Source organism: Meles meles, chromosome 7 (genome assembly GCF_922984935.1).
Source record: "Meles meles chromosome 7, mMelMel3.1 paternal haplotype, whole genome shotgun sequence".
In the NCBI taxonomy this organism is placed as follows: Eukaryota; Metazoa; Chordata; class Mammalia; order Carnivora; family Mustelidae; genus Meles; species Meles meles.
This window is the reverse complement of record NC_060072.1, coordinates 22471774-22760131: the sequence shown is the minus strand read 5'-3', so window position 1 is coordinate 22760131 and position 288358 is coordinate 22471774. Positions and strand designations below refer to the sequence as shown.

Here is a 288358-nt window from a genome sequence, read left to right as displayed (position 1 = left end):
AATCCCCATGCTGCACTGGTTGTTAAATATTTTTAATATCGGGATGCCTGGGTGGCTCAGTGGGTTAAGCCTCTGCCTTTGGCTTAGGTCATGGTCTCAGGGTCCTGGGATCAAGTCACGCATGGGGCTCTCTGCTCAGCGGGGGTCCTGCTACCCTTCTCTCTCTGCCCATCTCTCTGCCTACTTGTGATCTTTCTCTGTGTCAATAAATAAAAATCTTTTAAAAAATATTTTTAATATCATCCCTGTATGTCCCAATAATTGTCCTTTATTATTAAACTGGTTTTAGTACAATTTGATGTTTGTTTAATGTATTAGCTGTCGAGGTTTGGGGGTTTGTCTACCACAGCAGCTAGTGTTGCCTTAACTAACTTAAAGGGAAGGGGCTTTTCTTGAATATCACTTTGCTAATTAGAATTCTATACCATCCTTTTTATGTAAATCAAATCCCTAATGCACTGCTATTTTTATTTAAAGAAGAAAATTGTGGGGTCCCTGGGTGGCTCAGTCGGTTAAGATTCTGACTCTAGATTTCTGCTCAGGTCACAATCTCAGGGTCATGTGAGATTGAACCCGAGCCAGGCTCTAGCCCCACTCTAGCCCTGCGAGCTCAGTGGGGAGTCTGTTTCTTTACTTCTCCCTCTCTCTATGCCCCTACCCCTGCACGCACGTGTGCTCTCTCTCTTAAATAAATAAATCTTAAAAAAAAAAAATGAATTGTAAGTTGTTTGTAAAGCAATACGTGTGAAGATTTCTCCTTCACTTTTGTCTTTTCCCCAAATTTTATAATTATCTCATCCTCACCTAATTTTTTTTAGTTACTCACTTGCATTGAGTTCTTCCAATATATTCAATTTAGTTTTCACAGTAACAATTCTTTTTCCATACTTCTATTCATCAGTGTACATAAATATTTAATTAGATTACAGAAACAGCTGACGTAAGCTGTCATTATCAGAGCAAAATGGCAAGAACACAGCAGAGCAAACTGGTCATAAGCATTCATTCTCCATGGACATCAGTCAGGATGTTTTACAGAAGAAACGATGATCTTTTCTTAATCTGATGAATTGATTAAGTGGAGATAGACCAACTGAATGCAACTGAGTTCAACTTCCTATTTCCCTTCAAAGTTTTCCATATATTTGCATATAAAACTGCTCTGTGACTTGGTATTTTTGTTGTTTACATATCAGGTCCTAGTGGTAATGTTGTGCTAACGTTATAGAACGAATATTATGGTATCATTTGCTTCCATATAATTTACAGAGCATAAGAATTATGTGTTTCTTGAAGAAATTCATGAATAAAATTGTCAGATCTTGGAGTGTTTTAGAAGTAATTCTCTTATAATTTCTTCCTCTTGTTGTTCTAATCAGACTTTTCTACTTCTTGAGTCAGTTCTAGAAATGTGTTTTCTCAGAAAATCATCTACTTCATTAGGGAGATTTCCATACACACTAGCATATAGTCAGGCAGAACATTCTCCCTTTAGCATTTCATTATGGAAAATTTTAAACATACATAAAAGTAGAAAAATGACTGTAACAAACCTCCACATACCCATTACCCAGCTGTGACAGTAATCAACATTTTTGCCAATATTCTTTTACCTATGACCTTACCACTCTTTTTAAATGGAGCACTGTATTTTAAATCTTTTTTTTTTTAAGATTTTATTTATTTATTTGCCAGAGAGAGAGATCACAAGGAGGCAGAGAGGCAGGCAGAGAGAGAGGAGGAAGCAGGCTCCCTGCGGAGCAGAGAGCCCGATGCGGGGCTCGATCCCAGGACCCTGAGATCATGACCTGAGCCGAAGGCAGTGGCCTAATCCACTGAGCCACCCAGGCGCCCCGGAGCACTGTATTTTAAAGAAATCTGACTTCCCATCATCCCATCCATATAAACTTGTGGAATTCTCCTTACAGAAAAGAACTTTTTCTTCTAGGTTTACCATTTTACATCTTTTCTCATTTTTACATGTTTTTTTCTCTTTTCTTCTTTATTTTCCCAAGGTTTTCTTAAAGACATTGGTTCTTTGATCAACCAGTTCTTAGATTAATGTATTGATTTTCCAGTGTTTCTGTTTTCTAATTCAAAGATTTCTATTAGTAGTTTCTTTAACATTTCTTTCTTCCCACTTCTGTCCTTACATTGGTTCAATTTGTTTTTCTTAGGTTGAATGTTTGCTTTGTTGAATAATGTGATCCCTTGAGAATACCCATTTGCTTCTGAACAAAACTTTGGCCTTATCCCTTATGGTGTTCTCATTTTTCATACTTTCTGAATAGTCTTTAATTGTGGTTTTTAATGTCCACCTTAAATCAGGAGTTATAAATAAGTTGTTTCTTCTTTTTTTCCCATTTCGGAGTGTCTGTGAGCTTTTATTTAAGATGCATATTAATTTCATAGCATTTGTTTCCTCTTACCCACCTCCATGTTTAGAGTTTATTATTATAGCACTTATTATAATAACACTACATTATTGGGAAATTTCTTATTTTTAAATTATATATATATTCACTTTAAATAATTTTAACACATTCAGTTTCGTAAGTGTCTGCAATTAGTAAATTATTCAGACTTTAAAAAATTTCGGCACTCTCCACCATCTCTGTAATGATTTACATCTTGATACATGGTAGATGACCAGGGTCATCTACATCTTGAAGACTTAAAGACTACATCTTTAAGAAACTTCTTGTCAAAATGCCATAGTAAGTATATATTTTTGAGGTCCTTTCCTCTGCTCTTTTGTATGATAGATAAAATACAGAAGAAAATAAAAGTCATAACCATGTGAACTATATATATTGTGTTGAACAGTTCACAATATATACAAACATCAAATCATGGTATACATCTGAAGCTAACAGAATGTTGCGTGTTAGTTACATTTCTATAAGAAAACTTTAATTTAAAAAAGGCACAGCCATGCTCAAGAGCAAATGAACGTTAAGTCCAAAACTAGAACAGAAATCCAAAGCATTAAATAGGCCTCAGGAACCTGGGCCCCAGGTCCAAAGCAATGAGAGGTGGCCAGGAGTGCAGCGTCTGTAGGGTAACAGGCAGGTTGACATTGATAATATTAATAACTAGCACAACACAGGTAGCAACCAGAATGGATGTCGCAACCAATTAGAACTGACTGTAAACAGACAATAGGGCCACTCGAGAGCTTACAGCTGACTTGCCCTACAAGCAGGAATAAGAATAGCAGGAGGCCAAGTGCTGGTGGCTTGAAACCAGAGCCAAGGTCAAGCATCCCAGGTCAAGAAAGGAGTCTGGAAACAACCACCATGATCCAGAGCAATGTCTATGATGCTGCAAGCTTAGAAGGCAGGCAAGCCTCAGTCTCTCCACTTGGCTTCCAGGAAAGTCATTCATAGGCTCAGTGACTGTATCTGTGATATCGCCAACATCACTTGGGGCAGGAGCCCCAAAGAGCCAATTGAAGACCTGGAGACTCCATGGACCGGATGGGAACAAACCTCAAAACCGCAATGGTGGGGAATCGGACAAAGAAAACAGAAAGAAAGAAACAAAGCCTTCCATGCAAGAAGGGCCTGCAAACTAAAACCCAGACCAAACACAAGATGAAACCCAATGTTAAGAAATTTGACTGAAAATAAGTAAGGGAAATGAAAAGTGCAGCATAGGGAACGTAGCCAATAGTATTGTAATAACGCCCTCCAGCAAGAACCACACTGCCCAGGTAAGGTCAAAACATACCCTGCATTTTGAACCAGGGTACAGACAGTTGAAGACCGATAGAAAGTGCATTGAGAATTACTTTAAAGTAAAAATACTTGCTCTATTTCAGGCCACATTGTATTCCTCAACCCATCCTCATTAGCTGTTCAGCAAATGAAAGTTCTCCCAGATACTGCCAATACCTTGAGAATTTGCTTAGTTTTTGGAAATGCATTGCCTTTTTTTATATATATAAGATATATCAGCAGCTTTTTGCCAGGTACCATTTTCAATTTCAATATAAACCAACCCAAGCTTAATTAAAAACATACTTCCTTGTCTAGCCTTCTACCCCAGAAGTTATTTCTAAGAAAAAAGCCAAATTTCTCTTAACAACTCACACAGGAGGCTAGATTATCCATTTATGTTCACTGAAAATGGCTATTTAATTCTCATGTTTAACTAGAACCTGACCACCTTTATAAAAATGAACCAAATGTAAATGTAATCTCGACCTGCAGAGACAAGATATAGAATATGGAGAATGATACTTGTGTTTTTTTCTCTGTTCAGGTATCACATAGATTGATAGACCCCCAACTACATTCATAAATACAACTGGTACTTGTTCAGGGTATAGTGACCCATGTGTAGGATGACTTAAAACCATATCATATAAGGAAAAATTCATAGAACTAAAGATGTTCACCCTACGGGATGCCTGGGTGGCTTAGTTAAACATCTGTCTTTGGCAGGTCATGATCTCAGGGTCCTGGGATCGTGCCCTGCATGGGGCTTCCTGCTCAGTGGGGAGTCTGCTTCTCCCTCTTCCTCTGCCCCTCCCCCCATTCATGTATTCTTTTGTTCTCTCTCTGTCTCCCCCATATGTGCTCTATCTCTCTCTCAAATCAATAAATTAAATATTTTTTTAAATAAATAAAAAATAAAGATGTTCATCCTGAAGAAGAAAGGATTTGGTGACAGGAGTGGGGGGAGCAGCTTCAGGGGGAGTAGAAATGTAACGGCCTTCCAATATTTGAAGGCTGGCATGTAGAAGGGAAAATGGCCTTGCTCTAAAAGGCAAGAATAAAATAAGACCCAGAATCAATGGGTGAAAACTTTAAGAAAGCAAATCATGGCTACAGATGTCCTTACAGTGCTGGGCCCCATTTAGAACAGACTGTCAGCAGAGGTGTCTTCATGCAGAAAAATTTATTCACAGGAATTTTTATAGAGGACATTCAAGAATCCACAGGGTCATTCATCTAGAAGATCTTTACCGTCCTTTCTAATCCTAAAATGTAATGATACAAAGAAAGACTAAGGAGAAAACTATGGAGATGTGACGAATAAATGTACTGTGAGATCCTGGGTTGGATTCTGGCCAGAAAAAGAACATTCACAAGAAAGCTGGCAAACTACAATAAGGTCTGTAGAGTAGTTAATAGCATTGTATCAATGGTGACTTCTTGGTTTTGATCATTACAGTATGGTTATAGAGGATGTTAACATTAGAGGAAGCTGGGAACTCTCTACTCTCTGGGAACTATTTTTGCAACTTCTCTGTAGTTGTAACATTATTTCAAAGGAAAAGCTTTTTTAAAAATTAAACAGCTGGGTGCCTGGCTAACTCAGTTGGGGAGGAGCGTGCATTCTTGATCTTGGGGTCCTGAGTTCAAGCCCCACATCGGGTGTGGAGATTACTTAAAAATAAAATCTTAAAAAATTTAAAAAATATATATTTTTTAATCTTAAAAAAGAGGTGGTTCATTCAATTGAGTGTCTGACTCTTGGCTTTGGTTCAGCATCGTGGGATTGAACCCTGGGTTGAGCTTTGTGCTCAGCACGGAGTTTCTCTTAAGTTTCTCTCTGCTTAAGTTTCTCTCTCTCTTTGCCTCTACCCTGCCCCTCCCTAAAATAAATAAGTTAATCTTTAAAAAAATTAAATTTAAATTTAAAAAATTAAACAGCAATATCAAAAACTTCAGGGATAAGAAGAGTCCATAGTACCGAAGTTCCAGAACATAGTCTGCTGCCCACCTATTCCCTGGGCCTGGCCTCCCTCAGTTCTATCAGATGGGCTAACTCGATGATATACAAACAGAAAACAGTGTTATTTTTCTCTAATCACTCCCTCTGAACATGCTCTGTCAAATTGCCCTTCTCCCCAAGCCCAGACAACATCTCAAGCATATTTTGTACTTTAAGATTTTTAAGCCATGTCCAACAACTGAAACTCATTAAAAAGTTCTATTTAAAACTTCAATCACATATCTGGTTCAGAGTCTCCCACCACCATACCCCCTGCCCCAGCCCTACCCCAACCTACAGCATGGTGACCACAGCCCTGTAGCGTGGAAAGGAGGTACTATCTGTTTTTCCTTCATCTCCTTCATTCTCCTTCCCCTCAATGGGCCACTTCCGGCTTCTCCAAGGTCAGGATGGAGGGGTAGGGGGATTAGAAGGAAAAGAAGCAAACATATTTTTGTGGTAGGCCCCATTAAAATATGGTAGACAGTGGCCTTGAGATAGGAGGAGCACGTATGCAGGCTTTCTCCAATGGGATGTGTTTATGGGCTTTCAAAGGCTCATTGTAGAAGCCACCTGATTGAAAAGCTCCCTAAAAGCAAATGTACTTTCCCACTTCTCTCAGAAACTTCTCACACACTTCTCAGCTCCTACTGAGAGATACACCAGAGAGCAGCTTTTGGCTGGGGTTCCTTTACCCCACAGGCAGCCCTCCTGGTTGAAGGCCAGCCATCTTCCATCACAGCTCCTAGGAAACGCATATGCCCACCATTGAAATTTCTGGTAGCGCAGACAGCTCTCTCACCATTGCCCTCCTCACTCACTTTGAGTTCACTGTTTGGTCTGACCAGCCTCCCACATTCCATAGTCATCAGGCAAGAAGCAAGCATCTGCTTCCATTAATGTATGTCCCTAAACTGTCGAGAAGACACACAACCATTTCTCCATGAATTTGCCAACCCTGCTCTATTCCAATGACAGGGCACTGCCAGAGCCTCCAGTTCTCTTGAGGGCCCCCTCATAAGATGAAAAAGGGTAATGCCACAACACTGTCCACTACCTCAAGGACCCTTCTTAATTCCCATTCTCCTGCATCCACTGTTAAGTGTGTGGTGGAGGCTGGTAACAATTTTGCTATCTTTTCATTATTTCTGCATGGATATGTCTAATGTTAGTACCCCATTTGGAAACCCGGGGATATTTATCACCTTTCATTCTCAGCTTTGGGGCTTCAGATGAAATTTCACGACACCATGAAAAGTCCCATTCTATATCCTATTACACTTACAACACACCATGACGCCTTCCATATAAATCCCTCAGTCCTTTATCAGGACTATCTACAGACTACACAATGGGAAACAGAGAAGCTGTGATTTTTGGCAGAGGCCTGTGTCTGGGCTGCTGAGATAAAACTTTTAGAAAGATTCAAACCACAGACTTTTGCAATAGTTACACAATCACTTCCGGCCCACCCTCATGCTAAATGCATTCCAGAAAACTGAACATTCCTTAGGAGGCCATTATACAACTGTAGCAGAAAGGGTTGAATTTGATGTGTAGGACTATCTTTGGGGGGTTGAAAATATATCGGATGAGAAGGAAAGACATAATTAGGACAGGATAACTTTATATTGCTAAAGGCCATTCTGTAGAGAAGGGATTAAATCATTCTGAATCATTCCCAGGACTACTTAATGGGAGCCATAAGGAAGCCAGTTTGGGTCCCAATAATATTCATTCATTCACTAATTCATTTACTTATTCATTCACTGAGTTTCTGCTACGCTTCAGGCTCAAGTTGGGGCTGGTGTTGTCACAATGCATAAGATTTGGTTCCAACCCTCAAGGAGCTAAAAAAAAAAACCAAAATCTCCATATTGGAACAAGCTGTCAACAGAAGTAGTGAGATTCCCCCACGGATCTCACACATGCATATCTTGGAAGACAGTGAGGAGGGACGATTCAAGATTGAGGAGTGAAAGTAAAGAAGCAGTGAAACAGCTGAGCTTTCTAGTCCCTTCAACCCTTCCAAAATTAAGGTTCTATCTACACTCATGAAGGCACAGCACAGACATGATGTCCTGCTGGCAGTCTGCATAAAATAGAATGAAAGAGTGGGGGAACTGGCTTGGTTACAGAAATTAATTTTCGACAGATAATAGGACCAAAGTGTACAGAGTCCAATGTGAAAGATGTGTTCATCAAAATGCAGAGAATCAGTAACATGATTTCCATCAAAGAGACCTAGTCTGGCAGAGGAACTCAGGTAGCTAGAGAGTAATGGAAATGTTTATGAACGGTATATATGCACTTGCACTAAAACACAGAACAAAGAGAAAGATGTATGATTGTTATTGTCCAACAATGTTACATGGGGTTTTTCCTGCCTCTACATTGTGACTGAGGGAGCAGGTGTGCTTAAATAAAATGCTGGATACACCAAGACATCCACTTCCAGCCTATGCCTAAGAAAAAACGCCAGGGGTGCCTGGGTGACTCAGTTGGTTAAGCATCTGCCTTTGACTCAGGTCATGATCCCAGGATCTGGAGATCAAGTCCCATGTCAGGCTCTGCTCAGCAGGGAGCCTGATTCTCCTCCCTCTACCTGCTGCTTCCCCTGCCTGTGCTGTCAAATAAATAAAACCTCTAAAAAAATAAATAAGAAAGAATGCCAACAATGTCATCATGCTGGTGGTATAGAAAAGTACATCATTGTCTTCCCAAACCATGTGGGAGAAACTTCAAGAAATGCAATGGTAAAGAATGAGGTAGAGATTCCCTGCCAAGGGAAGAACACAATCTTGGTCTTGTAAACACATGTTTACCAAGAGGCAGAAACCGGTAAGACTGGGGGAGAATATATTCATTTTCTATTGTTGCCATAACAAATTACTGCAGATTAGTGGCTTAAAACAACCCAAATTTATTACCTTACAGTTTATTGGGCAGAAGTGTACTGGGGGGTCTCACTGACTCAAACCAAGTTATCAGCAAGCTCATTTTTTTTGGAGACTCTAGAGAATAATCTACTTCCTACTCACTTAGGCTATTGGCAAAATTCAGTCTCTTGTAGTTGTAGAACTCAGGTCCTTGTTTTCTTGCTGGCTATACCTGAGGACCATTCTGAGCTAAACAGAGGTCACCACATTCCTCAACTTGTGGCCTCTTCCTCTATCTTCAAGCATGGTGGAGAGCATCCCTCTAGTGTCACAGTTCTCTGACCTTTCCTCTGTAGTCACATCTCTCTCCCTGACTGTAGCTGGGATAGGTTCTCCACTTGCAAGGACTCATGTGGTTTGATGATCAGATTGGGTCTACCTGGATTACAAAGGATAATTTCTCCATCTCAAGGTCCATAATCTTAATCACGTCTGCAAAGTCCTTTTTGCCATGTAAAGTAACACATTTGACTGGAAGTCCTAGTAACAGCAATTAGACGAGAAAAAGAAATAAAAGGCATCTAAATTGGTAAGAAGTAAAACTTTCACTGTTGTAAACAACATGATAGTATATATGGAAAAACCTAAAGACTCCACCAAAAAACTACTAAAACTGATAAATGAATTCAGTAAGGTCACAGGATACAAAATCAATATACAGAAATCTGTTGCATTTCTATACACTAATAACAAAGAAGCAGAAAGAGAAATTAAGAAAACAATCCCATTTATAATTGTACCAAAGATAATAAAGCAACTAGGAATAAACTTAACCAAGGAGGTGAAAGACCTGTATTCTGAAAACTATAAAACATTGATGAAAGAAATTGAAGGCAATACAAACAAATGGAAAGATATTCTATGCTCTTGGATTGGGAGAGCAAATTTTGTTAAAGTGTCTGTACCACCCAAAGTAATGTACAGATTAATGCAATCCCTATTAAAATATCAATAGCACTTTTGACAGAGCTAGAACAAACAATCCTAAAATTTGTATGGAACCACAAAAAAAAACCCAAATAGCCAAAGCAATCTTGAAAAAGAAGAACAAAACTGGAGGTATCATAATCCCAGATTTCAAGATCTACTACAGAGCCACAGCAATCAAAACAGTGTGATACCTACACAAAAACTGAGACATAGATGAACAGAAGAGGAGAGTTCAGAAAGAAACCCACACTTATATGGTCAATTAATTTTCAGCAAAGGAGGAAAGAATATGCAATGAGAAAAAGACAGTCTCTTCAACAAAAGGTGTTGGGGACACAAAAATAAACTCAAAATGGATTAAAGACCTAAATGTGAGACCTGAAGCTATAAAAATCCTAGAAGAGAACACAAGCAGTAATTTCTCTGACATCAGCCATAGCAACATTTTTCTAGATATGTCTCCTGAGGCAAGGGAAACAAAAGCAAAAATAAACTACAGGGACTGCATCAACTAAAGTCTTCTGCACAGCAAAGGAAATAATCAACAAAATCAAAAGACAACCCACTGAATGGGAGAAGATATTTGCAAATGAAATGTCTGATATTTAGTATCCAAAATACAAAAGAACTTACACAACTCAATACAAAAAATATATGTACCATTAAAAATGGGCAGAAGACACAGACGTCTCTCCAAAGAAGACATAAAGATAGCCAACAGCATATGAAAAGATGCTCAACATCACTCATTATCAAGGAAATGCAAATCAAAACCACAATGAGATATCATCTCACAGCTGCCAGAATGGCTAAAATCAAAAACTCAAGAAACAACAGGTGTTGGCAAGGAAATGGAGAAAGAGGAAACCTCATGCACTATTGGTGGTAATGCAAACCAGTGCAGCCACTGTGGAAAACAGTTTGGAGGTTTACCCAAAGAAGGTAAAAACACTAATCACAAAAGATACAAGCATCCGTATGTTGCAGCATTATTTACATTATTTACATTTACATTATTTACAATAACTAAGATACAGAAGCAGCCCAAATGTCCATCGAGAGATGAATGGATAAAAAAAGTTGTGGTATGTATATACAATGAAATACTAGTCATCCATAAAAGAGACTGAAATCTTGCCATTTACAATGACATAGATGGATCTTGAAAGTATTTATGCTAAGTGAAATAATCAGTCAGAGAAAGATAAATACCATATGATTTCACTCATACGTGGAATTTAAGAAACAAAACAAATGAACAAAGGAAAAAAGGAGATTGACCAAAAAATAGACCCTGAACTACAGAGAACAAACTGGTGGGCAGGGGGATGGGTGAAATAGGTGATGGGGATTAAGAGTACATTTATCATGGGGCGCCTGTGTGGCTCAGTGGGTTAAAGCCTCTGCCTTCGGCTCAGGTCATGATCCCAAGGTCCTGGGATTGAGCCCCACATCGGGCTCTCTGCTCTGCAGGGAGCCTGCTTCCTCCTCTCTCTCTGCCTGCCTCTCTGCCTGCTTGTGATTTCTGTCTGTCAAATAAATTAAAAAAAAAAAAAAAAGAGATTCAGAAAGGAAAAAAAAATTAAAAAAAAAAAAGAGTACATTTATCATGATGAGCACTGTGTAGTGTACAGAATTGTCAAAAGGCTGTATTGTACACCTGAAACTAATATAACACTATATGCTAACTATACTGGAATTAAAATTAAATACATATATAATAAAATTTCAACTAAAAAATAATATTTAGTAACTTTATATAGTGACCAATGGTAATTACCATTATTATAGTGAGAATTTAGTAATCTATAAATTGTTGAATCACTATATTATATATGTGAAGCTAATGTAATATTGTATGTCAACAATACTTCAGTTTAAACAAATAAAAAGTAAGGGTGCCTGGCTGGCTCAGTCAGTGGAGTGCACAACTCTTGACCTTGGGGTTGTGATTTTGAGCCCCACTTGGGTGTAGGTATTACTTCAAAGAAAAAAGTAAAAAAAAAATAATAATAATAGTGCCGCTATGGAAAAAATGAAGTAATGGATTCAGTTTCCAGGGATTAAGGCAGGCACATCAGAAGGGGCAAGGAGGGGCACTGTTCCACCTATCTCAAAGGGTTTGACCTGTGTTCTCTGGAGTTTGGGAAGCACAGAGAATGGTGCCTGGTTCACCTAGAAAAAGTCCAAAGGGAAGAGGCTGGCTGGAACAGCATATGATAGATAAAAAAGAGAGAACACTGCATTTCCAGAGTTAAGAGAAGCACCATGCCTCTGTGGGCCAAATGGATGCTATAAAGAATAGCCAGGTCATGGGGGGCTGGGGAGCTCTGTTGGTTAAGCAGCTGGTTTTGGCTCAGGTCTTGATCCTGGAGTCTGAGATCATGCCCCATGTTTGGCTCCCTGTTCAGCGGGGAATTTGCCTCTTCCTCTCCCTCTACCCCTCCCCCACTGCTTGAGCTTGCTTGCTCTCTCTCTTTCAAATAAATAAATAAAATACTAAAAAATAAAAATAAAAAAGAATAGCCAGGTCAGAGATTTCTTGAAAGGACACCACCCAAGAACACTGGCTGCCAAGGTCCAGGCTGTTCCAGCAGAAAGAGGCTACAGGGTATGAACTGCTGGAGTTGGGTTGAGGGCCTATCAAAAGAGGACAGCAAGGGAGAGCCTCATCCACATTAGGAAAAGTTGCAGCATCAGAGGTCTCCAACAGAGAGTCCCCAAAGAACCCACAAAAGCCCCCTATTTGAAAAATGATCAGCGTTTGGATGTTTGCTATGCAGAGGATGTTCAAAGACTAGCACCAACTAGGTTTAAAAAAATACCCCTCCTCCTCCTGCTTAACCCTGGAGCAGCTAACAAATAGGGGAAAGAGGTGGAAAGAGTAAGAATGAAAAAAATGGACCTCGGCTCCCCACTTGCCCATTTCAAGTATCTTGGAGAACAGGGACAAGAAGCTTTCAATCAGATATGGATAACCGCTCTTTCGTCTGGACTGCAGACATGCCATCCAGACTGAGGAAGACCTGGAAACTTCGGGGGCCACGGCTGCATCAGCAAGCACCAGAAGCACCCAGGAGGCCAGGATAATGCTGGTGGCCTGCATCACCACAGGATCAACTTTGACAAAAATCACCCAGGTTACTTTGGAAAGGTTGGTATGAGGCGTTACCACTCAGAGGAACCAGAGTTTCTGCCCAGCTGTCACCCTTGGTAAACTGTGGACCTTGGTCAGTGAGCAGACACGGGTAATTGATGCCTTAAAACAAAAAAAAACACCAAGACTGGAGCTGCTCCTATCTTCAATGTGATGTGATGGGGCTACTATAAAGTTTTGGGGAAGGGAAACTCCTAAAAGAGCCAGTCACCATGGAGGCCAAATTCTTTAGTAGAAGAGCTATGGAGAAGATTAAGGGAATAAAGTGGTGGGGGGCTGTATCCTGGTAGCTTGAAAGTACATGGAGTGAGGTTCATTAAATGCTAACAAGTGCTCTGATTTAAAAAAAAAAATCAGACACAAAATTAAAGTCTTGAATTAGATTGGGCTAGGATTGTTAATACCTCAAAATGTTCTAATCTCCAGGGTCCAGAGAAACAAAAGCCTTAGACACCATCCAGAAGCTTGGAACGGAGTTTAGCTGAAGGTTTTATTGGAAGGCAGTGGTGAGAAAGAACCAAGTGGCTTCCTCCTTGCACAGCACAACCAGTACATTCAGAAAACCATTAGAGTTTCTGAAACTAAGCACTGGCACATAAAGGTGGTCTTTTTATTGTAAACAAAGTTAAGCAAAATGGAGTAGAAGAGAAGAATAAGGTTGAGAATACAAGCTAGGAATCTGTTGCCAAATTTCTGGGGTGACCACTTTTTGAACAGAAGGTGGGATCTGTGATCTGACAAGCAGGAATGAGCACAGATCAATAAAATAGAATATCTGAACTAAGGATATTCCAGAAAATCTTTAGCTGTTGTAAGTATTCCAGGCATGTGGCAATGAGGTGGTATGATTTTTTTAACCCTTCCTTCTTTGTTGGAACATGTTGTAAGATGAGATCTCCCCAATCCTTCCAAAACTGGTCAATCTGGGTGCAAGCAGAAAATTATTTAGCAACAGTTGCTCCATTATGAGATTTCATTCTGTTCTGGAGCTGTGTTTTAGTTAGACTTCTGTTTAAAAAGAATTCATCTCAAACTACCAAAACAAATAAAAAAAAAAAAGTACTCCGAATGTGAATCAATTTGTGGCTACCTCCTTGAAGCTAAATTTCCCATAAAGTGCCACACTCCCTACTTCATTCTTACTACACAGCTGGGTCTCGTGTGTACCAACCAAACTGAAGGTATTAATACCTCCCAGGAAGGACACTATATTTCCTCTGTGGGGAAATGTTTCTCTCTCTTTCTCTCTCTCTCTTCTCTCTCTCTCTCTCTCTCTCTCACACACACACACACATTCACTATTTAATAATACAACCATAATCTAATCTGAACTCTATCTGTCCTGATTTCCTTACTCAGCTTCTACTCCCATTAAGTTCTCAGCATGCTGGAACACTAGGGCCTCAGGGAATTTGACAGTGAGCTCAGCTCAGATCTCTGGAGTAATAACATTCTAAATTTTGAAACAATAAAAGAAATTACAAATAAAATGACCGATAGTTACCTTACTAAAAAATGCAAAATTTGTGCTACACAAAAACTATGCTGGAAAGAAATACAACAGACTAAATAATATTTATAGTAATTAAACAAGGAAAGGATTATTACCTACATTAAAATGAGCTTATAAAAATTAGTAAGAACACTATTCAGGCTCCCTGGACACAAATGAATAGATGAAATAAACAAAACACTTTGCATTAAAAAATAGAAATTATAATTAGTAAACACAAATATGAGGAAATGCTCACTCTAACAGTCAAAGAAATAATTAAAATAATAACAAGACACCATTTTATACCAATTTGATTTCAAATTAGAATACTCAGGGGGCGCCTGGGGGGCTCAGTGGGTTAGAGTCTCTGCTTTTGGCTTGGATCAAGATCTCTGGGTCCTGGGATCAAGCCCCGTGTTGGGCTCTGTGCTCAGCAGGGAAACTGCTTCCCTTCCTCTCTCTCTGCCTGCCTCTCTGCCTGCTTGTGATCTCTGTCTGTCAAATAAATAAATAAAATCTTTAAAAAAAAAAAAAAGAATACTCAGGAACAGTGAGGTAGTGCATTTTCATCTGCATAGAATAAATGGGTATGACAACGGTTTTTGAAAGAACAGTTAACATAGTAAAGAGCTATTAAAATGTTATGTCCATTGATTCAGAAATCCTATTTCCACAGATTCATCTTAAGAAAATAATCCAAAGTATTATCTAAATTTGCATATAGATTCCATGGCAATATTATAATATCAAAACAAACCTGGGCTGTGTGCCTTACAGTGTGGAAATGGTGAATAAACAATCTTCTACTTAATATGTGGAACAAAGGATCCTAAAAAATGAAAAATGAGAACAGATTGATTTTCAAGTAGCAGGAATATGAGAGCACTGGAGTTTTTTTTCTTTTTTTTTTATCGATGTTGCTATAACAATGTTTGTATAGTTAAATACTTTCTTGATCAATGAGCTAGTACTCATGATAAAGAACCTTCCTTTTTTCTTTCCTCTTCCTGTTGCTGTTTTCTGCAGCACTGGTAATTCAAAACAGTCATAAGTAATCTTAGTTTACACTGTAAATGCTCCGTGCAAAAAGATAAAATCTATTAATTTGTCCTCAGACTGCCACATTCCAAACCAGCTCATTTGAAACCTCCTATGTCCAGTGAGGCTCTTCATTTTTTTTTAATCATCTGTCAATTTATTTCATCTTGCTTTTGGAAATTCTCAATCTAAAGTAGCCTGTCTATATTTTACTTCTAAACACAATGAGACATCTGTGGAGCAGTATTTTTCCTGAAACATCCATACTTTACTTTGACAATTCATCACTTTTTAGAGTGAAGTTGACATTCTGAATGAAGTCCAAAGAACATGATACACAATAAGAAGTTAATGGGTCCAATAATATATAAAGCTGCTTTAAAAGGAAAAAAATAATAAAAAGAAATAAAAGGCATTCCTTTCAAATCAAATCAAAAGTACTAAGCCATAATTTGTTTTGTGAAACATGGTCTTAGAATTTCTCAAGGAAATTGTGCCATCTAAAACTGGATCATCTTAATTCTAACAAAATATATTCAACAAATTATGAAAGGTAACATCCTTGAGAGATTCAGTGTTAACCAAAAATATCTTTGCAAGTGTCCTTATATATTTAATATTGAAAAGAAGTAGTAGAGCTAAGGTTTTTATAGAGAACACTAAACACTTGAATTAGATTTTAAAGTAGCTTAAGTATTGTGACTGTATTAGGTATGTATGTATGTATTATGATTACAAGCTTTAATCATAAAGACGGCATGGTACTGGCATAAAAACAGACACATAGATCAATGGAACAGAACTGAGCCCATTAATAACAGCCCAGAGATGGACACTCAACTCTATGGTCAACTAATTGTCGACACAGCAGTAAAGAATGTCCAATGGGTGGGGGGGGGGGGAAAAACAGTCTCTTCAACAAATGGTGTTGGGAAATTTGGACAACCACTTACAGAAGAGTGAAACTGGACCATTTCCTTATACCACAGTCAAAAAATAGACTCAAAATGGATGAAAGACCTCAATGTGAAAGAGGACTCCACCAAAATCTTTAAAGAGGGGTGCCTGGGTGGCTCAGTGGGTTGGGCCCCTGCCTTCAGCTTAGGTCATGATCTCGGGGTCCTGGGATTGGGCCCTGCATTGGGCTCTCTGCTCGGCAGAGGCCTGCTTCCCCCTCCCTCCCTGCCTACCTGTGATCTCTCTCTCTCTCTGTGTCAAATAAATAAATAAAATCTTTAAAAAAGAATCCTTAAAGAGAACACAGGGAGCAACCTTTTATGAGAGAAAACCTTTTCTGACCTCAGCTGCAGCAAATTCTTGGTAGACACATCTCCAAAGGCAAGAGAAACAAAGGCAAAAATGAACTGAGACTTCATCAAGATCAAAAGCTTTTGCACAGTAAAGAAACAGTCAACAAAACCAAAAGACAACTGACAGAATGGGAGAAGATATTTGCAAATGACTGATCAGATAAAGGGCTAGTATCCAAAATCTATAAAAAACTTATCAGACTCAACACCCAAAGAACAAATAATCAAATCAAGAAATGAGCAGAGGACATGAACAGACATTTCTGCAAAGAAGACATCCAAATGGCCAACAGACACAGGAAAAAGTGCTCCACATCACTCAGCATCAGGGAAATACAAATCAAAACCACAATGAGATACCACCTCACACCAGTCAGAATGGCTAAAATTAATAAGTCAGGAAATGACAGATGTTGGTGAGGATGTGGGGAAAGGGGAATCCTCTTACACTGTTGGTGGGAATGCAAGCTGGTACAGCCACTCCGGAAAACAGTATGGAAGTTCCTCAAAAAGTTGGAAATAGAGCTACCCATGACCCAGCAATTGTACTACTGGGAATTTACCCCAAACATACAAATGTGGTGATCCGAAAGGGCACCAATTTTATAGCAGCAATGTCCACAAGAACCAAACTATGGAAAGAGCCTATATGTCCATCAAAAGAGAACTACAGACCAATATCCTTGATGAACACAGACGCAAAAATTCTCGCCAAAATACTAGCCAATAGGATTCAACAGTACATTAAAAGGATTATTCACCACGATCAAGTGGGATTTATTCCAGGGCTGCAGGGTTGGTTCAACATCCGCAAATCAATCAATGTGATAGAACACATTAATAAAAGAAAGAACAAGAACCATATGATACTCTCAATAGATGCTGAAAAAGCATTTGACACAGTACAGCATCCCTTCCTGATCAAAACTCTTCAAAGTGTAGGGATAGAGGGCACATACCTCAATATTATCAAAGCCATCTATGAAAAACCCACCGCAAATATCATTCTCAATGGAGAAAAACTGAAAGCTTTTCCATTAAGGTCAGGAACACGGCAGGGATGTCCATTATCACCACTGCTATTCAACATAGTATTAGAAGTCCTAGCCTCAGCAATCAGACAACAAAAAGAAATTAAAGGCATCCAAATTGGTAAAGAAGAAGTCAAACTATCACTCTTCGCAGATGATATGATACTATATGTGGAAAACCCAAAAGACTCCACTCCAAAACTGCTAGAACTTGTACAGGAATTCAGTAAAGTGTCAGGATATAAAATCAATGCACAGAAATCAGTTGCATTTCTGTACACCAACAACAAGACTGAAGAAAGAGAAATTAAGGAGTCAATCCCATTCACAATTGTACCCAAAACTATAAGATACCTAGGAATAAACCTAACCAAAGAGACTAAGAATCTATACATAGAAAATTATAAAGTACTCATGAAAGAAATTGAGGAAGACACAAAAAAATGGAAAAATGTTCCATGCTCCTGGATTGGAAGAATAAATATTGTGAAAATGTCTATGCTACCTAAAGCAATCTACACATTTAATGCAATCCCTATCAAAATACCATCCATTTTTTTCAAAGAAATGGAACAAATAATCCTAAAATTTATATGGAACCAGAAAAGACCTCGAATAGCCAAAGGAATATTGAAGAACAAAGCCAAAGTTGGTGGCATCACAATTCCGGACTTCAAGCTCTATTACAAAGCTGTCATCATCAAGACAGCATGGTACTGGCACAAAAACAGACACATAGACCAGTGGAACAGAATAGAGAGCCCAGAAATCGACCCTCAACTCTATGGTCAACTAATCTTCGACAAAGCAGGAAAGAATGTCCAATGGAAAAAAGACAGCCTCTTCAATAAATGGTGCTGGGAAAATTGGACAGCCACATGCAGAAAAATGAAATTGGACCACTTCCTTACACCACACACGAAAACAGACTCCAAATGGATGAAGGACCTCAATGTGAGAAAGGAATCCGTCAAAATCCTTGAGGAGAACGCAGGCAGCAACCTCTTCGACCTCAGCCGCAGCAACATCTTCCTAGGAACAACGGCAAAGGCAAGGGAAGCAAGGGCGAAAATGAACTATTGGGATTTCATCAAGATCAAAAGCTTTTGCACAGCAAAGGAAACAGTTAACAAAACCAAAAGACAGCTGACAGAATGGGAGAAGATATTTGCAAACGACATATCAGATAAAGGGCTAGTATCCAAAATCTATAAGGAACTTAGCAAACTCAACACCCAAAGAACAAACAATCCAATCAAGAAATGGGCAGAGGACATGAACAGACATTTCTGCAAAGAAGACATCCAGATGGCCAACAGACACATGAAAAAGTGCTCCACGTCACTCGGCATCAGGGAAATACAAATCAAAACCACAATGAGATATCACCTCACACCAGTCAGAATGGCTAAAATTAACAAGTCAGGAAATGACAGATGCTGGAGAGGATGTGGAGAAAGGGGAACCCTTCTCCACTGTTGGTGGGAATGCAAGCTGGTGCAACCACTCTGGAAAACAGCATGGAGGTTCCTCAAAATGTTGAAAATAGAACTACCCTATGACCCAGCAATTGCACTACTGGGTATTTACCCTAAAGATACAAACATAGTGATCCGAAGGGGCACGTGTACCCGAATGTTTATAGCAGCAATGTCTACAATAGCCAGACTATGGAAAGAACCTAAATGTCCATCAACAGATGAATGGATAAAGAAGATGTGGTATATATACACAATGGAATACTATGCAGCCATCAAAAGAAATGAAATCTTGCCATTTGCGACGACGTGGATGGAACTAGAGCGTATCATGCTTAGTGAAATAAGTCAATCGGAGAAAGACAACTATCATATGATCTCCCTGATATGAGGACATGGAGAAGCAACATGGGGGGGTAGGGGGATAGGAGAAGAATAAATGAAACAAGATGGGATTGGGAGGGAGACAAACCATAAATGACTCTTAATCTCACAAAACAAACTGGGGGTTGCTGGGGGGAGGTGGGATTGGGAGAGGGGGAGCGGGCTATGGACATTGGGGAGGGGAGGCGAACCATAAGAGACTATGGACTCTGAAAAACAACCTGAGGGTTTTGAAGGGTCAGGGGTGGGAGGTTGGGGGAACAGGTGGTGGGTGATGGGGAGGGCACGTTTTGCATGGAGCACTGGGTGTTGTGCAAAAAGAATGAATACTGTTACGCTGAAAAAATTAATAAAAAGGGGAAAAAAAATAAATAAATAAATGCAAAAAAAAAAAAAGATGAATGGATAAAGATGTGATACACACACACACACACAGAGAGAGAGAGAGAGAGAGAGAGAGAAATATTATGCAGCCATGAAAAATGAAATCTTGCCATTTGCAACAATGTGGATAGAACTAGAGGGTAAGTGAAACAAGTCAATCAGAGAAAGACAATTATCATATGATCTCACTGATATGCAGAATTTAAGAAACAAGAAGAGGATCATAGGGGAAGAGGAAAAAATGAAACAAGACAAAACATAAGAAACTCTTAATCTTAGGAAACAAACTGAGGGTTGCTAGAGGGAAGGGGGTTGGGGGTATGGGATAGCTGAGGGATGGACATTGGGGAGGGTATGTATTGTGGTGAGCGCTGGGTATTGTGTAAGACTGATGAATCACATACCTGTAGCCCTGAAACAAATAATATATTATATGTTAATTTCTTTTACATTTTAAATTTTAAAAATAAAAATAGTCTAAGTAATTCAGAATTACAGTTCTCTTACTTGCATATATTTTCTTTAAATTCCTACAAGATATTATATTTTTTAAAATATATTTGGATCCCAAAATGTTATGAGTTTCACACTGTTTCATACAATATCAAGAATGTTACCACTAATTTGATCATATTACTGATTCTTTCTCATCAAGGAAATGACGTCTTGGTTATTTAGAGCCTGGGTCCATTTCACGAGCGCCATGTCTCTATGAGGGAATTTCAACTAAAAGAATGGTTGTCAATCTTTACTATATATTAGAATCATCTGGGGCTCTTTAAAGAATATAAGGTTTCACCAAAAACCTTTTAATTCTGCGGGAAGTGTTGGGAACTAGCATCAAACTTTATAAAAGCTTCTTATGAAATTCTAATGATCATCCAGGGGTATGAGTCACTGCAATAAAGTCATACTTTTACCCTTTCTCCTCATACCTCACTTACTCATTCCCAAGTGAGAAATTTACCTGCTTTGTCAGTGTTTAGAGTATAACATGCATTGCTTCATGTCCCTCTCTTGGGAGGAATTAATGTTTTAAAAAGCAGTACACCATCTCCCATAAAGTCAAACACATACTTACTATGCAATCCAACAATCACACTCCTGGAAATTTCCTCAAGAGAATGCAAATGTAAGTCCACACAGATACTTGTGGAAAAGTGTTTACAGGAGAATTATTCATAACAGCCCCAAACTGCAAACCTAAATGTCCAGCACCTGGTAAATGTGTAAATAAACTGTGATCCACACAACGTAATACAATTCAGCAATAAGAAAAAACAAACTACTAATACATGCAACAATGTGGATGCTATATACTGTACAATTCCATTTATGTAATATTCTAGAATCAAAACTATAGGGACAGAAATCTGATCAGGATTGCCCGGCTGTGCAGGTTAGGGTGGAAATGAGAGGAGACTGACTACAACAGCGTAGGAGGGAACATCTTGAGATAAAGGAAATAGTCTCTATCTTGATTTTGATGGTGGTTATATGATTCTATATATTTATCCAAACTCATCCAACTATACATTGAAAATGATTAATTTTACCATATTTATATTAATTTTCAATTTTAGGGGAAAAGGTACCCAACTTACAGTCTTTTCCTTTCTGTGCTCACAATATAGGGGCTCACAGAGCATGAGGCAGCGATTCTAGGTATGTGAACCTGCTCTAAACACTCAAACTCTCCCTCAGGCGAGTTAACCCAAGGTCTAGAACTTGTGGGGAGGAAGCGAATAGTGGATCCAACTGCATTTTCCAATCCACTTTACAATAACAGGGCTGGTATGTCCATCTCCTGAGCCACCCCTGAATCTACTTCTCAGATGGTTCTGAAAGGAGAAAGGGAGGAGGTGGAATTAACCACCACTCCAATACCACTCCAATACCTTCATTTTTCATCTGTTATTTCAATTGTCCTCATCTAGTGTGGTATTGATCTTACAAGATTTCCTGAGCAATATGGCCATATATCAGGGTATATATACCTAGATTATATATATATATATATACCACACTAGATGAGGACAATTGAAATAACAGATGAAAAATGAAGGAAGACACACGGCCTTGGACTTCAGTACTTTATGACTGTTGACCGTTGTAGGCTACAACACATTACATTTTGGCTGATGTTGTTTACAGACAGAAGGCAATTTTTACTGTAAGTTAGTAAGAAAGGTGTTTTTTCTGACAGACTTAAAGCCAAGCAGATTGACTGAAATGAATATTAGCTTTGCAGAAAAAAGTATTTTCATACCTGTAAGACTTACAAAGCTTCATTGTATAAGATTATTAGGTATTGGTGGAATAATTTTTGCTCCCTATAACCTATTCTTAGAAGGACAGTAGACTAGGGCTTAAAATTACAAAAGAGAGTGAACTGCACATAGACCACAGAGGACTGGCCTGTTAATTGTAACATCTGGACATTAACATGTGGCAACTGTTCAGCAGACCTAGGTTTCTTTCCTCCCCAACTTATTCTGATCTTCAATAATTCTAGGACCAAGGAAAGAACTGAGTATAAATCTCTTGAAATCCAGGTGCCTGGGTGGCTCAGTTGGCTTGGGTCATGATCCCAGGGTCCTTGGATGGAGCCATTTGCCAGACTCCCTGCTCAGTGGGGAGTTAGCTTCTCCCTCTCCCTCTGCCTGTCACTTCCCCTGTTCGTGTGCTCTCTCTCACTCACTCTTTCTCTCCCAAATAAGTAAAATCTTTTTTAAAAAATTTTTCAAATAAATAAATCTCTTGAAATCATTTGGCTTGTCCACTGTAATGTGTTAATTTACATAAGTTTACCACGGCTTTTTTATTTTAGAGACTCAGATTTTGGCTTCAAACACAAATGAGAAGTATCTTAGTAGAAAAAAAGAATTGGAATGCAGTGCATGAACTTTGATGGTTCTCAAAATCAACTTAAAAAAAACTATAAAAGACAATTTGGGGAAAATCCGAATATGGACTGAATATTAGAGGATATTAGGAAATTTGTTCCTTTTCTTTGGTGTGATAATGCTATTATGGTTCTGTAAGAGACTATCCTTATTTTTATGTAATTTTTATGTAATATATGATGAAAAATATTGGACAAAGTGTCCTGATTTCCAATTTGCTTTCAGGCAGTACATAAAAGTATGTATTTTTTCATACACATACATGCATTCATAAGCACAAAAATACATAAATATATATTTATGCATATAAATACAATTACAAATACAATTTGTATTTGTATAAATACAAATTTTGTATAAATACAAAATTTGTATAACTTACAAAAACAAATACAATTAAATAATATTGTTGAATATAGGTATATGAGTGTTCATCATACTTCTTTCAACTTTTCTTTATATCTAAAAATTTTCATAATAAAAATTAAGAGAAGAACATAGTATTCATTCTATAGGGTGTATTTCATCTTTTTGGTGCAAGGAAGACAAACAACGAAATTGTAAACCAAAGTTTAAAAATAATTAAAATGCAATAATGTTGATATACTTTACATTTGGAACTATACACTTAAAAATGGTTAAGACAGTTAATTTGACATGTATTTTACCACAATTGCTTTTCATCTTTCTAATTTAAATTTTAAAATGAAAAAAAAAGTTCAAAGGCCTCTGCCTGACATACTGCCTCTAGGAATCAGTTTTGCCCAGAGAATAAGAGAAGAAATGCACTGATTTTAAAGACATACTTCAGTTTTCCTAGCAGAGTGAGAACGGGGGGGGGGGGGGGGGGAGTAAAAAAAAATAAGAGAACAGCAGTTGGCCAGGTAAGACTCTAGAGAAAGAAAAAGAATTCCTTAGGAGAAAGGAAAAGGCACTGGAGAGAAAGCTAAATAGATGTAAAAGGAAAATAAGAAATTTTCAAATCCAAACTAGAACACCAAAAAGAAAAAAGTATATACATATATTCCCATCTAACTGCCCATAAAAATTATACTCTATAATGAGAAGAGTTGATACCAGAAGAGAGAGGATATGAGGGGTAGAAAGAAACCTATGGAGGAAGGGCTAGGTGTGGGAGAGAAGCTTGAAGGGAATTGGGTCCCCTCAAAATTCATATGTTGAGGTCCTAACCCGTAGTATCTCAGAATGTGACTTTATTTGGAAATAGGATCCTTGCAGATGCAATTTGTTAAAATAAAATTAGGTTATACCAGATTCGGGCAGAACCCTAATCCCCAGTGTCATATTTGGACACAAGACACAAACACACATAGAAAGAAGATGATGTAAAGAGACACAGAGAGAAGATTGCCATCTACAAGCCAGAGACTCAGAGGGTTGGAACAGCTCCTTCCTGCAGAGCCTCAGAAGGAACCAGCCCTGCCAACACTCTGATTTCAGACTTCTAGCCTCTAGAACTGTGAGAGAATAAATTTCTGTTGTTTAAACCACACCAGGTCGTTATAGACTATGCGGGCAGATTGGGGAGGGAAATTGAGACAGCCAGGGCAGAATTCTTAAAACCTACTGAGTCAGTTTCAAGATGACATGGCTATTTTAAGAACAGACACAAGTATTGCTTATATCCTGAGGAAACAGGCCTAGAAGTTTTAAAGTTAGGATTTTAAGACGCAGAAAAAATGAGACAGGCTAAGAGGGAGCCAGGCAAGAAAAACATATAGTGAGTCTAGGCCTGGACAGGTGCTAGTCTCAAGGAAGAGTATCTTCTAGATGGAATTATATGCTTGAAGAAGTTGAAGGCAGACAAGATGCATGTCAACAATGAATGTTTCAGGCAAAGCCGAACTCTTCGATTTCATCTCTCTCATTATGAAGAAAAGCCACAGTAAAAAATCTAGGAAAAGTGTGTTATGAAGAAATGACTGGTCCAGGAAAAAGAGAAAAACAAAAACAAGTAAAAAGACAGGCAAAGAGGGAGGTGGTTTTGTTCCCCTGAAGTATTAGAAGTTAGTCAAACCCAGAAAAAAAAGGGGGGGGAGGACAAGAAAAGCAAGGTCCAAGATAGAACTCACTATAGAAGTATCTATATTCACCGGGTCCCTAAAAATACATCAGAGACATTAATAAGAGTTTCAAGTCAGGGATTGGCTGAAGGAGGCAAAACTCATGTGCCGAGGCTAGTAGTCAGCAAGCTTTTCCTGTAAAGGGCCAGCTAATAAATATGTCATTAGGCCATACAGTCTCAGTTGCCAGTATTCAACTCTGCTGTGGCATGTGGAAGAAGTCATAGGCAATACAGAAATGAATCAGCATGGCTTTATCACTATAAAACTTTGAATTTAAAATTGGATTTTTCATGTCATTTTCATGTATCACAAAATATTATTCTTTTGATTTTTTCAGCCATTTAAAATGTAAAGAATGGTATATTTATTAATGTTTGCAACAAATTATCATTATGCTTAAATATAAATATAAAAATACCATATAAAAACAAGGCAGAGGGATGGACTCTGCCTAAAGACCATAGTGTGCAGACTCCTAGTCAGGACGATTCCAAAGCACGAGCCCGAGAAAACAGCCATTGTAGTAAAGGACTAGAAATGCCTCTCACTGAAAAAGAGTGGAAGCAATGTCTTACAGAGCTCACATTTGGTTTTAGCCTAGTGTAGCAGAGACACAGGCCTCAAAAGATGGGACTAAGAAGATTTTGAAGATGTTGAACAGGAAAGAAGGACACCTCATGTAATTGTCTGGGCATATCACCTTTGTAAATTTCTAAATTTTACAAAAGCTATTCCCTAAGACAGGATGCATTATGCATAGATAAATTTTCCCCAAGATGCAGCAAAAACAGGGCCTCATGCCATAGTTAATCCATAATTAATCTCTTGAGGAAGATTCCCCTGAGTTTCTATTTATTGGCCATGGTCTCCAAGCAACTGACACAGACTGACTGATATCCACCTGGTGAAGCTAAGACTAGGATGACTTTCTCTTTGTAGATGTGTGTTTCCACTGTCTCTCTCCCTCCTTCAAATCCTACTGACTGTCTGGTCAGGAGCACATCAAGTTCAGATCTATTACAAGCAATGACTACTCAAGAGATAAGGGATTTGATTATGTTTTAATTTTTTTCGTTAATTGTATTTATATGTGACCTTGTCATACTTTAGACTCCTTTAAAAGTGGGGCTTTTGAAAGACTTTAGGTTGAATTAATTCAGTTTCAGTATTCCTGAGTGCATCAGTCAGTATGAACTAGATTATTATGCAGTGACAAGGAATTCCAAAACATAGTGTAGATCATAGTGACAGTTTATTTTTCAGTCCACTCTGCAGGTCTATTACCATTCAGCAAGGGGATTCTGCTTATCATAATAAACCAGGGACCTCATCTGTTGCATGTTCCATCTCAACCCAATACTTCCACAAGTGCCAGGGCAGAAGTATAGAGCTAAACAAAGTGCACACTGGCTTATAAATTTTCCACCAGGAGGTGACACATCACTGCAGTTCACATTTTGCTGGTCAATGTGAGTCACATGACAAGGCCTAATTTCAAAGTTTGTTGCCAAAGTAAAATGCAATCATGTACTATGAAACAGCAAATATTTAGTTTATGGTGCTGATAACTCTTACAGGAAACATTCCAGTGGGGAAATGCCAAAGCTGCCAAAGGTGAAGAAATTGAAACTGATTCTACCCAGAGTCTGAGTGAGACCCCTCTGAAATTGAGCAGAATGACAAGTTAGTAAGAGCTCTAATTTCTGTACTTAAATTTATATAAAGGAAAGAAATGTTAGTTGTTGGACTTTTGATTTGGGGACATTTTTATATTGCTGACATTATATTATTTGAAAAATTTTATGCTGTCATCCTTGCTCACTGCCTGACTTCTGATATTCTCTGACTAACATAGCTGGGCATGAATTGAAACAAGAAATAGAATGGGGACTCATGCCAAGAATGCCGAGCAGCCATGCTGACCACCAGGCTCCTTTTCTGTCCCATTTCAGAGCCTTCTCATGGCAAAAGATAATCCACAGAAGAGTTGTGGTTGGTATTAGAATTGTGGTCTCAGGAAGAAAGAAGGAGGACCGTCCAGAAAAACTGACCATCTCAATCAAGGAAATTTGCCATACTGGACATAGAAAACACTAAGAACTAATAAAAGATTTAAAAAAAAAAAAACTGAGGACTGGGGTGCTAGGGTGGCTCAGTCAGTTGGGCAACCAACTCTTGATTTTGGGTCAGGTTATGACCTCAGGGTCTTAGGATCGAGCCCCACATCAGGCTCCATGTTCAGCAGGGAGTCTGCTTGTGAAGTTCTCTCTCTCTTCTCTCCACGATCTCTCTTCTCTCTCTCTGTCTCTCATATAAATAAATAATTTTTTTTAAAAAAAACTTAGGACTATCAGAGAAAGGTATTAATCCTATAGGTGAGTTGTCCTAAAGTTGAGTCTTGGAGAGATGGTATTAGAAAACCTGATTGTTGCCATAGATCCAGGCTGCAATCCCCAATTGAGCATTACTAATTATAAAGCTGATTTTTTTTTAACTCTCCATCTGACTACTGTATTTACTTCTCAAATGGTTTGAAAGTTGGAAGAGGAAAAGGTATGATTAAAACCAGAACAGAACTGGGTGTTATATGCAACTGATGAATCATTAAATTCTACCCTGAAATTAATAATACAGGATATGTTAACTAACTTGAATTTAATCCAAAAAAAGAAAAGAAAGAAAGAAAAAAAAATCCAGAACAGAGACACTGAGAAAACCTTAGAACATATCTTTCAAATATCTCTTAATTTTCTTTCTGTGCTCACACTCGTGGCAGTGGCCACTGGCATGCCCTCAACATGCAGAACAAGACTAGTGAGCCCGTGCACCTGTCCCTGCTGCAGAAATGCTCTGCCAGCAACTGCCATCATGGGCACCAAGGACCACACACCCATGCAGATGAACATGGCTGAGGTTGACAAGATGCCAGGTAGATTCAATGGCAAGGTTATTTTTTTTTTAATTTTATTTATTTATTTGACAGAGACTGAGAGAGAGAGATCATGAGCAGGGGGGAAGGGTAGAGGGAGTAGCAGACCTCCTGCTGAGCAGGGAGCCCGATACAGGACTCAATCCTAGGATCCTGGAATCATAACCTGAGTCAAAGGCAGCCGCTTAACCAACTGAGCCATGCAGGCACCCTCAATGGCCAATTTTAAGAATTTCCTGCTCTACAGACTGAGCTAGCCAGGCACATTCAATGGCCAATTTTAAAACCTACACTATCTGTGGGGCCATTAGAACAGTGGGTGAGTCTGATGACTTCATCCTCCGAATGGCCTGGAGAGGATCATGGATGTGGAATATTGTCATAAATAAATAGCAAACCTCCCACAAAAATAAAACAAAAGACAAAAAACAGATATAATCTTAGACAGAACCTGAAAATGTAAAGCAGATAAAAATGCAATTATTTTAGTGAAAGTAAAGAAAATGAAATTATGAAGCCCATCTCAAAATCAGGTGCCCCTCACTTCTGTGGGCCTCTGATTTTCCTCAGAGCACAGATTGAAAATCACCACCTTGGGCGCCTGGGTGGCTCAGTGGTTTAAGCCGCTGCCTTCGGCTCAGGTCATGATCTCAGGGTCCTGGGATCGAGTCCCGCATCGGGCTCTCTACTCGGCAGGGAGCCTGCTTCCCTCTCACTCTCTCTGCCTGCCTCTCTGCCTACTTGTGATCTCTCTCTGTCAAATAAGTAAATAAAATCTTTAAAAAAAAAAAAAGAAAGAAAATCACCACCTTGAAAAAAGGAGGAGAGGAGAGGAGAAAAGAGAAAAGAGAAGGGAAAAGAAATGGAAAAAAAAAAAAAAAAAGAAGAGAAAAACACTGCCTTAAAGAATTAGGGGCTTCTGGGTGGCTCAGTCCTTAAGCATCTGCCTTCGGCTCAGGTCATGATCCTGGGGTCCTGGGATCAAGCCCCGCATCGGACTCCCTGCTCAGCGGGAAGCCTGCTTCTCCCTCTCCCTCTGTCCTTCCTCTTGCATCTGCTCTCTCTCTCAAATAAATAAATAAACTCTTGAAAAGAAAAGGAAAAGGAAAGAAAGAAAGAAAGAAAGAAAGAAAGAAAGAAAGAAAGAGAAAGAAAGGGAAATGGATTAGAATCACCAGGCTTTTGATGTATAGGATGAACTGGCCATTTTTAATGGCAGTGAAACCCCCAGAGAAGCCTAATCCTTACCTTAACCCATTAAAAAAAAAAAAAAAAAAAAACACTCTTGATCTTTCCTTCCAGAGTATCCACAAAAATAAGGACTCTCCTTTTCCTCACCGTTCCTGACTATATGGGGTACAATCCTGAAATTTAACATGTAACATGTATTCATTTAACATGAAATTTAACATGTTTCTGTTTTCAGTACAGATTCTTGAGCCCCTCTCACAGAGATATCATTCACTGTTTCTAGTGAGGCTCCTAAGAAACAACTCTCAACAAGGTCCACGTAAATCTGGGTCAGATGTCTGAGGACAACTCTTTAAGAAACACAGACTCAAAGACAAAGAAAGAAAAATGACAGGGGCACCTGGGTGGCTCAGTTGGTTAAGCAACTGCCTTGGGTTCAGGTCATGATCCTGGAGTCCCAGGATAGGGTTCCGCATCAGGCTCTCTGCTTGGCAGGGCGTCTGCTTCTCCTGCTGACCTCTCTCCTCTCATGCTCTCTCTCTCTTATTCTCTCTCTCTCTCTCTCTTTCTCTCAAATAAATAAATAAAATCTTTTAAAAAAAACTTTAAAAAAAGAAAAATGATTGGAGAACATATTAAAAATCATCCATTGGCCTACATCATGAAGGACCTTGAATGCCAAGTGAAGACATTCAAACTTTATTCAATTAACTGCAGGGAGCTATTAAAGTTATTTGAGCATCAGAGTAAAAAAAATGAACTTTAAGAAAGTTAGTCTGGAAGCAGGATGTGAAATCAGCTGAATAGGGAAACATATATTAGGAGGTTATTATAAGTGAGAAAGAATATAAGGAGTTTCTGGATTTGAACGGTTACAGTGAGAATAAAGACAAGGTAACAAGTAATTGCCCATGTTGTGGATTGAATGTTTGTGTCCCCCCAGAAACCATACTCGAAGCCTAACCCCTGACATGATGGTACTGGGAGATGGGATCTTTGGGAAGGTAATACGGATTAGATGAGATTCTGAGGGTAGGCCTCTCATGATGGGATTAATGTCTTTATAAGAAAAGACACCAGAGAGCTTGCTTGCTTGCTCACTCTCTGGCTCTCTCTGCCATGTGAGGACACAGCATGGCCATCTGCAAACCAGGAACACAGCCTTTATCAGGACCTGACCCTCAATGTTGGCATCTTGATCTTTGACTCTCCAGCCTCCAGAATCATAAGAAATAAATTTCTGTTGTTTAAGCCATCCAGGCTATGGTATTTAGGTATTGAAGCCTGAGCTGACAGTCTACAAAGAATCAATATGATTGTGCAGGTACAAATTGGAAATCAAGAGAAAAATGGATTCAAATACAAGAACAGGGTTTTCCAACCAACTGGAATACAAGATGGTTGTTCCTTTAACAAAAGGGAAGAGATTGACCCACACTGATCATTGTGCTCGCCCTGACTTGGGGCTTGCAAGAGGGATAAAGGACGATCTTCAGGGACCACATAATCCTTCCAGCCATAACTGGTTAGACTGGTGTCAACATCTGACCCAGAGGCAGCCAACTTATGGGTTGATCAGGGACCTATGACCAGCCCTGGCTCAAAAACCTGCTCCCAGCCAATCAAATTACTTGTCTCAGGAGTCTGGGGAGAAAAAACCCACATACATACAAGGAAATCAAGCTGTTATATGTAGGTGACCTTGAAAGGACGCCAAGAAGAGTCATAAACTTAAGAAGAACCATAAAGCATAAGTAAAATGAAGACATTAAAGCTGTGAGACAGAGGGAAAACCCAAGCCAGCAGCTAAGACAGAAGGAAGCAAGACATGCAGAAAGTGAGGTCCATTGAGAATGAGTCACTAGAGTAGAAATCTACCAACAGCTACAGCTGAGGTCCTTTACTGGGTGTTGTGGGATTCCTTCCTTGCCTAGCACATAGTAAGCACTCAAGAAACAGGTTCTTTGAACATTTAAAACGAAAACCATTCATGTCTTGTCCCATCCTCCAGTCCCTGCTCTTCTGGAAGCCTTCATGTTTGCTTTCCCAGGTCCCCATGTTCGTTCTCCTCGCAACAGACCCCTCATCGCTTGGCAACCTGAATGAGAATTTGTCCACACCCAAGCAAGAGAGTGACTGAGGCAGAAACCGACTGTATTCAGGGTATTTCCAGAAAATTGAGGCGTAGAGGATGAAACTGCTGGAAATACAGAACTGAATGAAGCTCAGGGGAGAGGCCAAAGCACACGTGTACTTGAAGATCGCGCCTCTGAAAAGTATTACATTACGACTAGCTAGCTTGACAAAGCAGATCACACAGATCAAGAAGAGAGACAAGCATAAGACCTGAGGAAATCCCTCACTTAGAGGAGAAAAGTCCGAGGAGGCAAAAGACCCAGAATCCATACTTTCAAAGGTCTAGCCGATTTTGCATCAGGCTTATACATGATCATTTGCACTGACCGTTTGAACACGGCTGCTTTTATCCTTCACAAATCCGAGTTTAGTGCCAGACCTCTTTCCCTTGGCTTTGTTTCCATGTAGAGTGACAGTAGCAAGAGTTAACAGTCCTGGCTCCTTGCCCACCCCCTTCCACCTCCCAGGAGGAAGAGGAATGACTTACCGAATTGACGAACAGGTGACAGGAACAGCTATAAAAAAAGCTTATGCAGCACTCTGAGTACATTCGATTGGGAATGACAGATGAGCAAACCCGTTAGGCTCTGACCTAGTCACGTTCTCTAGTCTCCGCTCTTCAATAATCAATCTAGAGTGATCTCTGTCTTTTTGACACGTGTGCCAATCTCTCAATGAGTTCTGAAATTTGGGCAGAGCAAGGAAAAGTGTTTTGATTCTCTATCACAGACTTGTTATGGAGAAAGACTTGTTATGGAGACTCTGAGACAACAGTTAGCATGCAGGGAGCTGGTTGGGCTGTTCTCAAGAATCAACAGCTGTAGAATAAGGAAAAGATGCACGCTTCCAGGAGAAGAAATCAGGCCCCGATGCCTCATTGCTGCCAGATTTAGCAAATAAACACAGAGTTAACTTTGAATTTGAGATAAACAGCGAAAAGGATTCTAGCAGCAATATGTCCCATGCAATATATAGGACACATTGATTCTAAAAAATTGTTGTTTATCTGAAACTGAATGTTAACTGGGCATCGGTATTTATTTTATCTGGCAGCCCTAACGCTTCGGGCACCCGGCGCGGAGCTTGGAAGCTGGGAAAGCCCTTTCAACCTGTTCTGAGTTGGGCAAAGAAGCTAGGGTTTTAGAGCCCCACGCAGGCCAGCGACTGGATGCAGCTGCTCCTGGGAAGGGCACAGAAGCTGGAGCAGAGTGGTTCTTTCTAGCCACGGGCAATTCCTGGAAAGGGTTGGCAGCTTAGAAGTGTCCGCCAACTATAATCCAGGCAGCTGGGGAGATGAGTGCTTCGGTCCTGAGAGGGGGACCGGGACGGTACAACACAGCTACCAGAACCTACCTCTCTCCTCCCAAACGCCCTTGAACAATGATACATGATTTATTTAGTCCCTTCTGTGTTTTCAGCAATGGGCGAGGGCCCTCGAGGCATCTCTTTTTTTATTGAAAACTGTCAGTTGGTGAAAAGAGAAAGAAGCCAATCTAAATATTTTGTGAGTTCTCAAATTTTTATATTGAGATTCTCATGCTTTTCCTTGGTGTTTTGATTTGGGTAGGGCCCTGTCACAGTTATTCTTTCAAAAATAGTTTTTTGAAGACACATATTCTATACCTATCCCAAACAGAAAATTTACAGTAAGGTAGTTTCTTAAATTGAAAAGGGATTTCCACCCAAAGGCCTAAAACAATTCTTATTTTTTTATTCAGCTCTATTTTTTATTTAACCTTTTATTATGAAAAGTTCAAACATATACACACAGAGAGAATAATGAGCTCTGTGTACCAATCACTCATTTTCAACACTTATCAACATTTTGCCAATTTCCAAATATCATTCTGAAAAGTAAAATATTTGTAAACTATTCTTAAGAGTAAAATACCACATCTCCCTCCATAAAAGTCAGGAACAAGATAAAATGATGCCTACTTTTATGGTCAATAATTTTCCCTAGAGTTACTACCAACATAAAAAGATCAGAAAAAAAGAAATAAATAGGAAATATTTATAAATATACTGGCAAGGTAGATATATATACCCAGAAAATCCAAGGCAATCACATAATACCTCTATGGACTAATCACAATTTTCAGAAAGACAGAAACAAGATTAACGTATAAAAATCTTATGCTTTTCCTAATCAGCAACAACTAATTTGAAAATAGAGTGCTATAATTCAATTTCAGTGAAACCTTGAATTACATAAAAAAATAAAAGTATGAGATGTATTGTAGACAACCATACAATTTTAATGAAAGCCTTAAAAGATATTCCTAGATAAAAAGGTTCAATATTATATAGATATGCTCTCCAAATTAAATAATACATTTGATGCAATTTTAATCAAAATTCCAACAGGGTGGGGAGCCTGGGTGGCTCAGTGTGGATTGGCACCCCAGCTTTCTTCTGATGTCCATTAGCATGGTAAATTGTTTTCCACCCCCTCACTTTAAATCTGGAGGTGTCTTCTCATCTAAAATGAGCTTCTTGTAGGCAACATATTGATGGGTTTTGTTTTGTTATCCCTTCTGATACCTTGTGTCTTTTGATTGGGGCATTTAGCCCATTTACATTCAGGGTAACTATTGAGAGATATGAATTTAGTGCCATTGTATTGCCTGTAATGTGACTGTTACTGTATATTGTCTCTGTCCCTTTCTGATCTCCTACTTTTAGGGTCTCTCTTTGCTTAGAGAACCCATTTCAATATTTCCTGTAGACCTGGTTTGGTGTTTACAAATTCTTTCAGTTTTTGTTTATCTTGGAAGCTTTTTATCTCTCCTTCTATTTCCAATGATAACCTAGCTGGATATAGTATTCTTGGCTGCATGTTTTTCTCGTTTAGTGCTCTGAATATATCATGCCAGTTCTTTGTGGCCTGCCAGGTCTCTGTGGATAAGTCCACTGCCAATCTAATATTTTTACCATTGTATGTTACAGACTTCTTTTCCCGGGCTGCTTTCAGGATTTTCTCTTTGTTGTTAAGACTTGTAAATTTTACTATTAGGTGTTGGGCTGTGGACCTATTCTTATTGATTTTGAGGGGGAGTCTCTGCACCTCCTGGATTCTGATGCTTGTTCCCTTTGCCATATTAGGGAAATTCTCTACAATAATTCTCTTCAATCTACCTTCTGCCCTCTGTCTTTCTTCTTCTTCTGGAATCTCAATTATTCTAATGTTGTTTCGTCTTATGGTGCCACTTATCTCTCGAATTCTCCCCTTGTGGTCCAGTATTTGTTTGTTTCTCTTTTGCTCAGCTTCTTTATTCTCTGTCATTTGGTCTTCTATATCACCAATTCTCTCTTCTGCCTCATTTATCCTAGCAGTGAGAGATCCCATTTTTTATTGCACCTCATTAATAGCTTTTTTTATTTCAACTAGGTTAGATTTTAGTTCTTTTGTTTATCCAGAAAGGGCTTTTATCTCTCCAGAGAGGGTTTCTCTAATATCTTGAATGCCTTTTTTGAGCCTGGCTAGAACTTTGAGAATTGTCATTCTGACCTCTAGATCTGACATATTACCAACCTCCATATTGATTAGGTCCCTAGCTGTCGGTACTGCCTCTTGTTCTTTTTTTGTGGGTGAGTTTTTCTGCCTTGTCATTTTGTCCAGATAAGAATATATGAAGGAGCAAATAAAATACTAAGAGGGTGGCAAAGACCCCAGGAAAATGTGCTTTAACCAAATCAGAAGAGACCCCAAATCATGGAGGGGAGGAAGGAGATAAAAAGAAGTTCAGAGAAAAAAAAATTTAAAAAAGAAAACAAATAAAAGATATAAAGAAGAAAATATATATATTTATATTAGACTGGTGACTAGAACAGGGTCACCCACTTAATTTTGGGAGTATTTTGGTCTCTTAGAAGAAACTACCTCCCAAAATTTTAAAGAATGAAAAACATATGTAAGGGTAAACACAATGAAGGAATGGAATATGCCTATAAAGACGAAAAAAAATTTTTTTTAATTTTTTTAAAAAAGGTGTTGATAAAGTAAGTTGGTTGGGAGAATAAAGAAAAAGAAAGTGGAGAGAATTTGCTTAGGCTGGATACTAGAAAAATCCCAGAGCTAGATTTAGGATATATTTTGATCTATTAGAAGAAGTTGTACCCAAATTTTTTAGAAGAAAAAACCCTACATGTATACAAAAAATAAAGTTAGATACAATGAAGAATAAAATAGGACTATAAGAATGAAGGTTCAAAAAAGATTATTATTTTTTATGAAAGGTATTGTTAAGATAAACTAGTTAAAAAACGTTAAAAGAGGAAAGGGTAAAAGTTAAAAAAAATTAAGCAGAAGAAAAAAAATAAAATTAAAAAAATTAATTAACTGCAAGACTAAAGAATCAAGGGGAGAAAGCCATAAATTCCATGCTTTGCTTTCTCCTCCTCTGGAATTCCGCTGTTCTCCTTGGTAAGTGAACTTGGTCTTGGCTGGATTTCTTGTTGATCTTCTGGGGGAGGGGCCTGTTGTAGTGATTCTCAAGTGTCTTTGCCCGAGGCAGAATTGCACCACCCTTATCGGGGGGCCGGGCTATGTAAACCATTCAAGTTTGCTTTCGGGAGCTTTTGTTCCCTAAACGCTTTCCATAGAGTTCCGGAGGATGGGAATGAAAATGGTGGCCTCCCAATCTCCAGCCTGGAGGAGCCAAGACCTGGGGCCCCACTCCTCAGAGCACCCTCAGAGAAAAGTGCTCAATCACTCCCGTCTCCCTGGCCTCTGGCCACGCTCTGTGCTCACCCAGCCTGTGACCAAGCATCTCTGTCTCTGGCACACAGCTCCACCTGGAGTCTCCGAACCCCACAGACCCCTGAGCTCTTCCAGGGGGTGTCTCCCCAGATCTTGTGGGGACCTCACTCACAGAGCAGTGGCCTGATCCATAGATTATGGCTCAAGGTAACCCCGAGCTGAGAGCTCACTCCTCGGCTCTGTCTCTGTAGCCAGCTTCCCCGTTCTAATACCTGTGAGCTCTGCAACACTCAGACACCCCCGATCCTTCTGTGACCCCGCGGGACCTGGGGCCAACCCCATATGGGCATCACGCCGGTTTAGCCTCTGGAGTGATGTCCCTCAGTGGAGTAGACTTTTAAAAGTCCTGATTTTGTGCTCCATTGCTCTGCCGCTTGCGGGGAGCCGACCCTTCCCCCTGCGGTCTATCTTCCCAACGCTTTGGATTCACTTCTCCGCCAGTCCTACCTTTCAGAAAGTGGTCAATTTTCTGTTTCTAGAATTGTTGCTCTTCTTCTCTTCAGTCTCCCGTTGGATTTGTAGGTGTTCACAATGGTTTGATAAGCTATCTAGCTGATCTCCTGCTACCTGATGTCATCTCAGCCTGCTACTTCTCTGCCATTTTGACTCCTCCCCCCAAAGAAAGCTGTTTTGAGAAAACATAAAACTCAGATACATTATGGGTATGCAGAAAACATATAAAGAAAGTCACTTAACTACAGACAATGGGGTGCCTGGGTGGCTCATCCAGTTAAATGTCTGCCTTCAGCTCAGGTCATGATCCCAGGGTCCTAGGATTGAGCCCCACATTGGGCTCCTTGCTCAGTAGGGAGATTGCTTCTCCCTCTCTCTCTGCCTGACACTCCCCCTGCTTGTGCTCTCCCTCTTGTACTTTCTCTCTCTCTCTGTAAGTGGATAAATAAAATCTTAAAAAACAACAACAACAACAACAACAAACTACAGGGAACTAACTGATTGTTACCAGAGGAAAGATGGGTAAGGACGATGGGTGAAATAAGTGATGGAACTTAAAAAGTACCATTATTATGAGCACAGTAATTTAAAGTGTTATTAAATACTATATTTACACCTAAAACTAATATAATACTGTATGTTAACTACACCAGAGTTAAAATAAAATAAAATAGAAGTCAAAAAGCAAGTGAACTATGACAGACAATACTGTAACTGATACATCAAAATGTTTAACTCATTTTTATGACATATACATATCAATCTCATTTTATCTGAATTATCTAAACATAGGTTAATGTTTTATATGCACATACATTTACATTTTAAACCCTATCAATCAATAAGAAACAACCCAATAGGTAACTGAGGTCTATCCCCATGGTGCTTTCCTGTAGACCCACGTCACTGAAAATGCCTTATCGAGTAATGATGTGGTTTTGCTTTCCTAACAGAATTATTTTTTAGGCCTGTGGGAAAGAACTATAAGACAGAGTTATAAAAGTATGAAAGGCCGAATGGTTAAATATTTTAACCTAAACTATTGGCATATCCCACAGTCTGTATTATACTTGGGAATGACAAATGGGGAGGGACTATGATTTGAACCTAAAAGTGGCCCTGAAGTAAATCACTTCAAGAATCAAAGATTCCAGGTGGGGAAATGTTTGAAGTATGTCATCAGTATGTCCATAGTCAAGTGGAAATAAAAGAAGCCCAACTAAAATAATTATTGACTGAACACAACACAACTATGAATTAAGCATAGGTTCTTTTCAAAAGACCCATCTGGAAGATAAAACCTGAGTCAAGCTCAGTTCACTACTGTGAACTTGATGGACAATGGAAGGAAACACAACATATAAAATTCCTTAAATAAAAATGTATGGACCTTAAATAATTTTCCCTAATGTTACACATAATTTTGAAAAATGTTTTACACTGTAGAAAAAGAAAAAGCAATAGTAATCTACCATCCAATTAAAAATGACCCAAAACAAGTAAAAAATAAAAACAATTTGCAGACAAGATACAGATGTTCAAAAGCACATAGAGAATATTATTCCCATGAATAAGTTCAGTTAATAAAATAACAAGACATCAACTTTTTTTTAAGATTTTATTTATTTATTTGACAGACAGAGACCACAAGTAGGTAGAGAGGGAGGAAGAGAGGAGGAAGCAGGCTCCCTGTCAAGCAGAGAGCCCGATGCGGGGCTCAATCCCAGGACCCTGGGATCATGAACTGAGCCAAAGGCAGAGGCTTTAACCCACTGAACCACCCAAGTGCCCCACAAGATGTCAATTTTTGACCATCATCCTAAGTCAGAAAATATCAAGGGCTTGCGATTTTATCCTACTTGCAAGCTAGTAAATTACCTTACAACAATATTATACACATTCTGACAGAAGAATATTTTAACACCCTCTAAAAACAAAAAGGTGCTCTGATCAGCTAATACATGTATGAAATCTGTTTGGTGTTTATGTTCCAGCATATGTATCAGTCTCCTAGAGGCTTGGTTAGTTAAGAGTCAGTTGCCAAGTGTATGATCAACTCTGAATATTGATTAATTGCTACAGTAAAACCCTTGAACATTCAAGTCTAGGAACAGAGTGAGGATCCATAGTGATTATATCAAGGTATGGTCAACCTGCTGGACAGCAGTCTTTCCCAAAGACATCTATCTCTCTGACCCCTTGCACACCTTCATCAAACCGAAACATTTTCAGCTGTTTCTCTCTTGAGATCATTTTCAACCCCTGTCATTATCATAGTCATTTTAAGTTTGTTAGTACCTGTTAAAATGTATCATCCAAACTTGAACATCCCACTACAGACGCAATCTGAATAGCATAGAACATAGCATACATACTGGACCCTATTGTTGCATGAATGTACCCTAAATATGAACTGGCTTTTTCTCTAGATGCTGTACTTGTAGAACCTTCTCAAGCTTATCTTTAACCCCAATTCCCAGGTCTTTTTCACATGTGGAAGGAATCAGATGAGAGCTTTCATTGTGGAATCAAACTTCCTAAGTTTGAATTCTTGCTCTGCTGAATGTAATGTTGGGGAAATTAATGTCTCTACATCTTAATTTTCCTACCTGTAAAATAGGAGTGATAATAAAAATACCTATCTCAAAGTATTGTTGTGAGGATTAGGTAAGTCACCTCCAAAGAAATACTTGGTACAGGTTGGAGGCAAGATGGTGGAGGAGTAGCAGACTGAGATGACATCAAGTTGCAGGAGTTCAGCTAGGTAGTTATCAAACAATTTCAAACACCTACATACCCCACAGGAGATCAAAAATTAGAAAAGCAGCAATTCTAGGAACAGAAAATCAACCACTTTCTGAAAGGTAGGACATGCGGAGAAGTGAATCCAAAGCGATGGGAAGATAGATGGGGGGGGGGGGGGGGGCTGGCTCCTGACAAGCGGTGGAGCAATGGAGCACAAAACCAGAACTTTTACAAGTCTGCTCCGTGGAGGGATCTTGCTCCAGAGGCTAAGCAGGGGTGGTGCCCTTGTGGGGACAGTGTGGTCTCAGGTCCCACAGGGTCACAGAAAGACCGGGGATGTCTGAGTGTGGCAGAGCTCCTAGGCATCGAAGTGGGGAAGCTGGCTGCAGAGACAGAGCCACAAAGTCAGTTCTCAGCTCAGGGTTACCTTAAACCATGACCCACGGCACAGGCAGGCCACTGCTCTTTGAGCAAGGACCCCAAAATGGCAGATCCAGGGAGACTCACCTCTCTCCTCCAGAGAAGTGTGCTACAGAAATCTGCTGTGTTTGGAGATTCCAAATGGGGCTCTGTGCCAGAGACAAAAACGATTGGTCACAGGCCAAGTGAGCTCAGAGCGCAGCCAGAGACCAGGGAGATGGGAGTGATTGACCCCTTTTCTCTGAGGGCACACTGAGGAGTGGTGCCCTGAGCTCTTGGATCCACCAGGCTGGAGACTGGGAGGCCGTCATTTTCATTCCTGTCCTCCAGAGCTCTACGGAAAGCATTCAGGGAAAAAAACTCCAAGAGTGAACCGGACCAGATTAATTAGCACAGCCCCTGGCTAGGCTTGTGAAATTCTGCCTCCAGCAAAGGCATTTGAGAATCACTGCAACAGACTCCTGCCCCGGAAGATCAACAAGAACATCCAGCCAAGACTAAGCTTACCGATCAAGAACAGCGGAACTTCAGCGCTAAGGGAAAGCAATGAACAGAATTCATGACTTTCTCCCCAGGATCCTTTAGTCTTGCAAAGTTAAATTAAATTTTCTTTTAATTTTAATTTTCTTATTCTATTTTTTTAACTTTTCTCCTTCCTTTTTTAATGTTTTTTAAATAGTTCATCTTAACAATACCTTTCTTTTTTAAAAAATCGTTTTAAACCTTCATTATTATAGTCATATTTTATCCTTCATTGTATTTAACCTTATTTCTGTATACATTTAGGGGTTTTTTTTTTTTCTAAAAAGTTTTGGGATACAATTTCTTCTAATAGATCACAATATACCCTAAATCTAGCACAGAGCTTTGTTCTAGTCTCCAGCCTGAGCACATTCTCTCCACTTTTTGTTTTCTTTCTTTTTCCAACAAACTTATCAATTGCTTTTTTAGAATTTTTTTAATTTTCATCTTTACAGTCATATAACATCCCTTTATCAAGTTTACCCTTATTTTTGTATGTGTGTATGTATGTGTGTGTGTGTGTGTGTGTGTGTGTGTGTGTGTGTATATATATGTTTTTCTTTCTTTAAAATTTTGGGAAGTAGTTTCTTCTAAGAGACAAAAATACAGGGGCATTTTGGTGGCTCAGTTTGTTAAGCGGCTGCCTTTGGCTAGGGTCATGATCCCAGATCCTGGGATCGAGTTCCACATCAGGCTCCCTGATCAGCAGAGAGCCTGCTTCTCCCCATTCCCTCTGCCTGCCACTCTGCCTACTTGTGCCCTTTATCTCTCTGTTAAATAAATAATAAAAATATTAAAAAAAAAAAGAGAGAGAGAGGGAGACCAAAATACACCCAAAATCAAGTGGGTGGCTTTGTTGTATTCACCAGTCTAATATATACATACATTTTTTTTCTTCTTACCCATTTCTTCTCCCCCAGTTTGGCATCTCTTCTGACTTGGTTAGCACACATTTTTCTGGGGTCTTTACCACCCTTTTAGTATTGTATTCTCTCTTCCCACATTCTTATCTGGATAAAATGACAAGGCAGAAAAACTCAACACAAAAAAAAGAACAAGAGGCAGTACCAACAGCTAGGGACCAAATCAATACAGACATTGGTAATATGTCATATCTAGAATTCAGAATGACATTTCTCAAGGTGCTAGCTGGGCTCGAAAAAGGCATGGAAGATATTATAGAAACCCTGTCCAGAGAAATAAAATCCCTCTCTGGAGAAATAAAAGAACTAAAGTCAAACCAAGCTGAAATCAAAAAAGCTATTAGTGAGGTGCATTCAAAAATGGAAGCTCTTACTGCTAGGAAAAATGAGGCAGAAGAGAGAATTAGTGATATAGATGACCAAATGACAGAGAATAAAGAAGCTGAGCAAAAGAGAGATAAACAACTACTGGACCACAAGGGGAGAATTCGAGAGATAAGTGATACCATAAGATGATACAATATTAGAATAATAGGGATTCCAGAAGAAGAAGAAAGAGAGAGGGGGGTAGAAGGTATATTGGAGCAAATTATAATAGAGAATTTCCCTACTATGGTAAAGGGAACAAGCAACAAAATCCAGGAGGCACAGAGAACCCCCTCAAAATCAATAAAAATGGTCCACACCCCGTCATCAAATAGTAAAACTTACAAAGCTTAATAACAAAGAGAAAATCCTGAAAGCAGCTCAGGACAAGATGTCTGTAATATACAATGGTAAAAATATTAGATTGGCAGTGGACTTATCCACAGAGACCTGGTAGGCCACAAAGAACTGGCATGAGATATTCAGAGCACTAAATGTAGCCAAGAATACCATATCCATCTAGGCTATCATTGAAAATAGAAGGAGAGATAAAAAGCTTCCAGGACAAATAAAAACTAAAAGAATTTGCAAACACCAAACCAGCCCTACAGGAAATATTGAAAGGGGTCCACTAAGCAAAGAGAGAAACTAACAGTAGGAGACCAGAAAGGAACAGAGACAATATACAGTAACAGTCACCCTACAGGCAATACAATGGCACTAAATTCATACCTTTCAATAGTTACCCTAAATGCAAATGCCCAATCAAAAGACACAGGTTACCAGAATGGATAAAAAAACAAAACCCATCAATATGCTGCCAACAAGAAACTCATTTTAGACCCGAATACACCTTCAGATTTAAAGTGAGGGAGTGGGAAACAATATATCATGCTAATGGACATCCAAAGAAAGCTGGAGTGCCAATCTTTTTACTGATAAATTAGATTTTAATCCAAAGACTATAATAAGATGAGGAAGGACACTCTATCATACTGAAAGGGTCTGTCCAGCGAGAAGATTGAACAATTTTAAATAACTATGTCTCGAACATGGAAGCAGTCAACTATATAAACCAATTAATACAAAATCAAAGAAACACATCGACAATAATCCAATAACTGTAGGGGACTTTAACAACCCCCTCACTGAAATTGACAGATCATCCAAGCAAAAGATCAGCAAGGAAACAAAGGCCTTAAATGACACACTGGACCAGATAGACATCACATATATTCAGAACATTCCATCCCAAAGCAGCAGAATACACATTCTTCTCCAGTGCACATGGAACATTCTCCAGAATAGATCACATCCTGGGTCAAAAATCAGAACTTAACCAGTACAAAAAGACTGGAATCATTCTCTGCATATTTTCAGATAACAAAGTTCTGAAGCTAGAACTCAATCACAAGAGGAAAGTTGGAAAGAACTCAAATGCATGGAGGATAAAGAGCATCCTACTAAAGAATGAATGGGTCAACCAGGAAAATAAAGAAGAAATGAAAAAATTCATGGAAACAAATGGTAATGAAAACACAACTGTTCAAAATCTGTGGGACAGAGCAAAGGAAGTCCTGAGAGAAAAGTATAAAGCAGTACAAACCTTTCTCAAGAAACAAGAAACTTCTCAAGTATGCAACCTAACCCCATACCTAAAGGAGCTGGAGAAAGAACAGCAAGGAAAGCCTAAACCCAGTAGGAAAAGAGAAATCATAAAGATCGGAGCAGAAATCAAGGAACTAGAAACCAAAAGAAGAAACCAAAAAAAGAAAACAAGAGTAGAACAAATCAACAAAACTAGGAGCTGATTCTTTGAATGAATTAATAAGATTGACAAACCCCTCACCAGACTTATCAAAAAGAAAAAAAGGACCCAAATTAATAAAATCAGGAGTAAAGTGGAGAAATCACAACCAACACCAAAGAAATACAATTATAAGAACATATTATGAGCAAATTTAGGCCAGCAAATTTGACAATCTGGAAGAAATGGATGCATTCCTAGAGACATATAAACTACCACAACTGAACCAGGAAGAAATAGAAAACCTGAACAGACCCATAACCAGTAAGGAGATTGAAGCAGTCATCAAAAATCTCCCAACAGGGGCACCTGGGTGGCTCAGTGGGTTAAAGCCTCTGCCTTCGGCTCAGGTCATGATCCCAGGGTCCTGGGATCGAACCCCACATCAGGCTCTCTGCTCCGTGGGGAGCCTGCTTCCTCCTCTCTCTCTGCCTGCCTCTCTGCCTAGTTGTGATTTCTCTCTGTCAAATAAATAAAAAATATTAACAAAAAAAATCTCCCAACAAACTAGAGCCCAGGGCCAGACGGCTTCCCAGGGGAATTCTATGAGACATTTAAAGAAGAATTAATACCTACTCCCCTGAAACTGTTCCCAAAAATAGAAATGGAAGGAAAACTTCCAAACTCATTTTATGAAGCCAGCATTACCTTGATCCCAAAACCAAAGACCCCATCAAAAAAGAGAATTACAGACCAATATCCTTGATGAACACAGATGTGAAAATTCTCACAAAAATACTAGCCAATAGGATCCAACAGTACATTAAAAAGGATCATTCACCACGACCAAGTGGGATTTATTCCTGGGCTGCAAGTTTGGTTCAACATCCAAAAATCAATCGATGTGATACAAAACTACTAATACAATTAATACAATTAATCAAAGAGAGGACAAGAACCATGTGATACTCTCAATAGATGCTGAAAAGCATTTGACAAAGTACAGCATCCTTTCTTTTTTTTTTTTAAAGATTTTATTTATTTATTTGACAGAGAGATCACAAGTAGGCAGAGAGGCAGGCAGAGAGAGAGGAGGAAGCAGGCTCCCTGTTGAGCAGAGAGCCCGATGTGGGGCTTGATCCCAGGACCTGAGATCATGACCTGAGCCGAAGGCAGAGGCTTAACCCACTGAGCCACCCAGGTGCCCCTACAGCATCCTTTCTTGATCAAAACTCTTCAAAGTGTAGGGTAGAGGGTACATAACTCAATTTCATCAAAGCCATCTATGAAAAACCCACAATGAATATCATTCTTAATGGGGAAAAACTGAGAGCTTTTCCGCTAAGGTCAGGAACATGGCAGGGATGTCCATTGTCACCACTGCTACTCAACATAGTACTAGAAGGTATCCGAATCGGCAAAGAAATCAAACTCTCACTCTTTGCAGATGATATGATACTTTATGTGCAAAACTCAAAAGAATCCACTCCAAAACTGCTAGAACTCATACAGAAATTCAGTGAAGTGTCAGGATATAAAATCAATGGACAGAAATCAGTTGCATTTCATACACCAACAGCAAGACAGAAGAAAGAGAAATTAAGGAGTCAATCCCATTTACAATTGCACCCAAAACCATAAGATACCTAGGAATAAACCTAACCAAAGAAGCAAATAATCTGTACTCAGAAAGCTATAAGTACTCATGAAAGAAATTGAGGAAGACACAAAGAAATGGAAAAGTGTTCCATGTTCATGGATTGGAAGAACAAATATCGTGAAAATGTTTATGCTACCTAAAGCAATCTAGACATTTAATGCAATCCTTATCAAAATCCCATCCAGTTTTTTCAAAGAAATGGAACAAATAATCCTAAAGTTTATATGGAACCAGAAAAGACCCCAAATAGCCAGAGGAATGTTGAAAAAGAAAGCCAAAGTGGGTGGTATCACAATTCCAGACTTCAAGCTCTATTACAAAGCTGTCATCATCAAGACAGTATGGTCCTGGCACAAAAACAGACACATAGATCAACGGAACAGAATAGGGAGCCCAGAAATAGACCCTCAACTCTATGGTCAACTAATCTTCAACAAAGCAGGAAAAAGAATGTCCAATGGAAAAAAGACGGTCTCTTCAGCAAATGGTGTTGGGAAAATTGGACAGCCACATGCAGAAGAATGAAACTGGACCATTTCCATATACCACACACAAAAATAGACTCAAAGTGGGTGAAAGACCTCAATGTAAGAAAGGAATCCATCAAAATCTTAGGGGAGAACACAGGCAGCAACCTCTTTGACCTCAGCCGCAGCAACTTCTTCCTAGAAACATCGCCAGAGGCAAGGGAAGCAAGGGCAAAAATGAACTACTGGGACTTCATCAAAATCAAAAGCTTTTGCACAGCAAAGGAAACATTCAACCAAAAGACAACTGAAAGAATGGGAGAAGATATTCGCAAATGACATATCAGATAAAGGGCTAGTATCCAAAATCTATAAAGAGCTTAGCAAACTCAACACCCAAAGAACAAATAATCCAATCAAGAAATGGGCAAAGGACATGAACAAACACTTCTGCAAAGAAGACATCCAAATGACCAATAGACACATGAAAAGTGCCCAACATCACTCAGCATCAGGGAAATTCAAATCAAAACCACAATGAGATACCACCTCACACCAGTCAGAATGGCTAAAATTAACAAGTCAGGAAAGGACAGATGTTGGAGAGAATGCAGAGAAAGGGGAACCCTCCTACACTGTTGGTGGGAATGCAAGCTGGTGCAACCACTCTGGAAAACAGCATGGAGGTTACCCAAAGAGTTGAAAATAGAGTTACCCTATGACCCAGCAATCACACTGCTGGGTATTTACCCTAAAGTTATAAATGTCATAAAATAAATAAATAAAGATACAAATGTAGTGATCTGAAGGGGCACATGCATCCAAATGTTTATAGCAGCAATGTTCACAATAGCCAAACTATGGATAGAACCTAGATGTCCATCAACGGATGAATGGATAAAGAAGATGAGGTGTATATACATACAATGGAATACTATGCAGCCATCAAAAGAAATCTTGCCATTTGCAATGACATGGATGGAACTAGAGGGTGTTACGCTGAGCGAAATAAGTCAATAAGAGAAAGACAAATATCATATGATCTCCCTGATATGAGGAATTTGAGAGGCAGAGTGGGGGGGGGGGGGGTTGAGGGGTAGGGAAGGAAAGAAATGAAACAAGATGGGATCCAGAGGGGGACAAACCATAAGAGACTCTTAATCCCACAAAACAAACTGAGGGTTGCTGGGGGGAGGGAGTTATGGAGAGGGTGGTTGGGTTATGGACATTGGGAAGGGTATGTGCTATGGTGAGTGCTGTGAAGTGTGTAAGCCTGATGATTCACAGACCTGTAACATATATTAACATTATATGTTAATAAAATAATTACTTAAAAAAAAAGAAAAATAAATCGTTGTTACAATTGAGGCTATTTATTTACCATGCATCCCACAGTATATTGGCTAGACAACATTTTACTTAATGTCCACAGGAATGTTGTGATGTTTATATTATACTGCATCCACTTTACAAGTGTGAAATTTGAGGTTCATAGAGTTTGAGTAGTAGGTCAAATAGTTGTTTAAGTAGCAGATGCAGGGTTTTAATAAGATCTGCCTGACTCCAAAGACCAAGTTCTATCTCTTGCACAATGGAGGGGCATTCTTCCCCTTCCTGTATTTCTACATTTTGTTTTTTAGTCTTCACATGGTATAATGAGGAGGTTAAGAGTGCAGGCTTCCAAGGCAGACTGCCTTGTTTGATGATCTTGAACAAGTTAACCTTTATATGATATGAGACAAATTACTTAACTCTCCAAGCCTCAGTTTCCCCATCTGTAAAATGAGAATTTTAATACCATTACCTCCCTCAGAGATTTCAGGACTGATTAAATGAGATAACCATTGAACACAGTATCTACCCATTCACTAGTATATAACACATGTTAGCTGTGTAATTCCCACTCTAATTCACCTTGCTGGTTCCAGCCAAGTCTGCTTAGGAAACCATCCTAGATTATTTCCAGGGTTTTGCATCAGATTTACAAAATATCTCTGAACTTCCTTAAATACATGTTTTCCTGTATCTAAGATATGTCAGATTCCATCTAGAGTTCTTTTCCTCACTTTTATGAATTCCAGGATTATAGGGTTGAGAAGATGGAGAAATCAAGGACATCATAACTCATAAAATGCAGAAATAACAGAAAGTTGACAGCTATGACTCATCAAGCGTGACTCGTGTCAGTTCCTACTGCTATACCACAATTCACTTCCCATATTGCTCAGCCCTATTTGTCTATCGCCTGTAACTCACTTTTGAGGGCACTGATTACAAAATGTTCTTTTATATATCAACCCAGCTGCCAGGAGCTCCCCCTTCCCCACAGTTAACAAATTGGTTTGGATAACTAAGTTTTCAGTATTTTAAGGCTGAAGGAAAAGTAACTCATAATCCCTACCATAGGCTTTGTAAGATATTTATTCTTGTCCCCAGTTTGCAGTGGAGGAAGGTGGGGCTTCTAGAGGCTACTATTTGTATTTTACCCAAAGTCACAGAGTTGATTAGGGGTGGAGATGATTGTTGACCCTGCTCTCCCACAATGCCACTCCAGACGGAAGTAGCTTACGGGCAGCAACAGCAATGGCTCCCAAAATGGTCTTCCAACCACACGCTATTCATCTCAGCTTTGTAATATCTTCCTGCCTCCTAAATTTTACTTTTTTTTTAAATCAGTGCATATTTTGCTACCTAAATAAATGTAGAGAATACTAGTCTAAACATTATTAGCTGTGAAATCACAGGCTTTATACAATGTGCATATATCGTATAATACATATTTTAAAGTTTATTCATTTCCTAAGGTTGCCATAACAAATTATGACAAAGTAGGTGGGTTCAAACAACAAAAATGTATTCTTTCATAGTTCAAGAGACCAGAAGGTCAAAATAAATGTGTTATTAGGGTTGGTTACTTCCAGAGTTTCTGAGGGAAAAACCGTCCCACACCCCTCTCCTAGCTTCTTGATGTTCCTTGGCTTGTAGACACATCACTTCAACCTCTATCTCCATAGTCACATAACCACTTCTCTATATGTCAGTGTCCAAATCTCCTTCTCCTTTCTCTCATAAAGATGCCAGTCATTGGATTCAAGGCCCACCCTAAACCTAGGATTACTTCATCTCAAGATCCTCAATTAACTACATCTGCAAAGACCTTATTTCCAAATAATGTCATACTCTGAGGTTCTGGGTAGACATGAACTTTGAGAAAGACACTACTGGACCCACTACAACAAGTAAATAATAATTATAATTTTTTTGAAAGTTTATCCATGTACCACCTAAAATCATCTTGCATCCTGCTAGTGGTTTGCAAACCACCCTGCAGAGACCTTGCTGCATACATCTGGAGGCCCCTGGGCACCTCTCCTAGTTTGAAAAGCAGGAAATTTTACAGTCAAAATGGTTGCATTTCCTTTACTGCATTTGAACCACTGTATGTTTTGGTAAATCAAGAAGATGTTCTCCTAGATAGAGCTGATTTTCTGGTTTTGAGAACTCAGGAAATGTTATTAATAACAGGTTGTTTCAAGTGCTATTTCAAGAAGGTAGATGTAGCTTATTGCATGATTTGTTATTTTTTGAAATTAGTAGCTGTGCACATACAGGTCTCTGTGGGATTGTATTGGGGATTTATTAAGTCTTCTCTCCATGGAGACAACCAAAGAATCATAAGGTGGATTTGCAATTTAAAAGAGGCCATTAGGTAACACTGGATATTGTGAAACTCCATTTTGTGTAGGAAGACAGGCTGCCTAAGAACACTATAAGCAGGAACCCAGAGCAAGTCCAAATTTTCAGTCCAGAAAAGAAGGAGGGAAAGGGGAATTTATTTTCAGGAGCCTTTATGGACCTAGATTTCCATATGAATCATAAGTTGAATAAACTTGGATTTTTCCATCTGAGATAATATTCAGACAACCTTATTCTTCTAAATGCACAGACATCAACTCTTTCTAAGAAGTATGCATTAGATAATGAAAATTAAAGGTCTCAAGAAAGCCTTTTTTATTGATCACTTTGTATTGTTGTTTAGATCCCTTTTTGCTCCAAAATATTAAAAATGACCATTTGTCAAAAACATAAGAGGAGAAACTCTCTCTAATGAAAAATTATCAGATGGTGAAGATCAATTATAAGGGCTCCACGCAAAATATTATAAAAGATGCATAAGAGCAGATGCTATGCCTGGAAACACCTAAACAAGCACATTTCCATAAACACATATGGTGTAGGAGCTTTCATATACATACCTTAATGTTTATTACAAGTTAAATAATTCAAGATGGTATAACCAGCTTACAGAAATGTGATAAAAACACTTCAAATAAATTGGGTTATGGCCATGACAAATAACCTAAACAAAAGAAACAATAACAACAAAACCCACTTAGACAAGAGGAGGTGGAGAAGTTCCCCAAACTGAAAGGCTCAGGATCTGTTGGTTAAAAACTCAAAGTACAAGATGTTACTAAACCATACCTTGTATTTCCATCTTGAAGCAGCCCAAATTTTCACATATAAATGGATACTGGCCTTCAAACAATATTTGCCACAATATGACTCAATATCACCCAACACTATGGCCAACATAGAGAGCTTTGTGAAAAACGTCTTTGCAGAATTTCCTTAGAGACTGACCACTCACCTCACAAGAAAATGTACTCTTGTTTTAATCATTCCCAGGTTTTCATGATGTGAACGGCCAAATGAATAGGAAGGCTTTGGAGGGTCAAGGACAAGCATCTCCAAATGAAAATATTGCTTTGCCAGAAATGCACATTTTTTAAAGATTTATTTATTTATTTATTTATTTTAGAAAGAGTGAAAGAGAGTGTATGAGCATGGGGGAGGGGCAGGGGAGAGGGAGAGAGAAACTCAAGCAGACTCCATGCTGACTGCTCAATCTCGTGACCCAGAGACCACAACCTGAGCCAAAACCAAGAATCAGATGCTTAACCAACTGCACCACCCAGGTGCCCCAAATGTGCATTTTTTAGAAGTTTAGTTTTTTTAGTCATCTCTACACCCAATGTGGGGCTCAAAGTCACAACCCAGGATCAAGAATCACATGCTCTCCCAGCTGAGCCAGCCATGTGCCCACCAAAATGTACATTTTTAACAGGTGACAGGCAGCATTCTGATAAGCTTTGACAGGGTAGGAAGCATGAAATGGGGAAAGGGAGAAGAGCCCACTGGAGTAAAAATTGAGAATGAGAAAAAATTTTGGTGTTATTTACTCTATTCCCCTTTCAGGGATTTAAAGCAGGTATCAATGTACTAAAAGATCTATGAAAACATTTCTTTACCTTGATTCAGTCTATCCTTTCTCAAACTGACCTAACTACAAATCCCTGTCTCCGTGTAACAATTTGTAACATCCCAGTTCTACAGGGTGTGTTTTGGGGAATATAGTAATCTAAGACAGCTCTAAGTCTGTCCCCATGACTCTCACCTCCTGGTACTCCCATCTTTGTGTATTCCCCTCCCACATTTACTAAGACTCAACTTGTATAACGAAAATCATATTGCAGAAATGATAGAGCATAACCTTTGAGGCTGGGCCATTAGAGACATTGTGGTTTTCACCTTGCAGTCACTTGGATTGCTCACTCTGGGAAGAGCCAGCCGCCATGTCATGAGGACACTCAAGCTACCTGTGGCGAGGCCCACATGTGGAGCGACTGGACACCATGTGAGCAAGTCATCTCAGAAGTGAATCCTACAGCCCCAGTCGAGACCTCAGATAACTCCAGCCCCAACTGACAACTTGACTGCAACCTCAGGAGGGACCCTGAGCCAGAACAACCAGCTAAGCCAGTCCTGAATTTCAAACCACAGAGACTACGAGAGATCATAAATACTGATTGTTGTTTAAGCCACTAAGTTGGGGAGTAAAGTGTTACAATAGATAACTAGTACAGGGATTATTAACCTAAAGCATTTGGTATCAATCATTTGGGTTTGTCATTTAATAAGCATGAAGCCGTAGTGTAGAATATGTTTTTATATTATTCTACCTCTCTATACACAGCTAATTATTTAATGGATGGACTCATACCTAAAGCCAAGCCAATCAGGGTCATTCCTTAGGATTTTTGTAACTGAAGCTGAACAAAGAGATTTATTTTCTGGTGGTAAGGATAAGAGAGATGAGACTCAGGATCTGAGAGTGGCCATATTTCATGTTGTGTAAAGAAAGATTTTCTAAGAGAAAAAATTTGACAACACAGAGTGAAGTGGGATTGAGAGACTGAGGAAAAAAATACCTAGCAGCATTCTGGTCTCTAGTTCTAGTGACAACTGATCTGCCCCTCACCCTTCTCAGTGTGAGCCTTCCAATAAATTCCCCTTTGTGGGGGGTCCTGGGCAGCTCTGTCAGTTGAGCGTCCAACTCTTGTTTTGGCTTGGGTCATAATCTCAGTTGTGACATTAAGCCCCACTTCCAGCTCTGTGCTCAGCAGGGAATCTGCTCAAGATTCTTTCCCCTCTCCCTCCCTCCCCTTCTGTTCCTTCCTCTGTTCCTCGCTCTGCTCTCACTCTCTCTCTCTTGCTCTCAAATAAATAAATAAAATCTTTTTTTAAAATCCCCTTTTTGTCTAAGTTGGTTTAACTTGATTTTCTAAGCCTTGCCTCCAAAAGAATTTTGACTGATCCACTGATATACTCCCACATAAATTCATGCTTCCCCTAACAGCACTGGTAACACTAGGCTGTAATTGCTATTCTTTATCTACCTCCCTGTCCACAGTGATCTTCATGTTCACAGCATTCTGCCCTTCTCTGGAAACTACACTCAACAGATAGGGTAAGATTCCAACAATCATGTCTGTACCTCACAATCTTGGGGCCTGAACCATAGTTGAGTAACTCAAGGTGAACCAATCAAATTCTCCCTTTAGGAATTTGGAACTGATAGCCACAGAGATTGGACACAGAAACCCCTTCACACTAACAAGAACGCTCTTGGAGGAGGTGGTTAACCTCCAGCTAGTAAGGTGTCCCAAGCTGCCTTCGTCCCTGTGAATTCTCTAAGAACCTCTAGTATTCTTCCAACAAGCCTGCAAGGACATTTTGCTTCCTAAAGCCAAAAGAAGAAGAATACATGCCCTTACCTACTGTAATCTCCATGTGAGCAGAGACAAATTGTTCATCTCCAGATCCACAGTCAGAATTTACTAAATATTTTATGAATGACTGGAGCTCCCTGCACTCAGTGGGAGATGCTCTTCTTCCCACTAGTTAGCTAAATCTTGATTATTTTTACTCCCTTGTCTTCAAGGCCCTAAGTCCTCTGTCCTGGCCTTGGTTCTCCCTGTGCTGTCAGCTATAGGGACCAATGACTCCTTTGTAAGCAGTACATCACATCCCTGATCAGTGATGCATTTTAGATACTAGAGGTCCTAGGCCTCCCATCACCCAGGAAGCTTTACCTTTGACTGCATGCCCAGGACAACCAGTCTTATCATCCTGTTTTTACTGTGCATCTTGTCTGTGCTGAGCTAGAACCATGCTGACCAGATAGCTTCCATGGCCAAAGCTGGTTTTATCCTGACAATGCTATATTTCCAGCAGGCTCTGACCCTTAGATCTTATTATTCCTCTGGTATTTGCTCTCAGTAGTCTAGAAGGGGCTTTTTAGCATGAAGCTAAAAAGCGTTTTAGCTTTGGGTGGGAAAGAATGAGTTTCAGGGAAAATTCTGACTTTCATAGGACCATCCTTTAAGAACAGACCTTGTATATGAAGAAAATAAGAGCTAGGAATGGAACAAAGCACAGGAATTACAAATCAAGTTCAGGAGCCTCCAACTGCAAGAGAAGGAACTAAGAAATTGTGGTTAGCCGAGGATGAAGAAGCAAAGTGTGGTGGGCAATTGTTGAATGACTACCTAAAATTCATTCCCCATTTTCTCCTATTTCTAAAAGTACCCAGAGTTTCAGTCGGGGAACTGCTCCCCTATGCTTAGCTATGGATGGAAGTGATACCTCTTTAGCTGCACACCCAAAGAACCTGAACCAATCACCTTTTACCTCAGGGATCAATCATTATTGACATTTCTCTGGTCATAGCACCTGATGAGCACATTACCTAAACTGGTTTAATCAGACTGAAGCCCACATCCTTGATATCTGGAGGACAAAATCTATCTTTCTCTGACATGGAAGAAATATGTAGACCCAGGAGCTGTTGGCAGCCATCTTGCACCCATGAGGGCAGCTAGCCTTTGGATAAAGCTGGCAGCATGACAGGTAGAGTTGAAAATGAAAATGAATTGGGGAAGGGGCACCTGGCTGGCTCAGTCAGTTGAGCATGCAATTCTTGATCTCTGAATGGTGAGTTCAAGCCCCACATTGGGCATAGAGTTTACAAAGAAGGAAGGAAGGAAGGAAGGAGAGGGAAAGGAGGGGAGCAGAGGCGGGAGGGAAGGAGAGGGAGGGAGGAAGCAGGGAGAGGAAAGAGGGAAGGAGAGAGGGAGGGAGGGAGGGCAGAAGGAAGGAAGGGAGGGAGGGAGGAAGGAAGGAAGGAAACGAACTGGGGCACCTGGCTGGCCAAGTTAGTAGAGCATGAGACTCTTAGTCTCATGAGTCCTAGTCTCTAGAGTCCTAGAGTTCAAGACCCACCTTGAGGATAGATTTAGAATTTTTTTTTTTAATGAACTAAGTCCTGAGTGATGTCTTTGAGTTCCTAGAGCAAACTAACTTGCTAGCCCGTTCTGGATTTGGCAGTGACATAAGCCAATAAACTCTCTAGGAGGCTGGAGTTCACATTCAGTTTTCTGATACTTAATGTCTAAAAAGTATGAACCAATACACAAGGGCTAACTAGCAAGCACCACATGTTAGAGTCCGGGCAGAACCATAGGGATGCTCTTCTACTATAGGAAGGACTCTTCCACAGTCTCTCAGTCCTGCCCCTCAGTAGGTATAAACCTACTGGTTTCAAAAGGGTAGACTTAGAACCCCAGAGTTGACAGAAATTCATTGAATAGTTGAAATGGCGGTAGTAATTCTAAAGCTTAACAGCAAAAAAATGCCTTGTGATTTGAGCTATATATAAAATTGCTACATCTATATGCTTTATTTAAAGTGTAGTTTAATTATAAGCAAATAAAAATTTACTAGGTGAACTCACTTCCAAGTTTAAATGTTGGAAACTGACAGAGGCTACTACCTTCTACAGAACTGTAGAGAATTTAGACGTTTCTTGGGTTTGTCCAGTTTATTAGAAGGGAGTTTTTGAGGAAGGAAAAAAAAAGATCTTCAACATTTATAGGAAAATAAAGTAATTTGTTTTCCTGAAATCCCAGGAAGTTGGAAGCAAGGTGGGAATCATGTGTCCTTCTAGTGAACTCTCTCCCACAGCCCTGCATTTGATTCCTCTCTGGGCGTGTTCTACTTCCCCTACATTACAGCCTTTGATAAAACTGGCCTAATGAAAGGTTGTACCTAGTGAACACTTGAGGAAAATAGTTCTGCATCAGGCTGTGAGCCAGAGACTGGGCAGGGCTGTTGGAACCCAGGCAGGCCTTTTCTCCCTCTGGGCCCTGGTCCCATGTTCCTCACCAGTGCCCTCCAGTTCACCTCTCCATTCTCTGCTGGGTCCTTGATCCACGTAGTATTGTGATTTTCCCCTTATTTCCAACTTCTTTTCTCCTGATTTTCCCCACTTAATCTATAAACATGCTCAAATTGCTCCTCATCCCAAAGAAAGAAAAGGAAGGAGGAGAAAACAGAAGGAGAGAAATAGAAAACACAACCTTCCTGTATCAGGGTGAATAGTGCCAACTACCACCCCCCCCCACAAATTCATGTCTACCTGGAACCTCAAAATGTGACCTTATTTGGAAACAGAGTCTTCGAAGATATAATTAGTTAAATTAAGATGAGCTCATACTGCATTAGGGTGAGACCCAATCTAATGACCGGTATCCTTATAAGAGAAAAGAGACACCCAGAGAGAATACCATGTGAGACACGGGCAAAAATTGGAGAGCTATATCTACCAAGGAATGCCAAAGATTGCCAGCAACCACTGGAAGCTAGGAAAAAGCAAGGAAGCATCCTCCCCTAAGGCCTTCAAAGCAACCATGGCCCTACCAACATCTTGATTTCAGACATCTATCCTCCAAAATCACGTGAATAAACTTCTGTTGTTTTAAGGCATCCAGTTTGAGGCAATGTGTTATGGTAGCCCTAGGAAATCAATCCACTTCCCATTCTGTTATTTTTCTTCTTGTTCATTTGAACTTTGTAATTTTTCTACAATGGACATGGATTAATTGAACAACAAAAGCCTGAAGATTCCAAACACTTCCTTGATTCTGCATCCTCTTGCTCCTTCCCTGCTGTCAAAGACTATCTATACTCACTGTCTCAACTTGCTCTCCTCTCAAACCCTTCTCAACCCACTCACTGCTCTGGATTCTGCCTTCATCATCCCAATGAAACTGCCCCAGCAAAGTCTCCACATTCCCAAATTCCCTAATTTTTAAACTTTCTTATTGACGCTCTCTGCCATATCTGTCAAATACTCTTGCCTTCTTAAAAAGCTCTCCCTCTAGGGGCACCTGGGTGGCTCAGTGGGTTAAAGCCTCTGCCTTCGGCTCAGGTCATGGTCCCAGGGTCCTGGGATCGAGCCCCGCATCGGGCTCTCTGCTTGGCGCGGAGTCTGCTTCCTCCTCTCTCTCTCTGCCAGCCTCTCTGCCTACTTGTGATCTCTCTCTCTGTCAAATAAATAAATAAAATCTTTAAAAAAAAAAAAATCTCTCCCTCTAAATATGTACAACATGGAGTATTTCCATTAAAAACTATTGGTTAGGGGCACCTGGGTGGCTCAGTGGGTTAAAGCCTCTGCCTTCAGCTCAGGTCATGATCCCAGGGTACTGGGATCGAGCCCCGCATCGGGCTCTCTGCTCGGCGGGGAGTCTGCCTCCCTCCTATCTCTGCCTGCCTCTCTGCCTACTTGTGATTTCTGTCTGTCAAATAAATAAATAAAATCCTTAAAAAAAAAAACTATTGGTTAGATGTATATACATCACAGCAGACATGGAAGGATTTTATTTTTTTTTTAAGATTTTATTTATTTATTTGACAGAGAGAGATCACAAGTAGACAGAGAGGCAGGCAGAGAGAGAGAGGGAAGCAGGCTCCCCGCCGAGCAGAGAGCCCGATGCGGGGCTCGATCCCAGGACCAAGATCATGACCTGAGCTGAAGGCAGAGGCTTTAACCCACTGAGCCACCCAGGCGCCCCAGACATGGAAGGATTTTAGAACATAATGTCTGGTGAGAAATGTAAGCAATGGAAAAAGATCTCTAACACATCACTTATACAAACTAGAAATATATACACAAAGCATCAATATACATTTTTAAATACATTAGAATGGTTTCCCACATGGTAATGGGGCAAAAGGAATAAATAAGTAAGGTCTTTCATAGACCAATGAGTTGTTCATAGTATGCCATGAACTACAGGCTACAGTTGGCTCAACACCAGGGTCACCTCCCTACCACTAGAAAAACCCATCTCTCTTATCTGGGCTTTCATGACCCCACACTCACCTATCCCCCCCCTTTTTTTCCTTCCCATAAATATTGTAGTTCCTCAGATTCCTCACTGTTCCTTCTGCTCTTGCTTAGTCTCCCACAATTGGGCCTTCAAATATCATCAAAGGTTGATGACTCCCATATCTATATTTCTAAATCCAGGTCCATAAATCCAGCTTACTTATATACCAGGAATACATGTTCATGAATTTATCAGAGCTAGGATGAGCTTCCTGATCACAATGTAGTGGCTTAGGTTAAAATCCAGAGTCAGCCTTACACAGGTTAAGAGGGTGATGTGATACAAGACACAAAAAAGTAAGGCTCTCTTTTCATTTTTCACCCAGCCTTCTACTGCTAACTTACTTTCGGGCAAGCATGTAGACACTGGGCTTATTTTACCTAACAGTAGCTGCTATAACACATAAACCCTAATATCTCAGTGTCATATTATAATCAAAGTTATTTCTCACTCACATCACAGATCAATGCAAGTGTAACTGGTGGGGCAATCATCCTCCATCAGTGATCTAGGGATGGGGCTGCCTCTTGTGACATCACTACCTTTAACATACAGCACCCGAAGTCAACACTGGTGGATGTCTCTCCACCAGCCAACCAGAAGAAGGAACTAGTGCTGAAGATAGCCCCTGGGGGATTTTATGGAACAAGCCTGCCGGTGATCACCTCTACCCATATTCCAGTGGGCAAAACTCAACATATGACCACATTTAACTGCAGAGGAGACTGGAAAATATGGCCCAGCCATGTGCTGGGAAAGAAGAGGAAATCATTCAGGAAGACATAGCAATCTCTTCCACAGGGCTTTTCCTGCATTATCTCACTTACTCTTTCCACAACTACTTTATTATCTCTATTTTACCAATTAGAAAATCAAGTCATAGAGAAAAGTGAACAACGAGCCTTAAATGCTCCATACCCTGAAGCATTTTCTCCTGGCCAAACTTACCAGTCAGGCAGTCAATTAGAGCTACAAGATCCGATCGGCAAAACAAAACCACTTCCATCAGCAACTTGTTGCTAAAATCCTTGAAGATGGCTTGAACTTCATTTAGGAAACAGTCCATAGTCTAAGAGTCACAATTACCAATCTGTTTTTTTCTCTCCTTTCAGAGTTGAGCATTTGAACACAGTGATACACAAATGGCTGGTACAGAATTCTCTTCCTGTGTAATAGCGGTTGGGTGCTGTGTCTTGACGGTCTTGATTTAGAGTCATTTTCCTCATATTCCTAGAGTCATTATGTTCAGGTACCTTTTCTTTCAAACATATTGATGAAAGATAAAGGATTCACCTAGCCAGCTGAGAGCTGACATCTAAGTATTGTTCTACGCACTGAACTCCAATTAGCAGTTCTAAATTTTTTGAAATAATGCACTTGACTTATAACCTCTTTTAAATTCTAGTAATACTAAACCAAATGAAGGTCTTTACCTCCCTCTTAAAGTCTGACCAGTATGTTGACATCAGTTACATTATTCATAATTCCTGTTACAGGCTTCCTACCAATCAATAATCCAGTGTGAGACTAGGCCAGAATGACCTTGTAGAGAAAAAAGAAAAAAACGTTACATTTGTTTATTCTGTTCTCATGATGAGACACTGGCACTAGAGGGCATATGGAGAAGTTGAAAGTTGTCTGCCAAAAGAAAATAATTACCATTTTTCCAAACTTGACATGAGCCATGTGTACTTTTGTCTCTCAGAGTCATGTTTTATAATCTCTTTTATCAAAACTAAAAAAATGGGATTAAAGCAATCCCTCTGCTCCAACACAGTGGAAAGGAGACAGTCCTTGCCTCACTGGAAAACAGGAGGGGCTCTTCTACAGTTAATGGAGGTACAGGGAACCTCAGTGAAATTTCCCCTCGGGGCCTACACTGACACAAAACAACTGTCTCATTCAACTTTATGTTTCCATAATGCTGCATTTAAGGAGTGCATGAGTATTGGGGCACCTGGTTGACTCAGTTAGTTAAGCATCTGACTCTTCATTTTGACTCAGGTCATGATCTCAGGGTCATGAGATCATGTTCCATGTCAGGCTCTGAGCTCAGCATGGAGTCTGTTCGTCCCTCTCCCTATGCTCCTCCCCCTCAGACTCTCTCTCTCTCTTTCTCAAATAAATAGATAATAGAAGTGCATGAGTATTTAAAAATACTTGAATTAGGGGTGTCTGGGTGGCTCAGTTGGTTAAGCTCTGCCTTTAGCTCAGGTCACGATCCCAGGGTCCTAGGATTGAGCCACACATCAGGTTCCCTGCTCAGTAGGGAGCCTGCTTCTCCCTCTCCTGTTCCCCCTGCTTGGGCTCTCTCTCTGTGTCAAATGAATAAATAAAATCTTTTTGAATTATTTAATGTTAGGCCATGTCATCTTATAAAATCGAAACTTTGGAACTCTGTAAAAATTCAGTAGACTTATTCAGAATTCTATTCCTTTATTACTGAGACAATAAAAATTGGTTGTGCTTTCATATTTTCAGGAATTTGGTATGAGGAAAATATTAACAAACTTCAAGGAAATTATTTTAATATAACTTCTTGCAATTAATTTTTATGAGAATAAAATTTTTTCTACCTTCCTCATTATTGAAACTTTAAAAATAATCAATGAACATAAACCTTTGGCAATCAAAATGTTATTTAGGTTTTGTTTTGGCAGGCAGGTCTTAGGTTCCTATTGCATCAATAGGTCTATTTAAGTAAAATATCTCACCTATTTTTCCTCTCTAAAAGGTTTCACTCCCAGATGATTTCTATGGCTTAAATCCTAGTACTGTACTGATTTTAGCAGTCTGGAAGCTCAGACCTTCCCTTTACTTAAGCTTTCCAAGTGTTACAACTTGCTTTAGAACACAAAATCAAAACCACAAATACACACACACTCTCTCTCCTTTCCAGTGCTCTTCTACTAATCTCATTTATTTTCAAGGAGGTTGGCAGCTCCAAGAGAGTCTTCATTTTCTCTCTCTGTTTGGTTGTCCAGGAATGCCAAGCACGCCCTCATAGATGATGCTGGATGGGCATGTCAGTCTGGCAGCAAGAACATGCTCTGTTCAACAACTGCCATGAGACTGCCCAGAAAAACAGCACCCCCATCTTCCCTCCCTCACTCACTGAGTCAACCTGAACCAGATATGAAATCCAGACTAGGATCCAAACTCTAGCCCAGGGCAAACCAACTGCTGCAGGCCAGGCATGAGGATTTCTTCTGACTTGGAATGACTCAGGAGCAGGCAAGTTAAAATCTACCCACTGAAGCTTCTCTAAACCAGGGGCTGCCTCTGAATTAAACCAGCATGTACTCTTCCTCCAATGACTTAATCAGCCTCTGATAAAATTAATCAGAGACTCAAGGGGTTTCTAATACTACTCCTTTAAATACACTCACTTCAGTGAAAGTATTCTGTATGGTGCTATAATGGTGGGTACATACCATCACATTTATCCAACCATAGAGAATGTAACCCTAGGGTTACCAAGAGTGAAGACTAATGTAAACCATGGACTTGGGATGATCATGATGTGTCCATGCAGGCTCATCAGCTGTAACAGATGTACCACTCTGGTGTTAGATCTTCATGGTGGGGAAGACTGTGCATGTGAAGGAGGAGGGGAAGGCAAAGATTTATGTAACCTCTGTATTTTCCACTCAGTTTTGCTATGAACCCAAACCTGCTTTAAGAAATAAAGTCTAGGCCACCTGGGTGCCTCTGTGCGTTAAGCCTCTGCCTTCAACTCAGGTCATGATCTCAGAGTCCTGGGATCGATCCCTGCATCGGGCTCTCTGCTCAGCGGGAAGACTGCTTCCCCTTCTCTCTCTCCCTGCCTCTCTGACTACTTGTGATTTCCCTCTCTGTCAAATAAATAAATATCTTAAAAGAAAAAAAAAGAAAGAAAGAAAGTCTATTAAAAAATAATAATAGGGGTGCCTGCATGGCTCAGTTGGTTGAGCAACTGCCTTCGGCTCGGGTCATGATCCTGGAGTCCCAGGATCGAGTCCCACATCGGGCTCCCAACTCCGCGGGGAGTCTGCTTCTCCCTCTGACCTTCTCACCTCTCATGCTCTCTCTCTCAAATAAATAAATAAAATCTTTAAAAAATATATATATTCATCCTTTCTGATGGAGGCATAATACTCCATCGTGTATATGGACCACATCTTCCTTATCCATTCGTCCGTTGAAGGGCATCGTGGTTCTTTCCACAGTTTGGCGACCATGGCCATTGCTGCTATAAACATTGGGGTACAGATGGCCCTTCTTTTCACTACATCTGTATCTTTGGGGTAAATACCCAGTAGTGCAATTGCAGGTTCATAGGGAATCTCTATTTTAAATTTCTTGAGGAATCTCCACACTGTGCTCCAAAGTGGCTGCACCAACTTGCATTCCCACCAACAGTGTAAGAGGGTTCCCCTTTCTCCACATCCTCTCCAACACATGTTGTTTCCTGTCTTGCTAATTTTGGCCATTCTAACTGGTGTAAGGTGATATCTCAATGTGGTTTTAATTTGAATCTCCCTGATGGCTAGGGATGATGAGCATTTTTTCATGTGTCTCATAGCCATTTGTATGTCTTCATTGGAGAAGTGTCTGTTCATATCTTCTGCCCATTTTTTATATGATTATCTGTTTTGTGTGTGTTGAGTTTGAGGAGTTCTTTATAGATCCTGGATATCAAACTTTTTTCTGTACTGTCATTTGCAAATATCTTCTCCCATTCCGTGGGTTGTCTTTTTGTTTTGTTGACTGTTTCCTTTGCTGTGCAGAAGCTTTTGATCTTGATGAAGTCCCAAAAGTTCATTTTCACTTTTGTTTCCTTTGCCTTTGGAGACATATCTTGAAGGAAGTAGCTATGGCTGATATCAAAGAGGTTAATGCCTATGTTCTCCTCTAGGATTCTGATGGATGGGACTGGAAGAGATTATGCGAGTGAAATAAGTCAAGCAGAGAGAGTCAAGTATCATATGGTTTCACTTATTTGTGGAACATAACAAATAACATGGAGGACATGGGGAAATGGAGAGGAGAAGGGAGTTGAGGGAAATTGAAAGGGGAGATGAACCATGAGAGACTATGGACTCTGAAAAACAACCTGAGGGTTTTGAAGGGGCAGGGAGTGGGAGGTTGGGGAACCAGGTGGTGGGTAATAGGGAGGGCACGTATTGCATGGAGCACTGGGTGTGGTGCAAAAACAATGAATATTGTTACGCTGAAAAGAAATTTTTTTTAAAAAGTGAAAAAAAAAGCAAAAATGAAAAAAAAAATAGATAGGGACACCTGTGTAGCTCATTCGGTTAAGTGGCTGCCTTCAGCTCAGATCATGACCCCAGGTCCTGGGATCCAGTGCCACATCAGTCTCCTTGCTCAGGGATCCTGCTTCCCCTTTCCCTCTGCCCTTCCTCCTTGGTTGTGTTCTCTCTCTCTCTCCCTCAAACAGGAAAATAAAATCTTTTAAAAAAAGAAAATGAGGGGGGAAAAATAACATGATTTTTCTCACCATCCAGATGTGCATCATTCTCTTTCCTATATATATGTAACAGGACAATTTCTAAAATATTAATTGTTTTTGCTTTCTGTTTGTTGCTCCCCACCTTCAGCCAGATGGGTGGTCGGTCATCCAATGCTTTAGAGATTTTTAGCAGAGGTACTAAAGAGAACACACCATGTGTACATATATTTTTTCCTTTTAATGTCAAAAAACATATGGCATTGTAAAACAGAAACTACTGGAAAGGATATCCAAATAGTTGAAAACAGTTTTCACTGGCTCCTCCCCTACTCTACCACCCATTCCCTGACTAGCTAAGACCCTCTGAGCTGGAAAATTCAAGGAGAGTTAAAAGAGGAAGCAAGGTCAAGCACAGAGTGTAGAGTGTGCATTGAGCCCTACAAACAGACTCTGTTGTGACCCAGTATCCATCCTCCACTTTCTTTCTTACTTCTACAACCTCAGATTTGTTTAGGTGCCATTTTCCCAGCCTTCTTCTTACAGTAAAGTATGGCCATGTGACATAATACTAGCCTACTACATGTGAGCAAAAGTCTGCTAGAAAGTTTAAGAAAATATTTTGCTTTTTTTTATATAGACACCATCTCTTCCTTCTTCCTTCCCTAAATGCAGAACTGATACTCAGTATGCAATAGCCAATTGGCTACCATGAGGCAGCAAGTTAACAGGCTAAGAAAGGATAGCAAACAAAAATATAAAAGCCTTAGATCTGTCTGTCCAATACAGTAGCTGTTAGTTTCATGAAGCTAATAAGCAACTGCAATGCAACCAGTTCAAATGAAGATGTGCCATAAGCATAAAATCCACATCAAATTTTGAAGAATTAGGACCCCCCAGAAGTGTAAAATAGCTCTGAAATAATCTTATTTCTAATTGTGTATTGCAAGGACATTATTGGGAATATATTGGGTTCGATGATAAATATTACTAAAATTAATTTTACCTATTTACTTTTTTAATATTGCTACTAGAAATGTTTAAATTATGTGTTTGATTCACATTATATTTCTACCAGATAGCACTGCCCTAGAATATGAATGACATCATGGAGTCATTGCACCACTGAAGCTCATGAGAAAAAATAAATCATTATTAAATTACGGTTAGTTAGATTATCACTTTCTTGCAATCAAATGCATTCCTGGTATATACAAGCGTCCTTGGAGTGGAGTTTCAGAATGGGTAGAAATTCAAGAACCCCTTTAAACTTTGGGGAGCCAAGAATAGAGATCTGTAACCTGAGCATAAGCTGAGGATGTATAGAGTCTCCTGACAGCCTCATGGAGCAGCAGTCATAGAGCAGAAGAGAGGGACATTTCCATATTAAAAGACCCTGGTGGCCCCTGGATCTCCATGGTTCCCAGATTGCCCATCAAAAGCATCCAGAAGCTTCCTAGAGTCCAAATGGTGCTCAGAAGTAAGCTAAGTGAGGAAAGGAACTGCCTTGACCATAAGATCATCCTTCAGCCCAGATAAGAAATCACTACAACAAAAGGGGAAACATGGCCTAGCTGTACTTGGGGAGTGTTGAGGATGAGACCCCGTCTCCATAAAGTGGAAATTAGCTGGATCCAAGCCAGGGCCTGAAGACTGACAGGTTGGGTAGGGAGACATTTGATGCAGAATGTCATGCACAAGAGGAAAAGTGGGCACCCCCTTTGCCCTGTTGCCAGAGTGGCATTTACATAAGCTTCCGTGAAGTTTATGAAACAAGGAGGCCACGAGACTGATGTGGCTTTAAAGCCGTGATGAGCCTACATAAGCAAGGCAACATCTAAGCCTGAAAATGTCCCAAATTTACAAAATCAAAATGCTAAGAATGATCAACACAAACATCCATCTAGACTTTAGGTTGTAGCCAATCTGGTAACTTCCTTTCTTTGCTTCTGTGCCTTCTCTAGATGTCTTTCCCTTGATTCCTATCCACAGAGCGCTCCTAGCCTCTTTTGGTTGGCACAGCCCCCAGTGGAATCGAGTTTTGCTCAGATAAACTAAAATGTTTAATATGCTTCCATTTATCTCTTAACACACCCCAGGGCTTAGCATCAACTCCAGGGGGACAATAGGAACACAGAGAGGAAACAAGCCTATGTCAGGACTTAAAGACTGAGAAACCACTGAGGCCAAGTGTGTTTATCGGAAGCAGCTAAGTACCATTTTCTAGATCAGGAAGAATGGGAAGGACATAGATACTAGGGGAGGGAATTTGGAATTGTAGTCATAAATTGAGTTTTAGAATATAATTCAGTCACATTTTTAGCACACCCAATTTTTTGTGACCTTGATAGATCATACCCTCTATACATGCACACACTTACACATGTAGAGAGAGATACAGCTTTAAATATTTTTTGTAAATGGAATCATACTGTACATGCTGTTCTATAATCTGCTTTTCTCTGTTGATAACATACCTGAAAGTCCTTTACACGACCCAAACTTTCAATGCCAGGCTGAATTGTGTGTGCTCAGTCCGCCACACCCTTCCAGGGTCCAGGTGACTGCATTTTCCAAAGAATCTTCAACAACATCTCCTATCCCACATGTTCTTCTGCCATGGTACCTGGCCCTCCGCCATCAGGAAGTGGAGAGTAATCCCCACCCTCCTGAAATCTGGGCTAGCCTTGGTGACTCACTTATACCAAAAAAAAAATGTAGCAAAAGTGACCGCTTTGTGACTTCTGACATGAGGCCAGAAAAGGCCATGCAGCTTCCCCTGGTACCCTTGCACAACTGGTTGTCTTAATGTGCTCTCTTGGTATATGTGCTGCCGAAGCGAGCACTTAATGTGCTCTCTTGGAATGAACTGTAACAAACCTAAGTCCCACAGGGAGGCCAAACGTTGGTGCTCCAGGTAACAGTCCCAGTCAAGCCCAGCCTTCAGGATGCCCCAGCTGCCCAGGTACCAGCCATGTAAGTAAAAAGTCTCCAAGTGATTCCAGCCCCTCACCTTCTAAATCATCTTTGCTACTCAAGTCTTCCCTTCTGAGGCACCAGATATTGTGGAGGAAAGGCAAGCAATCTCCACAGCCCCCATTGGATTCCTGACCCACAAAATCTGGAAGCATAATAAAACTGTTCCTTTAAATTGCTAATTTTACGGTGGTTAGGTCTGCAGTGATTGAAAACCAGGCCACAGGACTCCTGGGTGGCTCAGTGGGTTAAAGCCTCTGCCTTTAGCTCAGGTCATGATCTCAGGGTCCTGGGATCGAGCCCCACAACAGGCTCTCTCCTCAATGGGGAGCCTGCTTCCCCCTCTCTCTCTGCCTGCCTCTTGCCTACTTGTGATCTCTCTCTCTGTCAAATAAAAAAGAAAGAAAGAAAGAAAACCAGGCCACAAGTCCAACAGTATCTAGGGTGCTACAGACGGAATGTATCCCAGCCAAAATTCATATATTAAATCTTGGTCCCCCCACCCCAGCCCCACTGTGATGGTATTAAGAGGTGGGGCATTTTGGAGAGGATTAGGTCATCAGGGTAGTACCCTTATGAAAGAGGCCCAAGAGTGCCCTTATCCCTTTCACCGTGGGAAAACATATGGAGAAGACAACCATCTGTGAACCAGTAACAGAGCCTGCTCCAGACCCCAGATCTGTCATAATCTTGATCTTAGACTTCCCACCCTCTACGCCTCTGCAAACTAGATTTCTATTGTTTCTAAGCCCCCAGTCTATGGTATTCTGCTGTAGCAGCCAGGACAGACTAAGACCCAGGGAAAACGAATGCTGCCAGCCTAAAAACTAACCAGAAGAGCAAATTCTCTATAAACATCTAATGGAGTACAATAACAGTCAAGCCCGGATTTAAATTTATTTTGGATTCTCTCTGCCAAATATCCCCCTTGTCAATGTGTGGCTTTATCATGTGTGGCCAACGCGTGTATCAGACACTTAAGAAACACCAAACATACTAAACAGTTCATTTAATTTGCAAGAACTGTAAGAAAAGTATTTTACCCTCATAATAAATCTGACGCTCAAAACACTTACTCAGCTAATACATGGCAGAGCAGAGATCTGAATGCCAACCCTCGACTCCAGAACACCAGGCTCTGCCCACTCCATTCAAGAGTTAGCCGTGTAGCGTTTGCAGGAAAGCTGATGTACCATAATAAACCAGCTTTTCACACCATTCCCCTAAAAACAGAGGGAGGATTTCGGTGAAATATGATCATGGAGAAGATCCCATGGCCTCATTCCTAGTTCTTTTTTGTGATGGTATACTCTGGCAATGTAGCCACTCATCTTCTATTTCATGGGGTGTTTATATAGTTACATTTATATAGTTCATATCCTTTTCTCAACCAAAATGTTTATCAAGCCAGTCTGTCAGCATGTACACATATAAAAGGCCCGCTCCACCAAGAAACACCAAAAATAACATTATCAACATCAACATGCTCTGAGTTGTTCTTTTTTCTATTTTTGATTTCTATAAGGGCATATGTTGAGTTATTACTGCCATTCTGTGATGTAACAGTGGACAAATAAAGTGGGGAGAATACATGGGAAGACAGTGAGTTTGACAGAGGCATTTATAATTTATTAGGATATTGGTACTAACCCCTCTTGATTTTTATTTTTTGTTGTTGCTGTTTTACCCAGAAAAGGGGGATCTGAATTTAACACTAAATTAACTCCTGGGACATAAACCATTAAATGGTTTCTATAAAGGTTCAATTTTATATCCTCAGCTTTGATTGTCCTAATATCAACTATAATACCAACAACGTCAAGGATAATAATATAAGCTTATAATTAGAGAGTGTTCACTAGGTTAAATGCTTTACATTTTACCATGTTTAATATTAATAGCACCTCTATGGTATTCCCACTCTTATTATCTGTAACTTATACATGAGGAAACAGGCTTGAATGGCTGACACAGAGTGACTCCGGAGAAGCTGTAGAGCTGGTCTTGAACCAAGGCCCATCTGACTCCAAAATCCATGCTCTTAGCCCCTTGGGTTCTCTTTCTATTTGGCATGTGCTGTCTTCACTGTGGCCCAGCATCTACTGTACATTCTTTCTGTTTGGAGAATTTCTCACATGACGAGTCCCACACTCAAAGGCAGAAATCAGAGACTTGCTTTCTCAGCCTCTCTTGCGCCTAGGCAAGGCTCTACTAATCAGATGCATCCATATGAAAATTCAACTTGCAGAACCAGAGGAGACAACAGGCAGTGTCTTCTAGGAAAGGTGTCAATGGAGATGCCAACCTCTGGAGGCAGCAGGGATAGATGTTCCAGTGGAGGTCTTCACTATGGACAGCAAGTACAGAGCACTCTAACAAGGCCTTTGGTGTGGCCACTATGTCATTTTTTTCTGCCTGTAAGGCACCAAGCCTGACTCCGACCCTCTCAGAGTTTCTCTGAGCTGTCAGTCAGTCCTCCATAAATTCTGTTTCTGCTAAACTAGCTACTAAGCTCTGTTACATGGGACTAAGAACCCAACTGGCACAATACCTTCAGAACTCAACAAATATTTCAAAAGGAACTATACAGCCCTGTTCGTTTTGTTTTCCATAAGCTACATTTAAATTTATTAGTAATCATTTATTTTAAATGCACACAGATTTTGGGGCACCTGGCTGGCCCTGTTGGTGGAGGATACAACTCGTGATCTCAGGGTCATGAGTTCGAGCCCCACATTGGGTGTGGAGCCTAGTTCAGAAAAATTAAGAATTAAATGCACACAACTTTTTCTAAGTGGGTGAGTTCTCTAATAATTCATCAAAAGCAGTGGGACTAACGACCCTCCTCAGCTATGTAGAACAGATCACTGACTTTTTCACCAACTGAGAACCATTTCTTTTATGAACGGAAATCCCAAAAAAACTTCAAATATACTTTTTTCCCTTTGGAAATATTTTCTTTCTTGGCTTTTTTGGCAATTAATATTAATGTGATATACCTGGTTCTAATTATGAATTTCATCAAATTTGCATTACACTGCCTTAACTTTATTCCTAAAGGCAAACTCTAAAAATTTTGCTCATCCTTATCCTTGACCTCTGTTCTACTGACAGACTGATCACTGCACCCTAAATGATGTTACATAATTGCAAAGCATTCCAAACACTTTTTAAAAAGAGATTTATTTAGTTGAGAGACAGAGGGAGAGGGAGAGAATCTCAAGCACACTGACCGCTGAGCGTAGAGCCTGACGCAGATCTCAATCTCACAACCCCAAGATCATGACCTGAGCAGAAATCAAGAGTCAGACACCCAACCAACTGAGCAAGACTCGTGTCCTCAAAACACTTTTGATATGCTCTTGCCTACTGGTTGCCATCTAATCAACAGTCTTCAGGGTTCAGTGACATCATGGATACTGTACTGAAATTGGGTGTATTAAATAACTGTGTTCACAGAAGGCTGAATGCTGAGACCCTTAGTTCTCTTTCCTTATTTGTCTCCCGAAATGTTGGCAACAGGATCTGAATCCTCCAGGTAGATAACTGAAACACTCTCTGAGATAAACAGCTCATGAGGAAAGAACTAAAGAGAGTCATGGGAACAGAGAATGGACACTCAGGGCACCTACACAGTGAGGTTCCCAAAGTGAACAAGATTTACCTGCACTCTCAAAAGTGCAAAGTGCCTCTTGGGTGCTCACTCTTTATCAGGAGTGAGACAACCCAAGGTTTCCAATCATCTGAGAAAAACCCATAGCATATATAAAATATATATATAAATATGTAAATATTTATATATATAATATATAACATATATATTATATTAGTAATATATAATGTACATATTTATATATAATATATATAATAAAGTATATATTTATATGTAAATATATACATATATGTGTATATATTTATATATATCATATATAAATATATATTTATAAGCATATACATAAAAACCCTCTGACTGAAGATCAGAGAGATGATTCTACCAGCCTGCAAAGAGAAGAAAGGGACGACATATAAAATATGAAGAATCAAAATTGCTTCATGTTTCCACACAGCAAAACAACTGTACAAGTCAGGGTTTATCCAAGAAAACAGAAGTTACTCTATGAAAAAAAAAGTTACTCTAAGCATATAAATAGGAAGGGTTTGAGTAGAGGGAAAAGAGGCTTATATAACCAAGGGTTGAGGGTATGAAGGTCAGGGAGAAGCCAGTCGAAGCAGATGATTAGAGGACTTCATCTGCAAACCTCTGAACATCTCAGCACCCTAAGACAAGCCACTGCCTTTGGTCTCACCTGCTGAGCAAGGATCTGAGGGCCACATCTAAAAGCTGAGAGAGGTCCCCACCAATACCCAGCAAGACAATAGGGACTTTCATCCTAGAGCTGCAAGGAAATGAATTCTGCTAATAACCTGAAGAAGAGCGTGGACATGTAGCTTTCCCAGTCAAGCCTCCAGATGAGACACAACCAACAGACACCCTGATTTTAGTCTTGCGATACGCTGGACAGAAGGGCCAGCTAAAATGTACTGGACTCCTAGCCTGTGGAAACTAAGACATAATAGGTGGGTGCTGTTTTAAGCCACTTCATTTGTTACTCGGCAACAGAAAACATACCCACCATGGCCTGCTATCTGGGTGAGCTGAAGAACTTTACTTCACCCCACAGAAGGGGTCAGCTTTGACTTCCTCTTGAGAACAGCGGAGAGCTAGAAAGCTGCCCAGCCCGACTATATTTCTGCAGATGGACAATACCTGATACAAACTACACTTTTACCAGGTGTCCCAACTGTGGTATAGCCCGTGTTTCCCAGAACTCACTCTTGATCTTGACCCCTGACCTCCCAGAGGAGTTTGTGGATTCTCTGAAGAATGCTGGGGCTAGACTTGTCTTGGAGATCTGTTCAGCCTGTCTTTTGAGAGCCTGCGGCTACAGTTGTGTTTGCCACTCCATTGTCAAGGATCCGAACAACGCTGTTTTTTTTTTTTTTCCAAAAATTTTTTAAAATTCTAGTTTAAATTCTAGTTTAAAAATTTTTTTAATTCTAGTTTAAATTCTAGAGTGTAATGTTGGTTTCAGGGGCAAACAATGTATTTTCTAAGGATAGAGATAGGTGGTAAAAGCATAAAACAAAGCAAGGAATAATTACAAAAAATCAGGATAGCAGTTACCTTTTGAGAAGGTGAGCAGAGAATATGATTCAAGTACAGCACAAGAAGGAATTTCAGGTTACTGGCCGTTTTTACTTGTGAACCTGGGTAACAGGTACATGAGTGTCATTTTACCATTATTCTTTATATTCTACAGATGTTTCATACAGTCTTCTGTGTGTATTACACTCAACATAAAAATGCTTAGCAAAAGGTGGTATTAATTGTAAAATGAAGAAATGTAAGACATGAAACTAAAGATTAAATTTTCATCCTGACTCCTCTGCCCTTGAATTCCTTTCCTTAGAATTCAATTGAGTATTCAAAGTATGGTACGCCTGGGTGGCTCAGTTGTTGAGCATCGGCCTTTGGCTCAGGTCGTGATCCCTGGATCCTGGGATTGAGCCCCATATGGGGCTCCCTGCTCCACAGTAAGCCTGCTTCTTCCTCTCCCACTTCCCCCGCTTGTGTTCCCTCTCTCACTGTCTCTCTCTCTCTCTCTGTGTGTGTCAAAAAAATAAATAAATAAAATCTTAAAAAAAAAAAAGTACTAATCATAAGAAATGGGGTCTCTGGGGCACCTGGCTGGCTCAGTCAGTACAGCATGCAACTCTTGACCTCAAGATTATGAGTTCAAACCCTACATTGGATGTAGAGATTACTTAAAAAAATAAAATCTTAGGGGTGCCTGGGTTGCTCAGTCCTTAAGCATCTGCCTTTCACTTAGGTCATGATCTCAGGGTTCTGGGATCAAGCCCTGCATTGGACTCCCTGCTCAGCAGAAAGCCTGCTTCTCCTTCTCCCACTCTGCCTTCTTCTGCTCCCTCTCTTGCTGTGTCTCCCTCTGTCAAATAAATAAATAAAATCTTTTTAAAAAAAGAAAAAATAATAATAATAAAATATTTTTTTAAAAAATGGAGTCCTTGAAAATCAGGAATCTTTTAGAGTTCCCATTAGTAGTAAAAACGTGGGATCTTTGATAAACAATAATAAATTGACTTCATACCTCAAAACTTACACAGAAATAAATCCCAGATGGATCAAGATTTATATGTGGAAAACTGAAAACCTGAAAGTACAGGCATACAATATGGAAGAATTATTTTATAATCTGGGAGTAGAGAAAGACTTTGTGAGCATAATACAAAACATGGAAGCCATAAAAGGAAAGAAGCTAAATATAAATACTTTTTTTTAGTATATGTGCTGCCGAAGCAAGCACTAAATACATTTTTTTTTTAAATCCTACTTAGGAAAAAAAAAAACATAAACAAACTCAGAAGACATAAAAACTAGGAACAACAATTTCCATTCCTACAAATCAATCAGAAAAAGACCAATAACTTAATTGAAAATGGGCAAAGGAAATGAACAAAAGTTCCCAGAAACAGAATTTCAAATGGCTTTTAAATATATGAAAATATGCTCAATCTTCTCCATAATAAGGGAAATGCAAATTAAAACTACCAGATTGTCAGATTAAAATTTTGATAACACCATGTAGATGAAGGTTAGGAAAACAGATGCTCTCACATATTGCTGGTGGGAGGATAAACTGGCTCAGCCCCTGAGGAGAACAATTTGACAATATCTATCAAAATCTGAAATGCATATTTTGGCAGGCACCATTAGTTGTATACCCCAAAACCTTTCCTCCAGATTCCCTGCTAACAGAATCCAGTTGCTCAGGTGGCAATGTGCCAAGCTCCAAGTAATGAGTTTATTTATTGATTCATTCATATTTAAGCATTTTCTGTTCTAGCTTTGGGGATACAACATTAAAGGAAGCAGACCAAACCCTAGTCTTCATGATAATCCTGTACCAACTAATGGAGATTCCAGATTTTGATGTATACTTCAAATAAGAGGTGACTGTATAATTTTCATCCAAACTAAGACACTTTTGAGAGTGAATGGAGTGCTATTAATAAAATACCCTGGGACAGGGGCACCAGGGTGGCTCAGTGGGTTAAGCCTCTACCTTTAGCTCAGGTCATCATCTCTTGAGTCCGGGGACTGAGCCCCGGGCTTTCTGCTCAGCAGGGAGCCTGCTTCCCCCTCTCTCTCTGCCTGCCTCTCTGCCTACTTGTGATCATTCTCTCCGTCAAATAAATAAATAAAATCTTAAAAAAAAAAATACACGGGACAACAAAGTGCTAGCTGGGGCTGTTCCAGGCAAACTGGGAAACACGGTCATCTCTAGTAATCCTTAAATAAAGATGATAGCACCACTGGTTCAGTTGCTGTTCTAAACTATGCCCTTCCATTCTAACATGACTCCACCTGGAGTCCTCCAGTCCACTCTGGAAGAAAATTAGAACCCAAACTAGTTTTAGAGAAAGTACAAATGACAGATAAGTTATGAAAAGATACTCATTAATAATGAGGAAAAATGGAATTAAATCAACAGTAAGAAGACTTGGAAGGATTTCAGAAAAAGAAAGGATGTGATCAGAATGCTTTCAAAACATATGCCTTTGATTTAAATGTTAACGCAATTATATAATTTTCTGGGCATATCTCCAGACACAAAAGTGATTAAAACATTATTGTTAAATTAAGGAAAAACAGTGTTATGTGAACAAATTTCTGTTCTTAAAAATAGCAAAGAAGACTAGAATACTAAAAACTGGTATTTTTAATCACTACTCATTTCCTTTTGCCAGATAGTCACTTTCCCAATCTCCTTGTGATCCAATACTGGCTAAAGAAACAGGAAAACAACCTCAGAGTGCTTCCAGAATGATTTTCTTCCTGTTAAAAGGGACAAATTCAAAAGGAACATTTGCTCAAATTGCTTCCTACCTCATGCTCCAACCTCAAAAGTGGCCATGTTGTCTGGAGTTGCAGCTTGTAACCATGAAGGGACAATCATGAAAAGTCGATTTGTATAGGATTGTATAGAAAACACACCTGAGGAAAAAGAAGAACCCAGAGCTCTTGATGACCTCAGTGAGCTACTGAATCCTCACATCACTTGAGATGGAAGAGAGACTTTCTTCTGTATATACTTTGGTACTTACTGAATTTCATATTTTGTGCACGAATTACCTATGAAAGGTAGCAGAACATGCCACACCAAAATATGCCACTTTGGCATAAGAATTACTTTGGAAAAATAATTTGGAAAGCAGCAGGTTTTCCTCCCTAAAAGCAGGAGATAAAACTCACATGTGAAAAGTATCCTTCTTACACCAAAAGGAAAGAACTATGCTTATCACCAGAGATGGGGTTTCAAGGCTGAGAGAATTCTGTACAAACAGATCTTGTTAAAATAACTCTTATCTTCCTCTAGCCTCCCCATATATTTTGGTTCCTTGTCCAAAATTGGCTCTCTTTGTTCAAACTGATAATATAAGCATTTAGGTTTTGCCACTTCTTTGAGCCTTCATTTTCCAACGGGGCGGAGGGAGGCACACACACATTTTGTAAAAACTAGATGTTTTTCTCCTGTTAGTCTATTTTATGTCAGATTAATTCTCAGACCCAGTATAGATCCCTAAGAGAACAGAGGTAAAGTTTTGCCTTCTCAACACCCATTCAAATAAAGTTTAAAGCCTGGGATCTTGTCAGTTCATAAATATTTAAAACAAAAATATTATTTGCTTATATTGGTTTGCTTTGTGGGGTTTTTGTTTTTACTGTTTTATTTCTTCAGTGGAAATGTAATTTTTAAAAACACAAGTTTGATGAAAAAATGCAATATGAATAAATTACATTAGAAAAGGACTTTCAGGGGTGGCTGGCTAGCTCAGAAGAGCACGTGACTCTTGATCTGAGCGTTGTGAGTTTGAGCCCCATGTAGGGTGCACAGATTACTTACATGCATGCATACATACATACATAAACAAACAAACAAAAAGGACTTTCAGTATCAACTCTTTTTTTTTTTTTTTTTTTATTTGACAGAGAGATCACAAGTAGGCAGAGAGGCAGGCAGAGAGAGTGAGAGGGAAGCAGGTTCCCTGCCAAGCAGAGAGCCCTATGCGGGACTCGATCCCCGGACCCTGAGATCATGACCTGGACCCTGAGACCATGACCTGAGCCGAAGGCAGCGGCTTAAACCACTGAGGCACCCAGGCGCCCCTCAGTATCAACTCTTATAGTATTGTGATAAACCTAAAAGAGGCAGAAATCATTATCAGGAGTCAAGCTAAAGTCTAAGTATCCAGACCTCTTTCACCTAATGTGTTGGCAATTACTCCAAAGTATTGACTTGCTAGAATTACAGAACTAAATTTGGCTTTCTTAGGTTCAGAAGCAGAAACCTAAGCTGACTACTTTCAGAATATACTTAATATTAGATCTCTTTTAAATATGCAGATACTGATTTTAAGTGTTTTTTTAAAAATCAATAGCCACCCCTATAGTTTCAAAGACTAAACCTGCCAAGCTTTTGACGTGTGATTTCTTCCTCTAAAATGCCAGACGTTCTCGTCTCCAGGCATCATCATATGCAGTGAGTGTTGTGTGAAAATGGCCCTTCGTGGGTTATGTCTAGTTATGCCTCACTGGGACACCAGAGGGCGTGCGGAAGGCCGGCACTTGTTTTTCTTTAAATCCTGAGTCAAAATCCTGGTCGAGAACAACAAAAGACTGGGAACGCAGGGGCCGGAAGACAAAGGGACAAGGAAAAAAGGCTGCACACCCAGTTTTACTGACGTTGAAGTTCGCTTCCTCATCCCTTCACGTCCCTACCTTAAGGAAGTAAAACAATTTAAACTGCAAAATGAAATCTTCAACTAACCGGGAAAATCAGAGTAGAATTGGTTATTATTATAGTTCTAGGGAAGACTATATCACAGGTGTGCATTTACGCTGTTTGCTTGGTATTAGTAACTTTTTTTTTTAAAGTTATTGTTTTTCTGAGTTCAAGAATAATATATGCCCAGGGTAGAAAATTTGGAAAATAGAGAATAGCAAAAACAATAGGGATCATCAACACGCTTTCACCCAGATATAACTACTTTTAATATTTGCACATATTTCTTAACAGACTTCTTTCAGCATTTATAAATGCAGGGGCTCCTGACTGTCTCACTCCAAGGAGCAGGAGGTCTTGATCTTGGGGGTGGGTGGGAGGTTGTGAGTTTGAGCCCCAGCTTATGTGTAAGGATTACTTAAATAAATAAACTTTTTTAAAAAGATTTAAAAATATTTATAAATGCATAGAAAAAATAGTATTCTGCATACTATTTTGTGCTAGTTTTGTTCTCATTTACTGTATTATCAATTTGATTTTTACCAATAAATTCTGATAACCTTGCTAATTACATGAGTGACTCACAAATAGAAGAAATTTCAGAAGTGTTAGAGGCAGCTTTTTTCCTAAGATGGCAACTTCAATGCCAGACCTGACTATTTAAGGTAGGAATTTTTGTTTCTTTATATTTAGAAGAAGAAAGAGCTAAAGACAAAGTAAAGAAGTAGACACTATTTCATCCCACCCCAAATAAGCTAAATGAATTTGACCTTCCGGTGTCTGAAAACTGACCCCAAAACTGATCTCCAAAGGGTTAGGAGAAAGTGTGGGTCAATAGGACCCAGTGGTCCTCCCAGTGGGGCCAGTGCTTGCCCCAAGGCCAGACAGATCAACAAGTGCCATTATTAACACCAGCAAACCAGAGCAGGTGGTCTGCAAGGCATGAAAATTCAGGAACAGGAAATCAATGACCCTGAAGCTTGTAGCCAATGCCAGCAGGTGGCTTTCTCAAAGGAAAAGAAGCTGAGAACAGCCCAAGAAGAGTTATCCACAGGAAAGGTGATGCCAAGATCTGATGCCCTAGATTCCCTTGCATCACTGCAACAAATAAAGGGAAAAGGGGTGACATTCTCCACCCTGAGAATTAGGGAAGTCACTGGAGCCCTCTGGGCCTGTTTCCTTACCTATATAAATGAAAGGGTTGAAAAGACATGTAAGGTTCCTGCCAGCTCCTCAAAGTCTGTGATTTTTAACTATCCCCAACTGTGCATTATAATGAACAGTGAAGACATTTCCTGCCTCCTGCAATCCTCTCCCAACAGCAGCAGGCCCTCGACTTGGGGTTTCCGAAATCCCACATACTCTTTCACAAGCTCTGAGCCTTTGTTAGTGCTTCCCTCTTCCAGAAGTGCTGGAAAATCTTTTCCCTTCTCTTTCAAACCACATCATCATCTTTTAAAGACCCAGCTGAAAGTGGTTTTCTTTGAAACCCACCCCTCTCCCTGCCCCCGTAGACCCACTCTTTCCTTTTTTGGAGTCCCACAGCAGATTACCCTACTATGCATAACTTTGTTTCTTTGGGACCTTAACCTTCTTGTGCCTCAGTTTCATCATCTATAAAAGGGGAAGAATTACTGTACCAAATTTACAGGATTGTAACAAACATTAAATAGTTCTCTTCTTCTTATGTAAAACACTTAAAACAGAGCCTATTCATGGTAGGCTCTCAGGAAGATGGACAATGTTCCCACCAAGCATTTAACAAACTAACAGCAAGAGGGTCCACCTCCCCCGTGGACCATGAGTTTTTCGAGGACAGGAAGTGAATATTATTCATATGTTTGTCCCCATTGTCTATCTCCATACCTGGCACAAATACCAGATCAACAAAGTAGGGTTTTTTGTTGTAGTTTGTTGTTTTTTTGTGGGGGGGAGTGTTTAATGAGAAGGAAAAGACTACAGTGTTGATTGGACGGGGTGTGGGGGGAGATTTGCCTCTCAGTTTTAACCCTGGATTATTTAGATAATTACGCTGGGAGATGGTGAAGTCTGAGCATCGTCAATAGAAACTTTTTTCCTTTAATAATCTAAACTTGTACCCACCTAAGTCTGTCTTCCAGGCCCAAACCATACACATTCACCTTTATACTGAATTTTAATGTTTATGGAGGGTTCATTTCATATTTGCATAGAAGTGTTGCATTTTAATAAATGTAAATCATGTTTCTGTGAATGAATGATTCTAGAATCCAAAAACTACCAGGAGCAATTTAGACTCTTCTATATTTATGGAGGAGCGGAAAGGGAAAAGAGAATGTTGAGTAGTGAGCTGGCCCAAGCTCTTGTTTACACTGTGTTCAACGGTTAAGTTGAGGAAGTGAAAATAATACAGAAAAAAAGGGAAGAAACACAAGGTCATTATGCTCTGATAAAATAAAAAATTCTTTACTCTTCACTATAGGAAACAAACTGAGGGCTGCTGGAGGGGAGGTGGGTGAGCGAATGGGGTAACAGGGTGATGGGTATTAAGGAGGGCACATGATGGGATGAGCCCTGGGTGTTACAGGCAACTAATGAATTACTGAGCTCTACATCTGAAACTAATGATGTACTTACTATATGTTGGCTAATTAAATTTAAATTTTTTAAAAAAAGCTATACAAGTTAAAATTTTTAAAAAATCAAAAATTCTTTAAGAAAGGGGTGCCTGGGTGGCTCAGTGGGTTAAGCCTCTGCCTTCGGCTCAGGGTCTCAGTGTCCTGGGATGGAGCCCCTGCTGAGCAGAGAGCCTGCTTCCCCTTCTCTCTCTGCCTGCCTCTCTGCCTACTTGTGATCTCTCTCTCTCTCTGTTAAATAAATAAATAAAATCTTTATTAAAAAAAATTCTTTAAGAGAGTGAAAAAAACCAGGCACAGCTTGACAGAAAAAGCATCTCCCAAGATATATCATATATGTGTTGATATATCCCAAGATATATATCAGATTTTTAAAAACAAGTAATCAGAATATACAAAAAAAACTTTCAAAATTCAGTAAGAAAACAACCCAATTGAAAAATAGGCAAAATATTAAGATCCTTAAATAAACCCATGAAAATATGCTCAACATCATTATTCATTAGGGAAAGACCCATTCACCACACAGAGATCCTACTACACACCTATCAGAATGACTCAGATAAAAACTACTTACAATCTCAAGTGCTAGCAAAGATGGGGAACAACAAGAATGCTCATGTATGGGCAGTGGGAATGCAAAATATTCCAGTTAGGTTGGTAGTTTCTTATAAAGGCAAACTTACATGCATGCCAAGACCCAGCTAGCCTACTCCTAGGTATTGACCCAAGAGAAATGAAGATACAAAAACCTGTGTACTATTAAAACACAAAACTCAACTGAATAAATTTGAAGACTTAATTGACTTTATTCAATGATTCATAAATTGGGGAGCATCCCATCTTCTAAGTAGAAAGGAGCTGCAAGGAACTGTACCGAATAGAATTTTATAGGCAGAAACAGGAAGATTGTTAGCAAAAGAAAAGATGGTTTCAGGCAAGTTCACCTTCCCCTTAAGGGGCAGAGCAGGTGGTCTTATCATCCATATTACCTCACAAGTGTGGACGAGGAAATTCCAGACTGACTGGTTTAAAATTTCACTCTTCCAGTGCCTGGGTGGCTCAGTCGGTTGAGCGGCTGCCTTTGGTTCAGGTCATGATCCCAGGGTCCTGGAATCGAGTCCCACATCGGGCTCTCCGCTCGGCAGGGAGCCGGCTTCACCCTCTCCCTCTGCCTGCCACTCTGCCTGCTTGTGCTCTCTAACTCTCTGTCAAATAAATAAATATTTTTTTAAATTAAAAAATAAATAAAATAAAATTTCACTCCTCACAGAGAGGTTGAAACTGCAAACAGGTCTTGGTGGAGTATAGCAAAGTGACTCTGTTTTGGTCCTTGGTTTCTTTTTAACAACACTAATGTTTATAATAGCTGTGTTTATAATAGTCAAAAACTGGAAACAACTCAAACGTCCATCAGCTAGTGAGTGGAGAAACATCCATTCAGTGGTACACTAATCAGCAATAGGGGAAAAAAAAATCTCGCTGGTACAGGAAACGCTGAAAAGCACCACGCAAACTGAAAGATGCCATATTCAAAAGAATACAAACTGTACCTTTCCATTAATTTGATATTCTGGACATGGACATCATATCGGTGATGCCCGGGGCTGGAAGGAAGGGATTGACTGCAAAGGAACTTAAGGGAAGTTTGTGGTAGGAATGAAAGGAGTGATGGAAATAGTCTATAACTTGATTGTGGTCAAAACTGATAGAACAGTACACCTAAAAAAGAATTTATTTTACTAGATATAAATTATACTTCAGGGGCACCTGGTGGCTCAATCCATTAAGTGCCTGCCTTTGGGTCAGGTCATGATCTCAGAGTCCGGAGATCAAGCCCTGGGTCAGGCTCCTGCTCATTCGGGAGTTGCTATTCCCTCTCCTTCTACCTGCTTGTGTTCTCTCTCTCTCTCTCTCTCTCTCTCTCTCTCAGATATATAAATAAGATCTTTTTTAAAAAGTTATTCCCCAATAAACTCTAAAAATAGTAAATAAGCAAAAAACACATTTATTTTAAAATGAACAAGAGGCCAAGAAAAGGTTAACACAGCTTGAGAGATCCTGCATCGCCCACCCTACTGCCATGGGCCATTCACCCTCATCTCTCCCACGGTCCTCCTCAGGATCCCTACCCACTTCCACCCCCTTTCAACCCCTCTAGTCACCACACTTCCTCAGTTCCTATAACCTTTGCACATACAACTCTATCTACCAAGAAAGCTCTTCCTTCTGCATCTTCTTCTTAGTAACTGTCACAATTATGATTTTACTTTCTTGTTGTTATTATTCTTTGATTAATGATATGTGTCTCCTTCGCTCAAATGAAAACTCCTTGAGATCAGGGTCTTTGTTCTTCCCGGCACCTCCAGCACAGAGCACAACGCGTGGCTTGTACAGTGAGTACTCCACAGTGATGTTCAACCACCTACTCCATGTCTCAACCTGAACACAGCCCAAACTGAAATGCTGATTATCCCCCCAAATACTGCTCCTCATGCAGAGCTGCCATATTGTACTCTTCCAAGGAGGGCCAACCACAGCATTTGTGTGAATGGTGCCCTGCCTCCTCCCCAGTGTGTTCTTTTTGGGGGCCAAGGGGAGGCTGCCCCAAAATGGGCCACGTTGGCATTAATGTTATTTTGAGTTAAAAAGCAAGCCAAGAGGCGCCTGGGTGGCTCAGTCGTTAATCATCTGCCTTCGGCTCAGGTCACAATCCCAGGGTCCTGAGGTCGAGCCCTACATCGGGCTTCCTGCTCAGCAGGAAGCCTGCTTCTCCTTCTCCCACTGGCCCTGCTTGTGTTTCCTCTCTCGCTGTATCTCTCTCTGTCAAATAAATAAATTAAATGTTTAAAAAATAAAAAATAAAAAGCAAGCCAAACTGAGCTGATTCAGAAAAAGCTCATGAGCCAATCCACAGCTGCCTAAAAGAATTGAGATATAAGTAACTACATTACAATATGAGCTATTACAATATGAGCTAAGTATGGTAGACAGGGAGAAACCTAGCAAGGCCTATTTGGTTAAAGTCCTCTCTTTGTCCCACTGCTTCTGAGTAGCCCAGCACACACTCCTTTACAACGTATTTATTTACTCTTTTTCATTCTGCCTGAAGAACACATGCCTTCCTTTTGAAGACCAAGACCCCTACCCCTTCTCAGTTCCTAATGACATATATACTTCATTTGCCTGTCTTTGGAATTTCCATGTCTGAATGGATTCCCTGTATGTATGTTATTAAATTTTATTTTTTTCCTATTAATATGTCTCATGTCAATTTTTTTCCTTTTTTTAAAGAGGGTTGGGGAGGAGCAGAAGGAGAGAGAATCTTAAGCAGCCTCCATGCCCAGCACAGAGCCCAACATAGGGCTCAATCTCACAACCCTGAAATCTGTCTCGTGTCAGTTTGATTCTCAGTCTAGCAAGAAGGACATTAAAGGGGACAGGAATTCTTGCTCCCTTCACAGAGACTATCAATATCGATGATGCCGTCTGAAGTCGTGCACTACTCTTCTCCGCTTGAGTTGATACCAACTTTATCCTTCCAGTTGCTTAAGCCAAAAAATTTGGAAGCATCTTTCATTTCTCTTTTACTCTTACACCTCACATTCATGCTGTCAGGGAGTTCTGTCAGGAAGACTCTACCTTCAAAATATCTGAGCACCTCTCACATTCTCCACAACTCTCAGGCTGGCCTGAACCACCTCACCTCCTACGTGGGTTATTACAATAGACCTCATTGATCTCCCTGCTTCTGCTCTTGGCCCTCTACAGTCTATTCTCAACCCAGTAGCCCAAAACTCTAAAACATAAATTAGACTGGGTCATGTCTCTGCTCAAAAACCTACAGCAACTCATTTCCCCTCAGAATAAAAGTCAAAATCTTGGGGCACCTGGGTGGCTTAGTGAGTTGGGTGGCTGCCTTTGGCTTGGGTCATGATCCCAGGGTCCTGGGTTTGAGCCCCATGTTGGGCTCTCTGCTCGGTGGAAAGCCTCTTCTCCCTCTGCCTGCTTGTGCTCTCTCTATCTCTCTGTCAAATAAATAAAATCTTTACAATAACCTCCAAAGCCCCACAAGTCTTCTAGATAACTATACGACCACACCCTTACTTCAACTCTGCTCAAATGCTACCTTATTAAAATGAGGCCTCTTCGACCATTGTATTTAATTTGCCACTCTCTAAAGTCCCTTATAATGCTACTTTTTTCTATTTCCACTCTTGTCACCATCTGGCATATTCATATATTATATCCCTTGTTTATTGTCTACCTTCCTTCTATTAGAATATAAGCTCCACAAAAACAAAAAGTATCCATTAAAACCTCCCCATGTGAGGGGCGCCTGGGTGGCTCAGTGGGTTAAGCCACTGCCTTCGGCTCAGGTCATGATCTCGGGGTTCTGGGATCGAGTCCCGCATTGGGCTCTCTGCTCAGCGGGGGCCTGCTTCCCTCTCTCTCTCTCTGCCTGCCTCTCTGTCTACTTGTGATCTCTCTCTGTCAAATAAATAAAATCTTTAAAAAAAAAAAAAAACCTCCCCATGTGTCTAAACCAACGTCTGACACATTGTAGGTTCAATAGTGAATGAATAACTACAGTGCCTAAGCAATTAGAGACTAGTAAATATTAATACAGGAACGAGTGTGACACAGTATGTTGATACTAGTGATAAAGAATTTTCTCTCCCTAACACATGATTTGTTAATGTACAAGTATGCGGAACTATACAGCAGGGTGAATTCTGTACAAGATTTGCAGTTGAGGCTTGAGTGAGTCCTGGCCTCTCACCACTTCCTATCTGTGTGACTCTACACGATTCTCTTTCTCCTCCTGTAAAATAGGGATAAAACACCCTGGTGTTTTCGCGGGTTAAGCCTCTGCCTTGGGCTCAGGTCATGATCTCAGGGTCCTGGAATCGAGCCCCGCATGGAGCCCGCCCTGGGCTCTCTGCTCAGTGGGAAGTCGGCTTCCCCCTCTCTCTCTGCCTGCCTCTCTGCCTACTTGTGATCTCTGTCTGTCAAATAGATAAATAAAATCTTTAAAAAAAAAAAAAAATCACCCGCCCTAGTAACCTCCCAGGACTGTGGAGAAGATGAAATGAATGTGAATGGTTCTGCAAGCTGTGATAAGCTAGACAACCAATTATTTAGGTAGAGCAAGATTTGAAACTTTCAATAACATTGATTGTCGCCATGCTATTCACCTCCAAAGAGAGTTCTGTGCCCTCTCTACTGCCAGTCAGATTTTAACCTTTACTTTCACCCAGTGCTGACGGTGAGGAATCTCTGAGCTCCCTTACCCTGTTCAGGTTAATTATCCTCTGTTCCTTTCCATTTTAGGAAAATGGGCAGCAGGTGGTGCTTCCTGCTCCATGATCTCTGCTGACTCAGGCTGCTTCTTCATTTCCCTAGGGAGGAAAAAAAAACACATAGAAACACATGTATGAACACTGGCATAGCTTTACCACAGCTTAGGTGGAGAGGACGATGTCTCTTCTGAGGGACGAGGATCAAGCTTCCCCAGTGGGAGTGATGGAGGGTGAAGACAAGCTGTGTTAAATTAATTTGGGTTCCAACTGCCGTTGGAAATTTGCCAACAGAAACACCTGGGACAAATTCTTTAACTCTTACAAGGAAAAAGAAATCATCATAGTCATCACAGTGCCTTTTAGACTTCATAAGAGTTACTAGAGAGTTAGAAGTAGAAGAAGCCACAGGACATGGAGTTTTATTGAGGTTTTTGGTGTATTTAAAGTGAAAATATATGCCAAAACTGGCCTCAAAAATTGCCATTTTTTAAAGTCTGCAATAAATAATCCCTTTCATCAGATGGAGAACACCATGTAACCGATGATCCCCCCAAATTGTGTTAATTCTTTACACTACAAGGAATGGATTCCATAAATTCAAGTTCTACAATGAAAACTTTCAGTCATGTCAGTTTGTGACTCTACAAATTTGCTTATTTAGAGATAATGTCAAAAGTTTATGTGGGGGGTTGTCCCAGGAAGAGGTTTGATCCTGTTTATGAGGAAACTAACAATGGTACAAATTATTCTATTAACACACCTCCTTAACCCTCTGTTTAATTGACACATCCTTATTGAGTTATTTAAATGTATTATTATTTTGCCACTTATGTGTTTATCATTTTCAAGCAAACTGTAGACGCCTCAGGAAAGAGACCGAAGTACAGGGGGAAAAAAAAAATCAGCCAACAGAATTACATTTGGCCACAGCTGGTCCAATGCATGAGCCCCTTTGTGTCACAAAAGCTTAAAAATTGTTTGAAGAGGCACTGTATTGTGGGACAACCCTGACTGCCCTGGACATCTGGCAACCATATGATGCCCTTGAACTTCGACTTCAGAATGAAAATAAAAATTTGTGAAGGTAAAGTTCTGCTTCAAGTCACATCCCCTTGGTCACTATTAAATTAAAAACCTCCCTTCAGAAACCTAAATCATCTGGAAAGCATAGAGCTCCGGAAAACAATTTTCATTAATTCATCACTACTCAAACTGGAAGCGCATTTTGTTTCACTTATTCTAAATAATTTACCCTTTCCACCAACGACAAGTCGAAGTGCCCAGAGGGGATAGTGAGAGGACGAGCTGTCCCAGTGTTCGCATTTTCCACACTTCCGGGTGGTAAGCGTAAAGGAAATGAGCCAGGGGAGGGAATCTTTTCTACATTTGAAGGGCATATTTGGAAAAGCTCGCGAACGGCTCCTCGTTAGTATAGTGGTTAGTATCCCCGCCTGTCACGCGGGAGACCGGGGTTCAATTCCCCGACGGGGAGATGGTTGAATTTTACTAATCCAATTGCTCTTTTCCTTATAATTCAACTCCATGGCGTCAAACCTGCTCACAAATACAATATGTAGATATCTCTTATAAGTGTGTCTTTTACCACAGGTGCCTCTTAAGCTTAATGCTCACCTTGAAATAAAAGCCTTCCCTGACATAAAAAGCTCCGTATTGTTGGAAGAGAAAAGGAGCCACACGCTCCTCCGCGCCAGCTACCAGAGGGGCGCTGGCACAGGCGTGCGCCTGCGCAGCGACGCCCGCCAAATTCCAACTTGAGGTCATGAACCTGTCGCCGAACCCGAAGGGGGGAGGGGAGAGAGAAGGCGGAGTTTCCGCCCCTAAAGGGACGGCTAAGAACGGAAATTGCTGTCGAAGAGGAAGGAGCAGTTTCCTTGACCCTGGGGACCCTACTGAAAGGGAAACTCAGTTTTCCCGCCTTCGCTGGTCCCGTCTCAAGTTAAGTGGAGGGCTGGCGATCAGTAAAATTTGGGCGCTAAAGTGAGCAGTCTCTAGCTTCAACATGTACCGGGTGGAGGGGCAAGGAAAGAATTGAAAAGAGATGCATGTCCGGAAGAAACGCCATGTTACTTGAGTCCTAAGAAACTGCGCGAGCCACAGCCCAGCAGGACCTCGTGGCGCAACGGTAGCGCGTCTGACTCCAGATCAGAAGGCTGCGTGTTCGAATCACGTCGGGGTCATGGGCTTTTATAAGCTTTTTTAAAAAAAAACACTGGCTTCTTGAGATCCAGGAGTATTTCCGCCGTTTTTCGAAAATGCTTTAATTTTAAGATTAAATCTTACTTCTTCAAATGTAATCCTAGTAATCCTTAGGGTGCGAAAAGATAAGGCTGACTTTATATCGCATTGTTAACGCTGATGATCATTTTGTACTGTTTGGATTTGTAAATTGAGTTTTTGTCATTTAATGTTCATAATACATAGAAATGTGGACTATTACTACTGTGCACTAGTGGGCATATCAGTCCAACCCTCCTTCAGAAGAAATGTGCATGCTGTTTTCCCAAAAATGGTGTTAGACCCTTTTGAAAGCAAGGACAATAGAGTAAAATTTCTAACTTTGCATATTGCTGCAGTTGACACATCTTAGCCTGTGTGCCAATAAGCAATCTTACAACGTGTGATTAGTATCCCACTTTTACAGTCCCTATTCCTCTGACAGACAGAGGAATAGAGACCTGCCAAGGGTCACCCAAAGTTGCCAAACAAGGTACTTACTACACATATCCTTGTCTTTACTAAATATTTTATAATAAAGGTGGGGAAATTGTTGAAAGAACGTGCTAGAAGCCTTTGGGCCTAAGTGATATTATCAATGCCCCCTTTGTATTTTCACCAATTCATATGAGTGGGGACAAGTCAGATATCACTTTCAATTAATCTCTTTAATAGGGAGCAAAGCTTAGTAACCATTGTGAGCTCCAGAACTCTTAGTACTGAATATTTCCTGACAAGCACGTGTCAAACATTTGTTGTACAAAAAATGAATAGCAAGATGATGAGAAATATTTTTAGATCTTTATTGGCCATGTTCCATAAAAGTCCCTGAGTGTTTCTGCTCAGTGTTTTGAAAATATCAAGTACTAATTTCTTATGATTTAACCTAAAACAGCAGTATAGCTGGACATCATATTTTCACTTTGGGTAGTTTGTTCTTCTTTCTCCTATTTGGATGGATTGAGATTAGACCATTCCAACAGATATGAACCACCAACTATGATGAGCCTAGTACTGTGCTCAGGACTGAGGGATACACTGAGTAACCAAATACTGTAATATGTTGGGCTAAGTGCCATGAAAGTAACATGAACAGAATGGTATGTAGATGCTAAAATAGGGACATTAACTCTGCCTTGGGTAGCTCAAGAAGGCCTCATAAAGGAGGCTCTTCAAGAATAAAAGTTTGCTATGTTACTTTAAGGCGGTAGATATATATGAATGTCTTCCATGAATCAAGCACTGTCACTTAATATCCTTGGGGTCTGATTTATTCAATTACAAAAGTAGTTCATATTAGTTTGCTAGAACTGCCATAACAAAAGACCACAGACTGGGAGGCTTAAACAAGAAATTTATTTTCTCATAGTTCTGGAGCCTAGAAGTTCAAGATCCAAGTGACAGCAGGGTTGGTTTCTTCTGAGAACTGTCCTTGGCTTATAGGTGGCCACCTTCTCACTGTATCCTAACATGGTCATTCCTCTGGATGTGCACATCCCTGCTGATGTCCAAGTTTCCTTTTATAAGAAAACCAGTCAGTTTGGATTAGGGCCTACTCTAATGGGCTCGTTTTAACTTAATTATCTCTTAAAAGCCCTTATCTCCAAGTAAAGTCACATTCTGAAATAGTGGGGGTTAGGTTTCAACATATGAATTGTGAAGGGTCACAATCTGCCCATAACATAAGTTATATTCCTTCTCCCCTGGCAACCTTTACATGTATAGAATATATCTGTAAAAATACTCATTTGATCTTAGTTTGGACCAAACATGTTATCTCATTCGTACAAAATCATACTCTTGTGAGGTAGAGCAGATAATGTTACCTTATTAATCATTTTGTGATAGCAGCCCTAGCAAACTAATACAGCGTTTTTGGAGAATGCTAGTACTCCAATATGGCTGGAGAGGAAAAGAGAGAGAAATCTATTAAGGTAAAACAGGAATCAGATCACTCAGAACCTTCTAACTAATTTGGATTTCATTTGAAAGGCAATGTAAATATTATTCAAAACTATGACAAGATCAGCTCTGGCTTTATAAAGAATGTAAAAAAAAAAAAGGCCTAAAGCTGTTGTTTCCAGACCAGTACCCACTGTGAACAAGTTAGAAATGCAAATGTTCAGGTCCCATACCATACCTACAGACTCAGAAAAGTATGGGGATGGGGCCTAACACTCAGAGTTTTAACCCTTCCAAGTGATTCCGATGACAGCTAAAGTTTGAGAACCACTGACCTATAGAGCAAGGCCAGACTGGAGGTCCCACTCTCCTGTCAGGGTTGTTAAGAGAATCAAATAAGGCACAGCGTAGGGAATATTGTTAATGACATTATAACAGCATTGTATGATGACAGATGTTAGCTAGACTTGTGTTGAGCATTAAAGATGTCCAGTCACTATGTTGTACACCTGAAACTAATGTTAACATTGTGTTAACTATACTCAAAAAAAACTTTAAAGAAGAATCAAATGAGACATACATAAAAATGTTGTAAGTCAGTATATATATATATATATATATATACATGTCATCATTTACACTGCTGTAGCTCTAAAACTGTTACTTCACAGGTTCCAGCTTCTTTCCAAGTTTGGACATCTGTACTTTCCTAGAATAGCCCATTTGCTGACTTGCTATAACTCTGAAACAACTTGAAATCCAACACTTCATTTTAACTTCTACAACCAATATATAGGAATGATGTCAGGAAAGAGGCTCTGAAATATAGATCCATATTTGAATTCCCACTTAATCTGTGATTTTGTTCTTTTCCTCTAAAACCTTTCCAGGCAGGGCACCTGGGTGGCTCAGTGGGTTAAGCTGCTGCCTTCAGCTCAGGTCCTGATCTCAGGGTCCTGGGATTGTCCTGCATTGGGCTCTCTGCTCAGTAGGGAGCCTGCTTCCCTCTCTCTCTCCCTGCCTCTCTGCCTACTTGTGATTTCTCTCTGTCAAATAAATAAATAAAATTTAAAAAAAAAAAGAAGAAGAAAAAGTCATCTTTAAAAAAATAAATAAATAAATAATAAAAAAAATAAGACCTTTCCAGGCATTTATTTATTCTTCCAGGTAGATTTATCCTCTAGTACAGAATGCTCTGAGTATTGATTTCACCTGCTTAATAAACTAGCTTTCTCTTTTGAGATTATTTTTAATCAGTTACCGAAGACTGATGAGCTGATAAAATGGAGGCTTTGGAAATATAAAACCGAAAGACTGAATTCTGATAAGCCAACTGATTTCCTAATTTCTCACACTAATTCCAAAAGAAAAGTAGTTATGTTTATTAAAGCGTGTGTTCATCATAGAAATTTTGATAAATACAGAAAAAATAAGAAAGAAAACAAAAATTACTTGTTCCCCACCACCTAAACAAAATTACTACAAACACTTTGGTCTATATCTAGTCTTTTTTCTTTGTATATATTTTTAAAAAAACAAATATCCATACACACTGTTCTTTGCAGATCTTACTCCAATATGACTCTTTCTGTTTTCTTATTTTTTACTTAATGCTGTATTGTAAAAACACTTTCATATTCTCTAAAAAAAAAAAAAGTCAAGAACATGACTTTTATGACCATGTAGTATTTGGACATCTGCTTTTCTTTGAGGTGACACCTTTAAATTCACAACCAAGCTCTATGCAAAATGGAATAATGAAAAACAAAAAAGTCAGCTGTACATTAATAACATTTAAAACTTCAAAAAGGAAAATGAAAGCAGTTACCCAAGTGATTTATGGGAAAAAAAGTTTCAGAACAGTTTTCTGACAAAGTCATTGCATTGATTTATTTTTTTAAGCTGTGGCTTCACATAAGATTATCTTTCCACTGTCTCCCAAGGCTTTAGGTATCAATGCTGCAACATTTTAAAGAGTTTAAACATACACACGCACACACACACACACACACACATGAAACCCAATACCTGTTTCAACATAAAAGGTGATGTTTTAAAATTTTATTTGTATGAATACAACAAAATTAAGTATTCTGGTTTTTTTTGAGATTTTATTTATTTATTTGATGGCTAGAGATCACAAGTAGGCAGAACAGCAGGTAGAGAGAGAAGGGGAAGCAGGCTCCCTGCCCAGCAGAGATCCAGATGCAGGACCCAAGCCCAGGACCCTGAGATCACGACCGGAGCCAAAGGTAGAGGCATAACCCACTGAGCCACCCAGGCGCCCAAGTCTTTCCCAATTAAGAAATTTCACAGGGCAGGGGCGCCTGGGTGGCTCAATGGGTTAAAGCCTCTGCCTTCGGCTCAGGTCATGATCCCAGGGTCTCGGGGGCTCAGGTCATGATCCCAGGGTCTCGGAATCGAGCCCCGCATCAGGCTCTCTGCTCAGCAGGGAGCCTGCTTCCTCCTCTCTCTCTCTCTCTCTCTCTCTCTCTCTGCCTGCCTCTCTGCCTACTTGTGATCTCTGTCTGTCAAATAAATAAATAAAATCTTTAAAAAAAAAAAAAAGAAATTTCACAGGGCAGTAGAGCATGTGACTCTTGATCTCAGGGTCATGAATGAGTTCAAGTTCTATGTTGGGCATGGAACCTACTTAAAACTTAAAAAAAAAAAAAAAAAAAACCTAAGAAATTTCACAGGCATTGATCAAAGAATCAAGTCTTGAGCGGGAGAGAAGGATGAGATCCAGAGTACAAGGGGGAGTTCTTTCTGATAGGAGTTCTCTCTTTTCCATTGAAACAAGAAAGATGCAAGAGCAAACGATCACAGAAATGATTTTCTGAAGTTGAGGCATTCCCTGCAGATGGTTTCCAGTTTCTAAAGTATGATGAAAGTTCACCAACTAAAAATGGGGATAGGTGGGGAGAAAAGAATGTAAAAGATTTGAGTAGAGAAGCCAAGGTATGAATGGTTAATCCAGTGAATGAATAGTTTTGCCAGACAGTATGAAGTGCTCCCATGAGGTCTTAGGTCATGAATTAAATTTTTTAAAAATATTTTATTTATTTGACAGAGAGAAATCACAACTAGGCAGAGAGGCAGGCAGAGAGAGAGGAGGAAGCAGGCTCCCTGTGGAGCAGAGAGCTCGATGTGGGGCTTGATCCCAGGACCCTGGGATCATGACCTGAGCCTAAGGCAGAGGCCTTAACCCACTGAGCCACCCAGGAGCCCCCTGAGGTCATGAATTAAAACCAGTCAGCCCTGTCGTATGATTTTTCTATACCAGTCTCTGCTATTTGGATGCAGCAATGAAATGGAAAAGTTTGTTTCAGTAGGGTTCAGTCCAAACATGACTAAGTAAGAGGCTACCTTGAGGTTCCTCCAAGTAAGAAAGATAGAGACATTGGGGTAAGGGATTTGAAAATGTCTGCAAAAGAGCAATTGCAAGGATTAATCGAGGAACCTAAGTTGGGTAAGTTGGAAGTGTTTATGATGTCAGAAGCATAGTAATAGTTTTTTTTAAGTGTTGGGCTTAATAGAATGGAGGTAGTAGTAGGTCAGCGAGAGTATAATGAGTTGAGGGAAAAGGCTAGTGATTGACAACTATGATACTTGAAATTGAGATGTAGAAGGCAAAACAGTTATTGATTGCAAGGTTCAAAGTTACCACTTGCAGTGGATGGATGATACGGAATAGAGGAACAAGTTGCTGGAGATGAAGAGGTTAAAATTCTACAAGGCCAAGTGCTGAGGGTGCCCGGCTAGCTCAGCTGGAAGAACACCTGACTTTTTTTCTCACAGGTCATGAGTTTGAGCGTCACGTTGGGTGTAGAGATTATTTAAATAAACTTTAAGGGGTGCCTGGCTGGCTCAGTCGGTGAAGCGTCTGCCTTCAGTTCAGGTTATGATCCCAGGGTCCTGGGATGGAGCTCCGCATCGAGCCCCACATGGGGCTCCTTGCTTGGTGGAAACCTGCTTCTCCTTCTCCCACTCCCCCTGCTTGTATTCTCTCTCCCTCGCTGTGTCTCTCTCTGCTGGTGTCGCGTGGCCATCTATAAGAATGTTAAATTCAGGGGCACCTGGGTGGCTCAGTGGATTAAGCCTCTGCCTTCCACTCAGGCAGATCCCAGGGTCCTGGAATCGAGCCCTGCATTGGCCTCTCTGCTCCGTGGAGCGCCTGCTTCCTCCTCTCTCTTCTGTCTGCCTCTCTGCCTACTTGTGATCTCTGTCAAATAAATAAATAAAATCTTAAAAAAAAAAAAAAAGAATGTTAAATTCAGAGAAGATAGGGATGGCGGAAAAGCTAGAGCAAGGAAAAACAGCCTACAATATCTGAGGGAGAGTGGCCAAAAGCTTGATACATGATAAAGATGTTAAAGGTGATTTAGCAAGATGATATGAACTTCAAACATTTCTGAACAAGGAAAGAAGAGAAATAGTTTTGTAGTAGTAATCAGGAACAAAGAAGCCGCCCAAATTCTGTAGTCCAACCTCTTGGTACACGGAATATGGGGAAAAAATAAATCCTACTTAGGAGCTCTACAGCAGAGTTAAAAGCAAAATTACCTTCATCCCTAAAAATTAACAGTGCTAGGGATATAGCTGGGTGCATCTAGGACAACTGCAAGTCTGAATTTGATAAGTCATGACTTAGTGGATGATGTAGAAAGGCGATCTGTCTGATAGCTTATGACATCACCATGTCTCCTGGGAAGCATAGAATCTGCAAGTAACCTCCAGTTGATAGTGTCTCAGGATAAAAAGAGAAGAGGTAATTAATGAAAGGGAATGAAATGTTTTTGCTCAAGGAATATTCGTTTCAAGCATCTAGAATGCAGTTCTTTGTGAATTATATTATCTTTACGGTTGGCCTGTAAGGCATAGTACTTGTCTATTTATTTTAAAGATTTTATTTATTTGAGAGAGAGGAAGGGGGGGTGGGGAGAAGTAGAGGGAGAGGGACAAGCAGACTCCATGCTGAGCTCAGACCCTCCCCCCCCCCCACATGGGGCTCAATCTCACAACCCTGAGATCATGGCCTGAGCTGAAATCAGAAATTGGATGCTTAACAAACTGAGCCACCCAGGTGCCCCATACAGCATCTATTTGAAACAACTTGCAAAAACAAACACCTTGCAAACTCAACAGGTGACTGATTTCTTTTAGCTTGTGGTTAAAAAGTAGGATGAAGTATTATCTCTAAGGATTAAACACCCTGGAAAATGGAAAAATATCTGGTGCAAGGACCCTATGAAAAAAGTCAATGCACTATCCTTGGGTAATTCTGTGACTTCATCACTGTATTCTACTGACATCAAATTTAGGTAGAATATTATCCTCAGTTATCAGTAATGCCTCCCTCTCTAAGGATCCATTTCAAGGATCAAGTTCCTCAGGTATCCTCAGACCATAGGGCAGCTGTCAGAGCCAGGAGACCCTTCTATGTACCCAACCTGGTCAGATCATATATAGCCCTGGTAACTCCGACCCTTTTCAGATACTGCAGCAAAACCTACCTCTTAAAAACTGTTAGTATAATCAGGCCAGAGCCAAATTCTTCAACTAGAAAGTTAACGATTTAGCAGGATAATTTGCTAATCCAAATAGGGTAGACTAGACCCATCGACTGGGGTCTTGCCAAGATTATGCAAACTGGGACTATCCCATGTGCATTAATACGTTTGTGGTGCAAAATTATGGTCCTTTGCCTCTCAGCTCAGTCACCCTATGAAGATAAAAGCAATTGCCTATGTGCCCAGGAAAGCTGTGGGGAGAAAAATGAGGTAACTTTCACAAGGCACCCTAAAAATGTACCAAAAAATTTGCTATTTAAATTCAATTTTTAATTTGCATTACTAGCTAATTACTATTGCTGAAATATATGGAATACTGAGCGTTCTAGAAAATAATTTAAATAAAAAATTGCCCCTAGGAAAGGAATCCATCATTAAACAGCATCTCTTCGATCTGAACAAAATATAATGACTTAACTCATGGGGAACATTTTTTTTATTATTTGTTTATTTACAGCATAACAGTGTTCATTGTTTTGGCATCACACCCAGTGCTCCATGCTTATGGGGAACATTTTTAATGAAGGTACTTTAAAAAAATTTCCTCAAACAACAATGCAGAAATCAGATAAACATTTTTTAAAAATTAAGCCGCTTTGGAGGTCAGAATTTGGTGGAAATGATTAAAGTACCCTAAATGCAAGGTCAGTTTCTTTTCTTTCTTGGAGGAAAGCATCTTGGAACATGTACATTTGTAAGAAACACAAATATTTGTCATCGCTGGTATTTGTTTTCAGGAAGACATTTTAATCTTACGAAATTCCTGATACTTTTCAATTTGGATCAGTAATATGGGCTTGATTAGGGTTCCCGGCCTGATTATAGGTCACCAGGCTCTGCTATGATTGAAATCTAGGTATGCACCATCTCAGTTATCTTAAGTTGCCCACTAGGGCATTCCTAACTGTTTTTGCTTCATCCTGTTTTATTATTTAACATTAGGTTTGATGAAGTTATGGTAAGATACTTATGGGTGTAAGAATCTAACACAGAGATGCTCTCAACAAAAATGCAGTTAGTTGTGCCCCAGTGTTCAAAATGAAATTTAGAAACGTCCCGACCTGTAGGGTAAGAAACGAATGAAATATTTGACGACACAATTTTGTCACAGATTCAGGAGCATTTTAAAGTGCCCGGTCGTTGAGGTCTGGCTTTTCCCGAATTTCAGAAACAAAAGAAGCACCTGCAAGCAGAGAGGGATTTTACTGCTTGCCCTCCCGTTTCCTCCCCCCAGGTAAACCAAATCAAGGAAGCGGAGTGCCGATAAGCACGCCTTGCTCCTTTTCTTTCCCTTCCGGGCGAGCGTTTGGGGAAGGAAAGGCTGCGGTCATTCTTCGGTAAATCAGTGTTCTACGATTGAGAAAGGCCCAGTCCAGGGTCCTCGCTGCTGGCGTGAAAGTCGGCCCATTGGAAGGCGATCGACCCCAGAGAGAGAAGCTCCTTCTCAAGCAGGACGGGGCAGGTGGGGTGGGAAGAAACCGCACACACAGTAGTACGACTTGTCCCTTATCTGCGTCTTAGGGGAAGGGTGGAGAAAAGGGAAATAGAAACGGACCAGACGCCGGGGCTCCCGCCCCAGCGGCTTTTAAACTGCGTTTCTACAACCTCTCGCACCGTGCAGCGGCTAATGGAACCCGCGCGAGGGATCCTACCAATCACCGCCAGGCTTCCTCCCACCGCGGGCCAATGGCGGCGCGCGTTCTTGGGGCGTGGGTGAAACAGGCTGATCTCTGCTTGCTTGTGTAGTGTGTGGGCTGGGGTTGCTGGAGGCTCCTATCTTGGCCGCACTTGGTCCGCACTTGTGCTAGGGGGGCTTTTGTGTACGGCTTTTGCTTTGCTTTGTGTGTGCGAGTTTTTGCTTTGCTCCGCGGCGCTCCTCCCGGGCAGGAGTCGTAGGGTTCGGAGGCGGCAGCGCGGTCCCCCCCGGGCAAAGAGCGAGCGCGCCGGCGTGAGCTGCGGCTGTGAGGTCTGCAGGGAAGGGGATTCGCCGCGGAGATGCCGGAGTTCCTGGAAGACCCCTCGGTCCTGACGAAAGAGAAGTTGAAGAGTGAGTTGGTCGCCAACAATGTGACGCTCCCGGTCGGGGAGCAGCGCAAAGACGTATACGTGCAGCTCTATCTGCAGCACCTCACGGCGCGCAACCGGCCGCCGCTCGCCGCCGGCGCCAACAGCAAGGGGCCCCCGGACTTCTCCAGCGACGAGGAGCGCGAGCCCACCCCGGTCCTCGGCTCCGGGGCCGCCGTCTCAGGCCGCAGCCGGGCCGCCGTCGGCAGGGTAAGGACGCCCAGCCGGGGCCACAAAGGCGGGCGGTTGGTGGTTGTCGCCCCTACCCCCTCCTCCCCGCGCGCGCTCGCAGCCCTCCTCCTTGGCGCCCCCTCTTGCCTCCTCGGCAGCGGGGCTGTCCCCGCGCGGGACCGAGAGGCAGGCCTGTGGGTCTGCGGACGCAGGATTCGGCTTGCAGCTCTGGAAGGGGAGGCCGCTGGAGGGAAGAGTCGCGAAGTTGGGGCCGCAGGACTAGCGGTTGTGTGTGTGGAAGGTGTGAAGTCGGCGTTTGCTGTTCTGTGGTGCGCGGATAGCTCGGTGTCCCTCGACCTCGGGAGTGGGTATTTCGGCGGGGACTTCCGTGCCGGATTCGAAAGCCCTTTGGGGAGGGTCAGCCTGAAACTGCAGTAGGTTACGGTCGAGCGTTTTCCCGCTTTATTAACTGAAATGACTAGTAACCGAGTCTCAGAGCGCTCCCTGGAGGGCAATTTGTGACATACTAATTTCTAACCAAAATTTGAAATAAAGAAATTCCCGCCTTTTTATAGTTTTGCATATGGAGGGCTTTTTGAACCGTTTATGTTTTTCTCGTTAAGTGTTCCAGCAACAGGCTATGTCTTGGCGGGGCAGTGTTCTAAATTAAAATGAGCACTTAAAAATAACATCGTTAAGCGGTTGTCTTAGGCGCCTAGAATATTTGGAAATTCTAGAGGGCTTGGGTTTTTGCCTTGCTTTTTTTTTTTTTTTTTTTAACTTTTTGGTAAATTTTGCATAAGAAAAGGAAAGATTTCGGAAGCCGGAGTTGCTAATTTCTTGACATTCTAATGTATCAGTGATTGCAATTTGGACTATCTAATCCCAGTTAAGTCTCAGATTGGTTTTACCAAATGCTTATTCTGTTTGAGAATAGTTTGGGTTTTGTTCTGTGGGTTTTTATATGCTGTTTTGTTGGCGTGAACTGCGTACTTCTCAGATTTCAAATCATGACAGACCGTAGTTAAAATTGGTGATTGGATGTAATATGCGTTGCTTTGTAAGGCTTCGAATGTGGAGTTTATAGTTGTTGAGTTTGATAACTCAGAAGTACTGCGTTCTTCAAAGTCGTGTTGTTTAGTTTTTAAGAAATCTGTGTGATGTGTTTTTCTGGACTACTAGGTGGAAATGAAAGAAAGATGTAATGTAGATTTAACTGAAAATCTTAATCTGAGCTTTGGAGAAATTGAAAATCTTAATGTCTTAATTCAGTGCCTGGCAACTGGGAGTGTCAAATATCGTTGAATGAAAGACCAACTGCACCTTATTGCTTCTGATGTCTTAGTGGATTTGAAGAAAGCCAGTTTACTTCTCCATAATAAAGAGAAATTTAAGAGATTCTTAAAGAATGTTGATTATCTGCTTTTTCCCAGGCCCCATGGAAAAAAACATTCAAATGATTTTAGTAAAGATTTTGGTGGAAATGGAATCTTTTCCATTTAAATCAGCACACTTTAAAAAAAAAAAAGTCTTCTGTAGAACGCTATATTGTATTCTATGTAAATGTTATTCTTTTTTTTTTGTAAATGTTATTCTTGAGCCCTGAAAGTACTTGGTTGTGTTTATAATAGGATTGTTCGTTCTTAATTTGACGGTTTTCAGCGGAAACCTCCACCTTGGTTTTGATGCTTTTCCTTCAAAAACTTTTTTAAAAGAGTATGTCTCAACTAATATAACATTGTATGTTAACTGTACTTCAATTTAAAAAAAAAAAAAAAGTATGTCACAATCTTCTCTGTGTTTTGGAGGTGTAAAAATTTGAGTTCAGTTATCCAGCATTTTTGAATTCCTACTAAGTGTTCATAACTACTGGAGATTGATTTCTGCAGACCCTACCCACTACCATAATTATATAGTTTGTTGGATTTTTTTGTATGCTAATTGATCGTGTTTGTTACTCACACATTTCATCTCAAATTTCCCATGGTATCAGAGTTGGTCAGCACCACTCAAATAAGTTCTGGGTGAAAGGAATTAGTATTTTAAGAGAATCTACAGTCTCCAGTGGCATGATACGCCGTTTATATCTCATTTAATGTTTTAATCCATATAAAGAAAAACTATCTCGTAGCCAATGGTGTGAACAACTTGAGAAATTAGTAGTGGTAGTTGGGCGGTAGCATCATTTTCTGTTTTAAAGCACATTAAGTAAAAGTGACTTAAAATTGAATTTAGGAATATGATAGACTTTATCAGGCATAGGAAAAATAATCTTGAATTTGCAGGAAAAGAGCCTTAGGGTATTTATACTACTCGATAAAATTGTTCTCAGTACTCTTATGTGTACAGTATTTTATGTTGTGGCCATTGTTAGCCCCACATGTAAAACAACATAGTCACATTCTTAAAGAATATAATCTAGCAGAAAGTCAAATTATGTTTGAGAGTTATAGATCAGGCAGATATTTTTAAGTGGTAAATTTTTAACATTTTATTTATTTTTTTTAAAGATTTTATTTATTTATTTGACAGAGATCACAAGTAGGCAGAGAGGCAGGCAGAGAGAGAGGAGGAAGCAGCCTCCCTGAGCAGAGAGCTACGTGGGACTTGATCCCAGGACCCTGAGATCATGACCCAAGCCGAAGGCAGAGGCTTAACCCACCGAGCCACCCAGGCACCCCAATTTTTAGCATTTTAAAACAAACCAAACATTACTGTGGCTTGGCCAAGGACTGAGGATATACCTTCTATTTAAACATGGGTTTATGAAGAGTATTTTTGATTGAAGGAGAAATTTTCCATTTAGCCATGGCCACGGTCTTTTTGATTCATTTGGTGTGATATGACAAATATTTGCTTGTTCAAATTTTTGGTTTTGGTTTTCAGCTTTCTTGTTTCTGAGCTTTATATTTTATTATCTTGATTATGCCAGTGTTTTTAGGTGTTGAAATTACCTAGATTGTTGACACAAAAATAAACAATCACAAAGTTGGCAATCTGCCTTATTGTTCCAAGGTACAAAGCACTGGTATAGCGATTTGGAATCCAGTGGAGCATAGCATTCTTGAATGGTCTGATCTAGCGGATCATGAATTTTTAACAGGAAATATTTAAAGACATGGAATAGAACAGTAAAAAGTATGCTAGCGATGGTGAGTGTTAATTAAATCATAAGTTGACTGCCATAGTCTTCAGTAAGGTGTTAAGTGTAGACTTTTGAATCAGAGTGTTCTAGAGTGGGGATTAAAATCCCAGGTCTGCTTCCTATTCGGATGACCTTAAACAATGAACATTGTCTATCAGATGCTCAGTTTTCATTTGGAAAATAAGAATAATCTAGGAACTACTAGTAACTACTTAATTGAGGATTATTAAAGGTTGCATTTGTTAAGGTGTCTAGTGCTCAGAGGTTACATGTTACCTATTACATGTGATTTCTGAATTTTTTGTGTGTTTATTTAGCTCCAGAGCAATACAATGTTACCATAATTTTTTTTTTTTTTTTTTTTTTTTTTTTTTTTTTTTTTTTTTTTTTTTTTTTTTTCAGAATTGGGTGAGGTAAATTTGTGAAAGTGATATAGGCCTCAAGTCTGTTCAAATGTTTCTATATTGCTGGAGTTAGCTGTGCCTCTTTGAACTTCAGTTTCCTCTCCTAAAACGGGGATGTTAGTGTCTATCTCATAGGATTTTTAGGATTCTGTGTAAGTTAGTACATGTAGGAAGTTATTCAGAACACAACTTGGTATATAGTAAGTGCTCAGTAGAATCTATTTTATAATGATAATTATTGCTGTGCTTCATTCATCTTGCTACTAATGGTGGAAATTTAAAAATAAGAGTAGCTGGGGACGCCTGCTGGCTCAGTCAGTAGAGCATGCAACTCTTACTAATGTCGGGGTAGTGAGTTTAAGCCCTGTGTTGGTTGTGGAGCCTGAAGTTCTAAAAAGTAATGAAATAAATAATAGCTCATAGGTGATATTATCAAAGAACTGTTGGATTTTTAAAGTTGAAAAAGACATTAGAGATCATCTGGTAGTTGGGAAGAAACTGGAGAACAGTGCCTGGCATATAGTAGGTACCTGGTATTTTTGACTGAATGAAACTAAGATTATGTGATTTACTCAAGGGAACAAAAACTCTGGATGCAGAAATCAGTACAAATAATGGTTCCTTCTTCCTGATTGAAACTGCTGGCTTGATAATTATGCATAAGACACTGACCTGTCTCTCAGTTTGTATTCCTATTAAATTTGATATTTCATAAAAATAGCAATACAGGGGCGCCTGGGTGGCTCAGTGGGTTGGGCCTCTGCCTTTGGCTCAGGTCATAATCCCAGGGTCCTAGGATCCGCCCCGCATCGGGCTCTCTGCTCAGTGGGGAGCCTGCTTCCCCCTCTCTTGCTGCCTGCCTCTCTGCCTATTATGATCTCTCTCTGTCAAATAAATAAATAAAATCTTTTTTAAAAAATAGCATTACATTTCTGGAACTTTTCTCCCTACAAATTAAAGATAAAAATCAGGTAGCTTGTTAATTCCCTCTTTATTTGACATACCTTATGCTAGTTTATTCCCCTCTGAAGATTTTGTACAGCTGTAATCTTTCATTATATTTTAAGAAAATAGAAGATTGTTGGGTTCTGCTTTGATTTGATAAGGCTTTGTTATTTCTTTTTTTTTAATATTATTAATTTTTATTTATGTATGTGAGAGAGAGAGTGGGGGTGGGCAGAGGGAGAGAATCTGAAGCAGACAACCTACTGAGCTTGGAGCGGATGCGGGGTTCTGTCCCACAACCCTTGAGATCATGACCTGAGCTGAAATCAAGAGTCAGATGCTTAACCCACTGAGCCACCCAGGTGCCTCAAGCCTTTTGTTATTTCTTAATAAGAAATGGATTTTTTAAAATAAGTGACTTATTACTCCCTCACTAGATGACACTTTCTTTCACTCAGCAAAACATCTGTCAGATACCTACTCTTGTGTCAGGCAGTCTTTTTTTTTTTTTTATTTTAGATGCTTGGGATACAATATGAATATGACAGTGCCTCTTCTTTCTGCTACTCTCTTAAATGTTGTATCCAAAACACCTGAGATACACGTTAAAATACAGATTCTCAGGCCCAAGATTAGGACTCAGACTGGGGTAAGACTTTTTGAAATAGGGGCTAACTTTTCCAAAAGTTTTAAAGTTCTGATAATAAACCAGACTTAGGTACTATTGCTCAAGGAATTTACCATCTGGAGAAGATAAAGTATGTTTACAAGTAGTGGTGTGCGGTGAGTGCCAAAGGAAGAGATTTCTTGAAAACCTCAGGCTGTTGTAAGAAATTAAAATTCTTGGATGTTTTCTTGATAATAAAATGTGAAAATTCTTAAGGTAGGAGGTAATACTAGTAATCTGTATTTGATTGATTTTCTTTTATTTAAAGTATATGTGTTTTATATACTTATATAAGGGAGGTTTTGTTCCCAACCTTTCCACAATTTTTGGAAAATTCAAGTAGGTCATCAACACAGGATTTGGTCTATTTGGTATTTTAAAAAGTCTTTAAAGAATTCAGGGCTATGATATAGAGCTCTTAGACTCTTGGCAGCTATTTTGACATTAACGTGTAAGTTGCTTACAGATTTGAGCCTGATCCTATCAGTGCAATGTGTATTAAAGCCTTCTGAAGGTACCCTAACTTTCATAGCCATTTTTTAGTTATATAAGAGATTTCTCTTGATAAGATTTCTCTTATTGGCAGTTATCTTTAAAAACTAATTTCTCATAATCTTGCTTTATATAAAATACTTCAAATTTGTATTTGGCTGATTTTCCCCCTTCAGAATTATTAAAAGTAAACAGTCTGTGCAACTATTGTTTTCACCATTTTACGTAAAATATTTCTAGGATTTAGTATTGACTCATTTGCCTTAAATAACAATTTGCCTAAATTGACTTTGATATTTTGTGACCATTATTTTAAAAGCCAATTTTTTTTGGTTTTTTTGGTTCAGTTCTCTGGGGTTACTGAGGCATTTTGTAAGGCTATCTGCCACAACCCTAGAAGGCGCCCATACTTCTGCTCTCTTCTCTTGGTTAGCCTTGAAAGTTTATGTAGTTTAGATAGTTATTCCAGTACAGACTGCCATTGCTTGAGTTGAAATTTCTCTCAAAGCTTGTTCCATGTTCTTTTGCCTTTTCTAAGTAAAACAGCCACATAGAACTAAGTGTGGTGACAAAGCTGTGTCAGGAGGTGATTGCCATAAAGTTTGACTTCCTTCATAGGTCAAAAACTGGGCACTAAAGTCACTGTATTTCAGTATTCATTTGGGCTTCTTAAATTCTGATATGCTTGTTTAAAGGAAATCATTTTTAAATATAACTAAGACATATCTTTATGGTAAAGTCTTACTTTCATAGAATAATTTAAACTTTTAAGGATTTTTAAAACAAGTCAGTAGTAAATTGTATTTCTGATTATCTGGGTGAAAATGTTTAATCCCAGTCTGTTTACTCTTGAATTTTTATGCCATCATCTCCTATAAAGACAGGTTAGCCAAAACTGACCATGTTAATAGTAATATTTTTAAAGTCTGAGTTATATGTTATAATATCTTCAAATAATGAGTTGCCTTTAATTTAATTATATTGCTAAGGCCTGATAAAGCTGTAAATCAACAGAGGGTATGTTTGCAGGTTTATCGTATACAGTCTTAATTATATAGTAGTATAGTAAAAAACATTTTTTTTTAACTCTGTGCAAATAATAACTAGACTTTCTTTACAGAAAGCCACAAAGAAAACTGATAGACCCAGACTAGAAGATAAAGATGATCTAGATGTAACAGAGCTCACTAATGAAGATCTTCTGGATCAGCTTGTGAAATATGGAGTGAATCCTGGTCCTATTGTGGGTAAGTGAGTAAAATTTCTTTTTCTGTGAGTGCCCTGCATTGTTTTCTTGTCTTGTCTAGCAGTTAGAGTTTGGGTTCTTTTTTTTTTTTTTTTTTTTTTAAGATTTTATTTATTTATTTGACAGATAGAGATCACAAGTAGGGAGAAAGGCAGGCAGAGAGAGAGAGAGAGAGGAGGAAGCAGTCTCCCTGCCAAGCAGACAGCCCGATGCAGGGCTCCATCCCAGGACCCTGGGATCATGACCTGAGCGAAAGGCAGAGGCTTTAACCCACTGAGCCACCCAGGTGCCCCTAGAGTTTGGGTTCTAAGGAACAATGTGTCATTAATTATTTATGTGGCCAAGGACACAGGTTCCTTGACTATAAATGAGGACAATAAAATGAGAAAAATGAATTTAGATAATCTCCAAGATTATCTCTGTTGTTGAAATTGTTTCATATGGTGCTCATGTCACAAGTATCTGGTGAGATATAGGGATCTTACATGACAGCTGAGGAAAATATGAGGTGACTTAGTGGGCCAGGTTCATCCAAATCACTAAGTTGGTGACAGACTTATTAATATAACCCAAGTTAATCAATTCCTAGCTTGGACCCATTTTTAGTTATCATTAAAAGTACCATTTTTAAAGTCGTGTTTTGATTGGAAATCAAGAATGGTCCCTTAAAGAACAAACTAAAAAAAGAAGACTTGAAACTAAATACACTGGATTTCCATCACTTGGTTACTATTGGTGATTTTTGCCTTAATTTTGGAGGGTCTTGACAGTAACCTCAAGATGAGAAATGTCCGTTTTGGTATTCTGAATTGTAAAATTTTAAACACTGGACAAATCATAAGAGACTCAACCATAGGAAGTTGAGGGTTGCTAGAGGAGAAGGGGGTGGAGGGATGAGGTAACTGGATAAGGGACTTTAAGGAGGGCACATAATGTAATGAGCGCTGTGTATTATGTAAGACTGATGAGTCACAGACCTTTACCTCTGAAACTAATAATATAGTATATGCCAATTAATTTAAATTAAATTAAAAAAATTTTTTTAAGATTATTTATTTATTTGACAGAGAGAGAGATCACAAGTAGGCAGAGAGGCAGGCAGGTACCAGAGGAGTGAAATTTTAATAAGTCAAGTCTGAAATTTCCTCGTCCACACTTGTGAGGTAATATAGATAAGACCACCTGCTCTGCCCCTTAAGGGGAAGGTGAACTTGTCTGAAACAATCTTCTCTTTTGCTAGCAATCTTTCTGTTTCTGCCTATAAAATTCTATTTGGTACAGTTCCTTGCAGCTCCTTTCTACTTAGAAGATGGGATGCTGCCCAATTTATGAATCATTGAATAAAGTCAATTAAGTCTTCAAATTTATTTAGTTGAGTTTTGTGTTTTAATAGCACACAGGTTTTTGTATCTTCATTTCTCTTGGGTCAATACCTAGGAGTAGGCTAGCTGGGTCTTGGCATGTGTGTAAGTTTGCCTTTATAAGAAACTACCAACCTAACTGGAATATTTTGCATTCCCACTGCCCATACATGAGCATTCTTGTTGTTCCCCATCTTTGCTAGTACTTAAGGTTGAGTTTTTGAGTCATTCTGATAGGTGTGTAGTAGGATCTCTGTGTGGTGAATGGGTCTTTCCCTAATGAATAATGATGTTGAGCATATTTTCATGGGTTTATTTAAGGATCTTAATATTTTGCCCATTTTTCAATTGGTTTGTTTTCTTACTGAATTTTGAAAGTTTTTTTTTTTATGTTCTGAGTTTTTAAAAATCTGATATATATCTTGGGATATATCAACACATATATATCTTGGGAGATGCATTTTCTCTCAAGCTGTGCCTGGTTTTTTCACTCTCTTAAAGAATTTTTTTTTAAAGATTTTATTTATTTATTTGACAGAGAGATCACAAGTAGGCAGAGAGGCAGGCAGAGAGGGGGGGGGAAGCAGGCTCCCTACTGAGCAGAGAGCCTGATGTGGGGCTCCATCCCAGGACTCTGAGACCATGACCTGAGCCGAAGGCAGAGGCATAACCCACTGAGCCACCCAGGCGCCTCAGATTAAATAAAATTTTTAAAAATTTGAACACTGGCGATTTGGGGATTTTTTTTTTTTTTTAAAGATTTATTTATTTGACAGATAGAGATTACAAGTAGGCAAGTAGGCAGAAAGGCAGGCAGAGAGAGAGAGAGGAGGAAGCAGGCTCCCAGCCAAGCAGAGAGCCCGATGCGGGGCTCGATCCCAGGACCCTGGGATCATGACCTGAGCCAAAGGCAGAGGCTTTAACCCGCTGAGCCACCCAGGCGCCCCGATTTGGGGATTTTTGTTTTTGTTTTTTCTATAGGTGAAGTTGCAAACAAAAATTTAGAATGTTGTCTTTCATTTTATTTAGCATAGTACTTCCGAATAGCTGGAAATAAGCCGATGAATATAATTACCAACAGACATTTGATATACTTTTTAATTTTTCATTTAAAATTCCAAAAGGGAGATGCTACAAAAATGTGTATTATATATAAGTATATTTTAAGTTACATGGTGGCATACCAGCTGTTCATTTTTTCCCAACCTTGGGGTATAATTGACAAGTTACATGTATTTAGTATGTATAACTTGATTTTTTTTTTTGTTTTTTGTTTTTTTTTACAGATTTTATTTATTTATTTGACAGAGCTCACAAGTAGGCAGAGAGGCAGGCAGAGAGAGAGGTGGAAGCAGGCTCCCCGCAGAGCAGAGAGCCCAGTGTGGGGCTCGATCCCAGGACCCTAGGATCATGACCTGAGCCGAAGGCAGAGGCTTAACCCACTGAGCCACCCAGGCGCCCCTAACTTGATGTTTTTGTAGTATATATTGTGAGGTGATCACTGTGGTCAAGCCAGTTAATATATCTATCACCTCACAGTTTTAGTTTGTGTATGGATGTGTGATGAGAGAGCACTTAAGGTCTACTTCTGCAGATTTCAAGTATATTGTTAAGTATAGGCCATTCTAGATATTAGATTTCCAGAACTTAATTAATCTTGCAGAAATTTTGTACCTTTTGACCAACATCCTCCACTTCCCCCTCCATCTTACAACTACTTATGTAACATTTTGAGATGTGTTGTTTCTAAAATACGTATATTTATCATCATTTTATTCATCTTCTAGAAACCAGGGAGACATGCAGCTAGTGTAAAATAGAAAATAAAAGCTATTTTTGGCTTTAAATTGTCATTCATGCTGAACTGTGTTAAAAATGTGTTTATAATCCATTTTATTTTGCTATCTAATTAGTATTAATTTCTGCTTGTGGCACACATTTTCCATAAAAGGTCATTTTAATGACAGTAGTTTTATCTAAAATGATTTAACGCCTTAAATATATACAATTTTTTTTAAAGATTTATTTGAGAGAGAGGGCATGAGTAGGGGTGGGGGGAAAGGGCAGTGGGAGAGAGAGAAGCAGGCTTTCCACTGAGCAGGGAGCCTGATGTGGGGCTCAGTCACAGGACCCCAGGATCGTGACCTGAGCCAAAGGCAGTCACCCAACCCACTGAGCGACACAGGTGCCCCCAAAATTTTTACAGTGTTATATGAAAATATATTCAACTAAAAAAGTTATTTATATGCCTTTTCTTTTCCCATAACTGAGTGGCTCTTTTTAGACATATTAAACTCTGAGAGTCATGGAGTTTTAATCATAGTATTCAGAGGAATACGGTTGTTTATAAAAGTGATTTTTTTCTACAAGGCAAATACTATTACATAGTACTGGGGAAAAATATACAGAGTCCAAGACTTTTCAGTCAAAAATACTTGGTCATACATGGCTCTTTAGTAGGTGATCTATAGTAAGATTTATATCAATCTACTATGTATTTCATGTTACTAAAAGAAACATTGTTGTAATCATGTATTAAAATCTCAGAAAACACCTATTTTAGAAAAGAATCCTTTATATAGTTTTTAAAGCACTTACATGTAGAAAAGGAAAGAGTGAATGTAACATTTTAATGTTGCTAAAGACAATGAGTAGGATCTTAAACAAGACAATACAAATGCTAAAGCAAGTTCTGCCTTCATACAGGAACAACCAGGAAACTATATGAGAAAAAACTGTTGAAACTGAGGGAACAGGGAACAGAGTCAAGATCATCTACTCCTCTGCCAACAATTTCTTCATCAGCAGAAAATACAAGACAGAATGGAAGTAATGACTCTGACAGATACAGTGACAATGAAGAAGGTAAAATTTTAAATGATGTTAGTCAAATATATATAATTTTTTTCAGACTTATAAGGTACAGTAACCATGAAGAAGATAAAATTTTAAATATTACCAAGTTACATGTAATTTTTGTTCGTATCATCAGTAATCCTCTAAGTAATTTCATTTGAGTACCTTTTGAGAATTCTAAGAAACAGAAATGTTCAAATGTCTGATTTTTTTTTGTCATCTAAAATACCAGAAAAATTTCATTTTTCTAAAAGAATAAACTACTTAAAGATGAAGTTCCCCCACTTACCCTTTCCAAGTATTTTTAACACAGAAGCAACCACTGTCATTAATTTGGTGCTAATCTTTCCAATCCATTTTTAAATACCTTTTTTTTTTTTTTAAAGTAGGCTCCCTGCCTAGTCTGGAGCCCATTGTGGGTTTGAATTCACAATCCTGAGATCAACACTTGAGCTGAGATCAAGTCGGATACTTGACCGACTAAGCCACACAGGCGCCCCTAAATATTTTTTTATATGCATCTAAAACGTAATATGATTTCGAACTTTAAAAAAATTTATATAAATAACATGCCAAATCTTTTCACTTGCTTTTGAGATCTCATCCTACTGATAGATTACATGTGTGTCCAGTTTATTATAATTAATATACAGTGGTAGTATTTATAATATGGCATATATTCTGTTCTCTGATTTAAATTTATAGTTTTTGCTAGATAATGTGATTTCAGGGCATCTATGAAGAAGATATTTTGATGTATTTTTAGTGGACTGTTATAAGAAAATTTGACCATAATATTTAAGTATTTTTTGAAAATAGTACATGAAATTAATGACCTTTCTATAATAAGAGCAACTTGATACTTTTTAATTTTTAATTTCATATAACTTGTTTGTCAGTTTCATGATTATTTAATTTGATTCAAATTGCTTATATCTTCATAAGCACTGCCTGCCAGGGCACAGTGTGTCGATTGGTTGTTCAGAATATGAAATATAGTCTTTTCCTTCAACAGCACTATGTTAGCAAGGAGGCAAAGAATAAAATTAGCTTGAACACAAGTAATGCTTAAACTTCCTGCCTCTTTTGCCTCTACAGGAAAGAAGAAAGAACACAAGAAAGTGAAGTCCACTAGGGATTTTGTTCCTTTTTCTGAACTTCCAACTACTCCCTCTGGTGGATTTTTTCAGGGTATTTCTTTTCCTGAAATCTCCACCCGTCCTCCTTTGGGCAGGACTGAACTACAGGCAGCTAAGAAAGTTCATACTTCTAAGGGAGACCCACCTAGGGAACCTCTTATTGCCACAACCTTGCCTGGCAGGGAACAATTGCAGAAGTTAGCCTCTGGAGGGAATTTGTTTACTTCCTCCAAGTCTAGCCATGATAGATGTTTAGAGAAAAGTTCTTCGGCATCTTCTCAGCATGAACTCGCTGCCATGTTGGTCTCTGCTGCAGCTTCTCCTTCACTGATTAAAGAAACCACCACTACTTGCTATAAAGATATAGTAGAAAACATTTACCATGGAGAGAAAAGTGGAATTCAACCATTGTGTACTGAGAGGTCCCGTGTTTCAGATCAGTCAGTTCTCTCCAGTGAAAGGAAAGCACTAGAAGAGTCTGAGAGATCACAAGTAATTTCTCCACCACTTGCTCAGGCAATCAGAGATTATGTCAATTCTTTGTTGGTCCAGGGTGGGGTAGGTAGTTTGCCTGGGACTTCAAACTCTACAGCCCCACTGGATGTAGAAAACAGATGGAAGAGAATTGATCGGTCTAATTATCAAGACACTGAGTCCCTGTCTCCTCCACGAAAATTCCCTCGGCTCAGTGAAAAGTCAGTAGAGGAAAAGGATTCAGGTTCCTTTGTGACATTTCAAAATACACCTGGATCTGAACTGATGTCATCTTTTGCCAAAACTGTTGTCTCTCACTCACTCACTACCTTAGGCATAGAAGTGTCTAAGCAGTCACAACATGAGAAAATAGATGCCCCAGAACTATCTTTTCCCTTCCATGAATCTATTTTAAAGGTGATTGAAGAGGAGTGGAAGCAAATTGACAGACAGCTGCCTTCATTGGCATGCAAGTATCCAATTTCCTCCAGAGAGGCAACACAGATATTATCAGTTCCTAAAGTAGATGATGAAATACTGGAGTTTATTTCTGAAGCCACTCCACCAGTAGGTATTCAGGCAGCTTCCACGGACTCTTGTGATAAACAGTTAGACTTAGTACTTTGTAGAACATACGAAGCTGCAGCATCAGCATTGCAGATTGCAACCCATACTGCCTTCGTAGTTAGGGCTCTGCAGGCAGATATTAGTCAGGCTGCACAAATTCTTAGCTCAGATCCTAGTCATTTGCACCAGGCACTTGGGATTCTGAGCAAAACATATGATGCAGCCTCATTTCTTTGTGAAGCTGCATTTGATGAAGTAAAGATGGCTGCCCATAGCATGGGATCTTCCACTTTAGGTCGCCGCTATCTCTGGCTGAAGGATTGTAAAATTAATCCAGCTTCGAAGAATAAGCTGGTGGTTACTCCCTTTAAAGGTGGAACGTTATTTGGAGGAGAAGTTTATAAAGTAACTAAAAAGCGTGGAAATAAACGTTAATAAAGTTAAGAATAAAGATACCTATTTGATCTTTGATACGGGGAACTTAGCAGCTTCCCTAAGAATTTGAAGTGCTTTTATGCCAAGATTTTGAAGATCTTTTTAGACTCCAGGTTGGGCTATTTTTGAAGTCAAGCTTCTGCCCATCAAAGTATAGTATCAAACTTATTTACCTACACAGAACTGCCTTTATTTTTTCGGTTGCACAGATAGAAAAAGCCTAATAGAAATAATTTAAGATTTCTGGGTTACATTTTTGTCTCATACAGTTCATTCTCTCTTATTAAGATTTTACAATTCTCCAAGACTAAGAAAACGCTAATAGCTAGAATATAAGTGGAGTCTTCACTGATTTAAATATTACTATATATTTTTCACTTTCTGGAACTTGTCTACATTTTTTTCTTTTATTCTCACTTTTGTTTGTTTTTCCTTCTGTATTCCTTCATAATATTCTAGATCAGTGAAATACAAAGTGCCAGTCTATAGACAGTTACTGATCCACAGATAAGTATGCACCAGAATTTGGATCGAGAGACACTTTTTAGATGAATGACTGTTTATTTTTGTGAGAAATTTTTATTGATAAAACAGTGTGCCAGTTTACATTCTGGTGCAAGTGTCTCATTTCTTCAAGGACTGGTAACAAACAGTTCATGGACCACACCTTACAAAATACTTCTTTAAACCATGTGATTGTGGAATGGTGCAGTCTAACTATCACTGTAGTGTGTCAGATGAACTAGACACTGGAAAAGTGGGGCTTTTTTTTTTTCTTCTTAATAATTTCAGGTTATGTTGTGATTCGTGGATGGTTAGATTTAATCTAAATTCTAAAAGCAGATTTCAGCTATTTTTTAAAAATTCATAAGAAACACTATATTCCTTTGTATAAAGCAGTATATTGTGTTTTCATTTCTATGATTGTAAGATGAGTCTAACTATAGAGACATTTAATAATCAAATTTCTTTGTATTTTTATGGATAATAGTAGTGTTAAGTATCAGCAAAATTCAGTCCCTTTGGTACTCCTGGCAATTATTATATTTTTACTATACATGTCCATCTTTGCAGCTTCCTGGGAGTAATTTTATTTGTCATTTGTCTTCTGGAATGTACATGTATACATGTACCTACTAAGTGCTATGTGATTTTTTCTAATGTATTACTGTAGAATGCTTCTGCAAATTCAATAAAGTTGTAATTTGAACAGTTTCGTGTGGTCTCCAGAAACATGTTGTATGTGTGTTTTATTCTTGGAGTTGCAACAAGTTAGGTATTTGTTCTTGAACATTTCCTTTCCATTTCTTCATTGAAACTTGCTTGAGATTCCAATGGTATAGTTTAAAATATTCTACTTACTGTTGTGTGGTTTTTCTTCTGTTAAAGACCATGTTTTTATTGGCTGTTGGAATTTAAATTTGAAAGGAATTAATCTATAACCAGATACTTTATTTGTTTAATCAATTTTTGCTCAATTACCACTGGATTCTTTACTTTGTGATTTCTCATTCTTAGATTTTGAATTAATAAAACATAAGGTTTATAATGCTAAAGGTTGTCGCAAACTTAAATATGTCAATAGATAGATTAATAGACATTTGGGGAGGTGGGGGTGAGGTTGATACATTAATCCTAAGTAAAATTGAACTATTTGAACTAACATAGTAAAAATTATTAGTTGGGGGAAAATTGCAAGTAGACTCTGGACTGACTAGTACTAGACTAGATAGTAAAACCTAACTGTCCTGACTGCTTTTTAGCACCAGTGCATCAAGTTCATGAAAAGCTAAGCTTTTTAAGAATTAACTCTATTTCTATCTTTGGTAGGAAAGTACTCTAACTTAAATTTTTGGTAATACAAGTTTTAGTAGTCACAACAGACATTAATTTTGCTATACTATGATAAATGATGACAAAAATGTGGGACTTAACTGAAACTTTTATAAGTCTTTAAAAATCTAGCTCCTCAGGGGCGCCTGGCAGGCTCAGTTGGTAGAACATACGACTCTTGGGGTCATGAATTCAAGCCCCATGTTGGGTTTAGAGATTACTTAAAAAAAAAAAAAAAAATAGCTCTTCAAATGGTGATAAAAATGAAGGCTAGGAGAATGGAATATTGAAGACTATAAAGATATATTTGAGTTGGTTAGCATCATGGTGAAATGCTAATTAATATATATTCACTGACTTCTCTTCAAATAAATGTTCTATTATGGAGTGACCTGTGAGTATTACTTTCTGTGATCAGGATTCTTTATTACCTCCTTCGTTGTACCCAGTTTTTTAATAATCACATCAAAACAGAAGTGAGGACTTCTAAACTGCACTGAAGTATCAATGTCACTGCAATGACTTTTTTTAGAGGCTTAATACCATACAGTTGTTTTCAGTCTTAAAGTTCCCTATAGCTTTTTTCTTCCATATTTCAAATTTTATGACTAACCTTTGTTTATATAGTAGTAATGCACTGTATGCACAAAAGAATATTAGCAACTGTGTGTTTTAATAGCCTTTTCCTTTATCCAAGTAGTTTTTTTGTGAAAAGCCTCCATGGGCAGTTTGAATTCACTTTTATGTTTTAGGCTATTAGTCCCAGAAAAAGGGAAGAATAGGAAGAAGCGGCGAACAGATGAAGGAGTAGGGGAGATAAACAAAACTGGAATAAAATAAGAATGGAAAAGTTTTTAAAGACAAATTGCAGTTGAATAGTCATGGTCTGTTGAGGTAATAACTAATAGGCAAACTTGTTTTATGTAAGAATGCTTAAAACCAAGGTTCCAGAATAATGTTGGATGACATTGTAATTTATTGTATATTTCAGAGAGTAATGTTTCTCCGATGTTATTTCCAGACTCTAAAATAGAACTCAAGCTTGAGAAGAGAGAACCACTAAAGGGCAGAGCAAAGACTCCAGTAACACTCAAGCAAAGAAGAGTTGAACATAATCAGGTATCTTTAGTTTTATGATCACTGTGTTCAGGTATAAGTAATCTGACAACACTAATTTGCTTGTGTCCTAGCCTTTGGTTAAATAAACTCTAGCGCACTCAGTGAAGTGTTCATTCCATTGTTCATTAAATGGCATTAGAAATCTAAACTTCATGTTTTTTGTCAGTAGTGTAGCCTGTGCTTACTGCAAAAGCAAGTGTATAATAAATGTCTCATTTGTGTTTGATTTTGTGCTAAGCATGGTTCAAAGCCAGTCATATACTGCCTTTTAAGGAAATATTTTAAAAGGTGGAAATAAATGCCTAAGCATTTTTTTTTTAAAAGAAAGGAAGGATTTTATATTTAATCTTTGTCTAGGTTTCTAACTTTGCTTTTACTTTTGCTTGTCTTCTGTGGCTTTTCCCTCAACTCTGAAGCTAGTCTGTTCCTAAGACCACACTTTTCTTTCCTTATCTGAGGTGCATTGTAGGTGAGGCAAGATAGAATTTTTCAAAAGGAAAATGTAGGAAACTAAGTGAGAACTAATAAACACAGATATAAATGAACTAATTTACAGAGAACAAATTATTGACTAATTTAGCATTGATTTGGCTGACCTTTACAAGATAGCTATCCCAGGAGTCATTTTCCTTACCCTTATTTTGTCTAGCTGGAATGATTTGTCTAGTCGTTTATTTTATCTTTTCCATCTTCTCTTTGTCATTTTAAAGCCACACATCCTCAGAGGAAGTTCTTGATTTCTTAAGCTATGTCTGTCTGGGTTTGATGACTTGATAAGTTGAATTTCAGAATTATTTGTTAGAAATAATCTTGGTGATTATGGAGAAGGTATAGAGCACTCAGTGAAACATTTTGTTTAATATGGAACCAAATACTGGAATAAAGATATTACCCTTTTATTTAGTAGGGAAGAGCTCCAGGGTCATGCTGAAGAATAAGGAAATAATAGAGCAAGAGAAACTAAGAAAATCTAGTGAAGGACAATGAAATAGACAAGTATGGAGAATTATAGTCCACAGTATGAAGGCAGGATGGTATAGTGCCATCAAGAATGCTGGACTGGAGGCGCCTGGGTGGCTCAGTGAGTTAAGCCTCTCTGCCTTTGGCTCAGGTCATGATCTCAGGGTCCTGGGATCGAGCCCCACATCAGGCTCTCTTCTCAGCAGGAAGCCTGCTTCCCTCTCTCCCTCTATCTGCTTCTCTGCCTACGTGTGATCTCTCTGTGTCAAATAAATAAATAAAATCTTTAAAAAAAAAAAATGCTGGGGGCTCCTGGGTGGCTCAGTGGGTTAAAGCCTCTGCCTTCAACTCAGGTCATGATCCCAGGGTTCTCGGATCGAGCCCCACATCGGACTCTCTGCTCAGCAGGGAGCCTGCTTCCTTCTCTCTCTCTCTGCCTGCCTCTCTGCCTGCTTGTGATCTGTCAAATAAATAAATAAAATCTTTAAAAAAAAAAAAAATGCTGGACTGATCAGATAATGGGTTAAAAGCCGGGATGAAGGATGGTATTATACATGGTTTAACTGAGTTGGGGAATCCAAACTGAAGGACAGGGTAAATAGATTTAGGAGATGATTATGGCCCTATACAAAATTTAAAAACATCAAGAAAATTGAAGGGAACAGTTTAATGACCCTCTAGTCACAGAGCCTCACAAGTTTTAACATTTTACTGGTTTTATTTCATCTTCACCTGTACCTTCCAGCTTTTTAAATTCCTTTTGGTATTGCTATTTTGCTTTTTTGCTGGAATATCATAAAGTGAATCTCTGACATTTCACACATTAAAATGTCAGTATTTCAGTATATATCTCAAAAAGATAGCTGTTTCATATATATATGTATATAACAACAATGCTACTATCACACCTAGTAAAATTAATAATTCTTTCATGGCTAATCTATTCAAATTTCTCCAGTTTCAGAAATACCTTTTATGATTAAATTACTCAAATCAGAATCCAAGTAAGCTACACCTACTGTTTGGTATTTGTTTTGTTTTGTTTTTATCTCATTAGCCTATAGCTATCTCCACTGCAAGTTTCCCCTCTATTAATTTGGTGAAGAAACCAGGTCATTTCTCTCCAGAATTTCCCACATTCTGGCTTTGGCAGATTACTTCCTCAAGTGTCGTTTAATCTCTTATTCCATAACTGTGCTTACTGGAGGCTGGAGTTAGACCTGTAGTAGAACTGTGTAGTAGACCTTTCTGTGATGATAGAAGTGTTCTTTATATCTGCTGTCCATTGTGGTAGCCATTAGCCACATGTGGCTGTTGAATACTTGAAATGTGGTTTGTGTGGTAGAGAAACTATAACTTTAATCTTACTTAAATTTAAATAGCTACATATGGCTAGTCGTTACCATGTTGAACAGCATAGATCTAGAGAATTGGTTGTATTCAGGTTCAGTTTCTTTGACACAAATACTTCATAAATGGTGTTCTGGTTTTCATATTGCATCATTTCAGGAGGCAAATGATGCTAAGTTAGTAGGTTCAGGTGTTGAAAGCATGATCCATCCATTTTAAAGTCCCATATCACCCTTTCATTAATGGTTATGACTGCCATTTATGATGATTGCCTAGATCTACTATTTTGGTTGTAAGGTAATGATTTTTCTCATTCTCTTACTCCATTACATCTGTAACTGGAATTCTTATAAAGAACTTTTCCCTCATGACCTGCATAGTTACCTTCAAATAAAATTCACACAGGAGAGCCAGCATAATTTGCCAGCTTTCAGATTAAAGCCTAGTTACTTTGAAGGTGATCAATAAAATCTTTTTTAACTAGTATGGTTTTTATCTATTTCAGTTATGACAAGTTATGCTCATCATTCTTTTTCCGTGTTCAAACTGTGCCATCTTTAGCCATTAGGTTCCTCTTATTCTGTGTTGGTTCCTGTGTCATTTTATTGTCCCTGTTTGTCTTTGATAGTTTTTTGTTTTCTGCCACAGTAAGATGTCCCAGGCTCATGTATGGTGCCTGCCTTTTACCAAATCAGCTCTTTTTCTAAAGAACCCTAATCCTTCTCATTGTAAATATTATTTGGAGACTACCTACAATCTGCATGGTAGGTTGTTCATTTCTGCTGGGTTGTCATTGCTTCTAGGCATTTTTACTAGGTAGAGCAAAGAGTACTTATTTTTGAGAAAGAGAAAATAAATCATGAGTTCATCAAATTTATGAATGCAAGCTATCTAACTTCTGGGTGTTCTGCCTCTATCTCTTATATGCTGAGTGCCTTGGTTCTTAAAATAATGTGATTTATGTAGTTACCACTATATAGATGTTTTAACATAATACAGTGCTCTTGATCATAAGGCTGCTAAATGGCAGTTTTGGGGAAGGAGGTTGCAGTTTTTGTCTTTTGAGCATAAAATCAAAATACTGTGCTTCAAATCACTTGTATGAATTTTCTTTCATAACTTTTTAGGTATTGAATATATAGTGTTATTTAGGCAAAATAAGATGGAGTCAGAAATTTGGCTTTTATCTTTGTTCCTTCCATTTATAAAGGCAACTTTCTGTTATGTTGGGGTTAATTTCTTTTTGAAAACAGTAAGTAGATACATAGATTTATACACTTATTTTTGCTCCCCTCCTTACATTAAAGGCAGTAAACTTTGCACATTTCTACCTTTCTGGTAATCTAAACATGGAGGTAGGTCACTCTGTATCAGAATACAGTCTAGCCATCTTCCTCATTGCTCTGCACCACTGAATGTCCTTGCATTTTATGGATGTACTGTATTTTATTCGGCTGTTTTCCTTCTAGTGAATATTTGGATTATTTTCAGTTATACTGTTTAGGTAATGCAAAGATGAATTGATGAACAGTGGTTTGCATGTATCGTTTCATATTTTAGCCAATTAGGAAATCTAGAATTGAAATTACTGGGTAATTTTGCTAGATGTTATACAAATCCCCTGCATAAGAGTTGAAGCATTTTGCATTCCCACCAGCCATGTATGAGCGTACCTTTCTCTAATGGAGGGATAGGACACTTGAAAAAAAAATTAATATGAGTTAACCAGATTACTAAACTGGTAGTTCTTCAGAGTAAACTGGCTTTTAATTATAGTGTTTCTTTTGATAACTTAGTTTTATGTAAACTTTTTGTTTAGAGCTTATATTTTTACTGACAGATGTATAGCTACCTTTTAATAGCCCAGCTCCTGCATTCTCTTGTGCCTCAACTGCCTACTGTCTTTTTTGCCTGATAACTTATTGAAAGGCAGTGTGAGGTTTTTGTTTCTTTCTCCTGTTGGTTTCCTGATAAATTAAGAGCAGTTGCTGCAATTAGTTTTTGACACAGAGTATATAGCAATCGCATGAACTACTAATTTTACATAGCAATGACTTTCTTTTCAGTCAATAATTTTCACTTGTTTGTAGTGGACTCTGGTAGAAAAAAATCTTCAGAATATCTTTCCTGCTGTGTGAAGAGGTGTCAATTAGTTTTCTGTGAAGGTGATGAATTCTAAATAGATAATAATAGTGAAAGAACTAAAAAGCTAGTTGACAGTCCTCAACCAAAGAATTTAATAAACTTGGACAAAAGGAAATATAAGTGATTTATAGTAAAAAGTTGCTTTCCCCACCCCTTCCCAGGTATTCCCACAGGCAACCAATGTATTTCTTGTGTTTCCTTCCATAGAAGAAAATAAAAGAATCTTTAAATGGAACTTGGTTTTAATGTCAAAGACAAGTAATATAAATATAAACATGTTATTTTTTTTATCAACCATAATAGTTTCAGTAGATGTTGGTAAAATTTTTGGTGAAGAGCTCATTTCAGCTCAAAATACAATATGGAAAATCGTGGAATTTGGTAGAAAACCCAATTTTAAGGAAGTGATACTTCCTCTCATCCTCACCTTCGTGGACAAACATAAAATATCTGGTCTTTATATTTTATCAGTTTTATTGGCCCTTTCAAGAAATGTAGGGGTGCCTAGGTGACTCTGATCCCAGAGTCCTGGGATCAAGCCCCTCATTGGGCTCCCCACTCGGTAGGGGACCTGCTTCTCCCTTTCCCTCTGCCACTCCCCCTGCTTGTGCTCTCTTGCTTTCACTAGCTCTCTCAAATAAATAAAATCATTTAATAAAAAAAAGAAATGTGTTTTTAGGGGCGACTTGGTGGCTCAGTCAGTTGGGTATCTGTCTTCAGCTCAGGTCATGATATCAGGGTCTTCCTCAGTGGGGAGTCTGTATCTCACTGTCCCTCTGCCCCTCCCCCTGAACTGTGCGAACTCTCTCTCTCTTTCTTTTTTTTTTTTTTATAGAATTTTTTTTTTTTAAGATTTTATTTATTTATTTGACAGAGAGAGATCACAAGCAGACAGAGAGGCAGGCAGAGAGAGAGAGGGGGAAGCAGGCTCGCTGCTGAGCAGAGAGCCCGATGCCGGACTCGATCCCAGGACCCTGAGATCATGACCCGAGCCGAAGGCAGCGGCTTAACCCACTGAGCCACCCAGGCGCCCCTCTCTCTCTTTCAAATAAACAAAATCTTGTTTTTGTGGCTCAGTGGGTTAATCTCAGGGTCCTGGGATCGAGTCCTGCATCGGGCTCCCTGCTCAGCAGGGAACCTGCTTCCCCCTCTCTCTTTGCCTGCCTCTCTGCCTGCTTGTGACCTCTCTCTCTGTGTGTCAAATTAAAAAAAAAAAAAAAAATCTTAAAAAAGATGTAGTTTTTAATTTCTTTGAAGAGTTTCAAAATACTTAGTATATACTGATAATACCAGATAGGCTGTCAAACCAGAATATTTTTTAAAATAGTGCTTTTAATTAATTTTACTGGCACTGAGCAATTGACTAGGAAAGAGGAAGCAGAATTGAAGGTAGTTTTAAGAAGATACTTGACTTTGAGATGCATCACAGTTCAGTTACAAGATCTTAAGCCAGGTGTTCTCAATGCTGGCTGCGCATTAGAATCCCCTCAGGAGTTACAAAAATTAACTATTCCCAAGTCCCTTCTAGAAGAGATTCTGACTTAATTGGACCAAAGTAGGGTTTGGGGCATTTGATATTTCTCAGAAGCTCCCAGTTGATAATTGTGCTGCCAGGATTATTGAGAACCTCAGGTTAAAACTATTTATTGTTCCTATATAATTTAACAGATTTAACAGACCTTAGATTTGCATTCAGCAAATATTTCCTAATGGATAGCAGGAAGAGAAACCCAGAGTTTCCAACTGCGAGTTAAAGAGAAACTCTTACATGTTAAATCCCAACTATAGATAAATACAAAATTAGGTATGAGACTATGTTTGTAACTTGTGGGGTTCTGGTAGTAATGTTGCCATGAAATAAGCATTCTTATTGGATAAGCACTCTTGTCCTAGGATAAGAGTAAAATACATCTGTCTTTAAAATTAATAGGCACTCACTTGAATATAAAAAATCAGTTACTTAGATAAAATACTAGCTTGAAGGCAGAAGCGACAATATATGCACACTCTAGTACAATACTGATCATTGGTGGATTGTCTCTGGTTAATTTATCTGGTAATAGTGGCTTCAAAGTTGAATAAATTGCTACTTGGAATGCAGAATCTCAGGCCATACCCCAGAGCTGCTGAATCAGAATCTGCATTTTAACAAAAGCTCCACATGATTAATATGCATATTACAGTTTGAGAAGTATTAGTGTAGTGGTTTTCAAGCTATTATGTAAGGACTACTAAATTATTTTTTAAGTGAAGAATAATCAGTTCCCCTCTCAGGGAGACAGGAGTCTGCAACTGGAAGATCGCAGTGACACATCACTAATGCTCTCTTTCTGTAGTGAGGAGTGGGTAATCACTTGGGTTTGGCATTGATGTTATAGGCTTGCCAGTTTGTGAAAGAGGTGACCACCAGATTTTTGTTGCTCAGTGTTGTCAGTGACATCTGGGAACTTTTAAGTTCAGATAGCTGTGTGTAGATTGTAATTTAAACTGAACCTATTTAGATAATCCTACTTGGAAAGGATAATGTTTAATTTGTGCTAACAATTATAAAATTTTATTTTGTTTTTAAAGGAAACTGCCTTGTTACAATAAATGACTTACTTATAAGTCATGATCAGCCTGCTTTTTGTTTAGATGCAGTTGTGATACGAGAGCCAAATAGCAAGTCACAAAAGGAGCTGGTGATAAATTAAGTGCTTTCTTGCTTTTATTACAATTTGTGAGCTCCTATGTGTTTTACCGTAGTTTGTCTTCCGATGCCTGCATATTGGTTCAATCAGTACATTTTAGAAATATTTTGAGGGCATAGCATTGTTTGCAAAAGCTGGCATTTAGAGATTTCTTATGACTTCTCAGTGTGCTAGCCAATGGCCTTATTAAGGTGTTTGATGTTAGAATCTGACTTTTTTAATGTGTCGATGCTTGAATAGAGCTATTCTCAAGCTGGAATAACTGAGACTGAATGGACAAGTGGATCTTCACAAGGCGGACCTCTGCAGGCATTAACTAGGGAATCCACAAGAGGGTCGAGAAGAACTCCAAGAAAAAGGGTGATGCAAGGCTTATTGCTTAGAATTGGGTTTTCAGATTGGTAGGGTTTTAGTGATTATTTTATATTTATTGTTTTTGTTTTGTTTTCAAACTAACAGGTGGAAACTTCAGAACATTTTCGTATAGATGGTGCAATAATTTCAGAGAGTACTCCCATAGCTGAAACTATAATGGCTTCAAGCAACGAAACCTTAGTAAATATATTTCATAAACTATACAAGTGGTATTCTTTGTAAATTACCCTTTAATTAGAATTGGGGAGGTGGTAAATTTCAGCAGATCTCAAACTTGTGTTTTAAACAATTGTATTTTAAACTAATTTTCCCATATAATTCTGAATTTTAGAATTTTTTAGTGTAGCCACGATATATGCATATATAAATTTGTACAAGAATCTTACCTCTAAGTATTTAAGGAAACTTTTTTGCTAAAATATTTAGAGTGCTAAGGCTTCATATGAGAAGCACTGACTATGTTCATTTCTAGGTTCTTTTGCCTAAATTTTTATTAAGGGAAAGTTTTCAAATGTTACAGAAATAGAGTATCTTTTTTTCTTTTTACATGTCTTTGTTATGTTTGGATAATTCTGAGTCTGAATAATTTGAATCTTGGCAGGTTGTCAATAGGGTGACTGGAAATTTCAAGCATGCAGCTCCTATTCTGCCAATCACTGAATTCTCAGACATACCCAGAAGAACACCAAAGAAACCATTGACAAGAGCTGAAGTAAATGCATAAAATTTAGATCGATGCTATCATTGATCTTTTAAAGAGGAGATTTTTTTTATATTTGTTTTTTGCAGTGGGAGGGAGCAGAGCTTTCTTAACTGGGTGGGGTGTGTTTGTGTGTGTGTATGTGTATTTAAAGACATACTTTTATTAGTGACAATCAAAAGTAACTAATATAGTATGATACGCTAATACTATCTGCTTGCTACTGTGTGCCTCTTAAGTTCCATTTTTCAAGGGAATACTCATTTATGTGCTGTTTCTAATATGTTCTCTTTGTTATTGATGTGGGTTGAAAGTGTTACTGGGCTATTGGGAAGGCTATACTATCTTTCACTGAAAGGTCAAATAATGGGACTTTAAAGTGACTTTGTATGATGCTTGAATTGATTAACTCCTTATAATTAAGCTTTAAAGTACTAACTGCATGATGCATTATAATTTTAATGAATTTTTACCAAAAGTTGTTTTGATCCGGGCTAATGGTAAACAGCAAAACAATCAGGTTGTTTAAAAAATCATTTTACGGCTTTTTAAATTAGGAAGATTGAATTGACTATGTTAATTTGATAACCTCCATGTTTGATCATTTATTTTATTACAAAATTCTTAACAGAAGAAACAGTATACTCTTAATGAGAAGCATGGGAAAATCCAATGGGGGAACTTAATGCTGCCATATTAGCTATACTGAATTTTAGTTTTGTGGGGTTTGGTTTTGTTTTTTGTTTTTGTTTTTGTTTTTGTTTTTTCTTAAACTTGGTCGAATGTGTGGTAATCCCCCATTACCACGTTAACATATCTCCACATTGAAGAAATTTGAAGAGAGCTTTGGAAGTATATTGATACTTAGGTAATGATGAATTTAGAAAGGGCAGCTGGGGCAGACTTGAATGCACTCTGTTCTCTGAAACTTTTTTTAAATTATGTTTTAATTGCACATTTACACTAAATATTAACTTGTGGTTGTTTGTTTCTTATTAGGTGGGAGAAAAAACAGAGGAAAGAAGAATAGAAAGGGATATTCTTAAGGAAATGTTTCCCTTTGAAGCATCTACACCAACAGGAATTAGGTATTCAGATACATTAAAACAAGAATTAGTGTATTCTGCTAGGGCATTTTTATTTATTTACTTTTAATTGAAGTGTGGTTAGCATATAATGGGAATTTTAATTTTTAATTCTTCACACAGTTATTTATTGTACCTGTGTCCTCAGAATTAAACTGTTCTTTTGAGAGCAGTTTAATTCTTAAGTCAGTAGTTCATATTCTTGAAAGTTGAGTCAGATTCAAAGTTAACTTGGATAAGCTGAAATATTATAAATTATTTGCCCACTATCTAATTCTAATTTTTCATAGTAAGGAAGAGATACTTGTTTTCCTTAAAGGTTTCCCTTTTCTAATTGAAAAGACTTTAGGTAAGAGCTAAATTGTTTCCTGACTAAAAGAATCACAACCAAACTACCTTATTTTTCTTCTATCTCCTAAATATATTGGCCCTGAAAAGAAGTTAAGTTTAGTGAATATTTACCAATGTACTGAAAGTTATTTTTTAATAGAGTGAACATCCAGCCATTTTAAATGAAAAATGTATGGATATTTTAAATAGGCTGACCTCACTGTTTACATGTGACAGTTTTCTACTATTGTCTCAAGAATGTGTTTGAAATTAAGAATGGTAATGACACTTTATATTTTATATTATACATCTAAATCATGACTCTATCTAAATTTATTTTTTTCCTGTTTTCACTCCCAACAGTGCTAGTTGCCGCAGACCAATCAAAGGGGCTGCAGGCCGGCCATTAGAACTCAGTGATTTCAGGATGGAGGAATCTTTTTCATCTAAATATATTCCTAAGTATGTTCCCTTGGCAGATGTCAAGTCAGAAAAGACAAAAAAGGGACGCTCTATTCCCATGTGGATAAAAATTTTGCTGTTTGTTGTTGTGGCCATTTTTTTGTTTTTGGTCTATCAAGCTATGGAAACCAACCAAGGAAATCCCTTCACTAATTTTCTTCGTAATGACTCTGGAAAATCCATCTGAATGAAATCTCTTTGGCACACTCAATTTGGTCTCCTATTTTTTTCTATTAACTATATAAAAAAAAATTTGTGTACACTTGTTGACTTGAGAACTAAAAATAATGTGATTTCACCTCAAAGTAGTATTCCATTGAAAAGCAAACAGGATATATAAATGGACTTCATTTAAATATTTTGGACTTTGGATTAGTAGGAGATCACTTCGTGCCATATGAATAATCTTTTTTAGCTCTGGAACTTTTTTGTAGGCTTTATTTTTTTAATGTGGACATCTTATTTTACTTTTGAGAAAAATGTATATTGTTTTTGTGTATTTGGGAAACAAGAAGGGCAAAACATGGTAGTATAATGTGAAGCTACACATTTAAATACTTCAAATTCTTACAGAAAAGATTTTAAGAATGATTCTCTGCTGTATAAAAACTTTAGAGATATGTGAAACATGACATTTGATAAGAAAAAGAGTAACTTGGGTTGTACTTTTTGTAACTGCCACAGGTTTGATGTGTTTATGGGGGAACATACAGCAATAATCTCTTCTGTAACTTTTATTAATAGTAATATTATTGTAGTCCTATTGTACTCACTTTTTAAAAGATTTCTAGTATCATGAATGTCCTACTTCAGTAAGACCCATTTAAATGCTGTTGATATTTTAGCAGGGATCTTTAGTGCAACATATACGTGTTTTAGAGAATTGTTAGCTGGCTGTACATGTTTTTAGAAACTGTTTAGCTAGCTATAAGGCTATAATTGGAAACTTGTACTTTTTATTTACAGCAAAACATTTATTCTCTCAATCCAATTTGCTACCAAAATATTTTTTAGATAAATAAGTGTGTGTCTGTTTAGAAGTTAGGAACTTTAAAACACTGGTCTGAGGTTCCATTTTGATTCATTTTTGCATTGCCTTCTGTTACCAAAAACAAAATTTGCCAGGTTTTTCCTTTGCCCTACATTTTCCAACAGAATTTGATTTAAAAGTACAAAAAGTGTTTCCTTTAAAATTACAAAGTAAACTTTTCTTAGATACAAAGTAGTTAATACATAAATTTATAAACTCTGAATATGAAGTGGGCATTATGATTTTTGTGTACTCTTGAAATGGTTAACTTATCTTTGTGGTTGATTTACTTTATTTTTTAGCTAAAACTTACCTCATGTATAACTTGGTTAAGTAAAGTTGTAGGTAATTGAAATTTTAGTAGAATCAAGTAAAACAGAATTTGAACGTACTCATTTGAATTTCAACTTTACAGTCATTGACCATAAAGCACACTAAAAATATAAGTTATTTTAAATATCATCTGAAATAAAAAAATACTTTTTAAAAAGAAAAAAGCTTAATATGTATATTTAGACCAGCACACAATTTTGATTTCATTCGCTGTATTCTGATGTTTAGCTTTGAACTATTTTGTAGGCATTTTTTACTTACTTTGCAATTGATCAGAAACTTTTGTAGGTCTGGTCCCATGAGAGAGTGGGAAACTTAATCCTAGATCAGAAATGCTTGCCTTTCTGAGTAAAAGTGTTTCTTTGAGATGAGCCACAGAGGGGGCACATTTTACTCTTTTCTGCAGTACAGTAATAGCAATACGCTTTTTCCTTGTTTCTAAATTTTACTTCCCATAGTTTTCAATCTTTTCTTTTTGATTAGAAATTGTGAGAAGCTTCATTTATTGTTTAAAAATATGGGAAAATAAATTGAACTTGTATGTATGTAAGATCAGTTTTCTAATAGAAAGGTATGGTCCAAAATAGTAAAAGAAGGACCACGTAAAACATGTAGTCTTTTTTTTTTTTCCCTTTTAATGTGTACGTGGTCTTTTGTCTGTGTCTGTTTTATTCCACTAGAATAAATGTGTCCTTGATGTAAATGCAAAGCATTTCTTCCTGATTAAATTGTAGATGTAGACTTTACAATATAATTCAATAATAAAAATGTAATTAACCTCTAGTTTTGTCATTGTAATAAATGCTTTTCAGACAGCACAAACAATAAGATACCTGATAACATTTCTTAGGTGATTTTTATGGATTTTGGGGCTTTAGTTCTCATTTCAGTTTTCTCCTTTATGTTTTGCTTCTAATCATTTCATAATCAACTCATTTGTTCATGAATAAGCAGAGTATAGCCAATATACTCACCATCTTAGGGAAGCTTTCAAAGGCACCTTTCCCACTCTACAATACAGTAATATAGTAAATATAATATACTTTTTTCAGTCTTCCTTTCCTTTTTTTCCCCCGGTTGTACTGTCTTAGTACTTATATCTGATACTCATTGTTAGTCTTGCTTTGAGATTAAGCAAAGATTTTGCAAAGGTATATTATCATGGAGCTGTGTTCATAACATGAAAGCATTTTTCTCTTTCCATCATTCATATGTTCCCCCAAAGAAGTTGTGTGAGTTTATTTAAATTAGTGACTCTTAAAGCAATGTATATCCTATAATTAATTAGAAAGCACATAGCATCAAAGACTTACCGTGCTTTTTTAAATTTTTCTTTAAGATTTTATTTATCCATTTGACAGACAGAGATCACAAGTGGGCAGAGAGGCAGGCAGAGAGAGGAAGGGAAGCAGGCTCCCCGCTGAGAAGAAAGCCCGACTCGGGGCTCTATCCCAGGACCCCTGGGATCATGACCCGAGCCCAAGGCAGAGGCTTTAACCCACCAAGCCACCCAGGCGTCCCAAGACTTACCATGCTTATTGCATGCTTACCATGTGCTAGATACTGCTTTATACCCTTGACATGTATTCACTTACTTAATCCTTGTAATAATCCTATGAAGTAGGTATTTTCTTACCGTCTCATTACAGATGAGGAAATTCATGCTCAGAGGAGTTAAGAAACTTGTTGAAGACCAACATCCTGCATGTATACTCTGTACCCATTCTCTTGTTCCGCCTTGCTCCTTACACAGTTTTGGTGCCTCTGAGTTCCTAATTTTATTGGGGGTTCCCTTTTTTTTTTTCCTCTTTATAAAGATTTTATTTTATTTATTTGTCAGAGAGAAAGAGCGAGTGAGCACAAGCAGGGAGAGCAGCAGGCAAAGGGAGAAGCAGGCTCCCCACTGAGCTGGGTGCCTGATGTGGGACTTGATCCCAGGATCCTGGAATCATGACCTGAGATGAAGGCAGCTGCTCAACTGACAGAGCCACCCAGGTGTCCCAAATTAAGGGTTCTTTAAGATCCACTTCTAGTTTTAATCTTCCTCTGTAGCCATTTAAGTTTTGGGGTTTTTTTGTTTTTTAATAAATTTGACATACTCATTGTATAAATTAGTGTGTACATGTTACTTTGATACATTTACTTATTATAATATGATTGCTGTTGTAGTGATTTATCACATTATATAATTAATGGTATAATGTCATCGTTTATACTAAAGACCAAGCATTCTTCAAAATAATGGGATCTCTTTTCAAAGTTCAAATTTTGTTGAAAGTTGTGTTTAGTTTGGCATCATAGTCATAGTACATTAAAATACATTGATCAGTATCACCCTATCCTATCATGAATTATATACCAACTTTTTTGGGTGGCGTCCTTTTTTATTTAAATTCAAGTAATTAACATATAGTGTAGTATTAGTTTCAGAGGTAGAGTTCAATGATTCATCCGTTGCATAGAACACCCAGTGCTCATTCCATCAAGTGCCCCCCTTAATTCCCATCATCTGGTTACCCCATCCCCACACCCCCCTCCCCTGCAGCAACCCTCGGGGTTTTTTCCTATGCTTAAGAGTCTCTTATGGTTTGTCTCCCTCTCTGATTACATCTTGTTTTATTTTCCCCGTTTTGTTTTTTTTTTAAGATTTTATTTATTTATTTGACAGACTAGGCAGAGAGGCAGGCAGAGAGAGAGAGAGGAAGAGAAGCAGGCTCCTCACTGAGCAGAGAGCCCAATGTGGGGCTCGAGCCCAGGACTCTGGAATCATGACCTGGGCTGAAGGCAGAGGCTTTAAGCCACTGAGCCACCCAGGCGCCCCTGTTTCTTTTACTAACCAGAATCATGCTGTATGTATCTTTGATGGGCTTGTTGATGTTCTCAGCCTAGCACACTCCTTTTATCCATTATATATTCCAGAGAATCAGTGTCACTGTTTGGGTTGCTTCATTCTGCTGTTATAATTATGCCCACTTTTTTGCACAAACTGACTTGGACATTGAGCAGGTGTCAAGCCATGCATGCTAATTTGGGCAGGAGAGTGGCTGGACAGTGAATTTGGGACAGACAGGTCCATGGCATCATCTGTGACACAGGCATGGCTGATTTTGCTTTTAACTTGTTTTTCTGGGGAACGAACTCTCTCCTAGATGAAAGCCTTCCTGGATAGAGTATTCTTAGCTGTAGATTTTTTTCCTTTTAGCAGTTGGAATTTGTCATGCCACTAGCTTCTGGCCTGCAGAGTTTCTGTTGTAAAACCCAATGATAGCAGTATGGGGTTTCCCTTGTATGTCACTGCTTTCCTTTCTCTTGCAGCTTTAAAAAAATTCTCTCTTTTGGCCATCTTATTTACTTTGTGTCTTGGTGCAGACCTCTTTGGATTGGTTTTATTGAGGGATCTCTGTGCCTCCTGTATCTGTTTCTCTTTCATTCTCCAGATTCAGGAAATTTTTAGCTGTTATTTCTTCAGACAAATCATCTGCCCCCCCTTTTTTGCTCTTCTCCTTCTGGGATCCCTGTCATGCAACTGTTATATTTGACAGTGTCGCTGAGTTCCCTGGGTCTATTCTCATTTAGCATATTTTTTCCCCCTCTCATCTGCTCAGCTTGATTACTTTCCATTACTCTGTCCTCCATGTGGCTGATCTATTCTTCTACTTTCTCTTGTTTGCTGTTTATTCTGGGTGGTCTATTTTTATTTCCATTTAATGAGTCTAGCATCTCTAATTGGTCCTTTGGTGGAGGGTCTCATGGAGGGCCTGCAGTCGTTTCTCAAGTCCAGTGAGTATCTTTATGAGCATTACTTTAAATTCTTTGTCAGACATATTTATCATCTCCATTTCGCTTAGGTCTCTTGCTCTGATTTTGTTCTGTTCTTTCATTTGGAACGTATTCCTCTTTCTCCTCATTCTCTTTCTTGCTGTGTCTATTTCTGTGTTAGGAAAGTTAGTTATGTCTACCACACTTGGGTGTAATGGCTTTATAAAGAAGAGGTCCTGTAATGCAGTGTCTCCTTTCCACCAGAAAATGGTCCTTCAAGGGTATTTCCTATGTGTGTTGCTACGGGGATGTCCTACTGTTGTGGCAGAGCTGTGTTTGCCTTGAGTCCAGCCTGCGATGGCTCTCTGCCTGTTGTGGGCAGAGTCTGGTGCTTGTGGTGTTAGTGGGCCTGTCAAGGGCTGCCTTGGGCTTGAGTTGAGTCAGACCAGGTGTTTGCCAGAGCTGAAGTAGCACCAGACTGCAGGCATTTTTCGTGTATGGTCCCCTTTTGTTGATGATAAAGCTTTTTTTGAAGCTGCAGTCAGCTGCCCGCCCCTAGTCCACTGCTGGGGTCATAGTCAGACTGGTGTATGGTTATCTTCCCCTCTCCCTAGAGCAGGACTCACTGTGGAGTAGTGCTGGTCCTTGTCTGGGCTGCTTGCACATTGCCAAGCTTGTGGTACCTCTTTGATGGGATCTTGCCAAGAGCAATCATGGGTGGTGGATCTGCTATCCTGTGGCCTCTTGTCTATGTCAGGCTGCGGAGAGTCTATTCTTCCAGTTTCCCGGTTGCTTTCTGGGTTATTTATGCCAATGTGGGTGTTCTCTAGGTGGCCACATGGCAAGAGGTGAGCCCAGGGCCCTCCTACTCCACCATCTTCTATATACCAACTTTTAAATGCATAAATACTAACACTTTTTCTCCTTAAATTTACAACAATGATTTCAGGAGCTCCTGGCTGGTTCGCTCAGTGGAACATGTGACTCTTGGTATTGGGGCTATGAACTAGCGTCCCATATTGGGTGTAGAGATTTACTATAAATAAATAAACTTTAAAAAAAATAAACTGGGGCACCTGGGTGGCTCAGTTGTTAAGCATCTGCCTTCGGCTCAGATCATGATCCCAGGGTTCTAGAATTGAGCACCACATCAGGCTCCCTGCTCAGCAGGAAGCCTGCTTCTCCCTCTCCCACTCCCCCTGCTTGTGTTCCCTCTCTCGCTGTGTCTCTCTCTGTCATATAAAGAAAATCTTTAAAAAAAAAAAAGAAAGATTTCAAAATAATTCTTGTGATTATGTTAATTTCCTTATATGTTATTTTCTTTTTTTTTCCTTATATGTTATTTTCTGATTTATATCTTATTTGCACACCCTGTTTTTTCCTCTTTAAGTTTCATTTTCTTTTTAATTATAGTATAGTTAACATAGTGTATATTAGTTTCAGGTCTACAGTATAGCGATTCAACAATCCTATATATTACTCAGTGTCCGTTAAGATAAGTGTACTCTTAATGTCTTTCACCTGTTTCACTCATCTCTACCCCACCTTCCCTCTAGGAACCATCGTTTTCATAGTTAAGGGTCTCTTTTTTTTGGTTTGTCTTTTCATAGTTCACTTTTTTTTCCCCTTAAATTCCACATATGGGGCGCCTGGGTGGCTCAGTGGGTTAAAGCCTCTGCTTTCGGCTCAGGTCATGATCTCAGGGTCCTGGGATCGAGCCCCGCTTCAGGCTCTCTGCTCAGCAGGGAGCCTGCTTCTTCGCCTCTCTCTATCTGCCTGCCTCTCTGCCTACTTGTGATTTCTGTCTGTCAAATAAATAAATAAAATCTTAAAAAATTCCACATATAAATGAAATATGGTATTTTATTTTTAAATAGGCTCCACACCTAGTATTCAGCCTGTGCAGGTCTTGAACTCACAACCATGAGTTCAAGACCTGAGCCAAGATCAGGAGTCAGACATCTAACTGACTGAGCCACCCAGGCACCCACATGTGATCTTTGTCTTTGATTGACTTATTTCACTTAGCGTTATACTCTCTAGATCCATCCATATTGTTGCAAATCACAAGATTTTGTTCTTTCCTATAACTGAATAATATTCCATTATGTGTATGCATATACCACATTTTTTTATCCATTCATTTATCAACAGACATTTGGATTGTTTCCCTAACTTGACTGTTGTAAGGAATGTTTCAATAAACATAGGGGTGCATATATCCTTTCAAATTAGTGTTTTCATATTCTTTGGGTAAATACCCAGTAGTGGAATTACTGGATCATAGTGTAGTTCCGTTTTTAATTTTTGGAGGAATTTCTGTACTGTTCTCCACAGTGGCTATACCAGTTGCACCAGTTGCATTCCCATCAACAGTGCATGAGGGTTCCTTTTTCTCCACATCCTTGCCAATACTTCTTGAGTTTTTTTATTTTAACAGGTGTGAGGTGGTATCTCATTGGGGTTTTTTTTTCTTTTTTTTAAAGATTTTTATTTATTTATTGAGAGAGGCGGTGAGAGAACATGAGCGAGGAGAAGGTCAGAGGGAGAAGCAGACTCCTCATGGAGCTGGGAGCCCTATGCGGGACTCGATCCTGGGACTCCGGGATCATGACCTGAGCCGAAGGCAGTTGTCCAACCAACTGAGCCACCCAGGCGTCCCTCATTGTGGTTTTGATTGCATTTCCCTGATGATGAGTGATGTTGAGCATCTTCGTGTGTCTGTTGGCTATCTGTAGGTCTCCTTTGGAAAGGTGTCTGTTCATGTCTTTTGCCCACTTCTAATTGGATTGTGTGTGTGTGTGTGTGTGTGTGTGTGTGTTCAGTTGCCTAAGTTCTTTATAAATTTTGGGTACTAACCCTTTATTGGGTATGTCATTAACACATATCTTCTCCCTCATGGGACGCCTGGGTGGCTCAGTCAGTTAAGTGGCTGCCTTCGGTTCGTGATCCCAGAGTTCTGGATCGAGTCCCGCATTGGTTTCCTTGCTCGGTGGAGAGCCTGCTTCTCTCTTTCCCTCTGCCTGCCACTCTGCCTGCTTGTGCTCTCTCTCTGTCAAATAAATAAATACAATCTTTATATATTTTTTTCTCCCATTCAGCAGGTTGTCTTCTGTTGATTTGTTTCCTTTGCTGTGCAGAAGCTTTTTCTTTTTTCTTTTTTTTTCCTTATGTACTCCCAATAGTTTATTTTTGCTTTTGTTTCCCCTGCCTCAGGAGACATTCTAGAAAATAATGTTGCTATGGCTAATGTCAGAGAAATTACTGCCTGTGCTCTCTTCTAGGATTTTTATGGTTTCAGTTCTTATATATACGTCCTTAACCCATTTTGAGTTTATTTTGTGTACAGTGTAAGAAAGTGGTCCAGTTTTATTCTTTTCTATGTTGCTGTCCAGTTTCCCCAGCACCATTTGTTAAATTCCTATTGCATATTTTTACCTTTCTTGTTGAGGATTTTGTTTCTTAATGTTTTCCATCTTCATACTGTTTTTTCAAATATATTGTCTTTGACATCTCACTTCTCTCCCATTCTGTCTTTGTGGTAAACATTTTTAAATCCCTTTTCAGTAATAGAGGCTCAACAGGAAGAGGCTATGTAGTCAGGCTGTCGCCTTGAATTAGCAGTCCCAGACTGCTTTTCAGATTCATGTACCATCCTCCCACCAATGATTTGGGAAGGAAGTAGAGGAGACCCCAAGTCTTGAGTGCAGGGTAACTGCAACAGATTGATTCCATTGTGTTCTGGTATAGAATCATCAGTTTAGCTGACATTTGATGGCATTTATGCTATATTCACAGTGTTTTGAAATTGATGGCTTGTAAAGTTCTACCACCCACTTGAACGTGTACTTATTTGATGCATCTATGCCAGGTATAATTTTTTTCAGTGCAGGATGCAGTTTTAGAAATATCTTTGAACTTGTCTTGGTCATTCTTATAAGAAGTAGTTTTAAAAAATAAAAAAAAATTTATTCCATTAAGTAACAACAGTATAGGTTTTTCAGCAGTTTAAATATTGTTGCCAGTTTTCTTTACCTTATTGAGATAAATTCATAATGTTTAATCCTTGTAAGTCAAAGAACCAAACATTTGTCAGATCTTGTTGGAAATAAGTTATGAAAATACAATTCTAATCAAACTCTCATATCCTAGACCCCTATGGACTTTGTAGTTGAGAATTTAACACAGTGCTCTTGTGGTAGTGCATAATTTGAAACTGAGGCAGTGTAAAGTATACCTATGTTTATTTGTCCTAGTAACAGAAATTATAGTTTATCACAGCTATGGTTCAATTAGAAGAAATAAGTTGTCTGTTGGTATGTAATCAAGACTTAATTTAATTATGGCCGTTTCTATGGGTCAGAAATAAGGGAGTGACTTGCCCGTGTGTGTGGTTGTGACTAATGGTCTCGTAAACTGTCAGCCAGGGCTGCAGTATCATCTAAAAGCTTGACTAGGGCGGAATCTTAATGAAGCTCACAGTATAGTTGGTACACCTTTGAGATTCCTTACTGAGTTCCTCCAACTGTTGGGGAGAGACATAGGTTACCTGAGTCCCCTCATGAAATGGCAGCTGGCTTCTCCCGGAGCAGTTCAAGAGAGAAAGTGCATATATGATTGAAAGGAAGACACAACATTTATATTACCTTATCTTGGAAGTGACACACCATCACTTTGCTGGATGTTGAACTGGTCTTACAGATAGAGATGACTGTTAAAATGGAGAAGGTACTACAAAAAATTGGGTACCAGGAGGCAGGGATGATTGAGGTTCATCGTGCAGTTCGCTACCACAACTGTCTTAAACTGACGGGTTATATGAATATTTAATTTGGCCGTGCTATACCACTTGGAAACAGTGTTAAGTATTGCTTTGGAATTCATATGGACATTTCCTTATTTGCTTTAATCTCTTCATTATTCCAAAAATTGATTATAAAATTAATGTGAATGAACAGCAGTGAGACTGGGGAATATGTAAATTTATCTTTCAGAGGTAAGTCCAACAGACTTGATTAATAAGATGGTCAGAGAGGGATAATTAAAAAATTACCTTTAAGTCTTTTTCTTGGTTGGTCTAGTGGAAATTGGTACGAGTCACTGAAAGAATTCTTTTTTTTTTTTTAATATTTTATTTATTTAACAGAGAGAAATCACAACTAGGCAGAGAGGCAGGCAGAGAGAGAGGAGGAAGCAGGCTCCCTGCGGAGCAGAGAGCCCGACGTGGGGCTCGATCCCAGGACCCTGAGATCATGACCTGAGCTGAAGGCAGTGGCTTAATCCACTGAGCCACCCAGGCGCCCCCACTGAAAGAATTCTAAAGGAAGACTAAATATGGGAGAAGGAAGATAGACTTTGGGTTTAACTATATTGAATTTGATATCCCTCTGTGAAATTCTAGCACCTAACACAATCCTTAGCACATGGTAAGCACTTAGATACTATGTGAATAAATTCAAATAGAAATCATCTGTTGGCAGTATAATCTGAAGTTTAGGAGAGAAACTGCGAATAGTTGGGTGTCCATAAGAAATCTATAAATTCTAAATGACAGGAATATATAATACCATCCACAGATTTGGAAGTGGGAAAGAGCTAAGGGTGAATGTCCATATTTAAGGAATGGATGATGTAGGAAGACCAGGAGAATGCATTGTCACTGAAGAGAGCATTTTAAGAAGAGTGGTCCATAGTTAGGCTGTATAAATGTGGGCAGAGAAATGGCATCTACTAAATTTGCCATCAGATGACTTTGCTGAGAATTTCAGTGTTGTGGCAGGGACAGAAGTGTAGACAGCTCTTAAGAATAGAGCAGTGGTTTGAGAGTTGGCAATATGTTAAGGGAGGATTTTGGTTTGTGCCTAAAATGAGACCATACAGCCCCGCACAGTTCAAGAAACAATATTACCAATCCGCCAGAATCCTCTCCCTCCTAGTTTCTGCCCGTCCACAACTCCCTACCTGTTGTAACCACTGCACTAACAACACATGTTCTTTTTTTTTTTCTCTTGTTGCTTCATAAAGTCATACATTCCATATACTCCTTTGAGTGGCTTTCACTTAATATTGTAAAATTAATCCATATAATTACATGTAGTGGTAGATTGTTTATTGTCATTGCATTTTTAGTATAGTTTATTTTTATGTTTAATTTTTTTATAGAGAGATTTTATTTACTTGAGAGACAGTGCAAAAGCAGGGGGAGGGGTAGAGGGAGAGGAAGAAGTAGATTTCCCACTGAATAGGGAGCCCAGTGTGGGATTGGATCCCAGCACCTGGGATCGTGACCTGAGCCAAAGGCAGACACTTAGCTGACTGAGCACTCAGGTGCCCCTATTTCCTTTTAACTTTCAGTGGGCATTTGGGTTGTTCCAAAGTTTTGGCTATTAACCAAAAATGCTGCGAACATTTCTTTGTGTCTTTTGGTGGGTATATATGCATTTCTGTCTGCTGGGTTATAGGTCTGCTTATGTACCAGTGACAACTTTCATACTGATTTATAGTTTGGGTTTTTTTTTTTAAGATTTTATTTGTTTATTTGAGAGACAGATATGAGAGGCAGGCAGAGAGAAAGAGGAGGAAACAGGCTCCCCGCTGAATAGAGAGCCCGATGCAGGGCTCGATACTGGACCCTGGGATCATGACCCGAGCCGAAGGCAGAGGTCTCAACCCACTGAGCCACTCAGGCACCCCCTGATTTATAGTTCTTAAATGTTCTGGATACTAGCCTTTGGGCAGTCTACCGGATTCTAATCAGAAGGCAGAAATGACACCAGTTATTTGAACAGAAATAACTTAAAGAATTAATTAATCGGGGACCTGGCTGGCTCATTTGGTAGAGCATGTGACCCTTGCTCTTGGGGTTGTGAGTTTGAGCCACATGTTGGTGATAGAGATTACTTAAAAAAAAATAATAAAAATTAACCAAAGTTATTAACTAGATAACTGAAAGAGTAACATAAGAATTATGCTATAATGTGGCTATAGCAATTGAAGCAGAAATATATGAGTCAGTGCACAATTTGTTCATGCAGTTCTATAAATGAAAGGATTTTTTTTAAATATAAGGAATATAGTCGGTGATATTGTAATAGTGTTGTCTGATGACAGATGGTAGCTACACTTGAGCTATCTTAGCATAGATACAGACTTGGGTTGGACTCTTGAAACGAATGTAACCTTGTCAACTACAAAAAAATCTCTAGAAGAAAGTTCCCCCAGTGGAATTTGAGATACAGAAAAAGAACTTTCTCACCCAAGCATCAACGGAACCACATGGTATTGTGTTCAGCACATCACAAAACCTTTTAACAATTCTGTTAGAACGGTTGTAATATTCACAAATACAGACCCAGATACACAGTGTATTTTTGTTTCTCAACTTCAGTTGGCTGGTCCTACACCCCCATATGCTATTTCAGTAAAAAAAAAAAAAAACTAAGCACTGCCAAGTTTAAAAAAAAAAAAAAAAAAAGCCAGAGAAAGATTTCTATATAGGAAGAATTCCTAATTCCTACAATGCACAAAAAAATTTGAGGTGGATCATTGACCTAAATGTGAAAGCTAAATCAAGCTTCTAGAAGAAAACGGAAATATCTTTTTTTAAAAAATATTTTATTAATTTGAGAGCATGAGCAGGGTGGCAGGCAGAGGAGGAAAGGGACAAGCAAACTCCCCACTGAGCAGGGAGCCAGATGTGGGGCTCGATCCCAGGACCCTGAGATCATGACCTAAGCTGAAAGCAGATGCTTAACCAACTGAACCATCCAGTTGTCCCAAAACCTCCAAATGTTAAAAGACTGAAATATTTTATAGTGTATTTTGTGACTACAGTGCATTTGAGCTAGAAATGAATGAAGAACAGTATTATTGAGAAAACCTTTTATTGGGAATTAAGCACTGCACTTTGAAGTAACTGTTGAATCAAAGAAGGATACAATAGAAATTGGAAAATATTTTGACCTGAATGATAACTAAAGATACAACTATGAAAATTCATGAGGTGTAATCAGTAATTAGAGCAAACATCATACTGTAGTAAAATTTTAAAAGCTTTCTTCATTTAGGGGCGCTTGAATTGCTCAGTGGGCCTTTGACTCTGGTTGTGATCTCAGGGTCCTGGGGTCGAGCCCTACATCGGGCTCTCTGCTCAGCGGGAAGCCTGCTTTCCCCTCTCTGTCTGCCTCTCTACCTACTTGTGATATCTGTCAAATAAATAAATAAATCTTTTAAAAATATTAAAAAAAATTAAATTAAGACCTTCATTTCATCAAGAGACCTCATAAAGAGAGAAAACACAGAACATGAGAGAAAATATTTACAACATATATAGGTGGCAAAAGATGATCCAGAACATAAACATAAAGAATTCCTACAAATAAATGACAATCTTTTGCCAAAAGTGAGCAAAAGTCTTTAACACATCACAGATAAACATAAAAAGGTGTTTGGCGTCATCGGTAAGTAATTAGGCTCATGTAAAGCAAAACCACAGATACTGTTCCACATTCAGCGACCTGCCAGAAATTAGTGTTACACCATAAAAGCATGTGGAGTATAATGGGAATATCCATGAGCTACTGGTGAGACTTGTAAATTGGGACAACTTTGAAAAACAAGACATAGATGTTGAATATAAGTGTACCCTAAGATGAGTAATACTACTCAAATATATACCCCGGATAAACTCTTACACTTGAGCATCACGATGCATGTGGGGGTGCCTGGCTGACTCAGTAGAGTATGCAACTTTTGATCTCAGGGTTGTGAGTTCGACTCTGGTGGGCATAGAGATTACTTTAAAAAAAGAAAAAGATGCATGTAAAGATGCTTTATATACAGTACTGTTAATAATTCCAAAAGAGGGACTACTGGGTGGCCCAGTCATGTAAGCATCTGCATTCAGCTCAGGTCATGATCCTGGGGTCTTGGCTTTGAGTTCTGCATTGGGCTCCTTGCTCAGCGAGGAGCCTGCTTCTCTCTCTCTGCCTGCTGATGCCCCTGCTTGTTCTCTTTCTCTCTCTCTCTGACAAATAAATAAAATCTTAAAAAAGTAATTACCAAAAGAAACTTAATAAGCTATCCATCAGTAGTAAAACAGATGGGTAAATTGTGGTATATTTATACACTGGAATATTATAATGTATGAATTATAGCTAGGCAGCATGGAAGAATTTCACGATGTTGAGCAAAAAATGCAAGGTAAAAATAATATATAATACAAATTAGAGTTCCAAAACAGGTAAAATTACATTGTTTAAGGACGTATAGTTAAGTAGTAAAACTATAATGAGAGGAAAATAATTTTCAGGAAAGGCTGAATACGGGTAACCTCCTGTGAATGGAGGGGATTGTGATCCAGGAAGAACACAGAGTAAGGAAGTAACTGGAGGATAGTGTTGTATTTCCTGACCAGGGTGTGGTTTTATGGTCGTGAAATTGTATATTTATTATATGTACCTTCCTTATGATATAGCTCATATTCTTTTAAGTCCAAAAAGCTTCCCAAAATCAGCTAAAAAGTGGTTGAGATTATCAATGTGAAAAAGTGGTTTTAATAATTATAAATGATATATACTTGGTTTTTCAAGTCAGACCCTGAGTAGCCAATAAAATCTTGAAAAGAACAAAGTTGGACTGGTTTCAAAATGTATTACAAAACTACAATAATTAAAACAGTGTGGTACTCACATAAGACAGACATATCGACCAGTGGAATAGAATAGAGCCCCAAAAAGAATCCTTACACATATGGTTAAATGATTATCAACAAGGTTGCCAAGACCCCTCAGTGGTGAAAATCTTCAATAAAGAGAGTTTGGAAAACTGGATATCCATTTGCAGGATAATTAAGTTGGACCCTTAAACTATACATGAAAATTAGCTCAAAGACTTAAATACAAAATTTAAAACTAAAAATCTTAGAACATAGGAGTAAGCCTTCATGACATTGGATTTGGCAATGATTTCATGGAAATGACACCAAAACCATAGGCAACAAAGGCAAAAATACACAAATGGGTCTAAACCAAGCTTTAAAACTTCTGTGCATCAAAGGATACTATCAACAGAGTAAAAATGCAACCTACAGAATGGGAGAAAATATTTGCAAATCATACATCTAATAAGTTAGTATCCAAAATATATATTTTTAAAACTCCTACAACTCAACAGCAACAAAAAAGCCCAAGTAGCCCAATTTAAAAATGAGCAAAGGTCTAGTACTCCAAAGAAGATATACAAATAGCCAAGAAGCATAGGAAAATTGTTCAATATCACTGCTCATTACAGAAATGCAAATCTAATGAGATAACAGCTCACACCCATCAGGACGAACACTATCAAAACAAAATAAAACAAAAAAACACTGTGCAAAACAAGTGTTGGCACAGATGTGGAGAAAAAGGAACCTTCGTGCATTGTTGGTGGGAATGCAAACTGGTATAGCATTGTGGAAGACAGTATGGAGGTTCCTCAAAAATTTTAAAAATAGAACTATCATATGATCCAGTATTACATAACTGTGTATTTAGCTTAAAAATACAAAAACACTAATTTGAAGGGATACATGCACCCCATGTTTACAGCAGCATTATTTACAATAGCCAAGGTATGGAAGCAGCCCAAGTGTCCATTGATTAATGAATGGATAAAGAAGATGTGGTATATACACATGATGGAATATTATTCAGCCATTAAAAAGACTGAAATCTTGCCATTTGCAACAACGTGGATGGATCTAGAAAGAATAATGCTAAGTGAAATAATCAGAGAACCAGCAATTCGATACTTATGTATATCATCTGATTACATCTTGCACATACGCACCAGGAATTGTACAAGAATTTTCATGACAGTAAAAATCCTAGACAGTAAATCATGACAGTAAAAAACTGAAATTCCAGGGGCACCTGGGTGGCTCAGTGGATTAAGCCGCTGCCTTCGGCTCAGGTCATGATCTCAGGGTCTTGGGATCGAGTCCCGCATCGGGCTCTCTGCTCCGCAGGTGAGCCCGCTTCCTCCTCTCTCTCTGCCTGCCTCTCTGTCTACTTGTGATCTCTCTCTCTGTCAAATAAATAAAATAAAATCTTAAAAAAAAAACAAACTGAAATTCCATGGGGTGCCTGCATGGCTCAGTCGGTTAAGCTTCAGCCTTCAGCTTAGATTATGATTCCAGGACCTTGGGATCGAGTCCCGCATCGGGCTCTCTGCTCAGCAGGGAGCCTGCTTCTCCTTCCCCCTCTGCCTGCCCCCCCGCCTGCTAGTACTCACTCTCACTCTCATTCTGTCTCTCTCAAATAAATAAATAAAATATTTTAAAAATAAAAAAATTAAGTGTCCACTCATTATTTAAAAAAAGAAAAACTTTGCAACCTAACAATAGAAGGGAAAGTCCTTAATTGATAAAGATTACCTATCAAAAACCTATAGTGATATAATACACGTAACTATAAAACAATAGACTATTGCTTTACTCAAAAAAAAAAAACAACAACAACAAAACAATAGGAATTTTAAAATAGTTGCTAAATAGTTATTTTAGGAACTAAATAAGAATGCTTATTTTCATCACTACTTGTTCATCTCTAGGAGGCAGATTAAATCCTCATTTTGACACTGAGGAAACTAAAGTGCAAGTGGATTAAGTAATTTTTCAAAAGGCCACAAAGCTATAATCAAGATGGAAGTTTTGAACCCAAAGCTGACCAAAGAGTTTTTATTTTTACTTGTGATAACAAAGGAATGTCAAACCAGACGCAACCAAGTAACTCCAAACATTCAGACGCAACTCCTTAGTTAGGTGAAGATTTTATGGATAGCTTTGATTAATAAAATGAGGGCTGTCATATTCAGATAACAGAATAAGTCCAATTTTTTCTTTGGTGATGGGACCAGAAGGGCTGTAATTGAGGTTTATTCAGTTAAATTGGCAAAACAAAGTATTTTGTTTCTAGGGTATCATTGTAACAGTTACACTTTTCTTAAGACCATTCCAAATCAGTATAACAGGAAAAAGTTATATGGCATTGTCAGTAAATAGTCACTTTATGGATTGCTTGGTTTTTGTAAATGAGTCACTTTGAAGCTATTTGGATCTTTTTATCACACTAAATAGATATGTACCGTGAGAACCCCAAACAATGCCATATTTTATACTTGAATCTAAGGATTAATAAGCAGACTTTGGTCAGGCTGTTTACTTAAGGATTTTAAAAACAGTGGCTAGTCATATGTCCACAAGATACTATCTCAGAAATACCCAGGTCTAAGCAATCTTACAAGAAGGGTCCACTAGATGTCACTGTAGAACTCACTGTCCTTGTAATACGCTTCCCTTCCTCCCCCAACTACCACCCCATCCAAAAGTAGAGTATTCCTATGAAACATTTCATAAGCCAATGTGGTATAAAGTGAAGAAGCGCTCAGAATTTTGTAAAAACAAAAAATTTTTTTGGATTTCTTTTGGTTAGTGAAAAACGGGTAGTAACATAGTCTTCCGTAAAAGTAAAGTGGCCTAAAGCAAACTTTCGGGTAGCAGAGAAAACCTGTATTTCTTACTGTGGGAGAACTTTACTAAATAGAATCTGTCACTTGTAAATAACAGTTAAAATGTTGAGTCGCTAGGGGTTCTCGGCCTTCTCAGTTGGTAGAGCATGCAACTCTTAATTTCTGGATTGTAAGTTCGAGCCCCACATTAGGTATGGAGATTACTTAAAATAAGATCTTAAAAAAAAAAATGTTGAATTGCTATCATTGCATGCTGGATCAAAATGGTATTAGAGAATTCCTGGCTAGCTCAGTCTGTAGAGTGTGAAAGTCTTGATCTTGGGGTCGAGAGTTTGAGCCCCACATCTGGCATGGGGTTTACTTAAGATTTTTTTTTTTTTCCTAAGCTCCAGGAATGCCTGGGTGGCTCAGTCAGTTGGGTGTCCAGCCCTTGATCTCAGCTCAGATCTTGATCCCAGTGTTGTGAATTCGAGCCCCATGTTGGGCTCCACTCTAGGCTAGGCATGGAGTCCACTTAAAAAAAAAAGAAAAAAGCTATTAGATTCCAATCATTATGTTCATGTCATTACACTAAAATGAGCATAAAGGTAGAGTAATAGAAAGTCAGTAAATAGGAAATAAGCAACCTTAATTTTGACTTACTATTTCTAATATAATATAACTTGTTTATCAAGGTTTTTAAATAGTTTAGGTTAATTTACCATTCACTGACAACATAATTTTTTAAAAGATTTTATTTATTTTACTTGAGAGAGGGGGAGAGAGCAAAAGCAGGGGAGCAGCAAAGGCAAGGAGAAGGAGGCTCCCTACAACCAGGGAGCCCGAGGCAAGACTCCATCCCAGGACCCCAGATCATGACCTGAGCCGAAGGCAGACACTTAACTGACTGAGTCCCAATATTTCATTTATTTTTTTGAAAGAGAGATAGAGCACGTACAGAGGAGAGTGAAAGGGAGAAGTAGACTCCCTGCTGAGCAGGAAGCCCCAGGTAGGGTGGATCCCAGGACCCTGAAATCATGACCAGAGCCGAAATCAAGAGTGGACATTCAACCAATGGAGCCACCCACGTGTCCCAACACCTCAGTCTTTCTAAATGTCCATACTGCCTCACTCTCAGTAAAAGGATGGACATTTACTGAAATCACTCCTAGCGATCTAGCAAATATTAAAAACAGGACAGTGTTGAAAAAAGGACAGTGAAAACTTTTTTGTGGACTTAACTGCTGGCTTTTTAAAAAATGTAAAACAATATAAAAACATCAAGGTAAATGGTAGGACACACAGTCTATTTTAACCTATGAACCTGTAGCTGCAAATGGCTATAATAAATGAAAGGAAAGAATGTAACTAGTCTACGGTGATCCTTGAACTTGAAATTGAAACCATATCTTCAATACATTTCTCTAAGACAGGCTTGGCAGCATGCAAACTGTTCAGTAAATATTTATGGAACACTTTGTATGCACACCTGGCATTTAGGTGCTGAGAATCCACATGCAAGGGCAAAACAGACCCTTGTATGAGCTTCTAGATAATGGAAAGGAGGGAAATGCTTTCTCAACCTTAGCAAATGGAACTAACTCAGTTCTGTAGTTCAGAATGCCCAAAATAAGTACAATTCAAGGAAAAATGACACTTCCAGGACCAGAGTATGAAAGGAACAAGTGAGCCAGGAGTATCTTGCATCAGAAAGTAAGGATGTGCTCAAAAAATGATGGAACATGGTAAAAGAACACAAAAACTAGCTTGCAGGGGCTCTCTGAGCTAATTTGAACATCAAAATAACAGGAACATATTATAACCAGAACCCACTGTAACGGAATACAGAGTCTACATTAAAACAAACAAACAGGGGCGCCTGGGTGGCTCAGCGGGTTAAAGCTTCTGCCTTCAGCTCAGGTCATGATCCCGGGGTGCTGGGATCGAGCCCCGCATCGGGCTCTCTGCTCCACAGGGAGCCTGCTTCCTCCTCTCTCTCTGCCTGCCTCTCTGCCTACTTGTAATCTCTATCTGTCAAATAAATAAATCTTTAAAAACAAACAAACAAACAAGAAAGAGAGAAAGAAAAAATGTTAAGGGGTGCCAGGGTGTCCCAGTCGGCTAAGTGTCTTACTCTTGATTTCTGCCCAAGTCATGATCTCAGGGTTGTGAGATCAAGTCCCACATCAGGCTCCACGCTCAGCGTGGAGTCACTTGAGATTCTCTCTTCTCTGTTCCTCTTCCCACTTGCATGCTTTCTCTCCCTCCCTCTCTCTCTCTCTCTCTCATAAATAAATCTCTAAGAAAATGTTAAGAGAGGGGCTTGGGGAGCTCAGTCAGTTAACCACCTGTCTTCAGCTCAGGTCATGATCCCAGTGTCCTAGGATCAAGTCCCGAGTTGGTCTTCCTGCTTGGCAGGGAGCCTGCTTCTCCCTCTCCCTCTGCCTGCCACTCCCCTTGCTTGTGCTCTCTCTTTGTGTCAAATGAATACATAAAATCTTTTGAAAAAACTAAAAAATGTTAAGAAATAAGGATTTAGAAAATTTCCATCTTGCAACCATCATCGTAGTCATTGGCTATGATGGCAAGAATCATCAGTGGATATAAATACAAGTAGGTACAAGATTTTTCAGAAACAGGGTATCTACCTAGTCTCAAAAGTATTTCCCCACAAATTGCTTGCCAATTACAAAGGGAAAAATAAGATCTTTACAGTGAAGAAACGATAGACTACCCTAAACCCCATGATTAAAGTTAACCTCACCAGTAATGGTGTGAATTAATAAAAATGCCTCCTCAGGGAGGCACTGAAAAGCACATTATCACTTACATAGTCATCTTTCCCTAAAAGCACAGCTTCAGTCTAATCATGAGAAAATATCAGACAAACCGAAATTGTGGGACATTTTACAAATTAGCTGGCCTGGACTCTGCAAAAATGTCAGTGGCCTGAAAGACTGAGAAAGACAAAAACTTCTAGAGCAAAGAAAACAGAGAGACAGGACCACTAAACTTAGCGTGCCATCCTGGACTGGATACAAGCCTGAGAAAATGCATTGCTATGAAAGGACATGATTGAGGGCACCTGGGTGGCTCAGTGGGGTCACTGAGCCTTCGGCTCAGGTCATGATCTCAGGGTCCTGGAATCAAGCCCTACATCGGGCTCCCTGCTCAGCAGGGAACCTGCTTCCCTTTCTCTCTCTCTGCCTCCCTTTCTGCCTACTTGTGATCTCTCTTTCTGTTCAATAAATAAATAAAATCTTTTAAAAAAAATAAAAGGACATGATTGGGATCACTGGTAAGTTTTGAATGTGGATTACAGATTCAACTATCAATGTTAAATTTTCTGATTTTGATAATTATACAGTGCTCATGTAAGATATTATCTTTGTTCCTAAGAAATACATTCTGGGGGTCTCTGGGTGGCTCAGATGGTTAAGCATTTGCCTTCAGCCCAGGTCATGATCCTGAGGTCCTATGGTTGAGCCCCGCATCGTGCTCCTTGCTCAGCGGGGAGCCTGCTTCTGCCTCTCCCTCTGCCTGCTTCTCCCTCTCCCTCTGCCTGCCACTCCCTCTGCTTGTGTTCTCTCTCAATCTCTGGCAAATAAATAAATGAAATCTAAAAAAAGGGGAAAAAAGAAAGAAATACATTCTGAAGTATTTAGGGGTAAAACATCGTTAAGTCTGCAACTTACTCTGGAAGGGTTCAAATTAGCGATGCCTGGGTAGCTTAATCAGTTAAGCATCTGCCTTTAGCTCAGGTCATGATCCTAGGTGTTGAAATCGAGTCCCATGTCAGACTCTTTGCTCAGCCGGGAGAGCCTGTTTCACCTTCTGTCCTTCTCCCTGCTTGTGCTCTCTCTTTCTGACAAATAAAATCTTTTTAAAAAAATGGGTCAAATTTTATAAATGAATGGATGGACAGGTGCATAGATCAATAGATGGATGGATACATTTAAGAGAAACTTATAGTGCTTGCAGCGAAATGTTAAAAAAATAGTGGTAAATCTGGATGAAGTATATATGAGAATTCTTTATTCTTACATCTTTTAAATTTGAAGTTATTTCAGACTCCTATTTTATTTAAAGATTTTATTTATTTATTTGAGAGACAATGTGAGTGAGAGAGAGAGAGAGATAAAGAGAGGATGCACGAGCAGGGGGAGGGAGAAGCAGAGTCCCCCCGGGGAGAGAGGAGCCCGATGCAGCGCTGGATCCCAGGACCTGGAGATCATGACCTGAGACAAAGCCAGATGCTTTAACTGACTGAGCCACCCAGGCATCCCAAAAGTAGCTTTAAATAAACTAATCCAACACCTAATAATTTTTATAGATGACTACTGCATTTTACTAGTGTATATTGAAGGGCTGTCCGTAATAGATTTACTCATTGTTTCCTGGTCAACCTCCTTCTTACCTTCCTAGAAGGTTCATCAGGAAGCTACATTGTAGTCATCTAGATATAAACAGAATCTATTCAAATGTGTCTGCAGTGGTTAAGAATGAGACTGTCACTGGTCCCTCGATATCCATATGCGCCTCTCCCTTTCTCAGTCCTCTGCATCTGGGTGGTGTCATGAGATTAATTCTCATTCAAGGAACATAAGCAGAAGGGATGTGTCATTTTCTCTCTGAGGCAGGTGAATGTGGGCGTGCCTTCCCCTGTTCCATCTCTTCCCCTTTGGCCAAACCTAGAGTGGTCATGTGTTCAGATGGCAGAACCATAAGAGAAAGCAGCTTAGATCCATGAGTCACCCCTGGGAGGAGAACTCTCTGGAGAACTACTTGATCAGCACTAAACTTTATAGGTGCAAGAGGCAAACTTTATTGTGTTGTACTGATTAGACGTTAATCTGCTAAATTGAAATACTCAGAGCTGCTTTCAATTCCTCTTTCTCTTCTCCCTCTCTTTTCTGTAGAAAATATTGATTGGTTTCTCTTCTCTGAATTATTGGTTTCTTTCTTAGCTAGGGCCAGTAGGATCTGTAAGATTGATGCCAAGGAGGCAGCCAGCAGGACTGGGAAGTTGGTTACCTACAGGGGAATGAGCAAATAAGGGACAATATATTGAAGATAATGAAAACCAATTTAATCTCTGTCAGAGAAAGTAGTTATAAATGTGAAAAGGAAAAAAAGCTAGCATGAGTCCTGGGGTATTCTGACTTGGAATTGGAGGTGTTAGTTGAACTCATGGTTTTATTTTTTTATTTTTTAAAGATTTTTATTGATTTATTTGACACAGAGAGAGAGAGAGAGATCACAAGTAGGTAGTGAGGCAGAAAGAGGGAAGAGGGAAGAAAGCTCCCTGCTAAGCAGAGAGCCTGATGAGGGGCTCGATCCCAGGACCCTAAGACCATGACCTGAGCCGAAGGCAGAGGCTTAACCCACTGAGCCACCCAGGCACCCCTAAACTCATGGTTTTAAAAGAAAAGAGAGAGAGATGTGTATGTGTGTGTATGTATATATACTGAGAGAGACTAAAAGCAATAATACACCAGAGAATAAGCACATTTTGCTCTCAGATCAAATGCTTTTCTCCCCTAAAGAGAACCAGAGCTCTTTGGAGAAATGGCTGATTCCAGAGCTGGGGAAGAAAAAGTAGATGATGAGTCTGGGGGAAGTTGGGTGGGGGGATGGGTGAAATAGGTGATGGGGATTAAGGTGTGTACATGTCGTGATGAGCACCAGGTGTTGTATGGAAATGTATACACCTGAAAATAATATTACCCTGTTTTAACTAACTGGAATTTAAATAAAAACTTAAAAATAAAGCAAAAAAATGATAAATAAATAAATGAGATGAGTCTGGAACATTTGCTGTACTAGAAAGTAACAAAATGCTCAAAAACTGATGGGGACTTATCAGAAGAACACAGGTTCAGTTTAAAGAGGTTTCTACTGGCCAAATCTATGTTAATATAAGCGTCAAAAGAATGTTTTATTAGATTATAATTCATTGAATAAAATAGGAACCCATATGTCCATACTGATATAAATAAATGAAGAATGAACTAAATAAATGAAGAGAAAATAAAGCACTTCCTTAATGTAGACTAATAAATGTAGGACTGATAGAGTTAGAAAATCACCATCTGCCAATTATCTCATAATAATTGATTCAGGCAACAATCAATGATAGATGCAAATTCCTTATTGGTTAAGATAAAAATAATAACTTTACAATGAAAAAACTTGGCAAACACCACCTTCATCAAGTGATCAAAATTCATCTCACAAGGGGCACCTGACTGGCTTAGTTGGTGGAGCATGCAGTTCTTCATCTCAGAGTTGTGAGGGGCACCTGCGTGGTTCAGTTGGTCGAGCATCTGCAATCAGCTCAGGTCATGATCTCAGGATCCTGGGATCTAGTCCCACATTGGGCTCCTTCCTCAGCAGGGAGCCTGCTTCTCCTGCCTCTATCCCTGCTCCTGCTCTGTCAAATAAGTTAAAAAAAAAATCTAAAAAAAAAAATCAAGTCCCACATTGGATGTAGAAATTATTTAAGGGATAAAATCTTGGGGTTTTTTTTTTAAGATATATTTATATGGGGTGCCTGGGTGGCTCAATTGGTTAAGCAGCTGCCTTCAGCTCAAGTCATGATCCTGGAGTCCCCAGATGGAGTGCTGTGTCAGGCTCCCTGCATGGCAGGTAGTCTGCTTCTCCCTTTGACCCTCCCCTCTCTCGTGTTCTTTCTCAAACAAATAAAATAATAAATAAATAAATCTTTAAAGAAAATAATAAAGATTTATTTATTTATTTATTTGAGAGAAAGAGAGAGAGAGTGGGGGAGGGGCAGAGGGAGGAGAGAGAATCTCCAGCAGACTCCCTGCTGAGTGCAGAGCCTGAGGCAGGGCTTGATCCCACAACCTCAAGACCCGACGTGAGCTAAAATCAAGAATCTGACACGTAACTGGGCCATCCAGGTGCCCCAGAATAAAATTTTTTTTTTTAAATTCACCTTACCAGTAATAGGACAAATCAGCATTATGTGCCTTCTGGTATGAGACTCTGAAAAAAACAAAGGATCACTTCCATGATATTCCTACCTAAATGCAAACTCTAGATCTAATCATGAGAAAACACCAGAGAAATCCAAATTGTCTATCTTGTACTTCAAAATAAGTGTCTGGTACTCTTCAAAAATGTTTGGGTCATGAATGACAAAGGTAGGTAGAAAGCCTGTTCCCAATGGAAGAAGCTTAAAGAGACATGGAAATTACATGGAATGTCCTCTTGGACTGGATACTGGATTTGAAGAAAAAACATATTTGGCTTGTTTTGATGTCTTTTTTATGAGCTGTAAATGATCTTATTGGGAAATTTGGATATAGGATCTATGGATTGGATGGTAGTATTTTACCAATGCTCATATCCTGATTTTTTGATGTTTGTGCTTTGTTTTTTAGAAAAAACACGCCAAAGTATTTAGGAGTAATGAGGCATCGTGTATTTAACCTCAACTGGTTCAGGAAAAATATGTCTTTGCATGTGCATATAGGTATGCATGTATATTTCTGTGCATATTCATAATCTATATATCTATACATATAAGCATATTACATATGGGTATGTAGGAAAATGTTAACAATTGGGGAAACTGAGTGAAGGGTATACAAAGGTTATTTGTACTAGACATGCATCTTTTCTATAAAATTACTTCAAAATTTAAAAAAGTAAACAAATACCCAAAGCCAGAAAATATGAAGAATAAGATGTTGAGAATTTTACCATAAATAATGAAAGCTAATCCCATGGGAATGAAGGAGGGTCCTAGGAAGAGAATGTAAGAGAGGCCAAAGACAGAACTTTGGAAAAAGTCACAGTATCCTAAACTGGGTGTTCAGTAGATATTAGATAATTTTAAAAGATAGCCTAGGGGCACCGAGGTGGCTCAGAAGAGTCTGTCTTTGGCTCAGGTCATGATCTCAGGATCCTGGGATGGAGCCTGAGTCAGATTCCCTGCTCAAAGTCTGCTTCTTCTTGTTCACCACGCCCCAACCTTATGATCTCTCCTCCCCTTTCTCTCAAATAAAGAAATAAATCTTATTTTTTTTAAAAAAAAAAGGTAGCCTAGACTAATCTAGCCATTATATTGTTTTTCAAAATTAGTGTACTAAGATATTTGTATTTTTCCTAGATGTATTTATGGTTGTTTTTGTTTATTTGTTTTTTATTTTGTTTTGCTTTAAGTAAGCTCTGTGCTCAATGTGGGGCTTGAACTTACCACCCTGAGATCAAGAGTCACATGCTCTATCAGCTGAGCCATCCAGGCACCCCCGTATTTACCTATTTTTAACCATCATGCTACCTTACATATTTTAAGTCAAAATATGCCTATTTAAAAATATGCCTTTTAAAATTACCCTTGAATCCATTACATTAAGGCAAAATCTCAACTATTTCAACAATTCTTTAAAATAGGTAATATTACCTTTCTTTGTTTTTATTTTTTTAGTTATATTTCTTAGAGTAAATAGTACTCCAAAAATCTTTAAGTTGTCTAGATTATTGTTACATTGAGCGGTTTCAATATATTTTGGCAAATGGGCAAGAAGGGAGGATGCTTTGATATTTCTTGAAAGATGAGACCTAACTGGGAGATTGTCTTAACAGAAAAACAATGACTACAAGTAGCCAGCAAATTGAAACATAGCAAAATAGGGTATAAGAAGTTCTTAATGGTTAAGACTAAAGCTTGTCGACTAACTCAGAAGGAGATTTGTTTCTGTAATGAAAATTATGAAAGCAGTGATATATAAAGACAATTCAGGTTGGGTACAATTTGTTTGAAAGGCAGTAGTGAGGGGCGCCTGGGTGGCTCAGTCAGTTAAGTGCCTGCCTTCGGCTCAGGTCGTGATCCAGGGTCCGGGGATGGAGCTCCACATTGGGCTCCCGGCTCAGCAGTGAGTCTACTTGTCCTTCTCCCTCTGCCCCATCCCCCCCTCCCCTTGTGCTCCTGCGAGCGCTCTCTCTAATAAATAAATAAAAATCTTAAAAGAAAAGACAGAAGTGATATTGGAACAAATAATATTGTTCATGTGCAAGAACACAGTATAAGGAATCCTCGAATCCACTAATGTACAAACAATGTATACCAGTTTAGTTCCAAGAGTCATCACATTTCCAGGACACCTGGCTGGCTCAGTCAGAACAATCGACTCTTGATCTCAGGGTCATTAGTTTGAGCCACACATTGGGTGTAGAGATTACTAAAAACTAACTAAATAAATAAATAAGTCAAAAAAATTTTTAAGAGTTATTCCATTTCCATTTACACAGACTTCAGTTGTTTTATCATATTTTTTTAAAATAAAAAATTGGTCCTTAGCTTCAGCCATACCACTTAAATAATGAAGTAAATAATACTGATTATTTATTTGTTTGCTTTTAAGACTTTTATTTATTTGAGAGAGAGAGAGCAAGTAAGCGAATGTGTGAGCAGGGAAAGTGCGGGGTGGGGGGGTTGCGCAGAGAGAGGGACAAGCACACTCCTCTCTGAGACCCTGAGTGCAGAGCCCCATGCAGGGCTGGGTCTGGAGAACCTGAAATCATGACCTGAGCTGAAATCAAGAGTTGACCGCTTAACCAGCTGAGCCACCCAAGCACCCTTATTTATTTATTTTTAATAATACTGATTTTTTTTTAAAGATTTTATTTATTTGACGGACAGAGAGATCACAAGAGAGGCAGGCAGAGAGAGAGGGGGAAGCAGGCTCAGCGCCGAGCAGAGAACCAGATGTGGGGCTCGATTCCAGGACCCTGGGATCATGACCTTAGCCGAAGGCAGAGGATTTAACCCACTGAGCCACCCAGGTCCCCCTTCTTTTTCTTTTTTTTTTTAGAAGAATTTATTTTTTAAAGGTTTTGTTTATTTATTTGACAGAGAAGAAGAGAGAGTGAGCACAAGCAGGGGGAACGGCAGGCAGAGGGAGAGGGAGAAGCAGGTTTCCCACTGAGCAGGGGGTCGGACACAGGGCTCTATCGAAGGACCCAGGGATCATGAACTGAGCTGAAGACAGATGCTTAACCGACTGAGCCCCTAGGCAGCCCTAAATATTTTTCAGATTGGCATTCTTAATATCAAAAGACAAATATGTTTATTTTCCACCTGTTTTAAAACAGCACAAATTATAGAAAATTTGAGGAATCACCTCTGTTAGTAGATTAACTATAATTGTGTAGCAATCAGCAATATTCAGTTTCTTTCAGAAAAATAAAGTCAGTTAATTCTACTAACATTTGAAGTTACTGCTGTCTAAAGAATGCACTTGATTCCCTAAAGCTACTCCTTCCCAAATGACTATCTTTCAAGGTTAGAGATATAATAGTAGAATTCAATAATTTTCCCTGAAATTTCATTACATATGCAAATTTTAATTTCATTTAGGATTGCCCGCAATTGCACTGTATTCATGTGTGAGTAGACCCCTTAGTTACCTACAGCAAAAATATCATGAGTGACATGAGGTTTGAATTACAACAAATTACAATATATTTTGTCTCATAATGACCCAGGGCATAAACAGAAACTTAGGTAGACTCTATCCTACGTCTCTAAGGCTGAGTGGAACTATTTCTACTCCTTTTAGTAAAGCCTCATCTCTTCATTTTATATTCATTACTTCTCATATTTGCTATTTTGGGGGGTATATATATTTCTCCCTACAATTTCCTGTATGGTTACCAAGTCTGTGGCTGTGCCCACCTTTGAGCAGCTGAGATTCCCCTGTCCCCCTTTATACTTAAGCAGATGCTCCATCTTGTATGGCATACTGATGGCACACACCACAGCCTTGCACCTTGTTCTTGCAGGTGTAATAACAATGTGAACAGTCAGTTGGAAGCAAATCAAATTAGCCGGGATTCCGTTCTAGTAAAATGAGCACTTCACATCCTTGGCGAACCAGTAATTCAGGATATCATCTCATTTTCTAGATAGGAAACTTGTATCAGACTCGTTCTATGGGCTCATGCTTTGAATTCCTTATATCATTGGTTCCTAAACCTGACTATTTATAGGAATCTCCCGGGGATCTTTAAAAAATGGCAGATTCCAGGACTCCTCATCAAACTTAGTAAGCAGAATCTTTTGCCGCCTGAGAACATCTATGTCTAAAAAGCTTTCCAGGTGCTTTAATGAGGAACCATATTTGGGAACTTCTAACTTGTGATGATGACCGGCCTCATTTAAAAGCTGTCCAATGGGGCTCCTGGGTGGCTCAGTTGGTTAAAGTGTCTGGATCTTGGTTTCAGCTCGGATTGCGATCTCAGGGTCACGAGATCGAGCCCTGCATCAGGCTCCCCGCTCATTGGAGAGCCTACTTCTCCCTCTCCCTCTGACCCTGCTTGTGTGCTCTCTCTTTCTCTGTCAAATAAATAAATAAAATCTTAAAAAAAAAATAGAAAGGTTATCCAAGTGGTGGATTATAGCCAAGCAGTGACTAAAGTTGCCATCTACGTGTGCACCTTCTATGTGGACTATTTTAGGCTCTGCCATATCTAGGTATGCCTCTCCTCTGAGCCAAACCATATTTTATGCTTTTAGTTGCAGAAAGAAGGAAATGTCGAAACATCAAGATATAAAGATTGGGTGAAAGCAGTCACCTGATGTATTTCCTATAAAATACAATATCCCCAAATAGGCAGATCTAACTTAGACAATTTTCATCCCCCTGCACAAAAATGCGTAACTTCAGGAGTTTGAACCGGGGTCGCAGAGCTCTTGGGGTGCACTTAGGGTGCACTTTGTGCTCTTGGGGTACACTTTGGTAAAGGGATTGTCCCTAGTCTTATAGCCAAGGTACTCTAGGCCACCTACGATACCCTTCCAAAGAAAGATGGGGATGGTCTGACCTTTTAAAACTTTTTTTCAGAATGGAAATTACAGCCCCATGGTGAAGTCCCTTCTATTTTATTTCAGACAGAAAAAGACTAATTTCTCCCTAGTCTCTTTATGGAGACATGAAAACAAACAAGATTTCTAATCAAAAAAGACAGTAACTAAGATGCTAGAGGGTACTGCCCTTTTTTTCTCAAGGAAGATATGAAAAGGGACTTTCGTCTACCTTGCATAATTTGTTATAGCCCTCCATTAGATGGCTGTGGTAGGACTTATTTTGGGTTTTTTTGTGTGATTTCCCCATGGCAGGCATGATCCTCAAATCTATTAGTGCCACCTTGACCTCTGGCTCTAGGTTTACAAGGGCCTTTAGGAAAGTTCCACTTGAGTGTCCTTTCTCTATCTAGCATCTCAAATTCTCTTTATCTCTCAGATAAAGCTTCTGTGTTGAGACTGGCCACAAGGGAAATTTGTGCAAGATTTCAAAGGCAGAAGTGAAGCCCTCACGCTCTGAAGGTCAGTGTGAGCTGTGAGGTGCTGGGGCAGCTCATGCGCACGGATGCTGATCTGCTGCCTAACCTGGGAGTGGGACAGCGGCCACGTTTGGAGCTCTTTCAGCAACTCCAGGACCTTCTTCAGTTTCTCTGAGTCCTGGGCCAGATGCGTGTGTGGCACCTTGGCCCCTGGGAGCACGTGCATTATTGACATTGTAGGTGTCAAGAGACAGATGCACAGGCTAGTTTATCCCCATGGGATCCAGTTGGTCTTTGTGGATTCCGCTTTGTCCCTGTCCATCTTCACTTCATGTCCAGCTTTCCTGACTGACTCTAAGCTCTGTTGATTTACAGAAATTTCAGGTCAAACCCCAACACAGAGGCAACCTCTTCTCCAGGTCCCACAGTGGTTTAAGACTTAGTCCCTTTGGGCTCTCTGCTCAGCAGGGAGCCTGCTTCTTCCTCTCTCTCTGCCTGCCTCTCTGCCTACTTGTGATCTCTCTGTCAAATAAATAAAATCTTAAAAAAAAGAAAAAAAAGAAGATAAGGCTTTGGGTAACCATGTGGATACTTCCATAAAATATTTAAACGAAAACAATGAGTATAATGGAGTTGGTTGGTTTATGCTAATTATTCTGGATAAGTGGGGGAAAGGAAATGATGAACTTAGGGCTTTAAACGTTCAGTTCAAGGGGCGCCTGGGTGGCTCAGCGGGTTAAAGCCTCTGCCTTCGGCTTAGGTCATGATCCCAGGGTCCTGGGATCGAGCCCCGTGTCAGCTCTCTGCTTGACAGGGAGCCTGCTTACTCTGTCTGCCTGCTTCTCTGCTTACTTATGGTCTCTGTCTGTCAAATAAAAAATAAAATCTTGAAAATAAAAAAAAAGTTCAGTTCAAGATAAAGGACCAGAAATCTTATGTAAAAAAAAAGAGAGAAGAAAAAGAAATCCTCTGATAGTCTTCCTACATCTGCAACATTGTACTTTCTAAAAGCCAAATCCAAAATCTAATCCTGACTTAAAATGCAATTGAATTTCCAATCTTGAAGGTCTCATGTTAAAATTAATTTTTGTTTTTGCTTTTGAGCAGCAGTGAGATCCTGAATATTGGCATGGGAATGGGAATCTATGGGCAGATTGATGAGACTGGAATCATGAACTTCTAAATTCTGCTGAGGCCTCTTTTGCTAATATTAATGGCCTTTCCTCCCTTGCCCGAGGAGCTTAGTCTCTCCTTACATGTAAAACCTGTATTGGCCTCTCCTGGGGTACTTAGTTGTCTTGTAGGGTCTACTGATCCTCCTCAAGACCTAATATCAATGCCTTCCATGGCTTCTATACCCATTGCAGGAGATCCTAGAAGGCAAGATAAATAATGTGCATGATTTATATTGACAGAAACCTGGGCAACATGTATGGGGATGGAGACAGAATGCATGGCCCAGTGATCCACACCACCTTACCCACATTGTATCAGGACTGGTGTCTGTGATCAATAAAATACAGAAGTGATAGCTTCTGAGATTAGATTATAAAGGGCACTACAGCTTCTCTCTTGGTTGCTATCTGTCTTTCCTAAATGACTCACTCTGGGAAAGCCGTGCCATGAGCAACTCTATGGAGAGGTTCATTTGATAAGGAACTGGAATGTCCTGCCAATGGCCAAGTTAGTGAGCTTGGAAGCATGTCTTCCAGCCCCAGAGACCACAATTCCAACCAGCAGCTTGACCACAACCCCATGACACACCCTGAGCCAGGCCATCCTGCTGAGCCTCTCCCAGATTCCTGACCCTCAGAAAATGTGAGATAATAATTGCTTGTTGTTTTGTGCCCTTAAATTTTGGGATAATTTGAGAAGTAGTGGTAACTAAAATAAAACGGAAGGAATATAATGGTAGAGCAAACCAAATTTATTGATATGGATACCATAAACAGTGTCTCTCAATCCATCGTTTTAGCTCAAATTGCTGAGAAGTTCTCTAACAGTTTGGCTGAAATTTGAACTCAGTAGTGGCTCATATTGAATGAAATTAAAATACGAGATTTGGTATACTATATAGGAAAGTATTTTTTAAAATTGTTTTTTAAATAGGCTCCTTGTGCAAGATGGGGTTCAGACTCACAAATCTGATATCAAGACTCATATGCCCTACCGACTGAGTCAGCCAGGTGCCCCCTGGATAGGAAATTATTGACAAGGACGTTCTCCTTTTTTTTCTTTTTTGTAAGATTTTATTTTTAAATAATCTCCATACCCAATGTGGGCCTTGAACTCCCAGCCCCAAGATCAAGAGTGACATGCTCCGCCGTCTAAGCCAACTAGGCGTGCCAAACAAGAGTCCCTCCTTGACCAAACCTTAGTTAGCCTCCTCTGAACCCTTTTCAACCCTTTCAACGTGTCCTTGGACATGTCCTCCAAGAGCCCACCTGTAGCAAGAATTCTGTCAAAAAAAAAATCTTGCCCTTTGCAACAACATGGTTGGAGCTGGAGAGAATAATGCTAAGTGAAATAAATCAGTCAGAGAAAGTTCTTTCCATGTAATCTCACTCATATGTGGAATTTAAGAAACAAAACAAGTGAACAAATTAAAAGAGAGAGAGAGGCAAACTAAGAAACAGACTCTTAACATCAGAGAACAAACTGATAGTTACCAGAGGGAAGGTGGGTGGTAGGGATGGGTGAAATAGGGGATGGCAATTAAAGAGTGTACTTATCATGATGAAAAAAATAATAATAAAATAGGAAAAAAAAGAATTCTATCTACTTAACAAAAAACCTCACCTTGATACCTTTTTTTTTTTTTAAATTTGATATAGAGAAAGTGTGAGTGGGGGTGGGGTGGGAAAAGGAGGGACAGAGGGAGAGGGAGAAGCAGGGTCATGATCCCAGGGTCCTGGAATCAAGTCCCAAGCCGAAGGCAGACGTTTCACTGACTGAGCCACCCAGGTGTCCCTTGATATCTATTTTATTTACTTATTCTTTTAGTAATCTCTACACCCAACTTGGGGATTGAACTCACAACCCTGAGATCAAGAATCACATGTTCCACTAACTGAGCCAGCCAGGCACCCTCCCCAGCCTTGATATCTGATTACCCTCAATACCTTATCAAATTCCTCATTCCTCAAGTAATATCTGATTACCTTGGACTGCCTTCAGCAAGAATCCTGTTAGGTCAAGTTAGCAAGAATTACCCTACCCTCTTAATAACTTACTGACCACTGACCCTCTCCCCAACTCTGCCTGACTAAAATCCCCACATTCAGATATTGTCTCATTGCATTCTCATAAACTTTGCAAGATAGATGCTACTCCCATGCAGGACCAGTTATGTAATTTGTAATTTCAGTGCAAAATGAAAAATGCAAGGCCTCTTGTTCGTTATTATTAAGAATTCTGAAATGGTGACAGCAGAGCATCAAATCTAGCACAGGCCCTGTATAATTGTACAAGCCCATGGGGCTACCGCCTGCTGTCATCCTACATTAAGAAACAGGTTCATAGTGATCGAATGAATTCCCAAGGTTACTCTGTCCAGAGCCAGGACTATGTCAAAGCCAGAATTCTAATAGGGATTTGAACCCTACTAAACTTTCTCCAATTAAACTAGGTCCTTTTGTGTTGAACTGAATCTAATGAAAAATTTCCAAATTTATTGAACACACAAAATGTGCAGCCACTGTCATTCTAGTTCAACCATATACCCCCGGGAAGTGTTAAAACGCATTTACTCTATCTTGTGTAAAGAGTCCTTGCTGCACAGTTTCTTTTTAAAATACTCTCCTGTGGTCTAACGGCAAATGCAGACTTGTCTATGTGTAATACTGCAATAACATTCTAACTGCAACACCAAAATAAAGTATCACCACACATTTGGGGTTTTTTTTTCCCCTCCTTCTGTTTAAGTGACTACTATACTGGGACTCATTTAAACGTAAAAAAACTGAACCCCGACGTCAAGGAAAGACGCTTGAAGGTGAAGGGACAAAAGAAGAGGTCACGAGCACAAAACCCACACCACTCAAAAACCCGGCTCGGAATGCGCGTGTGCGCAGAACGAATCCTCCTGCGCAGAAGCCGGGCCGGAAGGGCTGGGGCGGACGGGGGCGGGGATAGGGTTGCTAGGAGAACGCGATGACGCTTCGGCCTCGGCGCTTTTTTCCGCCAATGGGTGCCGCTTGCTGCGGTGACACGTAGTGTGCGTCACGGTGACGACGCGCGAAGGGCACAGATCTAAGGGTCCGGAGGACGTTCGGCCTCTGTGAGCCGCAGCCTTTTCGAGGGAGCGGTTGTGTGTTCGCCATCTTAGGAAGTGAGTGTGCCAGGCCTTGCCCCCGGTGGGTGTGGGGAACGGAGCCCCTCTGAGGAGCCGCTTAGGCTGTAGGCCTGGTCGATCTCCTTGAAGGAGGCCGCCATGACCTCCTCAAGGGCGCGGAGGCGGGAGGAGCCCGTGTCGGGGTTCTAGGGTGCCGGTGACTTTGGCGGCCTGAGGGGCTCCTTTACCTTTCCTCCGACCGCTGCTCTCTTCCCTTAGGAAGATGTTCTCGTCCGTGGCGCATCTGGCGCGGGCGAACCCCTTCAACGCGCCCCACCTGCAGCTGGTACACGATGGCCTCACGGGCCACCGCAGCAGCCCCGCGGGGCCCCCGGGCCCGCCTCGACGTTCCCGCAATCTGGCAGCAGCCGCTGTGGAAGGTGAGCTTAGATCCTGCCCCTCTATGGTCGCTATGTGCTCTCGTGGTCCATTCGGCCTTAGTGGCCTGGAGGACAGAAGAGGAGGACGCACCTGGCTTTCTGCACCACAGGATGGGGGCTAGTTGTTTTGCTTGCCCTAGGATGTCAGCCCTTTTCGCTCTAGGCCGTGTGTCCGATCCTTGGCCCTCCCTCAAGGGCGTGGAAGGGCCCAGGCACAGTTCCCTCTGTGACCTCCACGTCCTCGGGAGAGTAGTTACAGGGGCGGTGACTAGCTCCTTATCCTCTCTGCCATGAGACCGCTTGGTCAGTGGACTTAAGTGTTGGGTAAAGTCTCCTTCCTAGCCACTGGCCACCTGCAGTTCTTTCTGTCCGTTACTTGATTTGGCTTTAATTCTTTTTTTTTTTTTAAGGATTTTATTTATTCATTTGACAGAGATCGCAAGTAGGCAGAGCAGGCGGGGCGGGAGGCAGGCTTCCCGCTGAGCACAAATTCCCCCGACGCGGGGCTCAATCCCAGAACCCCGGGATCACGACCCGAGCGGAAGGCAGAAGCTCTAACCCACTGAGCCACCCACGCGCCCCGGCTTTAATTTTCTTCTTAAAAACACTCCTTTCTCAAGTGTTCCCGAAGTCTAGTGTTTGCTGACAGGAGATATGAGATAATTGGGTCTCTTGTTTTAATGTAATTGGTGAAGGAGGGGACAGAAGCCCCCAGATAAGCTATAAAAAGGAGATGAGTAATTGGAAGGGATACCTTTAGTCTTACCTTTCAGGAATCTTTTCGGTTAGACTCAGCTTGAACTTAATTGTTAATATTTTAAATCCCAGTGGAGTGTATGGACAGAGAAACCTGAAAACCAGATTGTAGGAATTTTGTAAAAGTTATCTACATTGTGTAAAATCTAAAGTTTTCAAATCATTTATGTGTTTCTGTTACATCTTTAATGTGGGTAAACAAATTCTTACACTGTTAACGTTGTAAATGTATTTGACTTTAGGAGTTTATCTAATTTTATGCTTAACCGTGAATCCATAAGTGGGGATAGTATTGATTAGTGACTGGGGTACATTTAGAAGTTTGCAACCTTTTACTTGTCTAGTGCTCTTCCTGAGTTTGGGTTGTATTCTGAAGTGTCTTTTTATCAGCAGTTAATAATTTGAAATTTGATTTTAGTTCGAAGAGCTATTAATGTAGTTAAAGATTTTTTAGTATGGCCGAATAAGGGCTGCTGTCTCACAGAACCTTTATAGTCTAAATGATTCTTTAATTTTGGCAGTAAATGTCTTGTTACTTAACACCAGATGGAAAATCATCTTTCAGCTTAATTGTAAACAGTGGCCAAAGCTGTTCAGTTGTGATAGTACTGTTTCACAGGGAATCATAGGTCTTTTTCATTCCCAGGGCCTTAGTCATCTGAAGAAATACTTACTTGATTTTTTTTTCAATCAAACAGAGCAGTATAGCTGTGACTATGGATCTGGCAGATTCTTTATCCTTTGTGGACTTGGAGGAATTATTAGCTGTGGCACAACACATACAGCATTGGTTCCTCTAGATCTGGTTAAATGCAGAATGCAGGTTTGTTTTGCATGTTGGATTGAAAGCATATTGTTGAAGCATGGCTTTTAAAGTTGTACAACATAGACATCTACTAACAAGCTGTGTGGAAACCTAATTATCCAGGAGGTAAGTTGATAACCAGTAACATGAGTTTTATATTAAAATGCATGGTGTGTCTTGTCTTACTACAGAGTACAGTTGCGAATATGGCTCCATGAAGTTTTATGCACTGTGTGGCTTTGGTGGGGTCTTAAGTTGTGGTCTGACACACACTGCTGTCGTTCCTCTGGATTTAGTGAAATGCCGAATGCAGGTTTGTATTTAGATGGCAGTACTGAATGTATCTTTCATGTGTGACTTAATTCCAAATAATTTTAAAAGGACTTCACAAATGAGAAAATTTGAAGACGTTACAACTGCTAGAAACTTTGGTAGGAAACCAAACCCAAATTTTCTTAACTCATGATCTTTATTTTAGTTAGTGTTTTAAATTGAAGAAATAGCTCTCTTAAAAATGAGAGTGTAAGAAAAAAAAAAATGAGGGTGTAGGCACATTTTGGATCTCAAACCCTGGCTATAAATGGTATTTTACTGCTGTGCTCAGTTCTGACTAGAGTCCCTCTTGAGGGCCTACTGGTTCTTTATGTTCCCAAATAGTCATTTTATAAGCAGTTGCATATTACAGTAGGTAATCCGTAGTGTATTTTTGAAGTAAGTTCGTTTCTCTTATTTACTGATGGGATCAGGGTAGAACATAAATGAAGATTAGAAAAAATACTCTTCACTGTCTTAGTATTAAAATTTTGTAGGCATAGCTTTTTGTACATTTATTTACATAACTTTTTTATGATTAGAATATCTTAATTAGGATTACTGAAACAAAAATAATCAAACGTCAAAAATTTATTTGTCCCAAACAGGATTAGAAGTCTTCTTATCTAAAAGAGAGAGGAAGGTGAAATAAAGGAAGGTGAAATGTTAGCAGGGAGAGGAAGGTGACATACACCAGCCCTTGTAGTGCTGGCAGATACAGTGAAATTAAGATTTTTTTTTCTTTCTCCTTAGTTAATAGAATGGATGTGAAATACACCTTCACTAAAATGTGTGTGTGTCTCTTGAAGTGAATTTAGGTGAAAAGACAGATTCTCATGTTGATTTGTGTTTAATTTGCCTTAAGTTCATGAAACTTTATAATATAAACTTCTTAATGGGCTAGCATATATCAGGGATATAGACTTTTCTCTTAGGTAATAAGCTTTAAAACTAATTTTTAAAAAGTGGTAGAGTTGGATGATGAAAATTTTTGAGTTAGTTTTTTCATATGTTTTTCTAGGAATTCTGCCTCAACTAACCCTCCAAGACTTAAGTCTGACTGAAAGAAAGCTAGACCTTAATATACAAAGTTAAATTTACAAAGATGATTGTAGATACTAGGTTGGTATGCAGTGAATTTGTGTTTACCTACCTTTTGTGCAGTTACTGAAGTTTATTTTAGAACCAAAGGAAAAACTAGTAATAGTAAAATTAAATATTTATGAGAAATGATAGCTGTTTGGTACATAGAATTAATTTTTTTCTTGTTTTAAATACAGGTGGACCCCCAGAAGTACAAGGGCATATTTAATGGATTCTCAGTTACACTTAAAGAGGATGGCGTTCGTGGTTTAGCTAAAGGATGGGCTCCGACTTTCATTGGCTACTCTATGCAGGGGCTCTGCAAGTTTGGCTTTTATGAAGTTTTCAAAGTCTTGTATAGCAACATGCTTGGGGAGGTATGTAATTTTAACTTAGAAATGAACAGTCCTAAGTTTTAACTTAAATTGTAAAACCACAAAGGATCTTTTTTTTTTTGTCTGTATTATACTGTGATGCTTTCCAGGTAAGTTGGATTTTGAGTTTTTTTAAAGAGAAAGGATCTGGGATTCCTCTGTACTTCCAGGGCCAACTATACTTGGCACCTAGACATTCAGAAAATAACTCACATTGTATTGTGGTTGATAAGATTACAGAGAGGATATACATTCAGTCTCATGTGTGTTGTTTGTGGACCATATGATAAACACTGTTAGGTTGTCTGAAATGTACTGTTTCCTAGAACTGTCCCCTAATTGAAATTGAAAACAGCCAATGCAATAGCGATACATGTTCCTTCTTATGTTTTTCAATTTAGGAGAATGCCTATCTCTGGCGCACATCACTATATTTGGCTGCTTCTGCCAGTGCTGAATTCTTTGCTGACATTGCCCTGGCTCCTATGGAAGCTGCTAAGGTTCGAATTCAAACCCAGCCAGGTTATGCCAACACTTTGAGAGATGCAGCTCCCAAAATGTATAAGGAAGAAGGCTTAAAAGCGTAAGTGAACATTTGTCTAGAGTTACAGAATAAAAATACTCATTTAAGGGAACTGCATTTGTTAGCATTAAACTTACTGGACTTTCTTTTTAAGGCTATTATGTTAATGTCCATATTTACCTTTTACATAGAACATAAACGCCAGGGACAGGGATAAGTTGATTCATGGTTTAATCCCTGAATTAAAGACTTTTTCTAATGAACCATTTGTCAGTCTGCATATGACTTAACATTATTAACTTTTGGGAAGGGCTTGTTAGAATTCTTGTCATCTGGGGGCGCCAGTTGTTAAGCATCTGCCTTAGGCGCAGGTCATGATCCCAGAGTCCTGGGATCGAGCCCTGCATCTGGCTCCCTGTTCAGTAGGAAGCCTGCTTCTCCCTCTCCCATTGCCCCTGCTTGTTTTATTCCCTCTCTCTGTGTCTCTCTGTCAATTCAATAAATAGAATCTTAAAAAAAAAAAAGGCTTATCATCTGTGTTCACAGCTAAGAATTTGCATATAGTCTGGCTACAACATGCTTCCTTAGATCCACCTTTGTGGATGCCAATCTTGAACTGAGTTCTACTTGTAAACTTCTTGTTTCTTGTAGTTCCAGTCAGAGAAACATCCAGCAACTTTTTTGGTTGTATAGTCAAAGGTGCTTGAGTCATTGGCATGTGAGATAAATATACCTGCATGTTAGTCTTAGGTTCTGATAGAAATGACATGCAATTATGCTGCCATTTTTTGCTATCAGGACTCGGCTGGTGTGCGGACATGTCTGTTAATGATGAGAATCTCTGCTAGGTGAATAAATGCAACTGAGTAAAATAAGTCTCCTGGTTTCCTAGATTCTACAAGGGCGTTGCTCCTCTCTGGATGAGACAGATACCATACACCATGATGAAATTTGCCTGCTTTGAACGGACTGTTGAAGCATTGTACAAGTTTGTGGTTCCCAAGCCCCGAAGTGAATGTACAAAGGCAGAGCAACTGGTTGTAACATTTGTGGCAGGTTACATAGGTATGAGTTATTTACAGCATGTTTGTCTGTGAAATTAAGGACAAGTAACCATTTCTGTTATTGGCCCCTTTTTGTGAGGGGGTAAAAAATATTCCAAAGAAGTTATCTTCCCATAGCATTTTTTGTGCCTCTTTAAGATTCATAAATGCTTGTTAATTAGTTTCTGAAAGAATTATTTTCAGGTTTACATGTCTTGATTAAGTTTGGGGGATATATTGATTTCATTGCTGTACCTTTTTTTGGGGGGGGGGTCTAGTTTCTCAATACATTTTTAATACAAAGGACAGTTAATTAAAATGTGGATATAAAAACTTGAAGGATTGTTCTTACTACATAGGATAGACTGCTATATAGACTGCTATATAACTTTGTCAGTCTCTAAATCTGATTCTTTTTAAGAACTAAAAATTAGGAAAAGGTTATTCGTTGTGATACGAATTTTTTAAATCAATCACACGTGGGACTGTTTATGTTGACTTTTTTCAGCTGGAGTGTTCTGTGCAATTGTTTCTCACCCTGCTGATTCTGTGGTATCTGTGTTGAATAAGGAGAAAGGTAGCAGTGCTTCTCAAGTCCTTCAGAGACTTGGATTTAAAGGTAGGATTCCACCACCACCACCACCCCTGCCCCCAAACAAAGAGTAACACTTGAGTATATTCCATTTTTCATTCATGTTTCATATTTCCACCAGGTGTATGGAAGGGACTCTTTGCCCGTATCATCATGATTGGTACTCTGACTGCACTACAGTGGTTCATCTATGACTCTGTGAAGGTCTACTTCAGGCTCCCTCGCCCTCCTCCACCTGAAATGCCAGAGTCTCTGAAGAAGAAGCTTGGGTTAACTCAGTAGAATGATCAAAGCAAATGTGGACTGAATCTGCTTGTTGATCAGTGTTGAGGAAAGTGCAAGAGGAACTTTTATATATTTGACAGTGTAGGAAATTGTCTATTCCTGATATAATTACTGTAGTACTCCTGCCTAAGGCGAGAGTTTCAGACTCACTGTTGAAATAAACCCAACTGTTCATGATTTGTCTGTGATTCAGTGGTTATTTTTAAAAAATAGTTTTTAAAGATTTAACCCTAAAATGGAAGGAATTAAATATAAGTTAAAACCTCAAGGAAAAAATGCAAACTAATCACTGTTGGTTCAGTACTACTTACACTCCTAAAAATAAGGAAATACACCTGAATTTTCAAAAACTTGATTTAGTTGTAGTTAAATTGAAATATGGATAAATACGTGTGGTTTTATTTTGACAACTGAATTTCAGCATGTAATCAAATTTTGCAACATGTACTATAATTTTTAAAAATCCCAGTGAGTTTGCCAATCCTCATTTGTAAAAGAAAATCTTTTTTTCTAGGGGCACCTGGCTGTTTCAGTTGGAATGCGCAACTCTTGATCTCAGGGTTATCTGTTGGAGTCCTACACTGTGTAGAGATTACTTAAATAAACTTTAAAATTAAATTGAAAAAATATGTAAATTAGGCTGATTGTTAAAAAGATAGTTTTGGTTTTTTTAAAGATTTTATTTATTTATTTGACAGAGATCCCAAGTAGGCAGAGAGGCAGGCAGAGAGAGAGGCGGAAGCAGGCTCCCCGCTGAGCAGAGAGCCCAATGCAGGGCTTGATCCCTGGACCCTGAGATCATGAGGAGAGCTGAAGGCAGAGACTTTAACCCACTGAGCTACTCAGGGGCCCGAAAAAGAGTTATTTAAAGGTTTTTGTTTGTTTGTTGTTTGTTTTAAGTAATGTTTTAAGTAATCCAGAACCAGTGTGAGAGGAGACTTTAAAAGCCTGAGGTCAAGAGTCATGTACTTACTGACTGAGTCAGCCAGTTGCCCCTAGAATGATAGTTTTTAAAAGGACAAAAGCACTTGATAGCTAAAGCGACTTTAAAAAAAAAAAAAAAAAAATTTTATTTGAGATTGAGAAGGTCAGAAGGAGGAGACTCCCTGCTGAGCAGGGATTCCCTCTGTGGGACTCAATCCTGAAATTCCAGGATCATGGGGCAGTCGCTTAACCAACTGAGCCTCCCAGGTGCCTGCTAAAACCACCTTAAGGCAGCAATTATCAAATCTGACTTTCTAAACTACAAAAAATATAGCATAAAATCACCTAGAAAGTAAACCACTGTTCAGTTTTCTCCTGTGTTTGGTTAGGAAATGTGAAAACCTAATCAATAATATAATTATTCAAATCTGATTACATTTGACCTGAGGTCTTCAGGTATCTGGATTGGGTTGGCAATCCCTGTATAAAGTATAAAAATGGGGGCGCCTGGGTGGCTCAGTGGATTAAGCCTCTGCCTTCAGCTCAGGGTCCTGGAATCAAGCCCCGGGTAGGGCTCTGCTCAGCAGGGAGCCTGCCTCCCCCGCCCCCTCCCCTGCCTGCCTCTCTGGCCTACTTGTGACCTGTTAAATAAAATCTTTATATAGATAGGGACTTAGGGAAAAAAAATTTTGAAGTCGTCTGAGGGAGAGAAATGTTTTTATTAACAAACCCATGTTGTAAGGTCAGTGAACAAAATTTAAGAACCAGATACATTTAGTTACATGTTAACTTCTCTGTCATCACTTCATTTTAAGATTACAAACTTGTGGGTGCAGTTAAGCCACACTTAAAAGATACAGCTCTAGTATGAGCCCATGTAAGTGATGGCTATGGTAACTGGCATCACCAGTGTGCATTAGCATTGCTATATAACAAACCAACTGAAATCTAATGGCTTGAGACAATCTCAGGTCAGGAATTCAGCATCTCTGCTGGATCTTGGCTCTGGATCTCATGAAGTTATAGTCAGATAGCTCTGAGGTCCTTTATAAAGGTTTTCACACTGGGCACCTGGCTGGCTTAGTTAATAGAGCATGCAACTCTTGATCTCAGGGTTGTGAGTTCAAGACCCACATTAGATGTAGAACTTACTTTAAAAAAAGGCTTTCATCCGTATGGGCTAGGGAGATAATCCAAGGATCTCCCTGTTAGTGGGTCAGTCTTTTTCTAAAGATCTAGAGTATGGTGGCCTCAGGGCAGTTGGATTTATTTCAGGACTTTGAGGCAGAGCCAGGCAGAAGCTGAGTTTGTTTTTTTTTTTTAGGACTTAGATGTGGAAGTCCTATCAACCCTCCACTATACTCTGTCACAACATCAGATATCTCAGAAGACTCAATCCCAGCATGAGGTGAAAGGAACATAATCCTGCTGGGAGAAGTGTCAGTAATGTAAGAACATGTAGGAATGGAAATATATGTATATTGAGCCAATCCAAAGGTGGACTGGATTCGAAAAAGTGATAGACAGTTCCGCCAGCTTTCACTGTAAGAGATTTCCACTGCTAACTTTGGATGTGAGTTTTATTTTCAAGGACGATAGATTTTATTTGTGGGTATTGATTAGTATACGGTATTCATTGTCAAGAGTCGCCTATCTGTAGTTAGAGGTAATTTCAAGGCTATTTCTGAGAAAACCATTTCAGCCTAGATATTCAAGGAAATGCTCACTTAAAATTTTGTGTATTCCCATTTTACATTTTAAAATTTATTCATACTGAAGGTTCTAATGTCATTTTAAATTTTTTTTTTTTAAAAAAAGATTTTATTTATGTATTTACTTGGCAGAGAGAAACACAGTGAGAGAGGGAACACAAGCAGGGGGAGTGAGAGTGGGAGAAACAGGCTTCCCACTGAGCAGTGAGCCTGATGCAGGACTTGATCCCAGAAACCTGGGATCATGACCTGAGCCAAAGGCAGCCGCTTAACGACTGAGCCACCCAGGCGCTCTCTAATGTCATTTTAATAACACTTTTTTCACATTTGGTTTAAGAAAAAGTCAATTCCATAAAGCAGAACCCAGTGGAATGAGTATATTTGATTAGTATAATTGAATTATGTTGTAACACTAGGACATGATAGAAGTGCATAGTCTTTTCCAGGAGAGTCAAAAATTATTCAAACTGTCTTTAAGAACAATTAAAAAGAGAAAGCCCGAGTTTTGCTAAGTTACAAATACCTTATGATGTACACAACAGAAGAACTAAAAGTTGAACCAAACCTTGATTGTGTGAAAGCTTGAAGTCTTGACCATGTTTTAAAATAAGTTTAACAGGGCGCCTGGGTGGCTCAGTGGGTTAAGCCGCTGCCTTCGGCTCAGGCCATGATCTCAGGGTCCTGGGATCGAGTCCCACATCGGGCTCTCCGCTCAGCGGGGAGCCTGCTTCCCTCTCTCTCTCTCTGCCTGCCTCTCTGTCTACTTGTGATCTCTCTCTGTCAAATAAATAAAAAAATCTTTAAAAAAAAATGAGTTTAACATTTTGTGATACCATTCTTGGGATACGGGATAGAAAAATATCCACACTGTTCATGAAGTTTGGTACATAGTTTTGCTGCTAAATTTAGGAGCTACCCACTGTTTCTTTAGCATAAGAAATAGAAACAGTTGACTATTTAACAACTTGGGGGTGGGGATGAAAGTTAGGGGTGATGATTCCTTCCCTTCCCCACAAACCACCAAATATCAGCATTGATATGGTTTATGAATCTTTGAGTTATTAATCTATGACTCGAGTTTCCTAGAAAAACACTAAAGTGTGCATGTGTGCCATGCATGCAACAGTCACTTAATAGAGGCTAGCTATACTGAATGAAAGTCTAGGGGATACGTCTCCTGCACAAGATATAATTCCCACCTAATACTGTGATTTGATGTACAAGTCAGCTAGCTTGCTTTGTGGAATGCAGTGTATGCAAGATTTGAAGATGAGGGATAATTCATTTTGGGAGCAGAATCTACTATTTCAAGCCATGATGTCAACGCAGGGCTATATGAATCAAGATTAAAACTACTTCTAAGAAATCATTAACATTTGAACATTTGATGTGCCCAATGTTATTATTTGTGGATAAACAATTATTAACTGATTCTATTGGCTGTACAGTGGTTAGACTTTATTTTTAAAAGATCATATTTGTGAGAGCACAAGCAGGGGGAGCAGCAGGCAGAGGGAGAAGCAGGGTCCCTGCTAAATAAGGAGCCCAATGTGGGACTCCATCTCAGGACCCTGGGATCATGATCCGAGCCAAAGGCAGATACTTAACTGACTGAGCCACCCAGACATCCCCAGTGGTTAGGCTTTAAATGATATTAAAGCAGGGAAATTCCACAGAAAGATTAAGATGACTTACCCATAAGAGACCATGCCTAGTATTGAAGTGATTATATCTTCTACTGTTAGGAAACAGACCAAAACTTACCATTCTCCTGTATTTGCCACAAAAGCTATCTGACCTGAAGACAAGAATATGACTGTAAGCCTAGTGACATTCCAGATTTATTTCAAGGCTCCTTCAAGAAAGTCCTTCTCAGCCTGGCTCCCAAATTACTGACAGACTGGTGAGTCATTATTTCAATAATAATAGAACTAGCACCAAATTAAGATAAGTACTTCATTTATTTGGTACCGATAGAAACAAATATTCCTTATAAATGAATTTTCAGAGAGCTAAATTTATATTTTGAAGTGCTGAAAAAAATTTTTTAAAAGATTTTAATTTTTGACAGAGAGAGACACAGCGAGAGAGGGAACAGAAGCAGGGGGAGTGGGAGAGGAAGAAGCAGGCTTTCCACTGAGCAGAGAACCCAATGTAGGGTGGATCCCAGGACCCTGGGATGATGACCTGGGCCCAAGGGAAACACTTAACGACAGAGCCATCCAGGCGCCCCTGAAAATTTTTTTTAAAACATGTCTAAAATATTGTGTCTTATTAAAATGATTACATGGAACATAATTTACGTTTCATTTGATACAATTATGAACATCAGATACCGTATAAAGATGTGATATGGTGGTATTTCCTCTGTGGGGTATAGCTCTGTTTACAAAAACACATTGCCTTACTATGTAACTTTTGTTGTATTGGTTAATGGCTTTGCCCTTTATATGCAAAGACAATTTGGATATGTTAATGGTAATATTCACAGCAGTCCTTCTGGTAAGGCACATGTTATTGTCCTTACTTATAGGTAAAATTAAAGTTCATATGCACTAAATTTTTCTGAGGCCACAGAATTCTGTGGTGACAGAGCCACGATTGGACCCCAGATATCTCTGATTTCAAAATCTCATGTTGTTTCTACCATATTAAATCGGACATGAATCAAAAACAGCTAGTCATGGGGCACCTGGGTGGCTCAGTCATTAAGTGTCTGCCTTTGGCTCAGGTCATGATGCCAGCATCCTGGGATTGAGCCCCACATCAGGTTCCCTGCTCCGAGGGAAGCCTGCTTCTCCCTCTCCCGCTTCTCCTGCTTGTATTCCCTCTCTCACTGTCTCTCTCTCTGTCAAGTAAATAAATAAAATCTTAAAAAAAAAAAAAAAGCTAGTCACTGCAAAGTTTTCTGGAATGGCTCATCCCAGAGCCTTGGGCTTTTTGTCATGGAAGTTAGCTACATACTCTGACACGTTCTGTGCATCTGGATACCCTTCATGCTAGGCATAGGAAACTGGGACTAATGTGTGTGGTTTTGTAAGGATCATTGTACTTTATTTTACAACTTTATTAAAGAATATTTGATGTGGAATAAATTATACATATTCAAAAATTTTTGATACATGTACATAACTGAAACCACCATCATAAGCAAGATAATACCCTTCACCCCTTGAGATTTCTTTGCACCTCTTTATAATCTGTACCTCTTGCATCCCTAGGCAACTGCTGATCTATTTTCTGCCTTTATAGTTTGCATTTTCTAGAATTTCATATACATAGAATTAGATAATGCTATTTTAAATATTAGAACTTCCTTCTCTGCTTAAGCTGTTCTGGTCACATCACCACACGAGTTGTGTTGCTTTATGGCAGTCTCCATCTGAGGCTTGGCAAGCCCCCTGCAATTTACAATGCCTCTTCCTCAAACCCTGCTCTGTTTTAGGTCATCTTTACCTATTTCCTAAAGCCATAAAAGACCCAGGAAGGCTTATATGATTCTTTTCCTGCTCCCTGTCTGTGACCTTTCTCTTTTCCCTTCCTCTAAATGGATAGTGAATGCTATGGCCCTGATCCTGATGGGCAGCTCTCTAGTTAGGGCTCCAACCATACGTACTATGCTCCCTGGTAGTCCACAAGGTTAAATGGGGTTCAGATCCTGCCCTGTCAGATTTCCCAGTGGTAGATGGTAGATCCTGCTTGTCCCACTTGTCTGAATGTGTGTGTGTGTGTGTGTGTGTGTGTAAGAGAGTGTGTATCAGGGGAATGCATAGGGTTCTTGCTATATAAAATTTCAAGTATAAGTTTTAGCATATTTTTTTGAAAAATCAGCTGCTCAACCCTTTAAAATATTTTGTTTTTACTGTTAAGAATAGAATCTGTTAACCTTAAAAATAAAACAGCCAGTTATTTCACCAGCAAAATGGATTTATTCAGGAGTAACAGAGAATTGCAATTCAGGACATGCAAGCTATGGCAAAACCATAGGCAAGCCCAGAGAACAAAGAGAGGAATGCTTTTTCATAGAGGAAAAGGGGCCGTTGGGAGGGGCTATTCTAAACAAAAAGTCCATTGCAGTGAACTGAGAGTTGCAGTGTGGTGGCTTCTCATTAATTGAGTTGTGAGTGAGACACTGGCTGGACTGCTGTGTCTTCCTCCTGCTGGATTAGTCAAGCATAGGCTTCTTCCAGTTTGGCCAAGGGCTGCAAGGAGTGGTAAGGCATGAGAACTCCCTCTTCTGGCCTTGCAACTCCATTTATTTTATTTTTTTAAAAGATTTTATTTATTTATTTAACAGATAGAGACCACAAGTAGGCAGAGAGGCAGGCAGAGAAAGAGAGAGAGAGGAGGAAGCAGGCTTCCTGCTGAGCAGAGAGCCTGATGTGGGGCTCGATCCCTAGTACCCTGGGATCATGACCCCAGCCGAAGGCAGAGGCTTTAACCCACTGAGCCACCCTTGCTCCTTGCAACGCCATTTAAATGAGATTTCCTTTATTCAGTTTTACAAATCAAACACAAAATGATATTTGCTCCAAAATTTCATTATTTCTGAGTTGTCAGTCATGATATTAAAAACGTTATTTCCATTTCATCTAAATAATTTCAAACTAATTCATATCTGAAATGTGTGTTATTTCATCTTTCATATCCTTAATCTCAGCTTGGACTATTGTTAAATTAGATATTTTTTCATTTAAGAAAGCAATTTCTTTCTCTCTTTGTAGTAAGTCAGTCACCAATCTCCCAATGCGTTGCATTAAATCATTTACCAATGGTTCCAAACGGGAAAAGTCCTTCTTTAGATTATACACCTTTGGTTTTAGATCATTTGCAAAAGTCACTGTCTTCATAACTTTAGCTCTGTCACTTTCTAAGCTTAAAAACCTATCTGTGTGCTTGTTGAAATCATTCTTTAGCTCTGAAAGTATCTTCTTAACAGAGTTAATTCTTTGTGAATTTTCAGATGCTGTCTTTCGGAGCATTGCTGTTCGATCAATGCTACTTGAGAGAAGATCACCTATGTTTTTTACTGTATCTTTTTCAACTTTTTCTATTTTATTTTCTAATTCTTGAGCAGAATCTGTCAGTGATGTTACATCAGTTATTAAACCTGAAATACGTCGTATATCTGTTTTTACCGTTGTAATCTTGAGACCAACATCTTTTGCCATGGAAGTTGCACTTTGGTCTACTTTTGTCACATCTTGAGAAAGAGTTGTCAAATTGTTATTCAGAATATTCTGTTTTTCAATTATCCTGTTAGACCAAGTTTTCACCTCATAAATTTCCTCCTGTAGATGCTTTAAATGAGCAATTATTTGAAAAGACTTCCACTGTTCCATTATAGCTTCAGACTTCTGACACTATAAGAAAATATACCATAATTATTAAATTGATTAAAAGCTTAATATATAAAATTCAAGTTGAATTTTGAACTTTAGTAAGTTCGATAATAAGTTCAATTAAAGTTAATAACTATACCATTCTTCTGGAAAGCATGGTAAAAGATGTATCAAATGTATTACTAATAATTAAGAAGAAAAACATGAAGGAAATTTCATAAATTGTCACTAGAAAGACATTTTTTATATTATTAACTATAAGACATTCTTTATACTAGTAAAAAAGGCATTTATACTATATTTTTATACACTAGTAAGACTATTTTTATACTATCAGTTCTCTGTACAGTGGCAAAAGAGGCTAAACGAGAGACAGTGAGGTATTTCTTCTTGCCGGAGAAGAGAGGAGGAAGCCTCCTCTAGATAAGCTTTGGTAGATTTGCGGGGGTCAAATAAGGCAACATAATTTTTTTTTTTTTAAAGATTTCATTTATTTATTTGACAGAGAGAGAGATCACAAGTAGGCAGAGAGGCAGGCAGAGAGAGAGGAGGAAGCAGGCTCCCTGCAGAGCAGAGAGCCCGACGCGGGGCTCGATCCCAGGACCCTGAGATCATGACCTGAGCCGAAGGCAGCGGCTTAATCCACTGAGCCACCCAGGCGCCCCATGGGCAACATAATTTTTGAAACACAAGTTTGTTGGTAGCTATTTCTAGTGCTAGAATGAAAGGACCAATGTTCAAGACTCCATGTGTATATGCTTTATTGTCCTATTACTTTTATTTATTTATTTATTTATTGTCCTATTACTTTTAAAGATTTTATCTTTAAGTAATCTTCATACCATATCTTCAACATGGGATTTGAACTTAAAGATTTATTTATTTATTTTAGAGGGGGGAGAAGGGCAGAGGGAGAGGAAGAAAGAGTCTTAAGCAGATTCCAGTGAGTGCAGAGCCGGAAGTGGGGCTTGATCCCACTTCCCTGAGATCATGACCTGAGCCAAAACCAAAAGTTGAATGGTTAACCGTGTCACCTTGGAAAGCATTGTTTTAAAGTGGAGATTGTCTATAACCATGTACTAATAATCGAAACTAACTTACTTGGATATATCAAGAGGATATAATACTAAGTGAAATAAGTCAGAGAAAGACAAATACCATATGATTTCACTCATGTGTGGAATTTAAGAAATAAGACAGGCAAAGAGAAAAAAAAGAGACAAAGAACCAAAAACTATTAAATATAGAGAACAAACTGGTGGTTGCAGGAGGGAAGATTGGTAGGCGGATGGGCGAAATAGTGATGGAGATTAAGAGTACACTTATTATGATGAGCACTGAGGAATGTATAGAATTGTTGAATGATTATATTGTACAACTGAAACTAATATAACACTGTGTTAATTATACTTGAGTTAAAAAAAATAAAATTTTGTTTTAAAAAACCCTAAGGAACTAATTGGATCCAACAACTTTTACTGGGTATGTATGTGTTAGTATGATCAAGAACAGTCTCTGCTTTTAAGGAGTTTATAGTTTAGTCTGGGAAAGAAAATGTCAATAAATAGATAATTTGAAATAAGAAAACAAAGGCGCGCCTGGGTGGCTCAGTCAGTGAAGCATCCACCTCTTGATTTTGGCTCAGGTCATGATCTTGGGGTCCCAGGACTGAGCCCTGGAGTTAGGCTCTGAGCTCAGCAGGGGAGTTTGCTTGAAGATTCTCTTTCTCCTTTTCCCTTTGCCCCTCTCCTCCAAATAAATATATCTTTAAGAATAAATAAATAGGGTGCCTGGGTGGCTCAGTTGGTTAAGCAACTGCCTTCAGCTTAGGTCATGATCCTGGATCCCTGGATGAGTCCTGTGTGGGGTTCCCAGCTCCACGGGAAGCTCCTTCTTCCTCTAACCTTCTCCCCTCTCATGCTCTCTCTCACTCTCTCTTTCAAATAAATAAATAAAATCTTAAAAAAAAAAAGAATAAATAAATCAGAAAACAAGGAAATATGCAGGCTGAAAGGAATTTTACAAAATAAGATCTACAGTTTCTTCTAAAGACTTTAATGTTTTATTTCCAAAATAATTGTGTATTTCAATATTTTTATGAATTACCATTACAAAATTGCATTTGCCTGGTTTACTACCTTAAAATAAACTCAAAAATAAAAAAAAACTCAAAAAAATCTTTTGAGACTATTTTGATAACATTAACATGGTTTTATATAATGCAAATAAAAATTAGTATGTTCAGAATATTATTTTTTTTAAATATTTTATTTATTTATTTGACAGAGAGAGAGTTAACAAGTAGGCAGAGAAGCAGGCAGAGAGAGGGGGAAGCAGGCTCCCTGCTAAGTAGAGAGCCTGCTGTGGGGCTCGATCCCAGGATCCTGAGATATTGACCTGAGCCGAAGGCAGAGGCTTAACCCACCGACCCACTCAGGTGCCCCCAGAATATTATTTTTATGGCAGCTTAAAAAAGGAGTAAAAATATAGTTGCAAAATAATGACAAGCTGAAATGGAACAGAACAGTTATCTCAAAGTAGTAATTCCCTCTCTTAGCCGCATTATATATGTTTGATTTCAAAATGTATTTTAGGATTTTTCTTCTCAGGTTTATGATATATTAATTATTGGTGGGGGGAGATGCCCCCAAATGTTTTTCGGTAGAGAAGTTAGACAACAGTTAAAATGTTATTATGGGTATGACATTGAAGAGTAACCACAGGGGTGCCTGGGTGGCTCAGTTGGTTAAGTTTCTGACTTCAGATCAGTTCAGGTCATGGATTCTGGGATCAAGCCTGACAGCTGGCTCCCCACTTAGTGGGGACTCTGCTTATTCCTCTTCCTCTGCCTCTCTCCCAGTAGCCTGTGCGCTCTCTCTCTCTCTCTCAAAAAATAAATAAAATTAAAAGAAAAAAAAGAGTAACCACAATCAGGAAGGAAATCAAGCAGTGATTGCAAAAGCATGTTTTATTTTTAGGGGAAAGGTTTTGCAAGTGTATTTGCTGAAACAGAGACTCCAAAGGGTGAAGAAAGTAGATGGCTTATTTAATCCAATTCATTACTAGGTTATTGTTTATTAATGTATCTACTCTAGTAGAGTAAATGTAGCCTAACAGCATTACACAGTTACACAGTTTAGACTCCTCAGAAAGAACTTACTTTATTCTTAGAAGGATCAGATCATTAAGAAACTGTTAGTAAAGACTCTCTCTTTCCCTTGGTAGGTTATAAAAGCAATTTATCATGAACTTCTATTGATCTTTACTACAATATTTATGAATATAGTTTAGGAATAGCCTTGAAATTGTTTCACAGAGTTATTATTTTTTTTAAACAATTTTATTGATTTGACAGAGAGAGAGCACAAGCAGGGTGAGCAGCAGAGGGAGAGGGAGAAGCAAGCTCCCTGCTGAGCAGGAAGCCCGACTCAGAACTTGATCCCAGGACCCTGGGAACATGACCTGGGCCAAAGGCAGACAGTTAACGACTGAGCCATCCAGACATCCCACACAGAATTATAATTTTTTTTAAAAAAATACTTAGGGCTTGTTAAACTATTTGCCTAGAATGAATAGAAGTTTTGGAGAGTCCACCAATAGCTCAAAGATTTTTTACCAAATTCCTATCATATATACAAGGTACTAAGCTAGATGTTCTCTGGATCTACAAGTGCAGTATGGGTCACGAGAATGATTTCTGGGTCCACCTGGCTTTTCAAAAACTTTGCTAAAGGATCTTTGATCTTTGTAACTAAAGGACAGGGAAATTTTATTAATCTCTAAAATTAAAAACCACATAAAGCCAGAAGAGGCCTTAGAGTGTTTTTGATACAATTTCCTCATTTTACAAATTAAAAAACTGAGCCCCCAAATAAAATGCCTAAGAACACACAGTTAGTGGCAAAGCCTAGATTAGAAGAGTCTGGTCTAGGCTCTTTCTCCACCACTGCTTTCTAACTATTCCCTAAACATTTATTGGTTCTTTCTTATGCCCAAGGCCCAAACAATTTTAGGACATAGTTACAACTTTTGGGTGACTTACAGTCTCATTTAAGGGCAATGTGGTAGTGGACACATTTGGCTGAATTATAGCTTTTTTTTTTTTTTTTTTTTTTTTTTTTTTTTTGAATTATAGCTTTTTTAATTCTCAAGATTTTTTTTTTTAAGATTTTATTTATTTATTTGAGAGGAAGAGACAGAGAGAATGAGAGGAGAGAGGTCAGCTGGAGAAGCAGACTCCCTGCTGAGCAGGGAACCGCATGTGGGACTCAATCCCAGGACTCCAGGATCATGACCTGAGCCAAAGGCAGTTGCTTAACCAACTGAGTCACCCAGGCACCCTCTCTAGATGGTTCTATTGATAATGGATTTCTTGTGATTTTCTCCCCCTGGTTGAACAGTAGCAGATTGCATTGTATAGTGGGAGGTCAGTGGCCTCTGGAGCTAGACAGATTTAGCAGTGTGATTCTAGTTCCCTAACCTCGCTAAGCCCCAATTTCCTCATTTTTAAAATGGGTGTCAGGCTAGCAAAGTTGTAGTGCGAAGTAGGGATAATACAGGTCATTGTAGATACTCAATACAAAGAGCTGTGACTGTGATGATGTTGAATGTAGACTTCCTAGCAATTTTCCACATGTAATAGGCTCCAATGCTAGTTCTCTCCTCCCTTGCTATGAAAGCTGGGATGGAGCATTTTGTGTTTTATTAAATTAATAGTTCATAGCTAAACTGAAAAAAACAGATGCTGGATAAATTTGCAGAGCTTTTGCCAACAATGCGCATAAGTATATAGAGAAATACATCTTTTTTCATGTGCTTGGTGAATTTGCAGTGTAATTAAAAAAATTTTTTTAAGTATCATTATTAATGATATCATATTAAGCTTTCAATTAGCAATAATCGCGCCTCGGATAAACCTCATTGGCTACGATACTGCCACTGCGCAAAGCTCATATTAAGCTTTGATCAAGATTATAGATTCAGGGGCGCCTGGGTGGCTCAGTGGGTTAAGGCCTCTGCCTTTGGCTCGGGTCATGATCCTGGGGTCCTGGGATCGAGCCCCGCATGGGCTCTCTGCTCAGCAGGGAGCCTGCTTCCTCCTCTCTCTCTCTCTGCCTGCCTCTCTGCCTACTTGTGATCTGTCTGTCAAGTAGATAAATAAAATCTTTAAAAAAAAAAAAGATTATAGATTCATAGAAAGGTCTGTAATCAGGTTGAAATTAAAAACAATGCCATTAGCTTTGTATCAATGTTAACCAGTTTCCTATGAAACCATAAGCTAATAAATCAACATTTTTCATTATAAAATATAAAAGTAGTTAGTCAACAAGCTTCTAATCATTAGGAAATATTACTATAAATATATTTTTAAACTTTGCATCCAAAAGTTAAAAAAAAATCAGGTGTTTATTTTGTAAAAGTGATTTATTAATACTAAATTTAAAAAATGGACCCAATAGTACTCTGTATAAGAAATTAATTGATATAGAATTTATTATCAATTACAAAGATACAAAAATATGTCTTAGAATATGGAAATCTTCCTTAAAGGAAAGACTAACAATGTAATTTAATATTCGATACACAGGGAAGGTTTTGAAATTTCAAGTATCTGTGTTATATAAATGAATGTAAGAAACACAGGAAGACAAATTAGGTACCTCTAAATCTCTCTACTGAGAATTTTTTTTTAAAAGATTTTATTTGGGGCGCCTGGGTGGCTCACTTGTTAAGCGTCTGCCTTTGGCTCAGGTCATGATCCCTGGGTCCTGGGATTGAGCCCCATTTTGGGCTCCTTGCTCAGCTGGAAGCCTCTCCCACTCCCCCTGTTTATGTTTCTTCTCTCTCTCTGGGAAATAAATGAATAAAATCTCTCTCTTTTTAAAAGATTTCATCTATTATTTGCCACAGAGAGAGAGAGAGTACAAGTAGGGGGAGTAGCAGGCAGAGGAAGAAGCAGGCAGATGCTGGACTCCATCCCAGGACTCTGGAATCAAGACCCTAGCTGAAGGCAGCCACCCTCTACTGACAATTTTTCATAGAAAAACCTCTGAGTAAAGGAAAATATACATATACAGATGTACATAATATGTATATACACATACACAATAGTATTCTCATGAAATACTTGTAAAAGGGTAGTTTTTGTTTCCCTCTTAAGTCACTACAGAACACAGTGGTCACCTGGTTTCCATTTACTTTCTGTAGCGACTACTATAGTGTATACAATTTAATAATAATGTTGTATCAAATCTGATGATGGGCTAAACAAACAAACAATGAGAGATCACATCAGCCATGATAGGATAGAGGTTGAAACAACAAAATTCTAGTGAATTTTAGAATCTATTTTATTAGCATTAAAATAAAGGCAGACAAGTACAATTTTGTCAGTGCACACAGAGAGGAACTTACACACTCAGACATCAAGGAATTTAATGTTAAGATTCCAGATATTAATGATATGCTCTTTAATAGTAGCATTCTTTCAGGCTTATTTTTATGACCCATGGCTATCTACCATAGGCCCTCCTAACCCCAAAGTAGAGCTTGTTTGGGATTTGTCCATAAATGTGCAAATGTACATAATAAAACTACCTGACCTCAACTGACTGCTTTCAAGGTCTTGAAAGTGCTTAATTCCACTGATATTACATTATTAAACTGGGACTACAGTTGATTACTGGCATGAAGACACAAGTAGGAATAGTACTTCCATATGCAGTGACTCAATTTTCAACACCAAGTTTGGACACTCTTGATACATCAGTTACCAATAAAAGTCTAATGTGCTTCCCCAACTCTGCACATTTCCAATTATCATTATTGGAAAAATCTGACTAGATCGCCCCTTAATCATATCTCAGTATGTCCACATCTTATTCCTTATGACTCCATTATATGATTTAGAGTAAAATTAAAATCATCATGTAAAACAAATTTGGTTGGGTAATTAATCTGGGAACTCTTTAAAACAATGACATACATTTAATTACCATAGTTATCATAATTTCTCAATATGCTGCTTCTTCCACTTTAAAAGAGGCCACAGGTGTATTGGTATTTTTTTATATTGTAGGTAGAATAATTTATCTAGGGATCATGTATCTGGTGAACTCAAGAGTCTGTAACACAGTTAGAACCTTAAAAAAAAAAAAAAAAAAAAAAGCCCAGGTATACAAAGATATTCCAAAAGTCTATACTTCATACATACTTAATTCATAGGTAAATCTTTCAATAAGAATATATTTACTTTTTTTAATTAAAAAATTTTTTAAAGTCATCTCTATGTGCAACATGGGGCTCACACTCATGACTGTGAGATCAGGAGTCAGGCACACCCATTTTTACTCTTCCTTAAAAATTCTTAGAAGTAAAAAAAAAGAAGTAAAAAAAAAAAATTCTTAGAAGTATCTACAATACACTTTAGAACCTTAATAAAAAGTAAAAATGTTTCCCAGGCTCCATAGTTTTCAAAAAGTACATATTGATTCACAGCAAATCACCTCATATTTTCCTTTGGTCATGTTATTTTTCATTTTAGACAAAATTCCTATGAACTTGGTGGTCTGGATCTTAGCCTGCAGTAAATTACAAAGGAAATGCCAAACTAGTTAGGTGGGCACATTACCTACCAATCAACTTGGCAGTGACAGTGGGCCAATGGGTCACATCTTTAGGTGATAGAAAACGTATAAGAAATAGACGTAAGTTTTGAAAAAAATAGCAAACTAGGGTCATTTAGTGAGAAGGGAAACACTCCTCAATAGCTTCCAGAGGTATTAACATATTTGGATCCAATATAATAGCTGAAATTCATAATAATGTCCATTACTTATTAGAAAAACATTTAAAATGTTAAGTATATTACTTTAAAAAGGTGGAGATATATTTTGGAAATATTTCGATTTCCAATGCCTAAAATGAAATAAATTTTATTGCTTAAACAGATAAGCTGTCATTATGTGGATAATCCATGTGTGTGGATATGTCACTTCTTGCCAGTAATGTAGGATAAAGTGAGGCATATCAAAATAATGCAGAAGTATGGAACTAATAAATTTATGTATAACAATACGGTCATCAGAATAAATGTGGTGCATTTAAAAGTCACTATCAATTCCTTTATTTTCTAGATTATATTCTTCTAAAGTTCCCTTTTCTCTTGTACTTGAATATACCATAAAATCATGAACTTTTCCTTTTAGAACATCCAGTTCATTTTGCATCTTTAATATGCTATTATCATACTGAATTCCTTCAAGGGTTTTCTGCATCTCCATTATTTCAGATACTGCTTTCAGCATATCATCTTCCATATTGAACATCTGAGTAGTTAAGTCTTCCATTTTTTTTTCTGTCCCGATCAGATCCTGAGAGACTCTGAGAACAGAGCGAATAGCACTCTCAATTGTTGGCAAATGTGTCTTGCATTCTTCAACTTTGGGTTCATAGCTGGAAAGTTTATTAGTCAGGTCTTCATCTCTGGCAAAGAGAGCATGCTGTTCCTCTTCAAGCTTTTCAACTGCTTTTGTATCAGAGCCAAGCTGCTCCTCTACTCGTAGAAGATCCTCTTCTTCTTGTCTTTTTACTGTTCTAATATTTCTTAGTGTGCTATCTTCCAAATCTTTAAGCCTTTCAGTGAGCAATTTTATTTCTTGTTCAGCTGAGTTAATTTGGACAGTCACTTGAGAATGTATGTGTTTTGATTCTGATTTGAAAATGTCTGTATTAACATTCATTTCTTCTAGGGTTCTTTTCCAGAAATCTGAAACATTCTGGAATTTTTCATTAAGGCTTTGCATCTTTTGGGTGAGTAATTCTTCACTATTTTGGATGTCGTGCATGATACTTTGGAGGCTGGATACTTCCTGCTCAAACTGGGTCACCAAAGACATGGATGATGTCGCTTCCTGCAGGATACTTTCAGTAGACTCAAGCTGTATTTGTAACACAAAACAATTCCCAAGGCTACTTAATAACTTTTTTTTTTTTTTTTTTTTAAGAGAGAGAGAGACAGCATGAACAAGGGAGGGGAGAGGGGCAAAAGGAAGAGGGAGAGAGAGAACCCACCATGGGTGTGGAGCCTAAAATGGGGCTTGATCTCATGACCCTGAGATAATGACCTGAGCCAAAATCAGGAGTCAGACACTTAACCACTGAGCCACTCAGGTGCCCCATAATAACTTTTATATTAGGCAAATACACTTTAACAAGCACAAGCCCAGTTCAAATTCTGAAGATGTCTAAAATATCCAAGTATATCAGAACCGTAATGACAAAAACATTCATTACATTAGCAGTTGTTTTACACAGATTTTAAAACAAATGTGACAGATTAGCACTATGGTAGAAAAACACACACCTGAATTTATAGACCTAAATATTTGTACATTTTCATGGAGGGACATTCAACAGAGAAATAATGTTAAAGAAGTCTGAAGTATATCACATTTTCTTACTACAATGGAAAGCAACTTAGTTGTCATTCTTACAGTTATTCAGCTTTTTTAGAAACTGTAACTGAGTTAATAAAATTGGTTAAGTTTCCTAACTTCTCTGATTCTGGAAGAGTTTCTGCCTGAAAATTTCTCGACTGACCTCTTACAGAGAAGGTACCAGAATCAGATGTGATAGATATAACAAAGGCAGAAATGATTAAAAGTCCAATTTAGTGAGGTAACTCACATCAAATAGTTAAATGTGCTAAGTATCTATAAATTGTGGTAAGCTCCTGGCATTTCCTCCTATGTGTCCAGAATATGGGACGCTGTGGACCTCTTTTAGCTTATTCTCACACACAGATAACAGCCTCAGAGACTACAGGAAAGCCTAGAATGATTGTTAACTTACTAAGTGTTTGCAGCAATGTGTTGAAAGTATAATACTGTACAAAACATGGTTCTGCCCTTAAGCAGCTTCGTTTAACTGGGGAGAAAGCCAAGTCTACATGTGTTATGACACGGGAAGAGCTATGGAAGCACTTATGTGGGAGACCCAAACCAGACTTCAAGGATCAAGGAAAATATTCTAGAAGTATTATCTAATATCTGCTCCTAGTTACTTTCTTTTCTGAATCATACTACCATGCTATATAGCCAGATGAAGCTTTTAAAAAACTGCTATGCACATCATGGTATGGCATTAGAAAACCTACGATGTTTCTTAATACTTTTAGGATACAGTCCCAGATTTACCTGTGTATGCTATTCTTCCCTCCCTGTTGTTTAGCTCAGTTCTGTCTTTCCTTCAAGGCCTAGAGCAGATGCCAGCTCCTCAGGGCAGCATTCTTCCATAGCCCAAACTCTGGGAGCACCTACTGTGTTGTGTATCTGACACTTGTTTGGCACTCAGCACATATAATTAGAGAATTTCTGAGAATTCACTCTGTGCCCAACCTTGTGCTAGAAAATAGAGACATAATATAGTTCCTGACTTCATAATTTGATAGAGGAGATAGCATTTTGGATCTTTTACATCAGATATGCTGGAGTCCCACTAAGATTTACTGAGTATCTTCTGTTCCATTATTACGCACTACCGATACAGAGATAAAGGCACACTGTTTGCTTTAAAGAGCAGAAAAAGAGGAAATTAATAAACTCACAAGCTTCCTATTCCTGTCATGGTAGAATTACCATGGGGAGAATGGATGCTCTGAGTCTGGAGCCGAATGAGGAAAGGCTTAGAAGTGACTTTGAAATCTGACTCTTGAAGAGACTGATTGTTAGTAGTCAGGTGAAGATACGAGAGCTTCTAAATTCCTTAGGAGAGACTCTTGTGCCTTTCTGTAGCTCCCATATCTTAGGGAATAAAAAAACATGTTTGTTGACATTTAGGAAGAAGAATGGCCATAAATCTTCTGGGCCCACCCCAATCAAGACCTGAAGCAATCCCAGGTGATAGTTAGAAACAATGTGTAACAGTACTGACTAATAAGACCACTCTGAAACCTTATTTAAAAGTTATTTTTAGGGGTGCCTGACTGGCTCAGTTGATAGAGCATACAACTCTTGATCTTTGGGGCTGTAAGTCTGAGCCCCATATGGGGTGTAGAGATTACTTAAAAATAAAACCTTTTGGGGCACCTGGGTGGCTCAGTCGTTGAGCGTCTGCCTTTAGCTTGGGTCATGATCCCAGTGGGATCGAAGCCCACATTGGGCTCCCTACTCGGTGGGAGGCCTGCTTCTTCCTCTCCCACTCCCCCTGCTTGTGTTCCTTCTCTTGCTGTGTTTCTCTCTGTTAAATAAATAAATAAAATCTTAAAAATCAGATCAAGTCTTTAGGGGCGCCTGGGTGGCTCAGTCGTTGAGTGCCTGCCTTGGGTTCAGGTTGTGGTCCCAGGGTCCTAGGATCCAGCCCTGCATCGGGCTCCCTGCTCAGTGGAAAGCCTGCTTCTCCCTCTCCCGCTCCCCCTGCTTATGTTCCCTCTCTCGCTGTCTCTCTTTCATGCAAATAAATAAAATGTTAAAAAAAAAAGACTTTAAAAAATTATCTTTAATGTACACATGTAGCTATTATACAAGATCCTTTAAAAATCAGTTCTGAGAAATATTTGTACATCAGTAATACTGTTAAGTTTAGTTGTCTTATTGTCAGCCTTTTGAAGAGGTAAGTTTATCTTCATCTATGGTAATTTCCTGTTTAGGCTGTTCACCAGAGCATCACTGTAATCTGGAGGCAATATATCCAAGTAGACCCCAAATACAAGATCAACTTTCCAGAATAGTAAAGGTCTCAAGATTGAATTTGAAAATATACAGTGACTAGTACATTATAATAATTTGCATTTATGGACTGACAATATAACCTAACAGTTTTTTCATTTTTTAAGAGCTTAATACCTTAAATTTACTACTATATAAAGTTTTTGAAAAGTTTGCATATATATTGTATCACATCTGATCCTTTTAAAAATCTTGTTATTCTCACTTAATAAATGATGAAAAGAGGCTAAGAGAAGTTAAAGTGATTTTTTCCAAGGTCACACAGTTGTGATGAGAGTCCCCATCTAGTTGTTTTCCCCTCCTACTGATTATGCTGACCTTTAGGCCCAGCTTTGCGAAAGGGCAGCTATTGTTGAATTACTCCCAGGGAAGCCTGGGAGAGAAAAAGCTTTGTAAAGACTGAATATTTCTTGGATAATGATGATATTTTAAAAATCTGCCTCAAAAAGCATTTTAATTGCTACCAAATTTCTCATTTCAAAAGGATGTCTTTCTTCAAAATTTGTTTTCAATAGCTTTCAAGTATACAGAGTTTCTATCTCCTGAGATTTATTTTTCTATAACTGTTCCCTCTGATTAGAGGAGCCCCTAACAAGTATAACTGGATTCCGACTTGAGCATTCTGTCAAAATACCCACTTTTGCAGCAGTATGTAGGTTCTTCCCGAGGCCGTTGGGCTCACCCTCTGTGGAATCCCCTGGCACATGTGAGTGATGCATAATCTTCATCTATGGCTTTTCTCTTCTGGGGGACTGATTATATACTAATTCTATGCATGAAGCCACAGGAACTCAGACCCTCTATTTCATATTTTTGTTTTTTTTGTAAATCCTTGCTCACATTGGTGCCAAGCACAAGTCCTTGTCTACCTTATGACATAAGATTTAGTGAATGAATAAAAGAACAAAGAAGGCATGTTTCCCAACGATAACTTGGTTCCTGGTAGCCATACAAGTCCCACATGATGCCTTATTGATTGCAGCTGACCTCTCCTGAGAAGCATGGTAGTTAAAAATTTTTTATGTCTCACATTTCTAAGAATTCCGGTAACAATGTATTTGCATTTGCAGCTTGAAGAAACACAACATACACATGGATTTTAATTTTCTTTTGGCTACAAAGCCAATATTTATTTTTAGATTAGTCACCCTGATATGCAGATGTATACAAATTTCCAACTAGAAAGTAGAGGAAAAAAAAAAACACCTGATGGACCTGTGCCCAGCAAGTGCTGTTGCTATTCTAATTTTATACCTACAGACCAATCATATTTTCAGTGCTCTAGACATTTGATATTCAAATAGAAAATTGGGGTCACATAAATATAAACAGTAACATTTATATTAAAAAAACCCGACACTGTCTTTTCAAAATAATCTGAGTCTAAATTGGACACTGAAGGGAGAAATGTACAAAAACCAGTGAGAGTTAAAACAGTAATGGTCTAAAAGGCAGGAAAAAGGAAGTATGGAGTACAAGGGTGGTAGCAGGAAGAAAAACGGGAAATCTATGCAAGTTAGCCAATTAGTAAGTAATTTACCTTTTCTGAAATTAAACTGATTTTACTTTGAAGTCCTTGGAACTTGTTGGTTTCTATTTTCAGTAACTGGTATTGGCTTTCCACCTTTGCAAACTTTTCAGACTGATGAAATACAAACCTAGGGGGAAAAAAAAAAGAAAACACTACCCCCTAATTCATAGCCATTTAAGTTTGAATTTTAAAGGAACATTTTATACTTCTGGCAAGGACACCATAAATTCTGGTATGAGGGGCGCCTGGGTGGCTCAGTGGATTAAGCCACTGCCTTCGGCTCAGGTCATGATCTCAGGGTCCTGGGATCGAGCCCCCCATGGGGCTCTCTGCTCCGCAGGGAGCCTGCTTCCTCCTCTCTCTCTGCCTACTTGTGATCTCTGTCTGTCAAATAAATAAAATCTTTAAAAAAAAAAAAATCTGGTATGAGTAGTGACAGCTTTTAGTAGTTTATTTCAACAAATTAATAGAAAGTGAAACTCTATCCTGTTCAAGTCCTAGTGAGATGGTAGTGATAGCTGTCTGCATAAGAAAGGTTTTGGAGGGAGAAATGATGAATTACCTAGAACAAGATATGGCATCGCTACTATCTTTCTCAAGGTCATATTTGTGCAATATCTAGAAAATGTTTTTTTCATACTGAAATGTAGAAGCAAGAGTTACCTATATAAAAATATTTTAAATTAAAATGTAGGAGAGAAATAAAGCCTTGGAGTGGAACAGAAAGATGATGACGAGTAGTTGAAAAATAACAAGTCAAACCTATGAAAACAGGAGTCATTGTCAAAGTGGCAATAGAACATATACGCAATGCAGGGCGTATAACAATTGGTTATACCCAATATATGAGTCATAAAGGTATACTTTAGATGCCACTCTAAAATCGGCGTGTATTCTTCATCTGGTAAGTAGTAAAGGTTGAAGAAGCATAAAAAAGTTATCCCAATCTTAAAAACAATAAATAGCCTTTTGGGGTCACCTGGGTGACTCAATCGTTAAGGGTCTGCCTTTGGCTCAGGTCATGATCCCAGGGTCTTGGGATCAAATCCCACATTGGAATCCCTGCTCAGTGAGGACCCTGCTTCTCCCTTTGCCCCTCTCTCTCTATTGCTCATGAATAAGTAAATAAAATCTTTTTAAAAAAACAAACAGACTTTTGTTTATAGACTTTTGTATATAGCACTTGAGATAAGCAAATGCAAAAGAAATGCTTTGGAGCTAATACCATTTTGGTTCATCCACTTTTGACTCAATTCTTTGGGCTCAGAAAAAGCAGGAGTTAAAATTCTTTGTGTATTTATTGAGTCATCAAAAAGTGGTGGGGCAGAATCCTATGAAGAGAGGGCTTAAATCATAGTACATAGACCAGTGGTTCAAAAGCTTTGCTACATATTGGAGTCACTTGTCTGCTTTTAAAAAGTCTAATGCTGGGGCGCCTGGGTGGCTCAGTGGGTTAAGCCGCTGCCTTCGGCTCAGGTCATGATCTCAGGGTCCTGGGATCAAGTCCCGCATCGGGCTCCTGCTCAGCGGAGAGCCTGCTTCCCTTCCTCTCTCTCTGCCTGCCTCTCTTGTGATTTCTCTCTATCAAATAAATAAATAAAATCTTTAAAAAAAAAAAAAAGTCTAATGCCTGGGTCCCACCCACAGAAATTCTGACTTATGTGGTTTAGGATGTGATTTGGATATTAGAAATCTTAAAAGCTCCCCAGATTGAGTACTTGGTCAAGCTGAGAAGCACCAATTGATAGTGTTTTATGAAACTGATTTCCACTGAGAGACAAACATTTAAAGATCAAAAAAGGAGAGATGAAAGACTTCTAAACTTTGTGTATCATTCCAAAGGTGGTGATGCTTCAAATTCATGAATGTTATTAGACTAACTTGCTATAAAACTGTCCAAAACTAAAATGGACTTTTTGCCTTTTGAACGATGTTTGCAATATTGGATAAAATAAATATATCTTTTTTAAAGATTTCATTTATTTATTTGACAGATCACAAGTAGGCAGAGGCAGGCGGGAAGGTGGGGGGTAAGCAAGCTCCCGGCTGAGCAGAGAGCCCTATGTGGAACTTGATCCCAGGACCCTGAGATCATGACTTGAGCTGGAGACAGAGGCTTAACTCAATGAGTCACCCAGGCACCCCCAAATAAGTACTTTAAAAAACATTTATTTATTTTAGAGAGAGAGAGCTTGAGTAGTGGGGGGGGATGGAGCAGAGGGAGAGGAACAAGCAGACTTGAGTCCAACATAAGGCTCAATCTCACGACCCTGAGATCTCGACCTGAGCCAAAATCAAGAATTAGACACCTAACCGACTGAGCCACTCAGGCACCCCATAAAGTAAGTTTCTTCTGACAATGGCTAGTGTCTATCCTTTGAGATAACAGCCAATTAAGTAAGCACAGGTTACATAACTAGCATAGATTGACTTTTCTCCTATGTGTGAATATAACTTTTAAATAACATTTCTGGTTATTAGGAAATGCCATTATTCTAATTTTCAAAGATGAAAGTGTAGACTTGGGGCGCCTCGGTGGCTCAGTGGGTTAAAGTCTCTGCCTTCGGCTCAGGTCATGATCCCAGGGTCCTGGGATGGAGCCCCACATCGGGCTGTCTGCTCTGCAGGGAGCCTGCTTCCTCTTCTCTCTCTCTCTGCCTGCCTCTCTGCCTAATTGTGATCTCTGTCTGTCAAATAAATAAAAAAATCTTAAAAAAAAAAGTGTAGACTTAATTTTTTTTTATATTGGCTGTTTCATTCTTGGATTTTAAGAGATTCTTTTCAGAGTATAGGCTTATCTGAGATTATCACACAGAGACCAAGGATGGAGAACACCCTGAAGAAGTAAGTCTAATTTCAGAGATTAGTTTTATCACTCATTACTCCAGTGTTACCTCAGGGATTTATCCTGCAGGTCAGAATGTTTATTCAGAATAAAACTGTATTAGTATAAGACACTTTTTGTGAAGGTTGATCCACTACTATAACACATTATAGTGCTTTCCATTTTATTAAATATTTTAATGTCTATTTCTGGACTTCCCTTCAGAATTCAAATATTAAGCAAAACCTTGAAGAAAACTATGTCATGCTAGTGCAAATATCATCTCTGATGATAATTTGTAGGTTTTTTTTCATGGTTAGCTTCTCAACAAAAAAAGATTCATCATTACTACATATGAAAAATAATGCATATAAGAAAAAACAAGCATAGAGATGCCTGGTTGGTTTAGTTGAGTAAGCATCTGCCTTTGGCTCAGGTCATGATCCCAGGATCCTGAGATCCTTGGGCTCTCTGCTCAGTGGGGAGCCTGCTTCTCCCCTTCTCTCTTTCCTCTGCCTTCTTCTCTCTTTACCTGCTTGTGCTCTCTCTGTCAAATAAATAAATAAAATCTTAAAAAAAAAAAAAGGCATAAAGTTGACTCTGGGCTAGTAATGAGAAAAATGAAAAGTGGTTTGTACGTGCAAAGTTAAAATACATTCATTTTATTTATCACTTAGGTGTGCCAAGCAGTATCCTAAAATGATTTGTAAAAACTAACTCATTTAACATTAAGGAAGAGGATGATTTTCTAGAAGTCAATGTTGACAGAAGTTAACTTCAATCCTGAAAAACTAAATTTTTCAAACTGTCATCCAGGTTAGTGTCCAACGTGCTTTGTTTCCTTTTTATGAATCAGAGGTATACAAATATACATTAAAAAAAAAAAGATTTATTTGTCCCCCTGCTTGTCCTGCACAAGCAGGGGGAACAGCAGGCAGAGGGAGAAGCAGGCTCCCTCCTGAGCAAGGAGCCCGATATGGGACTCAGTCCCAGGACCCTGGGATCATGACCTGAGCTGAAGGCAGACGCTTAACTGACTGAGCCACCCAGGCATCCCAACATTTTTTTTTTAAGTAGGCTCCATATGAGCATGGAGCCCAGCACGAGGCTTAAACTCACAACTGTGAGATTGAGACCTGAGCTGAGATTAAAAGTCAGATGTGGGATACCTGGGTGGCTCAGTCGAGTAAGCATCTGCCTCTGGCTCGGATCATGATCCTGGAGTCCTGGGATAGAGTCCTGCATCAGGCTCCCTGCTCATTAGGGAGTCTGCTTCTCCCTCTGCCTGCTGATCCCCCTGCTTGTGCTTGCTCTCTCTCTCTCGACAAATAAACAAAACAAAACAAAACAAAGTCAGATGCTTAACCAATCAGAGCCATATTCTGACAGAAGTTCAAAGCCCCCTTATTCCCTGTCTTCCTCAGTTTAGATGAGGGAGGCAGGGTCTGCTAAGAGTTGTAGTTTCTAGTTAGAAAAGGACTATAAATATTTCTGGACTAGGGATTTTTATTTCTAAGGGTTTGGCTTCTTAGATTAGTATCAAAGGAGATAGCATATCGCACTGGATAAGAGTATAGAACTGAGCAAATTTGGCTTTGTCATTTACTAGCTGTATAAACATCTTGGGCAAGTTATTTATCTTTGCTGTAGTTTCTTCATCTGTAAAGTGAGAATCATAATACTTCATCGGGTTGTTGTGGGGATTAAACAGGTTCAAATTTATGCAGTTAGGGTATCACACATCAGCTACTCTTTTTAAGTACCTTGGCCATTTCTTTCAGACTGCTTTGTGCGGCTGCTTTTCCATCCCTCTGACAAACCCATAGTGGTATAAAGGATCAGGTTCTCCTCCTGCTTACACCTGATGCCCCAGGCCTCTCCACCTTCGAAAAAGTGTTGGGTTTAAAGCAAATCAAAGATGGAATGGATGGATTAGACCACTTGGGGCTGCTTCTCATTATCACAAGGGAAAAGGATATAGGAGAAAGGGCCTCAGGTTAACTGACTAGTTTGGTGTGCCTTACAAGAGGAATCTTTGACTCCTTCAGAATCCATTGCAGTTTACAGACACCTCATACTGATTCAGAGCCTGTAGGACAAAACAGTGTTCATTTCCTTAGGGTGTTTCCTCTCCATAGCTTCTTTAGTAATCTTAGATGGTGGCAGACAGTTGATTGAGGACTTACAGGATTTCTGATTGTTTGAACTTAATAATGAAAAAGAGGCAAATAAACAAAGCTGTCATTATGGATCTTCGGCAAGAAAGGAGTTCCAGGGCCATGTCAGTACCCATTCAGCCGTATGTTTCATACTACAGCTTCATTTCCAGGCACAATACTGAATGTCCAGGAAAATAATGACCATATTCCATTTAAAATGAGGGCATTTAGGGGCACCTGGTGGGTCAGTCGGTTAAGCATCTGCCGTCACCTCAGCTCATGATCCCTGATCCTGGGATTGAGCCTGCATCAAGATCCCTACTCAGCAGGGAGTCTGATTCTCCCTCTCCTTCTGTGTGCTTGCTCTCTTTCACTCATTCTCAAATAAATAAATAAGTAAATACATTTTTAAAAAAACAGGGCATTTTAAGCATAACACTTCCAGATAAAACTTTGTTTACCAAAAAAAAAAAAAAGATGAAAAATGAGGTTAGTGAAAGTTTTCAATATAACTTGTGTCTTTACTATAAGCATTAACAGTAAATCCCTGCACTAAAGTGTCTACTTTTCAGGTATTCCTTTACAGATTTCTTTGTTCAAAGAGATGGAGGGGTTGGGGGGAGAGGGGCAGAAGGAGAGGAAAACAGAATCTTTTTTTTTTTTTTTAAAAGATTTTATTTATTTATTTGACAGACAGAGATTTCAAGTAGGCAAAGAGGCAGGCAGAGAGAGAGAGGAGGAAGCAGGCTCCCTGCTGAGCAGAGAACCCAATGCGGGGCTCGATCCCAGGGCCCTGGGATCATGACCTGAGCCGAAGGCAGAGGCCCTAACCCACTGAGCCACCCAGGTGCCCCAAAACAGAGAGAATCTTAAGCAGACTCCATGCCCATCTTGGGGCATGATCCCACAACCATGAGATCATGACATAAGCTGAAATCAAGAGTTGGACACTTTACTGACTGAACCACTCAGGTGCCCCTATGGATTTATATTAGTGTTTTCCCAGAACAAAAACTAAAGTACTGAAAAGCTGAACATTCTGTGATGTAATTTATCTCATATGAATGTGAATCTTTGGATAATCAAGATTCAATAAATTTAATAACTAAAACCAGTTGTATTAGGTTCCAGAGAGAAGCAACATATACAGATGATCCCAAGCTTATAATGGTTTGACTTAGATTTTTTGACTTTATATGTAAGTGACATGCATTCAGTAGAAAATGTACTTTGAATTTTGACCATTTCCTGGAGTAGCAGTGAGACCCTGATCCTCTCCTTGGTTGAATTCTTTCCCCTGATTCTAGGCAGTGGCTGCAGCCGCAGCTCCCTGTGAGCCACGTGACCAAGATTCACTTACAACCAATCTGTACCCATACAAGCATTGCTTTTTTTTTTTTAACTTTCAGTACAGTATTCAGTAAACTACAAAAGATATTCAGTACTTTCTTGTAAAAACAGGCTTGTTAGATGATTTTGCTCAACTGTGACTAATGTGAAGTGTTCTGAACATATTTAAGATAGGTTAGGCTTAGCTATGATGTTTGGTAGATGAGGTGTATTAAATGCATTTTTGATTTATATTTTCAGCTTACAATGGATTTACTGAGAAGGAACCCCATCCCAATTCAAGGAAGATCTGTATCTTTTAGACTACTAGCCCTATTACAGAATGACTTTCTCAGTATAAAAGGGTTTTTATTTACCTAAAGAAGGTTGTGCATTTTAAGACATAAGAGCAATTTACAAAATTTATTAAAAAGGGTAAATTTATTCTCTTAAGGTCAAAAATAAAAATATTACATAAACAAAATGCCATGTTACTAAGATAAGCATCTTTTTTTTAAAGGAGAACATTTATTTATAAGATTTTATTTATTTATTTGACAGAGGGAACACAGGCAGAGCAGCAGGCAGAGGGAGGAGAAGCAGGCTCCCCACTGAGCCAGGAGCCTAATATGCAGTGGAATGCCAGGACCTGGGATCATGACCTCAGCCAAAGCCAAACAGTCAAACGCCTAACCAACTGAGCCACCCCAGCAACCCTTGAAGAGACATCCACTTTATAACATCCATTTAATAACATCCACTTTATTGTAACAGATGTTTTACCAATTTCCTCTCAGGATGAGTCACCGGTACAGTGTAATTCAAAATTTACTACAATCAAAAATGGTCTAGACTAAAGGAAGTCCAGGGGCCCTCCTAGAATTCGATTACTCTCGAAGACAAATAACTATCTTCTAAATACTTTAAAAATCGGGGGAAAGTGGAGGGAAATTCTAATTTAAGGCATCAGTCTGGTTATTTTTATTTATTTGAGAGACAGAGAGAGCGAGCTCCCCCCAGCGAGAGCATGACCTGGGCGATGGGGCAGGGCCAGAAAGACAGGCAAGGGGCCCACTCGGGCCTCCATCCCAGAACCTCAGAATCATGACCTGAGCCAAAGGAGGCAGTTAACCAACTGTGCCACCTAGGAGCTCCTTAAGGTTATTTCCAATACTCATTTTTTTTCTGTAACAACAATGTATCGCTATTTACTTGGCTTAAAAACTACAGATGTTCAGTTTTAGGTGAACACAAATGCTACACTCTTGTCATTTTACAGTACTAAAATTCAATCTGTAACTTCGAAATACACTTTAAATTCATAACACATGAACAATGATGGCAATATGAGAAATCCTCCAAACTCTGATAATTGTCATTAACGTTTGTTGCCCTAGAGCATACTGAATTCTTTAAAGACTGCAAACGTTGCCATTAGGCATTTATGGGGTGAGGGTGGGGCAACTGTGTCCAAGGCAAATGAGGAGCGGACAGGAAATGTCCTTTGGGTGACAAAAACGGAGAAGCTTCCGACGTGTAGTAGGCACTTTAATAAAGTTTGGCCAAATCCGCATCCCTTTAGAAATGGCTGACTCATTCACAGACCTTAGTCTCAACTCCAGTTAAGCGACTGAATCACATTAATTAAAGGAAAAATGAGTTTCAAGAAACGAGCGAAAAGGAAAAAAAAAAAAAAAAAAGGATGCGCTGTCCCTTTTCTGCAGTCGAGGCAGAGGAACAAAATCCGCAGGACAGGGGTTGGGAGGTTAGCGGGATGCTGAGCCGGGCGAGGCCCCAAGAAGAACGGGGCGACCGCGGGAGGCCGGACACAGGGCTCGCGCGGCCTCGCGTCTACTTACCAGGCCAGGCCCAGGCACGTCCCCAGCGACAGCAAGCTCACGCCGGTCCGGGGATCCACCCAGCCCTCGCCTCCACCGCCCCGGGTCTCGGTGCTCTTCCCGCCCTCGCTCCGCTTCCCCGGCTCCGAGGGGGCTCCCTTGGGCCCCGACTTCTTCCGGTTCTTCACCTCCGACATGTCTGAGGACGCGACAAGCCTGGGGTAGCTTCTTCACCCTGGGGGGTCGGGACGTGGCCGCCTCAGCCTCCCCGGGACGCCTCCGCGGTAGCCGCGCCCCCTCCTTGATTTAGCACCGCCCATAAACTTGCCCCCTCCTGTCCCGGCCGTTCTCACTGCTTCACAGCGTACCTCAACCACCCGCCCTCTAGTTCCTTCAGCAGAGGAACCTGACGAGCCTCCTTCCCCTTTTCATTAACGTTGCAAACCTGATGAAATCGTGGCTTTCCGGCGCGCGCAGATCGCCGGGCTGCGAAGGGTCCGGGAAGCGCAGAGCTGGCCACGTGGAGCGCGCCGCCGCCTAGGTCCAGGTCCCCGTAAAGAAGCGCGCCCCCGTGGCTTAGCCACGCCCCCGCCATGGGGTGGGGCGGAGGGTGCTTCTTGAGGCGCGCGCGGACACTAGCGGCGGAGGGAGCGCGCGCGGCGGCGAACGCTTCTCGGCGGCTCCGGCTGTGTATATTTGCGTGCGCGGGCGCGCGCTGTCCGGGCGAGGCGGGCGCGGTGCTTTTTGACTGCTCCACGGTTCTGGGGCGGAGAGGAGGAGGTTTCCAGTGGACGCTGGTTCTTTTATTCCTGGCTGAAGGGGCGAGGGAGCCGAAGGTGAGAAGTCTGGGCCGTCAGCGACCTGCGAGGACCTGAAGTCGAGGCGGAGTCCGGAGTGGCGCCCGACTCCGGCCGGGGTGCAGCTGCCGCTGGAAGGAAAGAGCGACAGACAGTTCGAGTGGCCCTCCTCCCTTTGTGTCTGGGGTGGGGTCCACGAAGGGCGGTCCTCAGACCCGGCCTCACCTCTGCGGCCCGGGACTGTGTGGTCGGTCAGTGGGGGTGACGTCTACCTCTCCGCGGGTCAGAGGTTTCCGGGGGTCTTGAGGCGCCCCGGACTGAAGAGGCTCTGGAGGGGCACCCGGGAGGCCTGGACTTGTCCCGGGGCCGCGCGCCGATCCCTGCGTTCTCTTTAGGAAGCCCCCATTACTTACCTCCCAGCCGCACCCCCACCCCCACCTGGACTTCCCAGTCTGTCCTTGCAGGGCTGTCTTTCCCAATAAGACCATTGTGCACAGGGTAAGTTTGCGCCTCGCTTTTCTGCCGGAGCAGGGTTCTCTGGAGGTTCAGTAGCCGGTTTCAGGGACTTAGAATTCTGGGACAAGGAATAGTTGATAACCATCCTGCTCTTGTACCAGGAAGAGAAACTACAGAAAGAGGAAGCGGCCAACTGTTACGGTTTTCCTGGATGAAATTCTCTTTACTCTCTATATCACATCTTTGAAGAGTTTGAGTTTATATTTTGATGTGGTTACAGGAGGTGAGACGCTGAGAAGTTGTTCGTAATATTAGGATTTGTTCAGGGTTTAAAAACGTATTTAAAATGTACATATTTAGTTTTAATAGGGCTGGGGAAACTTGGAAATTAGTTTCAGGTTGTCAGAGGTGTCTGTTGAGCAATTTGATACACCCTAAAAAATTAACTAATCATTAAGGAATGTTTTGTTTCAGTTGAGGTCATAAAACGTTAGTAACGTTTGAAAAATACCGTAGCCTTGATTCTGATCATAACTTTCTCTTTTATCCTTCAGTTTCATGCTAGTACTGGGCATTTGGTGAACCTTGACAAGTATAGGCAAGTGCTATGTTTCCCATGTTTGCAAGTGCCACAAGTATATAGTCATTGTTGAAACTTAATGATTATCCCTCTTCTTTTGTACACTTTAAATTATTTGTGCTTATCTATATTTTTGCACTTAGGACATCACATTCTAATTATCTCTTTAAATTTTTCTCTCCCACTAGATTATGAATTCCTTCAGAGATATGATTTAATCTTCTTTGTAGACTTCAGGGCCTGGCACAGAGGAGGGGCTCAAATGTTTATTGAATGAATAAATTACTGAAAACATTTAGACACTGACTACATTGGGTAGAGTTCTGTTAATGTTTTAAAAATCTGCAAATACTCGGATTGGGTTTTATACCCATGGAAAAATTTGCATTGTATTTGAAATAAAGCTGGTAGAAACTTCTTAGAGTATTATGCTGTAAAGAATATTATTTTTATTTATTTTTTAAATTATTTTTTAGAGAGCATCAGGGGTGAGAAGGAGGGCAGAGGGAGAGGGAGAACTTTTTTTTTTTTAAGATTTATTTATTTATTCGAGACAGAACGAGAGAGAAGGATAAATATTTCATGTCAGGGAAAGAACTGAAGGAGAGAGAAACTTAAGAAACAAACTCCCCAAGCGTGGAGCCAGACCCGGGACTGGATCTCACAATGCTTTAATCAGGACCTGAGGTGGTTACTTAATGGACTTCATTAACCAGGTGCCCCAAGGGGGAGAGAGAGAATCTTATACAGATTCCATGCTCAGCATTGGCGCCTGATGCAGTGCTCCATCAATCTAACGACCCTGAGATCATGACCTGAGTCAAAATCAAGAGTCATATGTTCAGGGGCGCCTGGGTGGCTCAGTAGGTTAAGCTCTGCCTTCAGCTCAGGTCATGATCTCAAGGTCCTGGAATTGAACCCTGCATCGGGCTCTCTGCTCAGCAGGGAGCCTGCTTCCCCTTCTCTCTCTGCCTGCCTCTCTGCCTGCTTGTGATCTCTCTCTGTCAAATAAATAAATAAAATCTTAAGAAAAAAAAAGTCAGAGGCTCAGCTGACTCTGAGCCTCCAGGTGCTTCTCTTTGTATCCTCTTACTCTGAGGAATGACATCAGTGAGTATTTTCTGCTGCTTTTTCATATTGAGCAGCTCAGCTGAAACAGTGGAGTAAGCATGTGAGAAATGTGTTTACGGATGAAGACCTAGAACTGACACTCACCTTGAGTGAGAACAATGCTCTGTTTAGTCTTATATTGGAAAAAGACAAGTTTCTAAACATTAGGATTTCAATATGATTGTTATTTATAAAAATCTTAAAAAGAAAATATAAAAGGGTTTTTAGTTATCTAAAGAAGGTTGTGCATTTTAAGATATAAGAGCAATTTACAAATTATAAAAAAAGTGGGCACCTGGGTGGCCCTGTTGGTTGGGCAACTGCCTTTGGCTTGGGTCATAGTCCTGGATTGAGTCCTGCATCAGGCTCCCTGCTTAGTGGGGAGTCTGCTGCTCCTTCCGACCCTCTCCCCCTCATGCGCTCTCAAGTAAATAAATAAAAATCTTTAAAAAATATTATAAAAATGAGATATATATTGAAAAAATTAAGACTATAGAAACAATATAGAAACCCCCAAATCTTGCTACTTAGAAGTAACCCCAAGTATATTATGTTGAGTAGACTTCCTAACATCTCCCTATGTATTTATATGATACTAATACATATTTTGTACTGTATATGGAATCATATTTCTGATTTTTTTTTAAATTAGCAGTGTGTAGTGAACATCCTTCCATGTCAGTACATAGAGAAAGGTCTTATTTTAAATGGCTGTATAATACTCTATTTTATATACATACTGTAATTTTTTTAATCCATATTCAGAAAGGTGGGCATTTAGGTTGTTTTCATGTTTGTTTTTTTAATTTTTGTTTTGTTTTCATCTTTTTTCCCCCTCTCACCTAAACATTCTCTGTTAACTCTTTTTTTTTTTTTTTTTCTTTTTTGTTAAAGTAGGCTCCAGGCCCAGTGTGGGGTTTGAACTTACACCCTGAGATCAAGAGTCACATGCCGTACTGACTGAGCCACCGAGGGACCCCTGTTAACTCTTTCTGTGGATATTTTTGCATACATATGTGAATGTCTCGTTGAGGTAAATTTCTAGAAGTGGGATTTCTGGGTTAGAGAGAATACTCACTTGAAATGGTTTTATATCTTATCATATTGCTTTCCAGAAAAGTTGCATCCATTTTGTACTCTTTTCAAGCGGGGCACGTGAATACTCATTTTCTCACATCTTTGAAAGCCTGGGGTTTTATCCATTTCTGAAAATCTTGCAAAAAGGTCTTATTTTCTTTATTTCTTGATTACCAGTGAGGTTACACATCTTTTCATATCTTTACTGCGCTGACAAATATTGGGATGTTTTGCCCATAGCTCATGGTTGACAGGTCAGCAAAAAATTTGAGGGAGGATGGACGCAAAAGCTCGAAACTGTTTGCTTCAACATAGAGAAGCCCTGGAAAAGGACATCAAAACATCCTACATCATGGATCGTATGATTAATGATGGAGTTTTAACAGTATCGGAGGAAGAAAAAGTAAAAAATGAGGTAAAGCTCTCTGTGGAAGTCTGTGCTATAAAAATTTTTTTATTCTAATTTTTATTTAAAAATGTATGATATAATTATTTGAGTTTAAAGTATTTTCTTGTTTATTTCAGAACTTGCACTGTTCTCCACTAGTTTATGTTACCAACATATTCTTTGTAGTATGCTAAACTACTTATTTATTTATTTTTTAGCCCACTCAGCAGCAGCGAGCAGCTCTGTTAATTAAAATGATACTTAAAAAAGATAATTATTCCTACATATCATTCTACAATGCTCTAATACATGAAGGGTATAAAGATCTTGCTGCCCTTCTCCAAAGTGGCATTCCTGTCATCTCTTCTTCCAGTGGTGGCAAAGATTCAGTTGGTGGAATAACTTCATATGGTTTGTATCCATGGTATCTTCTATTACATTACTATCACAGTGGCTACATTGCTGCAGTTTGTTTTATTGTAAATGAAGTCTGTTGAAGAGACACATTATGATTAGTTCACTGAAAATGCTTGTGAAAAAATTATAGTTCTGTTTTCCAATTCAGGTTTTTATTTGCACCTACGTTAACTTGCACATTTTCTTCTTGCCCAGGGAGCTGTCTACTAAGCAGTTTTAGATATTCAAAAGACAGTTTTTAGGCCTTTAAGCTCTTCTCCAATTCTGTGTGTATTGAGTTCATGCATAGGAAAGAATAAGAATCTTTAGAAATCTGTGTTCTTGAAAGAAATTCCACATTTCCTTTACACCATTTCTTCTAGTTTTCAATATGAGAAAAAGAGATTGGAGAGTCAGAGAGGAATAGGTTGTGTAAGGGCAGATATAGATGGAGCTTTGCATTGTCAGTCATCTTGAAAAGTGTATGTTTTTGTTCTGATAAATAAGAATGTTAAGGTTAGTATGCTAGCCTTGTTTTCTTCTCTTGGGAGTTTTGAGGGTAAAGGCTCAACCTTGCTTTCTTTTGGTTTTATGGTATAACTTGAGTAACCATTTCAGAGTTCTATTCGTTCATACTTGTTTTGTTTTGGATTTCAGTAAAGACAGTCCTGTGTGAAGGTGGAGTGCCACAGAGGCCAGTTGTTTTTGTTACCAGGAAGAAGCTGGTGAATGCGATTCAGCAGAACCTGCTCAAACTAAATGGTGAACCAGGATGGGTGGTCATATATGGAATGGCAGGTTGTGGGAAATCTGTTTTAGCTGCAGAATCTGTTCGAGATCATTTTTTCTTAGATGGTAAGTTTGGTTACCATGTGTTGGTGTCTAAAGAGATATTCTTTAGGCATGATACTAGTTTCCTATTGCTGCTGTAACAAATTGCCAAAAATTGGGGGGCGTAAAACAACACGCATTTATTATTGGACAGTTCTGAAAGTCAGAAGTCTGAAGTAGTTCTTACTGGGCTAAAGTCAAGGTGTCAGCAGGGCTGAGTTCTTTTGGAGGCTCTAGGGAAAATCCTTTTCCTTGTGTTCTCCAGCTTCTAGAGGTGGCCTGCATTCCTGGACTTATGGTTCCTACTTCCATTTTCAAGCCGGTGGTACATAATAATGTCTTCAGATCTTTTTCTCACTTTCTGATCTTTGCTTTTGTCATCAAATCTCTTTCTCTGACTCTCACCTTTTGCCTCTCTCTTCTAGGATCCCTTGGATGATCCAGGATAATCTCATCCCCAAATCCTTAATTTAATTGCATCTGCAAAGTCCTTTTTGTCATGTAAGGTGACATAATTACAAGTTCTGTGGATTGGGATGTGAACATCTTCCAGGGGCTGTTATTCTGCCTACCACAGGCATGATTAAATTTGGAATTTATTTTGTACCTATCAGAAGGAGGCTTGGCTAACCAGGCTAATAAATTCATATATTATCAGATGGTACTTATTATCATTGGGTTGAAGCTAGTTCCCTTATATCTTAGTAATTGGAGAGTATTGTAGAGTTGAAAAAGGATCTTCAAAGGTTGTCTAGCTTATATTCCTTCCTTTCAGGAAGTACTGGACTTAACACTCTCCAGTTAGTTGAGTGCTGTAGAGAAAGAGGTTTTTGGAAACCCAGTTCCATTAATGATTCTCCTAGTGAGTGATTCTCATCATGTATTTGGCATCTTGTATTAAAATATTAATTCCATTTCTGTAATTAGTTCTTTCAGTTGCTTATCTTTAAAAATAAAAATCTTTAGTAACTTGTCTATCTTATGTGTAATCCCCAAGAAAAAGAAGATGGGACTTGACTATAGCAACCGACGGGTTTTTGAGAATAGGCATTTGTTTGTTTATTTACTTATTAAGTAATCTCTACACTCAGTATAGGGCTCAAACTGACAACCCCAAGATCAAGAGTCCCATGCAGGTTCCCCGCTGCACAGAGAGCCTGATGCGGGGCTCAATCCCAGGGCCTCAAGATCATGACCTGAGCCAAAGGCAGAGGCTTAACCCACTGAGCCACCCAGGTGTCCCAGCAAGTTCAGGTTGTTACATGTGCATCTGACCAAATGGCTATAGATTGGAGATTCCCTTTCCTTGGATTTGATTAATTTGCTAGAGCAGCTTTCTCAGGAAAGCATTTCACTTATGACATTACTGGTTTATTATAAAAGGCTATAACTCAGGAACAGCCAGATGGAAGAGTTGCATAAAGCAAAGTAAATGGGAAGGGGTGCAGAGCTTCCATGCCCTCTCTAGTGTACCATTCTCTCCACACTGTGGGTCTGGAAGGTCTCTGTATCCTCGTTTTGGGAGGCTTCATTACAAGACACAACTGATTAAATCATTGGCCATTGGTGGTTGAGTTCAGTCTCTATCCTCTCTTCCCTCCGCAGAGGTCTGAGAGATCTGGGGTGTGGGGCTGAAAGTTCCAACCTGGCAGTGGTCCCCATCCTTAGCTTATAATGTCTTTCCAAAAATAACTTCATTAACAAGCTCAGGTGTAGTTGAAAGGGTCTTGTTACATGAATAGTTTCACTTTTATAGCTCCAGAACTACTTCAGGAACTGGGATCAAAACTAAATATAAAAGGTGCCCCTATGGCTCCTATTTAAGAAATTACAAGGGTTTTATACATGTGTGCCAAGAACAGTGATGACCAAATATATTGATCACAATATCACACCTCCCCATAGGTGCTTCTTCCAATTTTTTGTTTTTTAAATTATTTTTAAAGATTTTATTTATTTGACAGAGAGAGCACAAGCAAGGGGAGCAGCAGAGGGAGAGGGAGAAACAGGCTCTCGGCTGACTAGGGAGCCCAATGCAGGACTTGGTCCCAGGACCCTGGGATCATGACCCATGGTGAAGGCAGACGCTTAACCAACTGAGGCACACAGGCACCCCCTTCCAGTATATTTAATGTATGTTCTTCGTAAGCGCATGTGTATTACATGTTTTCTTGTAGAATGTTTGTTGTTTGTAGGCAGATATTGTAAATTTGCGTAAATGTTATAGTGTTAATTATTTTATTCTATTTCCTGTCTCTCTTGATGCTATTTTTAAGATTTATCCTTCCTGGCTATATATCTTACTTGTTACACCTGATTGCTGCCCTACGTGGGATGCATCCAGCACGTTTTATTATTCATTCCCCTAGCTAATAGGTACATAGATTGTCTCCAACTCTTTGCTGTCCTAGCGAAGAGGGGTTGAACTTCTACAGAAGTGAGAATTTTTTGAGTTTATGTATCTAGGAGCAGAATCACTAAATTATAGGAAATGCGAATATCAAACTTGATTGCGCTCCAGTCTGTACATTCCCACGAGTAGAGTATGAGGCTTCCTATGTCCTCATTTCCTTATTGGCAGTAGGTATCATCTAGCTTTATAATTTCTGCCAGGCCAAAAAATTTGCATTTCTCTGTTAACTTGAGTTTGACTATTTCTTCATAAGCTTTTTAGCTTTTTGAGTTTCCTTTTTAAATAAGTTTTGTTTGTATCATTTGTCTATTTTTCCATTGAAATTTCTATCTTTTTCTCATTGCTTTTTAAGAGTTTCTTTTATATTCTAGATATTAGGCCTTGTTGGTTTTAGACTTATAAATATTTTTATTTATCTGTATCAACTTTATCCTGAATGTCTTTAACAAATTTTAATTCCGATATAGTTAAATTAACAAATTTTTGTGTCTTCTAATTTTTGCTTCTTGAACTTTGCTTAAGTAGTCCTTACCATTCATATTTAGTTCATTAATGTTTTTGGAGTGTGCTTTAATGTATCTCCTACTTCAAGAGTAGATACTCTTCCTTTTTTTTTTTTTTTTTTTTTTAAGAGATGTGGGGCCTGATCCCAGGACCCTGGGATCATGACCTGAGCAGACACTTAAGTGACTTAGCCACCCAGGTGCCCCAGATGCTATTAGATTTTTAATTACTACTAGGATAAGTCACATGTGAAATTAAGATGGGGTTAATTTTTCTCTGATTAAAGGCAGTTTTTCTGTGAATAAGTTTGTTTGAATGAATTACAGGTATAAGCCTCATTCAAGGCTAAATTGCTCCCTCTTGTGCCCATAGTCAAGATGTTTACATTCTTTCTGAAATGTGGAATTAATACTTAAGCATTTAACTATCATATTGTGACAGTAGGAGATTTGCAAATCAGTTGGTCATTTGGTCTCCATCTTTCTTTGTAAAGCTAGCAGTGTTTTATTTTACTTGCATAGTTTTCTTTTCTTTCTTTCTTTTTTTTTTAAAGATTTTATTTATTAATCTGACAGAGATCACAAGTAGGCAGAGAGAGAGGGGGAAACAGGCTCCCTGCCGAGCAGAGAACCCGATATGGGGCTCGATCCCAGGACCCTGGGATCATGACCTGAGCCGAAGGCAGAGGCTTTAATCCACTGAGCCACCCAGGTGCCCCTTCTTTTTTTTTTTTTTTTAAAGTAAACTATTCCCCAAAGTGGGGCTTGAACTCATGACCCTGAGATCAAGATCATGTGAGAGTCACATGCTCTACTGACAAAGCCAGCCAGGCACCCCTTGCATAGGTTTCTAATGCCCTAATTTTTTAGTTTTAAATTTAGGAGAAAAAGACTTTTTTTTTTGCTTTGGAACGTACTGTGCCTTTTTTTTTTCTGTGCCTTTTTTTTTTTTTTAATTTTGTTTTTAGTTGACTTGTAGTTGACACACAATGTTACATTAGTTTCAGGTATACAACAAAGTGATTTGAGAACTCTACTGTGTTATGCTGTACACACCACAACTATAGCTAGCATCTGTTACCTTACAGTACTATCATAATACCATTCTCTATATTCCCTGTGCTGTACCTTTCATCCCCTGGATGTACTCATTCCATAACCAGAAGTCTGTACCTCCCATTCCTCATTGCCCATTTTGCCCCTTTCCCCTAATTCCCCTCATCATCAGTTGTTCATCAGTTTGTTCTCTGTATTTATGGGTCTGTTTTGGCCTTTTTTTTTTTTTTTTTTTGCTTATATGTTTTTTAGATTCTACATTTAAGTGAAATCATGTGGTATTTGTCTTTAAGAGAGAAAGACCTTTGGTCTAGGTAATAGGTACATAAATTTAAATCTGAAGAATTTACTAGTTTGGTACATCAGGTACTTTCTTTCCCTTGTTCTTAACTCTGGGATGATTTGCAAGATATCTGTCTGTCTGTCTATCTCCATGTCCAGCATGGAGCCCAATATAGGGCTTCAACTCATGACTCTGAGATCAAGACCTGAGCTGAGATCATGAGTTGGACACTTAACCAACTGAGCCACCCATGTGCCCTGATTTTCAAGAAAAAAAATTTTTTTTAGATTATTTATTGACAGAGATCACATGTAGGCAGAGAGGCAGGCAGAGAGACAGAGGGAAGCCGCTCCCTGCCGAGCAGAGAGCTGGATGTGGTGCTTGATCCTAGGACCCTGAGATCATGACCTGAGCCGAAGGCAGAGGCTTTAACCCACTGAGCCACCCAGGTGCCCCTATTTTTAAGAAATTTTAAATAGAATAGACATGTTTAAAAAACCCAAAACTTTAGGAGCAACAGGTAGTTTAAAATTTGTTTTACATATCACAAAAGTAGGGGAGCCTTGCAGGCTCAGTCTGTAGACCATGCAACTCCTGAACTTGGAGTTGTAAGTTCAAGCCCCACATTGGGTGTAGAGATTACTTAAAAATAAAATCTTGAAAAATTTTACAAATGTAGTATTTTCATTTAGAGGCACACCAAGAGAGGGAACACAAGCAGGGGGAGTGGGCGAGGGAGAAGCAGGCTTCCCACAGAGCAAGGAGCCTGGTGTGGGGCTCTATCCCAGAACCCTGGGATCATGACCTGAGCCGAAAGCAGACGCTTAATGACTGAGCCACCCAGGTGCCTCTCCAAGCTTTTTTCTGGTGCATTTACAAACCTCTGCACACATACAACACAGGTATTACACTAAAGGAAACCTCAGGGATTTACTGTTTCATAAATGTTGACTTACACAGAAGGAAGCCTAATGGAGCTTTCAGAAGCTTTCAGAGGTAATCAAACTATGCTTCATAGCACTATCTTTACCTTAGTTCCTGCGGAGTTCTCTGTGTTCTGGTAATTTGTTATTTTTTAGATTCTCATGCAGTTTGTGTTCAGTACATTGATGATTTGATCTAGGTTTCCTCCTCTCATTCCCAAGCTTTTCTGTCTTACCTAGATTTCCTCCTCTGTGATCAGGGATCTCCCCTATCTTATCAGTCTGTTCTTGGATCATTTATCTCCTTTCCTTATCTGAAATTGACAATTCCTAGAGGCTACCAAGTTCTCTGTAGTTGTTCTCCTGGGTGTGGCAACTTTTTTTCCTTTACATCTCACATATTTCAGGACCAGGAAATGGGTAGATGTTGTCCTTGCTTTTCTCTTGCCTCATCTAGACCATTAATACTCCCTTCTCCAGCTAAAGTCTGTCCTTTGCGGTTGATTTCTCTGATTTTTCCCAGTTAATGGTATTGCTCTCATTCATTGATCATTGAAGTTAGTAGTTATAAATTTAAGTTCTTCTCATGTCGACACTCATAGTAAGATATCCATATTTATATGGATGAGTCATCCAAAACCTTGGCCTCTCAGTTTCTTTCTTTTTTTCAATTAACATATAATGTATAATTTGTTTCAGGGGTACAGGTCTGTGATTCAGCAGTCTTACACAATTCACAGTGCTCACCATAGCATATACCTTCCCCAGTGTCCATAGCCCAGCCACCGCAACCCTCCCGGCCGCCTACACTCCAGCAACCCTCAGTTTGTTTCTTGAGTTTAAGAGTCCTTTATAGCTTGTCTTCCGCTCTGGTTTGTCCTATTTCATTTTTTCCTCACTTCCCCTATGGTCCTCTGCCTTGTTTCTTAAATTCCACATATTAGCAAGATCATATAATTGTCTTTCTCTGATTAACTTATTTTGCTTAGCATAATAGCCTCTAGTTGCATCCACATCTTTGCAAATGGCAAGTTTTCATTTTTTTGATGACTGCATAATATTCCATTATATGTATATACACCACATGTTTATCCATTCATCTGCTGATGGACATCTAGGCTCTGTCCATCGTTTGGCTATTGTGGACATTGCTGCTGTATACATTGGGATGCACGTGCCCCTTCAGATCACTACATTTGTCTCTTTGGGGTAAATACCCAGTAGTGAGATTGCTGGGTCATAGAATAGCTCTATTTCCAACTTTTTGAGTAATCTCCATACTGTTTTCCAGAGTGGCTGCACCAGCTTGCATTCCCACCAACAGTGTAGGAGGGTTTCCCCTTTCTCCACATCCTCACTAGCATCTGTCATTTCCTGACCTGTTAATTTTATCCATTCCGACTGGTATGAGGTGGAGTCTCATTGTGGTTTTAATTTGTAATCCCCTGATGCCAGGTGATGTCGAGCACTTTCTCATGTGTCTGTTGGCCATCTGGATGTCTTCTTTGCAGAAATGTCTCTTCATGTCTTCTGCTCATTTCTTGATTGGATTATTTGTTCTTTGGGTGTTGAGTTTGGTAAGTTTTTTTTATAGATTTTGGATACTAGCCCTTTATCTGATATGTCATTTGCAAATGTCTTCTCCCATTCTGTCAGTTGTCTTTTGGTTTTGTTGACTGTTTCCTTTGCTGTGCAAAAGCTTTTGATCTGGATGAAGTCCCAATAGTTCATTTTTGCCCTTGTTTCCCTTGCGAAGTTGTTGCGGCTGAGGTTGAGGAGGTTGCTGCCCATGTTCTCCTCAAGGATTTTGATGGAGTCCTGTCTCACATTGAGGTCTTTCATCCATTTTGAGTCTATTTTTGTGTGTGGTGTAAGGAAATGGTCCAGTTTCATTCTTTTGCATGTGGCTGTCCAGTTTTCCCAACACCATTTGTTGAAGAGACTTTTTTCCATTGGACATTCTTTCCTGTTTTGTCAAAGATTAGTTGACCATAGAGTTGAGGGTCTATTTCTGGGCTCTGTATTCTGTTCCATTGATCTGTGTGTCTGTTTTTGTGCCAGTACCATGCTGTCATGATGATTATAGCTTTGTAATAGAGCTTAAAGTCTGGAATTGTGATGCCACTAGCTTTGCTTTTCTTTTTCAACATTCCTCTGGCTTTTTCAGGTCTTTCCTGGTTCCATATAAATTTTAGGATTATTTGTTCCATTTCTGTGAAAAAAGTTGATGGTATGTTGGTATTAATTAAATGTGTACACATTAATGTACACATTTAATGTGTAATCACTCTAGGTAGCATAGACATTTTCACAATATTTGTTTTACAATCCTTGAGCATGGAACATCTTTCCATTTCTTTATGAAGAAGTTTCTTTATGAGTATTCTGTAGTTTTCTGAGTACAGATTCTTTGTCTTTTTGGTTAGATTTATTCCTAGGTATCTTACAGTTTTGAGTGCAGTTGTAAATGGGATTGAGTCTTTAATTTCTCTTTCTTCTGTCTTGGTGGTGTATAGAAATGCAACTGATTTCTGTTCATTGATTTTTATATCCTCACATTGTACTGAATTCTTTTATGAGTTCTGCCAGTTTTGGGGTAGAGTCTTTGGGTTTTCCACATAAAGTATCACATCATCTGTAAAGAGTGAGAGTTTGACTTCTTTGCCAATTCGGATGCCATTTTTTTTTTTTTTTAATGAGAGAGAGAGAGAGAGAGCATGAGAGGGGGGAGGGTCAGAGGGAGAAGCAGACTCCCTACCGAGCAGGGAGCCTGATGTGGGACTTGATCATGGGACTCCAGAATCATGATCTGAGCCGAAGGCAGTCTCTTAACCAACTGAGCCACCCAGGCGCCCTCGGATGCCTTTTATTTCTTTGTTGTCTGATTGCTGAAGTTAGGACTTCCAGTACTATGTTGAATAGCCGTGGTGACAGTAGACATCCGTACAGTGTTCCTGACCTTAGGGGGAAAGCTCTCAGTGTTTCCCCATTATGAATGATATTTGCTGTGGGTTTTTCATAGATGGCTTTTATGATATTGAGGTATGTACCCTTTGTCCCTACACTGTGAAGAGTTTTAATCAAGAAAGGATGCTCTACTTTGTCAAATGCTTTTTTTGCATCTATTGAGAGGATCATATGGCTCTTGTCCTTTCTTTGATTAATGTATCACATTGATTGATTTGCAGATGTTGGACCACTCTTGCAGCCCGGGAATAAATTCCAGTTGGTCTGGTGAATAACCCTATTAATGTACTGTTGGATCCTATTGGCTAGTATTTTGATGAGAATTTTCGCATCCATGTTCGTCAGGGATATTGGTCTGTAATTCTCCTTTTTGGTGGGGTCTTTGTCTGATTTTGGGATCAGGGTAATGCTGGCCTCATAAAATGAGTTTGGAAGTTTTCCTTCCATTTCTGTTTTTTGGAACAGTTTTGGAACAATAGGTATTAATTCTTTAAATGTTTGGTAGAATTCCACTGGGAAGCCATCTGGCCCTAGGCTCTTGTTTATTGGGAGATCTTTGATTGCTACTTCAATTTCGTTGCTGTTTATGGGTCTGTTCGGGTTTTCCACTTTTTCCTGGTTCAGTTTTGGTAGTTTATATGTCTCTAGGAATGCATCTATTTCTTCCAGATTGTATAATTTGTTGGCATATAGTTGTTCATAGTATGTTCTTATAATTGTTTGCATTTCTTTAGTGTTGGTTGTGATCTGTCCTCTTTTATTCATGATTTTATTAATTTGGGTCCTTTCTCTTTTCCTTTTGATAAGTCTGGTCAGGGGTTTATCAATCTTATTAATTCTTTCAGAGAACCAGCTCCTAGTTTTGTTGATTGTTCTGCTGTTCTTTTGGTTTCTTCCTTGATCTCTGCTCTGATCTTTATTATTTCTTTTCTGCTGTGTTTAGGCTTTCTTTGCTGTTCTTTCTCCAGCTCCTTTAGGTGTAGAGTTAGGTTGTGTATTTGAGACCTTTCTTTTCTCTTGAGGAAGGCTTGTATTGCTATATACTTTTCTCTTTGGACCTCCTTTGCTGCATCCCAAAGATTTTGAACAGTTGTGTTTTCATTTTCATTTGTTTTCATTAATTTTTAAAACTCTTCTTGGGGCGCCTGGGTGGCTCAGTGGGTTAAAGCCTCTGCCTTTGGCTTAGGTCATGAACCCAGGGTCCTGGGATCGAGCCCCGTGTCGGCTCTCTGCTTGACAGGGAGCCTGCTTACTCTCTCTGCCTGCCTCTCTGCCTACTTATGGTCTCTGTCTGTCAAATAAATAAATAAAATCTTTTTAAAATAATAAAATTCTTCTTTAATTTCCCAGTTGACCCATTCATTCTTTAGTAGTATGTTCTTTAGCGTCCATGTATTTGAATTCTTTCCAGCTTATGTGATTGAGTTCTAGTTTCAGAGCATTGTGGTCCAAAAATATGCAGAGAATGATCCCAGTCTTTTGGTACTGGTTGAGACTTGATTTGTGACCCAGGATGTGATGTATTCTGGAGAATGTTCCATGTGCTATAAAGAATGTGTATTCTGTTGCTTTGGGATGGATGTTCTGAAAATATCTGTGAAGTCCATCTGGTCCAGTGTGTCATTTAAAGCCTTTGTTTCCTTGTTGGTCTTTTGCTTAGATGATCTGTCCATTTCAGGGAGGGGCATGTTAAAGTCCCCTACTATTACTGTATTATTGTCAATGTGTTTCTTTGATTTTTCTTATTAATTTGGCTTATATAGTTGACTGCTCCCATGTTAGGGGCATAAATATTCACAATTATTAGATCTTCTTATTGGATAGATCCTTTAAGTATAATATAGTGTCCTCCATCTTATTATAGTCTTTGGTTTAAAATCTAATTTATTTGATATAAAGATTGTCACCCCAGCTTTCTTTTGATGTCCATTAGCATGGCAAATGGTTTTTCCACCTCCTCACTTTAAATCTGGAGGTGTGTTTGGGTCGAAAATGAGTCTCTTGTGACAGCATATTGTTGGGTCTTGTTTTTTTTAATCTAATCTGATACCCTGTGTCTTTTGTTTGGGGGCATTTATCCCATTTACATTCAGGGTAATTATTGAAATATATGAATTTAGTGCCACTGAATTGCCTGTTAGATGACTTACTATATATTGTCTCTGTTCCTTCCTGGTCTGTGTTACTTCCAGGCTCTCTTTGCTTAGAGGACCCCTTTCAGTTTTTCTTGTAGGGCTGGTTTGGCGATTGCAAATTCCTTTGGTTTCTGTTTGTCCTGGAAGCTGTTTATCTCTCCTTCTATTTTCAGTGACAGCCTAGCTCAATATAATATTTTTGGCTACATGTTTTTCTCCTTTAGTACCCTAAATATATCATGACAGTTTTTTCTGTCAGTGTAATGTTTCTGCCATTGTGGGTTTGAGACCTCTTGTCCTAAGCTGCTTCCAGGCTTTTCTCTTTGTCTCTGAGATTTGAAAGCTTTACTGTTAGATGTCAGGGTGTTAACATATTTTTACTGATTTTGAGGGGAGTTCTCTGTGCCTCTTGGATTTTGATGTCTGTTTATTTTCCCAAATTAGGGAAATTCTCTGCTATAATTTGCTCCAGTATACCTTGCCCCCCTCTCTCTCTTCTTCTTCTGGGATCCTAGTTATTCTAGTATTGTTTTGCTTTATGGTATCACTTACCTCTTTAATTCTCCCCTCATAATTCAATAGTTGTTTATCTCTCTTTTCCTCAGCTTTTTTATTCTCTATCATTTGGTCTTCTATATCACTAAGTCTCTCTTATGCGTCATTATCCTATCAGTTAGAGTCTCCATTTTTGACTGCACCTCATTAATAGCCTTTTTGATTTCGATTTGGCTAGATTTTATTTCTCTAGAAAGGGATTTTCTAATATCTTCTATGCTTTTTTTTTTAACATCCAGCTAGTATCTTTATAATCGTCATTCTGAACTCTAGTTCCAACATCTTACTAATGTCCATGCTGATTAGTCCCCTGGCAATCAGTATTGCCTCTTTTTTTTTGAGGTGAGTTTTTCTGTTTTGTCATTTTGTCTGGAGAAGAACAGATGAACAAAAAACCAAAATGCTACAGGGTAACAATGACCCCAGAAAAATATACACTAAACAAATCAGAAGAAATGGGTGGGGGGTGAGGGCAGAGATAAAAAAAAAGAAGACTGTGATTAGGCTGGTGAATACAGTAGAGTCACACACTAGATTTTTGGTGTAAAAATGAAAATTAAAAAAGATTTTAAAAAAGGAATTGATGAAGTGATTAGTTGGTTGAAAAAGAAAGAAACATTAAAAAAAAAAAAAAAGGGAAGAATATGATCAGGCAGGTGAATACAACAAAGCCATACACTCGATTTAGGGTATATTTAGGTCTGTTAGAAGAATTTGCATTCCAGAATTTTAAAGAAGGAAAATATATGCATACAAAAAGTAAGGATAAATGCAATGAAGGGATAGAGTATGACTGTAAAATAATAATTAAAATAGATTTTTAAGAAGGGATTGATAAGCAGTTGGTTGAAAAAGGAAAGAAGTATAATTCTGAAATGTCTTTTCCTGAGGTGGAATTGCACCACCCTTGCCAGGGGCCAGGCTAAGTAATCTGCTTGGGTTTGCTTTTGGTAGCTTTCATTCCCTGAAAGCTTTCTGTACAGCTTTGGAGGACGAGAATGAAAATGGCAGCTTCCCAATCTTTGGCCCTGGGGAAGCCAAGAGCTCAGGGGCCTGTTCCTCAGTGCACCCTCAGAGAAAAGCAGTCAGTCACTCCTGTCTCCCTAGTCTCTAGTTGCATTCTGTGCTCACCTGGCCTGTGACCAAGTGTTTCTGTCTGAGGCACACGACCCCGTTTGGAGTCTCCAAACCCAGCAGATTCCTGTGGTGCACTCCCGTGCCGCTCCTCGTGGTGGAGGAAGGGGAGTCTCCCTCGGATCTGCCACTTGTAGGGTCCCTGCAGTAAGAGCAGTGATCCGACCGTGCCGGGAATCACGGATTATGGCAACCTGAACCGAGAGCCTGCTCCTCAGCTCTGTCTTTGCAGTTGGCTTCCCTGCTCTAATACCTGGGAGCTCTGCTGTACTCAGGTACCCTCAGTCTTTCTGTGACCCCTAGAGTCCTGACACACTGTTCCAGTGAGCCCCCACCCGGCCTCTGCGTAGCCACTGGAGCGATGTCCCTCACTGGAACAGACTTCTGAAAGTTCTGATTTTGTGCTCCTCTGCTCTATCACTTGCTGGGAGCCAGCTGATGGAGGCTCCTTCCCCAGCAGTTTATCTTTCCTTATATTGCCTCAGATTGACTTCTCTGCATGTCCTACCTCCCAGAAAGTAGCAGTTTTTCTGTTCATAGAGTTGCTGCTATTCTTTTCTTAAATCTCCTGTTGAGTTCACAGGTATTCAGAATGGTCTGATAACTGTCTAGCTGAATTCCTGGGACCGGAGGAAATTTAGGTCTCCTACTCCTCTGACATCTTGGAGCCCATCCCTGGCTTTTCAATTTCTTGATGTCTTTATCTGCAGGAACCATTTTCTTTACTTCCCTTTATCCATATACTTCCTGATCACAGACTGGACCCTCGTCCTTATCAATACCAGAAATGATACCACTTTTGAAATATTAGTGTTAAACAGTCTGTTCTATTCTTTGCCCACCTCCACCTATTCTGTTCAAGTTCACTATTACAATTTTTGGATCTATCAAGACTTATCCCTTGATTCTATAATATCCTCACTGTTTTTCCTATCAGCCCCCTCTTTAGGCTCAGGCCTAGGTTTTTATCACCCAGTATTTGGTTGCTTCTTTGCACATGCTCTTGGTTCTTTAGTTTCTCTTTACTTGGGTAAATTCTGCTTCCTTCTTTTTGCTAGGAGATAGAATCTAATTGCTTACTCCCTCCCCATTGCTCCATCCAGACAGTTAGTTGCTCACTTACTCCTCATGGCTTCATCTGGACAGTTACTTGCTTTCTCTTTGCTGGAGAAAATCACCCAGCTGAGTTCCAATTTAAATTCATAATCATAAACCTTGGCAGTTTTACTAGGTTTAGTTCGCGGATGTATAACCCTTGCATTGAGGTTTGTAGGGTGTAATTGGGAAAAACTTTTTTCCCTTATAGCTGTTTAACACTTCCCTGGCACTGATTCTTTTCCTGCCTTTATACAGGTTCAGAGTCCCCAGGTCACCTCAAGTTTTAAAAACAATCTAATTTTGGGGGGAAAGATTTATTTATTTTAGAGAGCGAGAGAGAGTACATGCACACATGTGCGTGCAAATGGGGGAAGGGGCGGGGAGAGAGAGAATCTCAAGCCAACTCCTTGCTAGGTGGAGAGCCTGACATGGGGCTTGATTCCAGAACCCTGAGATCATGATACAAGCCGAAATCCAGAGTCAGATGCTAAACTGTCTGAGCCACCAGGCACCCCAGTTTTTTTTTCCCCCCTAAGGTTTTTATTTTAATTTGAATTAGGTAACACACAATATTATATTAGTTTCAGATCTATGATACGGCTATTCAACAATTCGGTACATCACCTGGTGCTCATTGCAACAAGTACATGTAACTTTTTTTTTTTTTTTAAGATTTTATTTATTTGAGAGACAGAGTGAGCGAGAGAAAGAGCACATGAACAGAAGCAGAGGGAGAGGGAGAAGCAGACTTCCGGCTGAGTAGAGAGCCCAATGTGAGGCTCGATCCCAGGATCCCGAGATGATGAGCTGAGCCAAAACCAGATGCTTAGCTGACTGAGCCATCCAGGCGCCCCCACTCTTATCTTTTTATTTTCTTTTTTTTTGTTGTGTGACTTTATTTTTTATAGGGTTATGTTAGTTTTAAGTGTACAATATAGCAATTCAATAATTCCATACATCATCCAGGGTAAGTGCACTTCTGGAGACACGTTCATAGCAGCACACACCTGTGGCTCTTCTTCGGTTCAGGAGGCTCCAGGGCAGCCAATATTGCTTCATCAAATACATTCTTTAGGCCTTTCTGTGTGAGTGCAGAACACTCCACATACTTGACCGCCTTCGGGACACTTCTCAGCAGTCTCTGGAGTGACAGGCTTCTGTTTGTTCTTGGCAAGTTTCTCAGTCGTAGAGGGGTCATCTCGGAGATCAATTTGGGTCCCAACGAGCAAGAAAGGAGTCTTTGGACAATGGTGAGTTATCTTAGGCACCCACTTTTCCTTCACATTTTAAAATGAGGATGGAGAGACGACTGAAAAACAGACTAGAAATACATCTGTTTGTGGATAACTCATAATCTCTCATAATCCTTTTGCCCTGCAGTATCAAAAAGTCCAAGAGTATATGGCTCTCCACCAATCATAACTGTGACTGCATAGTTGTCAAAAACAGTCGGTACATACTCAGATGGAAATTTGTTTGTTGTGTAGGATATCAGGAGACATGTTTTACCAACAGCACCATCGCCCACAACAACACACTTAATTGTCTACATTGCTGAAACAGTTTTGTATCCACTTAAAATACTTCAAAATTCAGTGATGACCTCAGCTTCTCCGCCGGGTCGTTGGCAGCACTGTGGCGGGGTCTCCTCGGCTCGCAAGTGCACTTCTTAATCCCCATTACCTCTTTAACTCATTCCTCGACCCTCCCTCCCCTCTGGTAATCAAGAGTTTGGTTCTTTATAGTTAAGAGTTAGTTTTTTGGTTCATCTCACTCTCTCTCTTTTTTCCCCCTTCGGTTATTTGTTTTGTTTCTTAACTTCCACAAAGGAGTGAAATCTTGTGGTGTTTGTCTTTCTCTGATTTGTTTCAGTTAGCATTGTATTCTCTAAGTCCATTGCTAACCATTGTATTCGCTAACTCCATGTCATTGCGAATGATAAGATCTAATTCTTTTTTATGGCAAAATATTCTGTTGTGTATATATACCACATCTTCTTTAATCCACTCATTAATCCATATCTTGGCTATTGTAAATAATGCTGCTGTAAACATAGGCATGCATGTATCCTTTTGAATCACTGTTTTTGTATTCTTTGGGTTAATACCCAGTAGTGCCATTGCTGGATCATGGGGTAGTTCTATTTCTTTTTTTTTAAAGATTTTATTTATTTTTTAGAGAGGGAGGGAGAGAGCGAGCACGAATGGTGGGTAGGGGCAGAGGGAGAGGGAGAAGCAGACTACCCACTGAGCAGGGAGCCAATGTGGGAGTATAATCCCAGGACCCCAGGATCATGACCCAGGATCATAAGGCAGACACTTAACCAGTTGAGCCTCCTCGACGCCCCTGGGTAGTTCTATTTTTAACGTTTTAAGGACTCTCCGTACTGTTTTCCAGTGACTGTACCAGTCTGCATTCCGGCAGTCTAATTTCAATAATTAAAATGTCAAGTACTGTTTAACAGTCCAAACCTCATTTACGTATAAGGTTTTTGCCTTCCTTAGTTGGGCCTGCCTCAGGCTTGGAAAGAGTTGGTTAAGATGGACATTGCAGTTGTTTCCAGCTTTTTCTGTTGCAAACAATGCTGCAGTTAATATCCTTGAGGAGGCAGAATAGTTCATAAGTTGAGCATGGGTTCTGGAGGTTTGAATCCCACCTCTGCTTTATTATCTGTGTAACCTTGGTCAAGTTACTCAGGCTTCCTATACCTCAGTTTCCTCTGTAAAACTGAGATAATAATAGTCTCTGCTTATGGGATGCCTGCGTGGCTTACTTAGTTGGTTATTTGTCTCTTAATTTCAGATCAGGTCTTGATCTCAGTGTTATGAGTTTGAGCCCCTCATTGGCCTCCCTGCTGGGTATGGAGCCTGCTTAAAATAATAGTGTCTGCTTGATAGTTTAATATGTAGATTAAATATAGGTTAATATGTAGAACTCTTAGAATAGTGCTCAACAAATATATCATAAATAGATCTTTGCATATATATAAATCTAGATGATTAAACTTTTAAAATAGTGATTTTTGTAGTTAATTATTTGTGAATACCAGTAAATAAGTTTTCCTTTGATATAACTCATTTATTTTTTATCTATTTTTTCTTTTTCTTTTCTTTCTTTTTTTTTTAAAGATTTTATTTATTTGACAGACAGAGATCATAAGTAGGCAGAGAGGCAGGCAGAGAGAGAGGAGGAAGCAGGCTCCCTGCTGAGCAGAGAGCCCCATGCGGAGCTTGATCCCAGGACCCTGGGATCATGACCTGAGCTGAAGGCAGAGATTTTAACCCACTGAACCACCTAGGTGCCCCTATTTTTTGCTTTTTCTTATATTATTTACAATCACATAACATAAATCTTTTTTTTTTTTAAGATTTTACTTATTTATTTGACAGACAGATCACAGTAGGCAGAGAAGCAGGCAGGAGGGGGGGGGAATCAGCCCCCTGCTGAGCAGAGAGCCTGATGTGTGGCTTGATCCCAGGACCCTGGGATCATGACCCGAGCTGAAGGCAGAGGCTTTAACCCACTGAGCCACCCACGCACCCCACATAACATATATCTTAATGGTTAATGATACTGGTATGTTCTAATAATGCTACTGCTCACCAAATTTTACACATAGGAGCCCCTCTAGAATTTTTTTGTATTTATGTGGGGAACTGATTAAGTATAGTCTATGAAGGCTTAAGATTTTTGGCTCCTGATACCTATGTAAGTAAAAATATGTACTTTATGATATACTGTGGCTTAATTAACAATGATCATGATGATAGCAGTTGATAGTAACAATAATAATAATGTCCATTCTTATATGGTGCCTACTAGTTCAGAGCTTAATGTTTGCAAGGTGCTCTCAGATCCATATCACTAATAATCCTGTCTGTTTTAACCCCTTACAGTTAACTTAGCAAATTCACGTGTATTGTTAATTTCTCACAGTAACTCTGAAATAGGTAAGGTAAACAATCTTATTCCAGTATAATAAATAAAAGTGAGGCTAAGTGATTTGCTAAAGATTGCATAGCTAGTAACCAGTAGAGCCAGACTTGAAACTAACTTCTTAATTTAAGTTTCTGTATGAGAACCATAATGACTATGTTATGTGTTCCTGGATATCAGTGGTTCTCAGTCAGAGGTGATTTTGACCTGAAAGGGACATTTGAAAGTTTTTGAAGATATCTTTGATTGTCATAACCAGGGTGGGGGAATGCTATTAGCATCTGGTGGGTAGAAGCCAGGGAGACTGTTAAACATCCTGCAGTGTGTATGAAAGTTCTTTACAATAAAGAATTACCTGGCTTAGGGGCGCCTGGGTGGCTCAGTGGGTTGAGCCTCTGCCTTCGGTTCAGGTTATGATCCCAGGGTCCTGGGCCTGCATTGGGCTCTCTGCTCTGTGGGGAGCCTGCTTCCCCGTCTCTCTCTCTGCTTGCCTTTCTGCCTGCTTGTGATCTCTCTCTCTGTCAAATAAATAAATCTTTAAAAGAAAGAATTATCTAGCTTATAATGTCAAGAGTACTAAGATTGAGAAACTGTGTTGTACAGTGAGCATTGATGACCTAGGACTAAGACTCTAAATTTTTGTTTGTTAAGATTTTAACTGATAAATAGCAGATTTACTTCAAACTTCATTTTCTTCACATCTTCAGCTTTTTCTTAGATTCAGGTTGTAAAGCTCAACAATACAAGCAAAATTTATACCCTCAATCAAGAGAAAATGAAGATAGGATGAGATTGAAAATTAGAACAAATCTGCTACTTATCATTAAAATCTTCCAAAGGAGACCTTAAGTTTATTATTATTTTCTTTACTAGGTTGTTTCCCAGGGGGTGTACACTGGGTTTCAGTTGGGAAACAGGACAAATCTGGACTTCTGATGAAATTGCAGAATCTTTGCACACGGTTGGATCAAGATGAGAGTTTCTCTCAGAGGCTTCCGCTCAATATTGAAGAGGCTAAAGACCGTCTTCGCATTCTCATGCTGCGCAAACACCCAAGGTACAGATAGTCCATTTAGTTGGTGCATGAAGTCCCAATGAGATTTAACTACTGACATTTTGAGGACATTACATCTTTTCTTGCTGTTTAGTAGAGATCTAGGAATAAAGTATTGCTTTTCTACTGTTCTTTGTCTTAAATATATTTAAAAATGGTTGCCACTGGCCTGAAATTGTTACTTTTCTTTGCATCCTACTTACTATTTTGTCTCTCATATACCATTGAGATGCTCAAGAAGTATTTCGTTAAGTAGGTGAGTTTGTGAGAAGTTTTTGCTAGAAAATGCAAGTTTCTTACCTTGAATCTGTTATTTCTAATGGATAACACTGAATAAGAGACAGATTAAATGTAGGCACCTGGTAAAAGGTTTATTTATTTAATGGGACCCTTCTGTTGTGTTGTCTTAGTTTGGGGAGATATATATATATATATATACACACACACACACACACACACACACACACACACATATCTGTGTGTGTGTGTGTGTATGTATGTAACTCTTGTACTTCTGTGAACTTCAGGAGTTTGTTTTATTTTATTATGACTATGTGCCAGGCATTGTTATCAAGTGTTTCAGTTTTCATTAGCCAGAAGGGAGACAGTAGCTTCGTTGGTGCTTGTGTTAACAGTGTAACCATCAGTAGTTATTCACTGGGATTCAGTCAACACTTCTATTTCCCTGATCTAACAGCCATTCTTTCATTGGTTCATTTAACCAACATGAGTGTTGTGCCAGGTTCTGGGTCAAGTGCTAAAAGTACAAAGATGAATAAAGCCTTCCTTGATAGTTCAGCAGTAAATTGGGTGAGAATTAGGTAATGGCTCTGAACTTTTTTTTAATGGCCTCTGTGCAGCTGACAATGCAGTACACTTTCATATGTAGCAGTGGCTGAGTATGGCAGTGATTCTTAAATTGGTAAGGGGATTAATATCAGAATACTAGGTGAGGGTAGTAATTTGAGAAAAGCCTGTTAGGTGATTCTATAGAGGACAAGCTCCTTTCCCTCTGGCTTCTTTCTCTTCCAGGTCCCTCTGTGATTGCTCCCTCCCTTTGGTAGCCAATGGTATTGATTTTCCTGGAGGAAATGGCATTGAGAGTACTATGTTTTGCTTTTTTTTTTTCTTCATTAGAGGTGGGGAAGGAGCGAGAGAGAAAACATCTCAAGCAGTCTCCATACCCAACATGGAGCCCTACATGGTGCTCGATCTCATGAACCTGAGATCATGACCTGAGCTGAAATCGAGAGTCAGATGCTTAACCAACTGAACCCTCCAGAAGCCTCAAGACCACTAAATATTACCTCTTTTCTTTTGCAGTAACTTTTTACTAGTCCCACTTTCCTTCTCTGCGAAAATAAAAATGATTTCTACTTAGGAAAATATTGTAAATGCCATCAGATGTATCAAACCATGGCTTATGAAGTCATTCTTTTGTTTCTCTCTGCAGCATTTTGGTTTGTACTTTTGCAATTTTCTAGGCTGTGTGTGTACCCAGAATCTTTTTTTGTAGTGCACAGAAGTAGTGTGCCATTAGGATAAAAATGCTAGTGTATAATTATACTATCAGCTTTTAGTTGTATTAGTTGTATTTTTTCTCCATCTGTTCTGCTGAGTTCAAAAAACTTTTTTGGAGAAACCAAGAATTCGCAGAGAGGTTTTTTTTTTTTTTTTTTTTTTGTCATTAGGAGTAAACAAAGTGATTTATGGATGGGAAAAAAACCATGCTAGTGTACCAAATGAAGGATAATATTCTTGCTAGTGCATTGTATCTGGTTGAAATATATGAAAATGCTAGTTTTATAGGTAAAAGATGGTCAAATATCATTACTGTTATATGATTGATTCTAATGCTAACCTGAGCCCAGTTCTCATTTAGTTTTAGTGGCTTTAAGACTGAATTAGACTGAATTAGAAAAATCTCATTACTTGGATACTTCTTTTAAGGCACTTGGCAACCAATTTTTAATACCTACATAATACACACAGTTCATTTTTTATAGGTTCCCTAACTTTAAAATGCATTCATTGGGGCACCTGGGTGGCTCAGTCATTAAGCATCTGGGTGGCTCAGTCATTAAGCATCTTCGGCCCAGGTCATGATATGATCTAAGCGTCCAGGGAGCGAGCCCAGCGCTGGGCTCTCTACTCGGTGATAGGCCTGCTTTTCCCTCTTCCACTTCTTCTGCTTGTGTTCCCTCTCTCGCTGTGTCTCTCTCTGTCAAATAAATAAATAAAATTTAAAAAAATGCATTCATTGTTTTGGGGTGGGAAAAGAGGAAGGTCTCTAACTTTTTTTCCCTTATTTGGTTCAATATATTGTGAAAGGAATATAGCAAAGAAAAGAGGAAGAGCCATGAAATAGACATCTTTATTTTGTAAATTTTAAGGCTTTGGTGGCATTATATATATACTTTTTTAAAAGAGGCTTAAAGTAATGTCATTAGTGATTAAATACAATTTTTTTTAATTAGGTCTCTGTTGATCTTGGATGATGTTTGGGATCCTTGGGTATTAAAAGCTTTTGACAATCAGTGTCAAATTCTTCTTACAACCAGGGACAAGAGTGTTACAGATTCAGTAATGGGTGAGGATTAATTTACTTTTTACTTCATGGTTTAATTCAATTGTATTTAAATATATTCAAACCAAATTGCTTACTATATTTTGTGATTTTGTTGCAGGTCCTAAATATGTAGTCTCTGTGGAGAGTGGCTTAGGAAAAGAAAAAGGACTTGAAATTTTATCCCTTTTTGTTAATATGAAGAAAGCAGATTTGCCAGAACAAGCTCATAGTATTATAAAGGAATGTAAAGGTATGGTTATTTTGTGTGAGGAAATTATAGGTATTATTTTTCCCTTTTTTAAAGTAAGCTAGTGAATATGATAGTTTAGTACATGAATATCCAGAAACTTTACTAGGATATTTAGTATTTTAGGTTCTACTCTGACACCCTACATAGATAATAATATTTTGGTATTCATTTATTCATTAAAATAATGTTTAATGAACAACCATAATATGTTAGTGGGACAGATTAGATGAAGATGGATACCTCCTGCAAAGAATAAAAAATATAGTGAGAATCAGAGTTTTATGTGTTTTTGGTTGGGATTTTATAAAAATAGTATCTAATTTTGTAGGTGAAACTGGTGTTGTCCTGTTAATTTGCATTTTTTATTAGTGAAGTTAAACTTTTTACTGGTTTATTGAGTATTTGCATTTTAAGAAATTACCCTTGATTGAATTTTTCTTTGTGATAGCAGTATTTTTAATTGATTTTTAGGCATTCTAACTATTAAAGCTATAAGGTCTTTGCCATATTTTTGCAAATATTTTCTCCTAGTTTTTTGTCTGCTTTTTAATTTCATTTGTAATACTTATTTGACATACAGAAATTAAAAACTTTATAGAGTCACATCTGTCAGCTCTTTACTTGTATTCTTCCACTCTTGTTAATACTTAAGTAGACTTTGTTGTTTCTTTTTGCCATTGAATAGCTACTTGGTTTTGAGCTAATTGCCTTTTTTAAAAAAAGATTTGTTTGAGAGAGATAGTGTGTGTATATGCCCACAAAGGGGTGGGGGCAAAGGCAGAGGTACAAGGGAAGCAGACTTCCCACTCAGTGGGGAGCCATGCCCAAGGCTTGGTCTCAAGACTCTAAGATCGAGATCTTAGCAGAAACCACGAGTCAGATGCTTTACCTGCTGAGCCACCCAGGGACTCCAATTGAGTTAACTGACTTAAAAAATATGCTAGAAAAGAACATGTCATTTGTATTCTTTATAAAGGTGATGCATGTCCATTTTGAAACATTTAAAAAATGTGTGAAACAATAAAAAGAAATTGCCCATCATTTGGTTATTATTAGCCCCATGAGGGTATTTCTTTCTTTCTTTTTTTTTTTAAGATTTTATTTATTTATTTGACAGACAGTATTGTCTGTCAAATAAATAAATATTTAAATAATAATAAATAATAAATAATAATATATAATATATTTATTTATTATATTTATTATTTTTTATTATTTACTATTTATTATTTTTTATTATTATTTCATTATTATTTTATTATTTATTTATATTTATTATTTATTTATATATTTATTTTATTATATTATTATTTATTATTTTATTATTATTATTTTTATTATTATCTATTATTTTTATTATTTATTATTATATTTATTATTTATTATTAAATAATAATAAATAATAAATAATAATATATAATAAATATATTTATTTATTTTATTTATTTATTTATTATATTTATTATATATAAAATATATAAAACATAAAAGTATTAAAATGATAATATAAAAATTATAAAAAATTATAAAGAATATTTCTTTCAGTCTTTTAGGACATACAAAACTTTGAAAAAAATGCGATTACAAGGGTATACATAATTTGAATCTTGCCTTTTCATAAGCAAATCTTGAACATTCTCATGTCATTAATTATCTTTTGAAAATAATTACCGATGGCATAATATTGTGGTAACTTCAATTTATTCAGTCATTTCTGTTATTGTTTAAGATTTTTCACTATTTTAAATAATGCTGTGACGAATATCCTTATAGGAAGTATTTCTTATTTCTAATGACTTCCTTAGAAAAAATATCTAAAGTGAATCTAAATGTTATAAATATTTTAAGGCTTTGGATAACTTGCAGCAGAAATTGTTTTTTTAAGAATAAAGTGATTCTTAGTTGTAATTTTAAAATGAGACAGTATTAATACAGTGACTTTGCTGTTTTGTTCTCTTTTTAGGTTCTCCTCTTGTAGTGTCTTTAATTGGTGCACTTTTACGTGATTTTCCCAACCGTTGGGATTACTACCTCAGGCAACTTCAGAATAAGCAATTTAAGAGAATAAGGAAATCTTCATCTTACGATTATGAGGCTCTTGATGAAGCCATGTCTATCAGTGTTGAAATGCTCAGAGAGGACATCAAAGATTATTACACAGATCTTTCCATCCTTCAGAAGGATGTTAAGGTGCCTACAAAGGTAATAGAAGGATGGAGAAACCTTGTCCTTGGATATTTATGGCATGTCACTTTTGATATATTATCAAGGATGTTGTTACAGATGATCTTGAAAGGTTAAGACCCAGGGCACCTGGGTGGCTCAGTGGGTTAAGCCTCTGCCTTTGGCTCAGGTCCTGATCTCAGGGTCCTGGGATCGAGCCTATTGGGCACTCTGTTCAGCAGGGAGCCTGCTTCCCCCACTCCCTCTGCCTGCCTCTCTGCCTACTTGTGATCTCTCTCTGTCAAATAAATAAATAAAATCTTAAAAAAAAAGAAAGAAAGAAAGAAAGGTTAAGACTTGTATCACAGAATGTAATCCCACTGCCCTTAGTCTCCGTCATGGGTTTGCTGTTGAACTCAGATTATTTCCTATTCTCAGTTCTAGTGAGGCTGCAGAAGCATCTGACTTCTTCTCTTTTCTATCTTTTTAAAAAATATTTTATTTATTTATTTGACAGACAGAGATCACAGGTAGGCAGAGAGGCAGGCAGAGAGAGAGGAAGGAAACAGGCTCCCTGCTGAGCAGACAGCCCCATGCAGGGCACATCCAGGACCCTGGGATCAGGGCCTGAGCAGAAGGCAGAGGCTTTAACCCGCTGAGCCACCCAGGCGCCCCTTCTCTTTTCTATCTTGATGAATAGTTGAGCTTCTTCATATGAAATGGAGATACAGTTTTTCTGGGCTTTAAGATTTTTTTTTTTTTAAATATTTTATTTATTTGACAGAGAGAAATCACAAGCAGGCAGAGAGGCAGGCAGAGAGAGAGGAGGAAGCAGGCTCCCTGCGGAGCAGAGAGCCCGATGCGGGGCTCGATCCCAGGACCCTGAGATCATGACCTGAGCCGAAGGCAGAGGCTTTAACCCACTGAGCCACCCAGGCGCCCCTGGGCTTTAAGATTTGATTTTTGTGTACGCACACTCGCGCGTGCGTGTGTGTGTGTGTGTGTATGTTAATACCTTATCTGCAGTCCTGGTCATTGTAGTTTTGTGGTATATTAAATGCTTAAAATGATTTCTAGGTATTATGTATTCTCTGGGACATGGAAACTGAAGAAGTTGAAGACATACTGCAGGAGTTTGTTAATAAGTCTCTCTTATTTTGTGATCGGAATGGAAAATCATTTTGTTATTATTTACATGATCTTCAAGTAGATTTCCTTATAGAGAAGAATCGCAACCAGCTTCAGGTACTTGCATTTCTGTACGTTTTTAAAATGTTTTTATTTTGAAATAATTTTAGGCTTATAGAAAAGTTGCAAAACAGCATAGAGAGTTTTATGCATGTACCTTCATCTAACTTCCCCCATTGTTTACATCTTACATAAGTGTAATATGGTTATTGAAACCAGAAAATGAACAATGATAGAATACTGTTAACTAACCCACAAATTTTATTTAGATTTTGCTAGCTTTCCCTCTAATGCCCTTTTTATGGTTCAGATCAAAATCCCATTTTGCATGTAATTATCATGTTTCCTTAAATCTATGAAAATTCTTTGCTTTTCTTATCTTTCATGATCACTTTTGAAGAGTACTAGCCAGTTATTTTGTATAATGTCCTTTAGTTTGGGTTTAAATATGAGTTTAAATTAAATTTAAATTTAATTTTATCTGATGGTTTCTCATGACGAGATTAAAGTTATATATTTTTGGCAAGAAAACTACAGAAGTCATTGTGTCCTCAAGGCATCATATTAGGGTGTCAGTATGTCTTCTTGTCAGTGATTGTAATGTTGATCAGTTGGCTAAAGTGGTACCTGCTAGTTTCTCCACTGTAAAGCTACTAATTTTTTCCTTTTGTAATTAGTAAGTATTTTGTGGGTAGATTCTCTGTACATTTTTAAATAGCTTTGTACACTATAGTTACTGTGATGCTTAGGTTATGAAGTTGTTTCTGTCTTCTAACATGTTTCATTTGGGTTTCAGAATCTACATAAGAAAATAATCACTCAGTTCCAGAAACATTACCAGCCACATACTCTTTCACCAGATCAGGAGGACTGCATGTATTGGTACAATTTTCTGGCCTACCACATGGGTAGTGCCAATATGCACAAAGTAAGGTGACCCATTTAAAAATTATCATTATTATTTTTAAAATTTATTTATTTACTTATTTGAGTGAGAGAGAGAGAGAGAATGAGTGGGAAAGGAGCAGAAGGAGAAGCAAGACTCCCTGCAGAGCAGGGTGCCTGGGACATGGGGCTTAGTCTCAGGACCCCAAGATCATGACCTGAGGTAAAGGCAGATACTTAACTGACTGAGCCACTCAAGTGCCCTTAAAAAAAAAAAAAAAAAAAAATTAAAAAAATTATTGTTATTATTATTCTTATTTTAAGATTTTATTTATTTGACAGAGAGAGAGATCACAAGTAGGCTGAAAGGCAGGCAGAGAGAGAGGGAATCAGGCTCCTCGCTGAGCAGAGAGCCCGATGCGGGGTTCAATCCCAGGACCCCAAGATCATGACCTGAGTTAAAGGCAGAGGCTTAACCCACTGAGCCACCCAGGTGCCCCCAAAATTATTATTTTTATCTCACTTATATTTCATCCTGTGTTTAGAATTTTCTTTTATTAGTAAAAATAGGATTATAGCCTATGTAAGTATTTTTGGTTTTGTTACAATTTTTACCTACAGTGATTTAAAAAGATAACTTTGTTAAGTGTAGTACATGAACCTCCTAAAAATTCATTCTCTACTTACCAGTAGCTTTCCTTTTTGGGCAGTATGGATTTGTATTTTTAGGCTTTGAGAGGAAATGGAGAATGGGAAATTATATTCATTCATTCAGCAAGTATTTATTGAGTGCCTGGTTAGGTGCTGGTGTATTATTCTTCATTGTGAGGATATACCATAGGCACAAAGTCCCTTTTCTCATTGAGCTTACATTCTGTGGGGAGACAAGTAAATTTATACTACTAGTGAACGAGTAAATATATACTATGTTGGGAGTAGTAAGTGCTCAGCATGGAAGGAGAAAGTGATGATGTAGAATCATGATTTATGATGGATTTTGTGTGCATTATAAGATCACTGCAGCCTTGCACAACAGAAAGAATGGAGTCGCCCTGAACTGAGATTGGAGGGTCTGTGGGCAGACCGAGTATTTTTTAGGGGCAAATAATTTTGAATATACTGTTTCATACATATTAAGACATCTGACTGGAAATAATGTGTATATAGTTGGATATATGAATCTGGATTTCTGGGGGAACGTTATGGACTAAAAATAAAATTTGGGAATCACTACCACATAGATGATATTTGAAATCAGGACTACCAACTATTCAAAATGTTTACATTTTTGAAAACCATATGTTTTCATACCATATGCTACTTTAATTTATCTATGCTTAGGTATGTTACCATACATTTTTGTTACCAAAAAACGGTGTATTATTGTACTCTGTTTATTTCACCTAGCAAAATATAGTTCATGTTTAATAATCTACACATTGGGGGTGCCTGGGTGGCTCAGCCATCAGATGGCTGCCTTTTGCTCAGGTCATGATCCCAGGGTCCTGGGATAGAGCCCTTCATCGGGCTCCCCGCTCGGTGGAAAGCTTGCTTCTCCCTCTCCCGCTCCCCCTGCTTGTGTTCCCTCTCCTGCTGAGTCTCTCTCTGTCAAATAAATAAATAAAATCTTTATTAAAAAAAAAAATCTGGGGAGCCTGGGTGGTCTCTGCCTTCGGCTCAGGTCATGATCCTGGGGTCCTGGGATCCAGCTCTGCATCGGGCACTCTCCTCAGCGGGAAGCCTACTTCCTCCTCATTCTCTGCCTGCTTCTCTCCCTACTTGTGATCTTTGTCTGTCAAATAAATAAATAAAATCTTAAAAAAAAATCTCCATGTTGGAATGAAGGCATTCCAGTAAATATCTGTGCCAAATTTACTTAAGCTGTAATTGTTGCACGTTTAGGTTTTCAGTTTTTTGCCTTTATTATGCTGTAACGAACAATGTTGTTTGGTTGTTTGTCTTTGCACTTACATTATTTCCTTTGAAAATTTTTTGAGGTGGGATTGTTGAGTCAGTGCATATTTTTAAAACTTGGTATGTATGATAGTGTGACAGGAATTCAGTTTCTTCTTGCCTTTTTAAAAGCCCTTTTTCCTTATTTTTAAAAGATAATTTCTAATTTTTAAAGGTTTTTCGTTAGAAAAATGTAGGAAAAAAACTAAAAGGAATGTGAAAATGACCATTATTGCCAGTGCTTTTGTGTATAGTTTTCCAGATTGTTTTGCTGCTCAGATACACATGCTTGTTCTTTTTTTTTTTTAATTTTAATTTTTTAGAGACAGAGGGTGCGTGTGTGAGCCGGGGGAGGCTCAGAGGGAGAGAGAGAATCCCAAGGTGGCTCCATGCCCAGTGCAGAGCCCAGTGCAGGGCTCGATCCCACAAACCTGAGATCATGACCTCAGCCGAAATCAAGAGTCAGAGACTTAACTGACTGAGTCACCCAGGCACCCCCACGTACTTCTTCTACCCAAAACAGGAGCATAATGGAAATAGTTTTATATCTCTTCTCCCCACCCCCATGCCACCCCCCATCTAACTGTATTTCATGGTCATCTTTTTACATCAGTTTATATAGAGTGAAAAATTTTTTGAAGCTGCATACTATTTCATTGTATATTGATCAGTTGGCTTATGGAAAGTTAGATTGCTTAAGCACACTTATCTGATTATTTTCTTAGGACACATAGTGTAATTTCTAGGTCAAATGGTATTACAGTTAGAATTTTGTTTTATTTTTTTTTAAAGATTTTATTTATTTATTTCACAAACAGAGATCACAAGTAGGCAGAGAGGCAGGCAGAGAGAGGGGGAAGCAGGCTCCCTGCTGAGCAGAGAGCCCAGTGTGGGGCTCGATCCCAGGACCCTGGGATCATGACTACAGTTAGAATTTTAATACAGATTACCAAACTGTCCTCCAGGAGAGTGCTCTGAGTTATATCACTATCAACAGTATATGAAAGTGTTAATTTCCTCTGACTCCAGCTAATATTCTTTTTTTTTTTTTTTAAGATTTTATTTATTTATTTGACAGACAGAGATCACAAGTAGGCAGAGAGGAAGGGAAGCAGACTCCCTGCTGGGCAGAGAGCCTGATGCGGGGCTTGATCCCAGGACCCTGGGACCATGACCTGAGCCGAAGGCAGAGGCTTTAACCCACTGAGCCACCCAGGCACCCCCAGTTAATATTCTTATTACTGCTTTTAGTCTTTAGAAATCTGATTTTTTTTTTTGTTTTTAAGATTTTATTTACTTACTTGTCAGAGAGAGAGAGAGAGAGCACACAGGGGGAGAGGCAAGCAGAAGGAGAAGCAGGCTCCCTGCTGAGCAAGGAGCCTGATGCTAGACTTGATCCCAGGACCCTGGGATCATGACCTGAGCTGAAGGCAGATGTTTAACTGACTGAGCCACCCAGGCATTCCTAGAAATATGATATTAAAGAATGCTGAATCTTTCTTGTTTCATTTAGATTACTGGTGAGGTTTTTGGCCAATTGTACCTTTTATTGTATGCATTGAGTCTTATCCATTGCTTTTTTTTGTTGCCTATTTTTTTGTTGTGTTTCTCTTATTTTATTAGAATTTTCTATAAAAAAAATTAAGCCCTTATCTATCATATGTGTTGTAAATAAATATTTTTATTTTTTTGGTCAAATTTTATTTTGTTTTCAACTGTATTAAAAGGTTTTGAGTTTTTATGTAGTTAAGTGCACATCTCTCCCACTCTTTTTTTTTTTTTTTTGTACTTTTGCTTTGGTGTCATGTTTACAAACATTTCCTTCATCCTACTGTCACAGAAATATTTGCCTGTATCTTCTAGAATTTTTTTGAGGTTTTTTATTTTATATTTAAATTTTAATCCAGTAAAATTTATTTTCATTTGTGTGTGGTCCATTTTATGTTTTTTGGTTCCTTTTAAAATAGCTTCCTTTTTGTCCTTGAATTCTAGTTATCTGCTAAGTTTCTTTCAGTAGTGTTAGGATAAGGATGGTAGGGGTACCTGGGGGGCTCAGTTGGTTAAGTTTCTGCCTTTGACTTAGGTCATGATCTCAGGGTCCTGGGATCAAGCCCCCTGTCGGGCTCCTTGCTCAGCTGGGAGTCTGCTTCTCCCTCTGCTTCCCCCAATCCGGCCTTGTGCTCTTTTTCTCTCTCTCGATTACTCTGTCTCTAATATAAATAAATAAAATCTTAATTTAAAAAAATTATTTGTTTATTTATTTTAAAGATTTATTTGTTTATTTTTTAGACAGAGAGAGATCACAAGTAGGCAGAGAGAGGGGGAACCAGGCTCCCTGCTGAGTAGAGAGCCAGCCCTGTGCGGGGCTTGATCCCAGGACCCTGGGATCATGACCTGAGCTGAAGGCAGAGGCTTAACCCACTGAGCCACCCAGGCGCCCCAAATAAAATCTTTATTAAAAAAAAAAAAAGGATAAGGGTGGTATAGTTAAAATTCTTTGATGTCTGTAACCATATCCTCCTCTTTTTTTTTTTTTTAAAGGAACTTTGTGCTTTAATGTTTTCCTTGGATTGGATTAAAGCAAAAACTGAACTTGTAGGCCCTGCTCATCTGATTCATGAATTTGTGGAATATAGGCACATATTGGATGAAAAGGTATAATTAGTAGGAAAAATAAGTTCTTAAAGGGCGTCTCATTTTTGTCATTTAATTCTAGGTTTAATAGTGGGCATGAGCCGGATAAAAGGGACAAAGAGAGAGAATTTCCTCACTTTAACTCTTGATGATTCTAATTATTTTGCTTCCTAGCCTCCTGGGGATGTAGATGGGGTTGAGGTTTGAAAGTTGAGAAAGTAAAGTGTCCAACTGGGTTGTTTTGTTTTTTGTTTTTTTAATACAAGAATGTATTAAGAAAGTAACACTTGGATAAAGAGATTTTTACACTATGTTTAAAAATGTGGAGAGGGTTACCATATATTTGTTATCTAATGGTTGGCTATTTAATTTTAGCTCACATAGAGAATATCTCGTTTAAGCCTTTAAAGTGACAAGATCACAGAAACAGAAAAATGTCAGATCTTGGTTCTGGTTATATTTCTAAGAGATTTCAGTTTGTTCATAGGATTGTGCAGTCTGTGAAAATTTCCAGGAATTTTTATCTTTAAATGGACATCTTCTTGGACGACAGCCATTTCCTAATATTGTACAACTTGGTCTCTGTGAACCAGAAACTTCAGAAGTTTATCAGCAAGCTAAGCTGCAGGCCAAGCAGGAGGTCGATCACGGAGTGCTTTATCTGGAGTGGATGTAAGTAGGTTAGGAAAGAAACCAAAGGGGGGAAAAATAGAAAAAAAAAACACAAAAAACCAAAGGGAGTAGAGTGCTAACTGTGTCATTATTTTTCAGGTAGTGAATAAGTTCACTCCAGGAAGATTTAACTACTTTGGAAAGGGCTGGAACTTTTAATAAGCATTCTTAGTTATTGAAAAGTTCTGGAGAAGTGAGTATAGGAGAAATATATATTTCCAAAGAGTCTGTAGAAATAGATGCTTGCCTGTAGGCATTTTGACCAGTCATACTAAATAATAACACCAAATGGTTTACTTACTGTAACACAGTTTATTAGTGAAGAACATTGGCTTTGAAGCCACAGACACTGATTTGAGTCTCAGTTCTGAAACCTGAGTTTTGTGATTTTGAACAAATTACGGTTTGCTCTTTTTTTCATATATAAAATAGAGATAGCAATACTTTGAGGTATTATTTTTGTGAAGATTGAAATGAGATATTAGATATAAAGTGATTAGCCTTTGCCCTTCACATAGCCCTGATTAAACTTGCATTGAATTTTGATTGTTCTAACTCCTAAGAGACTGTTCAATTTTGCTCTTGCCTTAATCTTATCAATTAGAAAAAGGAGAGGGTTAACTCATCTTTTTAATGCCTGTTATGTAAGATATGCGCACGTTACTCATTTTACCTTCAAACCTTAGAAGGTGAATATTATTTGGTCTATTTTTTTTTTTTAATATTTTATTTATTTGACAGAGAGAAATCACAAGTAGGCAGAGAGGCAGGCAGGGAGAGAGGAGGAAGCAGGCTCCCTGCGGAGCAGAGAGCCTGATGCGGGGCTCGATCCCAGGACCCTGGGATCATGACCTGAGCCGAAGGCAGAGGCTTAATCCACTGAGCCACCCAGGCGCCCCTATTTGGTCTATTTTATAGAGGAGAAAATTGAGGCACAGAGTTGCTGAGATTTGACTAAACTTGTGTAGCTTGTTGAATGGAATTTAATTCTTGGGTCTGTCTGGCTTTATTTTCCATGTGCCTTCTATATGCCACGTTTCTCTTATAGCTAGAAATAATGAACACGAATGTTTGTCTTTTCACATATATAAATTTATCTGAATTGATCTGTAGGTTGATATCTGCAGTATTTATTAGTCCTGGGCCCTCTCTCCAAATAGGTTGCTGTAGGTGATTTCCCTAATTCATTGAAGCTAGGATAAATCTGTCTGTATTCTGGAATACTTGCTCACTTTATATCATAGCATTTGTTTCATTTCATGGTGATGGCCTATTTTTCTCTGTTACTAGTCCATACATTCTGTAGTTTAGAATAGTTTGGAGGTTAAAATTAACAGACTTTGGCTCTAGGCTGCCTGGGCTTGAAACCCAGCTCTGCTTTTTTAAAAAAAATACTTATTTATTTGACAGAGAGTGAGCACGGCGGGGCAGCAGCAGGCAGAGGAAGAAGGAGAAGAGGAATCCCCACAGAGTAGGGACCCCAATGTGGGGCTTGATCGCAGGACCCTAGGATCAAGACCCGAGCTGAAGGCAGACGCTTAACGACTGAGCCACCCAGGAGCTCCCGCCTCTTCTTTATTGGTTATATATAACCAGGGAAAGTTACTCAGCTTCTCTCACGTAATAGTGCTCTTTCATAGCACTGAGAAGATTAAATGAGTATATGTGTGTATAAGAGAATCTCAAGCAGGCTCCATGGCCAGTGGGAGCCCTATGCTGGGCTCAGTCTCACAACCCTGAGATCATGACCTGAGCTGAAATTAAGAGTCAGGTTGCTTAACTGACGGAGCCAGCCAGGTGCCCTGGCTTCTTTCCCTTTAAATACAATGGAGATTTTTTTGAGGGTATCCTTACATAATGTTTTCTCTCCACATGTTATCATTAATATATCCAAGGAAAATAGAAAGCAACATGTATTTAATTAGTTAGATTTCTCCCAAATCAGTGACATTTGCAGCACCTGACAGGTTGCTTTATATAAGGTAGCATTTCTCTTAAAAAGCCACTTCTGTAATACTTTTTTCCTTCAGGAGATCTGTGCTGTCATTTACATGGTGGTAACTTAATTTTAAGAATTTTGTATTTTTGGCAACACAACAATGTTAAAAGACAGTTTACTTTATAACTGAAAAAGAAATTACTTTTACTCTTACTTATTAGGTTCCTGTTCATTTTTTCCTTGTATGTAGAAACAAAAAAAACATCAAGAATCTTTCCCGCTTAGTTGTCCGCCCCCATACAGATGCTGTTTACCATGCTTGCTTTTCTGAGGATGGTCAAAGAATAGCTTCTTGTGGAGTTGATAAAACCTTACAGGTAAAACATATCTCTTGAGAAAAATTGAAAGAGGCATGTACCCAATACTGTACATATGAGAATATATTTAAATCCTAAAATTGAAGAAAATCTCTCTATTAGAAATAGAGAAATCCAAATCTCCTGAACATTTTATGAAAGCTTTTTCTGGAAATTTAAAAGATATGTTTGTGTGTTTTCATAGTTTTAAAGTTGCTGAGTTACATAAAAGTACCTTTTACCCTAGCAATCAGTTACTGTCATCCAAGTGCCCTCTAAGAATAATGAGGAAATGCAAATTGTTAAAAGACATAAAGACTCTCTAGCACAGTGAACAGGGCTCTGATTAAAAAACAGTGATTAAGTAAAATACCTATTTTATCACAGGTTCAGACACAGATTTCTGACTATAAATAGGAATCAGACTATATTATTTCCTAAGGTGCTTTGAAGGAATTTAAGTTCTTGTTTGTTTTTGGAATATATGAATGAGTGCTTTTCTTTAAATTTTGAAGGGAACAGGATCAGTTAGTTAAAACTTTGATATTTAGATTAGGTTTAGTCTTTGTAAGATTGTGACTATAAACCCTATTTTTGTATATGTGCTTTATTACTAATTTTAGTAATTTTGGCTTTTGAGACCCAGAAAGAAAACAGATTGAAGGAAATGTTGTCTATTTGATTAAGAATTTGCCAACCTTAACAAAAAAGAAAAGAAAAGAAAAAAAAGAATTTTGCCAAACTAACCTCAAGAACTGAAGCTGTACTCTGCTGGCTCTTTTTTATTGATATTACAAACATTTAATAAAAGATAGTTCTCTATGTTAAGGCATATAAATTCTGACATATATTCTGCTTTTTGCCAAGGTTCATTACTATTGCAAAATAATATGGATTAAGATCTTTTAAAGAAAGATTTTTATCAAATGGTGGCCATTAGTTTATGGTAAAAGGATTTTATTTTTGCTTGTGCAGGTGTTCAAAGCTGAAACAGGAGAGAAACTGCTAGAAATCAAGGCTCATGAGGATGAAGTGCTTTGTTGTGCATTCTCTACAGATGACAGGTTTATAGCAACCTGCTCAGTGGATAAAAAAGTCAAGGTAGGGAAATATTTTTCTCTTGAGTTGTAATTACCTTAGAATTCATTTTCTTTTTCCATAGTAGAGGGACTAGTGTAAGTAGGGGTAAAGGACTCTTGCCTGTTGATCTACTGACTTGAGGCATGCCAGGTTTTTAGCCACTGCAAATTAATAGTGTCTGTTTTTAAGCACCAGCAAAAATGCTTAGGTTTCTCAGCCAGAGATATTTACCATACAGCTGGGAGAAACAATTATAAATTAATGAATTTGCCTACTGTTTATTATTCATAGGTCTATGGGTATATATCAGTTAGAATCTTTGAGGGCATTGTGATTGGAAGTGTTGCTGCACAGACTTACTAAGATTGGATTCCTGTTGTAAAATACACTTTGTGAAGGGCAACCCAGTTTTTTTTTGTTTTTTTTTTTTTTTTTTTTTTGAGGTTGGGGGGAGGGTGGGGCGGGGGAGGGGCAGAGGGAGAGAGAATCTTTTTTAAATTTCTTTTCAGCGTAACAGTATTCATTGTTTTTGCACCACACCCAGTGCTCCATGAATGTGCCCTCTCTAATACCCACCACCTTGTTCCCCCAACCTGCCACCCCCAGCCCCTTCAAGACCCTCAGGTTGTTTTTCAGAGTCCATAGTCTCTCATGGTTCACCTCCCCTTCCAATTTCCCTCAACTCCCTTCTCCTCTCCATCTCCCCATGTCCTCCATGTTATTTGTTATGCTCCACAAATAAGTGAAACCATATGATACTTGACTCTCTCTGCTTGACTTATTTCACTCAGCATAATCTCTTCCAGTCCCGTCCATGTTGCTATAAAAGTTGGGTATTCATCCTTTCTGATAGAGGCTTAATACTCCATAGTGTATATGGACCACATCTTCCTTATCCATTTGTCCGTTGAAGGGCATCTTGGTTCTTTCCACAGTTTGGCGACCGTGGCCATTGCTGCTATAAACATTGGGGTACAGATGGCCCTTCTTTTCACTACATCTGTATCTTTGGGGTAAATACCCAGTAGTGCAATTGCAGGGTCATAGGGAAGCTCTGTTTTAATTTCTTGAGGAATCTCCACACTGTTCTCCAAAGTGGCTGCACCAACTTGCATTCCCACCAACAGTGTAAGAGGGTTCCCCTTTCTCCACATCCTCTCCAACACACGTTGTTTTCTGTCTTGCTAATTTTGGCCTTTCTAACTGGTGTAAGGTGATATCTCAATGTGGTTTTAATTTGAATCTCCCTGATGGCTAGTGATGATGAACATTTTTTCATGTGTCTGATAGTCATTTGTATGTCTTCATTGGAGAAGTGTCTGTTCATATCTTCTGCCCATTTTTTGATATGATTATCTGTTTTGTGTGTGTTGAGTTTGAGGAGTTCTTTATAGATCCTGGATATCAACCTTTTGTCTGTACTATCATTTGCAAATATCTTCTCCCATTCCGTGGGTTGCCTCTTTGTTTTGTTGACTGTTTCCTTTGCTGAGCAGAAGCTTTTGATCTTGGTGAAGTCCCAAAAGTTCATTTTCGCTTTTGTTTCCTTTGCCTTTGGAGACATATCTTGAAAGGATTGCTGTGGCTGATATTGAAGAGTTTACTGCCTATGTTCTTCTCTAGGATTCTGATGGATTCCTGTCTCATGTTGAAGTCTTTTATCCAGTTCGAGTTTATCTTTGTGTACGGTGTAAGAGAATGGTCGAGTTTCATTCTTCTACATAGAGCTGTCCAGTTTTCCCAGCACGATTTGTTGAAGAGACTGTCGTTTTTCCACTGTATATTTTTTTCTGTTTTGTCAAAGATTATTTGACTATAGAGTTAAGGGTCCATATCTGGGCTCTCTACTCTGTTCCACTGGTCTATGTGTCTGTTTTTATGCCAGTACCATACTGTCTTGGTGATCACAGCTTTGTAGTAAAGCTTGAAATCAGGTAATGTGATGCCGCCAGTTTTATTTTTGTTTTTCAACATTTCCTTAGCAACTCGGGGTCTCTTCTGATTCCATACAAATTTTATGATTATTTGCTCCAGCTCTTTGAAAAATACCGGTGGAATTTTGATCAGAATGGCATTAAAAGTATAGATTGCTCTAGGCAATATAGACATTTTAACAATGTTTGTTCTTCTGATCCAAGAGCATGGAACGGTCTTCCATCTTTTTGTGTCTTCTTCAGTTTCTTTCATGAGTGTTCTGTAGTTCCTCGAGTACAGATCCTTTACCTCTTTGGTTAGGTTTATTCCCAGGTATCTTATGGTTCTTGGTGCTATAGTAAATGGAATTGATTCTCTGATTTCCCTTTCTGTATTTTCATTGTTAGTGTTTAAGAAAGCCACTGATTTCTGTACATTGACTTTGTATCCTGCCACGTTACTGAATTGCTGTATGAGTTCTAGTAGTTTGGGGTTGGAGTCTTTGGGGTTTTCCATATAAAGAATCATGTCATCTGCGAAGAGAGAGAGTTTGACTTCTTCCTTGCCAATTTGGATACCTTTTATTTCTCTCTGTTGTCTGATTGCTGTTGCTAGGACTTCTAATACTATGTTGAACAAGAGTGGTGAGAGTGGGCATCCTTGTCGTATTCCTGATCTCAGCGGGAAGGCTGCAAGCTTTTTCCCATTGAGGATAATATTTGCTGTGGGTCTTTCATAGGTAGATTTTATGAAGTTCAGGAATGTTCCCTCTATCCCTATGCTTTGAAGCATTTTAATCAGGAATGGATGCTGGATTTTGTCAAATGCTTTTTCTGCATCAATTGAGAGGACCATGTGGTTCTTCTCTCTTCTCTTATTGATTTGTTCTATCACATTGATTGATTTGCAAATGTTGAACCATCCTTGTAACCCAGGGATGAATCCCACCTGGTCATGGTGGATAATCTTTTTAATGTGCTGCTGGATCCTGTTTGCTAGGATCTTGTTGAGAATCTTAGCCTCCATATTCATCAGTGATATTGGTCTGAAATTCTCCTTTTTGGTAGGGTCTTTGCCTGGTTTGGGGATCAGGGTAATGCTGGCTTCATAAAAAGAGTCTGGAAGTTTTCCTTCTGCTTCAAGTTTTTGAAACAGCTTCAGAAGAATAGGTGTTATTTCTTCTTTGAAAGTTTGATAGAATTCCCCAGGGAATCCGTCAGGTCCTGGGCTCTTGTTTTTTGGGAGGTTTTTTGATCATTGCTTCAATCTCGTTACTGGATATCGGTCTATTCATGTTGTCAGTTTCTTCCTGGTTCAATTTTGGGAGTTTATAGGTTTCCAGGAATGCATCCATTTCATCTAGGTTGCTTAGCTTATTGGCATATAACTGTTGATAATAACTTCTGATGATTGTTTCTACTTCCTTGGTGTTAGTTGTGATCTCTCCCTTTTCATTCATAATTTTATTAATTGGGGCTTTCTCTCTTTTCTTTTGGATTAGTGTGGCTAATGGTTTATCGATCTTATTGATTCTTTCAAAAAACCAGCTTCTAGTTTCATTGATATGTTCTACTGTATCTCTGGTTTCTACCTCATTGATCTCTGCTCTAATCGTGATTATTTCCCTTTTTATGTGTGGAGTTGGTTTGATTTATTGTTGGTTCTCCAGTTCTTTAAGGTGTAGAGACAGCTAGTGTATTCTGGATTTTTCAATTTTTTTGAGGGAGGCCTGGATGGCTATGTATTTCCCCCTTAGGACCGCCTTTGCTGTATCCCTTAGGTTTTGGACCGAAGTGTCTTCATTCTTGTTGGTTTCCATGAATTGTTTAAGTTCTTCTTTGATCTCCTGGTTGATCCAAGAATTCTTAAGCAAGGTGGTCTTTAGCTTCCAGGTGTTTGAATTCCTTCCAAATTTTTCCTTGTGATTGAGCTCCAGTTTCAAAGCATTGTGATCTGAGAATATGCAGGGAATAATGTCAGTCTTTTGGAATTGGTTTAATCCTGATTTGTGACCCAGTACGTGGTCTATTCTGGAGAAGGTTCCATGTGCACTTGAGAAGAATGAGTATTCTATTGTTTTAGGGTGGAATGTTCTGTATATATCTATGAGGTCCATCTGGTCCAATGTGTCATTCAATGCTCTTGTTTCTTTATTGATTTTCTGCTTCGATGATCTATTACCAAGAGAGGCATGTTAAGATCTCCTACTATTAATGTATTCATATCAATATGACTCTTTATCTTGATTAATAATTTTCTTATGTAATTGGCTGCTCCCATATTGGGGGCATAGATATTTAAAATTGTTAGATCATCTTGGTGGATAGTCCCTTTAAGAATTATGTAGAGTCGGGGCGCCTGGGTGGCTCAGGGGTTAAGCCTCTGCCTTCAGCTCAGGTCATGATCTCAGGGACCTGGGATCGAGCCCCGTATCGGGCTCTCTGCTCAGCAGGGAGCCTGCTTCCCCCCTTTCTCTCTGCCTGCCTCTCTGCCTACTTGTGATTTCTGTCAAATAAATGAATAAAAAAAAAAAAGAATTATGTAGAGTCCTTCTGTATCTCCGACTACAGTCTTTAGTTTAAAATCTAATTTATCTGATATGAGAATCGCTACCCTGGCCTTCTTTTGAGGCCCATTGGCACGAATGATGCATCTCCATCCCTTCACTTTAAGTCTGGGTGTATCTTTAGGTTCAGAATGGGTCTCTTGTAGATAACATATGGATGGGTCCTGTCGTTTTATCCAATCTGCAACCCTGTGTTGTTTTATGGGCGCATTTAGGCCATTCACATTGAGAGTGATTATTGATAGATATGTTTTTATTGACATCGTGTTACTTTTGAAGTCTTTCTTGTAGATTGTCTCTATATTTCTGTTCAATGATATTTTTAGGATTTTTTCTCTTTTATAGAACCCCCCTTAATATTTCCTGCAGTGTCGGCTTGGTGGTTGCATAGTCTTTTAAGCCTTGCCGGTCTTGGAAACTCTTTATCTCTCCATCCATTTTGAATGTCAGTCTTGCTGGATAAAGTATTCTTGGCTGCATGCTCTTCTCTTAAAAATTTTACTTATTTATTTGTCAGAGAGAGAGAGGAGCGAGAGTGAGCACAAGCAGACAGAGTAGTAGGCAGAGGCAGAGGGAGAAGCAGTCTCCCTGCCGAGCAAGGAGCCCGATGTGGGACTTGATCCCAGGATGCTGGGATCATGACCTGAGCCAAAGGCAGCCGCTTAACGAACTGAGCCACCCGGTGTCCCGGAAAAGAGAGAATCTTAAGCAGGCTTCACACTGTGTGGATCCTGATGCTGGGTTCAGTTCACAATCCTGAGCTGAAATCAAGAGTCAGATGCCTAACCAACTGAGTTACTCAGGCACCCCAAGCACCTCACATCAGGTTTTAAAAAAATTTTTAATTTATTTTTTATTTTTTAGAGAGCCTATGCACATGAGAGTGGGGAAGGAGGGGGAAGGGAGAGAGAGAATCCCAAGCAGACTTCACACCTAGTGTGGAGCCTGTCTTGGGCATCAGTCTCATGACCCTGAGATCATAACCTGAACCAAATCAAGAGTCAGATGCCCAACTGACTGACCCACTCAAGTACCCCTTGCCTCGGGCTTTTTAAAAAGAGGTGAGCTTTTAGCTCAGGTCCCCCAGTGATCGGGGGATCCCCCAGTGATCCCCACATCGGGCTTCCTGCTCTGAGGGAAGCCTGCTTCTCCCTTTCCCACTCCCCCTGCCATGTTCCCTCTCTTGCTGTCTCTCTCTGTGTCAAATTAATAAAATCTTTAAAAAAAAAAGGTGGATCCTGACTTGGTGGGAGTACTGAAAATAATTTAGATAGGTAGATAAATAAATAAAGAGGAGAGGGAGAGGGGAAGAAAGGGAGAAAGAAAGAGAGGTAGAAAGAAAGGGAGGGAGGGAGGAAGGAAGGGCAGACTGTTGAAACTGGCTGGATGGGGTGGGGCTTGGACCTGGGAGCAAGAAAATTGGCTGGGAAGTTTTCCTGGGGTCTACACCCACTTGGAGTGTCCAGACAAATTAGGACCTTGGAAAAATCTACTTTTTTTTTTTTTTAAGATTTTATTTATTTATTTCACAGAGAGCACAAGTAGGCAGAATGGCAGTCAGAGGGAGAGGGAGAAGCAGGCTGTCTGCTGAGCAGGGAGCCTGATGCGGGGCTCAATCCCAGGACCTTGGGATCATGACCTGAGCCGAAGGCAGCCTCCTAACCCAACTGAGCTACCCAGGCGCCCCCCAAAATTACTTCTTGATAGACCGGATTCTCTAGGTGGCTTTACAACCAACCAGTTAATTAACTCTCTAGCCACTACTGAGTCACACTTGGGAGTTGGTCAGTCTTGCATACTTCCAAAGTCAGAGCTATGTGGCATAAAAGGAGATAACACTGAGTTCTGTTTTCTGAGTACTTAAAGTAAAAAACAAGAGGCACAAATGTCTGTTAAAGAACTTAAACTTTTTGGACCTCTTGTGAGTACTTCGACAAGACAGAAAAATGTGGGGCACCTGGCTGGCTCAGGTGGTGGAACATTTGGCCCTTCTTCTTGGTGTCATGAGTTTGAGCCTCATAATGGGCATAGAGGTTATTAAAAATTTAAAAAAAGAAAGAAAGAAAGAAAATGCTATGGGAGGGACATTAATACCTCTAAAAATTTCAGAGCCCAGTGAAGACTAGGTAATTTATTTCTTTCCGAACACACTGCTTTATTGTCTTACGTAGTGACTAGAATGATGATTACTTCTGCTTGGGAATTTAACACTGTGAGGCTTTATACTACACCTTTCGTTATATTACATTATCAATTTCTCATTACAACTTGCAGACTAAGAATAAATTGATCTCATTTTGCAGATAAGAAAATAGGTTCAGAGATGAAATCATTTGCCCAAGCTCACATTAACAGATAACTAATAGAGCCAGGGTTCAAAGCTAGGTTTCCCTCAGAATCTAAAGCCTTAAGTTTTTTCATTGATCCCTCTGCCTTTACTTTTTATTGATACCTCGAAATCAGCAGCAAACTTAGCTTGTCCTTTATTTCAGTTGGTACCTTGAATTGTGTAGGACAGGTGTAAGTGTCCTCCTTTTACCGAGGAGGGAAGTGTGAAGCAGATAAAGTAAGGACTTGATGATGGACACACGATTTATAAATGGTAGAGTCAGGTCTTGGACTTAATCCTTCTGATCTAAAGTCTATTATTCCATCCCTTGTATAGTACTTCTCTATCTACTGTCGTTCATGTGACCACGTGCAGTCCTGCCCATGAAGAATGTAATTTTTTATGGGATTCTAATTATCTATAGAAAGACATATGTGTAGACTTGCAAGTAATTTTTTAAAAAACATCCTGGAAAAATACAGGCATATTTTAGAGAAGGGGGGTATTCATTAGCCTCATGTCCAACTGGGGAGATCAGCCACAAAACAGCTCACATTTGTTTGCTGTTCTGTTCTTCCTTTGAAAGTAAGGGGGAGTTGTAAATTTTATTTTCTCTTTCTCTTTAGATCTGGAATTCTATGACGGGGGAACTAGTACATATCTATGATGAGCACTCAGAGCAAGTCAACTGCTGCCATTTTGCCAACAACAGTCAATACCTTCTCTTAGCCACCGCATCAAGTGACTGCTTCCTTAAAGTAAGTATGGATAATGAGAACTACATAGACAAATTTGATAGGTGGATCAGAACATTTTTTTCGATTTTCTCTTTTATTAGTCAGGGCTCCTTTGGTTGTAGTGATAGGAACTTTCATACTAGCTTAAGCCAAAAAGAAAAAGAAATTAATGGTTCATGTAACTGAAAAGTCTACAGGAAGCATGGCTTTAGGAATAACTGATTCCAGATGCTCAAATTACAATCTTGGAGTCTAATCCCCTCTCCACCTTTGACTCTGTTTCTCTCTTGTTGGTTCAGGCATGTTCTTTCTGTGTGGCAGGAAATACGGCGGCTATTCTCAGTTACTGGCTTACATGGGTCTTACAGCTTATAGTCACAGAGGAAGAGAAACGTACTTTTTCCCGGGTCCCATAGATTTAATTTTTAAAGAAGACTATTTGACCTGGTTTGGCTTATATTCTCATTGTTAAATAACCCTCGTGGGCCAGTAGGATGGAATTCTTGAATTGGTCAAAGATTATAAGTTTAGCTATGTAGAAATGGGACAAATGAGGTGAGGTAAGCTCTACTTGTAAGTGGGGCTTGATTCAGAAGTTCTGTTATTAGGAAAAAGGAACAAAGATGCTGATAGGAAAAAAATAAAACTAAAACCAAAAATATTTCATATATGTTTGATATTGTTTTATAGTTACAAATTATAAAAGATTTTATCTTTTTTTCTCTGCAGTGGAATATTAAAGATAGCTAGATTAAATTTTCTGGGGTTCCAGAAAGACTCACTAACTTTAGATTGTTTTTGGTTTGGTTTCTGCCCTTTTTTAATGTTGCACTATCTTTGCAAAGGGACATTATATTTTTGGGAGCGTTGGGCAAACCATTTCAGTTTGAAAAACCTCATAGACTCTGTGTTTGACATTTAAATACATCATTTTAAAAAATTTTAGAAAATATTGAAAATTGTCCCAGCTTTCCCCTTCATGCAATTCAGGAAGCGAAAACTCTTTTTTTTTTCTCCCATCAAAAGAAAACTTACATAGAAGCTCAGTGTATAAGAGATAAAGCCCATTGCCCTGGTTGAAGTGGGGTGCGGTCTTGCATTTTTTGTTTTTTAAAGACTTTATTTACTGGAAAGAGAGAAATGGCTGTGTGCACATGAGCAGGGGGTGGGGGTGGACAGAGGGAGCGGGAGAAGCAGACTCAGTCAGTGAGCAAGGAGCCCGATGCGGGGTTCTGTCCCAGGACCGTGAGGTCGTGACCTGAGTAGATGTCAGACACTTAGCTGACTTATCCACCCAGGCGCCCCTGAGCTTGCTTTTCTTTTTCTTTTGGTTTTTAAGATTTTATTTACTCATTTGAGAGAGAGACAATGAGAGAGAGCATGAGAAGTGAGAAGGTCAGAAGGAGAAGCAGACTCCTGTGGAGCTGGGAGCCTGATGTGGGACTCCATCCCAGGACCTTGGGATTGTGACCTGAGCTGAAGGCAGTTGCTTAACCAACTGAGCCACCCAGGCACCCTGAGGTTGCTTTTCTACTCTCTTGTTGCCTCTCTTATTTCCCCCCAGTGGTCCCTTTCAGACATGTTTCTGGAATCCCTAGGGGCCTGCATAGCACAATTTGAAAACTCTGGATTGGATTAAAATAACAGACCAATGTAATCTTATAATCATAGCTCATTTTTACTCAGATATGCTTTACCTTATTGAATAAATCAACCTCTAAAAAACTACAGCTTCTATATTATTTATGATTAATTTTTGGTGTTTCTTTTTTTAATTTTTAAATGTAAGCACTATTTGACAGACAGAGATCACAAGTGGGCAGAGAGACAGGCAGAGGCAGAGAGAGGAGGAAGCAGGCTCCCCCGCTGCTGAGTGGAGAGCCTGATGCGGGGCTGGATCCCAGGACCCTGGGATCATGACCTGAGCCGAAGGCAGAGGCTTAACCCACTGAGGCACCCAGGTGCCCCTTGGTGTTTCTTTTGAATATTTTTAGGGTGAAGAAGTTTATTTTTCCTCATTTTAATTATAGACAAAAAGCTCTAGGATGTGAGAACAAAGAGAGATCTATGGATTCTATTGGTTAGTAAAAAATTTTAATTAAGTACAAGTTTTACTTTAAGATCTGCTATACCACACCTGTATTACCATGTGGACAATTAGAATTCACTTCTTGTGACTCTTGAACTGAGAGAAGGCAATGAAAATATGTAAATCTGAAGCTACCCCTATGTGACTGGCCTGAAAAATAGGATTTATCTAGGACTAGGATAAAGAAGTCTAGGATGAAGATGGATATGAAGAATAGGACTTATCTCACTGGTCATTTCTAAAGGGTTTTTGTCAATATTAATTTTGGGGTTGGATGATTTCTTCTTCTGTGTTTAATATAGTTAGCATAAATCCCCTGAGAGGACTATAGCCCTTTTTATTTATATTTCACTCACTTTTCAAACACACGCAAAAGGAGAGAGTACAATAATAAACCCTTGTGGTATCCATTGTCTAGCTCTTACTATTATTAATATTTTGCCAATCTTATTTTATTCTTCCCCTCCTTTTTTTTTTTAGCTGTAGCATGTTATAGCAGATCGCAGTTATCATGACACTGCACCCAAAATACTTCAGCGTGGATATCTGAGGTCTTGGCATGATATGAGGCACCATGCCATTATCACACCTAACATAATAAGTAATAGTTTTGTGATCTCTCTGGTCCATGTTCACTTTCCCCCATTGTTTTTTTTTTTTTAAGTTTATTTAGTTAACTTGCTCTTCAAGCCTCTTCAATTTCCTGTCAAATGTATTTATATCTATCTTTGTTATCTTTGTATTTTTCAAGTCATTTTTTAAAGCATTAATGGATTTTAGCCTAGTAAGTAGACTCAAGATTTGCATTGGAAAATCTTAAAAAGACCGTTTGGGTAACCTAGCATCTAAAAAAAATTTGGGAGCATTTTATTTTACATATTACTTATTAGAGAGCTGAATAAAATAATAATCCAACTACTTTGTTAGATTAAAATAAGCAGTAATTATTTAGTTACTTAGTTCTTAGACTAAAAGCCTAGGTAAGCTTTTGGTCCCTTAGTAGATTTAGGTGCTGATCTAAGGGCTGCCCCATTACTTGGTAATCACAAGTTCACTTTTGTGTTTGCATTTGAAACACTTTTGCATTACTATGAATTGAACATTTTTCTGTTACTGAAAAAGCTTAAATGGGAGGGAAGGATGAATGTTATGAGATTTCTAGCTTTACCTTATTCAGTGCTAGTTTTTTAGTTATCTTTTTATCTTTATCAAATAGCTCTGGGATTTGAATCAAAAAGAATGCCGAAATACCATGTTTGGCCACACAAATTCAGTCAATCACTGCAGATTTTCACCAGATGATAAGCTTTTGGCTAGTTGTTCAGCGGATGGAACATTAAAGGTACGCTTTTGTTTTTTATTAAAATCAGTTGTAGTTTTGTGGTTTTATGATTTGGTTATAGAAATAGGTGTCTCTTTTTCTCATTCCTACAGGAAGAGCTTTTCTCCCCCCAACTTCCAGGAGCACATTTAATATAACTGTAATTGCTTGTTATAATGATTGTTTACTAATGGTTTTCCGCCTTATGCTTTAAAGTAAATATATTTTGAATTCTTCATTTTTAAGCATGTCTTTATAACTTCATAAAATTTTGAGATCTGTGGGGTCAACTTTGTAAAGGCCCTACTTTTATTTATTCTTTATTCTGCCATTTATTTTATATTTTCCTGTTCTCAAGAAGTCCTGTGCAGGAAAAAGTCAGAACTAGGGAAAAAAGTATATTCAGCCTCTTGAAATTTATAGTCTAAGATAACTAAATTCTTTAAATTCTCTAAGATCCTAATCCCACTTTTTAAAATCATTCCTGTCTCTACCATCATTCTAGTCTCCTCTACATTGATTTTCCTTTCTTTCTTTGGTCTTAATTCTAATCTATCTTTGACCTCGTCTTTCAGTCTACCTTTTCCACTCGTATTCTATAGTATTACTGTGGTTCACGCTGTTATCTCCTTATGTTTGATAGCAGCTTTCTAAGATGTGTTCCCCATCTCTCCTAATCTTGGTACAGAACTGCTAGAATAACTTTCTACTTCTATTTTCACCTTGCCACTTTCAGCTGGGACACAAAAGTGCTACATTATAAATTGTGATAAACCCAGGCTCATCAGGCACTTTACCTTCCATCATTCTGCTACCTCTGTTCCTGTCCGGTTTGTTTCTTCTAGTTCCCTTAACACTAATTGTTCTGGGCGGGATAATTTGGTAGCTTATGTGAGCTACTGTTCCTATATATATTTCATTAGTCTTATTAGGATTTATGCCTCCAGTTCGCTTGCCTATATTTTTTAATGCCCCTCAAACCTTTATGCAAAGCCTTCTTCAGAAAGTGTTCTCTTACCACATCTGTCTCTCTGGTTCTGAGTACATCCATCCTTCTCTCTATATATGTATATATATATATCTTCTTGTTTCCACTTGTAAATGTGTTGTGCTGTTCAATTCATTCATTTTCATGTATCTTCTTTTCTTTGATGAGACTGAATATAGATTTATGATCTGCAGAGACATCATAGCTTCTTGTACTCTCAAGTTCATACTACAGAATTATACTCAAAACATGCAGTCAATAAAATTTCTTGACATATATTTTTTCCAGGGAAATACTTGAACTCTCCCGGGCACTATTTTGTTTGTTAGAATCACTAGAGAAGAGATTTGTTAATGTTATCGGTAACTCCTCAGTTACAGGAAGGTGAAATCTGTTGGTGCATATCCTCTGGTTGAATCTTTGATCTCTTTTTACCCACTGAAGATAACTCGGTTTTGTATAAATTACTTCAGGGCATCGAGGAACCCTTTCTGGGTAGAATTCTACCTTAAGGAATTTTCTAGCTGTTAGTAGATGTTGGGAGCATTCTTAGGTAGAATATTCAGGTAAATAGATTCTGACTTCTATGACATGTTATCTGCAAATACCAAATACCTGTCCCTTCCTTTAGGACAATCTATATCAGAAGAGGCTTTTCAGAGTACCGTTGGACAGGTTAAAACAACTCTTTTCTGAGAAAATCTTCCAGTTATATAATCCTATTATTTCTTGTTTTCTATTAAGTGAATGACTTCAGAAGAAGACATTTTATATCTCACATCAGGTTTTTCCATCTTATCACTGTTGCTAATTCTAAGTTCTGGGAAGATTCCATTTTCCTTAGCATTATTCCATTATTATTAAGTTGCTTAGCGTTAAAGACATTTGTGAAACCAGACTATCCATTTCATAAATTTAAGGTGTGTAGCTCAACTGGCCTTCTTTGCTGCCAAGTTATGCTCTGTTCATTCCTAATTGATTTGTTGCTGTATTCATCATACTTCCAATTCCAGACTTTTGCTGTTGTTCTTAAACCCCCAGTCTTGTCACTGCATCCCTTTCACTCTCTAGAGATTACCTTACTTCATACCTACCTATTCAGAAGGGTGACACCACCCATTAAAGTTTTCCTTCAGGGGGCCTGGGTGGCTCAGTTGGTTAGGCCTCTGTGTTTGGGTCAGGTCATGATCCCAGTGTTCTGGGATCAAGTCCTATGTCAGGCTCCCTGCTCCACAGGGAGTCTGCTTCTCCCTCTGCCCCTTCTCCCACTCTTTCTCACAATCTCTCTCTGTCTCTCAAATAAATAAAATATTTAAAAAAAGAATTCTCCTCCTTAAATCTCCTCAAAAGTGGCCATAAAATTCCCAGCTCCCTTTCTTTTTTCTCATATCAGTTCCCAGAAAGTTCTCTACTTAGGCCTACTGTTCCTTTTTTTCTTCTCCCCTGCATGCTTTGCTTCACTATTTTTTCTTTCTTTCTGTATCTTTAGCTTTTCTTCTCTTTGGGTTCCTTTCCCTCAGCCAACACATGTTCTTGGACCTTTCCAAAACCAAAAAGTGGAAAACCTTTGATTCTCCATGGATTTTGTTTTCCTCCGAAATAGTCATTCTGTTTTCCCCTTTATTGTTAGACTTCCTAAGCCACCTGTACTAGCCTCCATTTCCTGACTATTCACTCCATATTACATAACTTGTTATACATTAACATAAAATAAAATTTAAAGATTTTATTTATTTATTTGACAGAGATCACAAGTAGGCAGAGAGGCAGGCAGAGAGAGAGGAAGAAGCAGGCTCCCTGCTGAGCAGAGAGTCTAATGTGGGGCTCAATCCCAGGACCCTGGCTGGGATCATGACCTGAGTTGAAGGCAGAGGCTTTAACCCACTGAGCCACCCAGGCACCCCAGTATTCAGCACTTCTTCCCCCATCAACCACCTATATTTCCTTTCTGAAACTCTCACCTGACATCAGTGTTTTTTACTTTTTCCTTTTCTCTCTCTAACCCCTTCTTAATCTTTTTTACCTGCCCACTAAAAAATAGCTGTTCCTCAAGCACCTCTTAAATACCTCACTTAAATACCAGTTTTGTTACCTTTCTCCCATCCCAGTTCATCAGTCCCATGGCTTGAACTCTCATCTCTTCTGTGAAGTTCATCTCTTCTGTGAGTGACTTTCAGCTGTGTTACTTCCAGCCCTCATTTCTCTTGTGTGCTTGGGTCCTGCATCTCTAACCTCCTGCTAGTTGTTGTCACTCAGATAATAATACTGTGCCTCAGACTCACAGTGCTCCACACTGAGCTGTATTTTCTTCCCAAACTTGACCCCCTTTATGGTTCCTGTATGTTTTATGAGTTTGATTAGATCAGTGTCCAGGATTTACATCATTGTAACTGGTCACAGTTGAGTCATGTAGTACGAGTTTTTTTCCTTTCTCATACTAGCTGCTTGTTTTCCTTGGAATTAAATGTGTTGTGCATTAACACTGTAATTTTGTTTTTTAATACATTATACTTATTTTTTTTAAAGTGCTCATCACTAATTCATCTTTAAACTATCCCTTGTCTAAATTGCTTCTTAAGTTATTTGTACTTATCAGATGTTTGATAAATTTTCTTTTCTTGGAAATAACTTTCTTGGGGTGTTCTGTTGTTCTATTCTGATTGATGAAACTACTTCCATTGTCCAGTTGGACAGCTTCCTTTATTATCCTGGTGGTTCTTTTGCTTTTCTCTTGACTTAAAACTCTGTTTCTTAGATTTTTTTATCTTCTTTCTTGTTTTTTTCTCCCATTGGTGGAGAATCTCCTCTAGCTTCCTAAGAAAGAATCTTTGAGAGGTAAATTTTTGAGACCTTATCTGTCTAAAACTTCATATTTAATTGGTGTTTTTGACTGCATATAGATTTCTGGGTTGTCAATAATTTTTCCTAGGAATTTTGGGGACATTGTGCCCTTGTTGTCTGTCTTCTAAAGTTCCTCTTGAAAAGTTTGAAGCCATTCTGATTCATATGTGATCTGTTTTTTGTCGGAAACTTTTAAGATCTTCTTCTTATCCCCAGTATTTTTTCTTTTTAAAATTTTGTGATAATATGCCTTCGTGTGGGTTTGTGTTCATTTATTGTGGTTGGCATTTGGTGTCTGCTTGCTTGCTTGTTTGCCTGCCTGCCTTCTTTCCTTCTTTCTCTCCTCTCTCTTTTTCTTTTTTTCTTTCTTAAAGCTTTTATTTATTTATTTGAGGGAGAGTGAGTGAGAGGGAGAGAGAATCTGAAGCTGACTCTGCACTGAGCACAGAGCCCAACTTGAGGATTGGTCTCACAACTGCAACATCATGACCTGAGCCCAAACCAAGAGTGAAACATTGAACTGACTGAGCCACCCAGGTGCCCATTTGTGGCTTCTTTCAATTTGAAAATTCAAATACTTCAGTTCTATAGGCTTCCTTTAATTTTTTGATTTGTTCTTCTCTACTTTTTCTTTCTTCCTCTACCTTTGTTTTTTCTCTTCTCTTTTTGCCCTCCTTTCTGGAAGATTTCTTTAGCCTTATTTTCTAGCTTTACTTTCTAATCCTTCTGTTGGATTTTTAATTTCTGTTTTCATGTTTTTAAGTACACATTCTTATGATCAGTTTTTCTCATTTTTTCCTACTTTTATTCATGGATGCATTATCTTTTATCTTTTTGTGAGTGTTAATAGGGGTGCCTGGGTGGCTCAGTCATTAAGCATATGCCTTTGGCTCAGGTTGTGATCCCAGGGTCCTGGGATCGAGCCCCGCAACGGGCTCCCTCCTCGGCGGGAGGCCTGCTTCTCTCACTGCCACTCCCCTTTCTTGTGTTCCCTCTTTCGCTGTCGGTTTTTCTCAAATAAATAAAATCTTTAAAAAAATAGTTTGTTTTAAAAAATTTGTATTCATATATAGTTGCTGTTTCCTCTATTGGTTTTGGTTTCTGTCTGCATTTTAGAGATCTAGCTTAGCTATCAGATCTTGGTATACCTACAGATGGTTTCTGACTTATAACGGTTTGACTTAGGCTTTTTCAAGTTTGTGTTGATGCAAAAGTGATGCACATTCAGTAGAAACTGTATTCAAATTTTGAATTTTAATCTTTCCCCTGGGTATTGAAATATAGCGTGATTCTCGCTTGTGATGCTGGGCCGTGGTAGCGAGCTATAGCTCGCAGTCAGCTGTGCAAACAAGAGGGTGAACAACCAATACACACGCAGCCTGTCCTGTATCTATAGTACCATTCTGTTTTTCGCTTTTTGTACAGTATTTAACAAATTACACGAGGTATTCAACACTATTATAAAATAGGCTTTGTTAGATCTTGCCAAGCTGTGGGCTAATGTAAGTGTTCTGTGCACATTTAAGGTAGGCAAGGCTGAGCTATGATGTTCAATAGGTTATGTTATTAAATGCATTTGCAACTTCTGATGGGTTTATTGGGATGTAATCCAATGGTAAGTTGAGGAAGATCTGTATATGTATTAGATATGTATCCTGCTCATATTTAAGAGTGCAGCACCAAAAAGCTGATAGGGAATTGTGAGCTTGCTAATTGTGAGTTTCTCTGTAGGTTTATCCCTGCCATTTTTGATGGTAAACTCCTAATGTCAGACTCCTTAGATCTTTTGTCTTGATCTTGTTGGATATTCAGAGAAAAATCTTCAGTTTCCTACCCTGTAGGGTACAAGTCTGTTTGGCAAGAAGATGTTTGGGTAGAGATCTCAACATTTGGGATATAGACTTTCTCTTAATTTCCCTATTTTTAGAATGGTGACCCTGCTCTCAACTATGCCGAATGTAGAAAAACCCTCAACTCTTCAGCTAGAGTAGGGATATAGTAACCTGGATTGCATAGTTGGGAAGGGGATTTCAAGGGATTTATAGTGATTCTCCACCCTTAACAGAGGGTATCTGGTACACTTCCTTAGCCTTTTAGGAGTTTTATGGTATGAATTGGGCTGCTTCTTCTGTTTCCCCATGGTGGAATCAGGATGTAGTTTTTAGAAGTCCCCTTATTACTTGTCTTTCTGCTTTTTTTAGAATTTACAGTTTTGTTGTTGTTATCTCTTCCTCCTTTCTCCTTTGCCTTGTGAGCTACACCTAAAGAACTGCTACTGAAGAGAAAAATTCTCTTTACTATTGCTTTTACATGGATTTTGGGAGGGTGTGAAGATGAATTTGTATGTTCTATCTGTATCTTGGACCTGAACCCTATTTCCTTCAGTAACACAATTGTTTCTACTCACCTGTGCTTGAAACATGAGAAGAATCTGTCTTTTCACTTAAAATATATTTTTTTATTATTATTGAATACTTATTATGTGCTAGCCACAAGCATTTGGGTTTTAAATACTAAAACAAAACAAAACACCAACAATTAATTCCTGGCCTGAAGTTGTTCAGAATCCAGTTGGAGAGAGAGGTAAGGGAATAGATAAGCTGTGGAAATGGTAAAAGGGTGCTCTGAGAACAGTTGAGGGCCGTGTCCAAGATGTGTCCAGGCACCTGACACTGCACCCAAACTGTAGCCTGTTCTCCCTTTTCATTGTTTTTGCTTTCCCCTTTTGTACTTTAGCTTATGCTGACCATTTAACCCAGAATCTAGGCCATAGAGTGTTCCTTTTGGCTTTCTAGTGTTGAAATTCTGGCTATCCTAAGTTGATCTGCAGTCGACTGACCTTCAGGGTGTCCACTTCTGCAAAAACTGTTCTCTCAAGCCCACAGCTTGTATCTAACATTCCCACTGTGCTATATCTTTTCCTCTCAAATGATACATTTGTTGTACCTTACATTAGAGTCACTTATGGGCTTGTCTTACTCCTTTATTGACCTTTAAACTCTTTGAGAGAGCTATCTGTACCTAATTTATTTATATAATCTCAAAGCGACTAGCATAGTCGTTATTATGTTCAAGATGATAGAACTTTGCTGTGTTCTTTCAAATCAGATTAAGACTTCTCCAAACTCAAAACAAAAAGCAATATTAAAACTCTTCAGGGACAGGACTTTGACTTCATGTGTGAGTATCAAAAGTGGTTGTAGAGCACAGAGAACTAGCAGCAGGGGAGAGACATTACTGCACTCTTGGTGAGAACTGCTGTGTTTGTGGCAGCTTTCCCACTGTGCTATTAAGCCAGCATTGTTAGCTGGTTCATGCTGTTACAGTGACAGGTAGTAAGCAGAGGTCCTGCAAAATGATATTGGATAACAGCATTTCAAGGTCAAAGTTTTCTAAAGCTTTTGCCTTCTGAGAGGATGAAGAACTCTAAAATTATTTCCTGCCCCAAATGGCTCTGTAATCTTCTAAGCATTTTGTAGGGTATCATGTTGATCAGTATGTGTTTTTCAGGCCCTGTTGACAAACCATTTCAAAATGTGAGTTTTATTTAAAAATTGCCATTTAGGGCGCCTGGGTGGCTCAGTGGGTTAAAGCCTCTGCCTTCAGCTCGGGTCGTGATCTTGGGGTCCTGGGATCGAGTGCCGCATCAGGCTCTCTGCTCAGTGGCGAGCCTGCTTCTCTCTCTCTCTCTGCCTGCCTTTCTGCCTACTTGTAATCTCTCTCTCTCTCTGTCAAATAAATAAATAAAATCTTTTAAAAAATAAAAGATAAAAAATAAAAATTGCTATTTAAACATACAAGGGCCAGGGTGCACGTGGGCCTTGATTATAGTATAGTGACTTACTCAAAATCAAATGCTGGCATTTACTTGGTCCCTTGGTATGTGGACTTTCATCACTCATTGGATAGGAGTTGAAGTCAGGTCCAGATGCACATTGTAGTTTAGATAGATTTAATGAAATTGGGTTGTGTTAGTTTTTTTTTTTTTCTTAAGTCTAGGCAGTGATTTCTTTTTCATATTAAGAGAGAAACAGTTTGATTTCTCATATATCCTAGTTGATGTGACTGAAGCTTCTGACATATGTAGGGTGTTGTTTTTTAAAAGATTTTATTTTATTTATTTGACAGAGATCACAATTAGGCAGAGAGGCAGGCAGAGGGAGAGGGAGAAGCAGGCTTCCCACTGAGCGGAGAGCCCGATACAGGGCTCGATCCCAGGACCCTGGGATCATGACCTGAGCTGAAGGCAGAGGCTTTAACCCACTGAGCCACCCAGGCACACCGGGTTTTTTTTTTTTTTTTTTTTTTTCCTCTCTTTAAGTATCAAGAAGGGCTATTTTAGTATCTGATGTCTCTTGCTCCATCCAATTTTGTTGCAAGGGGAAAGATTTTGGTATTGGCTATATTCCTTAGTGTATATAATGCATCTTTAAACTTGAAAGAAATTTAGAAATTTGCTTGGTCAGACAAATCTGGTTTTACCTGGGAGCTGTACTTTGGAAGCTGAGTTAAAGCCCAAGAAACGGCTTTTTTTTTCCTCCTTTTTTTCCCCTCTCCGTCCTTGTTCTTGGCCAACTGTTGGTCTGGGTATGGCAGCCATTATCACTTTATGAAGCTGGGATGCTGCCCAAGGCCTAGGGGAGTGAAGATGAAGGCCTTTTTCTTTTGTGCTATTCAGGCAGCTCTGGTAGTGGGGGAGGTTTAGAGTCTTTTGTATCCCATTCCTCAGGATCCAGTTGTTTCAGAGCTCTGTCTGGCACCACCAAACACACAAGGTGTCTTGCTTCCTTTCAGCATATTCTTTGTTTTCTATTTTGAGAGGCTTCCTTAGATGTTCTGGATGTTCTGCTATGTTTGTCACTCAGTTTAGACTGGGCCCTGTGTGGCATCCAGGCTGTGTGTGCAGTAGATGGGCGCTTCACGCCTGGCTCAGCAGAGGGCAGCAGTGGCAAGTTGTGAGCCTTCCTCTCACCTTTCTTCTAGTCTCATCCTTCCTGTCAACACCTAATCTTTAGCCTCCTCCACACCATGCAAGAAGTTTTTAACATTTTATTTAATTTTACATTCTGCATTTTGCGTTTCAGGCAGTGGTTCTAGTTTTGTTTGTTTGTTTCTTCTTCTTAGGAAGGCGCTGAATGACACTGGAGTACTTAATTTTTAAAGTCATGCAAAAGTGAAAACAATTCATTAGAAAAAGCGAATATTTGCATTTAATCCAGGTGAAATTCTAGAGGTGTAATTTGAGATTAAAACAAACTTAAATTTTTTTTTTTTAATTTTTGCAATCTGAAGCTTTGGGATGTGAAATCAGCAAACGAGAGGAAAAGCATTGATGTGAAGCAGTTCTTCCTAAATTCAGAGGAGCCTCAAGAGGATATGGAAGTGATAGTGAAATGTTGTTCATGGTCTGCTGATGGTGCTAGGATAATGGTGGCAGCAAAAAATAAAATTTTTGTAAGTATCAGTATTTTAATAAGCCAATTTAGCCTGATTTAAAGAAAATAAAAATGTCAACTGATTTTTGCATTGTACACTGTTTATTGATATAATCAAAGTATAGCTGTATGATTTGGGGTTGGCTCCCTAACTTCATAATTCTCAGAACTGTGTTCCAGGAGGTGGTCAATATGCTTTGTGAGGAAAGGTCTCCATGGTCACATAGGCTTGGGAAATGTGTTGCTTTCCCCCATTAGAGTACTCAGTGTATACCAACATACTTAAGGCCTCCAGAAATTCTGTAATACAGAAATAATTTATGTTGGCTAGTCCATTGTTTCTCAGATTTATTGAAAACATGGAATATTTTCCACATCACTTTTTTTTGTTTGTTTGTTTACAATTTTGAATACATTGGTTTAGGTGATTTTCAGTGTTTTCTTACCCCTGAAATTCATTAGGATTTGCTGACTGTGATAGAAATATTTGTCGGTAACTGAAGAATATTGTAAGAGTTCTGTGATATAAATGAGGACAATATGTAAAAATAGTGAATGACAAGAAAATGCTCTTCTTTTTAAAAAATCTAATAATAGCTTACATTTGTAATATTCAGAGTACTCTCACATATTATTTCTTTTAATATAATTATCTAAAGGACACAGCAGATTGCAGTAGCCCTCTGCTGATAATGAGGCAGCTGAGGTTCAGAGCAGCCAAATAATTTGTCACATGTTATACCATGGATTTGGAAAGGTAGGTATTCTGATTTATGACTCAGTGACATTCCATTCAAATAGTAATTTTAAAAGACTTGAATAGGAGATATTACAGTTTTATTTTCACCTTTATTGAGGTGCAGTTGACAAAATTGTAGGATATTTAAAGTATACAACATGATGAATTAATATTTGTATGCTTTGTGAAAGGCTTCTCCCCACATGGAATTAAGTAACACATCTGTCACCTCACATGCTTACCTTTTTTTTTTTTTTTTTTGGTGAGGACATTTAATTTCTACTTTCTTAATGTCACTTATACAACACAGTATTATCAACTTTAGTCACCATGTTATACATTAGATCCTCAGACCTCATTCATCTTCTAACTGAAAGTTCATATCCTTTTATCAACCTCTTCCTATTCTCCAGACCCCAAATATTAGAATTTTATTTATTTTTTTACTGTGAGTGTTTTATTTAATCATTTTTGTTTACCACTGAAACTCTGGGAACTCAAAGTTAGCATTCTTGCCGGTGAGCTTCTTATGGACACCAGAGAAGTTTCGTCCTTATGCTGCATGTTGTTCTGCTGTGCTTTACCCTTCAAATTAAGTTTTATGGGCCAGCTGCCATCCAGTTTCACACGGATTCTCTTGCCCACAATTTTGCTTGGGAAAACCGAGTCCACCAGGATTGTGTCATGCAATGACTGTCAAAGTGTGGCTCCTGGGGTACTTTTACTTATTTTTTGTATGGCTTTTTCGAGTTGGCTTAGGTAGAATTCTCCTCTGAGCAGTAAAGACAATGAGCTTCCCACTCAGCTTTTTCTCCAGTTCATGAACTAGCCAGACTTGGATTTCCTGGAAAAATTTCAGTTAAGAAATGGGAACAAAGGGGCGCCTGGGTGGCTCAGTGGGTTAGGGCCTCTGCCTTCGGCTCGGGTCATGATCCCAGGGTCCTGGGATCGAGCCCCACATCGGGCTCTCTGCTCGGCGGGGAGTCTGCCTGCCTCTCTGCTTCCTGTGATCTGTCTGTCAAATAAATAAATAAAATCTTAAAAAAAAAAAAAAAAGAAATGGGGACAAAGATGATAATAGCTCTCTGACCACCACCTACTCAATTTCCTTGGTTGCTATTATATTCAGCTCCCATAGCTGGGCTTTGAGGTCTGAGTTCATCTCCAGCTCAAGGTGAGCCTGGGAGATGTCAGACTCAAACTCATCTGGCTTTTTGTCATGGGGCTTCACTGTCTTTGCACTTGAACTGAACTTTGCCTTCTCCTCGGTGAGAACACAGATCTAGGAAGAGGCCTAAGTCTCTTGAGAGCTCCTCAAATCCCCTGAGATTGTGTGTGTGTGTGTGTGTGTGTGTGTGTGTGTGTGTGTGTGTGTTTGTGTATAATTTTTTTTTCAAGTAGGCTCCATGTCTATCGTGGAGCGTGGTGCCCATTGGGTGGCTTGAACTCACGACCTTGAGTTCACGACCCAAACTGAGATCAAGTCATCCGCTTAACCTATTGGGCCATCCAATAGTACAATTTTAAAGATCGAATTATACCATATTGTTTTATAAAACTCACTGAGGAGCCATTTATATTGTTATTGATCTAGTTGTTGTGAGCCTTCGATCTTGGGTGCTTCTGAGTTTATACCTTTATAAAGCACAAAATTAAAAATATCTCCTTTTGTCTTAAGTTTGTTAAAATTTGTAGGAACAGAAAAGGAATCATTGCATTTATAAGACATGAAAATTAAAATTTTTTTAAAAGATTTTATTTATTTTGACAGAGATACAGCGAGAGAGGGAACACAAGCTAGGGGAGTGGGAGAGGAGAAGCAGGTTTCCCACTGAGCAGGGAGCCTGATACAGGGCTTGATCCCGAGACCCTGGGATCACGACCTGAGCCAGAGGCAGATGCTTAACGACTGAGCCATTCAGGCACCCCTAAAATTTTTTTGTTGTAAAATATATCTTAAATTTGCCATTTTAACTTTTTTTTTTTAAAGATAACCTTTTTTCCCCAAGATTTTATTTATTTATTTGTCAGAGAGAGAGCACAAGTAGGGGGAACAGCATGCAAACCAGGCAGAGGGAGAAGCAGGCTTCCTGCTAAGCAAGGAGCTTGTGGGACTCTGTCTCAAGACCCTGGGATCATGACCTGAGCTGAAGGCAGACATTTGATGACTGAGCCTCCCCCGTGCCCCTCCCCCATTAATTTTTAAGAATGACCTGCCTGGGAAGCATTTTAAGTATGGTTTCCTGTCTTTTGTTCTTGGCTCCTGATGCTGTGCTGCTTACCATCTGTGCATATTTGAAGGGCTGTGCATTCACAAAACATTTTCATGGCTCCCACTGGAAGGTTTTGTTTTTTTTCCTCTGGACAATGCCCTGGTCTTAAATCACAATACTATATATTGGTATAAACGTTTTTATCATTTGGCAGAAGCTTCAGAAGAATATATTCAACACTTAAAAATCTTTCAAAAGTTGAAATGAAGCTTGCATTATTCAAAAATAGCTTTTTTGGTTCAAAAATGGGAAAATGATCATAATGGAGTAATTTGATAGCTCTGAAGAGAAATAGAAATAGTTGAGCTAATTTCATTGTAGCAAGCCTCTGCTCTGTATTATTTTGATCATCTTCATTTATGAATATCCATTTTCCTCTTTTGAATAAACAAGCATTCAGGAGAGCTGCTCTGTATGTTAATTTGGCTAGTTCATTCATTTATTCACAAAGGTTTTATTTCTCCCCAGACCTGCTTGAGAGATCATTCGTGATAATTTTTTCTTTATCGGAAACATGTTTCAAATGAGCAGTATTTTAAAAGTATGTGTAATATTGATTTATATCTTATTTATGACTGTCAATAGGTGTGCCAGTTTTTAGTAGTTGTGTTTTTTCAGGACTTTAAAATTTAGATTCATTTTGAGTATAGCTTATTTTTAAAAAGTATTTTACTTTCATAGATACCTATTTTATGTTGACAGCTTTTTGACATTCATACCAGTGGCTTATTGGCAGAAATCCATACAGGCCATCACAGCACCATCCAGTATTGTGACTTCTCCCCACAAAATCATTTGGCAGTAGTGGCTTTGTCCCAGTGCTGTGTGGAGGTGAGTAGTTCACTTACTCTGTGAAGTTGGGTCTCCAGAGGTACAAGGAGGCCAAAGAATGGGCTACTTAAACCATTGACTACTGAGGATGGTTGAGAAATAGTAGAGTACTTTCTTCACAGCATAATGACCTGTAGTTTTAGGATATTAAACTGTATAGCCAGTTTTATTACTTTAGCAGTGATTGAAGATTTTGTTTGGTAATATTACAGGGAGTGACAGTATCATTCACCAAGCATTTCTTGAATGGCTATCATGTGCCAAGGTCTTTGGAAACAGAACGAACATGGGTTTCTTAGGCAGAAACATGGCATCTATTAAACAATATGAAAGAAAGGATCTTCTATAAAAACAGGATGAGAGATGAGTCCAGTTCAGATTTCTTAGATCATTAAGAAGAATAAGACAAAAGTTCAGTTTCGAATTGGTTAACCTAGAATGTTCATTGGTGAGCACTAATGAGTAAAATGACTTAAAAATTGCCTGTTTGTATATATAATTTTGTACTTAAGTGATAGATTTTTGTATTCAGAGTCTATATCTAACTAGTCCTGGAAGAATTTCAGCCATTGAAAGCTATGTTTTTTTCAAAAAGCAGTGAATTCTTGATTTTTTCCCCCAAAGATGGATTAGTTTTTCCCAGCTCTATTAGTACTTATTCCTTGCATGGGTCTTACCATCAGGTAATTTGAAGTTCCTTGTGATGACAGTGCAAGAAGGTGGGTATGAGACTTTATCCAGAAAATAGAGAAATCCACTTGGTTCACAGGCTCTTCTCAAAGGAAACTTGACTACTGCAAGTACTTCCTTAGTGTTCTGTGCTTATTTCAGCAATTTTTAGTGAGTTTGACAACCTGTTCCTCACTGCAAAGCTGTTGCGGGAGAGTTTCTGGACTATAGTTCATCAGCATGGAGATACAGAAAAGATGAGAGTGAGTGGGTATGCTCTGTAATCTCTACTTAATTCCAAGTACAGAAGCAAGTACAGTGCAACTAATACGAACTTCCCTGCCAAGAATCTACCAATTGGAAGCACGGGCAGTGAGTGTGAATAAGCTCCAGCCCTTTTTGAAATGGTGGGAAGAAATAGGGTGCTGTGGGCAGTGTTCTCTTCAGTGGAGTCCTTGACTTGAAAGATTCAGATGTGGTAGATCTTTTACCTTACTTGTAGATCCTCAAGGTAGATGTGGTTGGAAATTTCCTCTTTCTGGGTTTTTGTCAGGATTTTAAGGAAGAGTGGAGGAGCAACTCTTCTTTCAGCCTTTTCTGTCACTTCTAAAATCCCTACCCTCTCCTTTTAGAAAGCTCCAGGAAACATTGTCTTTTTTCTTAAAATAGGAACCTGCTTTTGGGGGCTCTGAGAAATGATGGGGAAGAACAAGAAGGAAAAGGGGAAGAATTTCCAAGGGAGATTTTTTAGTTAAGGAACCACTCTCCTTTCTGGCCTTTACCTCCGTATGTCCACAGGAGCTTGGACTCTAGTGATAAGGCAAAGAAAATTTCATACAATTAATTTATAACCACAGAACTAACTGATTGAAAACCACTGGGCATGTGATGAAGTACTTATTTTGTTCATGCTTGTTCTGAAATCATAAAGTAGGTCTGTAATTCAGAGTGTAATGAGAGGAACTCAGGCACATATGGTACTTCATTAGGCTGGAATATATTTGAGTAATTTACAGCAGAACTCAGGACAAAATACAGCCAGGGTGGCAGACATTGACAATTCATAATAAGCATGAATAACAGAAATGTGCACATGTACAATTAGCATATTCATTTATTGTAGGGTTTTGCCATTAGTTGAAACGAGGATTAGATGACAGTAGAAAACAGTCTATTTTTTGATTTAAAAAAAAAGTTTGCATGATTCCAAATCAGAGCCTTATTTTAAAATTTATTTTTATTTTTTAAGGTTTTATTTCTTTTTCAGAGAGAGAGAGAGACAAGAGACAGCACAAGGAGGGGGAGCAGTAGGCAGAGGGGGAAGCAGGCTCTCTGCTAAGCAGGGAGCCTGATGCGGGACTCGATCCCAGGACTCTGGGATCATGACCTGAGACCAAGGTAGATGCTTAATTGGCTGAGCCACCCAGATGCCCCTGTACATACTCTTCTGTAGAAATATATAGGTTCTTTGCTTATTTTCTGTAAATAATATATCCCAGTGACTAGTCATCATCTGGGTGTTTTTACAGTTATATAATATTCCATTATGTAGTTCATTCAGTCAGTTCCCTATTGATGGTCAGTTGGGGGGTTTGTAGTTTTTTTGCATTAAAAATAAGATGCAGTGAATAATCTTTTGTACAGGTCATTCTGTGTTTTTGCTAGTTTGTTTTTGCCTGTATTCTTAGAAGTGAAATTACTGGATTACTTTTGCTTTTTTTTCAATATTCTTGAAATGTTCGAAACGCTTATGAATGTTATTTCCTGTATGCTCTGTTTATTCTGTAGTTGTGGAATATGGACTCATGTTTAAAAGTGGCTGATTGCAGAGGGCATTTAAGTTGGGTTCATTGTGTGATGTTTTCTCCTGATGGATCATCATTTTTGACATCTTCTGATGACCAGACAATCAGGGTGAGAAATACTGAGATTTTCATTTTAGACATTTGTTGATGTTTACATCTAAGAAACTAGGAAATTGATGAGCAGTATTGGGGGAATTAAAACAAAGAAACTACTAGATTAATATTTATCCTTGAAAAGTGCTATTATGTGGACTACAACAGTCTCATTCATCCCAAACATCCCATTCATTGAGTATTATCATGAGCCAGGTGCTAGAGAAGTCCAATGATTAAACTGTATTTTGGTTAATTTAAATATATTACGAGGTAATATATTGACTTAATTTTTGACTCTTTTTTTCTACTTTAAATTTCCATATCTAATTACTTGCCAGTTCTAATGGATTCTGCCTTCCCATTTTCCTTTCTTTTTTTTTTTTTAACCCATCAATAATTACTCTATGTTTTAAAAAAATTAACATATAATGTATTACTTGCTTCATGGGTACAGGTCTGTGAATCATCAGTCTTACACAATTCATAGCACTCACCATAGTGCATACCCTCCCCAATGTCCATAACCCAGCCACCCTATTCCTCCCCACCCCCAATCCCCAGCAACATTCGTCTTTCCATTTTTTTTTTCATTTATTTCTACTTTTTTTTCTCTTTTTTTAATGAGGAAGAAAGAGAGAGAGAGAGAGATGGGAGACAGAAGAGGGAGAGGAAGAGAGAGGATCTTAAGCAGCATCCATGCCTAGTATAAGCCCATTGCAACCCATTGCAGGGCTCAGTCTCACAACCCTGACATTGTGACCTGGGTTGAAATCAAGAGTCAGATGCTAAACCAGCTGAGCCATCAGGCACCCCTATTCTCCTTTTTTTCATTTCAAGTTTAGGTGCTCATTACATGTTGCCTTTTTCTCTCGCTCTCTTTTTTTTCTTTCAAAGATTTTATTTTATTATTATTATTTTTTAAGATTTTGTTTATTTATTTGACAGAGGTCACAAGTAGGCAGAGAGGCAGGCAGAGAGATTCGGGGGATGCAGGCTCCCCACTGAGCAAAGAGCCCGATGTGGGGCTCGATCTCAGGACCCTGGGATCATGACCTGAGCCGAAGGCAGAGGCTTAACCCACTGAGCCACCCAGATGCCCCTAAAGATTTTATTATTTTAAAGTAATCTCTATGCCCAATGTGGGTCTCAAAATCACAACCCTGAGATCCAGAATCACACATTGACTGAGCCAGTCAGGTGCCACAACATGTTTCCTCTCTTAATGTATTAGTCATTGCCACAGTCTGTTCTTTTTTGGCTTTCTACATGCTGCTTCCAAGATTTGTTCTTCGTGTACAATACAGTCATTTCATTTTTTATCCCCATTTTTTTAATTTGTTTATTTTTAGCGTAACAGTATTCATTGTTTTTGCACCACACCCAGTGCTCCATGCAATACATGCCCTCTCTATTACCCACCACCTACTTCCCCAACCTCCCACCTCCCACCCCTTCAAAACCCTCCGGTTGTTTTTCAGAGTCCATAGTCTCTCATGGTTCATCTCCAGTCATTTCATTTTTGCTTAAAAACAGATAGTGGCTCCCTTGTCTACTGAAAGTAAGTAGGTACGCCTAAGTCTACACTGAACTTCGTCACAGTATGGCCTCATTCTGCTGCAGTTTTTCTTTTGGTTTATTCCTACAGGTAACCTACACTGGGCTGCTCATATTTCCCTGTAGTTCCCTGCTTCTTTTGCTTATGTAGTTTCTTATGTCTGGAATACCCTGTTTATCTATTTCTCTCCTTCTTGAAATCTTAGCATTCATGCAAGTTCCCCCAATCCTCTGCAAAGCCCTTCCTGGTATTCCCTAGAGGGAATGTCTTCTTCCTTTAATGTCCTATAACTCTATGTCCTTTTCTTATGGTACTTTCCAAATTCTACTTTGAATTTAAGTACAGATTTGCTTTACTTCTCACCTTCAGTCCTGCACTGCTTTTCCAGCTTGTTCACACGTCTTTAGTTGTAAGGTCTTTGAGGCCAGGGATCCTGATTTATCCCTGTGGCATCTAATACAGTGTTTTATACACAATGTAGCTACAGTTTTTTTAGTGTTTACTCTATGCTAGACATCATGCGAAGTACTATACTTATATTTGTTGGTTCTCACGACAGTCCTTTTTGCAGTTGAGGAGACAGTCACAGGCAGGTTAAGTCAGTCCTGCTTAAAGTGCCAGTCTCAATAAACGAACCAGAATGTAATGCAACTCCCTGCTTCCTTCATCAAGAAAGTCTTGTTAAGGGGCGCCTGGGTGGCTCAGTGGGTTAAAGCCTCTGCCTTCGGCTCAGGTCATGATCCCAGGGTCCTGGGATCGAGCCCCACATCGGGCTCTCTGCTCTGCAGGGAGCCTGCTTCCTCCTCTCTCTCTGCCTGCCTCTCTGCCTAGTTGTGATTTCTCTCTGTCAAATAAATAAAATATTAAAAAAAAAAAGTCTTGTTAAAAAAGATTAATCATATCAGTAAGCATATGGCTAACAGTACGTTAGTGATATAGTTGATTTACATTCTGGTATAGGCGCCTTGGTATCAAGACAGTTTGAGGACTAGTAGGAGTACTTACTTTGAGTAACACTGGGTTAGGTAACCTGCCCCAAGTCAAAACTTCAGGGAGAACTAGAGTTCATACTTGGGCATTTTGGCTCTAGCACCCATTACTCCTTTGTACTATGACTTGTTATAGCATATAATTAACAAATATTTGTTGTTGGAGTATAATCTAATCATGGAAAATTTTCTAGCATCATAGGTATTTTGAGTATGAAGCATGTTTTGTATTTTGCTTAAGATTCTAAGCCTTCTCTTTACATATTTCAGTATATGGTTATCTTATTTTAGTTTTTTTAATCTCTTTAAGTAGCTCTGGGAGACAAAAAAAGTATGTAAGAACTCTGCTATAGTGTTAAAGCAAGAAATAGATGTTGTGTTTCAAGAAAATGAAGTGATGGTTCTTGCAGCTGACAATATAAAACGACTGCAGGTGAGTGGTTTTTAGAAAACAGTTGGAAAAATTGTTTTGATTGAACTCACAATTAACATTTTTCTCATTCAGTTTCGAACTTGGGATCAGGCATAATTGTGTAGTATCTAACAGGTGCTCAGTAGGTATCAGTTGAATAAATATGTAGGTTTTGAGCTGAGTTCCAAATATGCTTGTATTTCGAATTAAAAAGAAGTGATACCTCATCTCACTTCACTCCTCTCCAGTTGGTATCTCTGATCACATCCTTGATTTGCATGGAGTCCAGGAGGATAACTTGAGACAGACTGACTGAGGGTAGGGCAAAGCGTTAACAAGCTGTAAAGCTCAGCTTGTTGTGGAAAGAACAGTGACTGTTCGCTCAGGAGGTACAGGTGCAGCTTAAGCTTTCTTGTCAACTAGTTTTATGTGATGTTTGAGTAAATCGTACACTTCTCTGAGCCTCACTTCCTTTACCTATAAGGTCCTTTTTATTTTCAGAAGTCTGAGCTGGTTATGGGATGAAGGTGGGATCCAAATTCTGGAGACAGATAAATGGAAGTAAACTGTCTCTGGCATGTGGCCATTTCTCCTTGCCTATTGTCAGGGGTCAGAGTCAAGGTGTGAGACACCCCTTGTTCTATATTTTACAAGTCTTACTGTCATCCTTAATATGTTGATGTGGAGCTCCTAATCCTCTATATTTCAGGGAGGAATTGGGGTGTAGAATTGAATGTGCAAGCCTCATTATGGATTTTTAGCTGACTTAGGATATTTTTCATTGCAGTTTTCTTGTCAAGTTCAGTGTCCCCATGCTTGTATTACCTTTATTAAATTTGTGCAACCTTTCTTTAATAGTTGTCATAACTGTGAGACTTCAGAAAGAAGTCTTATGTCTATAAAAGTATCATTTTGTGGGGCGCCTGGGTGGCTCAGTGGGTTAAAGCCTCTGCCTTCGGCTCAGGTCATGATCTCAGGGTCCTGGGATCGAGCCCTGCATCGGGCTCTCTGCTTAGCAGGGAGCCTGCTTCCTCCTCTCTCTCTGCCTGCTTCTCTGCCTACTTGTGATCTCTGTCAAATAAATAAATAAAATTTTTAAAAAAGTATCATTTTATTCTGTGTCAGTGTTTGTGGGAGAGGTTAGGGGATAGTTAAACTGACAATAATTCCATTTAAGTGAGCAAAACATTTTTTAGTCATTACTTAGGAAAATATGGAAATTGATTTTTGAGAGAAAGAAGATAAATTCAGATTTTAGCAGTTCAGACTTCATTTTGAATGTCTAGTAGATCAGAATCTGCTGGATAAGATACTGTAAAATAACGAGTACCTTTTTTGATACCCTGTAATCTTTATACCTGAAACAAATATGACTGCTTATTTCATGTTGGAAAATGATTTAAGACTTTTCTTTTTTTTTAAGATTTTATTTACTTATTTGACAGAGAGAGATCACAAGTAGGCAGAGAGGCAGGCAGAGCCGGATGCTGGACTTGATCCCAGGACCCTGAGATCGTGACCTGAGCTGAAGGCAGCGGCTTAACCCACTGAGCCATCCAGCCACCCTGTTTAGATTGTAACAGTATGATAGAGGTAGCTGACAATTGATTTAAGCCTGAGATGTAGTTCCCCAGGTCACAGTTTTTAATTGAGTGATGAGACTTTATTAATGAGACTTAAAAACGTAATAGTTAGCATTGGTACATATTATGAAATTAGGTAATCTTTGTTTAAGCATTATAAGTCCAGTCACCCAAATTATACTTATGGGTTCTTCTCCAAAGCTCCCTTCTCCCCCACTCAGAAAGGTGGGAATCTTAATTTAGCCTGTTTTGTGAGCGATTTAGGGGATATAAAACCCATTTTTATTTGAATATGGCTTTTTAGGTATCCTCAGTCCCATATCACTAGCCCCCTTGAAAAATATCTGAAAAGTGTACTTTAACAAATGATAGCCCTATTAAAATAGACTTTTTTTTTTTTTTTTTTTTTTTTTGGTGAAGAAATGGAAAACCGGGTGCAGAGCTAGCTGTGGGATTATAAATCAGGCAGATGTGTCTCAGGTGGTGCACACAGCAGCTGCTTTTTAAACCTTTTAAAGCTCATTTTATTTTATGAAAATGTATTTGAACCACAAAAGTGAAATGAAATGAAGGTGTGAAGAGCTAAATGCAGCTGCTGAGACTAGGATAGGGCTTTGTTGTTCCCTTGGAAGCTCTTGTTGGTTATTTTCTGTTTCATTTTATTTTTTCAATTGAAGTCCATTCTAAAGAACAGATACTGCTCTTACGGCCTGATAACTGATTGTGCCTTATTTTTCATTAGCTCATTAATGGAAAAACAGGTCAGATTGATTATCTGACTGAAGCTCAAGTTAGTTGCTGTTGCCTAAGTCCGTGTCTTCAGTACACTGCATTTGGAGGTGAAGATGGAGCCATTGAGGTATTCTGTTCTAGTCTTCAGAGTCCTTCTGGGCAGGAGAGTTATTTATTTAAAATTGACTATGTATCTGGCATTGTAGCTTATACTAAAGAAATCTTCCTGTGGTATATTAGTCATTCTTCTGTTAGACTAAAAATAATCTTACAGTCCTGTTGGTGGTATATTTTTCAGATTCCCTTTACTACTGTTTCTCATGCTTTTTGTCCTTTTGTGTTCTTATTCTCTACCTAGTTGTTTTACTGTTCTCCAAGTATATCAGACACCCTGAGAGATTTAGCTATCTGTGCAAAGAGCATTGTTTTTCTCCTTAGCTCTTGGTGTAAGTTTCCATTTTGGTACTGATAAGGTTCATTGGGAATGTCTGTGCAGGGCTGTCTTATGCTTACCTGTTTCACCAGCCCTTTCTGTTCTCCTTTTTGTATTAGAAGTAAAGAGGTATTACTTTATTACCTGAAATCCTTAACTTATTAAAGAGGACCAAATAAATTTTAACAAATGCAAAAAAATATAATAAAAATGATTTTATCACAACACACGTTGTCTTTAGCTGTATAATAATTTTTCAAAGAACATTGGTTCCTTCTCTCACTTTTTCTCACCCAGACTTTTTTGGAATTATTTCTTAATTTATTAATTGAGGCACTAGCCACATTTATTTTACCTTGGATTTATTTTCATAAGGAAAGACACAAATATTCTCCAGTCCATACTGCTTCACCGAGAGGAGACTATATATTTATACGCAAAGTGAAGAAGGAAGCATTTAGAAAGTGATGTCAGTTATTATATGTTTGGCCATTGTGGCATGGATTTGGAGTTAAGGTTTTGTGGGGTTTTTTTCCATTGTGAAAAATTACTGTGAAGACGAGGGCTATTCTGAAAAAAAGTATATTGTGGATGTTTTTAAGCAAGAGATGGTTGTACATTTATGAGTGAACCTTAGTCTCCCTCTCAGTGTCATCTCTCAAACTGGTGTGTATTATTTTTCATTCTTTTTCTTTTAAAGATTTTATTTATTTATTCGACAGACAGAGATCACAAGTAGGCAGAGAGGCAGGCAGAGAGATAGGAGGAGGCAGGCTTCCCGCTGAGCAGAGAGCCCGATGTGGGGCTCAATCCCAGGACCCTGGGATCATGACCTGAGCCGAAGGCAGAGTCTTTAACCCACTGAGCCACCCAGGCGCCCCAATTATTTTTCATTCTTAAAGGACCTTTGCTTCCCCCTTTTCTTTTAACCTTGTTGCCAAAACAGGCCTACATTCTTTTTGCTTTTACTAAGTGTCTTAAAATGAGCCATACAGATAGTTTAAGGAAATAATTCACAAAACACCCATGGCCTCACCCATATCCCTGTTCTCTTCAAAGTCATCAAATAATATAAATACTATATAAATGAATCATATTAGATTACCAATACTTGACTTTGTTTAACCTGTGAAATGGCATTTTCATTTGGTTGGGCCTAGAATCAAATAATAAACAGCTACCATTTTTAGGTGTTTATCAGTTTCTCTCATGGAATTACTATAAAACCCTGGATGTTAGGTGTTGTTATTCCTGTTTTGCAGGTGTCTAAACTCTTAGTTTCCACAACTTTCATTAAATCAGTAAATGGCAGAGCTACAGTTCAAACCCTGAGTCTCTGAGCCACTGTGCTCAGGTAGGGTGCTAGCCTGCCTTTGCAATGTAGCAATTGTAAGGTTGTCTGTCCTCATTGGGGAAGGCTCTCATTCACACAGTTTCCCTTTGTTTTCTAAAGGGCCTTTTATCAGACGTGCAGGTTAGGTTTGAATTCCTACAGTGTCCTATTTTAGCATCATTTGTATTTTCCTTAGGCTTCCTTGAGTACATTTAATTTGGGCAAAAGAACTTTTTTTGTTTTGCTTTGGTGAGTTCACTTGAAAGCCTTTTTGACATTGTCATTAGTTTTTGAGTTCTGTACCACTTCCTTTTCTCTGTATTTGGCATATTAGTCTTTAGCCCTGCTAAGTCTTCTCAGGGTACTTCCCCAGCCTACTCATATCCTCTTTTCTGTTACTTGTTCCCTCATTACCCTCGCCTTCCTTGTCTGTGTTGTTTTATAAAGAGCTTGCCTTGTCTCTCATCCAGAATTTTTTTCTTTCTTCTCTCTCATCCTTCATAAATGTCATTTTCTTTTTTGGAGGCTGAGTCCAGGCTGCCACTTGTTTGATGAATTGGGTAGTTGAGTTCGCAGAAGGACCACTGGTTGCTATTGCTATCTTGTCATTCCAGTGCGTGTTTTATTTTAGGGGGTGTGTGAGTGTGTTCATGTGTGTGTGTGTGCAGACACTTGTATATAAGTGTGTACCATTCATCTGTGTGTCTTTAATTAAAATGAAAGCACTAGGAGATGGAAATTTTATACCCTTCTGTAGTCTAATTTTAATTTAATGTCTTGGGGTATAATGCCTGGGTGTTGCTGAATTTCATGGTACTAATTTTCTGTGCTTTTCTATTTTGAAGATTTTAGAGCTCCTAAACAACAGAATTTTCCAATCCAGGATTGGGCACAAGAAAACTGTGCGGCACATCCAGTTCACAGGTGATGGGAAGACTCTTATTTCAAGCTCTGATGATTCTTCAATTCAGGTGAGGGAAAAGGTTAACTTCCAAGATATGTAATGCTGACTCCAGCAAGGAACCCTTCGGTTGTGGCTCCAATCTGATGTGCATTTTAAACATTTCTTTAAGATTCTTTTTTTGGCCATACACTGAGATTATACTCATAGGTTTAAATGAAACCCATTCATGTTTCCTATTTTTCTGTGGGTGATGCAGACAATTTGACTTGTGAACCCTGTACTGGAAGGTTGTTTATTTTGATGATCAAGGAATCATTTGAGTTCCCCTGCCTGCCTTGGTATTTGGATATGTATCAGTAAATATACTTTTTTGCCAGATTTATATGATTGCTCTTTACTTTTCTTGATAGTAGTAAAATCTGATTGAAAACTTTTTTTTTTAAAGAGAGTACGAGAGTGCATGCTTGCTAACAGGGGAGGGGTAGAAGGAGAGGGAGAGAGAGAATCCTAAGCAGGCTCCACACTGAGCACGGAACCTGTCTCAGGGTTTGATCTCATGATCCTGGGATTGTGACCTGAGCCAAAAATCAAGTGTTGGATGTTTAACTGACTGAGACATGCCCCTCTGATTGAAATAATTTTATTCTTTTAAGGATAAGATGTTTATTATAGGGATGAAATCCTGTGAAAAAAGAATAGTTTGTTATAATGAAGGATTGTGGATATAGAGGTATTAAGCCTACTATGTATTCTGTTAAAAATTCACTTTGTTTTTATCAGAGTTCTAATGCACATACTTTAAAAACTTAGGTAGTATTACAAAGCTCATTATGGAAAACAGGTACCCCCTGTTACTCATTCACCAGAATTACCTCTTTTAGCTTCTAGATACTTCTTTTGATATTTATCTTCATACCACCATATCCCATGCTTATAATGTTACCAATTTCTAGGTTTGAGAATTTACTGAAAATTAAGATACACATTAAGTTAAAAATTTAGCTTTTCTTCTTTTCCCGCCTGTGTTACCTTTGCCATATGCACACACCCTTTTATCAATTCCATTATCCTAATACAATTATAATAAAATTTTGTTTAGGTCATTAATGTCATTATAAGTAAGTGGACTGAGTGTACTATGAATGTGTTTTCTGCCTTAATGCAATTTAGGACAGTTCTATCCTTGACTGGATGTGGTTTGCAGTTATTTTATCCTAAAACTTTAAAGACATTGTTCCATTTTCTCCCAAAGTTCCAAAGCTCATATTGGGAAGTCTGAAGCTATTCTGATTCCTAATCTTTTTCTCTAGAAGATTTTAGGATCTTCTCTTTGTTCCTAGGATTTTGAAATTTCATGAAGTTGTGCCTTGGTGTGTATTTGTTTTATCCATTGCTTTGGACATTTTGTGATCCCTTCTCAGTTTCGAAACTTAACAGTTTTCAATTCAAATAAACTTGAATTTTTTTCTTTGATGCCTCTCCCTCCCAGTATGCTTTCTTTTCCTGTAAAAACCATCATCCAGATACTGGATCTTCTGGACTTTTCATGTAATTTTCTTTTTCTACATTTCATTCTTTTAAACCGTGCTCTATTTTCTGGGAGTTTTCTTCAGCTTTCTCTTCCAGCCCTTTCATTGAGTTTTTCATTTCTACTATTTAGGTGTATATGTGTGTATGTATATATTGATAGAGTACATGAGCTGGAACAGAAGGAGAGGGAGAGATAGAATTTTAAGCAGGCTCCACACTCAGTGCATGACACGGGGCTTGATCCCACAATCCTGAGATATGACCTGAGCTAAAATTAAGAGTTGGGTGCTTAACCGACTTAGACACCCAGGCACCCCTCATCTCTACTATTTTTAATGCTGAAGAGTCCATTCTTATTCTGTTTGAAGAACACTGTGTTCTTGTTTTATGGATGTAATATCTTCTCTGAGAATGGATGAATATATAAATAATGTATAAATTATATAATTTTTTCCTCAAAATTTAATTTTCATGCATAGATGCTGTTTCTTCTGAGGTTTTTTTTTTTTCTGTTGTGGTTGTTTTGGCCTCTTGTTTTAAAGGTCTTCCTCAGCTGTGTGGTGATCATTAGCTACTAGAAGTGGACACTGGAAGGCTGATTGAAAGCTCTGTGTGTTGACTGAAACCTTTTCTGAAAAACAGTCTGGATGGGGAATCTTTGTTGTCAGTATCTTTAGGTCTTTCGTCCTGGTCTTGTGAGATTCCTGGAGAGGAATCCTCTGGTCTTTCTGGCTGGAGGTTATAAATCTGGCTGGCAGGTCCTTGGAGCTAAGTGGGGAAGAGAACTAGGGGTGGGTGTAGTGTCTCCTTATTTAGTGTGTAAACCTTCATTTGATCCCCCTATTCTCAAAGCTATACTTCTGTCCTCAGTTGTGCTGGTGCCCTTTATTTCAGACTTCCTTCTGGTTTGCTTTCATTGTTTGGAGGAACATTTTCTACACTTCACTCTTTTTTCTCGTAGAAACTTTGTATTTAATGATGGTTCTTTCCTTTTTTACACAAAATTCGTTTTCCTGAACTTCTTGAAGACTAACACCTCTAGCTTTGTAGCCCTGCAGCTCTTCCTCCTTTTGTTTTCATAAAGCGTTAAAAATACCATGTTTTTATGATACTGCTTTGCCCTGTCTTCTTCTTTCATTTTTATTCAGACCTTCTCTTTTCCTTTGCTGCCATTATGCTGTTATACTCAATTTGGATTCTATTCCCAGCAGTTTTTCCTCATGGTTATAGTATTGTTCTGGTTAATTTTGAGAGTTCATAGGTCCCAGACTGGTGTAGCCCTTCCAGACTCTACTGTAGTCTCTTTGTACTCAGTTTCAGTGTCTGTTGCTGCTCTCCCGTTGGTCCACTGCACATCCCAGTGAATGTCACTTGGCTGTTTTGGAATTCTCTTGTTTTTAGTTCTGTCTGAGATGCTGGGATGCAAGTCTTCCAGCTTTCAGTTTGTTCCTACTCAGTTGTATCTTAGGGTTTGTGGGGACACTTCGTCAGTTAACATGGTATTGTTATCTGCATTTCTGGTTTTGCTGTTTTTTAAATATTTTTGTTTTTAATGAAGGCTTCAGGAAGATTTAAAAAAACTATGCCTGCATGGGTGCTGTCTTCCCACAGTTCCTCATAGTTCTGGTCCTCACCCCATCCCCACTCCCACCTCTCATGTCCTCAGTGATCTCAGTTTCTGAGCATTTGGTGAGTTTTGTAGTGTCAGTTTTGTTGCTTTTTTCTTTCTCTGATGCTTTTAGGATTCTGTTTTCTTCGTTCTGTTAAGTCAATTACCATTCTCCTGCTTTTTGGGCTCCAACATTTTTTTGTTTTTAAAGACTTTATTTACTTGTCAGGGAGAGCGAGCATGGGAGCTCACGCATGCATGAGAGCACAAGCACGGGGAGTGGCAGACAGAGGGAGAAGCGGGCTCCCTGTGATATCATGACCTGAGCCGAAGGCAGATGCTTAACGGACTGAGCCACCCAGGTGTCCCAGTCTTCAACATTTTGTTGTCTTCATTCCCATTGTCTTGACTTTGTCATTGTAGTAGAGTTTTAGAAGTGAAGGGGATATAAATGCATATGTTCAACAGAAGTTTGTGTGTTCTTTTATTTAATGTATTTGTATGTGTATGTATGTGTAAATATATATTTCCTATAGTAGCAATATTTATAGTATTAAAAACTGTTTAGACAGGACACCTGACTGACTCAGAAGAGCATGCAACTCTTGATCTTTGGGGTCATGAATTTGAGCCCCACATTGTGGGGACAGATTACTTAAATAAATGTTAAAAAAAAAGTATTTTGAAAAAAATATTTTTACATTGTGTCTTTGTGAGTTTTGTATGATTAGAATGAAATCTGGTTTCAGTGCAGAAACTTACTGCAGGCTCCCATGATACTGATGTATTAGCTATGAAACTTAGCATGATATTCACCTTTCTTCCTCTCCAGATGGCTTTGATATGGGTAAAACTAAACTACATCTGATGGGATTCTGCTGAGACATTGTATACTGTATAGTTTTTCTGTCAGAAGCTAAATTCATAGGTTCAATGACCTGCTTGAACATCAGATATTCTCAGCCAGGGGGAGAAATAATTTCTAGGAATATTTTTAGGATCAGAGTTAAATTATTTTTAGAAATATGAGTTAAGTGGTGTTTCATCCTTTTTTCCTGCTCTACCCAGAATACTTCTTACATTTAAAATGTTTTAATGAGTATACGTTCATGTAATAAAACTCTTGGTGGGTATGTCCAAGAATTGACTGGTGATTGGGTTTTTGTTTTCATTTTTTAGTGACTAATTGGATATTTGTCCCCCCTACCCCTGCAGCTTTGTTGAGGTGTGACAAAAATGTGTATGTTTTAGATGTACATGATGATTTGATGTAATAGGTACATATTGTGAAATAATTACAGTGATTAAGTTAATTAACAAATCTACACACATGTCACATAGTTACCATTTTGGAGGTTTATTTTATTCATCTTTGTATCCCCAGTGTGCCTGCCTGGAATTTAGTGGGAGTTCAGTAAATCTTTGTTGAACTGAACTAAAGTTATTGCCAAGATTTGCAAAATCAGGGGCGCCTGGGTGGCTCAGTGGGTTAAGCCACTGCCTTCGGCTCAGGTCATGATCTCAGGGTACTGGGATCGAGTCCCACATCGGGCTCTCTGCTCGGCGGCGAGCCTGCTTCCCTCTCTCTCTCTGCCTGCCTCTCTGTCTACTTGCGATCTCTCTCTGTCAAATTAAAAAAAAAAAAAAAGATTTGCAAAATCAACTTACCTGTTTATAGCACCAAGAGTTGTGAAAATTGAGGTCTACCTTTGGTATTTTTTGATCCTTTCTCTTGAGATAAATAAATCCCAAGTAGTAGTCATGTTTACCTGAACCAATGTATGAGAGTATATTGACTCTCGCAGGTATAAGAAAATTCTTCAGGATTTTTAAAATTTAAATTTTACTATTTATACTGCTAAAAAAATTCTGTAGTGTATATACATCACCAATGCTATAGCTAACGGTAGAGACATCCGCAAACTCAACCTTAATACATTTTGCTAATGCTGGTGAAAGTTTAGCTATTATGTAAGGTGATTCCATTAGTACATTGTTTTTGAGTCCAACCAAAAAAAACTATCCCTGTCATCATTGCCTTATCAGAAAACTTCTGCAACAAAAACTGCTAAGGCTATTCTTAATCTTCCCTTAGCGATTGTCAAATTTTGTGTTACATCTGCTCAGGAACACTCTTTGACTTCTTAATGTGGGGGGCAGCAGTAAGAACCTGTCAGGATTGAACACTGATTCGGACATAGCGAGGAATGGCAGTGCTTGTCACTCTGTATTTAATAACAGTAGCCACTGATTCTCTAGTCCAATAAAGCTCAGAAAGTAGGAGAGAGCCAGAGAGTTCCTAGTGGAAATGGATCTAGGGTATTTTATGTTTAGTTACACTGAGTGCCTTTCCTTTCTGATATGATGTGGGGAAAACCTCTGTTTCCTCCCCTTCTGCCACCATACTTCTTTGAGTTCTTAAAATGCTGAAATTCCTAATTCATTCTCTTTAAAACTCCTCTCACTTCCAGCTCCTCTTCTAGGGTCTCTTTGCCCCCTTATACAGATAACCTGCTCCTACCCCAACTTCTGTGAATGAGCACTTGGAGACAGAGAGATAGAGCGATCTGAGAGCCAGGGCTCAGTTGGGGAGGTGGCTGCTAAGTGTGGAGAATAAAGGAGTGAAAAAAGGGGGTAAGAGAATTATCATTTCTTTTACAGTTTTCCCTAAGCCTGAAAGCCTAAAAACATTTCTACAGTTGAACTTTCACCGTTTCACAAGTCAAAAACTTGACCCAGAATATCACTAATGTGCATACCTGTGGTGGTTGCTGATTTTTCTTTATCTTTTTATTCCTGATGTTAAAAAATGGAAGAAAATTCTGTTCCAGTCTGCCCCATTGCTCACATCTCAGCAATCCAGCTTCATCAGGCCTGCTGGGCTTGTTTTTTTGAATATCTTCGTAACCTTTTTTCCCCCTGATTCTTTTTTTTTTTTAAGATTTTATTTATTTATTTGACAGATCACAAGCAGACAGAGAGGCAGGCAGAGAGAGAGAGGGAAGCAGACTCGCTGCTGAGCAGAGAGCCCGATGTGGGACTCGATCCCAGGACCCCGAGATCGTGACCTGAGCCAAAGGCAGCGGCTTAACCCGCTGAGCCACCCTGGCGCCCCTTTCCCTGATTCTTTTACATAGCCTATATTTCAGCCAGATTGAACTATGAACCAGTCCCTATAATCTTGCCACGTTTTCCTGTTGCTGTGCTTTAACTCAAGCATTCATTCCTTTCATTTGAAATGCTCTTCCCAGGTTGTGAATCACACTTCCAGCCCATACCTCAAGCCTACTTTCAATCCACTGTCTCCATCATTTCAATTTCTTCTCCTTTCCTGTGCCTGAGGATTTCTTCCTGGAGCTCCATGTGAAAAATAATGTACTATATCACTTCCTTTGTCAATTTGAGGATTGCATTAGGGGATAGCTGATAGCTAAGATCTCTGAAACTTAGAATTTCCATGTCTTGGTTTGAAGCTGCTCTGGTAAGCTGACCTTCCCTGGCAGGAGGACCAGTAGGATTCAGTAGCTTCAGTGGAGCTAGAATCTTCAGTCTTGGCCTAGCTTGTGGGGCTTAGGAAATGGAATATGTAATAGGGATAATTTTCTCTGAAAAATTTAATCAGAGGGTGAGCTCACTAGCATATTATGGCTTTTCTCTATCTTCTGATATCATTAACTGCTCTCCAAGCAACTGAAGAAAATGAACTTTATTTAGGAGGAAAAATACTGTATTCTACTTCTGGTCAAGGTAATTACCCCAGCTTTTTTCTGTCTGTAAAATGGAAATACCTTATTCTTTCTGGGTACTCTTCTTTGTCTTACCAAAATGCCATGAGAACAAAAGTTTTTAGGGAGTGGAGCACATATTACTGCACTCCTCCAATGGGATATCATGAGGTGAGGGTTAAGGATTATAACAGACTTATTTCTTTGATATTCAGGTATGGAATTGGCAGTCAGAAGAATATGTCTTTCTACAAGCCCATCAGGAAACAGTGAAAGACTTTAAGCTCTTGAAAAATTCAAAACTGCTTTCCTGGTCGTTTGATGGAACAGTGAAGGTAATTTGAAGCACAGGTCTCTTTTTTAAAAAAGCATTCTAATATTGTAATGATTATATTTTGAAATCTGCAAGCAGATGGATGGTAAGTAACTACTCAGATTTTTTGATTTCTATTTTCTCATGCCTGTTTTCTGTTTAGTGCAGTCACCTACATCTGCTCTGTATTTAACAGTGTCTGTACTAAAGGACACTTAAAGAGGTCAGAACAACCATTGTGCTAAAGCTCTTGTTTTATAACTATGTATTCTAGATAATTATGCTCAGTAATACAAAATGTTCTTAAAAGTGTCAACTTCTGAATTTTTTTTGAAGGTATGGAGTATTATTACTGGAAGAATAGAAAAAGATTTTGTCTGTCACCAGGATACAGTACTTTCTTGTGATATCTCTCCTGATGCTACCAAGTTTTCATCTACATCTGCTGACAAGACTGCAAAGGTAGGCCAAATAGTTGAAATGTGCATGCATAAAAGTTTGGTATTCATTATGTATTATGAGTTCAAATGATGTACAGTATGTTTCTGTCTATGTGTCCTTCTCATATTTTGTGAGTTTTTAGAGGATGACATTGGCATTTAGGTGTCAAATAGATAGATGAATAACACGAGGGCTTTTGATTTCTAGCTTACTGATGATTTTTTGTCTATTACTAATAAAATGTAGTTCCTACTATTTTTATAGGTGATAAAAAGCACTGAAAGGGATTTACCTTTAACTGCACATCCACAGTAAATGTTTATGTAATTATATAAGTTGATACTTCTGAAAATCACTTTCCAGTGAAATGATGCTGCCTGGTTGGGGACATTGACTACTCCATTCTCTCCTTTTTTTTTTTTCTCTTTGTTAATGACCTCATCATCTGCCCATCATGACTACTCCATTCTCTTCTTTTTTTCCCTTTGTTAATGACCTCATCATCTGCCCATCTTACCCAACCTTGGAATTATGTGGGGTTCTATCCTGTCTTTCATACTCTGTTGATTACTTCTTAGGGTTTCTTGGCTTGTTCTTCTCTTCCTTGTCCCCACCCAGAAGATTAGGCTCTCCTCCTTCGTTGGTAGACCTACCTCTGGTCTGTGCTTCTTCCAGTTTTATCTTTCCTATGGCTATTTGAGTCTCCAGTTGAAACACCTCTGTAACCCGGTGGTTTATAAGCCAGACTTGTTTGCCCATGACCATCTCTTTCTGCTGCGTTGTTCCTTCTGTGCCTGGCTCTTTCACCTTCATCTCCTGGGCATGTGGTTTGGCTTGACACAAACTCCTTTTTTTACCTCGAAGCATTATGACTCACTCATTCTTCCAGACCTAGATTTGATGTCAGCTCTTTAGTGAACCCTTTCCTGGCCCTCAGGCAGGGTGAGCTGCTCTGCCTTCAGTGTTCCGTTACATATTACTCAAGTTTCTTAGAGCATTTACTTCATATAACTATTAACAATTCATAAGTCTGTGTTCTTGATTAAACTATAAAGTTTTCAAGGACAGGGACTGTATCCTGTTCATCTTTGTACCATCAGTTCTTAGTTCACAGTGTCTGGAACATGGTAATTTCAGTAAATTCTTGTTAAATGATGATGACAGAACCACAAGGGAGAATACTGGAAAGAAAAATAGAACATTTTGGCTGCTGAGACAGTAGGATAGTACAGTGACTAACCTTTAAAGAACACTTGGCATATATTAGGCCCTGAGCTAGGAATTTCGCTATTATCTCATTTCATCTTCACACCTCAGGTACTGTTGTCCCATTGTACAGGTGCTGAGACTGAAGCTAGAGAAACTTATGGGGGTTGTCCTAGGCCACAAGGAACTAGTCAGTGTAGGGGAGCCAGGATTCACACACACGTTGGCTTCACTCTTTAAAATGCTCTTAACTGATTTGCTGTTCTTTCTAAAGAAGTTAAGTTTAAAGAAGCTTGGCCCTTGAGCTGAAGTTAACTTAAGTAATTAAAGGGAAAGTCAGAAAAAAACAATGTTGCAAGTTGGAATTTGGGCTTCTAATGAAAATTATGAACTGTGGAATGTTAGACTTTCCATATGATTGAATTTATGGCTAACTAACCCTCAGGGCAGCATTTGCAGGTACTTATTTTTAGTGTATTTACTATTCCTAAACCATCCTAATTGCCTTCCAGATTTGGAGTTTTGACCTTTTCTCCCCTCTTCATGAACTGAGGGGCCACAAAGGCTGTGTGCGCTGCTCTGTCTTCTCCGTGGACAGTACCCTGTTGGCGACTGGAGACGACAATGGAGAAATCAGGGTAGGATGTTTGCTGACATGAAAGCACTGCTCTTTCTGTAGCTTTGGCTAATGCTCTGTACCACACTGGGGACATTGTTAATGTGACTGGGAAGCACAGGCCCTGGGGTTCTGGTCGGATGAGGCATTGTTTGCTTTGTTTCCTGTGCACGTTTTATTCACAGCGGCACTCCTCTGCAGAAAAGAATTCATTTTAGTTAGAGTGAAGTGTATGAGTTAGAGTCTGTGCATGTGAGGAGGCAAATGCCCAAGTTATTTGCAGTTGGCTGTCTGCTCTTAGCTTGAGAATGATTCATCGGAATTCTTGGACCCGAACCAAAGATTGTTTATAATGGCAGAATTTGAGGAAAATAATTTTATAAATCGTTAACTAGGTTGTAAGTGAATAAATGGCAAATTCTGCAGTTTTCAGCACTGAAAGAAAAGATCTCTTAATGAGACGGTATCTGTTAGATAGTCCATATTTACAATGTGGCCTATTGCAGTCCTCATGCGCCTGCCTGCCTCTAGTTTTGTTAGGATTCGGCAGTTGATGGGAAAAATGTGGGCACTGGTATGGCTGCATTAGTAACCAGTGTATTTGAGGAGCATCTTGTTTTTTGTTTTTTTGTTTTTTTTACAAAGGAAGATTTAAAATTCATAAGAGAGTATGCAGTTTGCAGGAATGGAGGCATTTCCAGATAGGCTGTCCAGGACAATTAAGATTCTCTTGCTTGAGGACTGAGTTACCAGCCTTCTCTGTTTTAATAATTGCATGTCAACTGAAGTGGCAGGGCTGCTTTGGGGACATTCATTTTGCTCTGAGTTCTCCTCTTGGATGAGAGTGCTCCTTTACTGGTTACGGAGTATTTCATTTTTCTGAAACCCCTGAGGAAATAAATTCTCTTTATTTAAACAAATGTCATTTAAAAATTTTTTTTAATACATTAAACAAAAATTTTATTTTTCTACTTGATTATTCAAAATGTAGGAAAGCTATTTATATATGTGTGTACATATATATCTAGCTTATATCTAGCTATCTTGATGAATTCTTTCTAATGAATTTCTCCATTTGGTTCTCTTGCATTACCTTTATAAATGATGGTTTTGGTGGTTTTCCCTTGCTGTTGATGCCTCTGCATTTCTTATTCCTTTTCTGATGGGCATTTATTTGAAAAATTAGAGTACTACTCATATATTAATTATCACTGAAAATAAATGAAAGCATTAGCATCTGTAATTAATTTGGCATATATTATACATATAAAACCCTGTAGGGATTTATTGTTTAAAACATGTTTGAATGACTTTAGGTGTTTGAATGACCTCTGTCAGAATTCTTAGTGGTAGATACTGGACTAGAATTCTATGGTTTTTTGCTTGTTTTTTAAGGTAGTTTCTTAGGCCTCTTTTTTTGTTTGTTCCTTTCTTCTGCCATTATTTTCTTTTTATTAAATGAAAAAAGTCACAACATTCTGACCAGTTGTTCTAAGCTCTCTTGTCTTATTTTTTTGGAGTATGGTTAATGATAAATATTTTAAGTAATGCATTTTTATTATAATTAGTGTTTTTTAAAAAATTGGATAGGGAATGCAATCTAAAAAAAACTCCTAAGGTATCACTGAATTGTAATTATATTTTTAAGAAAGATTTCCAAGTATGTTCCAGAAGAGATGGAGAGATATATAATACTTCTGGATGACCCTGTTAATGCATTGTATATCCTGTTTGTATAGATATGGAACGTCTCAAATGGGGAGCTGCTTCATTTGTGTGCTCCGATTTCAGTAGAAGAAGCTGCTACCCATGGAGGTTGGGTGACTGACCTTTGCTTTTCACCAGATAGCAAAATGCTTGTCTCTGCTGGAGGATATCTTAAGGTAAGAGTTCCTCAAAGACTGTGAAAGAAAAGAGCAGCCTATATCCTATTTTCACTTCCTGTTTCTCAGTTGGGCCTCTGACAACCCAGCAGAGTGGAAGGGCAATTACTGTTATTCTTATCTGGTAGCGATAAGACTGAGATCTTTAAAGCTGCTTTCCTCAGCTCTCTTGGAAGTTTTGATGACAGTGTTAGGAATGTTCTCTGCCCAGAGCTCTCATACTGCCCCATACTTAGATGATCAGAATGACTAGAAAGTTGGGTGTTTAACTTAATTTTATTTTCCACGTCACTAATTGTTAACTCTTGGTTGAAAGTCTTTAAAAAAATTTATTTGTGAAAAAAAATTCTTTCGTGAAATTTTTTTCTTAAATATTAGTAGTAGTAGTGGTTGTTGTAGTGGTAGTGAGAATAATAGCAGCAACATATTGCTTTATTTTATAGCCTACAAAATGCTTTCTTTACATAATCTCATTAGCCAGCTTTGTGAAGCTTAAATTTAATTATCCTTGGTTTATAGATGAGGAAACTGATGTTCATGGAGGTTGTGTTCCTAAAGTTATGCAGTAAGGTGGTTTGTGTAAACTTATTATTAGAGAATACAGAGGCCAAGGACTGAATGTGTTGTCGTGCCTCAGGGTCATTTTTTGGTGCTTGCATCTATTTATCCATCAGAATGTGTTAAGGGCGCCTGGGTGGCTCAGACGGTTGGGTGTCTGCCTTCGGCTCAGGTCATGATCCCGAGGTCCTGGGATCCAGTCCCATATCGGGCTCCTTGCTCAGCAGGGAGCCTGCTTCTCCCTCTGCCTCTCTCTGTCTGTCTCTCATGAATAAATAAAATAAAATAAAAGTGTTAAGTGCCCACTCTGTGCTAAGATACTGCTGTATGGCACAGTGTTTAAGACTTGGTTTTTGCCTTCCAGTGTCTTTTTTTTTTTTTTTTATTTGACAGAGAGAAATCACAACTAGGCAGAGAGGCAGGCAGAGAGAGCGGAGGAAGCAGGCTTCCCGCGGAGCAGAGAGTCCAATGTGGGGCTGGGATCATGACCTGAGCCGAAGGCAGAGGCTTTAACCCACTGAGCCACCCAGGTGCCCCTTGCCTTCCATTGTCTTATAGTCTAGGGGAAACAGACAGTAAATTGTCTTTAAAGTATAGGAGGGTTCTGGGACATGTCTGCATAAAGATAATGGAGTTAGCAGAGGTTTCTTAGGAGAATGGTTGGAGTGAGTGTTTTGATTGGTGGTTCACTTGTGAAAGGGATTGAAGATACTACATATTGTACTGGCCACTTAAAGTAGATTCCAATAAGTTAGATCTTACAGTACTTTTATTTCTCCCTGAAAACATCCAAGTGTAGGAAATGATTCTGATTAATTATCTGATGCAGTATAGATACTCAAAAAATTTGAAGTTTTTGGTTATATGAGACCCACATAATTGCAGTTTTACTCAGCATAAAAATCTAGCTTATAAGAAGGAGGACAATTTTTAACTGTATGAGGGGATGTTTGTTAGAACCCTTTTCAAAGAGTTTGCATTGAGAATACAATGCTCTTTATAAAATGTTGCACTGAACTATACCTTTCGGGGCACACCTTTAGTTATGGGGAAGGGGGTCGTGAAACTATCACCATTTGTTTTCCTTCAGTGTAAAGACAAACTGACTCTTAGACTGCTCTGAGCATGATACAGGGGTTCTTGAGCTCCATTAACTGCTGAAAAACTTAGTCACTCAGCTTTGACACTGAGCTTCTAGAGACCGTGTCATGTGATGCCCTGGGCCCCATAGAAGGCTGTCACGTAATTATGAATCTGGCTTACAAGATGTGATAGTAATTAGCGACTGGATTTCCAGAGTTCTTGGAGAACCTTGAAATCAGCAGCAGAATAGGTGTCTGTAGTGTAGGGGTTTGTGTCTTAAGAGTGTAAGAACCTATAGACTATACATTCAGTCTGTATGTTTGAGTGACAGGCTTTCTTCCCTCTGGTTTGATTGACTAGCCTGGTTAAACTGATTATGATCTAGCCCAGCCTGCATCCACCCAGCATGTTAATGAGACTATCAAAAGCACAGAGCAAATTAAAAGTAAAAAGGAACAGCTGCTGTAGTGTCCAAAGAAATGGGCCTTTTGAGTCTGTTTACTAAGGAATCCAAGCTATATAAATTGAATGTCAGTAAGATATCCAGTGGCTAAAAAGCTGTTAACTTTCAAAGTTATTTCTATCTATAGAGTAAAAAGTTAATGTAATTTAGCCGTTTACTTGTGTTACGCCGTGGAGTACATACTGTTAGAATGACAATTCCACATTAAACCATACTTATGAGAAGAAAGTCTGATTTGAAATATGGAATACATGGTGATAAATGCAGGTGTGCCATTCCTTAGAGGCAATAGAATGTAATGGTCAGGAGAGTGAGTCTTGGGCAGATTGCCTAAGGTCAGAGCCTGGCTCTGCCCCTCATTAGCTTTGTGATTTACAGAGATTGTTTAATCTCTCTATGCCTTGATTTTCTCATCTGTAAAATGAGTATAGTATCTATTTCAGATTTGGGAGGGTTAAAGAAGTTAATACATGTTAATATACATAGTGTTAAAGGAGTTAATACATAGATACATAGTGTTGCATAGTGTGCCCTAAGTAAATGTTAGCTATTTTAATTCACTTTATTTCTTAAGCAGTTTTAGGTTCACAGCAAAACTGAACAGAAAGTACAGAGTTCCCATATATCTTCTGACCCACACACGCTGCCCCACTCTCACCAGAGTATCAACAGAGTGGTACATTTGTTACAATCGATGAACTTCAATTGGCACATCACTAGCATCTTAAGTTCATAGTTTAGGGTTCACTGTTGGTGTTCCTTCTGTGAATTTTTCTTCTTAAGATTTATTTATTTGAAAGAGAGAAAGAGCATGCATGCATGTGTGGGGTAGGAGAGACAGGGGAGAGGGAGAGAAAATCTCAAGCAGGCTCCTTGCTGAGTGTGGAGCCCAACATGGGGCTCAATCCAACGACCCTGAGACCATGACCTGAGCTGAAGTCAAGAGTTGGATGCTTGGGGCTCTGGGTGGCTCAGTCGTTAAGCATCTGCCTTTGGCTCAGGTCATGATCTCAGGATCCAGCCCATATCAGGCTCCCTGCTCAGGGAGAGACCTGCTTCTCTCTCTCCCACTCCCCCCTGCTTGTGTTCCCTCTCTTGCTGTCTCTCTCTGTCAAATAAATACATAAAATCTTAAAAAAAAAAAAAAAAAAGAAAGTTGATCGCTCAATGGACTGAGCCGCTCATGCACCTCCATTCTGTGAATTTTGACAAATGTATAATGACATGTGTCTACCATTGTAGTATTATACGGAATAGTTTCATTGCCCTAAAAATTCCCTGTATTACTTGTTTTTAATGTCATTTTTTTTAAGTCCATATTCAAGTTAGTGGCTGGTGTAGTGTTCCTGAGTGGTTTGTTTGAATAGAGGGAGAGGTGGTGGGAGCACTAGATTAGGTACCAGAAACTGTTCCAGCTCAGCCACCTGCTAGCAGCATCATCTTGGGTGATGATGCCTTTTTTCTCTCAGAACCATGGTTTCCTTTTTCATAAAATGAGGCAGTTGGACTAGGTGATCTCTAAGGGCCTTACTATCTCTACGATTTGCTTCTAGTGACTAAAAACTAATGAGTCTTAAGTAGGTGGACTGTGTCCTCTGCAGTCTTGTTACATTGATATTTTATAAAGCAAAATTGTCAGTTCTGAAAAATTTCAAGTTACTACAGGTTGCGTCAGTGAGGTTTACTGAAGTCCATGGGGTAGACTTTCGTCAGTTACTAAGTGAACAGAAATAGCTGACCCAGTCAGCTGCTAGAATGCTAGGCACTGCCCCAGATACAAAAATGAGTGACACCATTATTTGTAAATAATACTCTGAATCTCAATGTCCCTTTTCAAAAGGTGTTCATGTACATTGTCTCTTTTGCCCTTATTTCAGCTGTGAGATACATGAGTAAGCTTTATGATCTCCATCTGGTAAATGACTATGAACACTGTGTAATCTTAGGGAATTCAGTTATCAGGAGGAGAAGGGGAGGATTTGGCCAGAGCACCTGCTGCATTTGAGACATTCAGTATTTATTTAGCAAATAAACGTATAGGCTATTTTAGAGAAACTTGGTCATTGGCTCTCGAATCATTCCTGGTGAAAAAGAAGATTCAGTAGAGAGAACATTCTGTCTGGTAGTGTCTATCAGAATACCAGTCTGTCTGCAAAGGGACATTTTTAAAGAAAAGAGAGGCATTCTTCTGTTCATTCCAAAGAGAAAGACATGCAGTGCAGTCATAGCCATGGTGGACTTGGTAAGCGTTGTGTCTGTACCTTTCAATAGGCTGCACATTTTCCCAGCATGCCTTGCAGTGGGGCTATGTTTGGTAGCTTTGAGGCAGTCATCAGAATTAATCAGGAGAGGCTGACCAAGTTGATTGTACTGTATTCAGCTTTAAACTTTAGACTTTTTTCCCTGCTTTTGCTCAAGTTTAAGAGTGGGGAGGTAATAGGGTGAAGGAGTTGGCTGGCACTACAGTTATCACACAGAGTAATTACCAATCTAATGAGAATTTTATTTTTCTCTGAACAGTGGTGGAATGTTGTCACTGGGGAATCCTCACAGACCTTCTACACAAATGGAACCTATCTTAAGAAAATACACGTATCCCCTGACTTCAAAACATATGTGACTGTTGATAACCTTGGTATTTTATATATTTTACAGATGTTAGAGTAAAGTAGTTAAGAATTAATGTAAGTTGAACTCTTTCTAATTTTGAACTGGAGAAAATTCTAGTGAAACTCTATATTTCGACTTTTTATAAAGCTGTGAATTGTTTTGCAGTTACTGCATTCATTACAAAAGTGTTTGTGGTTGGATGAATAATATTAATGTAGCTTTTTCCCAAATGAACACACCTTTAATCTTGTTTTTCATAATCATCATCATTATTGTGAAGAGTTTGTCCTTAAGATGCAAATGAAAATGTAAATACGTACCTTGTTATACTGTTGGTAAAATTCTCTCTTGATGCATTCAAATTGGTTGACATAATTAATGAGAATAATTTGGAGGAAATATGTATTATAATGCTATTATTAAGCAGGCTGTGCCTCAGGGTAGCAGACCTGCCTTCTGAACCACATATACCCCAAGGGGGATAGTTCTCCCAATTACATTCTTGGCGCTTATTTGCACCCCTTAAATTTGCTTTTAAAATATTATGTCTGCTTGCACAGTTTGCAGCATTTCTTTTAATTCACTCGATAAGTGAGTGTTGGATTTCAAAAGTTCTTTGAAGCAAAAGATCTTGTGAAGCAAAAATTACACCTGTTGAAGAGAGATTTTATTGGTCTACCTTTTCCTCACTAGCTGATGGCAGATCTGTGCCGCAGCTGGACTCCAGTTGTCAGTTTCTGAGTTGGGTGCTGTCCTGCTTGCTCTGGTTTTCTATGTACCAGACTTGTTACTTGACTGAACTTGACCTTTCATAATCCTCACTTTCTTTTTTTTTTTTTAAAGCAATTGTTCCATAGTTGAATTTTTATAAATTAGAATAATTGGAGAGGAGCCAGTTTTAACAGAAGATAAGTTTTAACAGAATTTTTCTAAGAAATATAGTAAAAAACCATTTTCTTCTAACTCTGTTTACTCAGATGAATGGCACGGTCAGTGCTGTTCTAAGTGAATTTCAGGAGAATTCTTGGTGGTTTTCTATGCAGTAACAAAAGAGTCATTGTGACTGTGGAAGATGTCACTTTTAACCTACCAACCATTCTGTTTTCCTTCTCTTTTTCCCCACCTTCTCTCCTTTCCTTTCCACCCTCCCTTCCTTCCTCCAAGGTTAATCAGGAAAGATAGCTCTTGAAGGGAACAAGTATATCAATTAGCTTTTTTTTTAACCTCCTGATTAGGAACTTTAATTGTAGTTTAAGTCTCCATTTCCCCTGACAATGCATTGTTAAGGGAGATGGCAATAAATTAATAATAGATGTGGTTCATATAAGAAAATAACCAAAATTCAAAAATTTTGCTGCTGCAATAGAAACTAAATCAAAGAAGTATTAGTGTTAATAGTAAGTAAGTAGTGAGCCAGTTTCTGTTTTGGTGTGTATTAGATGTGGTGTAGGTAGGAGGGCCTAGACCACTCCAGATGTATTTTAGATTAAATATTACTATTTAGCATTTAAGGGAGCCATAGATAGAATTATTAAGGAGATTTTGCTTTTTTTTTTTATGATGGGTTGAGGAACTAGTTCATAGGCTTACTGTGATTTAAGCAAATGTGATGTGAAAATCTTAATTTTATGAAAGAATTTCTGTACATGTATGTTGTGCTTAGAGTATCCAAATCATAATTTGATTTGCACACAGTGTTTAGGAACTCATTTATAACTCGGAATATAAAGTACTAACTTTTGGAATTAAAAGCCACCTGACTTTCGTCAGTTACTATTAAAGTGTAGAACAAACATCGGCTTTTAAAAAACCTTGATTGGCCCTTGTCTTTAAAATAAAAAGAAAAATGGGAAGAAAACGTAACATGACAAAAAGGCAAGGTAAAAAGCAAGGTAACGTGAAGGAAAAAGGGAAGCCTAGGGTCATGGAGCTGCAGTTTTCCAGGCAGCTCAAGTGGTCAGTCAAGGGTAGGGTTTTGTTTTGTATTTGCAGGTGAGCATTTTTCAAGCATTTTCCCTTGCTCTATTTTTTGTAATGGAAATTACATTGCATTTTGTATATGTAAAGGTTTTTTTTTTTACATTTTATGTGTCTTGTATGTTTTGAAAACTGTTTTGTATTTATGATGCAGGTCATGATTTTTTTTTTTTTTTTTGCTTTGGTATACATTTTAATACATGAAGTTAAAAAATATTATAAAAAATAAAATTCCTAAAGTATTTTTGAAAAACATTCTCGGATTGTTTCAGACTCCTTGCTTGTCTTTTGTTGATTAGAAAACAAATGTGAAAGCCTTTAAACTGAAGCTGTCATCCTTTCTATTAATGCTTTATCAACTATGTCTAATTTAATTTTATCAAAATTTTATCTCCTCAGTTTATCTCTGATTGCTACCTGATGTGACTGGCATGGTGAAGAGCTTGTAAAGAAGAGAATTCATTTATTTCTTCTTTCATTCAGTAAATATTTATTGAGATCTACCATGTGCCTGGCATTTTTTGTAGGAATTGGGGATATAAAAGTGAGCAAACAATCTTTTTCCGACTGTGGTATGGGCCAAGGAGAGGCAGAAAAAAAGTAAATAGAATCTATAGCATATTAGTTGCATATTAGTTGGTATGTTTGTGTGGGGAGGAGATAAGCTTTACAGTTTTAGATGGAGGTGCTCATGGAGAAGGTGGCATTTGAGTCCACACCTGAAAGGTGAGGGAGTGAGTCATCCAGGTGTCTGGAGAGATTCCCAAGCGAGAGTGCAGTGAGCAGAATAGTGGATGGGCTGCTCTGTCGGAGCTGGCAAGGAAGCTAGCTGGTTTGTGGCTGGAGAGTAACGAGGTGCATCACTGTGCAGGGCCTCCTTGGCAACTGTAAGGACTTTTCCTCTGCAGTGGGAGCTACTGGATTAGTTTGGGCAGTGGATTGATCTGACTTAAGCTTTAGTTGGTTCCTTTGGCAGTGGGAAATTGAGATTCAGTTGAAAAGGGGGAAAGTCATGGGGTACCAATGAGAGACTTTTGCAATAATTTGGGCAAAATGAAGGCGGCTGGGCTAGAATGGCAATAGTAGGGGGTGTGACATTTGGATTCTGTATATATTTTAATGATAAGAGTTAATAGGATTTATCAGTGGATTGGTTAAATGTTGTGAGGGAGACAAATTAAGAATGATACCAAGTCTTCTGCCCATTTTTTGATGTGATTATCTGTTTTGTGTGTGTTGAGTTTGAAGAGTTCTTTATAGATCTTGGATACCAGTCCTTTGTCTATAGTGTCATTTGTGAATATCTTCTCCCATCCCGTGGGTTGCCTCTTTGTTTTGTTGACTATTTCCTTTGCTGTGAAGAAGCTTTTGATTTTGAAGCATAAGGAATAACACGAAGGACACTGGGAATGGGAGAGGAGAAGTGAGTTGGGGGAAATTGGAGGGGGAGATGAACCATGAGAGACTGTGGACTCTGAGAAACAAACTGAGGGTTTTGGAGAGGAGGCCAGTGGGAGGTTGGGTGAGCCTGGTGGTGGGTATTAAGGAGGGCACGTATTGCATGGAGCACTGGGTGTGGTGCATAAACAATGAACCCTGAAGAAAAAAAAAAAAAAAAAAACGACACCAAGGTTTTGGCCTCTTGGGCTTGAACTATTGGAAGAAGATTAGAGTTGCCATTGACTGAGATGAGGCAGGTTTTTGGACATAGTAAGTTTGAGATGGCCATTAGCTATCCAAGTGGGGATGTTGAGTAGGTGGTTGGATAAAAAGGTCTGGAGTTCATGGGAAAAATCTGTGATGGCAATATAAATCTGAGAATCATTAGTGAATCAAATGTATTTAAAACCATAGGATCAGATGAGATCAGCAGTGAAACAGGTGTTGATAGACAAGAATGGAGTCGTAAGCCAGAGTCCAGGGCATTGTGAAGTTGGTGAGATGAGGGAGCAGCATAGGAGACTGAGAAGGACCGCAAAGAATCAGAATTGCAGCGTGGTGTGGTAAGTTATAGTGAATGCAGTGGGTGTGGGTCTCTTAACTCAATGTGATTTTGGGCAAAATTTCTTTATTGGTTTGTTCAGCCACCTGCTTGTCTTTCCCATATGGCTTGCATATCTACCGTGTGCCAAGCACTATTTTAGGTAGCAGCTGGGGCAATACATAAATACATTTTAATTGTTAGGAGAGATTGGGAATAACAGATAATAAGAAAACAAGAAAATATCAGCAGTTGTATCTGTTGAATGGGTATCTGTTCTTCCTTTTCATGGTTGTTGTGAAGATTTAATAAGATAATGCTCATGAAGTACTTTTACCTCAGCACTTGGACCAAGAAAGTGCTCAGTGAACATTCCTTAGTGTAATTCAGGTTGTGTCATCTTTGGCCTGACAGCAGTTCGCTGGCTGCTTTCTCTGCCCCCAGTCACATCCCTCTGCTGAATCTTTCCAAAATGCCATCTTAATCTTGTCACTTCTCTTTAAAACCCTGGACCTGTTGTGTGCTCTCTTGCCTCTGTGTCTTTGTATACACTGTTCTCTCTTCTGTACTCCCCATCTCATGGCTAATTTTTCCCTGATTCCTTCTTATCCTTCATATATTCTTTGAGATAACCCTTCTGCTGAAGGTCTGCCCAGTCCTTTCGTAGTGCCCTCTTCTCTGCCATGACTGTTAGCACCCGTATTTACTTATTGGAGTCCCTCATTAGATCGTAAGCTTCATGAAGCCAGGTCTGTGTCTTTTACACCACAGTCTAACATAAGCCTGGCTCCAGTTGGGAGTCTCAATAAATATTTATTGAATGATTGAAATTCCTGTATGTATGCTTGAGTGCCCGTAGCACATTCTGTGTTCTCCCTCTGCACTAGGATATCAAGAGGCTAATTAAGAAGTAGTAGGTCACCAGCATTTTCTTTATCTTTCTGCTTTAGTTTGGCATTTTATTGTGAAGCATCATTAGAGGAAAGTAAAACTTCACTTGAATAAAAAAGATTTGCTTCTAGATTATATGAAATGAATAAACATGCTCCTGAAGTGTTTCAGTTGGCAAGTATGGCAGTCTATTATTCAACATTATGTTACTATAATTTACTTACCAACCTTTAGAGAAGGAGGAAATGATTTTCGAATAATTCTTGGTCTCTGAAGATTGTCACTTGAATAGATTTCCTTGCTCATAACCCCTCCCCTGAAAACTACAGAGATACTATACAGTTATTAAATGCCTGAATTAGAATAGCTGCTATCAGGCTATGAGTTTAACCATAGAATTATAGTGTAGTTGTGTATATTCACAGGGAAGGGGTAGAAAAATATGAATCAAACATGGGACTCACCAGAGACCAAGTCTTTGAAATCATTTGGCATCAATAGCATATTACTTCTAAGGTGATATAAGAAGACCATAACTTGGGGAAATTTTCATTTAAATTATGATTCAAGAGATTGAGCTGCTGGTGTTCATTGTAAATCCATTTATGAGGTTAGGTCTTCAGAATGGGGAATACTGCTTTTCACAGAGGAGCGAACAGAAAATCTGCCTCTGTGATTTCCCATCGCCCAGGACTGGAGTAAGTAACTACAGAGAGCATGCCAGGCCCAAGTTTGGGTGGCGTGGTTCTGAGCAACTGATCAAACTGGAAAACACCCAGTAGCTGAATGAATGTGCTAAGCTCCTGCTTAGCACAAGGTGGCTCTTGTGGGGAGCGGGAGCACACATTTCACCATCCATTCAGATCTTCATTGCCTCCCCAGCCCTTATTCTGTCTTCATAGTACTTGAGTGGATTTGCAGACTCTACAGTCCTAGCTTAGAGAGGAAGAACTACACCCCAAGCAGTTAATCTGTGACAAAGCCACGGCCACAGTCCAAATCTGATTTTCTTTGTAGAGAGACACAGACCAACTGGGCTACATGTTGAATGTCAGTTTCAATTGGAAGTGGAATCCTCCTGGGTTTATGGCAGATGAACACTAGTCTAGGGGTCACGGCTTGGGTTTTAGCCCCTGGGGAAGATTTTGGAGATCTCTGTTTTTCATCTCTGATTCATTTTTAATTAGCAGGGATTCTAAACCCTTCATTTTGTGTTTATTTGCCCCACTCTGTCACATAACTTTCTAATACCTAACAAATCCTTTTTAGGAGGAAGGAAGGAAGAGCTGTTATTTTTTTACTGTTGTTTTCTGTGCCAGGTCCTATGCTGGCCACATTCCACGCATTATGTAATTGAATCCTCACAACAGGGCTGCAAGGTATTATCTCTTGTCTAGATGTGGAAACAGGTGCAGAGAAGTTAAGTCGCCAGCGCCCCACACACAGCGAAGTGGTGGAGCTGGGGTGTTTGGTCCATGCAGTTGGTCACCTCATTAAAGCCCCTGGGTGAGAGGATCCAGGAACATCATTTCAGTTCTGCACTTTAATTCATTATTCATTTCACTCATTCGCATCATGTGTCATGACTGATTCTAAGTCCTGAGCTGTCAGAGGTGGTCCTTGCCCTTGAGGAGCTTCTACTTTTGGTATTCTGGTTAGCCCATCTCTGTGTCTGTAGGGATTGCTCCTTGAAGAAAAGAACCAGGGTCCATTCTGGTAGGATCCAAATGGATGGCAGAGGTTGGGGGATGTTTTGGGTTTTCCAGCCCTTGGCTACTACCCAGCCTGGTCTCAATTCTCATATGATTCAAGCATTGAACATGGAAGGTAACAGCCTTATGGCCCACTCCCTGGAGATGCTTATTTCTGCTTTGAAACTCTTAGGGGGTTCATTTGAGATTAGTGGCAGCCCTTCTTCTGCCACCTGATTTCATTTCCTTTTCTCCTCTACCCTCCATTTGAAAAGGTGAGCCTCTCAGAGCCTTAGTTTCCTTATTTGTCAAATAGGGACCACAGTTGACTGCAGTTTTTTTGA

The 288358-nt window shown here is 38.9% G+C and overlaps 4 protein-coding genes, 1 long non-coding RNA gene, 4 other non-coding genes and 4 pseudogenes across 18 annotated transcripts; 8 read left to right on the top strand and 5 right to left on the bottom strand.

Moving 5' to 3' along the window:
* The first annotated feature begins 12596 nt into the window (after window positions 1–12596).
* On the top strand, window positions 12597–13040 carry LOC123946313 (annotated as a pseudogene).
* A 24157-nt stretch (window positions 13041–37197) lies between these two features.
* On the top strand, window positions 37198–37328 carry LOC123947826. The gene has a single exon (XR_006819856.1). It is a non-coding gene; the product is annotated as a small nucleolar RNA SNORA18 (small nucleolar RNA).
* A 35822-nt stretch (window positions 37329–73150) lies between these two features.
* LOC123947281 lies at window positions 73151–84264 on the bottom strand. The gene is made up of 3 exons (XR_006819735.1): window positions 84219–84264; window positions 82958–83065; window positions 73151–73259 (listed from the first exon to the last, which is right to left on the bottom strand). It is a non-coding gene; the product is annotated as an uncharacterized LOC123947281 (long non-coding RNA).
* Window positions 84265–84386: 122 nt separating this feature from the next.
* Window positions 84387–84458, top strand: TRNAD-GUC. Its single transcript has one exon. It is a non-coding gene; the product is annotated as a tRNA-Asp (tRNA).
* Window positions 84459–85092: 634 nt separating this feature from the next.
* On the top strand, window positions 85093–85164 carry TRNAW-CCA. The gene has a single exon. It is a non-coding gene; the product is annotated as a tRNA-Trp (tRNA).
* A 7956-nt stretch (window positions 85165–93120) lies between these two features.
* TMPO (thymopoietin) lies at window positions 93121–123827 on the top strand. Of its 5 annotated transcripts, XM_046011633.1 has the most exons (9): window positions 93137–94950; window positions 101685–101811; window positions 105878–106036; window positions 111497–111594; window positions 118980–119099; window positions 119199–119294; window positions 119716–119826; window positions 120814–120902; window positions 121593–123827. In XM_046011633.1, exons 1-9 carry the CDS (start codon window positions 94672–94674, stop codon window positions 121876–121878), a joined length of 1365 nt encoding a protein of 454 aa, XP_045867589.1. In that variant the 5' UTR covers window positions 93137–94671; the 3' UTR covers window positions 121879–123827. The 5 variants fall into 5 exon arrangements, with proteins under 5 accessions (XP_045867588.1, XP_045867589.1, XP_045867590.1 ...); XM_046011634.1 differs by lacking the exon at window positions 118980–119099 and having other exon boundaries at window positions 93138–94950; XM_046011635.1 differs by lacking the exons at window positions 118980–119099; window positions 119199–119294 and having other exon boundaries at window positions 93140–94950.
* A 31963-nt stretch (window positions 123828–155790) lies between these two features.
* On the top strand, window positions 155791–162274 carry SLC25A3 (solute carrier family 25 member 3). Its single transcript, XM_046013333.1, has 8 exons — window positions 155791–155941; window positions 156164–156324; window positions 158077–158198; window positions 159478–159657; window positions 160056–160237; window positions 161070–161242; window positions 161729–161839; window positions 161934–162274. The coding sequence occupies exons 2-8, from the start codon at window positions 156168–156170 to the stop codon at window positions 162092–162094; spliced, it is 1086 nt and encodes a 361-aa protein (XP_045869289.1). The 5' UTR covers window positions 155791–155941; window positions 156164–156167; the 3' UTR covers window positions 162095–162274.
* Window positions 160751–160998, top strand: LOC123947829. Its single transcript, XR_006819858.1, has one exon. It is a non-coding gene; the product is annotated as a small nucleolar RNA SNORA53 (small nucleolar RNA).
* A 5279-nt stretch (window positions 162275–167553) lies between the features above and the next one.
* Window positions 167554–192034, bottom strand: LOC123946146 (IKBKB interacting protein). 3 transcript variants are annotated; one of them, XM_046011334.1, is made up of 4 exons: window positions 191928–192034; window positions 191504–191717; window positions 183342–183459; window positions 167554–170096 (listed from the first exon to the last, which is right to left on the bottom strand). In XM_046011334.1, exons 2-4 carry the CDS (start codon window positions 191677–191679, stop codon window positions 169341–169343), a joined length of 1050 nt encoding a protein of 349 aa, XP_045867290.1. In that variant the 5' UTR covers window positions 191680–191717; window positions 191928–192034; the 3' UTR covers window positions 167554–169340. The 3 variants fall into 3 exon arrangements, with proteins under 3 accessions (XP_045867290.1, XP_045867287.1, XP_045867289.1); XM_046011331.1 differs by lacking the exon at window positions 167554–170096 and adding an exon at window positions 176050–179014; XM_046011333.1 differs by lacking the exon at window positions 167554–170096 and adding an exon at window positions 176050–179014 and having other exon boundaries at window positions 191504–191681; window positions 191928–191998.
* Window positions 174873–175025, bottom strand: LOC123947702 (annotated as a pseudogene).
* Window positions 192035–192185: 151 nt separating the features above from the next.
* APAF1 (apoptotic peptidase activating factor 1) lies at window positions 192186–283906 on the top strand. 4 transcript variants are annotated; one of them, XM_046011328.1, is made up of 28 exons: window positions 192186–192318; window positions 195323–195458; window positions 195743–195917; window positions 196109–196301; window positions 196944–197141; window positions 214994–215177; window positions 217652–217764; window positions 217862–217993; window positions 219957–220195; window positions 221234–221401; window positions 222141–222272; window positions 226724–226837; window positions 227304–227488; window positions 229678–229804; window positions 230759–230884; window positions 238299–238430; window positions 241715–241840; window positions 250941–251102; window positions 254798–254926; window positions 257384–257509; window positions 260354–260473; window positions 262778–262894; window positions 265379–265504; window positions 272517–272636; window positions 272951–273076; window positions 274774–274899; window positions 276617–276760; window positions 281385–283906. In XM_046011328.1, exons 3-28 carry the CDS (start codon window positions 195780–195782, stop codon window positions 281529–281531), a joined length of 3750 nt encoding a protein of 1249 aa, XP_045867284.1. In that variant the 5' UTR covers window positions 192186–192318; window positions 195323–195458; window positions 195743–195779; the 3' UTR covers window positions 281532–283906. The 4 variants fall into 4 exon arrangements, with proteins under 4 accessions (XP_045867284.1, XP_045867283.1, XP_045867285.1 ...); XM_046011327.1 differs by having other exon boundaries at window positions 195320–195458; XM_046011329.1 differs by lacking the exon at window positions 192186–192318 and adding an exon at window positions 192640–192777 and having other exon boundaries at window positions 195320–195458.
* LOC123946147 lies at window positions 211176–211736 on the bottom strand (annotated as a pseudogene).
* LOC123945876 lies at window positions 252261–254774 on the bottom strand (annotated as a pseudogene).
* Window positions 283907–288358: the final 4452 nt, after the last annotated feature.

Coding starts and splice junctions, on each gene's coding strand:
- SLC25A3 (XM_046013333.1), top strand. CDS start 156,168: ATGTTCTCGTCCGTGGCGCATCTGGCGCGGGCGAACCCCTTCAACGCG. Junction 160,238..161,069: donor AAGGAAGAAGGCTTAAAAGC/GTAAGTGAACAT, acceptor CTGGTTTCCTAG/ATTCTACAAGGGCGTTGCTC. Junction 161,243..161,728: donor ATTTGTGGCAGGTTACATAG/GTATGAGTTATT, acceptor GACTTTTTTCAG/CTGGAGTGTTCTGTGCAATT.
- TMPO (XM_046011632.1), top strand. CDS start 94,672: ATGCCGGAGTTCCTGGAAGACCCCTCGGTCCTGACGAAAGAGAAGTTG. Junction 94,951..101,684: donor GCCGGGCCGCCGTCGGCAGG/GTAAGGACGCCC, acceptor CTTTCTTTACAG/AAAGCCACAAAGAAAACTGA. Junction 106,037..107,125: donor ATACAGTGACAATGAAGAAG/GTAAAATTTTAA, acceptor TTGCCTCTACAG/GAAAGAAGAAAGAACACAAG.
- LOC123946146 (XM_046011331.1), bottom strand. CDS start 191,679: ATGTCGGAGGTGAAGAACCGGAAGAAGTCGGGGCCCAAGGGAGCCCCC. Junction 183,460..191,503: donor ACGTGCCTGGGCCTGGCCTG/GTAAGTAGACGC, acceptor TTTTCCCCCTAG/GTTTGTATTTCATCAGTCTG. Junction 179,015..183,341: donor TCAGTTTAATTTCAGAAAAG/GTAAATTACTTA, acceptor TTACAAATACAG/CTTGAGTCTACTGAAAGTAT.
- APAF1 (XM_046011328.1), top strand. CDS start 195,780: ATGGACGCAAAAGCTCGAAACTGTTTGCTTCAACATAGAGAAGCCCTG. Junction 197,142..214,993: donor AGATCATTTTTTCTTAGATG/GTAAGTTTGGTT, acceptor TTTCTTTACTAG/GTTGTTTCCCAGGGGGTGTA. Junction 262,895..265,378: donor GTGAAGATGGAGCCATTGAG/GTATTCTGTTCT, acceptor TCTATTTTGAAG/ATTTTAGAGCTCCTAAACAA.